Here is a 231,780-nt window from a genome sequence, read left to right as displayed (position 1 = left end):
TTGATGTTCTTACTGTTACAATTAATATTGACAATTTAATTCTAAAAACGTGGATTAAACGAATGGAAGTCTATAAATTTTGTTTTTCTATTTATGTTTACCTTTAAATTACACTTGAAGTTTTCTATTTTTATAATAAAACACAGTGGCCCCAAGGAGAAGTTTCTGATTTTTTTGTGTGGCAGTCAGTGTGTTAACCTTGTAGATACTCGTTATTCACTCATTAACACAGTGAGGAATGGAGTACCACCGCTCACCACCCCTCAGGCAAACAAGGCCTAGAACCTTCAAGATTCTTCTGGAACAAGAGGCTCCAGGAAAAAGCCGCAGGCCCATGTGACCAGGCCTCTTTCTCCCACAGCTCTTAGCCTGGCTTCCTATAGCACATAAGAAAAGTGCCAGGCACAGTGGCTCACGCCTGTAATCCCAACATTTTGGGAGGCTGGGATGGGAGGATCTCTTGAGCTCCGACATTCAAGACCAGCCTGAGCAACATAGTGAGACCCCATCTCTACAAAATAGTTTTTAAAAATTAGCCAGGCTTGGTGGCGTACACCTGGAGTCCCAGCTACTCTGGAGCCTAACGCAGGAGGATCACTTGAGCCCAGGAGTTGGAGGCTACAGTGAGCTACAATTGCTCCAGCCTGAGCAACAGAGTGAGACCCCATCTCAAAAAAAAAAAAAAAAAGAAGAAAGGAAAGCTTGTTTATTTGGAGTTAGAATAATTAAGTTTGTTAGCATAAGAATTTTCCAGTGGAAAAAAGTCCCCAGGGTTTTTTTTTAACTTACTATTTTAAACTTGGTGTCAATAACAAATGCAGTAAAATCTCCGTGCCAAGCCCTGTGCAGTTGAACATCTGTGTTTAACTGGATTCCCCCAAAACTTAACTACTAAGAGCCTCCTGTTGACCATAAGCCTTACCAATAACACAAGCAGTCGATGAGCACATATGTTGCATGTTACATGTGTTGTACGCTATATTCTTACAATAAAGCAAGAGAAAAAATGTTAAGAAAATCATAAGAGAAAATATATTTACCATTCATTAATGGAAGTGGATCATTCTAAAGGTCCTCGTCCTTGTCCTCACGTTGAGTGGGCTGAGGAGGAGGAGGAAGAGGAGGGGTTGGTCCTGCTATCTCAGGGGTGACAGGTGGAAGAAAATCCACATATTATTGGCCCATGCGGTTCAATCCTGTGTTATTCAAGGGTCAACTGTATATATTCGGCTCTGTTTACTTTGCAGCTTGCAGTGTTGTTAAAATCATACCACCCTGGATTTCTGAGCCAAACCATTTGCAAAGATGCATTTTTACTTCTCTCATGGATTCCCAAGCATTTTGGGGGGTCCAGCACTTTCCTGCCACAGTGAGGACACTCAGGGGCCTGGGACAGTCTGTTCCCTGGAGCAGCTTACAGTTCGGGGGTGTTGTGCTTGGCAGAGCCCCAGCTGTTCTCTGACAGGGAGGGAGGGTAGGGGAGGTGGCGCCCAGAAGAGGGGTGACAGCAAGATAAACGCTAAAGCTACCTGGCACAAGGTGGGCCGGGTGGGGGCGTTGCTGGGCAGGGACGAGGAGCACGGTTTTTAGGGAGCCCAAGTTGGGGTCTCTGTTCTTGGCAGCCACCCTGGGCCCTTTGGGGACTGGTCCTTTTGCCAGCCTGCTGCAGCCTGCCTCTGGGGCCTGGGCCGTAGATCCAGAGCGTGCCTGCCACCAGAGCAGGGCAGGAAGGCCACCTGTCATGCACTCTGCAGGCGCCCCGGGGATTCTGTAGGTGTGTTACAGCCCCAAGGGGAAGCAGTGGTATTCGATAGATACGCTGAGGCTTGGAGAAGGAAATAACTTCCCGAGACTGGCACTTGCTCCAAACTTGTCTTAACAAATATATGCTAGGTGCTCGGGGTGGAAGGACGGGCAAAACCGGACGGGTTCCCACCCTGGCGCACCTACGGTGCAGCGGAGGACACGACTGTTACAGAGTGATTGCCCAGCCGCACATCACAATGACAACCATGACAAGGGTAAAAGGAATGAGCGTCTCACAGGGAGGCAGGAGCAAGTCTGGGGACTCTGGAGAGCTTCCCTGCAGGGCGCAGAAAGAGAAGGAATGGCTGAGGGTGGGCGGGGGGCAGGCGTGAAGGCCTTTCCCTTTGAGGGGCACAGGGGTCAGGGGGCTTGCAGGAGGTGGCCCAGGCGAGGCCTCGGGGGCACGTTAAGGGCTTTATTCTGAATCCTGAGAGCAAAGGGAAGCCACTGGGGGGTTAAACAGAGAAAGGTTCAGATCGGCATTTGGAAAGGTCGCCAGGCTGTGGAGGGTGGCAGGTGAGGGGCGTTACCGTAATCTGTTTGCAGTGGTGGTGGCGTGGGGCGAGGTGGAGGTGCTGCCCGCGACAGGCTTCCCCAGGGACCTCAGCAGGCCTGGGGAGGGACCAGGCGAGAGAGGGGTGAGTCCCTGTCCCTGCCCAGTTCTCAGGCCCCTGGCGGTGCCTGCAGGAGGGTAACGGGTCGGGCCTGGAGGGGCAGCCCTGGGGCTCGGCTCTGCAGCTGGAGGTGCAGGACGAGAGGCCTCGCGCCAGGCGCGGTTGCAGGGTGTGGGGCAAGCCGGGCGAGAAGAGGTCCTCTGACCCAGCCCGGGGGACTCCAGAGTTCAAGGGCAGGTAAGAGAGCTGCCAGCAAAGAGGGAGGAGGCGGGTGGTAGGGCAGCCGGCACGTGGGGGGACCTTGCAGGCCCAGCAGCAGTGGCTCAGCCATCTTTCCGGCACCTCCACGCACAAGCGCTGCTGGGCAGGAGATCCAGGTGTGGCAGGGAGAGCCTCGGTCAGTGGAGAAGACACAAGGACAGGGTCACATGCGGCCGCCAGGAGCCTAGTAGGGGACAGGGGTGAGGGGTGGAGGGGAGACCCCAGGGCAGTTGGAAGTGGGGAGAGGGAAAGTTCATGGGTCTTCGGCACTGACGGACCCTGCGTCTGTGGTTTCCACGGTGTGTGGCACACGCTGGCCCAGGGGTGGGAGGGCCCGCGTGGGCAGGGGCTGTCTGGCTACTGGAAAGCCCACTCCAGCACCTTCCCAGCCCCCAAATGTTTTTGAGTGATGACGCCCACTGCCCAAAGGCTAGACACTCTATCACCCATCTTTTCTGTGATCTGGGGACAGGCTACCGTCATCCTATCTGACAGGCAGAGGAACCCATAGAAGAAGCATCGTCTGAGACCCTTTGGCCTCTTAAAGTGATGCATTTAACCTACAAGCGGGGAGGCAGCTTTTTGGTGAAAAGGAGCTGAGAAACGTACTTATCGCAAGGTAAGAAACCCATTCCAGGCCTATTCTTCCTGCAAATTCTCTTTTCTTTTAAACTTTATAGAAAATTTCAAAGATACCCAAAAGTGGAGAGAGCCTCTCACCTAGCTTCAAAAATTATCAACATTTAGAAAATTTTGTTTCCTGTCTCCCTTAACTTTTTTAAGGGACCAGAGTATTTTAAAAGCAAGTCCAGGCCACCATGTCCTTTCACCTATAAATACCTCAGTCTGCTGCTCCCGTGAGGACACTGTGACATCATCACAGCTTCACGACGATTTCAGTTTCCTGGGCTGTGAAACCCGACCCCAGGTCTCACTGCCTGGCGCTGTCTCATGGGACACCATGAGAGGAAGTGCCGGACATAGACTCACCCGGGACGTGCATGCACATGCAGCCTCGGTCCTGGACCCTTCTCCGGAGTCTACTTCTGTCCCCGAGCCTGCTGTCCACCCCTGGCCCTCCCTCCTGTGGGCTGGATGCTCAGCACTGTCCTGAAACCTGGGCTAGCCCCTCCTTCCCGGGTCCCCCATTTGCCTTAGGCCACCGCGGGGAATGCCCCATCCCTGGTCCCCCAGCCTGGATCCTCCCTAACTCCGCTGACAGATGGGACCAGACACACGGAGTGTTTCAGAAAGCTTCTTCCTCTTGCAGGAGGGAGCCCCATTTCTCTAGCAGGAATTCCACGCCCTTCCAAGGTGTCCCAGGGGACAGCATCTCCTCCCTGTGAAAATGGGACACACGCTTACACCACCCTGGGGCCAGGGAGCTGGGGAATGGGTGGGAGCGGCACAGAGACTGCTGCTGTCCTTGTCCTAGGGCCGCCCCTCCATTCAGGGAGCCCCAGGAGGCGTGAGATTTAGGAGGAGCTCTTGAACACAGATTATGCCTGAGCTCATGATGTGGATGAATAAAGAACATATTTGGTGATTTAGGCTGAAAACAAAAGTAGATGCCTTAGCAGACTGAGTAGGTAATTATCAAAAACCTTTGAACATAGATTAAACTTAAAATTTCCCTCTTCCCCCCAAGCCCAGGTGCCAGCTGCAGGTGCGCCACCTGGTGGCGGGAAAGCAGAGCGCCGCCCTTCCCTCCAACTTGCCAAGCTCGGTCCTGAGCCGGGTGGGGCTGGGGTGTGGAGACAGGGACAAAGGGAAATTCTTACTGGCCCCTCTGGGGGTGAGGGGATACGTCTCAACTGGCCCTTCTCAGGAGAGCCTTCAGAGGCTCCTGGGGAACCCCAGCATTGCTGGCGGGCTCCCGCCTCCTGTCCCCTTTAGGTCGCAGCTTTCTCCCTCCTGCAGAAGTCCCAGCACCCTCCAGGTGGCCCTGCTGGACAGTATCTTAGATGATCCATCCCATCCTTGCGTGGGGGCTCATATCTGCCTGAGAAAACCCCTGTGCTGCCGTCCCCTGCCCCCGGGGGTGGGCAGTCGCCTCCTCCCGCATTCAGCCTTCTCCGGGCAGCTGCTGAGAGCCACCTTCTTGCCTTTGGCTCTTTCAGCCACTGATCCACAAACTCCAGAGGACACATGTCCAGCTCTGCGCGTGGCCTAGGGTGGAGCAGAAGCAACCACCACTCCTCCCTCTTGAGAGACAGGGGTTTGGAATCAACAGCTCAGCTTACAATATTGCTTACAAATACTTTTGAAGATTTCTAATTCCTGACCATTTTGTACTCTAACATGGCTCTAAGAGGTTTCTTAGGAACCTCTTTCGTGGCTTCTGCCATGGCCAGCAGTGCCTTTGGAATGCCACACCCCGTGGATCTTGGCTCTGTAGGTGAAATGTCACTTAGGCGTCCGGTTACATAACGGTGAATGTTCTCGTACAGTGTCTTTGTGCACATGTGCGAGATATTCTCTGGGATCCCTCCCCAGGAGTGGGCCTGTGAGTTTCTAGGGCACTAGATGTTGCCAAGTTGTCCTCCACAGCAGCGGTGCCAGCAGTGTGGGAGCGTCCCTGTTGTTGCACTTCCTCCCCCACACTTGGAATTGTCATTGCAACTCATTCCTACAACAGCCCAGAGAGGTGGGATCCTCACAGAGACGCTAAGGAAAGAGGGCTGGGGAAATCGAAGCACTGGCCCGAGGTCACGGAGCGAGGTGGTGGCAGAGTTAAGGGCAGAGTTCCCAGTTCCCACAAGCCGCCTTCCACACCAGCGTCCTCAGACTGGTTCTGCGGGGCACCGTTTGCGGGGTTGCTAATGGAGGGTTTCCGGATGACTTTAGGAAGTGCTGCGTACTGCAGAGGGGAGAGACAGACAGAGGCTTGAGTGCAAGCCGCCTGTGAAAGGCATGGAAGCTTCTGTAATGACAAAGTCGGGCATTTCCCCAACTCGAGCACTGGACACTGGGACACTCTGCTCCCAGGCACTGACTATTGGCCCAGGGATCCAAGTTCCACACGTGCCGTCTTGGGAGCTGCCGTGGGAAGAGGTTACTCAGACAGAGGCTTAACGTGAAGAGACGGGAAAGGGAACTCCAAGGCCAGATGACTCCCCAGCAGCCCCCCGCTGCCCCCAGAGTCTGCCAGGAGTGGCTTCCAGGCCGAATTCTCAACCAGGGGGACTAGGTGCATGAGGGCTTTTCTGTCCCTCCTGTGTTCCAGACAACTCCTTTAGGCCGTGTCCCGAGTTCCTCTAACGTGATCAACCTCGCCCTGGTGTAAAGCCACGAAACTGGAGCCCCTCAGCGTCCAGCGACGAACATTCGGTGACAATAGAACAAGCCCCTGGACAAGGGAGGACGCGAAACCTTTCTTCTCTGGTTTAGTAGGTGAGTTGCCATGGCAGCAGGAGGGGCAGAACGGGGGACACTGGGTAAGAACTTGGCTGTAACATTTCAATTGATAACATTTGGGGCAGTTTCTCCCTCCTTACCAGGCATGAACTAGGACATTGCCAGACTCCTGCCCTGGAGAGACCAATGTCATGTGCTCTGTGACACTTCTGAGATTCTTTTGGCCGAATGGGGTTCTGTGTCTTTCAGGTTACTGGCAGGGACCCCAGAGAGTGGCTCCTGAAAAGAGAATGGGCTGTGACCACCAAAGCCCAGCCCCCGCCAGGCCCCCTGTACACCGCAGGCCTGCAGTGTTCCTCCGATTCACCCAGAAGAGGGAGGTTTGGGACAGTGTCAGCTCACTGTCTGCATCCAGGCCAAGCTGCGGGAGAAGCCAGGCAGCATCAGGTGGCCCTGAGGCCACCCCATCCTCTCCTCAGTCCCTGCTGGTCCTGGCATCTGCCGAGTCGACTGCATGTTCATAAACTCTGATGCTACAGGAAGGGCTTTGCCCTTGTCCTGGCAAGTTCCCTCCTGCTCGTGTTCCTTCCCAGGCTGAGGCAGCTCCAGGGTCCGAAAGCAGGCGAGGAGAGGACCCAGACGGAGAGGGCCCCTGGAGCCCAGAAGGGCCGCGGGCAGCCGCCACGCTCGCTTGCCTCCCTCCACACACCCTGGCCACCGCAGCAGGGACGTTTATTTGAGTGACTTGTGGAATGGCAGCCCCGCGGTGAAGCCTGGGGGCTGTCGTGGGGGCGGATTTCCCAGAGTACATTCTGTGGAAGTCAATTCCATGGCGTGTCACCAGACCCGGGGTATAGGAGGCACCACGTCTAATACATTCACGTGCACTGTGAGTTCGGGGCGGGCATACTGTGTCCATCCGTCCGTCCATCCATCCGTCGATAGACACCACCCGTACTCAGAGCCAGGTACGTCCCAGGGCCGGGGATGCCGACGTTCTTGCTCTCATGGAACTGTGAGTGGAGAAAGCAACAAGGAGACGGAGGAGAGAGTGCCGGCTGGGGACACGCAGGGAGGGGTCAGCATGGTGGCAGCTGCTTGAGTCTGGGCACCCAGGGGAGGTGGCCTTTGAACAGAGAGTGCAGTGGCAAAGTGAGGGCCTGAGCCTTGCAGCCAGCAGGGACGCCCCCAGCTGCTGACTCTGGGTCCCCAAGGCTGTCTGACCACAGCCTTTCCTTCCTGGGACATCACTGCCAGGCCAGACTCTGGGAGCACACCTTGGGGAAATGCTGTTTCCTTCAGCTTCCTCTTTTTTTTTTTTTTCTTTTCAAGGGGTGGGGGGTTGTGAGGAGGGATGTTCAGTTGCCTTGTTTGTTTTTATTGCGACAGGCCTGTTGCCCTGGGTAGAGTGCAGTGGCGTCCTTGTAGCTCCCTGCAACGTCCAACTCCTGGGCTCTAAGTGATCCTCCTGCCTCAGTCTCCCGAGTAGCTGGGACTACAGGTGCGCCCCACAATACCTGGCTGGGGGTTTTTTTCTTTCTTTTTGGTAGAGACGGGTTCTCACTCTTGCTCAAGCTAGTCTCCTGAGCTCAAGCTATCCCCCCACCTCCGCCTCCCAAAGTGCTGGATTACAGGCATGAGCCACCATGCCCGGCCAAGCTCCCTCTTTTTTTGATGGACATAGAAACAAAGCCCTTGGAGAATAGGGATTTGCCCAAGGTGTGACCTTAGCAGGGTCACAACTGCCCTCCTTTGTTCCTTTTTATACAACAAAGGTTACTGTACTTTTTAATGATCCAACTAATACAGACATTATACCAAATTCAGAAAGAAGCCCTGACACATTCCTACCACCCTGAAATAGCACTATTACTTCTTAGTGCATCAACTTCCTGTATTTTCTTCTATGAGTGGATTTTTGGATGTGTTTCCATGGTTAACATATTGCATATACAATGCTCTATGCTTTGTATATTTATATTGCTTTTCTCATATAACTTTATAGGCATTTTCCCATGTCATTATAACTTTGTTATAAATAACTCTGATCAGCTGCATAACATGATGCCATAATGGATATCAATTGCTCCTTGACCGGTCCTCTCACATTGATGGTGATGGTGATGGTAGTGATGATGATGGTGGTGGTGGTGGTGGTGATGGTGGTGATAGTAACGGTGATGATGATGGTGGTGATAGTAACGGTGATGATGATGATGGTGATGGTGATGATGATGATGGTGGTGATGGTGGTGATAATGATGATGGTAGTGATGGTGATGGTGATGGTAATGGTGATGATGGTGATGATGGTGATGATGATGGTGATGGTGATGGTGGTAGTGGTGGTGGTGATGGCGATGGTGATGATGATGGTGATGGTGATGTGGTAGTGATGATGATGGTGGTGGTGGTAGTGATGGTGATGGTGATGATGGTGATGGTGATGGTAGTAGTGATGGTGATAATGATGGTGGTGGTGATGAGGATGGTAGTGGTGATGATGGTGGTGATGATGGTAGTGGTGACGGTGATGGTAGTGGTGACAGTGGTGGTAATGGTAGTGGTGATGGTGGTGGTAATGGTAGTAGTGATGGTGGTGGTGATGGTGACGGTAGTGGTGACAGTGATGGTAGTGGTGATGGTGGTGGTGATGATGGTGGTGGTGATGGTGACGGTAGTGGTGACAGTGACGGTAGTGGTGATGGTAGTGGTGATGGTGGTGGTGATGGTGGTGGTGATCTGATGGTTACGGTGATGTTGATGATGATGATGGTGATGTTGATGATGATTATGATGGTGATGCTGCTGATGATGATAGTGGTGATTTGGTGATGGTGGTGATGATAAGAAAAGGTGATAAAGGCCACCCTTATTGAGTGCCATTTCTCCACAGCATGCTTGCTCTCTGTAGGCTCCTTCCATCAACATTTAAACAGGTTCGAATCTTCCTTATTTAAAGAACACCTTCCTGGTCCATCCCTCTACTGCAGGGCTCTCTCCTGGGCCCTCTTCTCTTCTCTCTCCGCCCTCTCCCTGGGCTATCTCCTCAGCTCCCAGGGGCTCAGTTGCCTCTTTAATCCTTTCAAAGCCCGAATCGATATCTTTGGCTCAGCCTGTCTGCTTAGCTTCACACGTGTCTCTTCCGCAGCCCACGGGATGTCTCCATCTGCTCACTCCACAGGTGCCTCATTCTCCACGTGCCCCAGACCCAGTTCATCCACTTCTTGCCCCAAACCCTGTCCAGCGTCCTCCCCACTGCCCAAGCCAGGAATGTGGGCTTTCCTCTGCACCCCTCTCTTTGACCCACTCGCCGCCTGTGTCAGCAAGCTGCCATTAACGGTGACAACTCCAGCAGCATCACTTGGAGAGCACGTCCCCCACCCCAGGCACTGCCGGAGGTGCTTTACACACAGCCACGCCTTCAACACTCCCAACAGCCCTCTGGGGTGGCTTATTATTACCATCCACCTTTTACACAGAGATGTTAGTTGACTTACTAAGGGTAACACAGCAAAGAAATTGGGATTTTAGCCCACATAGTGAGGTTTCAGAGATCACACTCAACCCCTGCACCATTCTGCCTCTCCAAAACGTGAGGGTTCTGCCCGATGGGAGCCATGGCGCATGTCCACGTCTTTCCTCACGGGTGCTGCCTTTGGCCTGGCCGCATCACTGCTGGCCTGGCTGCAGCCACGCCGGCCCTCGCCCAGGCAGTCGGAGTGAGCTTTCCAAACTACAAGTCTGACCATTTCACTCGCCTGCTTAAAACCCCTTAGTGGCTCTAAGGGAAAGGCTCCTTCACGGCGCACGCTGGGCCTGTTTGGGCAGCTCTGGGGGCCCCTCCAGCCTCATCTCTGCTTCCACCACTGAGCTTCTCTCTGTCCCCCCACCATGGTGCACCCTCTGTTGCCCAGGCTTTACCCGTGCTTTCTGCCCCAACACTTTTCCTCCCATCGTCCTGGCCACCTACGATAACTTTCATAACTCAGCTTAGAGGTCGCTTCCCCCGGGAAGCCTTCCCTGAGAGCCAAGTACTGCCCTTGCACTTCCCCTATCACATCGAATTGCAGCTGTTTACTTGCCTCCAGCCCTACGCCCAACGGCCCCGAGGTGGAAACTCTACATCCTGTTCACTCTTCCTTCCCCAGAACCGAGCATGGTGCCCGGGACCCACAGGTGATCAGTCAGTGTTCGCTGAATACACAAATGAATGGGCCTCTGAGTGGCAGGGCGAGCCTTTGACCTTGTATCACATAACCCTTTGCCTTTAACCCTAAGTATCTTTTCCTGCTTCCGGTGTTTCACTATGGCAGAGGAGACTGCAGTGAACAGCTAAGCCCGATGAGCTTTTCTTTTAGCTAAATTTATTTCTTTGGGGCAAATGTCCAGAAGTGGAATTACTGAGTTAACGGGCAAGAACATCTTTATGTCTCCAGATATGTTTTGCAAAAATGAATTCCAAAATTATGGTAGCAATTTGGTAAGCTTTTTCTTTTTTAGCAAACTAATCCTCTCTCCCTTGTTCAGTGTCTTCCTGGCGGAAGCCACACAAAGCTATTTTTACCGAAAGGCTGTAAACCTCATCATTCTCCAAGAGGAAAGTCAGGCATGTGTGAGGAAGCTCTCTACCCACCTCGCGGGCCCGTCAGCCTCTGTGCTCTTGCCAAGTTCTAGGTCATTAAGGAAAAGCTAGTTTAAATTATGTTCCAAATTAAGCTGTGGTTTTGTAAAAGAAGGAGAACAGACACACACATGCATGGACACATATCCATCTCCATTTGGAGGCTAAATCATGAACATCTTTAAAATCCTGAAAAGCCAGAAAGTTATCAAAGGAAAAACCAATGAACTTTGGCAGGTGAATGTTATGAAAAGGTCAGAGCTGGAAGCAGCTTGGGAACCACCTGGCTTTCAAACTGTTTCAACAATGAGATGGTTACTTTTATGTGTAAACTCGACTGGGCCAAGGGATGCCCAGATAGCTAGTAAAACATTGTTTCTGGTCGTGTCTGCGAGGGCAGAAGAGACTGGCATCTGAATCAGCAGACTAAGGAAGATGGATCTCACCAAGGTAGGAGGGCACCACCTGGTTCGTTCAGGGCCTGAACAGAAAACCAAAGGGTAGAGGAAGGGTGAATTTTCTCTCTGCTTGAGCTGGGACATTGCTCTCCTGCCCTTGAACATCAAAGCTCCCAGTTCTCAGGCCTTTGGACGCGGACTGGGACTTACACCATTGGCCCCCCGGCTCCCAGGCCTTCAGTGTGGACCAGAGCTACCCCACCAGTCTCCTGGGCCCCCAGCTTACCGACAGCCGACTGTGGCACTTCTCACCTTTGTAATCCCATGAGCCAATCCTTCCTTGTAAATCTCTTCCTATAGACACTATATAGCCTATTGATTCTGTTTCTCTGAAGAATCCTGATTAATACAAGCACAAAACCTTTCTCCGCTCCGTGATAGTGGTGGAGACTGTGGCTGCTCTGGCCACGCAGTCGGAGGGAAGAGGTGACTCAGAAACACTCTCACCCCGTGCTTGTTCCTCCCTCCTCCCAGCACCCCCTGCCCCAGTCACCTCCAGCTGCCCCCTGGAGCCCCAGTGTCTACCATCTTGAAGCCACTCCTGGAGGAAACTGAGGCCCAAGGAGGGCACGGGCCAGGGCCACACAGTGGGTGGTGGCGGAGCAGGCTCATCCCGCCTGGCTCCTGCTCAGTCTGGGACGGTCCTGGGCCGCTGTCCTGCCAGGAGCCCGCCCTGGTCTTCGCAGGCGCAGCGCCCAGCACCTCTCCCAGGAGAGGCCTCTGGTTTCCCCAACCCTTAGCCATCCAGCTGCCCCAGGCCCCAGTTTGGTTTTAGGGTTCTGCCGAATTTAAGTTCCCCTATCCCCAACATTTCTGCCCATTCGACTCTTAAGAAAATCAGCCCTTTCTCGTAGGTCCTCAAATTCACTGAAATAAAACTGCGACAGCATCTCGTCATTAACTCGCTCCCGCTTACCCCCTGGTCCCTTCTCATTCCCAGGGCGCCACACTTCCGCTGTCTTTTCCTCCATTTCTGGGACTTTGTGGGTTTTCAATTTTATTTCTTTTTGAAGTGGCAGATTTTAATTTTATGTTTCAGGTTTTTAAAAATCTAATTCATTATTTTCAGCTTTCATTATGATTCTTTGCCTCCTCATAATTTCTTTTGCTGTGTTTTAAGTAGATGCATCATTCATTTGTATATGTTCTTTGTTGTATAATAATAAAAACATTTAAGGTATGCTATCTCTCCATCCTATAGGTGTTGCTGCAAAGTTTTCTCATTTTCATTAATTTCTTTCTTTCTTTTTTTGAGACAGAATCTTGCTCTGTTGCCTGGGCTGCCCAGGCTAGAGTGCAGTGGCATCAGCGTACCTCATTTTAACCTCAAACTCCTGGGCCCAAGTGATCCTCCTGCCTCAGCCTCCCAAATAGCTGGGACTACAGGCACTCGCCACCACACCTAGCTAATTTTTTGTTTTTATTTTAGTTGCCTGGCTAATTTTTTCTTTCTTTCTTTTTCTTTTTTTTTTTTTTTTGGTAGAGACGGGGTCTCGCTCTTGCTCAGGCTGGTCTCCAACTCCTGACCTCGAGCCATCCTCCCACCTCGGCCTCCCAGAGTGCTAGGATTACAGGCGTGAGCCACCACACCTGGCCAATTTCTTATTAATTTGTAGTTTTAATGTTGATTTCTTCTTTAAGCTAAACGTTATCTAGAAGAGTATTTTTATACTTCTCAGCTAATTTCAATTATTTTTTATGGTTATTTAGGTTTTTTTGTTTTGTTTTGTTTTTTGTTTTTATTTTTGCACTCTGGTGAAATTTATGAGTTCCAAGGATAACAAGAAATTCGTTTCAGCTTCCAGGCAGAAAAAACAGATTACTTATGTGCAGAATGTACCCCTCATGCCCATCCCAGTGTGCCCAACCCTAATGCCTGTGAACGTGCGGGCCACATGGCACAGGGGAATTCATTAAGGTTGCCAGTCAGATGACCTTAAAACAGCGAGAGTCTCACGGACTCCACACCTGCAACCACTAGGCCCAGTGTAGCCGCAAGGATCGCAAACGGTGGGCAGTGGAGGCAAAAGAGGTGGTCAGAAGGAGGCATGACGACCGGAGAAAGGTCAGCGGTGCCACGTGAGGACTTAACCCGGTGTGGCGGCTTTGACGGCCCCTTCGAAGTTAAGGGCCCACAAGCCCAGGACTGTGGGCAACCTCTGAGCGGAGGTGGAAGAGCAAGGAAACAGATTCTCCCCTGGAGCCCCCAGAAGGAACACCTTGCTGACATCTTGACGTTGGCCCGGTGAGGCTGTAAGATCCACAGAACTGTAAGATAATCCGTGTGGGTTGTTTGAAGCCTCACAGTTGTTGATAATTTGCTATGCAGCAATAGGGTACTATTACACTACGTGAAAAGAGAATCAGATTGGGTATCATGTTTCTCACCTGCCACTTGAAACTAGAAGTTTCTAGATCTCTGGGAAAAGAGGATTGCAGGCCTCAAATCTCTATTTGGCTAAGATATCGTTCATGTGGGAGGGCAAAACAAGGGCATTCTACCAGAAACTGTTCAGGTGTGTGGTGAGCTCTTTTTTAAAACAGCTTTATTGAAATGTAATTCACATTCCACACAATCCACCCATTTAAGGCCACTCAGTGGCCGTAGCCTGTTCACAGAGCTGTGCAAACACCACACTGTCTCATTCCAGAACATGTTCATCCCCCCAGACCCCCGGGCGGTGTGTTCACTCGCCAGGGCTGCGGTAACAAAATACCACCCGCCGACAGATTAAACAACAGAAATTTATTTTCTCAACCGTTCTAGAGGCTGGGTGTGCAAGATCAAGGTGTCAGCAGGTTTGCTTTCTTCTGAGGCCGCTCTCCCTGGCTCCAGGTGGCCGTCTGCCTCAGGTGGCGTTTCCTCTGTCCCCAGTGTCTTTCCACGTGTCTTGATCTCTTCTTACAAGGTCACCAGTCAGATCTGGACTAGGGCACACCCTAACAGCCTCATTTTAACTTAATTATCTCTTTTTTTTAACCCCTCTTGAATCTGCCTAGAAATAACATTTTGAGGTACCAGCGGTTAGAGCTTCAACATATGAATTTGGGGGAAACAAAATTCAGTCCCTAAGAGGTAGTTACTCCCTGTTCCCACCCTGCCCTAAGCAACCATCTCTATGGATTTGCCTGTTTGGACAGTCTTACAAATGGAATCATATAATATATGGTTTTTCGTGCCTGCCTTTGTTCACTTAACATAATGTTTTCAAGGTTCCTTAATGTAGCAAGTATCAGTGCCCCTTCCTTTTTATTGTCAAACAATACTCCATGTGGGAATACGCCACATTTGGTTTATTCATTCATCTGTTGAGGGATACTTGGGTTGTTTTCACTTTTTGGATGTTATGAATAATGCTGCTATGAACATTTGTGTGCAAGTTTTTCTGTGGACCTATGTTGTCATTTGTCTTGGGTGTGTACCTAGGAGTGGAATTGCTGGGTCATATTGTAACTCTATGTTGACCATTTTCAGAACTGCCAATCTGTTTTCCAAAGTGGCTGTACCACTTTACGATTTCACCAGAATGTATGAGGGTTACAATTTCTCCACATCCTCAACATCACTTATTCCCCCCACTTTTTTTTAATTATAGCCATCCTAGTGGGTGTGAATTTGTATCTCAGTATAGTTTTGATTTGCATTTTCTTGATATCTGATGATGTTGAGCATCTCTCTATCTCTTTTTTAAGACACACGGTCTTGCTCTATTGCCCAGGCTGGAGTGCAATGGTGCAATCATAGCTCACTGCAACCTGGAATTCCTGGGTGCAAGTGATCCTCCTGCCTCAGCCTTCCAAGCAGCTGGGACTACAGGCACACACCCCCATGCCCAGCTAATTTTTTAAGTTATTTTTTGTACAGATGGGGTCCTGCCGTGTTATCCAGGCTGGTCTCAAACTCCTGGCCTCCCAACTCAGCCTCCCAAAGTGCTGGGATTACAGGTGTGAGCCACCACGCCCGGCCTTGAGTATCTCTTTATGTACCTGTCGGCCATTTATATGTCTTCTTTAGAGAAATGACTATTCAGATCCTTTGCTCTCTTTTTAATTGGGTTATTTGTCTTATTATTGAATTGTAAGAGTTCATTATACATTCTGGATACAAGGCCCTTATCAGACATATGATTTGCAAATTTTTTTCTCATTTTTTGGGTTGTCTCTTTTACTTTCTTGATGGTATCATTTGCAGCAAAAGTTTTTAATATTGATGAAGTCCAATTTATCTATTTTTCTTTGGTTGCTTATGCTTTTGGTGTCATATCTAAAAAGCTTCTACCTAACCTGAGGTTGTGAACATTTACATATTTGTTTGCTTCTAAGAGTCTTATAGTCTTAGCTGTTATATTCAGGTCTATGAACCATTTTGAGTTAATTTTTATATATGATATAAAGAGGGTCCAACTTTAGTCTTTTGCATATGGCTATCTAGTTGTCCTAGCACCATTTATTGAAGACTGTTCTCTCCCATTGCATATCTTGGCACCCCTGTTAAAAACCAATTGATTGTGAAAGTGAGGGTTTATTTTTCAACTCTCAATTCTATTCCATTGATCTATATATCTATCCTATGTCAGTAACACCCAGTCTTTATTACTGTAGCTTTTCAGTAAGTTTTAAAATCAGGAAGTAGGAGTCCTCCAACTTTGTTTTTCTTTTTCAAGCTTGTATGGGCTGTTCTAGATCCTTTGTATTTTTAAATGAATTTCAGGATGAGCTTTCTAATTTCTGGGAAAAAAAAGACAGCTGGGATTTTGACAGGAATTGTATTGAATCTGTAGATCAATTTGGGGTCTAGTGCCATTTTAACAATATTAAGTCTTCCAATCTGTGAATAGATGTCTTTCCACTTACAGGTCTTCTTTAATTCCCTTCAGTGATGTTTTGTAGTTTTTCGTTGTACAAGCCTTACCTCCTTTTGTTAAATTTATTCCTAAGTATTTCATTCTTTTGATGTCATTGTAAATAGAACTATTTTCTTAATTTTATATTCAGATTGTTCATAGCAAGTGATTTGTGTACATTGATCTTATATCCTTTAAAATTGCTGAACTTGTTTATCAATTCTAATAGTTTTTTGGTGGGTTCCTTAAGATTTTTTCTATATAAGAGCATGTCATTTGCAAGTAGAGATAGTTTTACCACTTCCTTTCCAATCTGAATGCCTTTTTTTTCTTGTTTAATTGCTCTGAGTAGAAGGTCCAGTACAATACTGAAAAGCAGTGGTTAGAGTGGACAACTTTGTCTAGTTCCTGATCTTAGAAGGAAAGGCAACCCGTCTGATAAGATCTTTTGATTTAAAAATTCTATTATGTCTTCAATTATGGCCTCTCCTCCCTTAACCCCTTTTGGAACTCCCATTATTGAGAAGTCAGATCTCTTGGATCTATCAATTGTGTATCATATTTTGTCACTGATAATTTTCATTTTGTTTTATTTTTTCATTCTGCTTTGTGAAGTAATTTTCTCATTTGATCTTCCATATCACAGGCCAACAGACTATAGAACCCACAGACCAATTCCAGCCTGTCTCCTATTTTTGTAAATAAAGTTTTATTGGAACACAATCACATCCATTCATTTCCATATTTTCTATGGCTCCCTTCAAGTTACTAGTTCGAGAGGAGTAGTTGTGACAGAGAGCAAATGGCTTGTAAAAATCCAAAAATATTTATTATCTGGCCCTTTACAGTGTAGATCAGTGTCTTTTCTGTGTTTTACTGGCTTTAATTAATTTTTAAATTTTGAAATAATGTATTTTCTATTCCCAAGAATTATTTTTTGTTCTCAGATTGCTCTTGTGCAACATCTTCTTGACTCTCCTAACTTCTCTCATTATTCTCTCCTTTAGGCAAGCCGCCTTCTGAGTTTTCAGCTCGGTAGAAGACGGTGCCTCATTGTGTGGGGAGATTGCAGCCTTCAAACCTCCCAAGTCCCCTGAAATGTCTGCTCCCACATTGAGAAGCCCTGCCTCCCACCCGCTGTGGGTGCCAGTTCCCTTGGCTCCCACCAGGCTCTGGCTGTCAGTGTCCAGGGCCGTTGTGAGACAGCAGCAGAAGTAGCAGGGAAGTTTCTTCCCTGAGGCTGATGGTGAAGAGGCCCCCAAGCTGGGGGCTGATGATTGGCTGGGAATGAGGGGGACTTTTGCTTTCCTCGGTGTGAGCTGGGTGGGGCTCCCCTTCCAGTGGCCTGAGGGCTGGTGGGAAAGGGCACAAGCTCCAGTGGCATCTGTAGTCCTCCCGGGATTGCTGGCTGGGCTGCCCCAGGGATGCACTTGGCTTAGTTTTCTTCATTTAATTAAGTGGGAATATTGAGTTCCTCTCAAGTGCAAACACTCAGGATTGGCTCCAGGAGCTTCCAGAACAGCAGGCCTGCTCCAGCTGGGGTCCTCAGTCCTCCCTCCCTCCTTGCAAACAGTGGTGCTAAGAAGTTGCCTTCCACAGGACAGGTACCAACTGTTCCCTTCCACCTACATCTGGCCAGGCTTCCCCTGGACTGGTCCAGGTCTTTGAGTCATCCCAGCAGGAAGCTGGAGTCTTCCCCACAATGACTGCAAGGCCTTCTTCCAAGTCATCCCTCCTGAGTCTTCCAAGCCAGGGAAACATGATCTTAAGTAAAGTTACTTTTTCAGCTGAGGAGCCCAAGAAAGGTAAAGTCAAAATAAGCTCCAGCTGTGAACCGCAGGCCATCCTCAAGGTGTGGAAGGCAAAATGGGCCAGCAGTCATTTATTAAATATATTTCTTGCCAGGTGGGACCAACACAAGCAGGAGCTTTGGTTTCCAAAAACGCCTGCACAGGCTGGTGATGCAGGGCACAGCTTTGGTTGGAAAAACGACGCTCGCTCAGGGTCCCTTCGGTTCCAGCACGGAGGATGGACGGGAGGCGGTGCACGGAGAGGAGTAAGACACGTTTGCTGGTCTTGTGAAGTTGACAGTCCAGTGGGGGAAGCCAGCAAGTAAAAAGACAATCCCAACAAGGGCTGGTGAGAGTGTGAGCCCTGAGACAGTACAGGGGATGGAGCCTTCAGCCCTGTAAAGGGTTGTGCTGGGAGTTCCAGGAGAGAGGTGACAGGCAGGTGGGACTGAAGATGACTTGCCAGGTAGGCAGAGGCCGTGGGCTGGGCATGAGGGGAGGTAGACACGTGCTTGGGGAGCTCCATACACACTGAATGAATGAATGAATGATAGAAAACAAATCGTGTCATATTTAAGGAAAGCAACTGTTGGTAATAACTGAATTGGGCTTTGAGATTCACGGTGTGAATGAAGAAGGGGTGCAGGGTTGGGTGTGGTGGCTCACGCCCATAATCCCAGTGCTTTGGGAGGCTGAGGTGTGAGGATCGCTGGAGCTCAGGAATTCGAGGCTGCAGTGAGCTGCGATCACACCGCTGTACAGCCTGAGCGACAGAGTGAGACCCTGTCTCCAAAAGTGTGGGGGGTAGGGTCACAGGTGGCCCCCCCCAGTCCCCTAAGACATCTGCTGTTGTCTAAGCATGCTTTACTTTGATTCTGGCATGAATTAGTAACTCACTTATGCTGGTTAATATAAACCAGACATGGTGTCATTGGTGAATCATCCAAAGCAACTGTGTTTCCTTAGATTATTTGTGGTAAGTGCGGTTTGTTTTGGCAAACGCTAAGTCATGGAGAAGATGGTCCATGGGGTTAGATGCTCAGCAGCGACTCCAGGCTGGAAAAGCTTCAAAAACCAGGAAGGCAGCATGCGACGCTGCAGGGAAGCAGACCAGGGACTGGGAGTCTGCAGAAATGCATAATTTTTAGGGTACAACAAGGCTCTTCTGTAACAAAGAGGCCAATCTTGACCCTGGGAAAAGAGGGACAAATGAGGTTAGGACAGGCTACACCCCTCAGGGGCTGCTAACAGGACTGTAGGAGACCGAGGTACTCTTTCAAGTTTGAGGACTCCAGGCTCAAACAAATATAGGAAGGACCGTGGAGATGCTACGACCAATCTCTAACGACCTCTGATGACCTGTGCACAGTGAAGGACAAGAAGCACACAGAGACGCAACCTGCAACCCGTGAGAATGACGTTCAACCCCAGCAAACTGTAATGGCTGTGCTCTGGGATGGTGAGTCAGAACACTGGCTTCAAAATTGGCTTCACCGTTCACTATGTCTTGGACACAACTACGTAACACACACAGACACCCCTCGATCTGGGTCAGGGATAGAACAGTGACCCGTCACTGCCCTCCAACTGCCAGACACTGGCAAATGCTTTACATGCTCTTGTTTAGATCCGTTTTTTTTAAGGTAGCTATTATTTCAATGTTACTGCGACACAGGGAGAGGGAGGCATGAGCCGCGACACTGGGGACTGGGTACACTCACATACCGGGAGCGACACCCTGCAGGGTTTAGGGTTTCCGGGCAGCCATGAGGATCACTAACCTTTAGGACGGCGATTTAAAAACCAGAAAAAATCTGGACGGTGACTACTTGATGCTGTGTGTCATAAATGTGATTTTCACAGGCTGCGGTTTTGGGGCGCCGGGTGGGGCTCTTGCTGAGCTGGGAGAGGTACTTCAGACACAGCGCCCCAAAGATGTGACTCCCGGCCCCCGCCTCGCGCCTTGTTTACAAAGAGAGGGACTCAGTCGTCGATGATTTCGACGCCCCTCGAACCAAGGCTGACCCTCGAGTCCGAGCGGGCCGGGTGCAAGCCCCGGCCGAGGGCTGGGCATCCTCGGGCCAACGCGCGCGACCCCGGAGCCCGCTGCAACCTCCGAGAGTGCGCGGGGCGCTCCACGTGCTCGCCGGCGCCCCGCCCTGTCCCTGCCCCCGCCCCGTGCCCGCCCTCCCCTAGAAGCCCCGCCCCCGAAGCGCGGCCCCGCCCCTCGCAGCCTCGGGCCCGGCCTTCCCGGAGGCGCGGACTGTGGGGCCCCGCGCCTTTTGTGTCGGGCTTCGGACGCCGCGCGCGCTCGTTCACCTCGGCGGCCACGGGCCGAGGGACGCGCGCGCGCGAGCCTGGTCCCCGCAGCGGGCGGAGGGGCGCACAGCCACGCGTGCACCCTCCATCCCGGCTCGCGGGCTGAAGCTCGCCCGCCTGGCCCTCGGGGACTCCGACCCACCCGCGCGCTCGCCCGGGGCCGCCGCCCCGAGACTCAGGCGGACGCGCGCGCGCTCCCGCCGGCCGGACCCCAGCCCGCTCGCCCCGGCGCCGCCACCGTCGGCGGGCGGCCTGGGCACGCGCCGCGCACACGCCGGCCCGGGCACGCGCGCCCGCCAAGATGGCAGGGGCCGGGGCCCGGCTGTCAGTCGCCGCCGCCGCAGCCCTTCCCCGCAGCTAGCGGCCCGGACGCCCGCCCCGAGAAGATGAGCCCCTGCTGCTGCCCGCAGCCCACTCAGACGCGGAGCCGCCGCGCCCGGGGCCGGCTCCCCCGCTAGCGCCCGCGCCCCAAGCCCCGCCGCCGCGCCGGGTCGCCCCCGGCCCGCCGCGCCCGCCCCCGGCAGCGACAATGAGGTGAGTCGGCCGGCGCCTCGCGCGAGGCGGGAGGGGGGGCGCCGCAGGGGCTGGCCTGGGGGCCTGCGGGGCCCCGAGGGGAGAGTGGGGGGCGCGGGGGCGTCCGCAGCACCGTGGGGGGCTCTGCAGAGATCTGGGGGGCACTCAGCGCGCGGGAACGGCTTGAGGAGACTCGCGGCGGGGCCGTCTGGAGGGTTGGGAGGGTCTGGCGGTGGCGGGGGGCCGGCGTTCCGGAGGGAGCGGGCGGCGCTGGCCTCAGCAGCTTGTGGGGAGCAGTCTTGGGCGGCGGGGGACCCGGGGCGGGAGGACGGGCTGCCCCCGCGGGCCGCTGGGGCCGCGAGCCCCCCGTGCGGCGCCTCCCAGCCCTGAGGAAGCCGGCCTGAAGCCCCCCTGGCCTTGGCTGCAGCCTCGCCGCCAGTGCCCGGAGCCGCCTTTCGGCTTACTTTTAAAGTGGTAATTTCCCCTCAATCTGGAGCTGGTAACCTCCTCTTCTCTCCATTCTCTTCCCATTTTCCTTTCTTTTGGCATTCCTGTAAAGTGCAGACCCCCCAAATGCACCACTCGTTGATTGAAGGAGCCTGGTGGTTATCAGGTCAAGAAATAAAAGAATGCCAGCACCCAGAAGCCCAGGTGCCCTCTCCCAGTTGCTACACCCTTCCTTCCTTTTCCAGAGATAACTATATCCTGATTTTTGCGGGGTAATTACTTGTTTTTTTCTGTGTAGTTTTACCTTCTAAACATCTATCCCGTAGAGAGTGGTGTCTTGCAGTTTTATTTTACCTGTTTTGTGAACTTTATATAAATGAAATAGTACAATACATAATCTTTTGTGTCTGATTTCACTCAAGACATGTTTGAGATTGAACCGTTCTGCTGTAACAGTTATTCATTTTTATTGATCTCTAGTATTTCCTTGTATGAATATACCACAGTTTATCCATTTGACTGTTGGTAAACATCTGAGTTGTTTCTAGCTTTACTGGCTACTAATAATGCTGTTATGAATATTCCTGTGTCTCTCCTGGTGCATTTATTTCTGTGGGGTATGTACCTACCAGTAGAATTTTTAAATCAAAAGATGTGTGTATCTTTAGCTTTAGTAGAAAATACCAAGTTTCCAAAGTGGTTATACCAGTTTCCACTCCCACCCGCAAGTGTATGAGAGCTCCTACTGCCTCACATCCTTGTCAGCACTTGGTATTGGCAGTCTTAAATTTGACACTCTGGTGAATGTGAAGTGGTATTCCATTGTGGTTTTAATCTGCAGTTTCCTCTTGACTAATGAGGTTGAACTTCTTTTCATGTTTGTTTGGTATCTTTTCTGAAGTGTCTGTTCACATATCTTGCCCAATTTTCTTCTGGGGTTTACATGGCCTTTTCTTTCTAATTTGTAGGTGTTCTCCTCTAAAATCAAGAAAATGGTTTCCTATAACATCTTCTAGAAAGAAGCCTTGCTATTTTGCCTTTCACATTAAGATATATAGTCCACCTGGAATTGATTGTGTAACATGAAAAAGGGATTAAATTTTGACAGTATTTGACTTGACACTATTTATTCAGTACCATTTATTGAAAAGATTATTTTTCCCCATAGCTCTGCAGTGCCACCATTTGGGGTCATTTTCTTTCTGGCTGAGGAATACCCTTTAGTATTCCTTTAGTGCAGGTCTGCTGGCAACACATTCTTAGTGTTTGTTTAAAAATGTCATTATTTATATTTCATTTTTTTCTTTTCTTTTCTTTCTTTTGTATTCATTCATTCATTCAGAGACAGGGTCTCATCCTGTTGTCCAGGCTGGAATGCAGTAGTGCAGTCATAGCTCACTGCAGCCTCCAAGTGTTATGATCAAGTGATCCTCCTGCTTCAGGCCCCTGAGCAACTGGGACTTCCAGCGAATGCCACCATGCCTGACTATTTTTTTTTCTTTTTTTTAGAAATGGGGTCTTGCTATGTTGCCCAGGCTAGTCCTGAGCTCCTGATCTCAGGTGATCCACCTGAGCTTCCCAAAGTGCTAGGATTACAGGTACAAGCTACCTTACCTGGTCCATTTTTTCTTTTTGTAAACAGCTTTATTGAGATACAATTCATATACCATAAAATTTACCTATTTAAAGCATATAGTTCAGTAGTTTTTAGAATATTCATAGTTACCATTGTCACAATCTAATTTTAAGAACATTTTTCTCCATTTTCAAAGGGTCTTTTCATTAGTTATAGAATTCTTGGTTTGTCATTGTTATCTTTTAGCATTTTTTAAAGTTAATTTACTTTCTTTTTCTTTCTTTTTTTCTTCTTTTTTTTTTTTTTTTGAGACAGAGTCTCACTCTGTTACCTGGGCTAGAGTGCCATGGCGTCAGCCTAGCTCATAGCAACTTCAAACTCCTGGGCTCAAGCAATCCTACTGCCTCAGCCTCCCGAGTAGCTGGGCCTACAGGCATGTGCCACCATGCCTGGCTACCTTTTTCTATATATTTTTAGTTGTCCGGTTAATTTCTTTCTATTTTTTTAGTAGATACGGGGTCTCGCTCTTGCTCAGGCTGGTCTTGAACTTCTGACCTCAAGCGATCCTCCCGCCTTGGCCTCCCGTAGTGCTAGGATTATAGGCGTGAGCCACTGTGCCCGGCCTACTTTATTTTTCTTGTATAAAAACCCTATGTCGTAGCCACTGCTGGAGCCTGGGTCGTCTGCATGGAGACCTAGATGTGAGTCTTTATGAGATGATCAGTGAATTCCTGATAGGGAGACTTGGTGAATACAGTCTGTTTCCAGAGATCAGGGGTCAGATAGATGTAGGTCTTGGAGATAGCATCAAAGGTGGCCTTGGTGAAGTTGCCCAGGGTGGCAGTGCAGCCCCCAGCTGAGGTGTAGCTGTCCTCAATACCAGCCATCATCAGCAGCTTCTTGGGCACAGGGGCCAGGTCGATGCCAGTGCTTCTGGGGTTGGGGATGAGGCATACCAGCACAGAACCACAGTAGCCTGTCACTTTGCAAGAGGTGACGTGGGGCTTGCCAATCTTGTTCCCCCAGTGGCCTCTCTGCATGGAGACAGTGGAGAGCTTGGCCAGGATGATAGCCCCTCGGATGGTAGTTGCCACGTCCTTGGAGCACTTAATACCCAGGCTGACATGGCCATTGTAGTCCCCACTGGCAACAGATGCCTTGAAGCTGGTCTGCTAGCCAGTGCTGGTCTGGCTTTTGCACTGGCATAGTCTTCAAAAAAACCTCATTTTTCAAGGATGCCAAAACAGTCAATGATCTCAGACTCCTTGATGGGCAGGGAGAAGAGATAGATCTCCTCCAGAGACTTGATCTTCGTGTCCTTGACCAGGTGGTCCAGCTTGGTGACAGGGATCCACTCTTTGTCCTGGGCCTTGCCTGCACAGTTCCACACCTCAGCCATGGCCCCAGCCCCAGCCCTGACTGCTGCTGCTGAAGCCTTCCTTGCAGCCTCCCATTCCAGGGCTCCTGGTGCCTCCAGGCCCTCCAGCTATACCAGTGTCATCTGTCATTTGGTGTTTTCTTGCCATTTAGTGTTTTCTCAGGGAATTCTTTTAGCATTTTGAAGCCATCTCAATATCTCTGACTCTGGATGGTTTCTGTTGCCATGTCACTTGTCAGTCTGTTGTTCCTTTGAAAGTGGTCTGTCTTTTCCCCTGCGGCTTTTGTCTTTTTTCCAGCAGTTTTTCTGTGCTGTCCTTTGTGTGGATTTCTTTTTATTTATAACTGGGGTTCTTAGGGCTTCTTGAATCTGTGCCTTCATGTCTTTCATTTGTTTTGGAAGTCATCAGCCATTAGTACTTCAATTATTGCTTCTGCCCCATTTTCTCTTATCTTTCTTTCTGGGACTACAGTGATAGATGTTAGACTATGTCATGGTATTGTCTATGTCTCTTACTTTTTTTCTGTTTTCTATGTTTCTTCTTTATCCTGGATATCTCCTCCTCACTTATTTCTCTCTTTCCTGTTGTATATCATCTGCTATTAAACCTATCCATTGAGTTTTTAATTTCAGTTATTTTATGTTTTTGGTTTTTAATTTCCATTTGGTTCTCTTTTATGGTTCCCAATTATCTGCTAAAATTATCAAGTTTGTCTTTTATCTCCTTGAACACGGTTTGCATACGTCTCTTAAAGTCTGTGTCTGATTATGGCAATACTGTGAGTCATTTCCAATGTTTGTTGGTTTTCATTTCTATTGTCTTGTCTCCTTATGTGCCTCGTGTGTTTTTTTTTTAAATGTGTGCTGACATGATGTATGCGAAATCATTTGTAGAAATAATTTGAGACCAAAGATGATGTTTTTCTCTTTCAGAGATAATTCACATTTGCTTTTGTCAGGCAGATGGGGGCACTTACAATCTGGGATCCCTTCAGTCCAGTTTCAGGGATCGAGATGTTTCTAAGCTGAGCTGCAGTTCTTGTGAGGACAAGCCTGTTCTGTTCACCTTTCCTCCTAGCGTTCACCTCTTTACCTGCCCCTTGACTCTCCCAACACCAAACTTAACATTCCCTTTGAAATTGACAAACACCCCTGGGAAAAAGTAACTCATCTAGTGAGCCTCTGACTTGCCTCCAAGCAGATATTTATTACATCTTTCCCTAGCTTTTCTCCTTCCCTTTAGTTAGCTAGAGGATTGTTCTGATTTACTTAGTTTGCCGTTGCTGGAAATAAAAGCCCCTGATTTTTGCATTTTCAGTGACAGTTTGAGTCAATATTCCATTTTGGAAATTTATGCTACTAAATCATGGAAGCTGTGGAAAACAGTAACACTCATTTTCTTGTGTTCTGCCCTAATATGTTAGATTGTTTCTGTCAGTTTGTGAAACACTCTTGCAATCAAGATAATTTTAAGAGTAAATCTTTAACTCCTCTTAATATATAATTAATTGGAAAAATGGCAGTTTAGCTCAGGTCATTACCGTAAATCAGGTGCTTTTCTCTCTTCTTTCTGTGGTCACATCTTTCTCCTGTCTTGACTTCCTTAATTGTTTATTTGATAAAAATTACACTTTAACTGGTCCTCTTGAATAGAACACTTAATTTTTTGATCAACAATAGCCTAATAGCATTCTCAGATCCCATTCTATTAGATGAGGTAACAAGTCACGGACATAGAGATGAAAATTCTTAGAAGTAGTTTTTCCAGAATGAAAAACCATTTTCTTTTTTTGAGTCAGTCATTTGTTTATATAGTTTTCTTAAAGCGATGCCGACAGTATATCATGGTTCTCTTTCTCAGACTGCTTGTAGTTAAGCATCTGTACGTGTATATTTACTGTACCTGAAGGATGCAGCTTTAGTAAATGGGCTCAAATGAGTCCAAGGGATCTATTCATTACCCCTGTTGTCAACTGATTTGATTTAGTTATAAGCAATTTGATTCACCCATAGCAAACACTTTCCTTTTTGTTCAGTCCTGAATTTTTTTAATGAAAGTAACACATCGTTTCTCTTGATAGGTAATCTCATGGGAGTACGTAGGTGCGACCTACTGATAAAAGTCTGAAATGTAGTCTCCAAACTGTGTCCTTTTGGAGTGTCTCAGAAAGTCGCAAAGATGGAGGTGCGCTCTCACAGATCAACTGAGCACTCGGAGCACATGGCCACTTATTTTAGCAAAAGAGTATTGTTGGATCAGATTATTCAGATGATTAAGGCTGAGTCTGAGTTTTTCTTTATTTTCTAGGCTATTGCCTGAATTCTTGTTTCCCTTTTCCTAACAGACCTTATGTAATTTTGTATCTTTATTCAGAAGTCATTCTGTTGCATGATAGTGGATTAGATGGGGTAAGGTGGTGGAAGGAACTAAACCCTCCCCGCTCCCTGCCACAAAAATAGTCCCCGTACCTAAAAGAGTTACAGAGATTTATTAGGTCCCTTTCTGTACCTACTTAAAAAAAAAAAAAAAAACATCACCTACACATACACAATAGGCAATATATTCCTGCTTATATATTTGAGTCATTTATCTATTGCGAATATTCTCTTCCGTGAACATTTTTCCTATCTGCCTTTTATCTTTCAAAGATTAAATACATAAAAGTTTAAAATGTTTATGTCATTAAGTTGTTTTCTTTGTGATTTTCCCATCATTTCTAACATTTAGGATAGCATTTTTCTAGAAGTTTGATTATTAAATTTTTTTTCTGTTATGCACATACAGTCCGTATCTGTGGGTTCTGTATCCGTGGATTCACTCAACCTCAGATCAAAAGTATATTTTAAAAAAAGGATGGTTGCATCTGTAGTGAACATAGACTTTTTTCCTTGTCATTATTCCCTAAATGGTATAGTATATAACTGCTATATACCATTCACATTGTATTGGTTTTTAGAAATGTTCTAGAGATTATTTAAAGTATGGGGGAGGATGTGTGTGGGTTATATGCAAATACTGTGCCATTTTTATATAAGGACTTGAGCATGATCAGATTTTGGTATCTGAGGGAAGTCCTGGAACCAATCCCCTGTGGATATTGAGGGACAACTGTTTATAACAATTTTAAAAAATTTATTCAAATTGTCTGGAATATGAGGAGAAAACTGAAATTACGTTTTTCTTCAAAATTGCTGGTCAGATAGATATGTGATTACATCAGTAGTTTATATGACAGAGATATCAGCAACGTTTTCTATTAATAGTTTGGATGGCAGTGCAGATATCTGGATCCCCAAATCCAGGGGGCATGGTTGTAGCTGGTCATGTCTAAATGAGTGAGGACCACCTCTAATCCTGAGAAAGCTTACCTGCCCCCACTGGGGCCAGCCTTGTATATGTGAGGCATGGCCAGTCTAGTGTATCAGCAGGTCTGGTTTTGTGCCAGGAACCGCCTCATCTGGGCCAAGGGCACTTTATCAATCTTGGAGTTATACAGAATGCAGTGTGATTATGGGGTACAGTATAAGATACACAGGCACAAATGCAGTCTTTATTTATCACCCTTACCTTGTACTAGCTAACATAGTTGGGTCCAAGTACATTTTTGAACTTAGTGCTACAGATTGAGGGTAGGGGCACATTTCTCCAGATGGCATTGGAAGTCATCTTAAGAAGATGAGCTGTGGGGGCTATAGGACTTCTGTGTATGTGTGTGCAAACACACGTGTATGTGTATCTTTCTAGGCTTTCTTCTGTCTGCCTGTTTTTAGGCCAGTGCCATTACTATATTTACCTTGTGGACAGTGATTTTAATTTGAGCAACATCCTTTTATTAAAGTAATGTCATTGTAAATTTTGCTGATTTGGTGATTGGTTTTGTTTGTATTTAATTTTTTGCTTATCTAGTTATATAAACATAAGACATTTAAACTTAGTTTTGTGGCTGGGCGCAGTGGCTCACGCCTGTAATTCTAGCACTCTGGGAGGCCGAGGCGGGAGGATTGCTTGAGCTTAGGAGTTCAAGACCAGCCTGAGCAAGAGCAAGACCCCGTCTCTACTAAAAATAGAAAACTTAGCTAGGTGTCCTGGCATGAGCCTGTAGTCCCAGCTCCTCTGGAGGCTGAGAGCGGGAGGATTGCTTGAGCCCAGGAGTTTGAGGTTGCTGTGAGCTATGATGACACCACTGCACTCTACCCAGGGAGACACAGTACGACTCTGTCTCAAAAAAATAAATAAATAAACTTAGTTTTATAATGATATATATATAATCTGCATGAAAATAAATTAAATCAGTATTGTTCCACATGAAGATTTTTCCCCTTTAAAGGGAATCTTTTTACTACCCAAATTTGAGAAACCTTGCAGTAGACTACAGCCATCCCTCAGGGATACTGTCGGTTCAGTTCCAGAGCACTGCAATAAAGCAAATATCACACTAAAGTGAGTCAAATGAATTTTTTGGTTTCCCAGTGCATATAAAAGTTGTAGTTATACTATACTATAGTCTGTTAAGCATGCAGTAGCATAATGTTTAAAAAAACAACATGCATACCTTCATTAAAAAGACTTTATTGCTAAAAAAATGCTAACGAAGTGAGCACGTGCTGTTGGAAAAATGGCATTGAAAGACTTGCTCAACACAGAGTTGCCACAAACCTTCAATTTGGAAAAATTTGCAATATCTATGATGCTCAATAAAGCAAGGTATGTCTGTATAAGCTTGATAAAGAGACTCCGAGTTGTTAAATGAAGGTATTATAAGTGCTATCGTAAGAGCGATGGTAACTGAAACAAAAGTACTTAAGCTGACATCGGAGTGGGAAAGGTAGCTGGCTGCCTTGTCAAAGGATTGTAAGTAGAGTTTCCTCTTTCCTAGCCTAAAAGAAATCTCCATAGAAATAATTTTCTGGTGGTATTTTTTTTTTACCTATTTAAAAAATAACATTTTTTTCTGATTTAAATGTAGTATCTGTTGAACATAGAGAATTTGAAAACAGAAAGGTATAAAGAAGACAATGAAAAGCACCATTGATCCTGCTGTTTACAGATAACCACATTAAACATGTGGTGTAGTTTCTTTATCTTTTTCAGGTATAAGCATAACATTTTTACAAAATTGATAGTGTGCTGTATATTTGTTGGGCATTTTACATTTAATGTGTGCATTTCACCTTTATTGAATATTCTTTGAAAATATTTTAAATAGCGAAATAATAGTCTATCAGACTGATTACTATAATTTATCTATAGCATATATTTTAATAGTATTATTGGAACCAAAGGGTATAAACATTTCTAAAAGGTTATCGAAACATACTGCCAGAATGTTCATGTTAAATAAGAGAGAAAGTTAATGAAAGGAATTATAATCCTGTAGGTTTAACTTGGAGATTCTCCTACCAAAAAAAAAAAAAGAAAGCAAAGGAAGGTCTAGGAAAGGAATCAGAAGAGAGAAGTAAAGAGTAAAGGAAAAAAAGTATTATGCTTAGGAATGGGGTAGTTCCATCTGCTCACCAGTGGAGGGAACCCTGCTCCTGGTTCGTCTGTAGCTATGGTCCCTGAAGATGGACTGTGTTTTTAGGGCTGTGGGAGACATCCACTATTCGGTTTGCAGTTAATGTAGGTATGCGAGGGAACGTTTCTTAAAATTCTGAGTTAGATTTTAAAGTTTAGAGTTCAATTTATCCCCTCTATTCTAAGCATCCTGGGCTTTATAGTCAGACAGACCTGAATTCTGCCCCAGAGCTGCTACTAATCAGCTGACTTTGAGCAAATTACTTAACCTTTATGAGCCTCCATTTTTCTCAAATATAGGTGAGGACAATCCCACTTTCTTCAGAGGGTTTTTGGGAGGATCAAATGAAAAAATATGAAAAGTCTTAGCTTACGATTTTCAATAAAGTTTAGTTATATAGCCTTTCACCCCAATTTGTTGTATCTGTGAAGAAGATAAACCCCAGAAAATCTGGGACAATGCTGATGTCAGATATTCTGCCCTTTTGTCAGAGCACTGTATAACTGACCTTCGTATGTGATAATTTTTTGGTTTAGAAACCTTAGTTGCTATTGATGCATCAACTTCTAAAAAAGATTCAGGGACATTCTCTAAAAAAGACATGAAATAGAACTATTAAAATAAAGATAGAACAGGAGGATGTCATTTTGATGGTAAAGGAGATAATTGTATGAGAAATTTAGATTAAGAAATAGTTACTACAGTTGAGCACACTTAGCTGTGAAATTCATAGAAGCTGTGGCAGAAAGGGAAGCATGAACCAATGCGCCTCTCATTGTGTAGTGAAAGAACACATGCCTTTGTATAGTTCTAAAGACATGTTTTCTAGGGATATTTAAGAGGCAATGGACAACAGACCCATATTTTTTCTTCTGTAACTGTTTATATGTGTGTAACTGCCTAAATTTTCCCTGCTATACTGTGGACTTCATAAAGGCAGGGATTATGTTGGTTTTGATCTCTGCTACGTCCTTAGGGCCTAGCACTTGGCACTTGGTGGCACTTAGTGGATGCTTAATAAACATTGACACTGCCACCTGTGTCTAAAATGGATAGTTTATCATGGCATTCATCCCAGCTTGGCGTGGATCCTTCTAAGTACAGCATTCCAGGTAGCCACCCCCAAATAGTAGAAGCCACCACCCAAGTGAAAGCTGTTTCATTGAGTGCTTAATGACTTCATGCATTACTGAGGTGACAGTGATTTAGTCTGTTGTATCCACACTGCTGCCATGAGACATGATTTGTTTGATGATATGTGGGTGGGTTTTTTTCCTGTTAAGTATTTCTAAGGACATTATCTACTGTGACCCTCAGTTCATAAGAATCACTGGGGAGAAGAGTGTGTGTATCTGTGTCCTTCCAAAATGGAGATCCCAGGGATGAATGAATGCTTTTCTTTCTTTCTATTTTAAATTAATAGACTTTATACTTGAGAACAGTTTCAGATTTATAGAAAAATTGAGCAGATAGTAAAGAGAGTTCTCATATACCTCCTCCACACATTATAGTTTGCCCTATTATTAACAGCTGATGTTAGTATGATACATTATTATTGATACATTATTATTAATTTAATTAAAGTCCGTAGTTTATTCAAGTTTCCTTTGTTTTTACCTGATGTCCTTTTTATGTTCCAGGGTCCCATTCAGGACAGTATATTACATTTAGTTGTGTATCTATTTAGGCTCCTCTTGGTGGTGACAATTTCTCACACTTTCCTGTTCTTGACTATTTTGAGGAGTGCTGGTCAGGTATATTATAGGATGCCCCTCTATTGGAATTTGTCTGATTTTTTTCTCATGACCAGACAGGGGTTGTAAGTTTTAGCAGGGAAGATCACGGGGGTAAAGTGCCATTTTTATACATCATATTGAGGGCACATACTATCATTGTGGGGGTTGACACTGACCTTAATCACCTGGCTGAAGTAGCACTTGTCAGGTTTCTTCACTATAAAGTTACTTTTCCCCCCCTGCTTTCCCATTGTACTCTTTTCACCGAAGTCACTATGCGCAGCATACCCCTAAGGAGTAGGGAGTTATGTTCCCTCTCGTGATGAATGCTTTTGAAATTTTAATAATTATGTATTTACTTTCATGTGTATTAGAAAAAAATGAGCACATCAGCTCCATGATGTTTTAGCTGTATTTCCCAGAAAACTGTACCTGAGACAAAGGCTCATGTGAGAGGATTTTTGGAGGGGAGTGTTACCCCAAGAAACTGGAAAGAGGGAAGGGAGGGACACAGGGAAAGATGAGCCGTACAAGCATTCATTAAGGGTTAGGCCCCACTGTAAGCCCCAGTTACTTAGTCCCACGGGCCTCGACATCTGGGGAAGAAAGGGAGAAGCACATATACGTTAGCTACTCTCTCCGTCTGTCAGAGAGTGGCCCCCAAGGGCATTAACCCACCTGCACCTACTGGCGTTCACAGATGGGTTCTGAGGGGGTTCCTGTGGCATCCCACTGGGGCAGCAATGGGGAACCCAGGAGTGGGGCTGGGAGAAGGCTTGCTTATTATTATCAATAAATAAAAATAAGTACCTTTCTTTTTTTTCCAGTCTTTTCCCTCATAGCTTCTCAATTTTCAAGCATAAGGTGGAAAGCTTTCTTCATTTCCAGGTTGAATTCAGCAGTGTTTTTTCTAATAATGGTTTTTTTTTTTCTTTTTCAAACATTTAAATCTCTGGTCCACTTGGAATCAATACGTGGTTTGAGAGTTGGATTCAATTTTATCCTTTTCCATCTCATTATTCAGTTTTTCCAATAATATTTATTAAAAAGTCCATTTTCTCCCAGTGTTTTGAGATGCTGCCTTTTGTCATATATAATTAATTGAACCTATTTCTGGATGTTCTGTTCCATTGAGCTATATTTATCCATATGCTACCACCTCACTTTTAATTAAAGAGGCTTTCTAATTTGTGTTCATATTTGGTAGGGTTAGTACTCTGTCATTGCTCTAATTTGATTTTAAAGATTAGGTAAATAATAGCATTCATGTTAAACAGTCATAACAAAAATCATGAGCAAAGTTTGGGAAATAGTGTTTTAACCCAAGGCAACAAATCCGGAATGGTGTGATTTAGGCATCTGTGCGACCCTCGGGGAGAATTCTCATTTATGACACGATGCTTGCGGCTTTCGAATATGAATCTCCAAGGAGGCACGAGTGAGGCTAGAGGTCATTCATAGGCAACATGACTTTTCAGGATGGGATTGTTAGCACAGTTGAGGCAACCCCTACCATCAGTCCCTCTGCACACACACACACACACACACACACACACACAATTATGAAGGGAGCATGATTTATTTTGGAGATTTTTGCCTGTAAAAAATACTTATTTAGAAAACCATAGAAAGTTAGATTCAGAAACTTAGAGTTCAGTAATTTTCAGCCCACGCTAACATCAGAAACACTTGTGAAGGCCCTCCCCACCCCCAGCCCCCAGTGCCAGGGCCCCACCTCAGATAGTTAAGTAATCTGGGGTAAGGGTTAGCTTGTTTTGTTTTGGTTTGGTTTAAGTCTTCAGGTACCGAAATGTGCAGCCAGAGTTAAGGACTACTGACCTGGCATCGCAGTCCCATTCGAATCAGTGTACCTGGAACGTGGGAAGCATGCAGGAAATGTCTGTTGAATAACACATAAGCCCCCTCATTTGTCAGATGAAAATACAGACTCCAGAGGCCACTTGCCTGGGGCTCACAAGTTAGTGGGGTAATAGAGACATAAAGCCCATGTTTCTTGTCTCTCAGTTCTGTTTTTTTTCATTTCCTCCATCCATATTTTCCTCTTTAGTTATAGACAAAAGTGACCAAGAACATTTTTGCTATCTTGACTCATGTATTGTCCAATTTTATGACCTAAACCCTAGCTCTTACTTATACAGAAAAAACATGGGAATGAGTCTTAGACTTTGTGGCAAGATAATTGGACTGTGCTGAACTTTCAACCTATATTCTGTGTCAACCCATCTCTAAGTTGGGTGGGACAGGGGAGAAGGAGGCAAAAGAACAGGGAACCAGCATTAGTCACGTGATCTGTTAGGTACCAGGCTCTGAGCTTAGGAGTTCACAGTTATGACCTCTTTGTTTGGCAGGGGAGGGAGCTCCACAACTCCAGCAGTAAAGCGTGTTGGATTTTTAGAGTGCTTGATGAGATTATTTTTGATTAATGCTTTATTTTAATTAGGATTTTATGGATTTCTGTTAGTCGACAGTGATTCCAAATCGCTGTTTTCCCACACCCCAGCTGTGTCATCCAGTGTTGATTTGGGTAGTCCTCTGGAAAAGACCCAAGTTTCAAAACTACAGAAGTTGTGGCGACCAAGTAGAAAAAACCTGAATGAAATGATGCATGATTGCATAAGAAGGCTCCCCTCTGGTTTAGTTTTAAACAAAGGTCCTAGTAAGTTGTGTTGGAATGGGGTTTCTGCTTCTAGCAGTGGTTTATTAGGTTGTTTGGACCAGTCTTACTAACAACACAAGAAAAAGTAAAAAATTAAAAACAAAAATTAGTTTGAAGGCATAGGAGAGGTACAAGGCAGAAAGGATCTGCCAGACCAAGATTTGGTAGAGGATAGAAACCCAACAGGTAGGGGTGACATTTGGCACTATTTGTCATCTTGAAGCAGTTGCCAATGATGAAATTGTCACCTGAGAAGATGATTAGAGATTTAGGCAGATTCATGGGGCTGAGGAGATTAAAATTGGCATTTAGAGCTTGCCAAGGAGGAGGAGCCCTAGTAAACGCCCCAGATTTTTTGTAAGGGCTCTGCTTAGGGGCAAGGATGAAACAGAAATAGACTGTCCCTCCCAGAGCCTGAAGTACTGCTTTGAATCAACTCAATATCTGATTAGATTAAGGTGATCTGGGGTTGTTTGGGTCCCTGGCCCATCTACCTATCAGAAGGAAAACTAAATCCTCTCTAGAGATGCATGGCATCACCCAGAGCCTTGAATTAGCCGTAAAATTTTCATATGCAATAATTGGCACCCAATCAGAAGTTATCGGATATGTGAGAAGATATAACTTAACCAGGAACCAAGAGAAAAAATAGATAATAGGAACAAACATAATGAAATCATCTGACTTGGGTTTTAAAAGAACTGTGATTAGTATGTTCAAGGAAATTGTGCTGTACCTTTGTTGTTCACCATGGCCATCTCAGCTTAGAGGCTGACTCAAACTTCAGATAAGACTGTATATAGTTTGTCTGGGGTGGACACGTCTGAACAAGTGTATCTGCCACTTGTCATCAGGTATATTTTCATGATTGTACATGAAACATTAACATCTTTGCTTAATCCCATACTGTGTAGTTTTTAGGTTGGGACAGGAGAGAAATTGGAATGATGGTCACAGGCTTTTAGAACTTACAGCTAGAAGAGCCCCTGGAGGTCAATATTCTGACCTTGTGGTTTTTATCTTTGAGACAAGCATACCTTGTGATTGGTTTAGGCAATGTAAACACAATCTTATTTTATACCATAAAGGTGGTGTTAAATATTTAATAAAAACATAATTTCAATAAACATGACTACTTGTAAGAATACTTTTATTAATAAGACCAGGCATGGTGGCTTATACCTGTAATCCCAGCACTTTGGGAGGCCAAGGTGGGATGATGGCTTGAGGCCAGGAGTTCAAGACCAGCCTGGGCAATCTAGTGAGACCCTGTCTCTACAAAAAGTAAAAAAAAAAAAAAAAAAAAAATTAGCCAGGTGTGGTGGCACATGCCTGTAGTCCTAGCTATTCAGGAGACTGAGGCAGGAGGATCACTTGAGCCCAGGAGTTCAAGGCTCAGTGAGCTATGATCATGCCACTGTACTCCAGCTTGGGTGATAGAGTGAGACCCTTTCTCTTAAAAAAAAAAAAAAATTTAAATTTTAAATTTACTATACTAAATGTGACTACTTTTTAAAACTACAGATTACTTTGTATTATAAATACATGGCTACTTATTTATCTGTTTGCAAGTATCATATTTGCTTAAATTTTTACTTGACAGGTACATGCATACTAAGTACCTGCTATATGCAAAACAGTGGGTCTAGGGATAGGGCCACAGAGACCTACAGAGGCCTTAAGGAGTTTACAGCCAAGAAGGGAAGCATGGGGCATCTAAGATGAAAGGGCCAGAAAAGAGGCGTGAGCATTGCAATTTTTATTTCTATTTTTTTACATTTGGGATGGGCCTTGGGGAACTGGCAGGGTGTGACTGGCCTGTTGACCTTATCTTCCATTCTGGTTCTTCACCTTTGTGCTTCTTTGAACTGGTTTATTCTTACTTGCAGTTGGCTTTTCAGATGCTTGAAGACAATGGTCTTCAGAAAGTCTTGCCTTTTCTTGGTTTAAATGTCCTTGGGTCTTTTAGTCACTTTTGACTTACCTCTAATTAGTGGCCATTCTGAGGACTTCACTGTGTGACCTGCTGAAGTCCATTACCAATTTAGATTCTCTAACTTTGACTTGAACACAGAAAGATGTTGGGCCTGGCACACAGATAAAACCCTAATACAAAATAGAAACATACCACACCTTGGAGCCTATATGCTGATAGACCAAAATCAAATGTATCCATTGGCACTGTTTCCTGGTGCCAGCTGAGATTTCTAACTGAGCAGCTTCAGGATCCTGTTTATAAACATTTCCTTTCCTGAGAAGAAGAAAAATGCTCTCCTCAGTGTGTCACTTAGCAAAGTAGAACTGTAAGCAACAGACTGAGTCAGATAAAGAGAGCATCTCAAATGGAGGAGCAGCACTAGAAAGAGAACCAGCTGGTCCTTTCACAACAGCAAAGAGTAATGTGCTTCACAGGGTCCAAGCCGGTGGGTGATGAGGCAACATGATGGTGAGTCACATAGATGGATAATAATTCATCAAGTATTTATTGAGTTCCCTGTGCTGATTCCTGGGCTATGTTTAGAAGACGTCGTTTCTACACATGTAGCCTAGTACCACAAAAATAGAGCATAGATATGTCAGGTTCAGCATGTCTAAAACTGGACTTATTGCCCCTACAATTATGAGCAATTGGTTTTCCACAAAGGTACCGAGACACTTCAGTGGGGGGAAATGGCCTTTTCAACAAATACTGGGACAACTGAATACCCACATACAAAAGAATGAAGTTGGGCCCTTTAGTCATACTATACCCCAAAATTAACTCAAAATGGATCATAAACCTAAATGTAAGAGCTAAAACTTTAAAATTCTTAAAGTAGAAAATATACGAGTAAATTTTTGTGACCTTGGGTTAGGCAGTAGTTTCTTAGAAATGGCACCAAAGCACAAATAGTCAAAAAATAAATAAATAAATTGGATTTCATCAATATTGAAAACATTCGTACTGCAAATGATACTATCAAGAAAGTGATAAGACAGCCGTCATAGTTTGAGAAAATATTTGCAAATCAAATATCTGATAAGGGCTTTATGTCTAGGATATGTAAAGAACTCTTTTAATTTTTAATTTTCATTTATTTATTTTTTATTTTAAAGTATTTGGGAGTACAAAACTTTGGGTTACATAAATTGCTTTTATAATGCTTGAGTGAGGGTTAAAAATGTGTCCACCCCGATAGTGTTCATTGTACCCGTTAGGTAGGTTTTCGCTGATCTCTCTTCCCCTTCCCTCTCCCCCCTACTTGATTTCCGTTGAGTTTTACTTCCCTCTGTGCACATAAGTGCTCATCATTTACAACTTGCTATGGTCTGAAAGTTTGTTTCCTTCCAAAATTCATATGTTGAAATACTACCCCCAAAGTGGTTAAGAGGTAGGGCCTTTGGGATATGATAGATTAGGTCATGAGGGCGAGGCTTCATGTGTAGGATTAATGTCCTTATAAAAGGTCTGAGGGAGCTTCAGCTTGTTGTCCCTCTACCATGTGAGAATGTAGTGGGAAAGCTCCAACTCTGAGGAACAGGCCCTCACTGGACATTGAATCTGCCAGTGCCTTGATCTTGGATTTCCTGACCTCCAAAACTGTGAGAAGTAAATGTTGTTTATAAGCCACCCAGTTTCTGGTATTTTTGTTATAGTAGCCCAAATGGCCTAAGACATACCTGAATAATAAAAAGATAACCCAATTTTAAAATGGGCAAATGATTTGAATAAATAGTTTTCCAAAGAAGATATACAAATGGCCAATAAGCACTTGAAAAAGTGCTCAGCATCATTAGACAAGGGGAAATGCAAAACAAAACCACAGTGAGATGCCATTTTACACCCACTAGGATGTCTAGAATAAAAAAGACATAATAACAAATGTTGGCAAGGCTGGGTGTGGTGGCTCACGCCTGTAATCCTAGCACTCTGGGAGGTCGAGGCAGGTGGATCGCTCGAGGTCAGGGGTTCGAGACCAACCTGAGCAAGAGCGAGACCCCGTCTCTACTAAAAATAGAAAGAAATTATCTGGCCAACTAAAACATATATAGAAAAGAAATTAGCCGGGCATGGTGGCGCATGCCTGTAGTCCCAGCTACTCAGGAGGCTGAGGCAGTAGGATTGCTTAAGCCCAGGAGTCTGAGGTTGCTGTGAGCTAGGCTGATGCCATGGCACTCACTCTAGCCAGGGCAACAAAGTGACACTCTGTCTCAAAAAAAAAAAAAAAAAGTTGGCAAAGATGTGGGTAACCCTTACGCAGTGGGTCTGTGGCTATGTGGATGAACCTCACAAATTAGAACCCTTGTACATTGCTGGGAGGGTGTAAAATGGTGCAGCTCCTTTGGAAAACAGTTTGGCTGTTCTTCAGGATATTAGACATAGCGTTATCATATGACCTAGCAGTTCCACTCCTAGGCATATAACCAAGACAACAGAAAACATATGTCCACAGAGTATTTATACACAAATGTTCACAGTTCGTATTAGCCAAAAAGTAGAAACAACCCAAATGTCCATGAACTGATGGATAAACAAAATGTAGTATATCTATACAGTGGAATAAAAAGAAATAAAGTACTGATAACGAAGTCTACCTATTGTATAATTCTATTTACATGAAATGCACAGAATAGGGAAATCCATAGACACAGAGTAGATTAGCGGTTGCTCGGTGGCAATGAGGGTCAGTGTGAAAATGAGGAGTAGCTGCTAATGAGTATGGGATTTCTCTTGGGGATGGCAAAAGTATTCCAATATTGGATTGTGCTAATGGTCGCACAACTCTGTGAATATCCTAAAAACCATTGTACACTTTAAATGGTTGAATTTTATGGAATAATCTGTTTCTTAAGAAATCTGTTTTGTTTTTTAAAAAACTGAACTTACTGCTTTCCTTCCTAGACCTGTCTTCTTCCAGAATTCCCATTCCCAGAGAGATACCCTTTGTGATCCAAAATAGAAACCTGGGGGCTTGATGGAGTTTTTCATTTCCCTCTTGTCACATCTAGGTGGACGTGTCATTTTTATTTATTTATTTTTTTGTTTTGTTTTGTTTTTTTTGAGACAGAGTCTCACTCTGTCACTGGGCTGGAGTGCAATGGCATTGATCATAACCCGCAACCACCTCAAACTCCTGGGCTCCAGCGATCATCCTGCCTCAGCCTCCCAAGTAGCTGGGACTACAGGCACTTGCCACCATGCCTGGCTAATTTTTCTATTTTTTGTAGAGATGGGTTCTTGCTCTTACTTAGGCTGGTCTGAACTCCTGACCCCAAGCAATCCTCCTGCCTTGGCCTCCCAGAGTGCTGGGATTACAGGCATGAGCCACCGTGCCTGGCCATATCCTTCTTTTTTGAGGCTGCATAATATTATATGTATATACCACATTTTCTTCATTCATCTGTCAGTGGACATTTGGGTTGCTTCCGCTCTTGGCTATCGTGAATAATGCTGCAATGAACATCAGTGTGCAAATATCTCTTTAAGATCCTTCTTTGCATTCTTTGAATATATATCCAGAAGCGGCATACACACACACACACCCCCACACACACCACACACCACACACTGCACACGCACGTGCGCACACACACAGTTGACCCTTGAACAACACAGGCTTTAACTCTGTGGGTCCACTTATATGTAGATTTTTTTTTCAATAAATATATTGGAAAACTTTTTAGAGGTATGTGACAATTTGGAAATCTTGCAGACAAATTGCCATCTCTAAGACAGCAAGACCAACTTTTCCTCTTCCACCTCCTCCTTTGCCTACTCAGTGTGAAGATGACAAGGATGAAGACCTTTATGATGATCCACTTCCACTTAATGAATAATAAATACATTTTCTCTTACTTGTGATTCTCTTGATAACATTTTCTTCTCTCTGGCTTGCTTTATGGTAAGAATACAGTATATAATATATGCAATTTACCAAATATGTGTTAACTAATTCTATAATGTCAGTAAGGCTTCTGGTCAACGGTAGGCTATATGTAGTTAAGATTTGGGGGAATCAGAGTATACGCAGATTTTCAACTGCATGAGGGGGGTCAGCACTCCTAGCCCCCGTATTGTGCAAGGGTCAATTGTGTGTGAGAGAGAGAGAGAGAGAGAGAGTGTGTGTGTGTGTGTGTGTGTGTGTATCTGTGATTGCTGCATTGTATGGTAATTCTATTTTTAATTTTTTGAGGAACCTCTATACTGTTTTCCATAGTGGCTATACCATTTTATATTCCCACCAACAGTACACAGTGATTCATTCAAATTTTCCTGCATGTTTGCCAATATTTGTTATTTCCTGTTCTTTTGATAGTGCCATCCTAATGCGTGTGATGTGGTATCTCACTGTAGTTTTTTTTTTTTTCTTTTTTGAGACAGAGTCTCACTCTTTTGCCCGGGCTGCTGTGGGGTCAGCCTAGCTCACAGCAACCTCAAACTCTGGGCTCAAGCGATCCTCCTGCCTCAGCCTCCCGAGTAGCTGGGACTACAGGCATGCACCACCATGCCCAGCTAATTTTTTCTATATATATATTTTTAGCTATCCATATAGTTTCTTTCCATTTTTAGTAGAGACAGGTTCTCACTCTTGCTCAGGCTGGCCTCGAACTCCTGAGCTCAAACAATCCGCCCGCCTTGGCTTCCCAAGTGCTAAGATTACAGGATTGAGCCACTGCGCCCGGCCGTCTCACTGTAGTTTTGATTTACGTTTCTCTTATGACTAGTGATACTGAACATCTTTTCATATGCTTTTTGGACATTTGTATATATTCTTTGCAGAATTGTCTATTCAAGTCCTTTGCACATTTATTATATTAATTGGGTTATTTGTTTTTGTCAAACTTTAGGAGTTTCTTATATATTTTGGATATTAACCACTTATCATATGTGTGATTTGCAAATATTTTCTCACATTTTGTAGGTTGTCTTTTTATTTTGTTGATTGTTTCATTTGTGTGCAGACATTTTTAAATTTGATGTAGTCTCATTTGTCTGTTGTTGCCTTGATGTCATATCCAAGAAATCATTGTCAAGTCCATTGTCCTGAAACTTTCCCCCTGTGTTTTCTTCTAGGAGTATTATAGTTATACGTGTTATGTTTAGGTCTTTAATCCATTTTGAGTTACTTTTTGTGCATGGTGGAAAGTAAGGATTCAGCTTCATTCTTTTGCATGTGGATATCCAGTTTTCCCAGCACCATTTGTTGAAAAGGTTGTCTTTTCTTTGTTGTGTACTCTTGGTGTCCTCGTTGAAGATTATTTGAGTATATATGCAAGCGTTTATTGCTGGGCTTTCCATTATGTTTCATTGAGTGATATGTTTGTCTTTATGCCAGTACCTCACCATTTTACTGTTGCTTCATAGAATGTTTTGATATCAGGAAGTGTGAGGCCTCCAACTTTGTTCTTTGTCAAGATTGTTTTGACTGTGTGGGGTCACTTAAGATTCCATATGAATTTCCACCCCATTTGGGATGGTTTTTTTCTATTTCTGCAAAAAATGCCATTGGAATTTTGATAGGGATTGCATTAAATCTGTAGATCACTTTGGGTAGTACAGACATTTTGACAATAGTAAGTTTTTCAATCCACAAGCACAGGGTGTCTTTTTATTTATTTATTTGTATCTTTGAGATCTTTCTTTCTTTCTGTTTTTCTTAAAGACAGGCACTAGAGAGAATGGGGGGGAAGAGTAGAAAAAGGAATTTGATCTGTAATTGATTTCAACAATCAATTGAGATAACTCTCTACCTTTGGGTAAGCCACATCTTTGGTTTTTTTTTAGCAGTGTTTTGTACTTTTCAGCATGCAAGTATCTCCCCTCTTTGGTTAAGTTTTATTCCTAAGTGTTTTATCCTTTTTGGTGCTGTAGTAATGGGATTGTTTTCTTAATTTTCTTTTCAGATTGGTCATTGTTAGTATATAGAAATGCAACCGATAGAAATGCAACTGATTTTAGTGTGTTGATTTTTGTATCTTGCGACATTGCTAAAGTAGTTTGTTAGTTTCAGCGTGTGTGTGTGTGTGTGTGTGTGTGTGTGTGTGCACGCGCACGCACATGTTTTGAATCTTCAGGGTTTTCTACATATAAGATCCTGTCAGCTGTGAACAGATACAGTTTTACTTGTTCCTTTCTAATATGGATGCCTTTTATTTCTTTTTCTTGTCTAACTACTCTGGCTAGGACTCCTGAAACTATGGGGCTTTTTTGTTTTTGTTTTTGTTTTTGTTTTAAGAGATGGGGGTCTTGTTCTGTTGCCCAGGCTGGAGTACAATGGTGCAGTCTTGGTTCACTGCAAACTCAAACTCCTGGGCTTAGGTGATCCTCTTGTCTCAGCCTCCCAAGTAGCTGGGACTACAGGCACGTGCCACCTTTCTCAGCAAATTTTTCTTCTTCTTTTAATTTTTTTTTTGTAGAGATAAGGTCTTGCTATGTTGCCCAGCGTGGTCTGGAACTCCTGGCCTCAATCAATCCTCCCACCTCAGCCTCCCAAAGTGCTGGAATTATAAGCATGAGCCACTGTACCTGGCCTAAGTCTTATACTATGTTGAACAGAAGTTATGAGAGTGGGTGCCATTGCCTTGTTCCTGATCTTAGAGTAAAAGCTTTCAGTCTTTTACCATTAAGTATAATGTTAGCTGTGGGCTTTTCATATATGGCTTTTATTATGTTGAGATAGTTTCCTCTACTCCTAGTTTGTTGAGTGCTTTTTGAATCATGAAAGGGTGTTGAATTTGTCATATGCGTTTTTTTCCCCTGCATCAATTGAGATGATCATGTGTTTTTTGTCCTTCATTGTGTTAATGTAGTATATTCCATAGACTGATTTCTGTATGTTGAACCATCCTTGCATTCCAGGTATAAATCCCACTTGGTCATGGTGGATAATCCTTTAAACATGCTATTGAATTCAGTTTGCTAGCATTTGTTGACTTTTTCATCACTATTCATCAGGGATATTGGTCTGTAGTTTTCTTGTTGTATCTTTGGTTATAGTATTAGAGTAATGCAAGTCTTATAAAATGAGTTCGAGAGCATTCCCTCATCTTCAGTTCTTTGGAAGAGTTTGAGGATTGCTTTAATTCTTTAAATGTTTGGTGGAATTCTCCAGTGAAGACATCTGTCCTGGGCTTTTGTTCATTGAGAGGTTTTTGACTAGTGCTTCCATATCCTTATTAATTATAAGTCTGTTCAGATTTTTTTTTCTTCATAATTCAGTCTTGGTAGATCATATGTTTTTAGGAATTTGTCCATTTCTTCTAGGTTATCCAATTTGTTGGTATATAAAAGTTCATAGTGGTCTTTTATAATCTTTTTTATTTCTGTGACATCATTTGTAATATCCCCTCTTTCATTTACTTTTTTTTTTTTTTTTTTTGACACAGGGTCTTGCTCTGTTGCCTGGATTAGAGTGCAGTGGCATCATCATAGCTCACTGCAGCCTCAAATTCCTTGGCTTCAGCGATTCTCCTTCCTCAGCCTCCTAGGTGGCTGGGACTACAGGCATATGCCACCACGCCTGGCTAATTTTTTTATTTTTTTTGTAGAGATAGGGTCTTGCTGTTGCCCAGGCTGGTCTCAAACTCCTGGGCTCAAGCCATCCCCCTGCGTTGGCCTCCCAAAGTGCTAGGATTACAGGTGTGAATCACTGCACCCATTCCCCTCTTGCATTTCTAATTTTAATCTAAGTAAGGACTTGTCAATTTTGTCGATCTTTTTTTAAAAAAACTCTTGGTTTCATTGATGTTTAAAATTGTTTTTGTATTCTCTATTTCATTTATCTCTGCTCTGATCTTTATTATTTCCATTCTTCTGCTAACTTTTGGTTATGTCTGTTCTTTTAATAGTTCCTTGAAGTGTAGAGTTAGGTTGTTGATTTTTGATCTATCTTTATAATGTAAGCATACCACTATAAACTTTCCTCTTAGGATTGCATTCATTGCATCTCACATGTTTTAGTATGTTGTATATTCATTTTCATTTGTCTCCAGATATTTTCTCAGTTCTCTTATGACTTCTTCTTTGACCCAGTGGTTGGTTAAGAGTGACTTGTTTAATTTCTTCATATTTGTGGATTTTCCTGTTTTCCTTCTGCTGTTGATTTCTAATTTCATTCCACTGTTTTTGGAGACGATACTTTGTATGATTTCAGTGTTTTTAAAGTTAAGACTTGTTTTCTAGCCTAACATGTAATCTGTTTTGGAGAATGCTCTGTGTGTGCTTGAGAAGCAGGTGTAATCTTCAGTGTCAAGCTGGTTCACTGTGCACCTATTACCAGCTTATCTGAGTGCAGTGAGGCAGAACACCGCCCCACATACCTAGTTATACGAAGCAGGTTTATTACCTACAGATAGGCATTAAGGGACAACAGAAGCCTAGGATTTTTTGCAAGCTGTTCCCCCAAGGCTCAGATAAGCTTCCTGCATCAGATGGAGTCTTCTCTATGTGCCTGTCACTTTCACTGCAGCTGAGGGACCCCAGAAAGCAGTCCACCCTGAGTTTTAAACCCTGGAGTCACATGAGTCACTGGGCTAAGGCATTGAAAGACATTCTTTTTTAAGGGGGACTGAAAGTCTGGGCTGTTATGGTCAGCTCCCCCCCTTATCTCAGGACGTGGCATTCTGTTCCACATTCTACAGTTATTCTTGGGAACTACAAATGAGAAAAGGGCAGTCCAAGGCCACTTGGAAAACTGTCCTTCAAGCTGTTGTTTGGTAAAGTGTTCTCTATGCAGTAGTCCCCCTTTTTCTGCAGAGGATACATCCCAAGACCCCCAATGGATTCCTAAAACCATGGATAGTGCTGAACCCCTATATATGCTACATACCTATGATAAAGATTAATTTATAAATTAGGCACAGCAAGAGGGTAACAGCAATAACTAATAATAAAATGGAACAATTACAGCAATGTATTATAATAAAAGTTATATGATTGTGATATCTCTTTCTCTCAAAATATCTTTTGTACTGTAGTCACCTATTTTGGGGCCATGGTTGACCATGGGTAACTGAGACTGCAGAAGGGGAAACCATGGATAAGGGGAACTACTATATATGTCTGTTAGATCTAGTTGCTCTATAATATTGTTCAAGTCCTCTGTTGCCTTACTGATCTTTTTGGTTGTTCTATCTATAACTAAAAGTGGGATATTGAAATGTCCACTATAATTGTATTGCTGTCTATTTCTCCAATAAATTCTGTCAGTGTTTGCTTCATATATTTAGAAACTCTAATGTTCGGTGCATATATATTTATAATTGTCATATCTTCCTAGTGAATTGATCCTTTTATCTTTGTCTAATGCCCTTTGTCTCTTATGACAGTTTTTGACTTACAGTCTTATTTTATTTTATCTGATACAGAAGGTTCCTGTATGCATGGAAAATCTTTTTTTATCATTTTATTTTTAGCCTATTTGTTTCTTTAGAGCTAAAGTTGGTCTCTTGTAGAGAGCATATAATTAGATCCTTGGTTTTTGTCCACTCAGCCTATCTATGTCTTTTAACTGGGGAGTTTAATTCATTTACATTTAAAGTAATTACTGATTGGGAAGGACTTAATGTTGTCATTTTGTTGATTGTTTTCTTTTACGTCATGGAGCTTTTTATCTCTCCTTTCCTCTCATGCTGCCTTCTTTTATGTTTTGTTGATTTTTTGTAGTGGTATGTTTTGATTCTGTTCTCATTTCTCTTTGTGTATATTCTATAGATATTTTCTTTGTGGTTACCATTACAATTACATGAAACATCATAAAGTTATAACAATCTACTTCAGAGTAATAGCAACTTCACTTGCATATAAAAACTCTACTCCTTTACATCTCTATCCCCCTTCCTTTATGTTACTAATAATATAAATTACCTCCTTTTTACTACATATCCCTTTATAGATTTATAGTTACTTTTTATGCTTTTGTTTTTAAAATTCTGTACCATATTTATTTACTCACCTACATTACAATACTATAGGGTTTTATATTTGTCTATATATTTACCTTTACCAGGGAATTTTATATATCCATATGGTTTCATGTTACTGTTTAGCATTTTTTCATTTCAACTTGGACTCCCTTTAGCATTTCTTTTAGGGCAGGTTTAGCATCAGCTTTTGTTTATCGGGGAGAGTTTTAATTTCTCCTCCTTTTTGTATGACAGTTTTGTTGCATATAGTATTCTTGGTTGCCAGTGGTGGAGGGAGGGTGAGGGGGGTTGTTTTTGTTTTTTTTTTTTTTAGCACTTTGACCATATCATTGTACTCCCTTCTGGCCTGCAAGGTTTCTCCTGAGAAATCCTTTGATAATCTTGTGGGCACTCCCTTGTACATGATGAGTTACTTTTCTCTTGCTGCTTTCAAGATTCTCTTTTTGACTCTGACAATTTTGACAGTTTGGTTACTATGTGTCTTAGCATAGGTCTTTTTGGATTTATTCTATTTGGAGTTTATTGAGCTTCTTGAATTCATGTGTCTATTTCTTTTCCCAAATTTGAGAAGTTCTGTTTCTTCAAATAGGCTCTCTTCCCCTTATCCTTTTTCTTTTCTTCAGGCATGTCCATACTTGAACATTATTCCACTTGATGGTGTCCTGTAAGTTCCTTAAGGCTCTCTTCACTTTTCTTCATTCTTTTTTCATTATTCCCCTCTGACTCAATGATTTCAAATGTCCTGACTTTGAGTTCACTGGTTTTTTTCTTCTGCCTGTTTAATCTGCTTTTGGACCCTTTTAGTGAATTTTCAAATTGGTTCTTCATAGTTTCTCTTTGTTGACACTCTCATTTTCTTCTTACATTGTTTTCTTGATTTAGTTTGGTTGTCTTTCTGTGCTGTCTTTTAGTTCATTGAACATCCTTACAGTACTTATTTTGAATTCTTTATAATTCATGTATCTATGTGTTTCTTTAATGTCAGTCTCTGGAGATTTAATTTGTTCCTTTAATTGGGCCATGTTTTCCCATTTCTTTGTACACTTTGTTATCTTTTGTTGGGTCTTGGGCACTTGAAAAAACATCCATCTCTCCCAGTCTTTACAATCTGGCTTTGCACAGGGAGAGCCCTTCACCAGTCAGCCTGGCTAGAGATTCTGGAGACCTCTCAAGCCTTTTCTTGGGATGGGTCTTCTCTGCACATGTATTGCCCCAGTTGAAGTTTACCTGTTTCTACTTAGAATCCCCACCTCCCCGCCCCCGTGTCTGTTTGTGGTACTGCAACCTCTGTGGTGCTGTAGCAAGCCTTGGTACCGGAGTTCCCCTCGTGTCTATGGTACTGCACACTCTCTGGTGCTAGAGCCAGCAGCAGTGATCTCCTTTGTTCTCAGTGGCTCCCGACCTGGTGCCCCTTCTGTCAGAGTTTAGATTCAGTCGTGACTGAAACCAGCCCCTTGGGCAGCTTCTCCTCCCTGCAAAAAGGAAGAACATTGAATGTGTGTTCTATTCTTCTCTTTTCCTCTCCAAGTTGAAGCTGGAATTTGGACATTTTTTTCCTAAGGTTGTTTGCTGTGCTGGGGGAGGGGCTATGGTGAGTAAAGGCCATCAGTTTTTCTGCTGGCTTTGATGAGGTTCTTCTTGGCTCACCTGGGATGCAGAAACCCCTTACCTGGTTTCTGAATTTCTCATAGAAGCCATCTATTGTTGTTAATTCATCTCCATGGGGTAAGGCGGGCCTGGGGCTTTCTACTCCATCATCTTGCTGACCATAAACTCTCCAATGCTCCTCTTTTGAAGTCATCTTTCTCTGGCGAATAATTTTATCCCTTTCTGTAGTTTGTGAAATGTCATAAAATGTGAACTCTCAGTTCAAAAGTGCAGCTTGGTAAGAAGAATTGTGTGGCCCAAAATGTCAATAGTGCCAAAGTTGGGAAACTCTTCTCTGTACCTACTACTAGGAGGGCAGAAAAGCTAGGATAAGTTGTCAGTGCTATTCTCTCTCTTTAAAAAAGTGTCTGTCCCCTTTAGTTGGAGGTTTAGTTCTCTTTCAAGAAGATAAACTCTGTTTCTCTTTTAATGTAAATCATAATAATAACTCATTTGTTGAGTATTTTTTACATGCCAGAAATTGTTCTAACTACTTAACATATGGTATCTCATTTAATCTTTGCAATATCCCCAGGAGGGTAGGTATTGTTATTACTTTCTTTTTATAGGGGAGGAACCTGAGGCATGGAGAAATGAAGTGACTTGTCCCTTTGGCTGGAAATTGTGAGACTCTCTAAGCTTAGGAGTTACTGCACTGAACTGCTGAAAATGTCATAGCCCAGGAATTCCAGATAGTCTGTTAATATGTGCTCTAGGCCTTCAGGTTGTCCTGGATATTCTCCCATCTTTATTATCACATTCCTCTTTTTAATGACTTGCAAGCATCACTGTTTGCCTAAGTGTAACTTTGGCATTTTTTGTATGGTTAACATAGATACCTGGCTTCTCATTGAGAATTTCAACTTTAAAAGAAGGTAAGCAGCTAGAAGGGAAGGGTATTGTAGGAGTTTAGTTATCACAATTCAGTTTCTTTTGCTTAGTTGTTCTTGTCTGAAGGGCAGTGCAGTTACCATCCGGTACATATTCATCAGTGCGGAGGCTCATCCTTTACGTAGTCAAGGTAAGGAGATTGAGGTGTTTTATACTACAGTTGAGCATATGGTATATGCTCAGTGCCCATTGACCAGGATTAATGATTTTGATTTCTGGGAGAGAAAAAGATTAGGACAAGGAGTGTATGGGGAGGTTGGAGTGGAGTAGAGCTTTTATCAAATGGAGATAGGTTTGAAGTAAGCGTTTTGAGGAATGGGGTGAAGAAAGCATTAGGCTTGAGTTCTGGGGAGCTAGGTTCTAGGCCTGCTCTGCCTGAGCTCACTGGTGACATTCATGAATCATTTTCCTTCTCTGAGCCTCATTATTACCATCTATTTGTGAAGTGGAAGGGCCTGTCCAGTTTGGTAGTCTGTGGTTCTATGGATCTTTCTAACTCAGGAGGACAGGCCTATTCAGTGTGCTGTACATCCAAAATTAGAGAAGAACTAAGTCAGGTGAGGCAATAATCATAAATGTCTCCTTTTCTTGGCTGTTTGCATTAGGGAGAAGTGATCCTGATGCAAGTACATTTCAAACTCTATTCCGTGATGTCAGCCACTGGCCCTACTCTTGATTAGGTAGAGCTTAAGGTACAGCTTTATTTTTCCTCTTCTACCTCACCTTTCCTAAAGGGAAGTACTATTTACAATTCCTTTCTGTTATCAAGCATGGTCGGAAATGCAAGGTCTGACCTTGATCATGTCACTTAACCTCTTATCCCTACCTTGCCTACTATAGTAGATGATTCTTTGGTCATGGGAAACAATGTATGAGAAACACTTTCAAAGAATGCTATAAATATCAGTTATTATTAAGATGCTACACAGTGGGAATGTGGACATGCCAGTTATGTAAGGAGTTCAGCTGGTAGCACCTCAGACAAGTTAACACTTCCTCCTAAATTGCGGAAAGAAGCAAGGATTCCCATCTTTATCGTTAGAAGAACAAAACCAGAGTCACAGCACCTAGTACCTGTGCCAACTAGTTCATTCTGTGCTATACAGTCAGAACAATGGGCTAAACTAGACCAGGGTTTCTTGGGAGTCAAATGATCCCAGTCAAATCAAGGTAGGCTTTATTTCCAGGTATATAGGGAACAGGCTATTCTGGGAACCTCACAAAGTTCAGTAAATTATTACTATTTAATAAAATCCCCATGTTTGTCAGATTTTAAAGGCTACTTTAGTTTATTAGAGCCAAGAGGCTATTAAATAATCTGACCCAAAAAACCCAAAACACAAACCCCACAATAATCATAGTAAGTCTTCCCTCTTGTATAGTACCTTATAGTGTACACAGAGCTTTTGTGTAATTACCACAGCATCCAAGGACTAGGTAAATATTCCCATCTTATAGATGGGAAAACTGAGGCTCAGCGAAACAAGTTGTTAAACGTCACACATTTGACATTGACAAACCTAGCAGTAGAGGGAAAGAGGAACGAGTTTATTGAAAGTAGCAGCTAAATGCAAACTGCTTTCACATTGACTATCTCATTTAACCCATGTAATAGTTTTATGAATTGATATTATTCATCCTATATTAGGAACCTGAAAATCAGAGGGGTTAAAAGTAAATTGTTCAGTTTTAACAGCCAGGAAGTGACGGAGCTGATAGTTAAATCCATCTTTGGTCGGCTCTAGCACTCGATACTACTATACTGTATTGCCTCTCAATTCATTTGTTCATTCATTCAAAACGTATTCGTTTTATGCCTAGCAGTGTTCCAGGTCTAGATCTTACTCTCCCCAGCTTATTCTTTCTACTTCCCATGGATCTCTAATTTCAGAAATTGTCTATCGCGTTACTTTAATGCTATTGGAATAGAAGAGTATTCATTTTGTACAAATGTTCTTAAGTGTATACTGGGAGGAGATACACACGTACATATACATGTCTTTGTCTATAGAAGTTACCGGTTTTATAAAGATCATACCTGTTCATCAAACAAATTCAGCAATACAGAAAGTCCAAAAAATAAAGAAAAATAACCTGACATCCTTTAGAGACTAGCAGTTGTTAGTATTTTAGCCAACATGCTACCAAACTCCTCTTTATACACCTATCTATATCCATAAAAACATAATGATAATAATGGAACAGCTATGTTCACAAGCTACTATGTACTGGCTCTGGGCTGAACAACTTTATATGCATTATATCATTTAATTCTCACCAAAAACCCCTATGAGATATATACTCTTGCCCCACTTTGCTCCAGAAGGGAACTTATATTTAGAATAGTGAAGTAATTTGCCCAAGGTCAAGTATTGATAAGGTCTCTGAATCTAAATGCCATGCTTGTTATCTATTATGCTCTGTTATGTACAATACGTATGATAGTGCATAAATAAGAATGTACTATCTATGCTTTTCTATAACTTGCTTTTTTTGTTTGATTTGTGGAAGTGTTTATTATACAAGAAGACATTTTTTTTTTTTTTTGAGACAGGGTCTCACTGTGTTGCCCAGGATAGAGGAGAGTAGTAGTGTCGTCATAGCTCACTACAACCTCAAACTCCTGGGTTCAAGCAATCCTCCAGCCTCAGCCTCCCTAGTAGCTGGGATCATAGGCACAAGCCACCATGTCTGGCTAATTTTTCTATTTTTTGTAGAGACGGGGGTTTCACTCTTGCTCAGGCTGGTCTCAAACTCCTGACCTCAGATGATCTTCCTGTCTCGGCCTCTCAAAGTGCTAGGATTACAGCTGTGAGCCACCCAGCCAAGAAGACATAATTTATAATAATCCTCTATAATGTTTTTATCCAACAGTAGTAATGTCTATACAATTAATGAAGGTCTACATTTCTACTGACTGTTTGGTACTGTATTGTGTGTACCATGCTTTATTTGACCAAACTCTTGTTGATGAGTATTTAGGTTTTTTCTGTTTGAAGTCAGAATAAACATTTTTGTGCCCTTTTGTTTTTAACTTACTCTGTAGTAATTCGTACAGACTCTGGGGCCAGGTGTGGTGGCTCATGCCTGTAATCCCAGTACTTTGGGAGGCCAAGGCAAGAGGATTGCTTGAGGCCAGGAGATCAAGACCAGCCTGAGCAACATAGCAAGACCCCTTCTCTACAAAAAATATAAAAATTAGCCAGGCGTGGTGTTGTGTGCCTGTGAGTCCCAGCTTCTTGGGAGGCTGAGGCAGAAGGATCACTTGAGCCCGGGCGTTTGAGGTGGCAGTGAACTATGATCATGACCCTGCCCTCATCACCAGGCAACAAAGCGAGACCCTGTCTCTAAAGAAAAATCTTAAAAAAGTACAAACTCTGGAGTGAGGCAGCCTAAATTTGAGTGTGATCAGCTCTGCCACTTTTGAACTGTGTAATCTTGGGCAGATTACTTCACCTTTCTGAACCTCAGGTTCCCCATTTGTAAAATGATAAAAATAACAGAACCTAACTCTTTGCCACTCCCCCAGGATTAAATCAGTTGATTCGTGTAAATTATGTAGAGTAGTAGCAGTACGTGGGACATAAATGGTCAATAAATATTTATAGGGTGGGGGTGGTGATGGCATTTCTCCATTTGAGGTACCATGGAATGCTTCTGTGAAGAGGTATCTGTAAACCCCTTGAGCTTACTGTGAATAGCAGATCACCTTGAGCAGGGTACCCCGTACTCCTGTGAGGCCAGCAGCATAAAAGTTCATATTTTCTGGGATTAACATATGCCCCAGAGTAAAGAGGGGCTTCTGTGCTCATTTTCCTTTTTAGACCCCTGTTTTTCTTTTTAGTTTTAGCCTAGTAATTCCTTATTGTTTTGGCAGCAATTTGAAGCCTTTAGAAGTGTTTTTTGTTTGCTTGTTTAACTGTTTTACCTGGTTTTTTGGGTTATTTTCACGAGAAGTGTTGATCTAAACCTAGTCCACCATTACTAGAAATGGGGTGGGAAGTCACTTTGACTTTTTTTTTTTAAGATCAGTGCTGTTCTCTACTCTTTAATCACATCATGTGTGACACCCTCAGGAGCTAGATGTAGCTGCTTGCAGTGGGAATGACTGGCCTTGGGGGCTGAGGCTCTGGCCTCACAGGTAGCCAGGGAATCAGCACGTCACCTTGCCTTACCTATTGGAGGCACACCAGTGGGAAAGCACAGCTTTATAGGATACATTTATGAAAAATAACTAAACATTCAACTAAAGGGTATAGACACTTTTAAAGAGAGAAGTAACGGCACTGACAACTTTTCCTAGCTTTTCTGCCCTCCCAGTAGTAAGTATAGAGCAGAGTTTCTCAACCTTGGCACTGTTGACATTTTGGGCCAGACTTTGTTGTGGAGGGCTGCCTGTCCATAGTAGGATGATTAGCAACATCCTGGCCTCTACCCACTAGATGCCAGAAGCAGCAACACCCCACTCCAAGTTGTGACAGCTAAAAATGTTTCCACACATTGTAAAATGTCCCCTGGGAGGCAGAATCACCCCCAGTTGAGAATCACTGTGTAGTGCAGTCAGTGGTTCTAGACTTTAACATGCATCAGAATCCCCTAGAGGGCTTGTGGAAACAGTGCTGAGGTCCATCCTCCCAGAGCCTCTTATTTAGTAAGTCCAGGAAGGGATCTGAGAATTTCCATCGTTAAGAAACTCCTAGGTGATGCTGATACAGCCAGTGGAGGACCCCACTTTTGAGAACCACTGAAGTGGAGGAAAAGCACTTGAGTTAGAAATCAGGACACTCTGTTCTAATTTCATCTCTGACTGTGATTGTGTGACCCCAGGCAAGGTGCTGTGTTTTCTCTTTCTTTGGTCAAAGTGAGATCAGACTGACACTTTTCTTAGGTCACTTACCACGTTAATGAAATCTACAGAACCCTTCATGTTCTTATGTATAACGCAGTGGTTCTCTAGGTTTGGTTCATTCAGTACCTGACCAAGTGTCTGAAGACACTTGCAATTTTACCCTTCTTTTTCTTTTTTTCTTTTATTCGGTATTTGATTTGGGGTCCAAGAAAGTTGAATGGTTTGAAAATGAGGCTTAGAAAATAATCAAGTGCTTGATTTTTACTGTTAGTGAGAATCTGTCTTTTTTAAAAGAACTGCAGTTTCAAATGTAGTCAGCCACCTAAAAATTCCAGTGTGGTATTAGCAATCCATGGGAAGGTCTTAAACAATTTGTCCTCACACCTCTTAATTTAAACACTGTGGTTATAGGTTGGGTGTTGGGGCTTTTTGTAAGAAGGAATATAAACAACATTGCAAGATTCATGAAATGAAATGCAAATAGAACTCTTTTGGAGACTAAGAAGCAAGTGCTATTTTAGATGAGGAAAAACACACTACCTTGTACATTTTAGTGGGAAATTGAAAATAGAGAAGGCCTGATTATCAGAAACAGAATGTGAGAAAGAAAAGCTGGCTTTTTGAGGAAACAAAACACATGTATCAAATTACAATTCACCAAGGCGTATATTTGTGCAATTTCTTTATCATTATCTCAGCCTTCCCTCTAACTCCTTCTCCAGTATTAAATGAAGGTTTTTCTTTTTACTACATGTAGATGAAGGAGGAGTTGCATAGTCAGGATTGGTACCTAGACTGCAAACCTTAGGTTTTCAAAACATAGGGCACTACTACTCTGAGGACAGACCTATGCAGTGTGATTTCAGATGTACTTAGTTATACCCTCTTTGACTTCCTTACCTTCAAAATAAAATACCTTCAATCTTGCCTTGCCAATAGATGCTTGAAATTCCCACAGTGTTTGTTCATTTGGTCTCTATTTCTCAAGGCCCTCACTGGACTAGTCCCCATAAATTCCCTTCCTTACTTGGTTTCTTGAAAGACACTTAACATGCCAGAGCCTTTGGAGTCCATTCAGTCTTTCAGGTTTTTAGTCCATTCTAGTTATTTATTTGTTTGTTTTTTCATTCATTCCAATCCCCTAGCCTCTGTGGAAAATACAGATATGAACAAGACATTCTCAGATTAATTAGATTTCTTCTTTGACTTCTGTTATTGTGCTGGTTAGTGTGGGTTGGGTTTATTTGTGCCTCTGTAGTGAGTTTGGTTTGTGCCTTCCAAGCACTGTTATATTGGAAAGAAAGGGATGACAGGGCTGGGTTTGTGAAGAACAGGAAATTAGGGTTAATTATGGCAGCTATCTCAGAATAGCCAGAGCCTCTAGGGAGTTTATGTAGCCTATGAATCAGATGTTTCTTTTTTCATCTTGAGATCTACAAATGAGATGGTTGGAGAGAATTCAGAGAAGCACTGAGCGCTGGAAGTTCAGGAAAATAACTCCCTCCTCAACACCAAATTTCAAGATGATTTGACCTAAGAAGACTAAGCAATCATTTATAATTGACTTCTATCATTTGAAGGATTTTCACAAATAAAGAGGATGTGAATGAGAAAGAGGCAAAAATGGGCCAGACAGTAAAGAATTCATTGTTAATAAGTTCACTGGAATTGGGTAATAAACGATGTTTAGCTATTTTAAAGATATTTTAGAAAAGTTATCTAAAACTCGGAGAAAAGGTAGAAAGATTATCGTGTGCCATTTCAGTATCACTCAAGAGTATTTGTCTAGCAGGGGACATAGGACATTCCTGGAGAAACTATTTGACTTACTTTTGATTCGGTTCTGGTTCTGTAAATTTAGATGTTAATTTGTAGAATATTGATAAGTTACAAATGATTTTTGTCCAGCAGAGATCTAATTCTGATCTCTATAGAAAACGGTAGCCCCATAGGTTATGGTTTCATTGCTCTGTAGAACATTACCCAGTTTTGTATCTAACTTTGCAGCTTTTTTTCACAATGACTATGTGTATGTTTCTTGTATTAATGCTTGAACCTGCTTTGCCTTCTTGTTGGTTCCTTCCTTAAGGAGTTAAATCAATCTTAGACACATGCATACTATCTGTTTGTATGAGAGTTATGTTTTTAGCTTTTTGAAAATTAGGCTTTGACAGAAATGAGTACATAGTGAGTATGTGAGCATCTTAGATGGTTTGGACTTTTGGCCAGCAGTAGGGGTTTGACTAAATTGTCTTTGAGGTCCTTTCAGGCCTGTATTCCTGTAGTTACAGGTATGTATGTAAATTCTCTCAATCACTTGGATAGTAAGTTGCATTTAAGGGCCTTCTAATTATATGGCCTGGATGAAGACTTTAAATTCTTGCCTTATTAAGAACTTAGATGGCACAAAGTAGAAAGGGATAATTTATTTTGTTGTTAATAACAGTACTACTATTGACTTGTGTGGCACTTAAAATTTACAAAACACAGGCATACCTATTATTACATTTGATCCTCAGAATATCTGTGTGAGGGAGCAGGACAGCAATTATTATCCACATTTTATAGGTGAATAAACTGAGGTGCTGACAGGTGAAGTGTCTTGCCAAAGGGGACTCGGCTGGTAAGGAATAGAGCTGGGACCACAGCCCAGCTACACACACTCCAAATTCCTTCAGCAACTGCGTGATGGAGCCAGTGTTCAAGAGGGACATTGATAAGAATGGTGAATTGAAGTGAGAAAAAAAACCCCTAACATTAACAAATTAAATAGAAAATCCTATGCCACAGCTTTAGACACCTAGCATGTTGATTTACCATTGCTGACTGTCATTTCAGTTTTTTGAGTTTATGAGGTCTGTTTCTAATTGTCAGAAGGGTCTGAAGTGTGTCTGAATCTTCTTTGACCTCACTCCCCTCTCAGGGATAGAACAGTGCTAAACACATAGCAGGTGCCCAGTAAATATTAATATTTCTAATTGAATATATATATTTGCTTTATACACACTTATCTTCTTGACTCTTCCTCTATTCCTGGAAGGACCTTCTTGACAAATTTCAGTACGTCAGGGTGACTCTAGAGCAGCTGCACTTTCTCATTCAAAAGGATAATCTGCCCCATTATTTGATGCTTTCACTGGAAAAAGGACTGCTGACTTAATCTAATTTCATCTTTTTATGAAATCTAAGTCCATGGACCATTGATTAATTAACTCAATAGATGCATAATTCTGTGTGCCAGGCCTGGGGATAGAATAGTAAGACGAGGTCCTTCGTTGCATGGAGCTTACATTTCCTTTGGCTTATGGTCTTAGTGGTGTGCTTAGTTTTTCTTTTGAAATGTTTTCAGTCTTTGCTCTGCTTCATTGGTAATCTAAGAACCACATGAAACAATTGAGTTGTGAGAAAGACTGTCTCCAAGCCATGCCTAAAATCCATCTATTTCTCTCCAGTCTGCTGCTGCCAGCTGAATCCAAACTCCATCATCTCTTACCTGGGCTACAGCAATAGCTTAGAAGTGGTGTCCCCACTTCCATTTTTCTTGTAAAAATTAAAATCAGGTCATGTGACTCCTCGGCCTACAACTCTCCAGTGGCTTCCCTGGCTAGTAAAGCCTTGTTTACTGTTCTGTCTTTATCTCCTACTCTCTTCCTTACCCTCTCTCTTCCACCCACACCATATGAGATGGACAAATGCCACGCCCATTTCCTCCCACCTTCAGCCTTTACATAGCCATTTCCTTTGCCTCTAATGATCTTTCTCTGATATTTGCACAACTGGCCCCTTCTTGTCATTCACATCTCAGCTTAAATGTCACTACCTTAGAGGAGCTTTTCCTATCACCTCTTCTAAATTTACTAGCCCCCAGTTACTCTCTGGTACATTGCCCTATTTTATAATCTTTGTCTTATTCATTTATCGTCTGACTTCCTTCATCAGAGTATAACTACTGTAAAACTGTGGGCTTTAGCTTATCCACTGCTCTCTCTGTACCTCTTAGAATAGTATCCAGCTCACATAGTAGCCCTTCAAGTATTTGTTGAGGGAATGATTTTCAATAAATCAGGTGCAGATATTTAGAGAGTGCTTATTTGATGGGAAAGATTGATGTAGACTGCAATGCAGAAATAATTACCAGTAAACTCCCACTTTTGAGTAGTGGTAAACTAAAAGATACATTGTAATTTTGTTTGTGTTATAGTAGAATGTTTCTTTTTAGTAGCTTTTAGTTTAAATAGAATTCTCAAAATGGAGGTAAGGAATGGCTTTATATTAAACTTTTATTTTAATGTTAAATATTACTGTAGAAGTTCAGTGGAATTATGTAATTTGGGAGAAAGATTTAGTTCAGAGTGTAGAACTCAATATTTTTTATCAATTCAAGAAGGTTTATCTATTTTTTTTTTAAATATTTGGAAAAGTTAATTCAACTGGAATTAAAGAGCATTCAGTTAATTCAAAAAAAGTTTAACCAAAGACCTACTATTAATATATATGCCTGTGAATTGCTGTGCCTTGTGAAAGTGTAGAAAGTACTAAAAACAGGGTCAATGCTAGTGGGCTCCCCACATTCAAAATAGTCAACTTTGAGGATATTGGCCCAAAATTGTAATAGATTTCTCTGGAAGCTGTGTTTGCATAGTGAGCATGCTGTTGTTACTTAGACGTGTGCACATTTCTTGGGATGAGGACTAATGTCTGGTGGAGGTTGTGGAGAACCCCTTAGCTCCCCTCCCCCCGTTTCAGCCCCTCTAGTCCTGTCCCCAGCAACTCCCATCGAGTTAGGGGCCTAAGACATGCAATGGACAGAGTTACTCAGCACAAGGCAATATGTAAGATTTGTTTTAAATGGATATTGATTATCATAGGAATTCTGAGTTTTCGAGATCAATGTAGGATGGTTTTGGTCAGGAGTGGAACTCAATAGAGTTTTGAAGCATATGTGATGACATTAGCTACCACTGACTGTGGTTAATGTGTGCCAGGCATTGCAGCTCCATAGCATCCCCACAAAATACGAGCTGTTTTTCCCATTTTAGGAAGAGGAGACTGAGGCTTAGACTGGTCAGAGTTTGCCCAACACTTCTCAGGTGGATGGAAGTAGACCTGGGTTCAGAACCAGACCTTTCCAAAACTACTTGTGGAGAGAAGGCAGGAGGGCACTCTGGACCCAGGCCGGGGGGAGCCAGAAGCAGAGGTGGCATGAGTTAGATGACGGGGTCAGTGAAGGGACCACTTTGGCCACCCCAGAGGATCCAGGTTGGTAAGTGTGAGAGGTGGGCAGAAGCATAGGATGGTCAGATTGGGGAGGAGCTGAAAGCCAAGCTGAGGGGCTGAGACTTTTTTCTGCAGACAGTGAAAAACAGTTGTCGATTTTTAAGCTGGGAAGCGTTCAGTTTGGTAACTGAGTACAGGAGGGGAGTAGGAAAGGCAGGGAGCTCACGTAGGTAGTGTTGAGGAGAGTCTTAATTTGGGTGGTAGAAGTGAGATCAGGAAGAAATGGGCCTCTGAGGACACTATCAAGTTCCTCTTATTACCACTTAGTCCCTTGCTCATGAGAAAAATCCTTGGTTGGGCCATGAGAAAAGAATAGTATTTTTAGTCAAGATCGTAAGTGATTTACATTTAAGTCTCCTGTTTTATCTCTGCACAGTGCAGTAGTGAATGTACATGTTCGTAAATGTCAGAATTCTTGTTTTACTTGATTGGCACGTTTAGACTCTGTTCATATGCTCAGTCCTTATTTTGCTGCACATACATCATGGCTGCATGCCTACAACCTAAGCACGTGGGAGAGGAAACGGTTGCAAGGCCTCAAACCCACAGGACATCAGAGCCTTAAACTCTCCACTTGAATATTCTCGTTTAGCTTTCCCAAATTGTCAGGGACCTGCGAACATTTCCTGTTAATGCTTGTGTTTCTTGTGTCTCCACGGACAGCTTGCGTGTCCAGTAACTGCAGATGAGGGTTCTGCCATGACAGCAGGGACCAGTCAGGGGGCTTTTATTCTTAGGAATGAGACCAACAAGAGGAAATGAACCCAGGCTAACCAGGGCGAGTGTGATGATTTGCAGTTGGGAGAGCTCCACAGAACAGCGCTGACAGAGACTGCTGGAGTCGGTTAGGCCAGGTGTTTTTGGCTGAGTCTGGGCCTGTCCCTGGTGGAGCGAGAAAAAGCCTCGCAGCAGGGACTCAAGGGCCCCTCCACCCTTTCTTCAGCCAGAACAATTCTACTTGTGTCAGTTTTATATGTTAGTGCTCCATGGAAGCATTATTTTAAAAAACAAAAGGCTGAAAAATTAATATGTGTCTATTCCTTTATGGTACAAAGGAAAATTAAGTTCCAGCGTAGGAACATGCATCATCTGAGCCTTGAGTAGATGACCTGGAATGCTCTGTTCATTTTTAAACATTGTATGGTCATATAAGTGCCTTTTGGGGCCCTATTCTGGACAGGAGTGGAGCTGTCAGGAGTTGTGGATCCTCGCTTATGTTCCCATTCCTGACACTTTGGTGTTATCAGTAATCAAGTGGCCAAGCCTGTGAAGCAGACCCTTGTTCCCACTGGGTTCCCAATGCCATGCCAACTCAGGTTTCCACCCTTTATTTCCGAGGGCAGTTGAGGCACTTTTTCAGCCCTTACAAGTCTCTTGCCTGGCCATGAAATTTGAGGATTGGCCTAGCCAGCCGAATAAAACAGTCCAAAAGGGTCACAGTGTCCCAGCCCCACCTCAGGGCCACAGGCTGCCTGATAGTCTATTGAGTAAGTCCTCTTCTGGAGGCAGCCTCAGCTAGTTGGATCATTAGTGTTAGGGCACCAGTAGGGCATGTTGGAGTTAGACCGACCAGGGTCCAAGTCATTGCTCTGCCATTTATGGCTCTATGACCTTGGACAAGGTACTTAACCACTTTGGCCTCTGTTTCCTTATTATTATAGTAAATTGAAGAATCTCATAAAATTATGTCTAAAGTAAACTTGAAGGTGAGGTTTGATTTTTCACCATTTCTATCAACTCTACTCTCTACCAGGACCTCATGAATTGCCCTGAAAGTTATAACCAGCCCTCCAAGAGGAGAGTCTTGAGTCACTGGTAGGAAACAGGCATAGGGTCTAGAGGTCCTCCATCTCCCTGGGCCTTTGCCACACTGGACCTGGACCTTCGTTGTGGGCTTTGCCAGGCTAAAGTGGATCAGCCCAGTTCCCATCATGTCAGATGTCTAGGAGTTAAGACCCCTCCTGCTCCTTCTGTACCTCGCAGAAGGTGCCAAGACATAGCTTTGACCTTTAGGCCAACCAGCAAATCCATCAGTCAAAAGTAATTTTGGAGTGTCTGCTGTTTAGTAGCCCTGTCACTGAGGCTGTGAAGGACTGAAAAGAGGATGCACTGGTATCTCCTTCCCTCGAGAAGCCTGTGCGTGGTTGATTCCTAGCTACTCTCTCCCCGTCCCATCTGCGACTATACCCGGCAAGTTTAACAAAGCAAACAGCATGTAATTGTATTTGGTCAGGAGAATTGTTCCTCCTTAGACTTGGGTGATCTCTACTGCGTTTTTTCTAACTTAGGACAGTGATTTTATATACATGAATATAGATGTAGATATCCCTTAATCTGAGAATTACAGAACAGAAATACTTTGCTTCCTCCCCCCAGATTAAATGAGCAACCAGTGAGCAGACAGGACACTTCTGACGAGGGGTGCCCTCCCCATGGAAAAGAACCATCCAAGAATCAGAGCTGTCCAGTTAGAGACCATCTTGTAAGATAATAAAGATGATGAATATTTACGTAACTTAGTATGTTTGGTAAAAATTCATCCTGCCTTATGGTTTCTTACAACAATCCTGTGAGAGAGGCATGGGCAGTATCAATATTATTCAAGCTTTACATATGGGAAATCCAAGGCTCAAAGGATTTAAGTAGGTTGTCAGTGATCACAGAGTTAGTAAGTGGCAGATTGGGGACTTCGAGTTATTTAATGACTCTGAATATCCTGTGTTTTCTGTTATATCATGCTTCTGCTGAGAGGCTGCCATCACTGGAGGGTCTCACGCAGAGCCTTGTCAGGAATGTTGTGGAAGGCCTTCCAGATCAGCTTAGTTGATTGCTGTATGGTTTGAGGGACCACAGTATTCCCTCTATCCCTGTCCCCCACCCCCCACTAATCAGTTGGCCTCATTTGGCCTTTATCACTGCATTTGTCTGAGTCAAGCCCTGGGCTCTCTTGCTTCTGTTCCAGACAGGGATGAGCATATGAAGAGCAGCACATTCTTCCCAGAGCTCCTTCACGCGGGCACATGTCCTAGATCACTCTGCTCTCTGATAGAAAGCTGAGGCAAAAGGAGGCTCATTCAGCAAACCTTTTTTGAATAATTTGTTTTTGTCAAGAGCTGTACCAGGCGTTGGGAATACAGAAATTAATCTCCCGCATCGCTGTCCTCAAGGAACTCCTAGATTTGTGGGGGAGGCAAACAGAATGCTGCAGTGCCGCGCGGTTGGCAGCAGAGGAGAGAGAGTGACTAACTGACCTGGGGTACTGCTGGCCCTGGAGGGGGCTGCTGAGGGAACAGCATGGGCAGCAGGTCATGTTTAGGGATAATCTGGTCCAGCTGGCCCATGGACCCACGAAGGGCGGTCTTGGCATATTTTGGGAACTGTCAATGGCTAAATTTTTGGGTTTGTGAAGAGTCCTAATGGAAGAAAGAATTGGAGAAATAGAAGTTTGTATGGCAAGCTGAGACGTTTTTACTTAATCTGGTGGGCACTGAGGAACTAGTGCAGGGTTAGAACCGGAGGGCAGCAAAATTAGATTTAGAAGAGTTGCTCCGGCAGATTTTTAGAGAAGGAATGGAAGAAGGAAAACCAGCTACTGATGCAAGAAACTGAGGAAGGCTGAAGGCACGGCTAAGGCCATGGGTGTGGGTGAGGGGGAGAGGGCAGCTTAGGCAACCTTTTGGAGGCAGCATCACACTCAGTGACTGATTATAGTGCAGTGTGAAGTAGAGAAAAAAGTCAGGAGTGACTCACAAGTTTTTAATTGAGATCTGTCTCCCTTATCTTACAAAGATTGCAACCCAAATGCTGAAGACTCTCCTTCATGCAAGTTTCAGAATACACGACCTCAGCTCATTTGCCAAATCTTGCCAGCCTGGGCTTTACAAACTGGTAAACATTTCTCTTTTGGGGGCTGACATCTTGTTTCCTTTTTCCTAACTCTGTTCTGAAATTATTATAGCAATTTTTGTGCTTCGAGGAATTGATGAGAGCCTGGTACATATTATACACTCAATAAATGAATAAGCAGGTAAGCAAGATCACTAATCCTGGTTGACACCCAAGACCACGTTAGTTATGGTAAAGTGGTGGGCATAAAATGTGACTTCTGTGATTCTGAAGCAGCTTATACATTTGTGCCAAAATTATGTTTGGTAGTAGATTGGTAAAATACATAATTCTGAAGAATTCTTCAGTACTTCGGCTTCCTATGAAATGTAGCCCAAGTGTCACCATAAAGTGTGTTCACTTATAACATTGGTCATGCCTGATCATTATAGCAGCAACAGCCACAGAAAGATGAGGTAATTAGATCACAATGAAACAGGTTGCATTCTCATTCCTTTAAACCTCCCGCCTCCCTCCCCAACCTGCATAATTCTGATGGGGGTGGGATGTGTTACGTGATTTACCCAGGATCCCCGGCGTGCCCTGGGTTCGACTTATTTCCCTAGACTAATCCAGCTCCCAGCCTGGAGCCTGAGCATACCCTGCATTAATCAGACTTGCTGGAATGATCACATGGTTCTCTAGCTGCCTCCCGTTAGCTGCCGCTTGTCAGCAGCTGGCGGAGCTGGAGGCTGCAGGCCCCTGTCTGCAGAAAGCCTTTTACTTCAGAAAATTGGGGGGTGTGGAAACCCCGCCTCTTTTTTCTGCACTTTGCACCGTCTGACTAACTAAATGGTTGTCCTCCGTACCCAAAAGCCTTCCACACCATCTAAGGAAATTGTCTCTCACTAGGTCATGTTTGCATTTGAAGAATTCAGGTATGTTCTGGGTTTTCTACATCAGTCTGCTGCTGGGTTTTTGTTCTCGCTGGGTTTTTGCTGTGTAATGACAGCTTATGCTCTGGCTGGTTCTTACAAAAAGCAGGGTCCCTTTCAGCATTTGGTGGGGCTTTTCCCGGTCATGGTCGTGGGAGGAGCAGAGGTGGTGCAGGTCAGGGGTGTTTACTGCATGCAAAAGTGCAGCGCGGATAATTGGTTTGATCATGTGTAAATTTGTTGAGGACCCCACCTTGCGCCTCATTTGAGCTGCTGTTGCTGGTGTAGAGTTATGAATACAGAATAGCAACTGTTTGTCCAGAATGAGTCTCTTGCTATCTTTTGTTTTTCTTCCTTTGTCAAACTCATGCAGTCTAGTGCTCTTTTTAAAAAATGCTAATTGTAGCAGTGAAGGTGACAAATTCTGCAGGTCTGTCTGCATAGTTGAGATTTGATTTTTGGCTCTGATTTTCCTCATTATTGTTAATAGTAATCTCGTGGCCAGGCTGTTTTCTGGGAAGTGCGCTGATAATGTTTTGTTAACAGGGTCCTTTGCTTTCGTAAGCTTTCCAGCTGCCGTAATTATTAATGCTCCAAATTAGATCTTTTGTGACTCTTATTTCTTCTCTTTCTTCCATCTCTTCTCCAGGAATCTGTCCGTAGGTACAAATGTGGGAAGGGATGTTCCAACAGAGATAGTTTCTAAGAAATGGAAATAAAGGAGGCAGAATGGGAGGGTAATCAGATTGTTCTGCCTCTTTGGAACATATGGAAGAGAGTATATGTGTGTGTGTTTGTTTCTGACCTCTGACAGCTTCTCATTTTTCAAGTGGTATTTCTGTGTATTTTAGAACTGAGCATAAGTGTATGGATGGCCAAAGAGAGTGATTGTGCGGGAACCTCCGTTCTACTTCTACAGGCCTTTTTTGTTCCCTCCAAATGTTGCTCCAATAGACATTAAAATAATAAGAGAATAACCACTTTTCATTATTGTAAGAGAAAACTAGAGACCTTTTAGCCAATCAAGGGAGTAGACGAGAGAGGATCATTACATCTCCACAAAGAGTAGTCGAGCTATAAATGTTGTCCCCCGCCCTTTTCTGTAAACTTGATGCTCTGGATCCAGTAAGTTATCCTTTGTTTAAGAGCGTGCCTCTGCATTATTCTGTGGACTGGGCTTGTGTAAAGGGAATTCTTTCTATGTGGCAACGTGCTCCAGTGACATGGGGCCATCACCCTCACAGAGTGACCAGAGCTTATTGTTTTATAATAGCTTCATTAGATAATAACTAGCAAGAATTTATTTAATGTCTCATGTTGCAGTGGAATGAATTGAGAGTCCTGGGTTCTAGTTTCAGTTTCAGAATTAGCTTTTGTGATCCTCATCAGAGTTATGGAAGAGTTCTATAATTTGTAGAAAGTAGTACAATTGTGAGATTCATATTTTATTGTTAGCATTTACTCTAGAGAAAGTGAGCCTTAGCTACCCTCTGGAACAGAGCTTGGAGCCTTTCATTACATTTCATAGTTAGAGAAGAGAGATATGTATCCACAAACCCATTCCCAACTGTGGTGGGCTCCTAGTCCAAGAGCCAGGAGCTGGGTCTGATGAGGTGGAAGAGGGTGAGTTAAAGGCCCTTGTGCTGATTAACTGAGAAAAGGGGGCCATCATTAGGGAAAATAGACCAGAAAGGGGAGGTCTGTTATCCCCTGCTTCAACCTTCTGCCTAAGCTGGCCCTGAACAATTTTGCTGTATATGATTGCATTTTGTGACTGCTGCATGGTACCACACAAATGGCTTTCTTCTTTAGTCAAGGGGTTTGTGTATGTGGGGACCAGGTGATCATGGTGGGACAACGTAGGGGCTATAGAGGTGCTTAGCTTTCTGGCTTAGCTCAGGGTGGTTCTCAATCTGTAGCAATGCAGCAGAATCCCTGGAGAGCTCATTAAAACTCAGATTGCTGGGCCCAACTCCCAGAATTTCTGATGCAGTAGATCTGGGAGCAGATGAGAATCTGCTTTTCTAACAAGCTCCTAAGTGATTGGGATGCTGCAGTCTAGGGCCAGACTCTGAGAACCATTGGCTTAAGAGGAGCAGACAGATTGACTGTCATGGAGATGGGAGGATGGAGGTGAAGGCAGGATGGAGGCACAGGTGGGAAAGAAGTCAGGCGCAGGAAGAGGCAGTTCAAGTACAGGTAGGTGGACCATAGCCATCTGTTAAATTATGGCCAGATCAGTTGGACACAGCAGCCCCTCCTTCTCCTGAGGAGGCCTTGCAGAACAGTAGAAATAGATAGTGGGATGATAATCAGAGAACTTGGTTTATAATCCTGCCATGCACTACCTTTGCGGGTTTGGCAACTCTCCTGCTCTTTCTTAGTGTCAATTTTCTCAGCTGAAAAATAGGGAGACTGATTCTTGCCAAGAAAATCTATAATGCTTTTAGAATTAAATGGAATAATATAAACTTACTTTATAAATTATAGCAGTTCTTTATACATGAATATAAAGGGAGAAGACGACCCTGGGGGCAGCTCCATCAGGTTATCCACACGTGTGTGTAGGCCTCATGTGTGGACGTGCTGCTCCATACACTCCCAGCCCTGAGAGCGCAAGGTTGGCACATGCCTGTTTACATGCCATTACTCCTTATTGCACTATGAATTTCTTAAGAGCTTTTGTGAATCCTGTCTGTTTTTAACATTGTTTCTTTAGTGCCTAAAACTGCTCAACACACAGTAAGGCCTTACTAAGTAGCTGGTGAAAAACGTGGAAAAGCCAACAACTGACCTGAGAAAAATGTAAAGTGTCCTCAGCACAACGCCCCCGCTGCTGGAGTGCCAGAGAGCGTCATCACATTTCATTAAGGAATCTCTGCAGATGATCTCACTCTAGAATATGCTGGTGGCTGTTATAGTTTGCTGCTGCCTGGGTCCTAAGCTAGAGAGTTACGGGATCCTAAGAGCTTGAGAGGTTGGACCAATATTTTCCAGCTGGTTAGGGGATTTTTTTTTGCCTGCACAAGACTGTATTGTTCTAACACCAGGCAAGCTGTCCTAGCTGGCAGTTGGGATAGACACACGTCACCTGTGTTTTTGCCTTTTTAAAAAGCTTTCTAAGATGTGTACTGAACTAATACTTTTGAGTAAAAATTTACCTGTTACTACACACTACAGAGACCATCTAAGTACTTTGTGAAATACCCAGACTCAGAACAGTGACTACCTTCCCTAACTACTCCAGAATGAAGAGTTTTAAATGTGATTTTTCCATAATATCTCAGAGAGAATAGAACCCAAGTCTCAGAGACCTGTTTCTCAGAATTCCTGGTACTTGACTTATTCTGATTTATTTCCAGAAGGAATGTGGTATACCAGCCAACTCCAAGATCTAAAATCCACAATTGGAATGTGTCAGTCACATGAAAATGGGAAGTTACTATTTTGAGTCTGTTTTATTTTAAACGAAACATTATCATGGAAGGGTTAAGGTTCAAACTCTAACCAATTCTCTTTATTAATTCAAATTTATATCTAGTTTTTAGAGATGTGTTAGTCCGTTTTGCGTTGCTGTAAAGGACAACCTGAGACTGGGTAATTTATAAGGAAAAGTGGCTTATTTGGCTCACGGTTCTGCAGACTGTACAAGAAATGTGGCACCAGCCTCTGCTTCTGGTGAGGGCTTCAGGGAGCTTCCAGTCAAGGTGGAAGGCAACAAGGGAGCAGGTGTGTCACATGAGGTGGGGGGAGAGAGAGAGAGAGAGAGAGACAGAGGGAGGAGGTGGTGCCAGGCTCCTTTAAACAACCAGCTCTGGCATGAACTAATTACCGCAGGGAGGGCACCAAGCCATCAGTGAGGGAGCTGCCCCCATGACCCAAACATCTCCCACCAGGCCCCACCTCCCACACTGGGGATCAAATTTCAGCATGACATTTGGAGGGGCCAGACCTCCAAACCATATTAGGAAATGTTATAGTTTTTCTTGCCCTTTCAGTGAAATATTGAAACGAGTTAAGGCTGGGCATGGTGACTCATGCCTGTAATCCTAGCACTCTGGGAGTCCGAGGCAGGAGGATCGCTTGAGGTTAGGAGTTCAAGACCAGCCTGAGCGAGAGCGAGACCTCATCTCTACTAAAAATAGAAAGAAATTAGCCAGGCAACTAAAAGTAGAAAAAACCAGCCGGGCGTGGTGGCACATGCTTGTAGTCTCAGCTACTCAGGAGGCTGAGGTAGGAGGATCACTGGAGCCCAGGAGTTTGAGGTTGCTGTGAGCTAAGCTGACGCCATGGCACTCTAACCTGAGCAACAGAGTGAAATTGTCGCAAAAAGAAAGAAAGAAAGAAATGAGTTAAAATGAGTGCTATTGGGGAAGACCTGAAATTTGCAAGCCTAGAGAGTCCACCCAAGTGTCAAGAGCCCAAGCCAGCTTAGTCCCTCTCATGTTTCAGGGTCCTGTAGTGCCTGAAAAAAAAAAAGACATTTGGGACATTGACTTTCGCACTATACTGAAGAAGTAAGTCTCAGATCAACAGGAGGTAGAAACTGGGCTGTGTGGGGAAGGGGAAGGTAAAGAAACTTGATCATTGAATACTTACTAGGTACCAGGCACTGCCGGTTGCCTTGGCATGGTAACCTTAACCCCCATAGGTGAGATGGACACTCTCCTCCGTGCCACTAGCCACATCGGTCTAGTGCTGCTCCTTGAACATGCGGGGCTCTTTCCTCCTTGGGGCGTCCCCACTTGCTGTCTCTCTGCCTGGATTGCTCTGCCCCAGGTGGCCATGTGGCTTACTGAAGATGAAAAAGGGTCCAACCCTGACTTTGCCCCCAAACTCTGGACCCACATATCCCTCCACAGGTGTGATGTCGCTGCTGGAATCCTAATAGGCATCTCAAACTTAACCTGTCAATGTGGTTCTCCTGTTTTCCTGAACCTGTTCCTTCTTCAGTCTTCCACAGCCCAGTCAATGGCAACTCTTCTAGCTGTTCAGCCATCTTCCTCTCCTTTCTGTCTCTTACTCTCCACATCTCATCCATCAGGGGAAGTCCTGTCAGCCCTGTCTAGAATACAACCAGAATCCAGCCACTTCTTCCCAGCTGTAGTGCCACCCTCTGGTCCAAGTGCCACCCACCCTCTCTTACCTGAACCACCACAGTAGCTTTGTACCTGGCCTCCAAGCTTCCTGCCTTTTTGCGCTATTCTGAATTCTTCACCTGTTTTCCTTTTTAAAATATAAAATCAAATCATGTCACTCCTGTGCTCAGAACCTTCCAGTGGCTTCCCATCTTCCTGAGAGTGAGAGCCCAAGCTCCTGCAGGGGCCTACTCAGTCTGGCCCTGGCGCCACCCAGATTTCATCTCCAACAGCACCCCTTCCCTGCACACCACTCTGGCCACACTGGCCTGTGCTGTCCCTTCAGCACACCAGCCCCTCCTCCCTGTGCCTGTGCACCGGCTCTCTAGGTCGTGCTGCCCCCAGGCCGCCTGGGGGCTGTTTCCTCATCTCCAGGCCTTCACCCAGGTGTTGCCCTGACCTGTCTTTGTGATATACTCCTCCCCATAATGGGCACCCCGTTACCCCTTACTCTGCTTTCTTCTTCTCCAGATCACACGCCACCATTTACATACTGAAGATTTGATTTTGTATTTGTTTATCATTGGTCCCATACCTCAGCAGAATGTTAGTGCCACAAGGATAGGTTTTTTAAAATACACTGCTGTATCCCTAGTGCCTTGCACACAGTAGGTATCTAATAAATATTTATTAAATGAAGAAGAGAATGAGAACAGAGGCTCAGAGAGGTTAGGTAATATACCTGAAGTCAGCCAGCAGTTAAGGGGTCAGGTCAATTTCAGTCCAGCTTATCTTTCTCAGATACTGTGTGCTGAAGTGCCAGCCTGTAAGTCGACTGGGTGTCTTAGCAGTCAGCCCAGCCTTTTGGAGTCTCTCCTATGGCTCAGAGCCCGTCCTAGTGCCTGGCACATGCCCCATGTTTGTAAGGAAAGTAGGGAACAGAAGAGACCAGAGGATCCCCTAGGGTAGAACTCCTGAGCCCTCTTCCCCGTTCCCACTGCTGCTATATCCCATCTCTAGGACTTAGTGCAGTGTAATTGTATCGTGATTCGTTTCCTTCACATCTTTCTACTCCACTAAAGTGTGAGCTCCTTTGAGGTCAGAGAGTATATCTTGGGCATCTTATATCACTACCAATTATTAGCGTATGTCAGTTCTAGGATTATTATTAAATGTCTGATAATTAAAATAATTTGATTTAAATAAGTCACAGTCCCTAACTGTGAGGAGCTGTGTGTGATCCCTCTGTCTATGATCCCCAGGGGCTGCTGGAATCCACACCATGTGGGTCTTTCTTGGGTGACAGTGGGAGCACTGGTTGGAGCATGTAGGCAGAGGGTGGCAGGGTCAGGGAGAGAGAATAGAGCAGGAGGCAGAGGGACTGACGGACCTCACTGATGTGGCAGTTGTGTCTGTGTATCTCTGACGAGTCACAGGAAGATGTTACTTTGGGAAACAATTTAGCTATTAGGATGGCAAAGCAGATATATTTAAAAATACCAGTCTATTCTTCATTATTAAATAAATGTTACAGTTATTGTTGAGTTTTACTCAAAGAGAGGCAGTGTGTGGATCTGGAGTCCCAAGGTTTGGCTTCAGTTCCTACGGTGGAAATGTAAAGCTATGACTGTCACTTTATTTCTTTAGGCCTTACTTCCCTCACTTATAGAAAAAGGACTATTTTGAGGATAATATATAGGAAATAAGTATATAAATTATAAAACATTGCCATAATGTTTGTATTTTATATTTTGGAATCAGTGAAAGTTTAGTCAGTTAACGTTTAACTGGTTCAGATGATACTTTTTAGAAAGTCCTTGTCGTCCTCCATTCCCCTTTGCTTAGTGTAATAGTTGTCTCTTATGTTAAAAACCTAAAACTAAGAGGAAAGAATGTAACTGGACTCATTCCTCTAGGGAGTCCTGGAACAGAATACCAACTTGGATCTCTGTGGCTTTTGCTAGCTACTTAGGATACTTGCAAAAGTATCTCCAGCTGTGTAGGTTCTGAAAACTCAGGGTATGTCTTTTTGGAGGCAGAGATGTGGGGGGCCCTTTTGCTATTAGGATAACCATTCATTCAACAAACATTTCCTAAACGTCTACTAAATACAAGCCACAGTGGAAAATGCAAATACGTATACTTCTTAGTCCTGCCTTCAAGAATTTACTGTCCTCAAGAGGTGCTGAACAAATAGACCAAAAGCATGGGTTAGCGGGGTAGCCAAAGATAAGGCTAACGCACAGGAGAGTGGGATAGATTCTGTGGGGATATAAGTAAGGTGCTGTGGGCCAGGAGGGGGACATGCTTTTGCTGTATTGAAAGTTAAAGGAGACTTTCAGGAGGAGGCATCTCCTGGAGTGAGCCTTGGAGGTGTGGGGTTAGGGTGTATGAAAATAAAGAGGAGGGCTGTTAGTAGGCATGCAGGAGCTGGGGGACAGTGTGCTCTTAGCTATACTTTAGCTCAGCAGTCCCCAACCTTTTTGGCACCAGGGACCAGTTTCATGGAAGACAGTTTTTTTGTGGACAGGGGAGGGGGGGAGATGGTTTTGGATAATTCAAGTGCATTACATTTATTGTGCAGTCAAACCTCTCTGCTAATGATAATCTGTATTTGCAGCCACTCCCCAGCGCTAGCATCCCCACCTCAGCTCCACCTCAGATCATCAGGCATTAGATTCTCACAAGGAGTGCACAGCCTAGATCCCTCGCATGCGCAGTTTACAGTAGTGTTGGCGCTCCTGTGAGAGTCTAGTGCTGCTGCTGATGTGACAGGAGGCGGAGATCAGGTGGTGATGCGAGAGATGGGGAGCAGCTGTAAATATAAGTGAAGCTTCTCTTGCTTGCCCGCTGCTCACCTCCTGCTGTGTGGCCCAGTTCCTAACAGGCCACTAACCAGTACTGGTCCACAGCCTGGGTGTTGAGGACCACAGCTGTAGCTTATAAAACCAGAGAAGAACAGATTTTTCCGGTGTACTTCAGGGTATAACCCATCTGTTTTGTCCTTTCCCCATGACTAAGGGCTTCTCTCTGCTCTGAAGTTCACTACTTTGCGGAGGTAAACATTTTCACCTTTAGGGACTAAGTGGTATTTATGGGACACACTGCTAGATGTTTTGCAATGCTAGCACCTTTACTTTTCCACTAGTCTTATTACTTTGAGCAATTTACTTAAGTTCTCTGTGCCTTGATTTGCCTATATGTAAAATGGGGCTGTTACATACCCCCAAGAGTTATTGTGCTGATAAGATGAGATTACTTATATAAAGCATCTAGCAAGGTGCCTGGCACTTAGTAGATACTCAATAAATTAATTCCTTTAATTTACAGTAAGCAGCAAAGCATTTCCTTAGACTCTTGTCCTGGAGTGGCATAGCATAGAAGGCTGACACAGTCTATGGATTGAGTGAGCACTTCTAATCTCTCCTTCTCCCTGGGTGTTCAGACTCAGAATGCCAGAAATGAATTCTTAGAAGTTAATCTTGTTTGCTACTGAAATGTTTATGACACAGTGAACCAAACATTGTGTGACTAATCAGCTGAGAGCTTGGATCTTGGCTTGGTTGGCATGCAGATTCACTGGTCTGAGAGATTAATTAAGTTCCTTGCAGTTGACAACGGGGACCATAGTGCTTTCTGGCTAATTATGATAATATAGTCAGTGCCCACCACCAAGTGCCCCCTCCTCGATGGTCCTCTGAGTCCTCAGTGCCTACATCCTTAGTCTACAGCCTGTTGTTCGTTGTTCTGCATTCCTCTGTGTCATATCTCATTATCCTCAGAGCCTGCATGATCGGTAAATGTCTGTTGAACTAACTTGGACTGTACCAGGCAGGTGTGATGTGTGAGGTCTTTTCTGTAGGGGGAAGAGTGAATTACAAGTGACAAATCAGTGAAGAACACCTTTACAACAATTGTAGCTATGATGGGATACATCCTGGGGTGGTTCTCTTGGACAACAGGAAAAGCTACTGAAGAGCTTTCAAGAGTGACCTTCAACTTGGGAATCCTCTGTAATGCTTTTCAACTGGGAGGGCCCATTGCAATCTGAAGACAGGTGCCCAGGCCACTCCTCAAACCGCCTGAGTCCAAATACGTAGAGGTGAAACCCAGGCATGTGCATTTTTTAGGGCTCCACTGATGATTCTGATGCACATCCCTTGTTAGGGTTTATGGGAAGAACCTGAGCTCAGGAACCTGGAAACTCTAAATTCTAGTGATATTTTGTTATGTCACTTAACTTCACTGGGACTTAGTTTTTCCACCTGAAAACAGGAATGTTTTATTTGAAAAGATGTTGTTCAGAGAGAATACAAATGGCCACGTAGTCAGGAGCAGCAGATTGAACCCAGGTGTATTAAATGTGTGGCTTGTACAGACTAGGACATTTGATCTAGAACTCATGCTGGTTCGTGGTCTTTCTTGCATTTGGTACCTCCAGGGCTAGTCATTTGGCCCTCAGGAGTTCATTTTGTACTAATTCATAAGCAGGAGGAATTATTTTCACTCCAGTCAGCAGTTCAGAGCCTGCCAAATGCCAGGGCTGGCCTCCCCCACACTCCACACCCATCTCTATCAGAGCAAGCGTTGGAAGAGAGAAAAGACTGTCTACTCTCCCTTATGTGGCTCTGGAGAAAACCTCAGAACTGGAGCTCTTTCACCTTTGACAATCATCTCTTGGCCAGCACACACAGATTGGACACCAGGGCCACTAGGGGCAAGGAACACGAGTGCCCCCACACAGGGCTCTCCTGCCTGGTTTTTCAGAAGTTGCTACTCTGTTACTCATTTTTCACTCTATTTGCTAGATCAGACAGCTGTGTGTTAAGTCAAGATAGAACCTTCTTGAGGAAGACGGGGAGATGGATAAGTATGTGGTTGGATATATTTTTATGAGCAGGACAATGAAACAAATTCTATGATTTCAGCAGTGTTTGTACTCAATGATTAAATTCATTTTCCTGGAGAGAGGATGCACTCATAATGAAATGTACCTTGGAGCACTTCCAAGCCATAGAGTGAAAACTGTGTACTTTTATTATTTTCCAGCTTATTGAAGAGTGAAGGAATAGAGATTCCCGAGCAAGAGGAAGGTCGACACATTTTGCTACAGTTGATAAAATTTTTGTCCGTTGTCCTGGGCTTCTTGGTTGGGGCATTCATGATTATCAGACTCCTAGTATGAAAGAAGCGTGAATGAGCTCATCCCTGCCATGACTGAAAACTAGACACAGCTTGCTTCAGAGAAAGGTGGGAACGGGAGGAACGGATCCTAGTACTTTGGGGACTGTCCTTCACCAGGTTGTAATATAGAGCCCTGTTCATTGCCAGTACAGCTTCTTTTCTGCAGAAGACGCCCTTGTGACGTGGCTGTACTTGCTCGTGAAGCTTAGCTCCCGGGAAGCTTAGCTCCTGCTCCAAAAAACTGATTCAGTCGTGGCTCTGCACTCACCGCTTTGCTGTCCCGTCTCTAAACCTTTGTCTTCTCCCCATGAAATCCTCTCAAACCCAGCCCTGTGCATGTACTCTTCCTTCAGGAAAACTTCTCTCACCTCTACAGCCCACATAAATTTCTCTTTTTTTCTGAACTCCCATATAACATTTGAGGTGTATGACAAATAATATTTAATTTTTCTTTATCTCATTCTCTTAACTAGATTGAGGGTTACTTAAAGGCAGGAACAATGTTTGATATGTTTTTATCCCGTCTGTCACACTTGAACAGAGCTGGATACATTTGGCTTCTCAGCACTTTTTATTACTTTTTTTAAACTTCCTGTGATATGCCAGTCATTGTTATAGGCTCTAGGAGGGGAAATGGCAGTAAAGAGGACGAAAGGACAGTTGCTGCTTTTTGATATCTGTTCATTTCTAAGCATGCAGGCATTTTGGAACTCCCCCCCACCCCCGAGACAGGGTCTTGCTCTGTAGCCCAGGCTGGAGTGCAGTGGCGCAATCATAGCTCACTGCAGCCTCTAGTCTCAGCCTCCCTCCCGAGTAGCTGTAACTACAGGCACATGCCACCACGCCCAGCTAATTTTTATTTTTATTTTTGTAGAGATGGGGTCTTGACATTGCCCAGGCTGGTCTTGAACTCCTGGCCTCAAGCAGTCAGCTCATCTCAGCCTCCCAGAGTGCAAGGATTACCCGCATGAGCCACCGTGCCCAGCGGTGTTTTGGAATTTTGATAGAGTTACTGAATCCAGGAAGCAAGATCAGTTTGTGAATCAGTGGAATTTGTCCAGACAGTGAGATCAGTAGGAAGGCCTAAAAGGGCTGGGTAGTAGATTTTGAAAGCTATAGGGATTTATAAAAGGATTTGAGTTGTAAAAATGCATGTGAAGTTATAAAAATCCTATGTATTTAAATGAAAGCTTCTAATTCTTCTAGATTCAGTTATAAACAAGATAACACAGGTGCACATGTACTCACTATATTCCAGGCACTTTTGTTATCACGTCTAATTTTCATAATACTCCTATAAGCACCAGTCAAAAGCAAAAATTCCAGAGTCGGATGGTTACATCATTATTACCATTTTACCTAAGAGGCACCTATGATTCAGAGTCACGCTGCTTAATGATGGAACTTGGATCTGCGTCTTCTAACTAAAAAGTCAATGTTTATTTTTATTGTTCCATAGCTGCCTCCCACCCTAATTTTGTAAAACAAGGAAAATCTGCCAGGTATTCTAGTGATATTTGCTTTATATAATGTTTTGTTGAATAAATGAATATACATTTATTGAACTCGGTGTAACCCACTAAGCACTTTATATGCATAAACGCCTATACTTCTATCCTCCTAAGAACCCTATGAGATAATTGCTATTATTGTCATATCCATTTCACAGATGAAGAAATTGAGTCATATGCTGGTTTAAAAACTCATCCAGAATCACACAGAGCTGAACTCAAGACCATCTGACTCTGGAATCTGTGCTTTTGACTGCTGTCTTAGTCATACAAGAGACTTCATGGGGAAAAATGTAGTTCTGTGGTCAGTTTAAGAAAAAAGACAGTGCATAGTAGCATGAAGGGTCTGAGAAGTCTTGCAGGGAGGGTGGTATGTATTTTGTCCCTAGTTTCCCACATATGTTTGATGGAAGAACTTTTTATTGCCTAACACTTAATTTTGAGTTTACACTTTGCTAAACACTGATATAGTAGAAGGAGAATCTGGGCCTGGGACTTAGAAGAATGGGGAAAAAGAGAATCTTTAGGTCAAAATGCATAAATGGAAGAAAATACAAGAACATAAGATTAGAAGTCTTATTTGGATGTGAGTTCAGACTCTCTTATTGTTATGTGATTGTAGGCAAATCATTTGTTCTTGTTGGATCTCATTTGCCTTATCTGTAAAATGGGGTTGTTGTGAGGGAAACTATGATTATGTATGCAAAAATGCTTTGTAAACAGTAAAGCTCAAAGTTGTTGTTTTTTAAAATTATTGTTTACCAAGTTCATTTCTGTCCCAGTATCTACCCATAGCATCTGTCAGCTATTAGGACAATTAACAGTTGGATGAATGAATGAATTTTGCCTTCTGTGTTTCTGGGTTCTGTGACTGGTATGTTACAACTGAAAATTTTTTAAAATGAGATTTGTTCCTTGACTTTTCCTTCTAAATTGTGTTTTTGCTAGTTTTTATGTTTTTGGAGTTATAATGAAGTCACTCAATTGGAAAATCAGAAACCATGTTTCTTTCATTCACTTTATTGTACCCCAATTTAGATTGCTAAGGCAGTTCATTTTATGTTCTTCTGGCAGCAAGAAATTTTTCACATAGTTCCAAAATGGTAAATTTCACTCAGCAGTGTGTGTATTGAGTTGGGTTTTTTTTTTCTTTTTTTTTTTTGTTAACACTGCTCATTCTCTCAGATGTGGCCATCTGGTTTTTTCTTTCTTTTTTTTTAAGGAATCTCTAATATATCCCCTATTGATGTAATTACTCTTAATGTTTCCGTGATAAAGTCTGTCTCTCATTAGGGACTGTCAGGAAGAGAAACATGCTGACATTTTGCATCCCAGTGCAGTTTTTATTGATGGGGAAAGTACTGAGATGTGCAAGTGTATTACTGACCCTCTGTAAGTCATTTGTTTTTAGCACCTGGCCAAAGAGATAGATATGAGTTTGAGATTGTTCCAATAGGTCAGACAACTGCACAAAGATCAAGAAATTTAAAAGAAAAGACATTTAAATCATTTTTTAGCATACCTGTTTGTCTACTCGGATGGCATTGTTATTTCTAGGAAGATATGTGTATTGCCAGCAGCCAGTTTGGAGAGCAGTTGGGTGGAGGAGAACTAGATTTCTCCATTCCACAGTAATCTGACCTGGTCATGTGGTTTGTGTGGGCACATGACCCCAGGCCTGGCCAGGCCAAGACTCAATCCCCTGGGTATGGTGATTGGTTTAGGTACAGGTCTGTCATCTAATAATCATCTATGGGACTTGAGGTAGAACTATCAGGAAAGATGCTATTTTTTTCTGGAATCAAGAGTTGTCAAGATCATGAAAGCTTCAAGTCACTGGTAGCCTCTCCCATCATGTGGGGAAAGACTGGTAATGAAGCCAACAGTGAGAGAAGCAGTTTCAATGATGGCAAGAGAGACCAGTTCTCATGGCAGCATTGACCATGTGCACTCAGGCATTTAGCCCTGCGTAAGCCAGGCTTATCCATGAACTTTTGTTGTTGTTGTTGCTCTATATGAACTAATAAATTCCATTACTTTCCTGTTAGTGTCTGTCACTTACAACTTAAAAGAATCCCGAATGATGCAAAACAGTGCAACAGAAATAAAAAGCAGAGTAAAACTTGTATCATTTTTACCTCTAAAGAAGGTGACCATTCCAGTCATCTTCAAAATTTTTGGACCATATTTGCAATGTTATATTATGTCTAGGTGTTTAGCAGAGGACCATGGCACTCGAGAGCACTGTTACAGACTAAATTGTGTTGCCCCAAGTTCATAGGTTGAAGCCCTGACCCCCAGTGAGACTTTGTTCAGAGACAGGGCCTTTAAGGAGATAGTTAAGGTTAAGTGAGGTCATAATAGGAGGACCCTGGTCCTGTAGGACTATGAAAAGAGGAAAAGGCACCAGGGATGCCCGTGCACAGAGGAAAGGCCACATGAGAGCAACAATCTGCAAGCCAAGGAGAGAGGCTTCCAGAGGCAGCAAACCTGCTGACACCTTCATTGTGGACTGCCACAACTGTGAGAAAATTACATTTCTGCTGTTAAGCCACCCGGTCTGTGGCATTTTACTATGGCAGCCTGAGCTGACTAATGTAGAGACATTCTAAAGACAGGAGCAAGGTGAGGGTGCTCAAGACTTCATCTGAAGGACAGTCCACTGGAGGTCTGTGCTCCTAGAAGGAGGGGCTCTGGAGAGATGATCACTGTGCTCAAGTCATGTCTCCAGGGTGTAGCATCAATAGAGAAGGCACATGACATTGACTCAAGGAATCACTTCAAGCAAAGTCTTTCTACCAGTGGCCTCCTGCTCAGTGTCAAGGCCTATCTCCTCCTCTCTCACTCCCTACCACAGGTAGAATTAATCTTTTTTCTCTTACACCTTAAAAATGCTTTGTACCTACTTCTGTTTCTATACTTATCACACCCTTTTGTAACTGGACTTGTCAGTCCCTACTTCTAGATGATGAGTTGCTGGAAAGAGCATGTGACATTAACTGCAGGCTTGGCTGGAACCCAGCATGCATTCCAGGTCCTCAGTGGTGTTTGCTAAGCAAATGTGTGAACAAGGTATAGAATGTTAGAACTAAAAAACCTCTTTAGGTATCCTCTGGTTCAGATCTCTGTGAGTCACTTTTTTGGGCACAGTATTTACTTTTCACTTCCCCAAAACAGACATGGTGCCTGGAGGTATTTCCAGTGGGTAAGGGAAAGGGGAATGGTATTTCTTGAGCACTTACTATGTCCCAGGCAATATATAGTTATCTTCTTTCATTCTTCCAGAGCTTGGCATTAGGGGTACAACTGGGGATAGCTTCCATTTATTCAGCTATTAAGGGCCAAGAGTTGTATTAACAATATATTTTTTTAATTAACATCACACTCTACAAGTTAGAAATTAACGATAGATGAGGAAACATATGTAGAAAGGGTCAGAACTTGGTCATGGTGACAAGGTTAGTTAGCAACAAAACCAGGACTAGAACTGGCCCTACTGATTCCATTCTGTTGCTGTCCTTCTCTTACTCTGTAATGAGGGGAAGGTGTAGACCAGAGAAGGCTGGTACAGAAGTCGGTCCTGGGTAGGATGCAGTGGATGGAGAGCTGAAGGCAGCAAGAGGAAGTGCCAGCGGCCAGCTCTGTTGATCTAATAAAGCACCACATTGGCCATGCCCTAAAGAATTAGGAGAAAAAAAAAACTCTAAAATCTGAAGAAGTTGTGGCAAGTAGAGAGAATTGTTAGGCATGGACAAAACAAATATGGCAAGTTTTAGATAAACTGATCTTATCATGCCCTTGTCTGAACAAACTTCCCAGCTCTGCTGGGCCATAAATACTTTGACCTGCCATATCAAAGAGCAGGAGTGATAAACCAAGCTGGCAGGCAAGATAGGCCACCACTACCTCCCCTTGTTTTTAATGTCTATATGGTCTGGACAGCAGGGCTTTTAGTCCTAACTCAGTTGGTAAGTAGGATTAGGCCCCATTTGCATTTCACTTGTCCTTTTGTTCCATTAAACTTTATTCTTTGTATTTTATTTTGTTTTTTGAAACAGAGTCTCACTCTGTTGGCCAGGTGCAGTGGTGTGATCATAGCTCACTATAGCCTTGAACTCCTGGGTTCAAGTGATCCTCCTGCCTCAGCCTCCAGAGCTGGGACTGCAGGCTCACACCACCACACCTGACTAATATTTTTTTTCTTTTTGTAAAGATGAAGTCTTGCTATGTTGCCCAGGCTGGGTCTTGAGCCCCTGGCCTCAAGCAGTCCTTCCACCTGGGCTCTTAAAGTGCTGGGATTACAGATGTGAGCCATCACACCTGGCCTAAACTTTATTTTTTTTAATAAGCTAGTTTTATTAACTGAAAAATTAGTAACTGCTCATATAAAAAACTCAAATAGAATAATGTTAGAACTTCACTGAAATCCTTAAACTCAGCAGAGGCCACAGCTTGGGTGGGAAGCTGTCTGGGATGGTCTTAGGACCCTGTGTGCCCCAGGGTTCCATCATTGTATGTGTGTGCATGTGTGCAATGCAGTAAAAAGAGACTATAGTTTTGATTACCCACGAAGATTAGAAATTAGGTGGAAAGTTTGGGTTATTGGTTACTTTTCTGACTTCTTCTGGAGTCTCTTGATTATCTCCTGCCTCTCACCCCAAAGCAGGTGAATTTCTCAAGAGCAGGGACTGTGTCTCCTCTAGTCATGACCCACAGGGCTCAGAACTGGCTTCTGCAGATAACACTCCAGAAAGAAAATAGTCATTAACCAGGACACCAAATAAGCATGAGAACTGAAGGGAAAAAAGGACAGTTCAGAAGAACATTTGAGCTTTCCAAAGTTAAACCATGGGGACATAGATCCTGTGGATAGTAAATACTTTAAAAATATGATTTCTCATATAACTGCCTATAATTTCAGCTTTTCTAGCTTTTCCTCTATGGATAAAGACAAAATTCAGTTATTTTCTAGTTAAAACAATCCTCTTTAGCTTCTTAAAGCAAAACTTTAAATCACATGAATAACTTGGACACATAAGATAGATAAAAGAAAGATTTATCGAAGTGTTGAATAAACCACATGCAAGAAATTTCTGTGTAAATGACAACAGTGAAATCTATCCCTCCACAGTGAGGAGATGGTAAGTAGTTTCCTAGCCTGGACTTGGTCTGTATCTTGACATACTCTGTTCTCTCTGGCGTGTGTGTCCCAGGTGGTGTGGCCGACCCTGTGTGGTATTGGTCTTAGCGGTTTCTGTGCCTTTGTGTGCTTGCCTCTGTCGCTTGGAAAACCTCAGCAAATGGCTCAGTACATAGTGATTGTGTTACTAGTGCTTTGCTGCCCTTGCTACAAAGTTTTATAAGTTCTTTTTGCTTCTCTGCTTTCTCTCTATTTTATGCACTTTTAACAATATTGTATCTTTTTCTCTTTTGAACTCTTCCTTACTTCTCGTCTGTAATCCACTGTGCGGTTCCTCCCCGTCCCTGCATCCTCTCCCTCTGGGCTTAGATTAGCCTCCTGTCAAACTATAGGAGACTGGATTTGGATTAGTTCTGTTTGTCATTGTTTTCCCATGTTTTTCCTTTAAGCGCTGGGGCAGAGAGAGGATAGAGTGTGTTTGCTCATCTGCCCCTCAGAAAACTGCCATCTGGACAGAAAGGAACAGACCCTGACTCCTCTGCAGTGAACACAGTTCACTCCCCAGACAGTAAACCGTTTTGTGGGTCTTCCTATCCTTTTGCTTTTACGTTTCCCTAGTCTTCACCAAAGGGTTTAGGCACCTACCTTGGGATATGAGAGACCAGGAGGACAGGTTCCCCCCAGTGCATCTCCATTGAAGTCTTCATTACATTTACTGCCTGTGTTTTTAGTCTGTTTGGACCATAAGTAGTTCTGAGAGCTTTTGTAAAAGCCATTTAACTGTTCTCTGCCTCAGCTTCTTCCTCTTTCGAATAAAATGATACGCAGGCATGGAGAAGCAGGTGATTGGAGGATGTAATAATACATAAAATATAACATTATAAATCCATGGTGGTGTTTTCTGTTAATAACATATTGACACCTAATAAGCAGAAATATGTGCTTAGAAACAGTTACATGGTGTTGTTAGTACAATATGATGTTAACAATAAATGTCCCCCTTCCCATGTTCCCTTTAACTCCAAACCTAGGAAAACAATCAAAAGAAGGAAGTTATGTTTGGTAGCATGGAGAGAATACTAATGAAAGGACATTGAAATTTCCTTTTCAGAACTCCTAGACCCAATATTATGCTCTCCTATTGCAAGCCTTGAGACGTGGGGTGGGCTTGGATGCCCTCCCTTTAATATGGTAGTAGTAACATCCTGTTTACTTCACAGAATAGTTTGGGTAATTAAATGAGATAATGCATCTGAAAGACCTCTGTGAACTGCAGTACCATGCAAACTTAGCAGAAGGCGGAATGTGAGTAGGGGCGGGATGAGGTAAAGTGCCCTGCCATATAAAACCCAGGTCCAGGCGGAGCCACTTACTAGCTGCGTGGCCTTGCGCCGCTCTCTGAGTTTTCTCATAGTTCGAATGGAAATGCGGATGATAAATGTGAAGAGCTCAGCACACAGCAAATGCTCAGTGAATGTCTTTTAAAAGAGATTATTATGGCCGGGCTCGGTGGCTCAGGCCTGTAATCCTAGCACTCTGGGAGGCCGAGGCGGGTGGATCGCTTGAGGTTAGGAGTTCGAGACCAGCCTGAGCAAGAGCGAGACCCCCGTCTCTACTAAAAATAGAAAGAAATTATCTGGCCAGCTAAAAAATATATATATAGAAAAAAATTAGCTGGGCATGGTGGCACATGCCTGTAATCCCAGCTACTCGGGAGGCTGAGGCAGTAGGATCGCTTATGCTCAGGAGTTTGAGGTTGCTATGAGCTAGGCTGACGCCACGGCACTCACTCTACCCTGGGCAACAAAGCGAGACTCTGTCTCAAAAAAAAAAAAAAAAGAGAGAGATTATTATGAGACTTGTATCCCGAGTACCACATTTTCAACTGGGTATAGCCAAATGGATTTCACCATGGACTTAGACCCCATAAATAAATTTGTCTGAGTATATTTTCTCAGGTATTTTTGGAGAACTATGTTTTGTTTGTGTGCCAATGATAATACCTGTCAGGGAAAACCCTGTCTGAAAGCTTTGCTTTTGATTTACAGGATAAAACATTTGTAAGGTGGCAATCAGTCAATCAAGCATTTGCGGAGAACAGAGAATAGCAAACAAGGGTGCACTGTTACCGCTAAAGCAAGCTGTTCAGTAGAACAGCACAAGCCACAAATGGGAGCTACATGTGCAATTTTAAATACTTAATAGTCATATTAACAAAAGTAAAAAGAACATATCACATTAATTTAATGTATTTGTTTAAACTGCTATGTCTAAAATATAATTTAAACAATGTTACAATGGTAATACGAAAATTATTAATGAGCTATATTACATTACTTTTTTGTAATAAGTCTTTGACGTCTGGGATGTGTTTTACACTAACGTTACTTCTCAGTTCAGACTGGCCACATTTCAGGTGCTCAGTAGTCACATGTGGCTTGAGGCTACTGAATTGAACATCCAGAGCCCTGATGAACTGAGGCATAAAAAGTAACTAAGACAGAGACTGTCTGTTACATTGTTGCATTTAGCAAATGGGCCAAATAGAATTCCCAGATTTATGCATTATTCCTTGCTCTGTATTAGATTTGCATTGATATTGGTAGTTTCAAAATACTGAGTTGCTCCTGATTTCTGTTACTGACAAGAGCACAGTGGAGATGCTACCTCCTTAAACTCCCTCACGTGTGGGCTTAGTGACCTCTGTCCAGAGTGACCGTACCGTGACAGTGATTCAATAGCATTCACTGGGGCTAGGGCCAGTTCACATGATTTCTTTGGTGGGAAGGTCTCGTTTTGGGTTCATGAGTGACTTTGATTATGATAGTTATTAACACAATCCCTTGAAAAGGTGTAACATGCTTAAGCCACAGCATTGCATAAAATTTCAGGGTTTTGTGGATCCCTGAAGCCCATCTGAGTACCTCAGGTTAGGAACCTCTCTGTATTAATGAGGATCCTCCAGAGAAACAGAACCAGTAGGATATGTAGGTGGGTTGTTAGATGATTGATTCATTGATTGATTGATGGATGAGAGAGAAATTAATAGGGGAACTGGCTCACACAATTATGGAGGCTGAAAAGTCCCATGGCAGACCTTGTGCAAGCTGAAGACCCGGAGATGTTGGTTACCTGGCTCAGTCCAAGTCCAAAACCCTTAGAACCAGGGAAGCCAGTGGTGTAGCTCTCAGTCCAAGGCTGAAGACCTCAGAGCCAGGGGGTTGGGGAAGTTAGTTCAAGTCCCAGAGTGCACAGGCCAGAGAGCCTAGAGTTTTGATGTCCAAGGACAGGAGAAGAAGGAAAGAGAATTTGGCTTTCCTCTGCCCTTTTGGTATTTCTGGGCCAGCAGCCAGTTGGGTGGTGCTCACCTACATGGAGGATGGATCTTCCCCACTTAGTCCACCAACTCCATTCCAATCTGGAAACACCGTCACAGACACACCCAGAAATAATGCTTTCCTAGCTCTCTAGACATTCCTTAATCCGGTCAAGTTGACACCTAAAATTAACCATCACACCCTCTTTCTATAATATAATGGTGTGTAACAGCATTATAGTGTGTGCCCACTGTGAGGGTAAAAGGGATGGGGGATTCACAGCACGCATGAATATGCATAGAATAGTTGTGAAAGAATGTACAGGAAACTAGAACCAGTAATTGCCACAGGAGGGAGCTAGGATAGGAAGGAGAATAGTCTCCATCTTTTTTAATATTTTAATTTTTCATAATACACAACATTTTTCATACAGAGATTTTGGCTTAAACACACACACACACAACAAGAACAACAACAGCAAATCCTTGCTCCAGAACTATATATTAAACCTGTCTAGGAAACTTCAAATGAAGGCTGTAGGAAAACAAACATGATTTGAGCACTTTCAGTGTGCTAGGCACTGCGGAGGACAGATGAATAAGAATTGGTGCCTGACCTCTAAGAGCCCACAGTGTAAGACAGAGACAGAAATAGAGCATTGTAATTACTGTGTGATCCGAGCAGTGCCACAGACAAACCTGGGGTACGTGTCGGTCTCTAATGCCCGGGCCCAGGCTTCCTGGATAAGACCAAGTCCGAACTTAGTCCAGTCCCCCGACATGAGCTGGAGTTAACTGAAGCGGGGACAGGCCTTGCTGCCTGAGTAGACAGTGAGAGACAGCACAGGGTGTTTGTGTGATGAGTCCCCCAGGTAGCTTAGATCAGCCCTGGGCTCGGGGTGGAGGACCATAGGTGTCTTTACACTACTTTCCCACTGGGAGGAGTCTTCAAAGAGTTGTATGTGGTTAATGACATTGTCAGATTTGCGTGTTGTTTGGATTACTCTTGGAACTATGTGAAAGAAGTGTTTGAAGGAAATACAGTGAGAGGCAGGGAAGCCAGTTAGGAAGCTGTTGAATTAGTCCAGGTGAGACCTGCTAAGGTTTGACCTGTGTAATCAGTACTTGGCAAATAATCGGGTGCAGACAGTGAGGAATAGAGAAGAAATTTCCAGATTGCCTGCCAAATAAATTGTGGTAGCATTAATTAAAATAGAAAATACTGGAGGAAAAGCTAGGCATAGAGCCAGTGAAAGAGGGAGTAACAATTACAGCCAGTGTGTTGGATGCTGTTGTTAACTTAAAAAAAAAAAAAATTAATGAGGTTTATACTTTGGAAAAAGGTGGCCATTCCAACAGGTGGGAAGCTGACCCCTCGCCAGAAGCCAGGCACACACGCTTCAGAGAAGAGACAAAAGGCAACAGGATTTTATACTGAGTGGGGTGGTCAAATGTACATATTTAACAAGCTATAGGAGGAGTCATGAATATTTATGAAGGGAAATCATATGCCTGTAATTGTGCTTTATCTCTCCCATCCCAGCATGGCTGGGAACTCAGTTTTAAGGTGTTTCTGGGGTCCTCTGGGCCAAGAGGGGCCCATTCAGTTAGCAGGGGGCTTAGTATTTTATTTTTAATTCACACTGTCATAGGGGTTGGTGAGCCTGCTGATATAGTTAAAGCAGCTTAGGAACTCTGGATAGCGATGGCATAGCTGACCAGTGATGGGATGGGCAGCCAAAAGAGGGAGACCACTTAAAAGCTGTCTGAATTTGGTCATCCTGGAGGCAGGAGCCAGCAGGAGGTTGAGATCATCTGAGCATCTCTCCACTATTTATAGGTACACTGAGACCCAGAAATGGACTCACTTGTCCAAGGCTCCTAGAGGATTAATGAGAGGCAGAACTGTCAGCCCAAGTCTCATGACTCCTAGGTCAGGGTTCGGTCCTTTGGGCCACAAAATGAGGGTCTCCTAAACTTAAACTTTTATGGAAAATGCTAGTGCATAGGACTAGCCTGGCATTCTCCATGTTTGCTAGGTAAGAAGCACCCAGCAGTAAGTTTTAATTGAAAGTCACTATCCCAAATGCCAAGTATGAAAAGTTTTCGTTAAATAAAAATAACCCTTCACATTTGCACTTGCTTTATAGTATACCTGTGGCTTCCAGGTCCCTATCTCCACATCAGTCCTATGGCAATAAAGACCAGGCACAAGCTTACAGGTGATGAAATAGGCCCAGGGTAGTGAGGTGAAGCGACTTGCCTGGACTCCCACAGAGCTTGGACTTGCACCCAGGTCCCCTGGTCCAGGGGCGGACTATTTTACTATAATACACTGTGCTTCCCGAGTCAATCCTCCTCCATCCAGTAACCCGCCATTCCCACAACAACAATGTGTATCCATCCTGTGCCAGGGCTGGGGCTGCAGAGATGACTAAAACACAGTCCCTGCCTGAGTTGCTTAGTTTGGTGGTGGAGTAGCACGTTAGGTAACTGAAACGTGTCTCATTAGGCTGTGTCCTGCAGATGCATCATACATGGGGTGCCATGGGAGCCAGAGGAGGGGATGAGGGAGTCACCCCTGGCACAGGCAGGTGGGGTCTCAGGGAACCTGAGTGCTGTGATAGATGGAGATGGGTGTAGCGGGTGTGTCTGTCTCTCCGTATGTCCCCTGCAGGGTTCACAGTATGTTCCTTCTGAATCAGTTGTGGGCAGGGCCATGATTAAGGACAAATTTCCTGACAGTGAACTCAAGGTTGAAAAAGAACCTGAGATGAAAAGACCTGGAGGAACCTCAACTGCGTGTTACTGAGTGAAAGAAGTCAGTCTGGAAAGGCTGTGTATGCGCTGTCTGATTCAGCTACATAACATTCTGGAAAAGTCAAGACTATGGAGACAGTAAAAAAGATCAGTGGTTGTCAGAGGTTGGAAGGGATGGATGAATAGGAGGACGACAGGTCTTTTCTTTTATGACTTTATTTCTCTAGAGCAGTTTTAGGTTTACAGCAAAACTGAAAGGAACGTATAGAGATTGCCATATATACCCCGCCTCTACACATACACAGCCTGCCCTATTAGCAACGTCCTCCCCCAGAGCAGTACATTTGTTACTGTTAACCTAAACAATAAGTGACTGAAAAACTGAGAGTCACGTTCCGTTGAGCTCCATTAAGCCAGATTTTAAGAACATGCCTGGGAAAAGCGCAGCCCACAAAGGATCCGTTGTGGACGGGGCTCTCCATAGAAGAGGTTGCAGATTTCGCATCTAAAGGAACAAGAGGGTGCACAGGAAAAAAGGAGGGTGAAGGGGGTGAGCAGAGAGACAGTTGATGGTATTCTTAGGAAGCAGTTCTGTTGGTGCCCAGATGAACATTCAAAAAAAGGGGGCAGAAGAAGTAGTCAATGTTTTGAATCTTCTCAGGGTGGGTAGAAGAGTGATCATATCTCTTCCTTGATTTGCATCTGTGGAGATAAACTTGTAATCAACATTTGAGAGTTCATTCAGGCTACATTCCTAAGGTTATAATTGACATGTACTCATTTTATAGGGGCTGTATATCTTGAAAGGTTTTTGGTTTGTTTGTTTGTTTGTTTTTTAGGGCTGAAGGAAATAAGAAATATTTTAACCCAAAATACATTTCTTTGTCATATTTTGAGGTGGCTGTGGGCAAAGAGAAATATGCTGTAAGGTTGTCTAGGTGAGGAGGCTGGGGGAGAGATGGTCATTTGCAGAGAATCTCTGTTAAATGCAGCCGGGCCTTGCCTATTTGATCTGGGACAGGCCTGCTAAGAGTCTGGCACCCTTAAAGTTCTGTAAAAAAACATTTCCCTGAGGGCTATTATCATGAGGTTTATCTGCATAACAAGATCAACTGGCCAGCCAGGCTTCCTTTCTCCCTCCCATACCCAGTCCCAAAAGAAAAGTACTGTTTAGCCATTTTCTAAGCCTGGGCTCTGCTCCTGTGTTTTCAGGATCAGGTGTGTAACTTCAGGCTGGTCACCTGGCCTCTGGGCATCCTGTCCCAGTGAGAGGACCACAAGAGCACCTTTAAGAGCTCTCCCTGTTCTAAAGATGGAACCTGTTCTACTAAATATTTTAAAATACCCTTTTCCTGAAGCCAGTGGCACTGCTTTCAAGTGTGGCCAACAAAAACTGTTACTAGGAAGGTCGCTGGTACAGCTTAGTTCCTTAGTTTGAGCTGAGAGGAAATATACTTACTGTTACTGAATTAATGAATTAATTTTCAAGAAAACGGAAACCTTTAAGAAATTCTATCCAAATTTTCTGGATGTTGTTTCAAGCGAATGTGCTGATGATTTAATGCATTTTCTTGGCTTCTACACTTCAGTTCATCGAAAGGTTTTGAGTGCTTGCCCCTTCGCAGGCACGGTGCAAGGGACCTTCTCCTAGTTCACATGCTGTCTTCTTCAGTGACAGGAAAGCCCTCTCAGGGAGAGACTGGGTCCTGCCTCCATGGGCTGTAGGGGACTCAAGGGACAGGTGGCTGGCACAGGGCTGGTGTGGGGCACTGGACTACCGGAAAGGGTGCATTGAGTCCTTCCTACAGCCTTTGTCTGCCCCCTGGCTGGCTGGACAGTTGTGATGATGGGATTAGACAAAGTGGGTGAGACAAGCTTCTTTAAATGCAGATCACTATGGAAACATGGAAGGGTGTCATATCTAAGAGTCAACAATACTCTGACTGCCTACCTCCCAAGATTTTTGCTTTCTCCCCCTCTTCTGTCCTTTCTGCAGTCTCACTACTCTTAGCTGGTTGGTGGATTTTGGTGTTTCCTGGGGCCCAAGTCCAGTTCCTGTGCTAGCCTGTCAGCCTCCAGTGCTCTTTTCTTATCCACCCGGGTATAGATTCAGAGAGAGTTATAATCTGGGAAGTCTGGCTGAGGTGATAGATCCCAGGACACGTGTTCAGGTTCCAGCCCTGCTGCTGACTTGCTGTGGACTTTTGAGCTGGTTGCCTGTCTTTTCTGGGCCTCAGTTTCCTTTACAGCTTTCTCAACCTCAGCATGGTTAACATTTGGGGCTTGGTAATTCTTTGTTGTGGGGGCTGTCCTGTGCATTGTAGGATGATTAGAAGCATCCCTCGCCTCTACCCACTAGGTGCCAGTAGCAGCCCTTCCCGTGTGGCAACCAGAAATGTCTCCAGACATTGCCAGATCTTCTCTGGAGAGCAAAATCACTTCTCCAAGTGGGGAGCCACTGCTTTATAGTACATTAGGGGTAATAGTAAAAATAGTGCCCACTTTGTGGAACTGTTTTGAGTATTAAATGAAGAGTGTGCAATATTTTCAAGAAGCTAGCACATAACTTGTACTCCTGCCGTACTCCTCTGTTCCTGCCACCTCTTCATAGTCACCTTTCTATTTGATCTAACTGATCAAAGGACCCTCCTTGTCCTCTTACATCCCCCGTACTTGCCTTGTCATTGTACTTGCCATGCTATGTATTTGAGTGTCATCTTTAAGACCAGGATTGTTTTGTTTTGTTTTGTTGTTTTGAGACAGGGTCTCACTCTGTCACCTGGGCTGGAGTGCAGTGGCATCATCATAGCTCACTGCAACCTCAAACTCCTGGGCTCAAGCCATCCTCCTGCTTCAGCCTCCCAGGCGGCTGGGACTATAGGTGCATGCCACCACACCTAGCTAATTTTTCTATTTTTTGTAGAGATGGGGTCTTGTTCTTGCTCAGGCTGGTCTTGAACTCCTGGCCTCAAGGAATCCTCCCCCTTCAGCCTCCCAAACTACTAGGATTACAGGTATGAGCTACGAGGCCCAGTCCCAGGACTGTGTTTTATTTAATATCCATGGTGTTTAACATTGAGCATGTCATTTAGTAGATGTCCAACACATGTTTGTTAGATGAAAACTCTCATACAGGTAATAGTGCTTATCAGTTTGCAAAGCACTTTTCAAATCTGTGCTCTCATGTGATCCCCACCAGAATTCTTTTGGGTAGAAAGGCCTAGGATTATTCCTCCACTTTCTTGGCGAACATGCATTCAGAGAGGTGGAGCTGGGACTATAAATGGGGTCTCCTGACTTCCTACTGTACCACGCTGCCCATTTGAGAAGCTATCAATAAACTACAGTGTAATTATTTTTCTGATCTCTATGCTGTCCTGGATAGATAACTAAATCAGCCAGTGATGTTTGTTCTCCCTAGGTGTCTGTGTTTGTGGTTAATTGGCAGAATGAACAATAGAATGAATCAGTGAATTCTTGGAATGCTGTGAGGCAAGTGTGGGCACTGATGATCTTAAGTAGTCTTGACAACTTTCCTCCAGCCATATCCTGAATCTCATAAAAGCCAGGTTTATTTCCAGACTAATTAGAGTAGTAGGTCACCCAGAACGGCTCAGAGCAGAAATAAAATCTTCAGAGGAGACCTGTTTGATTTGATTTGACTTTTCTCCCATTTTGTCATTGAAAAAAACTGTTGACATTTCACATTATAGGGTTCCTTTCTCTTTAAAGGCCTCTGAGATAGTGTGCCTGAAATATTGAAAACCTAAATGGTAAGAAAAACTCAGGAGACAGTGCATTGTACTTACTGGTTAAGCATTCTTAATGAGGAAATCTGAAATGCTCCAATGTGCATTTCCTGTGAGTGTCATGTCCATGCTCAAGAAGTTTCAGATTTTAGAGCATTTCAGATTTTTGGACTAGGGATACTGATCCTGTATAAAGGAGGCATTGGGTTATTTATTCTCCAGCAAACACGGTGTTGATGAGAATTTTGACAAACGATAGGAAGGAGCTCTGGGTTAAGCATCAGGAGGGCGAGTTTCCAAACTCAGCTTTGCAGCCACATTTTTGAGACCTTGGACAGATCTCTTTCTTTTACATGACCTCAGTCTTTTCATGAGGCCATTAAACCCAAGGACATTCATTTGGAACGGGTTGTTCAAAGAAAAATAAGAAACAAAACAAAACAAAAAAACAACCAAGGACAGAAACAGTCATTTTTGTTCAAAACAGAGTTCAGAGTCAAAGGAAGTCATTTGTCCACTCTCTTATCTAAAACCGCTGTGCAATTGGCTAGATGGCCAGTGTTAAACCAAGACAGTTTTTCTCATAGCTTCCCCCTCTGAAAACATGAAGCATATCCTATGCAACTCTGCACTCCCTGTAATTAGCACAGTACCTGATTCCAGCCAATGGTCCTCATCCTCTCCCTAGTGATTACATAGAAGGATTCTTTCCACTGAGCTCCATTTCATAGGTCTTAGAGCTAGCACCCATGCTGTCCTTCTTCCCTCTTTTTCCTCAACCAGTCATCATCTGTTACGATTTCTGTTTGCCTTTTCATCTTAGTCACCCTCTAAGAATGCTTCCAGGTTGCTAGTACCTTCTTATGTTGTGATATCAGAAACTCATCTCAGTATTTCCTGTGTGGTGTGGGGATGAGGGGAAATTTCCCCTTCACCTCAGTATGTTCACTGAAAGATCAATTCATAATTAAGGCAGATTCATAAGAGAAAGAGGCTTATTTTTTATAATACCACATCTAGTATGTGTGTGTCATACCACTTTGTGAATGACAGAGCCCAAGTTTGTAGTTTGGCTGGCATTTACAGTGGAGTACCTGGTAACAGGGTGTCGGATAACGAAGTCCACAGTGTCCTGATCATCTAGGTGGGAACCACTTGCACACTTTATTGCCACACACAACAAAAAGACCAGTGTTATTTACAGATAGGGTCTGTTGGAACCTGTGGCCTCCCAGTCTGGAGTGTGCTGTGCCTCTTCTTCCTCACTGGCACTTCTACTTCTCCAGTTTCCATGTGTCCCTGCCAGTCTGGTGGGAACAGAACAGGTTGTGAAATATTTGATATAAAGGGCCTGTGGTCTGGTTCTGGCAGTTACAGGGCTTGGTTTTGTCACCTAACCAAATCCAGACTTTTAGTCTGTCTATATGTAGTCTTTAGTATCTGGCAACTTAACAAGGGGAACAAGTGAGCTACCCGAAGTTGCACAGGCCTGGCTTGTGAGCCCTCCCTAACATCTGGTGATTTGACAAGCGATGACATCATGAAGGTTAGTGTCAGCATCATCTAAGACAGGGGTGGGGAAACTTTTCATGTTGGAAGGCCACATTAATTTAGCTGTAATCAAATAAGGCCACATTCAAGAAGATTTAATTAGATATACTTAAAAATATATGTTATTTTGTAAAAATCTAACTACTGTGTACTTAATAATTTCAAAAAATGAAAGCTATTTGTTAATTTTAATGTTAACTAACGTTTTAATGACTTTGTTTTATCTGCTGTTTGTTGGAAAGAATTTGAGCATTTGATTGTAGCATGGAGGTCTGCAGCTTCAGTTGATCCTCTAGGATCACCATTGGTCCCCAACCTATGGTGAGTTGTATAATTATTTCATTATATATTACAATGTAATAATAATAGAAATAAAGTGCACAATAAATGTAATGCACTTGAATCATCCCAAAACCATCCCCTACCTCCCTGGGCCGTGGAAAAATTGTCTTCCACGAATACGGTCCCTGGTGCCAAAACGGTTGGGGACCACTGCTCTCGATGAGTATCAGTCATTTGCGACCTTACGGGCATCTTAATCTGGGTTAGGTAGGAAAATGTAGATTTGCAGCAATAAGTGGTTGAAAAGTAACACAGCATTTTTCAGGCAGGTTGCCAAAGGTGCGGGTATTCTACATTTTTCCTTATTTCAATTGGATCTTTCTTAGCATCAAACAATGACTTTAAAATGTCATGGTTTGAGACATACTGAGAACTCAACCAATTCCATCTGTAGTTCTTTCTTTAGATGCTTTGGTGATATCAACTAGATGAGGCTGAAGTGCTAATTTGAATGTGATGTCATGATTCTCAAAGTCAGTGAAACTTTCATTGTATTCTCTAATTAATAGGTTCATAACAGCTGTGTATTCTTCAGATAATTCACATATATCATCCGCTCATCAGTGATCTTTGCTAACTGTGGAAAATGTTCATCCGAAATTTCTTTTGGAAGAAGAAACGTTTTGAAAAAAGATAGCTTTTTTAAAAATGCTTGGATATTTTTGCCACATCTGTAGACTTGGTTTTACGTTGCAAAGAAATATTCAAGTTGTTTTGATTTGACATGCTATCACACAGAAATGCTACATTCCAATAGAAATTTTCTTTCAATAATTCACATTGCTGATTCTGTTCCTCATAAAATTTAACTATCTGTTCTTGCAGAGAGAAAATTTTGGCTAACACCCATCCCTGCAATAGCCAGTGCCCTTTAGAATGATATGGCAAGTCCATACTGAACACCTCATTCTTCAACTTTAGCATGTTCTGAAACTGAGGATGCCATGTTGCATTTGCACAGAACGCATTTAACAATACTTATAACTTGCTGCAAAGTGTCACTTAAAATAGTAGCTTTAGCACAGAGATTTTGCTGGTGCAAGATACAATGAAAAGAAATGAGAGCATCTGGATATGTTAATACTTTTTTATCTGTACAATAAACTCTTCATGTTTTCATGTCATGGAAGGTGTACTGTCTGTACATGCACTCACTAAATTTACCAAATTCGGTCCAATTTCATGACATTTATCTGGAAAGTTGTTGAATCTATCTCTTCCCCATGGTCTGTTCTCAAGAGTGACCAAAATGAGTAACTCTTTGTAGCAAAGAAATTCTTCTGTTATGACCTGAATGAAGTATAAAACCTGCGCCAAGTCGGTAGTATCAGATGATTCATCCAAAGTGATTGAATAACGTATATTTTCCTTTTGAAGTATTGCATCAAGTTGTTCTGTTAAGTTGAAGGCTAATTCATGATGTGAAGAGCCCATCAAGGACTCAGTAGGAATTGGGAAGTCAACCCTGGAAAGAGACTTAGTGCAGTTCTGGAATCTCGATCTCCACATGTGGCCTTTATGCCGCAGGTTCCCCACCCCGATCTAAGAGGCATAAGCATGCCATCCGTGGAATGAAATCACAGGGGTTGATCACAGTATTGCCCTAGCATGTCACCCCGAAAAGATAAGAATTCTTCCTAGGGACTGTACCTGTGCGAAAGATAGTTCTTGAACTTCCACAGAGGTTTTTCTGTGTCCATTTGACTCACAACAGGAGAAGCAGCATGTTGTTTCCTCCGGTTGTGTATGCCACATCTTGTCATACATCCATCTTCTGAACGGTTCTACCAGGCACTTACACTGGTAGAAACAAAATGAGTTCAGATTCATTTGCATGATCTAGATGTTGGCATAACCAGCAATTAGACTGATTAGGTAGCGTGGCCAGGGTTTGAAAGACTGGTGCAAGGGGTTGCCAGGTTGGTGTTTGACCTGCTGGAAAAACAGTAAGGGCTTGTAAGAGCAAGGTGCAGTTTGAAAAAAGAGTCATAGTAAAGATTAAAAGGGAGAATGGGATAGGTTGACACATTCTCCACTCAGCTTCCAATGTGCAGTCCTTGAAAGGGGAGGCTTAAAAAATGAAGTGTTTAAAAAGGACCGTTGGGGAGAGGCGGTAAAAAGGGAAAAAAAACAGGAAAAAAATGAGCTTTAGATGAAAAATGGGGTTTCTTGATCCATGATCTTGGGAAAAAGCTGTCTACTTCATGAAGATGTCTGCTTCAGGGGCCTGGGAGCTGGCCCTAGAAATCCTGACTTTCAGGTCACCTGTAGGGGAAGTCCTCTAGTTGTCTCGGTATATTTTGGTGTGGCTCACATGAATCCAGGAAGATTTTTCTTTTATTTTGATGGTGGTGTAGGTGGTTAACAATACTTCATAAGGGTCTTCGCAGTAAGGTGACACATGTCTTCTTCTAAAAACTTTGATGTACACACAAACTCTTGGCCAAAACAAGTTGCAAGGCTAGTCAGTTGGTGGAGGCCATTCTCCTTTCGCCTGTTGATGATCTGCTCCAAGTCTATTAATTAGCACCTGTGTGTAGCTAGTCATGTATCAAAGTGTTCACCTAGATCCCCATAGTGTTCAGCCCGGGAATAGAAGGTTTAGATGTGTCGGTAGGCATGGGGTGATTGAACACTGTTTTAAAAGGGGTTAATCTACATGTCTTATTTGGAGTGTTCCAGATTTTCTAATAAGGGCCAAAGGTAATGCTTCTGGCCATTTAAGTCTAGTGCTTTGACAGACTTTTCCCGAAGTCCTTTTTATTTCTAGATTTTTATATTCCACTTGCCCTGAGGATTGGGGATGATATGGGGTATGAAATATTAATAAGTACCCCACACCCTTTGCAAACAAGTAGTTTATTTCTGCTGTAAAATGAGTCCCTTGCTCTGACTCAATCCATAAAGGCAGACCGAAACAAGTAACAATCTCAGTTACTATTTCTTTACCACCATCGTAGCATCAGGACGCCTAGTTGGATAGCATCAGTCCATCTACTAATCATGCAAACAATAACCAAACAGTGAGAAAAGCCTAAAGCTGGAGGTAAATCTATAAAATCAATCTGGGATGCCACAAGGGGCAGTCTGGGCCTTTGGGGGCTTCCTGGAGAGAGTTAGTTTCTTCCAGAGATTTGGTAAGATTAACAAATAGTGTACTGGGAAATAATTTGGTCAGAGATTTTGTAGATCCCAGGAGAGTACAACTATATATACACTTTTTTTTTAATTATCCCGCATTTGCACATATGTCCCATCTGATGGGAGATAAGTGCAAGTCAAAACATTAAAAGGGGCCACAGGGAGTCTGTTTGGCCCAACATACAATCCATCTGATAATTGTTTAGTACCTTTTGTGTCCATTTATCTTTTTCAGATTGTGGGACACTAGCCCGATGATCAATAATATCAGACCAGGGATAAGGGCAGGGTAATAAATTGAGTGGAAAAGGGACAGGGAGGGCCATTTTGGGCTATATATTTAGCAGCCCTGTTTTATCACTTCTAGGGATATAGCATTCATTTCCTCAGTGTGGGCTGGGCAGTGAATAATAGCAATCTTAGCAGGAAGGTGAGTAGCTGTAATTGGGCAGGTTATAGGCCCATTGGCAATAGGAGTGCCAGCAGGAGTTAAGAAACCACAAGATTTCCAAATTGTGCCAACTGCCTGGCAAACTCCAAGGGCATATTTGGAGTCTCATGTAAATAGTGGCAGTTTCCTTTTGCTAATGTGCAACCTCTAGTGAGGGCTATGGTAAAATTGACTCAAGGTGTTTTGGGGTGAGCTTTTGAGTGCCCTGAGATTATTTTATGTCCTAAGTATCTATTATCTGTACCTACTGGAGTCTAGGCCTAGAGGCTTCATGGCCTCATTCAGCTAGTCTTAAAGAAATGAGGGAGTCTAAGAGGGCATACTGTTTACCGAGCACAAAATCATAATGTACTAACAACTACGGAACAGAGTGGATCCCTGGGTAAAGGTTACAGCTTTGAGAATTTGAGAGAATATTGAAGGAGACAGGATCTGAGGTATTCGGGTCCACGTTGTCTCCCTCTGAAGGCAAATGTGAGGAGAAATTGGGAATTAGGGCAACAGAATCGAAAAGAAAGTTGAGTACAGGTCAGTTATTGTATTATTAAAGTCATACGAACTAAAAGGCATTTGAATTAGTTTCTGCCTTGATAAAATATTTGATGTAAGTGCATATTTTTAAGCTAATTAATTAGAGCTCTTTTATATATTTGATAGTAAAATGTCACATATACATAACATATATAGACACATAGACATAGAGGCAGAAGCAGATCTTATAGCTCTTATAAAGAATTTTATTTGCCAGCTCTTAAATATTTTTTATTCAGACTATCAATCTTTTAATTACCTATTTTATTATTTAAAGCAATTACTAGCTAGGCAACAATTTGCCTTTAGTAAGATTTTGCCATTTCTGTAAGTATTTGCTGCTTCCAGGGCCTAATACTTACACGTGTATAGGTAGCCAGAAAGTAGAGCACTCAATTTTTCAGAAATTAAGTATCCTATTTTCACTTTGAATCTTGGGATTGGCTCTCAGATCTCCATGATCAACTCAGACAGTGATTTTTCCTTACCCAAGTGCACAGAAAAAGGAACAAAGGATGGAACGTGGAAATCTCTGTGAATTGCTGAAAGCTGGCGTTCATACCCCTGCAGTATTGCTGTTTACTCTTAGCTTCTGCCTCAGTCGGACATTTGAGGCTTGAACTAGATCTAAGCTACTTAATTATTCAATCCAATCTGATCCCAGACCTAGTTGAGTTTCTGTGGTGACTTCTGAACCTAGTTAGGATAAAAAATTTGCTCAAACTCAGAGAGCTCAAAATCTCTGGAGCTTTGGAATCTGAGAGGGGATTACCCGTGAGCCCCAGCTGCGTCAAGAAAGCAGTGGACACAGTGGGTCCAGCGGGTACCTCGCCTGGACTCTCGGTGCTCCTGGGAGTCTCTGGTAGCTCTATTTTGGAACCCACTTCTGACAAATTAAATTTAACTGAGCAAAGAGTGATTCACAAATTAGGCAGCTGGACAAGAACAGGTTCAGAGAGATTCCAAAGCTGCAGTGCAGTTGAAGATTCTTGGACAGAAAAGAGAAAGTGACACACACAAAATGGAAGAGAGGTATAGAAACAGCTGGATTGGTTAAGCTCAGCATTTGCCGTACTTAAACAGGTTGAACAGTTGACCACCTTTGATTGGCCAAAACTCCATGATTGGTGAAGAGGAAGGAGTAAGGAAGAAGAAAGATGAATGGAACAGACTTTAGCTGGGGCAGTTGATGTTTTGCTTTTGAACTTTTTTTAATGAAATCCTTGTTCCATTGAACTTTTTTTTTTTTTAACTAAAGTACCCTTTTAAGTGAAACTAATAAGCCTTAACCCAAGTTATAACTTAATCAAGAAAGCAAGAGGTGTCTCTAAAGAGGTGGAAAACAGTTTTTACAAGGTCCGAAATGTCACCAAAACAGCTCAATGAAAAGATAAGCCTCGATAGTCATACATGAGGAATAACCCACAATTTTTGCCTAGCCATATTTTCTAGGGCCCCAGTTTTTCAGCTGGCCATTTATACACATGGCTAAAAGCCTTGCATGGCCTCACAGAATACAAAAAAATCAAAACCTATGCACAGAAGGGAAAAGGGTCAACAAATGGCAAATGTTATACAAACGTTAAACCAGAACAGGCTTGATCCCTGGCCAGGAATCAAACCTAGGCTGCTGAGGTGAAAGCATAGAACTTTAACTATTAGGCTACAAGGTAAATTGGCCTCTGCCATTATTCCCACCGGGGCAGTGCTCAGCGGATTTCTATCTGTGTTTTAGATCAGACATTTGCTCTTCGATTTTGTCAAGAGAATTTTAAAGGCTACCCACAACATTGTGTCTTTCTTTTAATCTAATTTCTCTATTAATACAAATAAGGCAAATGTTTAGAATAAGATATCTCTAAAATTTATTTTTTTTAATTTAGAAGTCTTTTAATTTAAAGAATCCATCTTTTGGCCATTAATAACTGGAATTCTCAATGGTATATTTATTCCAAAAGTGACTCAACCTAATTCCTCGTCATAGAAAGCTCAGTGGTAATTTTTCAGGTTTAGCCTGGAGAGGGCACAGAGAAGGCAGTTCTCATGATTCCCAAAAATTCAGCCTCAGAAATAGATAAGACAGTCAAAGAGGATAGGATCTTTTAAGACAAAAACTCCCCTATACGTACAATACAAAGAGTGTGCTGTTTAGAATCTGTGTGTCTTGGACCTCCAGTTTTTTTCCAGACTGGCCACAGGGCGTGTTCCAAAAAAGCACTCCCCCAGATGCAGAGACTGAGGAGAAAATTCCCACTCAGCCACAAGACAAGCTCAGGGACATGAAACAGGATGAGAGGGATGTTACCGCCAAACCAGGTTCATTGCCGGCTGCCCTAGAGGAAGCCAATACACGGAGACAGCAGGTGTTACAGCAGAGAAAGGGTTTAATTCCACATAGCACTAAGCAGGGAGACAGGAGAAATTTCTCAAATCCGCCACCCCGAGAATTAGGGAGGCAAGGTTTTTAAAAACAGTTTGGCGGGGCAAGGGTTAGGCAGTTAGTTTCGCTGATTGGCTAGGTTCAGGGCAAAATTATAGGGGTGTAGAAATCATGCTTCAGTTCCTGGGGTCACAATTCCAGTTGAGTCAGTTTCTTGGTATGGGCCGCTGGTCTGAGTGGGTCAGCCAGTGCACTGGAATGCAGGACCTGGAAGATATCTCAGAAACTACCTTTAGGTTTTGAAAGGGTGGCATTGTCTATGGAGAAAGTTAAGAATCTTTATGACTACCAGCTATGGGACTCTAGCAATTAGGAACAGTGATTAATTATCATTATTTTTAGCTAGGCCTGTTCCTTCACAGAGTTTTGGGCCCTTGCCCCCGTTCTCACCTTACATCCCTTTATTGATTTGTGTAAACGGTGGTTTCAATTCCCCCTTGGGCTTTTACCCAACCTCATTCCTGAGGTGTGAGCAAATGAGGAGGGAAAAGGCAGACCACTGTTCTGGCTTCTTCCAGCTGGTGAGGGGCATGGTTGGGGTTGTGCCCAGGGTAAAGGAGCAAAACCATTTTGCAGTCATCTGCAAATATCCACGGGTGCTGGGTTTCAGACCTAAGGTTTGCATGACAAGAACAGTACCCTTATTTACAGCCTTAGCATAGTACTTAAGTGGACTATAAGATAGATAATGAGCCCTAGAATGAGGAGTGAGAGTCCTAACTTCAAAGGTCCCTGTAGAACTGATCTGAAGTTCAGGGGAATCCAAGTGAATATTCCCCAAAACCAATCAGGCGTGGGGTCACTGATAGAGCCCTATTGTAGCCACACAGCTTGTTGGGAATTTTTTCTATTCCAGTTTCAAATAAGTCCTAGAGTTGCAGACTAATCATGTCTCCGTTTGGTGTATACTCCCTAACTAGGGACTAGTGCTCCCAGCAGGTTTTGCTACCAGGTGTCCTGGTACCCTCCTGGGAACCCTCCCATAAAAGGTCTGTGGGAGGCCAGGCACAGTGGCTCACACTGTAATCCCAGCACTCTGGGAGGCCGAGGTGGGAGGATTGCTTGAGCTCAGGAATTTGAGAACAGCCTGAACTAAAAGCAAGACCCCATCTCTACCAAAAATAGAAAAAATTAGCCAGGCGTGGTGTCGAATGCCTATAGTCCTAGCTACTCAGGAGGCTGAGGCAGAAGGGTCGCTCGAACCCAGGGGTTTGAGGTTACTGTGAGCTATGATGACACCGCAGCACTCTAGCCCGGCAACAGGGCGAGACTCTGTCAAAAAAAAAAAAAAAAAAAAAAAAAAAGAGGTCTGTGGGGAAGGGAGTGGAGACTCTCAGTCAATCTTTTCTATCTCGGGCACAGAAAGACCTGACTGCACTAGTGGAGACTCTCTACAGATACAAGTCTGCCCCTAATACATGCAAAAGACAGCTTTGCAGTGTTACTTTTGTGGCAGCCATCCCAAAATATGTCAAAGAAATGTATTTGGGGGTAAAATATTTCTAATTTCTTTCTGTCCTCACTTTGAAATTAAAAGTTTTACATATTGAAACCCAAGATGTTATCTTAGGACTAAGAGGCGGGAAGAGGAAAAAAACCAAGTTGGAGCAAATTTAAATGTATCATTCTATGTCCTTTTGGCTGGTCTCTTAGTCCTGTGAATGGATCAGTGTAGTTACACAGCTGTGTCTTATTCCACGAGCTGGCATCGCATGCAAGGCTAGAATCTAATACAGGTGGACTACGTCAGTTTCTTATTTCTCAACCATATTTTTTCTCTCTCCAGTTTCCCATTTTTATTAAAGACAAATCATAATAGAATCAATCTGCTTGCCAAAATAAATTTTGCTCTCATTATACTTGGCCTGGTTATTTGCATAAAGTGCAGTAAGAATAATTATTAGCCATATAGACTTTTCCTTTTTTTTATTTTAATTGGCTTTACTGGAACTTTTTCATAAGGAATCTCAGGTGAGACTTGAAAGCCTCTCACGTCAAGCCAAGGATTTATCTGTGCCATTAGATACCTGTATGAACTGAGTAAATTCCTCTTTCCTAGAGGTCCCGAAGTAACTTGGGGTTCCTGGACCTGTCAGGAAGTGACATACTTTACTCCCCACAGATCAGGAAATGTTATTGAAGAGGTACCTGGCTATTTTTTCTAAAGGGCTTTTTATCAGCCTTACAAAGTCAACCTTAATTCCTTAATGCAGTCTGGGCACTTCTGAAAATATGCCATTCCCGTCAAAGCCTTGGTATTAATAAAATAACCATTGTCTTCCTTTTACAGAAGAAAACATATTCTTTTGAACTTATCCAAATAACTGTATTGCCATAAATTCAGAACACTTAAAAATAGTTTTCAAATTCTGGAGAAATCAAGTAGAGAGAAAAACATTCGCCAAATTTTGCTTACAAATATATACTTTGTTGTAAGCTATAAGTAGCTCAAAAGAGGGAAAAAGATTTTCTTGACTTCTTGAAAACAAAACACGAAAAGAATCAGCAATGTTTCAAACAAAAAGTCATAAAAAATTAGTTCAATCCCATGTAATTAATTTCTCTTCTGTCTGAGGCTGAATTAGCAATACTCATGGACATATCAGCTTTCTAATTAAAGTTCTAGAAGTTTGTTTTGTTTTAGGCCGATGGTATGTAATCTCCAAAGCTGTCAGAAATTTGTATTCAAGAGAACTTGTCAGTCCTTTCTATGACTTTCCTTGAAGAAGCAAACTTTGAATTGTAGCCAGTTAAGACTACTTTTTGAGAAGAATCAAAGTAAAATAATTGCCTACAGATGACAAAAGTCTTAGAATAGCTGTGGTTAAAGAGACAGTTGACAAAGTTATTTTTGTGGCATACAACAATTTAACGTAATAACCATAATTATTGCTGATAACATACATTAAGACGTATCCATATTTTATAACATTGGAACATATATTAATAACATGTTTATACAAATATAACCCAGAGAAAGTTAAACACCATTTCATATTAGGCAATGCTTCCTATATGGTTGTAACATACCGAATAAGCCTAATATGTCTCTCTTAGACTTTCAGTGACCCTAATATTTAAAAAGCTAGTTTGAGGTCAAAAAGACTGGATTTAGAATTTTGATTTTGTAAAGTTTGTCAAATAGCAAAGGCTTAAAATATTTGTTCAAATAGAATCACAGGTCACTATAAAATAATGGTCATTTATTTAACCAAGAGTGATAGTCATCAGAAGACTCTGAAGGCGGTTCAGAAAGTTATATGGGTATAAACTGTTTTAAAGTTTAGTTTTTCTAATTAGTCAAAAACTCAACATAGACAACACTGGGATTATCTTGATAAAGCATAAAATATTTGTTTCTTTTAGGTCAGTTTTCAAAAAGGTAAAGAAAACCCTTCTGTGGTACGATTTTTTTTTTAATTAAAAAGAGGAAACAGGTTATAGAATTAAAATTAATACATCATGTAATTTCATTAAGAGCAAATTAATATTTTAAGAAAAATTTGTTTTAACCAAAATTTTTCTTTTTAATTATAGCCATCTGGATCACATACAAAATTCCTTCATAAATTCCCTTTTATGAACTTTATCCCAACTTATACAGACCATCTATGACATATTTTAAGCTTTCTGTTTTTGTCCCAAATTTCCCTTTTTGTTAATAACCAGTCATTTTATGACAGAAAATTTCCATACAAGATCCTTTCTCATATAATGTTATTAATATTCTCCTTTTTGTTTAACCTTTCTTACCAAAAATATATTTCTATATTCATTGCCTTTTTACATGTTTTTCTCTTACTCACAGGTTACTTTTTATCTTGTTTTTATTTTCTTCCCAAATTTGTATTCTGAGTCAACCTTTAAATAACCTCTGAATTAGATAAACTTATATACATATTTAATAAAAACACATTTTATGCTTCTTTGACAATTTTTCTTATTAAAAACATATCGTATTTTTTGGTACACTTTATACATAGAATCACATGCATTGACTAGAATTCTTATTTTTAGTAACTTTAAATTTTTAGTGAAAACTTAAGAAGCAGGAAATTATGAATCGTCTGTCATAAAATACTTGTTACAAAACAAGATTACAGGTTACTATGAAACTAGTCATTCACATAGCCAAACTGATAATTAAAAGATTTTTAAAAAGCAAAAATCTTACTCTTTTACAGAGAGGAGACTCAGTTTCCCAAACAATCATAAGACCTAATACAGACAAACTGGAATACAGGTTAATGAGGAGGCAAACTAAATCTGTCTCTCTCTTTCTCACTCCTTCTTCCCCTTTTTTTTGCAGTTTATTTAAAAGGTGAACAAAATCTTTTGCTATTCCTATTAATATCATATGAAAATCTAATTCAAAAGAGAAAACTGAATTTTACCATTGTATTAGAGTATTAATGGTAAAGTTAATTTTAATAAAATTGTATAAACAAATCCATCTAATTTTAATTTTACTGTAAGTTAAGATTTTTATAAACTTTTCATAACTTTTATTTTTAACTTGCATATCCATTTAGTTTTAATTATTTTTAATTTAAAACCTATACATTAGACAAAATTGTCTTTTGTAACAAAAACTATATTTCTATGTCTTATAACTTTTTATAAAAAATATATCTTATTTTTCATGTAGAATTATTTGTCTTCTATCTAGTAGTTTTAATTACATGTAATAATCATAATGTGAACTCTTAAAAAACCTGGGAAGTTAAAGTAACTTTGTTATCAGTCCCCAATTTTTATTAGCATACCTAAATATATTTAGTTTCCTATATCATATAAAAATAAGATGTCATGGTATATAAACTTAAACTTATGTTTAACAATTAATTTTTAGTATTAGTAGTATTTTATCTTACAAATGACTCAATTTATGATTATCCTCTTTAACCTAACATAACATGACTTTAAGATTTTAAGTTATTGAAAAGAATTTTGAAACCACAACATAGGTTCCATCCCTAAGGTCTTTCCTGGTCCTCCTAGGTCTCACACAGCCATGTGACATTAAAAAGGGCTATAAAGGACAGGGCCTATCTGTGTCCTCAATTCATTTACCAGGTGCAAAGTTCAAGATGGAAAACAGGATGCCTGGAGGACCCAATTCCTCCGGAGTAGCCAGGAGGCAAAGCTGGGACAGGGAAGAAGGGGCCATATTGGGCTAGATTGTGCCTTGTAGCTGCTGGTCTAGGCACTGAGGACACGTCCCCAGGACTCAGCATGGCCATCTGTCCAGGCCCCAGAATCCAGAGGCTCAAAACCAAAAACAAGCTCACAGTCAAACCCAGCATATATTAAAAATATTACAGAAGCAGCAGTTCTATGACCTTAAAACATTTAAACTTTAGTAACAATTTTAAAACTAGTTTTATTTATTGAAGATTACCAAAGTCACATGAACTAAAAGGCATTTGAGTTCTTCTTTCCTGTTCTCCTGATAAAATATATAAGTGCTTGGCCGGGCACGGTGACTCACGCCTGTAATCCTGGCACTCTGGGAGGTTGAGGCGGGCAGATCGTTTGAGCTCAGGAGTTTGAGACCAGCCTGAGCAAGAGCAAGACCCCGTCTCTACTAAAAATAGAAAGAAATTATATGGACAGCTAAAAATATATATAGAAAAATTACCCAGGCATGGTGGCACATGCCTGTAGTCCCAGCTACTTGGGAGGCTGAGGCAGTAGGATTGCTTGAGCCCAGGAGTTTGAGGTTGCTGTGAGCTAGGCTGATCCCACGGCACTCTAGCCCGGGCACCAGAGTGAGACGCTGTCTCAAAAAAAAAAAAAAAATTTAAGTGCTTATTTTTTACTTTTTTTTAAAGCAGATTAATTAGAGCTCTCTTATATATTTTGTTAGTGAAATATCACACACACCTGACATGTATAGACATACAAATATACAGACAGAAGCAGAATTTTTATTTTCTGGCTTTAATGTGTGTGTGTGTGTGTGTGTGTGTGTGTGTGTGTGTGTGTGTGTGTGTTATAAAACTCAAATCATCAATCTTTTAATTACCTATTTTACTGCCCTAAGAAATTGTTAGCTAGGCAACAATTTGCCTTCTAAAACGATTACTCCTAGGTGAATCAAGGCAGAAAATTTATATTTCAAAGGCACAGAGCTAGGACTTTAGGCCTAAATATTATATCATCATTTACTCATACCAAGGGAAAAAAGATTGTATGTAAAGTCCCCGTTAAGACAGGATGGCCAGGAAAAGTACTCTAAACAAAGGTGAGACTTGTCATGTAAATTTAGAACAATAGTGAGAGTTTCTAGTGACTTAGTCCTCCCTCTTAGACAGAAATTTCCCTTTTTTATAGGTATAAAAATTTTTTATGAAAGAGTTTCAAGGTATCCAATTAAGGGCCAGGAGCAGTGCTCATGCCTGCAATCCCAGCACTTTGGGAGGCAGAGGCAGGAGACCAATCAGAGCAACAAAGTGAGACTCCCATCTCTATAAAAAACAGAAAAATCAGCCAGGCACGGTGACACACACCTATAATCCCAGCTACCTGGAAGGCTGAGGCAGAAGAGTTGTTAAACTTGTTAATAATCAGATCTAATCTGATCCCACACCCAGATCTAATCTGATCCAACACCCAGTGTAGTTTCTCTTGCAACTTTCAAACCAGTTAGGATCAAAAATTTGCTCAAACTTGGAGAGCTCAAAACACAAATGTGTGGAGCTTCAGAATCCGAGAAAGAATTCACCCGTGAACTCCAGTAATGGGCACAACCTGGCGGGTACCTTGCTTGTCCACTTGGTGCTCCTAGGGGGGTCTCTGGAAGCTCGATTTCGGAATCCACTTCTGACAAATTAAATTTACCAGAGTTTAATTGAGCAAAGAACAATTCATGAATCAGGCGGCTGAACCAGAAAAAGTTCAGAAAGACTCCAGCTCTGCAACGTGGTTAAAGAAAATTCATTGATAGTATATGTAGTTCAGCATTTGCCTTAAACAGTTTGGACAGTTGGCCACCTTTGCTTGGCCAAAACTCAGCGATCAGCGAAGAGGAAGGAGCAGGGAGGAGTGAAAGTAAGTAGAGCCAATTCTAGCTGGGACAAACAGCTGACATTTTTGCTTTTGAACCTTTTAACTAAAGTACCCTTCTCAGTGAAACCGATAAGCCTTAACCAAGAGGTGTCTCCAAAAAGGAGGAAAACAGTTTTTAGAAGACCAAAAAGTCACAAAAGCAGCTCAAAGAAAGGAAACTTTCACTAGTGTCAACAAACAGCATAAGTTACACAAATACCAAACCAGAACAAGTTCATTCCTTGCCCAAGAATTAAACCTATGCTGCCAAGGTGAAAGCACAGAACTTTAACCATTAGGCTACAAGATAAATTGGCTTCTGCCTTTCTTCCCGCAGGGGTGGTGTTCAAAGGATTTTTATCTTTGTTTTAGACCAGAGGTAAATACCTTAGGATTTAATATTTTCTGTGAGTTTTGGTGCCCTTCCTCTTCATTCACTCATTCATTCATTCATGAATATTCATTTATGCAGTCACCATTTAGCCTGTACCTGTTGCATCCTAAGCAGTATACTACCTGCTGAACTCAAGTCATGGTATCACGTTATAAGGTGCTACCTTATATAATGCTCATTTTTTAACTTCCTTGCTAAATATGCTTCTCATGTACCAACAGTTCCTATTCTATTTTTCCACCATTTTCTGTTGCCCTGACATGATTGATTTAGGAACTGGTACTATTCCTGCAGTACATGGTTATTAACAAGGCCATTCCATTCATCAAACAGATGAGGAAGCGAGGGTCAAAAGTAGGGATGTGAATGCCCAAGGACATACAACATGTCAATAATAAAGCAAAGGCTAGAATCCATATCTCATAGTACCCTGGTCAGAAATCTTTATACATCTCTTGAGCTTTCTCATAAAGAATTATGAGAAAGCACTATGCAAGTGCTTTATTAAAGCTAGATGATAGAGTTAAAAAAATACCTCCCAAAAGGTCACTCTTTCCTGTTACCTACTTAGTGAAACCAACAAAATACAGTAGTAACATGTGAAGGACAGAAGAAATGAGGTGTGAAACTGAAAGGCACTTTTTCACAGTGAAGATGTTTACACTTATGCTGACATCTTGTAGGAAATGAAAAAGAATACCCTTTGGTAATTTAATCATAATTGGCTTCTGCTTCTGGCCATGACAGAATAATGGTAATGGTTTGCTCTCTTGACAGAAGCAGCTATGAAACTGAACAAAATATATGCATTAACTGAATATACAAAGGGTACTAAAACTCACACAAAATATTAAATCCTTGCCATTTTCGGGCGTTAAACAGCACAGGATTCCGATTCTTGAAAAAAGAAACGCCATGAAGAAGCCCCGCAGTGGCCCTGGCTTTCTGCTTGTGGTCACTGACTGGTCATAGCACAGAGTGGTGGAGCTAAGCTGAAAGGTGACCTTAATCAGCTCAGGAGGCCAATATTAGAATTCCAGGCTACTGAAATAGTTGGACTTTGCAGGGCAAGAAACTAGAGAAGAGGAAGCCCATAATTGGGCAAGGCTAGCAGAGTTCTATGTAAGGATTCACTTTGGATTGTTGGCCAAGGGCTGGCTGTGCATGTGCAGAGTGAGACTGTCCATGAGGCCTAGCAAAGATTGTCTGTTGTAGGGCTAAGAGCTGAATAATGATGCCAGAGGTCATTCAGTGCTGGGAGATGCTGGAGATCCAGCTATATGTGAATGAAGAGACCTCACTGAGCACCTCAGGCATTCATTTGAGACCCCCCGAACGCCATACCTTAAGAGTAAGGTTGTGCTCTTGAGTAAGGGGACCACACCATAGAGCTAAGTTCAAAATGGAAATAAAACTTAAGAAGGATTTAAACCAAGCTTGACAGCACCAAAAGGATCTGCCAGCAGTTTACCCACCTGCCAGAACAAACACCTTTAAAGGAAGACAGCATAATCCTGTCTCTTAAATGTTTCATAACAGTGTCTAACATACAGTCATAAATTAGTACATATATGAAGGGTCATAAAATGTGACTTAAGGGGAAAAAGCAGTCAGTCAGTAGACCCTGAGATGATCCTGAAGTTAGAATGAACAGAAAAATACTTCAAAGTAAGTATAATAAATACATTCAAAGACTTCAAAGAAAAGGTGGATAAAATGGTCAAACAGATGGGAAATCTCAACAGAGAAATGGAAATTATAAAAAATTTATCAAGGAAAATGCTAGTACTAGAAATGAAAAATTTACTGGATGATATTAAAAGTGGATCAGAGACTACAGAAGAAAGACAGGTAAACTTGGAGACAGAACAATAAAAATCATCTAATATGAAAAAGGGGAAAATATTGAAAAATAATTAACCAAGCCAGATGCCCAGCTCCTTGGGAAGCTGAGGCGGGAGGATAGCTTGAGGTTAGGAGTTTAAGGCAGTAGTGCGTTATGTTTACATCTGTGGATAGCCACCACACTGAAGCCTGAGCAATATAGTGAGGCCTTGTCTTTTTCTAAAAAAAAAAAAGTGTAAAGAAAAAGAATTAACAGTGTCTCAGTGACTTGTGAGATAATATCAGGAGTTCTATATGTGTGTAATTTGAGGCCCAGAGGAAGAGAGGAAAGAGAATGAAGAAGAAAAAAAATATTTAAAGAAATGATGACCATTATATATGAATGATGGCTGACTTTTCCTCAGAAACCCTGGAGGCCAGAAGATAGTGAAGCAACATCTTTAAAGTGCTGAAAGAAAAAAAAATCTCAGAATTCTCTATTCAGAAAAAGTACCAATAAGCATGAAGACAAAATAAAGATATTTTTCAGATAAAACTAAGAGAATTTATTGCCAACATACCTGCTGTACAAGAAATGCTAAATATATATGTAAATATATATGAGATATATGACCATCTAGAACAAAAATATATAGCATTGTATTATGAACATGTAATACATATGACAGCTGTACCATAAAGGATTGAAGTGGAGAATGAAATTATGCAGTTGCAAAGTTCTTACATTTTACATGAAGTGGTACAATATTAATTCTAAGTATACTGTGTAAAGTTAAGGATGTATATTGTAATCCCTCGAAAGGCCTCTAAAAAATGAAGAGTTAATAACTAAAAAGTCAATAGAGAGATTCAAGTGGAATTCTAAAAAGTATTTAGTTTACCCAAAAGAATGCAGGAAAGGAGAAACAGAAGAACCAAAACTAGATGAGACAAACAGAAAATGAATAGCAAAATGATGGACCTATCTCTAACTATATCAATGAATTAAATGTAAATGGACTAAATACCCCAATTAAAAGATAGAGATTGTCATTCTGGATCAAAATGCAAGACTCAATCATATACTGTCTACAAGATACATTCTTTAAATACAAAAAAAACAGGCAAGTTGAAAGTAAAAGGATGTATAGTAGACAGAGTAATATCGTCACCCCCACTACCCTGCTCTAATCCCCAGAACCTGTGAATGTGTTACCTTACATGGCAAAAGGGACTTTGCAGATATGATTAAAGTTACGGACTTTGAGATGGGGCAATTATCCTAGATTATCTAGTAGGCCCAGTCTAATCACATGGGTCCTTAAAAGCAAAGAATGTGTCCAGACTGTGGTCTGAAAGAAATGTTACTATGGAAGAAGGGTCAGAGCAATGCTGCATTGCATGCTTTAAAGATGGAGGGAGGGGCCATGAGCTAAGCAATGCAAGTAGTGTCTAGAAGCTGGGTATGGTGAGGAAATGATTCTTCTCTAGAGCCTCCAGCAAGAAACACAGCACTTCCAACACCTTAATTTTAGCCCAGTGGGACCCATGTTGAACTTCTGATCCATGTTGAACTTCTGATTTAAACTATTATCTTACAAAACTGTAAGATGATAAATTTGTGTTGTTATAAGCTACTAAGTTTGTGGTAATTTGTTACAGCAGCCACAGAAAACCAATACAGGATAGGAAATGTACTAACAAGAGTTTTGAAATACATGAAATAAAAATTGACAGAGTTAAAGAGGGAAATAAAAAAATCCACAGTCATAATTAGAGATTGTAAGACCTTTCTCTCAGCATTTGATAGAAGAATTAGACAGAAAAAAAACCACAACAACAAAAAATAGCAAGGACATAGAACTTCTGAACAATACTATTAACTGCCTTGTCCTGATTGACATTTTGAGAACACTGCACCCAATTTTAGAATATACATTCTTTTCTTGTGCACATGGTACCTTCACCAAGATAGACTACATGCTGGACCATAAAACATATTTCTCTAAATGTAAAAGATCATACCAGGAAAAACAAAAGAAGAAATCATACTGAATATATTCTCTGACCATAGTAGAATTAAATTAAAACCAGATAGCAACAGATGTAGGAAAATACCAAATGTTTCAAAATTAAACAAAATACTTCTAAATAATCTATGGATAAAGGAAGAATTTTTTTTTTTTTTTTTTTTTTTTTGAGACAGAGTCTGGCTGTGTTGCCCTGAGTAGAGTGAGTGCTGTGGCGTCAGGCTAGCTCACAGCAACCTCAAACTCCTGGGCATAAGCGATCCTACTGCCTCAGCCTCCCAAGTAGCTGGGACTACAAGCATGTGCCACCATGCCCAGCTAATTTTTTCTATATATATTTTTAGTTGGCCAGATAATTTCTTTCTATTTTTAGTAGAGACGGGGGTCTCGCTCTTGCTCAGGGCTGGTCTCGAACTCCTGACCTCGAGTGATCCACTCGCCTTGGCCTCCCAGAGTGCTAGGATTACAGGTATGAGCCACCACGCCCGGCCTAAAGGAAGAAATTAAAAGGGAAAATAAAAGTTATTTTGAACAACAAAAATGAAAACTACAATGTCAGAATTGTGGTTTGCAACTAAAACAGTGCTTAAAGAGAAATGCATATCTTTAAAAGCCTTTTAGAGGCCTAGCACAGTGGCTCACACTGTAATCCTAGCACTCTGGGAGTCCAAGGCCGGAGGATCGCTCAAGCTCAGGAGTTTGAGACCAGCTCTGAGCAAGAGTGAGACCCTGTCCCTACTAAAAATAGAAAAATTAGCTTGGCATCATGGCAAGAGCCTGTAGTAGCCCCAGCTACTGGGGAGGCTGAAGCAGGAAGATCACTTGAACTGAAGAGTTCAAGGTTGCAGTGAGCTGTGATGAGGCCACGATACTCCAGCCTAGATGACAGAGTGAGACCCTGTCTCAAACCCCATTAACTGCATTTTCAACATTCAAAGTACATTCATCTCTCCAGTTAGAGCTGATCTTTCTTCTGTACTCTGTACAGCTATTTTATACTACATTAGTAATATTTTAATGCACCTACTTGCTAACTTACCAGTCTCTTCCTTTCTAAACTATAAGGACAAGTACTACATTCTTTTAAATTTTTTGGTTTCTAGCACAATGCATGCCGCTTAGTGGGTTCTCAGTATTTTTTTTTTTTTTTTTTTTTTTGAGACAGAATCTCTCTCTGTTACCTAGGCTGCAGTGCGGTGGCCTTATCACAGCTCACTGTAACCTCAAACTCTTAGACTCACATGATCCTCCTGTCTCAGCCGCCTGAGTAGTTGGGACTATAGGCACATTGCCACAATGCCCAGCTAACTTTTCTATTTTTTGTAGAGATGTGGGGAGGAGGGCTCTCACTTTTGTTTAGGATGTTCTCAAACTCCCAGCCTCAAGCAATCCTCCCATCTCAGCCTCCCAGAGTGCTAGTATTACACACATGAGCCACTGTGTCTGGCTTATTTTCAGTAAATTTTGAAAGGAAAAAAAAGGAGTGGATCTTGTCTTCTTATGAACCTTGTGGAGATAGTCAAAATAAGAATAACTAAACCCGTTTTACAGTTGAGGAAATCAAGGCCACAGGCTCACTTAATGAACAAATAACAAAGCCAGGTTCAATATTCCTCAAATGTTTTCATTTCAGGCTCTACATTGCTCACTGAAACATCATTAGAGAGCAGTATCTCCCCAACAGAAGTACAAATTTTACTCCAAACTCAAATATTAAGCCTTCACCAGCTTGTGGTCTTTATCATCTAGTCTTCTGTTCTCTGGAGGATCCGCGAGGACTCTTCCAAGTTCTTGCAGCCGTTTCATGAAGGCCTGTAGGAAGTCATCGGTGCTGAGCCTGCGCTTTCTATAACAGATGGGAGACCTAGGTCCAGACCTCTTAATGGCTTTGACTTAGACAAGACTGTAGAGCTACTCAGAGGTGGAGCCAGCACCACTGCCTGGTCCCCACCCCCAGCCGGGGCCCTTGCAGGAAGCACTTAGAGGCTTGAGGTTGGCAGCCTTGGGGGTTTCAGGCCTGTGCAGTGGCTCTCAGCCACCCACGCTGGTGGGGCTCTTGCACTGTTAGCTTCTTGTTTCTCTATTTTCTACCTAGGTTTCAGTTTTTAACTTGGGTTTGTTTCCCCTTTGTCTCTGGTTCAGCTTCCTTTTCCTGTTTTGGCTTTAAGTAGTCTAAAAATCAAGTTGCCTTCAGAGGGTCTTTGGTGCTCTGATCAGGGTATCCTTGGGGGAATATAGGACTCACCTCCTCAGGGTTCCCTGTGCAGCAGCCTCTCAGCCATGGCCACGAGGTGAGTACTGGAACCAAAAAAGGGGACAGAGGGATGTCAAGAGGAAACCTACAATCTTAATAGTGACGGGACCATAGAAATCGTCTCAGATCCCCGTGTTGTATTGATTGGGAAATCCAGGACCAGAGGGCAAGAGACTTACCCAAGGTCACACAGCAAGTTAGTTTGCTCACTCCCCATCTGCTGGTCTTTCCATTACACAGGACTGTGTCTCTTGGGGCCTGTGACTTTTAATGGCTTCTGGGCCAAAAGGGCTTACTCTGAAGTTAACTCCTGCCTCAGATTGTAGGGAGAAAGGTCTTAACTATCTTAGGGGATTGTTGTTTGGCTCAGAGGTGTAGTTGGTAGGTCCTGCTCTTCTCTCTGGAGTGGCCTGAGACATACAGTATGTTTTCTCTACATATGGGCAAAGAGGGTTCCTTTTATAATAGAAACTTCATGAACTGTGATAGCAAGAACCCTGAACTTCTGCTTGAGAGTTGTGACCTTAGGCTATTAGTCCCGTAGACTATTGCTGTTTAGCACGTGTGCACACCAGCTGGTCTGCAAACTGGTCTCCTAATTGGGAGTGCTCTTTCTAAATGTGAGATTACATGTTGGACCTGACTTCGCTGCCCTGTGACTCTGAAAGATTGTACATGATAGGACAGAGTCTTATCTTGTGGGGGTTTGGCATTTAATTGATTAACTCGTTACAGCTTTGCATCTTAGCATAAAACAGTGAAGGCGCTATTTCACCAGTTTCCTTATTTAATTCTTTTAACCCTGTTGGATGTTTGAGGAAGCTGTTACCATTCCTGTTTTGTGGCTGAGAAGACTTAACCTCCAGAAATTCATGGGGCTTGGCCAAGGTCACATGGCCAGTTGAGGAAGAACCAGAGCCTGGGGTCAACTAGAAAGGCCTCGTCCGGTGGTTTTTCCAGCACATTGCACAGGCTCTTTAGAAGTGTTTTGCAGTGAGTTACTAAAATTGACAATGACAGTGAGCAGACCTTGTCCGCTGTTCCTTCTGGTCCATGAAGGAGGCTTTACCAAGGGGAGCATAGCTCTTACCTCATGGTGCATTCTCTGCTGAGCTGCTGGAATTAACTGGCCCAGGGGAACTCGCTGCTTTTGAGTGTGTGTGTGGTTGTCTTTATTTCTGCTTTTCTGCAAGGAGAACAGGCAGCTAACAATTAAGACCTAAACTTCCCAACAACTTACCTCCTAGTTTTCTATCATTTTAGTAATTTAGCTTTAAAGCTGCAGTCCCCAACTGGTCCCTGGCCTGTTAGGGACTGGGTGGCCACAGAGCTCCATGCCCCCACATGGAAAAATTGTCTTCCATGAAACTTGTTCCTGGTGCCAAAAAGGTTGGGGACCGCTGCTTTAAAGGATTTGTGTGGGGAGCAGTGGAAAACAGAATGCTTTCCATTTCAAAGGCATGTTAACTTCCAAAATAATTTTCAGTTGTAAATTACGTTGTGAAAAGTTCAAGCAGCTTACTCTATCCTGTCAATTGCTAATTGCAGAAAATTGTATCAGGAGTAAATGAGGAAGCACAGTAATTTCTTTTCAAATGTCTTTTAAAATTGTAGAAGCATTAGAAGTTTCCATCTTGACCTTGGAGATGATCTACAGCAGATCATCTAGGTTAGTGGTGCCTTGGGCATCTTACCCTCTACTTCAGCCAAAATAACTCTACTTTTATCTTTTTTAATGTATTCCTCAATATTTCATTGAGGGGAAAAAAAGTTGTTGGTGATGATGACTTTGAATTTTAAAGATTACTAATCTCATCCAGCTCTTAAGTGAACTGATCAGGAAATTGAAACTCAGAGTGGGATAACTTGTCTGTGGTGAGTGGATTAGTGGCCAAACCAAAGCAAAAGCCTAGGTTTTCTTGTGCCTCCCTCTCCTATGCAAGGGTGTTAGCACTCTGTCACAGGTCCCTGACCTGGCCTTGTAATGACAGACCTGGTGGGCACAGTGTTTTCATTTTTCCTCATGCTGACATACAGGGATATCTATATTCTAAAGTTACTGTGGTGCCTCTGGTGGGGATACAAAGGAACTTTGTATAATGAAAACATATCCTATCGGCCTTAGCTCGGGCCACCCATCAATCAAGAAACACGTTATGAGCCCCTCACTATGGACTGGGAGCTGGGAGTTCTCTTGAGCACATGAAAGTGTACCCAGTGCTTTCACTGGCATTATTTCATTTAATTCTCACAACAGTCTAAAGGTAGTGTTTTTATTGTTTCCATGTCATAGAGGAAGAAACCAAGGCAAAGGAACAGAGAGTAGCTTGACTAGAAACATGGCCAGCGAGTGATAGATCCAGAACTTGAATCTGTGCCTCCTGACTACAGATACCTTGCTCTTTTGCTCTTACACTCTGAGTTAGAGCTGGCGTCGGCCCTCCTGGACTTGAAGAGAGTGGGGAAGACAGCGCTCACAGAAATGAGAGACTCAGTGTAAGGACCACATAGCTTAGACAATATTAAGTGTAGACAGGAAGGGCAACAAGAGGTGAGAAGTTGGGGGCTGTCAGGAAGGATGTCAAGGAGAAAATGGGATTTCAGGAAAAGTTTGAAGATAGGGATGAGTTTTTAAAAAGGAACTTGGCAGCTGTCCCAGATAGCTGGTCACCTAGGGGCTGCTCTGGGTGCTAGGGGCACAGTGGTGAACAAGTCAGGTACTCTTGTCCTTAAATTGTACTTGGGGCAAGGTGGGGGGAGTACAGTCAAGAAATCATAAACAAGAGATAGGAAAAAGGTAAACTAGAACAACGTGGCAGAGAATGACTGGGCCGCTGCCTTGGCTGGTCCCCTTGGTGGGAATATTCACTTTGAGACCCAGTGGTGGCATGAGGCAGCCATGCAGAAACCTGAAGATGAATACGTTGGGGGTGTGGGGACAAGAGGGGCAGCAGGTGTCCTGAGATGGGAAAAATTTGGTGGGTTCAGGGGTAATTACTGAACCAAACTGGGGCCTGCACACCTGGTGCAACAAAGCCAGACACTGCAGCTCAGAGTTGCAGCAGGAGAAGAGGCATTTTTATTGGATGGCGCCTTGCAAGGAGAACGGAGAACGGGCAGCTAAGACCCAAAGTTCCCAGTGACATACAGGCCAGGGCTTTTAAAGGCGAGGTACGTTTCAGGAAACAGAATTTGAAATGAATACATGGAGGTTATTTATTGGCCTAGGCCAAAAAGGTGAGATGTCCTGAAGCAGCGGACCTATGGATCATAGGTAGATTCAGAGATTCTTGGATGAGCAGAAAGGAACGTTAAGATGGGTGTGACTCTCTCCAGGCTCCTGGGGGGGGGCGGAATTTAGAACAAAGAATGACAGTCAGAGTTCAATTCCTCAGTTTCCCCTTATCTGCATTTTCTATCTGTTGGGGGGTTTCTAAAAAACAACTCAAGAACATATGTTAAGATGCCATCTTTTTGTTTCCATAGGGAACCAAAACACCTCATGACTCTGGCTTGCTTGGAGGGCCACTGTTATTTCCATTGACTTTTCAAGGCTAGCCAGGTGCCCAGAACTTGCCCTGAAGGGACTCAAGGTTTTCCTCTATTTCCATGCTTGGGGGGCCCTGCAGACCCCTAAGAGGGACCCTTGCTCCATCTCAGGGTCAGAAAAAAAGTAGGGAGGTGGAAGCAACATGAATGAGGGAAGAGTGAAGGGAAATAAGGGCAGAAAAGGCCTTCTCGTGCCTGACTGCATAAAGCCTGTGAGCTGTGCTGTGGAGTTTAGATTTTACTCATAGTATTATGGAAAGCCTTTGGAGGGTTCTAAGCAGAGGGAAAGACGTCTGATAGAAGCTTAAGAAAAATCACTCTGGCCACTGTGTGGATAATGGTCAGCCAAGTGACAAGGATGGAGGCAGGAAGACCTTTTGGGAGGCTACCAGAGTCATCCAGGTAAGAGGTGATGGTGGTTTGGACTGGCAGTGGAGCAGTCAGTGTAGGTGGTGAGAAGTCACCAGATTCAGGAAGTACTTTGGAGGTATAGCCTCCAGGACCTGCTGATGGATCCAGTGTGGATGTGAGAGAAAGACACGAGTCAGACACGACTCAGGTGGGTTCCTTTTACCAAGCTGGGGAAGGCTTGAATACAGGTAGCTAGAGTGCTTGCTGGAGGAATCCCTGGGGGTTTTGGCCCTACACAGAATGGGTTCCCGGTAATGTTGGTTGGACAAGGCTGACCTAAGTGGGAACTAGTTGACATCACAGTGCAGCAGCAAGAGACACAATATGAATGAGTGATAGATGTCTGCCACTTTGTGGGTGAACCAGTTAATTTCAGTCCTTTCCCTAGTCTGTTGTCTTTATGTGCTTTGGGTTTTTTTCTAAAGCATTTACCACCTTCTGACATGTTACTATCAAAGCAAAATAAAAATGCAGAGATGAATCTCTGAAATTAAAATGTTTTATTTGAGAAGAAAGAGCAGCAGTTCAGGGCATACACACAGAACAGTGGTCTTCAATATGTCTGAAGAAACAAAGAAGAGGTTGGAGGTTTTATAAGAGGAGAAGTGTTATGTGTTGCTCTTTGAGAAAATCCGCTGGCACTAGTAAGGTTCTGGGGAGCTGGCCAGCTCTGACTGGTGAGCAATGGCAAAATTAGTCGAGAGTTGCAGCAAGTTATTTCAGCAGTCAGTAAAACTAGTCTCAGGTTACAACAGGCAGTTTCAGCAGCTGGACTGGCAGAGAATTACATTTTTGGAGCAATATTATGTGTCCTGAATGCTTTTCCGCTCTTGTCTCTGGATTCTGTTTTAGTTGGGTGTAATAAGAATGATCCAATTTGTAGGATCAACTTTCACATTTCCCCCTTTGGATCAAGATCTTTCTCTGAAAGCATCACTTGTCAACCATTTTGAAGTTAGGCTTGATTGTTTCTCAGTGCCAGGATGGACCTGTCCCTGTTGTCTCTGTCTCACGTCAGGAGAAAGATATGGGGGGGTCTATGTCAAGGACCCAGGCCACATATGGGTAACAAAGAGGCCAGAAGGAACAGTGTTCTCAGGGCAGGTCTGTTTGGACTCTAGCCTCATTTCATCTTTTAAGTTCCATCAGCAGTCATCTAGAGGTTTTGAGCTAACATCCTGTTAGGAGAGTTGGTTTTGCAAAGATTAGACAGACAGTAAGAACAAAGTTTAAAAATTATGATACAAAAAAAATCAACAATATAATGAAGCCAATTTGAATAATAATTCTAAGCCATGAGCCTAATTTTGAAGGTAACCAACTAAACAGATCAAAAAGTCCACACATACCTGGTGAGACTTGCTGTAGCCACTTAGTGGCATATTATGACTGGGTTGAGTTAAAGCAGAGAACATCAGCTTTACAAAAGGAGCCATCAGTACAGTTTGAACAAAAAGTTGTGGGATGTTGTCAAAGTTACCCGCTATATGGAGTAAAAGGATTTTTTTAGGTCAGGTTTTGTCAAATTATCAGTAGAAGTTACTGATTGTAAAATCTTAATTATACCATTATCCTGTCAAATGAAAAAGGTATCATTAAGGAGAGTGAAAGTCTCATTATGATATGGAGTCTTGTTTCACATCTTACAAAAAGCCATTTATAGTGTGGAAAACGTCAGTCTCTTGTCCTGGTTTGCAGTGTGAACATCTCTGATTAGGCATCAGGCAGTTCCGTGAATCTTCTGTGTGGTCCCAGCATCAGGCACAAGACTTGTTTCTTTAAAATTTATATAGTTTCAGCTTATAGGGCTTTAGGAACAGAACAGTTTCTGTTTTAGTAATTTTTATGGATGAAAGGTGGATTAGAGGAACCTAGAAAAATTTAGGACTTGGTTTATAGGCAGATAACAAGAACTCCAAAGCAATGTACAGACTTACAATCTAATAACAGATATATTATAATCTTTTTGGAAACAGCTTCTTCCTTCTACATTGATTATATAGGAATCTCAGATTTAAAAACTTGTTGAGGCAAGGAAGCCAAACCAAGGCAGACTTTAGATTTTTACTTATAGTCTTAAGGTTCCTGGGTTTGGCAGGAAGTGACGGTTTTTATTTATTCATTGTAAGGCTTAGAACCCTTGAAGACAGGCATTTTATGCATATTTCCAAATATGACATTTTAGTCAAACCCTTGGTAATAACCAATGTTTTTATTTTGCTATAAACATAAAGCAGATTTTTATTGGACTTATGTAAAAAAACATATTGTCATAAAAATACTCATAAATAGTTTTCTTGGAAGAATTAGGTAAAAAAATTTAAAAATGCTTTTGTCTTTGTTTGCAAAAATATACTTTACCTAATTGCTGTAAATTATAGATAGTTTAAGACAGGAAAATTTCGTTAAATCTGCAAGGTAAAACATTTGAGTAAAGACCAGCATTTTAAATAAAAGTCCTAAAAACATTATCTTCATCAGTTACTCAGTCTCATGTAATCAACATTTGTTCCGCTTTATCTTGATCAGTAGTTTCCATGAATCTATCAGTTTCTTTATTAGAGTTCTGGAAATTTTTATTTAGTCCATTGATCTTAAAGTGTCAGAGACCTATATTTTAGAACATTTTAGAGTCTTTTCCATGAATCTGATTGTAAACGTTTTTTTAGAGAAGAATTCAAAACAGTAACGGTGGATAACAAAATCTTAGAATTGCCTGGTTAAAAATCCAATAAAAGTTTACAGTCAACAAGGAAATTTAGTTATTTCCAATATATATAGCATCTTAAGATAACCAAAATTATGACTGATAACATATTAGATTTCTATAAATTTATATAATTTTTGAAACATTCATATCAACAACCTACCCATAAATGCAACTAAAAGAAGATCTGGTATCACTTAGCATTTAACAATGTTTCTTATACAATTTACCAACTATACCTAATCACTTATTAATAATACCTCTACAAGATGAGAAAGATGTCTTTTGAGGCTTTCCAGGGGCCCAATAGAAAATCCCAAAGTCAATTTTAGGTTAAAAAGACTCAATTTAGGATTTGCTATTGGGGATGTTTGTCAAAGATGCTAAAAGACTCAAAACACTTCATCAAAATGAAATCATAAGTTGTTATAAAGTAATATTCATTCAATAAGAATGTTAATCAAAAGACTTCAAAAGCAATGCAGAAAGTTACATGAATGTAAAAACCTTAGCCCCTTTAAAGCTCATTTTTCCTAATTAATAAAAAAACTAACAGAGGTAACACAGAAAATTATCTTGATAAAACGTAAAATCTTCATTGTGTAGGCCAGCTACCAAAAAGGCAAAGAAAAGTCTGCAGTGTGAATGTTTCTCCTCATGGGAAGCTCATTTACATAACCTGGAAGTCAAAGCTGATGGAAAGGGTACTTGAATTTAATCAGACGCAGGGAGAGTGTGTCCAAGGTTATGAATGTACATTATATTAATGTTATAGAGGAACGTAAACATGAAAACCAGTATCTTGAGCAGGGGAATTTATGACTCTTAGTAATAGCAGGAGAAGTTTCCTGGTTACATGGAACAATTCAGACACATCAAGAAATGCCAAGAGTACAGAATCAAGTTATACTGAAGAAAAACACTGCTTTTTTTAGGCCTTCAAGATAAACAATATAGTGTCAGGCCACAGCAGCAGAGTTAGAACTGGAGAAAAATGTTACAGGCACTGAGTACAAAGTTGTAGAAGAGAGTTATCATCCCAGGCCTTCGCGGGGGGAGGAAAAACTAAAGGCAGTGATGTATGATCTGCAAGTTCTGTGCAGCGAGATGCAGCAGGAGCTGAACCTCTGAGATACAAATCTGAAAATTTCAAAAGCAAAACTCTGCCTCAAGAAATGAACTTACCATTTTAAATGAAGAGGACAGCATTTTTAACCTGAAACTGGGGGAAGAAGATGGCAGTTTAAGAAACAGATTTTAGAATTAAAAATCAAAAAATTCTCACAGTTTTATTAAAAGTAGATCAACACTTCAAGAAAACATTATTGTTCAAATATAGGGGACCAGATTCTGGTCCTGTGTCAGTGTACTCCTGACAGCAATGTTTAATTTTTGGAAAAACTTATAAATAATTTCTTTCTAATCCCAGCCAATGTGAACACACATAAAACTTCCTTCATTAGGATCAGTTTTATAAATCTTCTTTGACTTTAGACCTTTATAATTTTCCCAGACCCCCAGTCTTAGTCCTATAGTTTTTTTTTTAAATTTTATAATAGTCATTTTATCTTAGGACAAAATTTACCACATAAGTTTTTTTCATATAAAATTATCTTTTTCTAAATTCATATTTTGATTAATAGACGTAAATATATTTAGGGGGTTATTTTTTTATTAACTAATTTTATAGCCTGTTAATATCAAGTGTTTACCTAAGAACCTTAAAAATATGGGTATCTGGCTGCGCACGGTGGCTCACACCTATAATCCTACCACTCTGGGAGGCCGAGGCAGGTGGATCGCCTGAGGTCAGGAGTTCGAGACCAGCCTGAGCAAGAGTGAGACCCCCGTCTCTACCAAAAATAGAAAGAAATGATTTGGACAGCTAAAAATCTATATAGAAAAAATTAGCCGGGCATGGTGGTGCATGCCTGTAGTCCCAGCTACTCGGGAGGCTGAGGCAGGAGGATTGCTTAAGCCCAGGAGTTTGAGGTTGCTGTGAGCTAGGCTGACGCCAAGGCACTCACTCTAGCCTGGGCAACAGAGCGAGACTCTGTCTCAAAAAAAAAAAAAAAAAATATGAGTATCCTATTGGTAACTCAAAAGATACAGCTGTTTTTATCAAATCAAAATACTAATCTTATTTATTAAAGTATTGCATAAACAAAGATCATTTTGTTTTAGACTGAGTTTACAGCTTTACGACCTTAAAACATCTAGCAGAGGCAAATATAAAGCTGACCAGTAAACCCAGGCAGAAACATATGTTAAAAATTATCGAAGATGCTTCTAATTTTATTTTATCAACAATTTTAAAACCAATTAATTTATCGAAGATTTAAGTCACGTGAACTAAAAAAATTTGGGTAATTACTATTAATATGTATTTTATGTGAGTACTTGTTTATTTAAACCAATCAGAGTAAATTTGCTTAAGAGAATTCTGGCTAACTATACCATATTTTATTATGTAGCTACAACATCCAACTATAGTACATGTACATATGCATAAACACATTCCAAATACATACATACATACATATAAATAAACATCTTATAGCTTATATTTTAGAATTTTAGTCATGAGATAGCAAAACATATGAACTCATCAGTTTATAAAAGACTTTTGGATCCAAATTATTTTTCTGACAAAGTAGAATAAGGCTAAACTTTAAGGTTGGTTTGTTGGTTTTTTTTTGTAATAGGCAGTCTTATGACTGTGAACCAAATTTTGAGTCAAGCAGTTTGAGTCATTTACCAGTATACTGGATTAAACAAGAATAGTTAACTGTGAAAATGTGACTAAATTATGTGAGGAGGCCCAAAAGATAAGATTTATTCTAACAGGGTCTATACAGTATTTTCTTGGACTTAATTCTTTGTCCTTGAAGATAAGAATGTTGCCATTCCTTTTAGTACAGGGACAGTACCTTTTACATGGGAATTTCATCTTTTGCTTTTAAGAAGCAGCATGAAAGTCAAAATGATTTTTTTACTATTTGCTGGGTTTTGAGTGTTTTTACTTAATTAGTCAGTACGCCATAATAACTGAGGAGTTTTGGAAAAAGAGAGTTTAGCTTAGAGAAGGAGGAATTGTAAGAAAGGAAGGGGAAAGCTCTAAAAAGGAAAGAATCTTAGCTGGCTTTGAGACAGTTATTTTGTAGTGAGGCCTTCTTTGAGTCCTGAATGGTTTGTTTTTCTTTAGCCTCAAGATATCAATGAGATATGCATATCTTATTTAGAGTGTGTGATTTTATAGCCATAGTCTTTTAGTTTTGTTTCAAGAACAACAGACTGTTTGAATGATCCCTATAATGTTTGAACATGTTACCAGCTGGATTCCAGAAATTATCTTAGCCTCCCTTCGAACTTTGACAGCCCATTTTGTGGATGCTCTGCTTTAATGCCAGATATGCAAACGCCAATTAAACACAAGCACTAAATATTCAAAGGCCCAATAAATGCAAGCATAGATGGAAAATAAAGTATGTGCTTACCAGGAAGGATGATAAGCCTTCTTTAAATGAAGGGAAAAATATCCTCATCCAGCCTTTAGGTGCAAACCTTGTAGCCGAGATCAGCAGGAGGAAAATACCCTCCCCCAGGTATTGTCTCCTCAACAGGAGGGGGAAAGACCTCTCCCCAACCAAATCCCAAATAAAACAGAACGCAACCAAACTTGGGAGGTCTGTGCATGAGACTCACCAGGGGGAAGAAGGGACAACCCACAGAAGTGGCTGGGGTGGGGGGAGACTCACCGGGTCCCAGTGTGGGTACTTTACACCACAGTTCCAAGGGCCAGTAATTCTCCCGAACGTGAATCAGCTTTGTATCCCACCTCTGAGACCATGTATGTTGAAGTTAAAAATACAGAGACAGATCTCTAGAATTAAAATGTTTTATTTGGAAAGGAAGAATAACAATTCAGGGCATTCACACAGACCAGGTGGTCTTTGGTATATCTGAAGAACAAAGAGGAGACTGGAAGTTTTATAAGAAGAAATGTTATGTATTGCTCTTTGAGAAAATTCGTTGGCACTAGTAGGGTTCTGGGGAGCTGGCAAGCTCTGATTAGTGAGCAACAGCAGTGGGCAAAATTTGTCCTAGAGTTGCAGCAAGTTATTTCAGCAGTTATAGAGAAAACTGATCTCAGCTTGTAACAGGCAATTTCAGCAGCTGGACTTGCAGAGAATTACATTTTTGGAGCAGTATTGTGTCCTGAATGCTTTTGCCCCTAGCCTCTTCACTCTGTTTTAGTTGAGTATGATAAGAATGACCCAATTTGTATGATCAGCTTTCATGAAAGCATGTTATGTTCCTCAGGTGTGCTGGGGCAGAAAATGGTTAAGAACTGGTCTTTATTAGCCTTGTGCTAATGACATTATATACACTGTATCTTATTCTCTGAGGTATTGTATTGTTCCCACTTTATAGATAAGAAAACAAGGGTCAGCAAAGTTACTTGTCCAGGCCATACTGGTATCCTTTGGCAGAGCTGGGATTTGAACCCAGGTCTCTTGGGTTTTCAAAATCTGTCCTCTTAGCTATACCTTCTCACAGCTAACCTTGCCCAGAATTTGCAGAGTCAAGACTAGACTCAAGGCCTCCTAATCTCTGTTAGCTTTTGCAGCCTGTGTCCTTCCACACTGTTAATACCACGAGAGACAGATCACATCTCCTGTCAGTGCTCTGTTTATGCAGGGTCTCCCCAGCAGCATAGAGCTCTTTTAAGAGCAAACAGTTGTGTTGTTCACTTCTGTCTGTCCTTTTGCCTAGTAAATAGCTTGCAGTTACTCGACTGTTTGTTGAACTGAGCTGATCGGCTGCCTGATAATCAGGGATGGCAGCCGACGTGGAGCCAGGGTCTGATTCCCAGGCTATTGATTTACGCTTGGAGCTGAACGTAATGTCCCCATCCTTGGCCCAAGCTGGATCTCTACAGCTGTCCCAAGGCTGTGCTTAAACCTGTTCCACTACCACATGTGATCAAATTTTGGGACACAGGCACATATGAGAATTTATAAATATTTTTGAGGTTTGAGGGGCCTTGATGTCCTTGTGGCTATCAAATGGCTCAACAAGGAAAGGGCTATGTCGGTGGCCTTGAAAGAGTGTGGGAAGTGGGTGTGAGACAGATTCAGTCTAAGAATATCAGACTTTCTCAACAGTTGGTTGGAGTGTTTTTTCCAGATCCTACTAGACTTCACAGAGAAATGGAGATTGGCTGTCCAAGCATCTGGGCTGTGGTCACCAAGGAGAAAGGCAAACATCTTGATTGCCATGACATAGCAGTCTGAGCCTCCAGCCAGTTTGGGTAGAAGAAATGGTGTCTGGGTTTAACAATGAATTTAGACTTCATTTACCCAAAGCCTTTCTTTAATTCTAACGCTCACAAAATGGGGCTCAGTCACCATTTGAGATTCTGCATGTTAATATACACAGATCTAATTCACTGCTTTCATTGCTGTAATGCAGCTATTCTCAAAATGTGGTCAGGAGGTTAACCCTTTTAGGGTCTGTGAGTCAGAACTATATAATAATACTAAGATATTATTTGCCTTTTCACTCTTTTCTCATTATGCATAGTGGAATTTTCCAGAGCTGCATGATGTGTGCTAACATTGACACTGTGGCAGCTAATGAAATGTTTGCTTCTGTATTCTTGTGTTTTCAAAAATTCTCAGTTTTAATTTCAAATAGGGTAAATATGGATAGACTTAACTTACATAAACATAAAATTTTTGGCATCCTCAATAATTTTTAAGAGTATGAAGGGTCCTGAGACCAAAAAAGTTTGAGAATCACATCTATAAAATAGTCAGTTGTATGGGTATACTAAAATAGCATGCATAGAATTGAAAACCCCACATTCATGATGGTGGTTCTCACTGGCAGAGAGAAGGGGCGCTGGTGTCTAGGACAAGGATGCAGGGCTTCCCTTGAACTACGCAGCGCTAGGACATGCCCTCACGTTTCCTAGACTGAGTGGTGGGATTATGGGAACGTGCTTCTCACTGAAATACTTGAGAACCAACATTTTAAGTCTGCTACATCAAAATATTAAATCTGTTTCAAACCTGTTCCTATTAGGGAAAAAAAGTCACCCTATAGAGGATTTAATAATTACTGAGGAGAAAGCGTACTTTTCCATCGGAGACTTAGCAGTCATCCCCTTAACCAACCTTTGCCTCTCAAGTAAAAGGCAGCTTAACATTTCATGCCACCTGATATGATAGACTGAGTACCCACTGTCTTCTACGTAGCATTCTTCCTGAATTTAATCACAGGGAAGCAATCTAGACAGCCTACAGGATTCTTCACGCACAAAAAATCGTCATCAATGAAAAATAAAAAGGTAGGCTAACATTCTAGCTTAAAAGTAAATAAACAACACAACCAAATCTAATGCATGAGTGCATCCTGGATCCAAAAAAATCAGAAGCATGTTTGGAAAAACTGGATAACTTTTTTAAAATACAGATATGGAATCTGTATTCGATTTTTTTAGAAAATTGTTCATTTTCTTTATTGTAATGATGGTATTTAAGTTAAATATCAAAATGTCTTTATTTTAGAGAAATGTATGCTGAAGTACCTAGGATTGAAGTATGATATCTGTAGCTTACTTTCAAATGGTTCAGGAAGAAAACATAAAATGAGATGACACACATGTGGCAAAATATTAACCATGAACAAATGGAGATGAAAGGTACAAGGGTGTACATTTCTGTAGATTTGAAATTGTTCAAAATAAAAAGTTGGAGGGAAAACAGCTTCAAAACAGTAAGAAAAAGTTGGAGTTGGGGGTTTTCTGCTTTGCTCAGTAGAGTAGAAAAGCACTGTTGTCTGGCAGAAAGTCAGGTCTGTAGTCTAGTCCAGGCTCCACCACGTATTAGCCATGGGGGGTGGGGTGGGGGCAAGTTACTCCCTTTCTGCAGACCTACTTCCTGTGTCTAAAAACATTACTTCAGAATGTTTTCCAGCTCTGATTCCAAGCATCTCTGTTCTTCAGTCACTGAACTGGGACATGGTGGCACGGTGTGGGTTTCTTCATTCCCCTGGAATAGGTGTTGAGAAGTGTTGAGACCCCAGGCTGATGACTGAGGACACCAACCCCCACCCCACCCCACCCCACCCCCATCCCCGCCCCATGCCTTCCCTGACACTCTTCCCTCTGCCTGAAATGGTTCGCTGCCTCCTCTGGAAGAGCCTTGCTTCTCCTTCATGGCAGTGTCCCTTGGGTCCCTTGGGCAGAATTAAATGCCCTCCTCTTGCCCCCATGGCACTTTTGCAGGCATCTCGCATATAGCACTTACAGCAGTGTGGATTGTTTGTGCGTGCCTGTGCGTCTCCCACCTGGGGACAGAGACCATGTCTTTTATCCAACAGATGGTTGAGTTTCTTTTAAGTATGTAGCATGGGAATATATTTGATATATAATCAGTACTCAGTAAATGAGGTGTTTTCGTGGTTTATTTTTTAAATAAGCACAGGAAGAGAGAAAGAGAAAGCAGAGGTGGCCAGATCTCAAGTGAGCTGTGGTCCTCTCTATCCCCACAAAAAAAATCCTTGCAGGCTGAGAAATATAATACCCAGCAAAACTCAGCAAACTCTAAAGCAAGCATTTATTCAAAGATACTTACTGAACAATCACTAGGTCCCAGTTACGAGAGAGGGAGGGAGTGGCTGTCCCGGGAGAGGACAGGGTGAGTAGAGGCTGGAGGAGAGCACAGGTACAAAGCAGGGATCGGATATGTGAGTGTGGAGATTCCCAAGCAGCAAGGCCTGGGGGTGGGCTCTACGCCATCCCTCCAGTGGACCCCAGTGATGCTCCTCGGTAGACCTGGACTGTTCCACAAAGACAGCACACGGCAGCCTGGTCCTACCTGGTGAGGCCCAAGGCAATTCTCCAGGCTACAGCGAGGAACCTGTCGCCTTGTTTTTCTCCTTAGAAGTTAAGAGAGTAAGAGGTAATGGACCGGGCCTGGTGGCTCACGCATGTAATCCTAGCACTCTGGGAGGCCAAGGTAGGAGGATTGCTTGAGGCCAGGAGTTCAAGATCAGCCTAAGCAAGAACAAGATCCCGTCTCCACAAAAAATAGAAAAATTAGCCGCTGTGGTGGCACATGTCTGTAATCCCAGCGACTCAGGAGGCTGAGGCAGGAGGATCTCTTGAGCCCAGGAGTTTGAGGTTGCAGTGAGCTCTGATGATGCCACTGCATACTAGCAGGGCAGCAGAGTGAAACCTTGTCTCAAAAACAAAACAAAACAAAAAAGGAGTAAGAGGTAATGACAGCTCCACTCGTGGACACAGAAGGCAGCTTCATACAGATTCTCCCCTAAGTCTCACATCGTGTGGATTTGCTGTTTATCTGAGCCGACCTTGTCCTCATTCAGGATGGTGTCTGCTGGGTGTTAACTGTGCTTAGTAAACCACTCTCCTCTTTATTTCCTTAAGCCTCCAGCAAATTTAAAAGAAAGTCCAGAAAGATGATTACCGTCATTTTACAGAGCCATGAATGTACTTCCCTGAAGTCTCCTGGCTAGCGGGCTGGGCAGAGCTCAGACTCCTGCCCAGCACTCTCTTCACTTCCCCACGCTGTCTCTGTGAGGGATTGCCTTAACTAGCTGTGCCTGGGCCTTGCTTTCTGGCACACTGCTGCCCCTGTCTGGCACCAGCCAAGCAGACGTTCTCTTACATTCTCTCTCGGCCCCTCTCCACCTTGGGAAAGACAGTGGTCAGAAAATGGGCAACTCAGAGAAGAGCCAGGTTAGTGCTGTGTCACGCACGAGAGCCAACAGAAGAGTTTCTCAAAGGTTAGGAGGGTGAGAAGGAGGGCAAGTCCATGACCTTGGGGGAGGCGGCCAGGGTGGAATGGTGGGAGCAAGGGGGTGAGGAGCAGAGTGCCCTCAGCCAGCACATTTGCCTGGGTTGGGGAGACGGTGGGGTTGGGGGAGAGGGCATGGAGCATGTCTGTGGGTGGAGTTCAAAGTGTGAGAATGAAATGCTCGAAGCCAGGAGAGGCCTCCAGACAGCAGAAAGCAGGGACCTGGCCAGTGCTGTCTCCTGCTCCCTGTGTGACTTTGGACAAGGTGCACGACGTGAAGTGGGAATAAATGTAATAATGACCATGTGACAGTCGTTTCAAGAATCACATGAAATCATGCAGGCTTTGACCTGCAAGGGGTCTACTGAACTAGCAGGTGACGTACTTCAGAGACAGATTGGAATTTGGCCACGGAAAAGCCTCCCATTTCCTTTTTCCCTGCTGGGCCTTGTCTTGGGACCCCACAGGTAAACACTGGCCCCACTCTGCACTGGGGTGCCCGGGAAGGTTTTCACAAGTCCTGCATCTCACAGTGGGCTGCTTGCTCCCGGCCGAGAGGCTTCCTCACTGATAGTTCTCAGCCTGCTTCTGAGGTTTACTCTCATTGCTTGTATGTTGACAATAAATAGGTCAGGACTTTACAAACTGCCTCAGAGTCTGGCTGTGTTTCTGCTTGGCTTTGGGAACATTTATTTATGGCCACTTCTCTCCAGCCTCCCACCATTCACCACTCGCTCACTTGCTGATGCATTCAGCAGCTGCTAAACCAGGGCCCGCTCAGAGTCAGAGGCACCATGCTACACTGAGGCGGATGTCTCACTGAGGAGGGGGATCTGGTGACTCAGCCGTGAGCCTGCCCTCCAAAGCTCGTGGTTTAGGAGGCAGATGAGCTGCCACGAAAGCCTGAAAGTGATCAGAGGCAACACAGCACCTCGGGTGGGACTGGGGGTGGAGACACTTGCTACCCGAGCACATGCAATGCGCCAGGCATGGTACTAGACACCTTCGTCTCTTGTCTATTAATCACTTTACGAAAATACTGAGGTTTTATTAGCTCTTGCTTACAGAGGAGAATTCCCACAGAACCTGGTATTCTCCCTCCACTAGCATTCTTGCACACCTATTTTACAATTGTCTGTTTTTCCTGCCAGATCATAATTTCCTTTAGGGCAGAAACGTTATGTTCCTACCCACAGCTGAGCAACGTGCCTTACTCTTAGTAGTTATTAAATGAATGGGGGTAAGTGGATAGATATTTTCTGAAGGCAATGATGCTTGGCCTGAGCTTTGAGAAAAGGTAAGATTCAAACCTCTGGATATAGGAAGGAGAAAGCATTTTAAGCTGAGGAGATATCTTTCTTCCTAATTACTTGAATAACAGCAGAAAAGCCATTTTAATTGGCCCAAATGTCAGGGGGCTGCTTTGTCTGTCACACTGGCTTTACCACCAGGCTGCTGGTTGGGCTGTGAAAACAGACCAGCCCTTCCTCACTGAAAAGTGCTGAGCTGGGGGTAGGCAGTGTCAATTCCAGGAGAGCAAATAGAGAAGTCTCCTGGGAACAGCAGTGGAATCTGCTGTTTTCTTAGACCCCCAGAGGTCAACAGGTGGGGAGGAAACTGTGGCCTAAGCCCGTGATCAACTTACGGGCTGTCTGAAGGAAATGGTCCTGGCCTTGGAGGTTCCTGGTCCTGCCCAAGGACCTAATGTAAACAATGACCTGCAGTGACCTGCAGCAAGTGCTGTTATGGTGGTAGGCACAGGACACGTAATAGAGTCAGAGCAGGACCATCTATCTAACTCAGCCTGGCATTTTAAGGAAGGCTTTGGAAAGAGGTGACAGGTATCTTAAGTCTCTGGGGCTTCAAGGAAGGCTTTGGAAAGAGGTGACAGGTATCTCAAGTCTTTATGGCTGCGTAGCAGTTAGTGGGCCAGCTGGGCTGGAAAGAGCATCCCAGGCAGAGGGAGCAGCTGAGCCAGAGCAGGGAGGCCACAGAGAGGAGGTGGAGTGTTAGGGGCCCGTGAGCTCTCCACAAGACTAAGCCAAGGGTCGGGGTCAGCTAGGGGTGGGTGGGCAAGGGCCAGATGTGAAGGGCCCCAGGCTCCCACCCAGAGCCAGGGCTGTGTCCTGTGATGGTGCTGACTCACTTTCCTGGGTGCTGTTCGGTGCCAGGTGCTGCTCCAAGAGCTTACACATGTTAAGTCTTTTCATTCTCCAAACAAGGAAATAGAAAGGAAAGATAAGGTACAAATAAGGAAACCGAGGAGCAGGGAGGTCACGTAATTTGTCTGGGGTCATGTCGTAGTAAGTGGCAGAGCTCCCCATGAGGGAAGAGGTGCAGTCAGATTTGCACTCGCAGGTCTTTCTGGTGACATTGTCAAAGGTGAGTGGGGGGCAGGAAGAACAGCCAGGAGGCTACTGTGGTGGCCTAGAGGAGAAGGAACAAGGGCCAGGACACTGGCAGTAGGGAGGGAGGGTAAGAAACGGATCTGAGAGATGTTAAAGAACAGAGGGTTGGTTTGAGATTTCAGACTTGGGGGATCGGGTAGCTGTTGCTGCCATTCCCTGAAATAGTGAAAAGAATGCTTTCTGTTTCGAGCATTGTAAATGTTGAGGTCTTTGAGGTACATCCGGTAGTCGGAAATGTGGTTTCATAGCTTAGAAGGGTAAGGGTTCCTCACAGACACCAGCTTTGCCATCGGGTGAGTGGTCGTGTGACCCTGCTGTGGATAAGGAGCCTGCGCAGGGACCTGACAGCTAAAGTTTCTCAAAGTTTACTGCGCGGACCATGCATCAGAGTCGGCAAGATTGTGCGTTAAATACATTTAGCCCCACCTGAGACTTACTGAATCAGAATCTCCTAAAGAGGGGTCTGAGAATTTGTATTTTAATGAACATCTTACCCAATTTTTACAGTGCATACAATTTTGAGAACTGCGAGCATGGAGTGGAAGAAGAAATTCTCAGTAGTTCACACTGGGAAACACCAAGATTTAAGGTGGTTTTTTGTTTGTTTGTTTGTTTTGTTTTTTGTTTTTTGTTTTTTGTTTTTTTGAGACAGAGTGTCACTTTGTTGCCCTGGCTAGAGTGAGTGCCGTGGCGTCAGCCTAGCTCACAGCAACCTCAAACTCCTGGGCTTAAGCGATCCTACTGCCTCAGCCTCCCGAGTAGCTGGGACTACAGGCATGCGCCACTATGTCCGGCTAATTTTTTCTATATATATTTTAGTTGGCCAGCTAATTTGTTTCTATTTTTTTTTTTTTTCAGTAGAGACAGGGTCTCGCTCTTGCTCAGGCTGGTCTCGAACTCCTGACCTCGAGCGATCCACCCGCCTCGGCCTCCCAGAGTGCTAGGATTACAGGCGTGAGCCACCGCGCCCGGCCTTAAGGTGGTTTTAAAATCTGTTTTGGAGCCCAGACCCATTTGAGAACAGGGTAAAAACCTACTTCCAGATAAAGCTTACACACTTACTTTTGCAAGTAATTTCAGGTGATTCTTAGACACTTTAAGCCTTTCCTTAGACCCCAGCTTAAGAACCCTTGGCATAAGAGGTGAGTAGAAAAAACTATGAAGGAGGTGGAAGGGAATCACCTGAGAGATCAGTGGGGAACCAGGAGAGTGTGAACACTGAGAGTCAGTTAGAGGTTTTCAGAAGTGAGGACGTAGTCAGCAGTGCTTGATTCACTACGAGGGTCCAGTGATTTGAAAACTGGAAATCAGCCTTTGGAGTTGGAAGGGGCAAGTCAGTAACCTTGTCTGGCTTGTTTCCGTGTCTTCCCAGGGCCAGAGCCAGGATCCATGGGGTTGGAGAGAGAGCTGTGGTGAGGAAATGGAGGGAGCAAGCAGCCAAGGAGGCGGAGGGGAGCAGCTGGGAGTGGGGAGCGGGTCCAGCCCCTGTCGGCTGACTGCGTGTTTACTAGGTGCTTGCCCTGGCGTAGCTACTGTGGTGGAGACAAGAAAGGAGTTCCCAGTGAGGGAACCAACCCACCCTGGTTTCCCTGGGTCTATCCCAGTTTACCTCCCAGGAATCCCCTCGGTTGTAGGCAAATGCTGGTTTGGCCCTGCTGGAGAGACAAAATCATCCCTGAAGACATATGAATTGTCTGATGATGAATTGTCTGAGGGGAGTGACCAAGTCAGGGCACTGGGACTGAGCAGGACCCCTGTGCCAGTTCTGGGGACAGAGAGTGAGGCATTGATCTTCTTTCCAGTAAGCGATCGAGGCAACAAAGAATGTGGCTCCTAGGCTGGCCCTCCAGCGCAGCAGAGTCGGGCCACCTCACCTTGGAAGTTAACATGTGGTCCAGCCCCCAGGTCTGTCTCCCTAGGCCTGGAGGGGCTGAGACGCACCTTTGAAGGCAGCAGATGGCCTCGGCGGCCTCTCTTCACACAGTAGAGCCCACTGCAGAGTTATGGTTTCCTGGCTGTCCCCTGCCCAGGCTGTTATGAGACAGAGAAGGCTGATGGTAATCTGTGACAGATGGTTTTACTTGGCAGCTACACTTTCTCTGAGCATAAATGGAGGGGGATTGTAAATGGAATGTTCCCATGGGCACGCAATCATAAATGCGCTTTTTTCCCACAATCAGAGTCATTTGTTTAACAATTATTAGCGTCTACAGCATCTAGGGACTGGGTTCACCAAGGAGAAGACAGCAGAGTCCCTGCTTTCAAAGAGGTCACAGTCTTGTGGGGCAGCCAGCTACGTAGGCAGACACTGAGAAGCAGGACCAACTGGGAAGCGCCATGGTGGGGTAGAAGTGGGCAGTGCTGCGGGAGTCAGCCTCCTTCCGGGTGGATCTAAGTCCTGTGCGGTTTCCAGGCTCAACCCTGAACTCACATGTTCCAAAAGCCTTTTGTGGTTAGCCCTGTTCCACTCTGTAGACCATCCTTTTTTGCCCTTACTTTATGAATTTACACTCTCCTTCAAGGACTGAGCAGGGCCAGGGTGGAGTATCTGCATAAGCCCGTGAGAAATTCAGAAACCTCGTTCCAGGCCACGCCCGGAGTGGTGGAGCAAGAGTCTGACAGCTGTTGGGACACGGAGCCTGCAATTCCCAGCAGGATGAGAGAGCAAGAGGCTGAGGCCGACTTCAGTCTGTTGTCACCAAGGGTGGTGCGCAGGTTTTTTCCTTTATATTAGTTTCATCTTGAAATTCATCAGTGGTTTCTTATATTGAGTCCAAGAAGACCCATGAGTAAGTTTTGGAGTTGTATGCAGAAAATTTGGGTTGTGTTTTGCTTGTTTTTCCTTTTCAGTGAGAGACTTCAACAAATATTCAAATGTGGTCTAGGGTGTATGCTCTAAAACAGTTAACTGCTGAACCCACGACAGGACAAACGTGCCTTCTCCCTTCTTCTCTCCCGTGCCTTGCCTGGCGCTGGGCTCATGGGCAGAGCTCAGGAGTGCTGTACTCGCCCCGTGTCTGAGGGATCTCTCAGGTCAAACCAGTCTGGTACAGATGAGGAAACTGAGGCCCAGACTCATGTGGTCTTTCTTCTCTAAGCTGACAGAAGTGCAGTCTGAAGCTTTGTTAGGAGTTTATGTCTCATGTGCCACTGGGAGGGAAGTTATGGGCTCAAATCTTTACAGGGGCCACAAATACCTGTACAAAAGCCCAAAATGACAAGAGGAATTGGAATGCTTATTCTAGAAGAGCCTTCCCCCAGGAGAGAACTCTAGCTGTACTTACTGCTCAGAGAAGCCTATTAGATTCTGGGGTCGGTCGGGGCGTGGGAAGGAGTCTATCAACCTGGTCCTTTAGCACCATATAGAACAAACCAGTGTGTTTTGACTGATTTCCTCCTTCCCCCAACTAATCTACTGATTGCTTTGATCGTATAAAAGAAGCCTGTAAGAGATGGAGATGCTGTGAGCGTCAGCCTCACCTTTCCTCTCTGGCTTCCTGTGGTTTGGTTTCCGTAGGAGCCAAAGGAAGGCGGGGAGCTCCAAGGCCATGTCCACGCAGGCATGAATTACGCAGGCCTGTTGGGAAGCAAATAGGCTTTTTATTTGATAAAGGGAATTTTGTATGTATATGTTTAAAAAATTAGTTCATTCATTTATTCAATAAATATTTTTAAAAGAAAATACACGTCTATCAAATTAAATTCCTCAAAAGATAACTGACTTGGACAAATGAAGTTTATGATGCTGTGGAGCGTGTGTAATACGGAGTTTGAGTATCCATCCATGTGAAAGTGTTGAGAAGACAGTCGAATATGTGGAGCTCAGAGGCAATGTCTAAGCTGGTAACAATAGAGATTTTATTAAAACAAAAAAAAATCCAAGAAAATAATAAGCCCAAATTAGAAAGACAAATCTTAAGTAGAATAAATGTATATTTTGTTTTTGTTAGTGGCAATAAAATAAGCAGAGACAAATAAGCACTACTCACATGGGGGGAAAACAGGGTTTTTGGTTAACCACAAGTTTAATTTAAAAACAACAGAAAAAAAGGAAACTGTGGGTATAATTGCAATAATAAAAATAGTTATTGGTGTTTAAGCATCTAGTGGCAAGTTTGTTGTTGCAAGATACTTTAGTTGTATCATCTCTGATCCTAACTCCCCTAAAAAGCGTGTGGGATACCCCCAGGTACACTTCTCCCCCAGTGGATGCTTGCGGTTCTCTGCATAGCTCGCAGTTCTTGCCTCCCTCCCTCTTCTGGGGCTGCTCGTCTCTTCCGCCTAGAATCCCACATCCCCTTCCTGAATTCATCTAGAGGTTGAAAGCCTTCATCTATAAGCCCACACAGCATTTTCTTCAGAAAGTCTCACCTGCCAGCCCGCCAGACCCTTAGGCTGGATAAGGTTTATAACTATTCATCCCACTTCCTGACTGCTGTGAGCTCCCTGAGGGCAGGGGCAGGCCTTTCATCTCTGTACCACCGGAGGTTTTTGACCCACTGGTATCTGTGCTGATCAGATGCTAAATGACCAGATAACTTAGCTAGGGCTAAATTATTGTGCCCAATTTTAGGACCCAGACACTAAGGGAAAATGTGACAAATTGGGGACTCAATAGAGGAGAGTCACTGGGATGGCAAGGGGACTTGTAGCTTTGTTGTGTGGATAATGGGTAGTAGAACCAAGATGTTCCCACAGCTGTCCAGTGGATTGTCGGGCTATCCAAAACACCCCTGTAACTCTGGAGAGCAGAGAGTAGAATGTCACTCAGAACGAGGAGGGGTTGTCGAAATTAAAACTGACAACAAGTAGGCCACTTTGGAGAGTGATATGTTCAAAGGCTCATTGGTGCACCTGTCAGGGCTGCTTTATTGGACATGAGAGCAGATTAGATAGTCTCTGGGGTTCTCTTCAGCTCTGACATACTACAGTGAGCATATATTAGGCACCTGCTATGTGCAAGTTTCTGGAGGCACAGCAGAGAATGGGACAGGAATTCCCCTGCCCTCATGGGACTTACAGTGTAGTAGGGTGTGTCCTTTAGGGTCTTCCAAGAAGCAAATGCCAAGACCGTGCAAACGTAAAAGATTTACTGGGGATGAAGGGAGCAGGAGTAGGCAGGGAGAACCTCAGGCCATGATACAGATCCAAAGTCTGTGGAAGGAGAGAATCTGGGAAGGATGGAGTAGAAGCATCTCAGACCACAGCAGCACTGAGAAAGTTGGTGGAGAGTCCCCAAGCCAAGGTTTCCCCCATGGAGGAGTCCCACACTAGGCAGGAATGAGCCAGCGCCGGTACCCCTGCTGCATCCAGTCAGTGGCTGGGAGCAGCCAGAGAGAAGCAGGGCTTCTGTGCCTCAGCTCTGCTCCCGTGGCAGGTTCTCTCGAAGGAGGTCTGAAGGGCACACTTCCATGGCTGCCACACGGGGATGCTGGAAAGCACTGCCCTGTCACACAGTGCCTTCTGGATATGCTTCCGCCGTGTCATCTCAGGGCGTCTGGGGCTATGTGCCAGCAAGTGGTGGAGCTGGATTCCAGCGCAGATGCCTCTGACTTCATAAAATCTGTGTGCTATTCACTAATACCCTGCTGTATCTCAGGACCTCTCTCAGCTACAGAGACAGTGTTTGGAACACACACCTGCTTACCCACTGTCACAGTTGGAAACTGAGTGTGTCAATACCAGTAAGTGACAGAACTTTGCCTGTAACTTGATTTGTGATTAATTTTTATCAGGTTGGAACTATGATTTGAATCAAAGCCTGTCTGGTTCTCTGAACAGTTTAATTTCTACTGTGCTTCATGAGGACAAGGGCCCCGAAGACTTAGCTAGGGGAGGAGCAACTCTTCCCCCAGCTCTTAAAGGATACGTATTCTCTTAAAGGATACGTATTCTCTTAAAGGATACATTGTTTCAAGCTCCAAAACACAGAGACAGCTGCTGCCTCCTTAAATATATATGGAATGAATGATGAATTATGGGGAAGAAAGATGCAGCACATATGCAGACCAAAACCCTTATAGTTTGCTCTCAACACCTCTGTCCACAGACATGCCCAGGGCCCACCACACAAGGCTTGGACGGCTGTCAGGTGTGCCCTAGTCTCCTAAACCCCAGAGCCAGAGCTGAGCAAGTCAGTGGCAAGATTGAGACCCAGCAGTGTAGACATTCGGAGTGGGTTTGAGACCCAGCACTGGCGCTTATCCATAACATGTGCACAGGAATTCACTTGAAGTGAAATGAGGGAATATATAGGGATGCACACTCAAGTATTGCTGAAATTAGAATCATCCACGTACTGGATGGTCCACAATCTCTGAGCAGTGGGAGACTTGGGTCCTGGGGAAACTTGGCCCTCAGGAACCGAATACACTGGCCAAGTTGAGGTTTCCAAGTCCCTGAGGACTAGTCTAACAAACAGCACTGCTTTTTATCCTCCAGTAACTGCTGGGGATAGGGATCAAATATTTTGTTTCCTTTTTCTCGACTGCTTGGTCTCAGCATTACAGTTATCCATTATCGTGCACACTTTGCTTCTGTATCATTGCTCCTGAATTGTGGGGCATTATAATGCCGTTTTCATGGGCATGGTGGCACATGCCTATAGTCCCAGCTACTCGGGAGGCTGAGGCAGTAGGATCACTTAAGCCCAGGAGTTTGAGGTTGCTGTGAGCTAGGCTAACGCCACGGCACTCACTCTAGCCCGGGCAACAGAGCTAGAGTCTGTCTCAAAAAAACAAAAAACAAAAATGCCGTTTCCAGTTCTTCCCTGTCTTTCTGTGTGCCCCGTCCTGACAGCTGCTGCTCCTCACTGCTGTCGGTGCATGTGCCTTTTACGTTTGGGAATTGTAATATGCTGGAGACTGCGAATGTGTTCAAGATTATTAGGCGTATTTGTGAATGAAGAGCTCTGAGAGACTTCCTCTGAATATAGGGGCAGGAGTGTTAGTGTATTAATTTTAGTGATGACTGTTTTCTCTCTCCAGGGGCTTCTTCCTTGGTTCTGTGTCATATTCTGAATGGATGCAGTTGCTTTGCTAGGTAAATGTCTTCAGCAAAGTGAGGTGCAGCCATCTATTTATTTTGATTTATGTTGCTTTTTCTTTAGATAATCTAATCACTTCTTTGTCCACATAGCTTATCTGGTGCTACCCTATCATGATCCCATAAATGGAGCATTTTGTTGGATGTTGCCAAGAATATTATCTGTGTCATATGCTCTAGAGCCAGAATGGGTTGGAAATCCCAAATTTCATCACTGAATACCTATGTGATCATGCATAAATCTTCTCAAGTCTCTGAGCCACACTTTTCTCATCTGTAAAATGGGGGGTAATAAGTAGCTATTTCATAAGTCATGAAGCTTAGGTGCTTTAATGCATTCTTGTATTTAATACAGCACATAGCATATTGTGGATAGTTGACAAATTATAATGGTAATTCCTTCTTATTCAAGCAACTTTTCCCCTGAAAGCAAAACTGTGATTCTTTTCTAAGCTATTGAAAGTTTTGGCACAGAACCTCTCTCCACTCCTCATGGTCTTTGGAGAATGAAAACTCATCTCACAAAGCAACCCTTCCATAGATAGTTGGAAGTTCTGGAAATTAGAAGGTTTCTTCATGTCAAGTAGCCGTTGGCCTCTGTTTCAGAAAAGGGCAAAGCCAACTTCCATCCCCTGTAGCTGAGGCTGACGCTTCAGTTTTTTCTTTCTCTGCAGTGAACAGAGTATCTGCCAAGCTCGGGCTTCTGTGATGGTCTATGATGACACCAGTAAGAAATGGGTACCAATCAAGCCTGGCCAGCAGGGATTCAGCCGGATCAACATCTACCACAACACTGCCAGCAACACCTTCAGAGTCGTTGGAGTCAAGCTACAGGATCAGCAGGTGAGTGCTCGAGTTAGAGACTACACCCCTGAGCCTGTACACCCCTCCTCACCATCACCCCCTTACACACACCTATAGTGAAAAGAGGTCAGGGAAAAAGAAAGGTCAATATTTGGAATGAGAGGATCTGGGTTCAAATTCTGACTCCACATGCTCATACTCCAAGGCATGATACCTTAAGCAAACTGTCTTTTCTGAACTTCAGGCTTCACATCTGTGATAGGGAGGCAGAAATCCACACCCTACCTACTTCACTGTGTTATTGTCAAATGAGAATAAAATAATAGGTGCGAAAAGGCTTTGAGAAGTATGTTGCACGAACGTGTAAGTCTTATTCTGTACCCATATATCCATACATAAGGTGGCTGTTAAGATTTTTGGTTCATCATCCCCCCTGCCCCAGTCTTAGTTTGGAAAGAGTGTCAAGATGATTTAGAGAACCTAGGATCATTTCCCTCCTTAATAGTACATCCTGGCAAACCAGATGAGGTAGTTTGTGAGTATACTTGGTAAATTCCTGTACAAATACACAGTAACAACCTTGTCCACGCATGTCACGAGTAGTCGTACACGCATAACTTAGACAAAGCAGTCTGGTGGGCTGTGGGCTGAAACAGACATAGAGAAATGGGTTGTCTGGCTTAACCATGGTGACTTTGGTTAGAACTTCAGTGCTATCCCTCTAACACTGTTCTTAGAGATTGACAAGGGCATTTTTAATGGTGAAGTTAGCAGATGTATGATTTCAGCGTTTATGAATAACTATTTAAAGAGCATCTTCTGGCACCTTTGTTGGTCAAGCTATGACTATGTGGAGCAGCAGCACATTAGCTGCTATCTCTAAGAGAATCAGCATGTTTGTGATTAGAAAAAAGAGAACAGAAACTTCAGGTTCTATTTTTAGTGTGTTGCCTATTGAATGGGTTTCTACTTTGGCCATAATAGCCCTATTAAGTTTCAGGTTCTTGTGGCTAAAAGGGACATCCCCAATTCAGGACCCCTGATATAAGGTACTCTGTCTAACTTTGAGCTCTTGGTATCTCCAAAGACATCCCTTTGCCTTATCGATGAGCCTTAATGGTATGAAGGTTTTTCTAGAAATTTCTAGAAGCTACTTCCCTATTCCAATTCACCAATTCTAGATCTGCCTTTTAGAGACACAGTGTGTTACATATTGCAAGATATATAGCACTCTTGGCCTCAATTTTGGTGATAACCAGAAACACTTCACAAATTTCCAGAACACACCATGGGCTGGGGGCTGGGAGGGGGCGGTACCACTCTGGTTGAGAGCCTTCGATACAGGGTCCCTTCCCTGATGCAGTTCCTCAATCATAGTAGATATTCTCCAAGTGATTGCTCTTATTGTGACAAGTTTTCCATTCCCTCCCTGCCTCTCAGTCACGCTCCAGGACACACTAGGAAGATAGCATGGTGTGTGTGCTGGAAAGGGCCTGGGACTATAGCTGGGCTCCCCAGAACCTAAATGTACCTGTTCTCAGGGGCCTCAGCACCCCACTGCCTCCTTCAGAGGAAATCACATGTTGAGGAGGAGACCTTTTCCCTGTGCGGGAAGGGACTGGCAGCAGGATATCAGTGACATCCTGTTTAAATTCAAAGAGGCTGCGTTGATTCTAACTTAGCGGTCTCCTAGAGTCTGACAGAAAAGTTACGAACACAGCCTTATGCTTGGAATTCTGTGTTCCAGAGACAGGTTGTCACATGGGGCTGAGAGCACCTCCCCAGATGACTGTGGTGTATTAGCTAGGAACGTAAAAGAGATTCCTAGTAAACCCAGGCATTAGAGGAAGCGGCAGGAAACCTGGTCCATAATAACTGTTGGGGATCTCAGGAGAGAAGATTGATTTTCACTGATGTTTCCAGTTAGTGTGGACTACCATCTTAAAATGGTGAAACATTTTAAGAGAGACAGAAATTTCTGGTTTTGTGAGTAAATAGGGGTATCTTACATGTTTAATGCTCTTCGTGGTTTATGGAGCACTTTTCATGACTATGCTTTCATTCTCCCAATAACCCCATGAGGATGATGGTATAAGAATTACTATCCTAATTGTGCTAAACACATGGCTATAAAACCAGATGATTATTTGTGGAGCAAAGAACTAGTGAAGTATATCACCGTTAGCCAAAGTCTATCCTGAATCTCACATTGAGGGTGAAAAACCTAAAAGATTCTTAGTTGAAAATGAGTTATGGCCACCAAAAATGTTAGTGAGTTCTCAGGCTGCATTAATAAAAGTAAAGTGAATAGAATTAGAGTTATTAATAGCAAATAGAATTAGAATAAGAGTTAGAAGTAGAATAAGTTATTAGGAGTAGAGTGAATTGTAGAAGCTGAGTGCATTCATCGAGGCAGAGTGAAGTGGCAGAAGTTAAGGTACAGAAGGAAGATAACAGCCCTCTGCTCTGCACTGGTCGTACCTTGCCCAGAACGTTGGGACCAAATCTGAGCGCCACAAACAGTAATCCACAAGGAGAAGGGTCTCCCAACTGTTGAGAGATCTGAACACAGTATAGTATGTGGAACAATTAAAGGAGTGACAAGAGGTATTTATTTGGAGAAGATAGAAACTGAAGGAGAAGTGGCCACAGTTTTCAAGTTAAAGGGCTGCCATGTGGAGGAGACATCTGTCTTGATGTAGACCCCAGAGAACAAAACTAGGAATACTGTGCAGATACCGTAATGAAGATTTGAACCCAATAAAAGGAAAACTTTCCTACAAGCATACTTTTGAAAGATGGAATGTGAGTCCATGAGGCCAGTTGGCCATTTGGTAAGATTCTGGGGAACAGTCTATCGTTAGGCAGAGATTTGGAAGGGACAAGACCCCTATAGTCTTTACTAACCTGTAGATTCTATGGTTTTTAAATACAGGTGAATACATGGCAACAGGAAGATAATTCTCTGCCATCAAGCTTCTTTTTTATAAAAGACTCTTGACTGTTTTTAGTTAGAGGCCTCAAAAACGTGTTAGACAGCACAGTTGTGAGTTGCTTAATGACAGGGATATATTCCGCGAAATATGTCATTGTGTGAACATCATAGAGTGTACTTGCACAAGCCTAGATGGAAGAGCCTGTACACACCTAGGCTAGCCTATTGTTCCTAGTATACAAATCTGTACAGCATGTTACTGTACTGACTGATACAGTATTCAGTGTAACACAATGGTAAGTGTTTGTGTATCCAAATATATCTAAATAGACAAAGGGTACAGTGAAAATATGATCCAGCAATCCCATTATTGGGCATCTACCCAAAAGAACAAAAGACATTCTATAAAAAAGACATCTGCACTCGAATGTTAATAACAGAATGTGTTCTTTGACCACAGAGCAGTTAGACCAGAAGTCAGTAACAGCAGGATAACTAAAAAAACTCAATGCTTAGAAATTAAGAAGTACATTACTAAATGAACCATGAGACAGAAGAGAAATCACAATGTAAATTAGAAAATATTTTGAACTGAACAATAAGGAAAAAATAACATAGCAAAACATTGTGGGATGCAGATAAAACAGTACATATAAGGACATTTATATTTTATTTTAACATTTAAAAAAATTTTTTGAGACAGAGTTTGGCTCTGTCACCTGAGGCTAGAGTGCTGTGGTATCAGCCTAGCTCACAGCAACCTCAAACTCCTGGGCTCAAGCAATCCTCCTGCGTCAGTCTCCTAACTGGGACTACAGGCACGCACCATCACACCTGGCTAATTTTTCTATTTTTAGTGGAGACAGGGTCTCACTCTTCCTCAGGCTGGTCTCAAATTCCTGACCTCAAGCAATCCTCCCTCCTAGGCCTCCCAGAGTTCTAAGATTACAGGCGTGAGCCACCATGCCCGGCCTATAAGGATATTTATAGTTACAAATGCATATATTAGGAAAAGAAGAATGATTGAAAATCAGTGATTTGTGCTTCTATCTTAAGAAGCTAGAAAAAGCAAAAGCAAATTAAACCCAACAAAAGTAAAAGGAAATTAAAAATAAACACAAAAATTAATGAAAGAGAAAACAGATGTATGATAGAGAAACATAAAATGTCTTTGTTCTTTGGGAAAAATAGTAAAATTAATAGATCCCTATTAAGAACTGTCTAGGAATAAAAAAAGAGAAACCACAAATTGCCAATATCAGGAATTAAAGGGAACTTCACTATAGATCCTATAAACATTAAAAATAATAAGATAACATTATGAATAATCTTATACCAGTAAATTTGACAACTTAGATAAAATGGACATATTCCTTGAAAATCATAAGGAAGAAACAATACCAATCTTATATAAGCCCTTCAAGAGACTAGAGAAAGAAGGACCATTTCCTATATTGTCTTTATTAGGCCAAAAAAACCAGATAGAAACTGCATAAGAACATTACAAGAAAAGAAAATTGCAAACCATTATTTCTAATGAACACTGATGTGGTAATTAACCCTAAATAAAAGATTAATGACTTAAATCTAATAATACATTCAAAAGAAAATTCTGACAAGTGAGATTTATTCCAGGAATGCAAGATTAATTTAACAGAATAAAGGCAAAAAAGTATGGTCATCTCATAGACACAGCAAAAACCTCTGTTAACATTTAGTACTTCTGCATGATAAAAGCTACAATGAAACTAGGAATCAAAAGCGATTTCTGGCCAGGCATGGCAGCTCACGCCTGTAACCTCAGCACTTTGGGAGGCCAAGGTGGAAGGATTGCTTGAGGCCAGGAGTTCAAGTCCAGCCTGGGCAATACAGAGAGACCCCATCTCTATATAAAATTTAAAAAAATAATTAGCCAGGCACAGTGATGCATGCCTGCCGTCCCAGCTACTCAGAAAGCTGAGGCAGGAGGATCACCTGAGCCCAGGAGTTTCAGGCTGCAGTGAGCTATGATCAGGCTACTGCACACCAGCCTGGGTGATGGAATGGTATTTCAAAAAAAAAAAAAAAAAGTGATTTCTTTAATCAGATAAAGGATATCTACAAACAACAAGAAAACAAAAGCCATAGCTGACATCTCATCCTGCTTTCCCCCTGAATTCAGAATTCAGGAACAAGACGAGGATGATCACTGTTACCTCTTTGATTTAGCAGTTGGAAAGGAAGAAGTAAAACCATCTTTCATCACAGATGACTTGGTAATATATGTAGAAAATCTGAAAGTACCTATAAACTATTATAGCATTATAATAATGTGTGCTACTATAATTATATTAAGTGAATCTGGCATAGTCACTGGATAGAAAGCCAATATACAAAAGCCCCACTGTATTTTTCATATATCAGCAATAAATAATTAGAAAATGAAATTTTTTTTTTTTTTTTTTTTTTTTTGAGACAGAGTCTCGCTCTGTTGCCCAGCTAGAGTGAGTGCCGTGGCATCAGCCTAGCTCACAGCAACCTCAAACTCCTGGGCTCAAGCGATCCTACTGCCTCAGCCTCCCGAGTAGCTGGGACTACAGGCATGCACCACCACGCCCGGCTAATTTTTTCTATATATATTTTTAGTTGGCCAGATAATTTCTTTCTATTTTTTTTAGTAGAGACAGGGTCTCGCTCTTGCTCAGGCTGGTCTTGAACTCCTGACCTCGAGCGATCCACCCACTTCGGCCTCCCAGAGTGCTAGGATTACAGGCGTGAGCCACCGCGCCCGGCCTAGAAAATGAAATTTTAAAAGTACCATATGAAAGACCATCAACTTCAAAGACCTAGGAACAATTCTAAGTAAAGATGTGCAACTGCTCTATACTGAAAACTGTAAAACATTGTTGAGATAATTCAGAGAAGGCCCAAATTAGTAGAAAGATATAATACATTCATGAATTATAAGACTTCGTGTTACTAAAATGTTGGTTTTCCCCAAACTGATCTATAGATTCAGTGTACTCCCAATTAAAATCTCAGCAGGTATTTTGTAGAAGTTGACAGGTTGCTTCTAAAATGTATATGGAAAGGTAAGGATTCTAAAATAGCCAAGGTAATCTGGAAGAAGAGAAAGTTGGAGTATTTGTACTATCTTGACTTACTGTACAGCTACAATAATCAAGACAGTGTGCTATTGGCATGAGGATAGGCAAATAGACCAATGGTGCTAACAAAAGTCTAGATAGACCCACATATATGTGGTCACTTGATTTATGACAAAGGCACTATTGTATTCAGTGGGGGAAAGATGATCTTTTCAATAAATAATGGTGAAACAATTGGATATCAATATGAAAAACTTTACCCCTAGCTCACACCATACCCCAAAATTAATTCAAGATATATCATTAATCTAAATATTAAAAATAAGTCGGGTTCAGTGGCTCATGCCAGTAATCCCAGCTCTTTGGGAGGCCAAGGTAGGAGGATTGCTTGAGGTCAGGAGTTTGGGGACCAGCCTGAGCAAAAATGAGACCCCGTCTCTACTAAAAATAGAAAAATTAACTGGGTGCAGTGGTGTGCACCTGTAGTCCCAGCTCCTGGGGAGGTTGAGGCAAGAGGATTGCTTGAGCTCAGAGTTTGAGGCTGCAGTGAGCTATGATGATGCCATTGCACTCCAGCCTGGGCGACAGAGCAAGACCCTGTCTCCAAAACAAACAAAAAAGTAGATCAGTAAAGTTTCTAAAAGAAAATATAGGAAAATATCTTCATAACATTGAGGAAAGCAATGATTTCCTGAACAGTACACAAAAAGCATTAACTATAAAAGAAAAAGTTGTTCAGTTGGATCTCTTTAAAATTAAGAAGTTTTCTTTATTAAAAGACACTGTTAAGAGAGTGAAAAGGCAAGCTACAGACTGGGAGAAGATATTCACAATACATATATAAGAATATGACAAAGGACTCATGAAGAATATATACAGAACTCCTACGAATCAATAATAAAAAGATACCTCTTTTTCAAAATGGGCAGAAAAGACTTGAGCATACATTTCACAAAAGAGCAGAAGAAAAGAAATGGCTGGTAATCATGTGGAAGGTGCTCTACATCATTACTCTTCAGGGAAATATGAACAAAAGCTACCATGAGACAGCACCGCACACACACCAACAAGGTTAAAATTAAAAAGACACACATGCCAAGTGTTGTCAAGGATGTAGAGCAACTTGAGCTGATGAGAATGTCTATTGGTACAGCCTCTTTGAGAAATTGTTTGACAGAACTTACTAAAACTAAATACACCCCTATTGGCTGGATATAGTGACTCGTGCCTGTAATCCCAGCACTTTGGGAGGCTGAGGAGGGAGGATTGCCTGAGGCCAGGAGTTGAAGACCAGCCTGGGAAACACAGTGAGATCCATCACTACAAAACTTTTTTTAAAAAAATTAGCTGGGCACAGTGGTACATAACTGTAGCTGAAATGTGAGGATCACTTGAGCCCAGGAGTTCGAAGCTACAGTGAGCTATGATCCTGCTGCTGCACTCCAGCCTGAGTGACAGAGCAGGAGCCTGTCCCCCGCCCCCCCCAAAAAAGAAAGAAAATACACACCTATCATATATCCTACTCCTGGATGGATATACCCAAGGGAAATGAGTGCTGTGATATTATGAAATATGTATTTGGTCTTGGTACGTTTCCTGGCAAAATGCTTGTCTTTTGTATGATAATGAGTTAACTAGTGGATAGCAGCCCCTAGAGAGCTTCGGGATGGGGGCTGGTCACCAGAAAGACCGAGGTAAGAGGGACTTTCAGCCCACCTCTGAACCTCCAGGGAGGGGAGAAGGGTCGAAGGTTAAGTTGATCACCAATAGCTAATGATTTACTCAATCATGCCTAGGTAATGATGCTTCCATAAAAACCCAGAAGGACTGGGTTCGGGAGCTTCTGGATAGCTGAACACATGGAGGTTCCAGGAGGGTGGGCACCTGGGGAGGGCATGGAAGCTCCAAGCCCTTTCCCACATACCTTGCCCTAGGCATCTCTTCCATCTGGCCGTTCATCTGTATCCTGTGTAATATCCTTTATAAATAAGCCCGTAAACATAACTCGTGTTTTTCTGAGTTCTATGAGCCACTCTGGCAAATTAATCAAACCCAAGGAGGGGAGTGTGGGAGCCTGATTTATAGCTGGTCAGTCAGAAGCAAAATAACAACCTGTGCTTACTACCAGCATCCAGAGTGGAGATAGTCTTGTGGGACGAAGCTCTCAAGCTGTGGGATCTGATGCTGTCTCCAGGGAGATGGTGTCAGAACTGAATTGAATTAGAGAACACCCAGACGGTGGCCGCTGGAGAATCTGCAGGATTGCGTGCTTGGTGTGTGGGGAAGTACCCTTATGCATCTGGTGTCAGAAACATCCTTCGTGTGTATCCATACAAGTGCCTGTGTCCACTGAAAGAAATGTACAAAAGTATTCATAGCAGTTTTATTCGTATAGCCAAGAGGTAGGAACTACCCACTGGGCCATCAGCAGGAGAATGGAGAAGTTATTTGTGGTTAAAAAATGAAATGCTCCATGGAAATCAAAAAGAATTAAATATGGATACTTGCAATATCATGGATGAGTCTCATGAACATTGTGCAGAGTGAAAGAAGCCAGAAACAAAGAGTGCCTACAACATGGATCCATTTCTAAGTAGTTCTAGGACAAAAAGAAGTTACTGATGGTAGCAGAAGTAAGAAACATGGTTATCTCTGTAGGGGGGTGTTGGGCAAGAGGTATTAAGTGAAGCAGCCACATCAAACTAGACTTGCAGTACTGCAGATGTTTAGTTGGATCCTCCGATTCCTTCTGAGCAGAGTAAAACAAAGGAATAGAACCAGCAGACAGGTGCCGAGATGTTAGCTGTCAGCTGGTCAGGTCTATCTGGCAGTTAATGAACACTGGACACCTCTCCACATATGGTCAGCTGACATATTGGCCATTTATCATCTATACATACATCCAAAACACACTGTGTTGGACTTTCCTTTTTTAGAAGGCAGTTTTCAAATAGTGAATACAAATTTTAAAATGGTCATGTCCATCCAGCAGTTCTGCTTATAGGAATATATCTAATGGATATACATCTTCACAAGGATATTTAGTTCAGTATTATTTATAATATTATCTTCATTTCCATATTCTGGATAGGCATCAGCCTCCCCCGGATTCTCACGCCCTCTAAGTCCCCCTCTAAGAATTTCACCAACCAGCGATTTCAAACCCTAGGATTCTAGATCTCACTTCCCCAGAACATCCCCTGAATACCTGGAGACAGTAGTCTTGATACCCCGAAGAGTCTTCTTTTATCTTGTGTCAGTATTTCTCAACTATTCTTGACATTATGTGGTTTCCAGACCTCCTTCCACTTAGAGCATTTCCCTCTGGCTTGCTCCAGTTTGTTAATACCCACAAAAAGTGTAGTAACAAAAACAAAAAAACTTGAACACAGAACTTCTGACATGGATTTACCAGGGCAGAATGGAACAGGTTCTTACCTCTCTCATTCTGGTCGCTATACACTATTCATGTGTCCTCTAATCCTAAGAGTTGTTTTAACCACAGTCACTTTACTAGTTCTTATTGTGTGCTCCACAAAACCTCCAGCCCTCCTTCCGACGACCTAGAGCTAACCCAAGCCATCCCCAGCTCAGTGCTTGTGGTTTAGCCGAGTGTGCATGCGAATCTGTATTCCTAGCACAAAGAGCGAAAAACAGACACACCCAGGAACTTGTGTGTAGATGTTGGCCAAAATGCCTGCCTGTCGGTGTGTAACAATTAAGTTGTGAAACAATGACATTCTTTAGCTGATGTAGCACTCTCTCTCCCCACTCCTTCCCACTTGTAGGAAAACCCAAACCCAACTCCCACCTGCCTGAGACTTGGGAAAAGCTGTTCTGGATTTGCTCGTGTTTGCTGTCCTCTGGCCTTACTCTATCCAGCAGCACAGCAGGTGGAGCAGCAAAGGAGAGCGATGAGCCAGACTTCTCACCTCAGTGCCCCAGCCAGCCAGCCAGGTGTCTTGGCCATGTCCCTTGGCATCTCCAGCTCTCTTCCTGAGCTCACCTTCCGGGCAATGGTGACAGTAGAAAGAGTTTTCCCCAACCTCAGATCACAGAGCCCTACAGCCTCAAAGCCAAACAAGATCTGAGAAATCACCTTGTACCTCTCCTACAGCAAAGTCCTTTCTCTGGCATCACTACCTGCTGGCTGTGCGGCCTCATCCACACTGTGCTTGCATACCTAAACTCACAGCGACCTTAGTGTTTCTCAGTTAGCACTCTGTGGCCACCTGCTGTGTGCCGTGCGGGGGCTGTCAGCTACTTTCTCATATGTAATTTTATCCTCACAGCATAGCCATATCACATTCTTCCCCATTTCACAGACAAGGAGGCTGACAACTAATAAATCCCATGATGTTAGACCATGTTGCTCCAAGCCAGAGGGGCTAGGGGAGCAGAATCAGGGCTGCAGCCCACAGCATCATCTTCTCCAGGGCTCCCCTGCCTTCACTGGCACCACTTGCAAATATAGTCTTGAAGTACTTTGAAATAATTTTCCTTTAAATGTCTAAAAAAGCAGAACTTTAGAGGTCAGACAGACCTGGTATTGAATCCCCTGACAGCTTGTAAGCACCTCAATATCTGGATCTCTCTCCATCTTCTCCGTATCTTTCCCTGATGGGCCTGGCATTGCTCCTGGCAGTCTGTTGATGCTTATTGATAGATTAATAATAAAGATACTAATGATGCTGTGTATTTGTGTGGCACATTAACTTTTCCAAGTTATCTTTTTAACTCATAACCTGCTTATTAATCCATTCTAAGTACTAGACATTATGCAGAGAGGTGTGGGAGGCATAAATATGAATTAGAAAGACTGTTGCCCTTGAGGAGCATCATGTCTAGAAGATGACATATAGGTGAGATATGTGTCACAGTGTGATCCTCGCAGGAGCCCTGTTAGGTCGGTTAAGCCAGGATTATTATCCCCGTTTTATAGCTGGAGAAACCCAGCCCCAGAGAAGTGCAGTGACTGCCTCGGGTGGCACGGCTGAGAGGAGGCCAGTGCCAGGACCCGGGGAACCTGGCGCCCAGCTCAGCTCTTCTCATCTGGAGGTTGTGACCACACAGCGTTGTTAGTTAAAGGAAATAACAGGTTTTCCAAACCCTCCCTGCTCTGTAGATTATGGGCTGAAAATTTGCCTGATCTTGCTTTTCCCTTCTTCAAACCCCATCCCCACAGCCTGTCCTGTAGGGGATATAATATCCTTGCTCCGTCACAGCTCCCTCCAGCTCACTTACATTTTATTTATTTACACGTATTTCTCTCCCTTTTTCCCTCCAGGTTGTGATCAATTATTCAATCGTGAAAGGGCTGAAGTACAATCAGGCAACACCAACCTTCCACCAGTGGCGAGATGCCCGCCAGGTCTACGGCTTAAACTTTGCAAGTAAGGAAGAAGCAACCACGTTCTCCAATGCAATGCTGTTTGCCCTGAACATCATGAATTCCCAAGAAGCAGGTAAGTAGGGCTTTTGTCTTGGCCTGATGCCAAGACCCTATCTTGTCCTACCCCTGCCCACCTGCAGCTGTGGCTCTCTGGATGTCCTAGCACCGCCACCACATTGAGCTGACATTACATGGGTGCTGCTGCCTCACTCTAGATGTAGAGAGAGATTGACAGGTTGAAGGAGGAAAAAATGGAAGTTTGTATCATTTTGCCATTTGTGAGATATAGATATGTATTGCTGTGTTCCTAAATCTATATATCCAGGTCTGTTTTATGTTTGCCATCGTATTTCCATATTCTAGAACACACGTTTGGCAGAGTGGGAGAGAACAAACAACAATTTATTCTTGAATTTAATTATTCATTCGTATACTTAATGTTTCCTAAATACTTAGTGCAAGACACTGGCTAGGCAGAATAGATAAGAAATATTTAATAAATAGAGTCTTTCAAGGCACTTAGTTTTTCAGGTAGACAGCTAACTATGATGTATTGCAATAAGTGCTCTAATAAAGGTATGTTCGAGGTATTTAGGGACCACAGAAAAGGAAGTAAGTAACACTGCCCGTCTGGACCACTAAGGGAGGCTTCCATAGCAGTGGTGACATTTGAGCTGGTGCTTGGAAGAGCGAGGAGTTTACAGACAGAGGTTGGTGTGGGCATTCCAGACAGAAGGAGCAGCAAGCAAAGACAGAGGGCATGTGCCGGGGTAGAGTGTAATGCAGTGTTTCTGGGGCCTAGGATACCGATAGTGGGTTTGGTATGAAACTGGAAGGGTGATGGGGCTTGCACAGTGACAGGCCCTAAATACTTGGAAGACTTTGGGCTTGATATCTGGTGTAGACAGCGGGGGTCGGGGGCTAGCAAAAGTTTCTAAGCAGAGAAGTTAAAAGCAAAGAAGCAAAAATACATGTGGCTTTCACTGGACATTTGATTTGCAGTGGTAGCTTTGGAGGGAGGAGCCAGGCTTTCCTGGGTGTGGATGTCTTGATTGAGTCAGGTATGGGCCTGCAGTTGACATTTAAATGAACTAGAATGTAAAATGTCTAGCAGACTGCCTGGCACGTAGTAACCACTCAATATTAGTGTTACTACTGGATTTGCTAGAATCTAGTAGTATCTCGTAGTAATGCCCAGTGTGAGTATTATTACTGTGGCTATTGCTGCTGCTCAGAACCTGGGGGGAGATGCTGCTTAACTGACTATTGGGCCTGATAATATTAGAGCTTTGGGGCCCAATTAAAACACTAGCAGAATTTTTTAAGTAAATAAGAAACACGTTTTGAGCATGCTCCCCACGGGTCGTACCCAGAGCAGGTACTTGGATGGTGCTTTCCCGTCACGACAAGACTCCCGGTTTGTGGGTTTTCTGCTTAGAGCTGTGTGTGTGGTGAGGAAGCTGCTCGGCCACAGCGGTGCTGAGTGACCAGCACAGGGCCTGAAGTGTCGCAGGTGCCCACAGGTGTTTATTGACCTGTCTTTTCCACCCAAGAGCCTTGATCTTCGTGGTGAAGGGAACCGAGGTTAATGTTTGCAATCTGAACTTACCCACCTGCCCCCAGGATGTGGGAGTTAATCTTTATTTTATCTGTACATATAGATATACATACCGAGGGGCAAAAAAAAAAAAAAGGTTTTAGTCAGACACCTCTTTCAAAGCAAGCACTTAAATTAAATAAAAGCTACTATTATTTTATTAAATTTACTATGGAATCACAAGGAAATCAATTAATCGAGCCCTCATTTTGAAATAAGCAAGCCGTGACCCATTATAGGAGATAATTAGCATCAGATAGGGAGTCAGGTTCAGAATCTGACCTCCCACATCTGTGGATTGAATGAATGCCTTGTAGGGGCGGGGGTGGGAGCCACCAGCTAGTTTTGGATGTGTGGACACACTGTGAGAGTGGCCTGATTTGAGACTTACCTTAGGAGTAGCAGTTGCTCACCCAGGTGCGGCTGGCATTGGCCTCCTTTCCGTGGTGGGAGCCCACTGACAACTGAGGGCTAAACGTGCCACGTGCAAGGGAACCGTTCAGCTCCGTGCGTTCCTATGTGTGTACATTCCCAGTGCCCACCGCCAGACCACGGTAGAACAGTCACACCAGAAGGCCCCCTTCCTGCAGTCCCTCCTCTCAAGGACAACTACAGTGTCCACTTCCATATGGCAGGGTCATTTTGACTGTTTCTGTACTTCACATAAATGGGATCGTACGGTGTGAACTTCTTGTGTCGGATTTCTTTCACTGGGTGTTATGCTTGAGGGATTCCTCCACGCATGGTGTGCATCAGAGTCGGTGATCTTTCGTTGCAGTGTGCGCTTCCGTTGTGTGACCCTGTCACAGCTGATCTGCCCATTCTGCTATCCATGGGGGTGAAGCCAGTTAGACCTCACGCGGTGCACGGCAGCCTCTCTTCCACCCACTACCGCAGCGGCCTGTGAGGCTCTCTATTGAATCCCTCTGTGTTGGGGGAAATTTCATCCTACCCTCCCTTGGTAGGAGGCAGTTTGCAGTAGTGAAAAAGCATCTGTTTGGGGGCAGCCAGATCGTACATTGACTTTTTGCTCTGCCACGTGTGTGGCTTTAGACTTGTAAACTCTATTTCTTACAGTTGTTATGAAGATTAAATTTGAAATGCTTATAAAGCACGTAGTATATAGTGCCTGGTATATGATGAGAGCTCAAATAATACTGGTTCTTTTCCTTTTGATCTTGTTCAATTTGGTTATCGTCTCTACGCTTCAGTTTCCTTATCTGTAAAATGACATCTTAAGTCCCACCTTACAGAGTGGTGGGGAGGATTCAAGGGCCCAGGGTGGTGCCTGGCACCTTGGAAATACTCAGCCAACGCTCCGTCCTCTCCTCGCGGGCTTGTCTTGTTGGGTGGTAGGTATGTGGGGTCCATGAGGCCTGCTTGGGGCTGTTCCTCAAACACCTTGGGATCGTGGTCCTTTCTAAGACTCGGTGTCTCCTCAGGTTGGGTCTTGCTCAGTGTCTCCCACCCCTTCCTCCCCGTGTGTGGGCAGACACTAGTGTGGACTCTTCCTGGTCATCCCCGCCTTGTAGGTACAAGACACTTAGATACTAAACCTAAGAGCAAATCGTATTTGCCCTGCACTTGGTATTGGACAATGTCTTCCCATCTGTGTTCACAGATGATTCTTGCCACAGCCCTGGGAGATGAGTTCCCAGATAATGTCCCCCTTCTCTAGGTTAGGAAGCCAAGGCTCAGAGAGGAAAGTGACTTCCCTTCCCTGTAATCCCACAGCCAGAGAATTAGCCAAAATTTGAACCCAGAACTTCACTCATTCGTGCGGTTTGTACTGTCTCTGTGCTAAAGATGGGCGGGGGGCACACTTCTGTGTTCTTCTTTCTGTCCTTTCAGCCTCTCGACCGTGAAACCCACTGTTGGATTAGGATTCTTAAAATTATTCTAGAGAAAGGATGGGTACAACAATATTTCTGCTGCCTGAATTCTACATGGCAGAGACACTCAGGCATTGAAAAATCTGTCTTTCTGACATTTTTACTTGGTACTCACAGAATCTTACAGCAATACTTTTAGATACTCACTCTGCACCTTCAGGCCCAACCTAGGGAACCTAAAGTCCATTTAGCAGGTAAAACAATAGGTACATAAAATAATAATCATGGATCGTGGTAGTTACAATTCCCTGGGTGGAGGAAAGGAGTACAGAGCTAGCTTAGAGTTCACTGGGGACCTGGACAGGGCTCCAGGTGCAGGAATTATCTCAGTGCATAGAGACAGTCAGTCGCTGGGTTATTGGGGCTTTTTCTACAGAAATTGACATCTGGAGATTGTTTGAGGAGACAGGGAGGGGCTGTCTGGTTTCTAATGCACGGCTCTCTTCTGGGTGAATGAGGAGCTCCTTGAGTGGGTTAACTCTGTGTATGTAGCCCCTGTTGGTGGAAACAGTGCCGCGGCCTAGCTGTGGTCGCAGCTTTCTGTGTCCCTTGTCGGTCTGTGCTGTTTATAGAGCATGGCTCACAGACCAGCAGCCCAGCTTCTCTGGGTGCCGCATGACGGGGCATGATGGCCAGGGGTGGTGCACATGCTTTGGTGGGAACGCAGAGTGGGGCTTCTTTGGCCAAGTTGTATGATAAAGATAATGATTATAGTAATAATAATATCTAGGCTTTCTCATCAAAGCCTGGGCTTTCTGTTTTTTGCCAGGCCACTTCTCCTATATGCCCCTTCCCTTCCCTGCTTAACAAAAGGCTCCCACCAACCAAGCGACCTAGTAGGGTAAGGGCCTAGCAGCTCCAGAGAAGACACTATCGGCCGAGAAAGTACTTCCTTATACTCTAAACTGTTTATAATCTGGCTTTCATTTACAGTAGGTAGTCAGGCCAGCTACTGTTACACACACTTATTCAGATGGCGGCCTAGGATTCAAAAAAGTGATGTGTCTACCAGACTCTTCCAGTGGAATTGAGACTGAAATTGAGGGCTTCTGGTTTGAAATTCAGTGCTTTTCCTACAACTCTGTGCTGCCTTCATAGGTCAGAGAGGAAGACTGACAAGCTGTTTGCCTTGTACCCACAGTCCCAGGTGGTCTCACTTGTGGGATCTGGATGTGGGTAGGACAGTGAGCATGGTCCATGCCAGGATTCCAGCCCCTGACAGCAGAAGGACTGAGAAACAGGCCTCAGAGTCCGTGGTCTGCCCCAGCGCTGGCTTGCTGATGCTGACTACAGGAAGCCCCTTACCTAGACTTCCGGCGTCTGCATCTTCAGTGGGAGCGCACTTTCCGTCTGGGGAAGCTGGCAGTCTCAGGCAGGGAGGAATGTTTACGGGCTGTACCCTGACACCCCAGCCCAGCTCAGTTTTCTTCCCTTCTACAGTTTATTCTCATATCAGATATCAGCTCATAGTTTAGGAGCCTCATAAAGGCTACTGCTTCTGTATGCTTTTATATGATTCCGCCACTGACTCACTATGTGACCTTAAACAGGTCATTTCTCTGTGGGCCTCAGTTTCCCCATCTTTGAAAGGGCAAATATGGCCTTGATCTAGATCACTGCAAGACTTTCCAGCCTCAGTGGTTTATGGTTTTATGTACATTGTCTAGGCAGGAGTGAATTCTGGTTCACCGTGTGTAGACATTGTCACTGTGACCATTCCCTAGGACCAGGTGAAATCCTGTGAAGAAACTAGAACAACGAAATGTCCTTTTCTACTTCCTGAAGGACCCCAGGACTTCCACGAGGCAGGATCCCTCTTCAGCCATAGTCACTGAGTGAACCAGTCCTTTTTCCCGTAGGTAATTCATGTCTATTATTGAAAGCAGAAAATACAGACAAGAAAAGAGAAAGTTCCCTGTAATTTTACAACACAGAGCTAGCTGCTCTTAACACTTATGTATCTTTACAGACTTTTTTGTGTTCACATATGAATGAATAGCTATTCCCCTAAACTCATCTGTACATACTGTCCTATAACCTGCTGTGGCACAATAGGAAATGTTTACATGGCCTCTGCCCTGGTTCCTGGCACAGAGCTTCCAAACCCTATAACTTCCTGAGTGAGAAAGATGATAGAGCATCTTCTGTTATGATGTTTGGTCTTAATCTCCTTTTCCTGACATAAGAGCTTCTAAGACCCTTGGAATCTGGGCAGTGATAAGAGTATCTTTTTGTAAGTTGAAGAGATGACTAGTGTCTGGAAGTGCCTAGATAGCTTCAGAATGGAGCTGGTTTTCAGAGGAACCAACCTTGTGATTAGAAGTTGGAGCACTCTGCCCCACCCCTCGCCTCCAGGGAAGGGAGAAGGGTAGGAGATGGAGTTTATCACCAGTGGCCAGAGATTTACTCAATCCTGCCTACCTAATGGAACCTCCTTAAAAAACCTAAGCAAGGGAGGTCAGAGAGGTTCTGGGTTGATGAACACATCCATATGCAGGAAGGGTGGCATACCCCAACTCCATGAGGACAGAAGCCCCTGTGCTGAGGTCCCCTCTGGACCTCACCCTGTGTATCTCTTAATCTGGCTGTTCATCTGTATCCTTTATAATAAATACAGTGTCTTCCTGAGTTATGTGAGTCATTATAGCAAATTACCTAAGGAGCTGGTCATGGGAATCCCAATCTGTAGCCAAGTCAGACAGAAGTGTGGGTAACCGGTGGGCCTACTACTTTCGATTAGTGTCTAAAGTGTGGGGGCAGTCTTGTGGGACTGAGCCCATGACCTGTGGGATCTGCACAAACTCCAGGTAGTTAGTGTCACAATTGAATTAAATTGTAGGACATCCAGTTAGTGTCCACAGAGAATTGGAGAATTGCTTTGTTTAGAAATCCACACATTTGGTGTCAGAAGTGCTGTGACTAGAGGAACAGTTTCTCACTTAGCACTATGGGATGAACATCTTTCTATGTCAAGAGTATGGACCTTGCTGGTCTGAGTGCAGTGGTGTTTACAGCTAATTGATCACAACCAGTTCCGGATTCCTTTGTTCTTCTCCACTCCCACTGCTTCACTTGACTAGCCTTAAGAAAAAAAAAAAAGAGTATGGACCTTCCACCATTTTTGTGGCCAGCGTTCTCCATCAAATACCACATAAGCATTATTCTGCTTTTAAACATACTGGTTGTCCCCATTTTTCATTATTACACTCATGTAATAGAGGGCATTCTTACATGTTTGTATGTATGCTTTGTATCCGTCTGTGTTCCTCTTTGCACACTTGTCCATTTATTTCCTTGGGCATATTTCTGTGTCAAACAATATATATACTTTTAAAGTTGTGGTGTATCTTGCCAAATGTCTTCCTGAAGGAGCACTCTAGTTTGTACTGTGTCCAGCATGCATGACAATTGCCCACTGCCCCACCCTTCGCTAGCACTAGGCATTAGTACTCTCATTAATCTTAGTAAACACAAGAGAAAGGAAACATTTTATTTTGCATTTTTCTTTACTAGTAAGGGTGAACATTTTTTATACATTAATTGGCGATTTCACTTTTTCCGTTATTTTCAGCAGCAACTTTGACTAAGTGCAGCACAGCATGGAGAATGCAAACTCCTTGCACCTTTAGTCATATCTGCAAATTTCCCACTCTAAGTATATTCATCCTCTGATGACAAAGGGACCTTGTATTTCCTTTGGCAAATGGATGGAGGCAGTCTAGCATCATGGTATGTTCTAGGCTCATGATGGAGAATAAATAGACCTCCTTCACGGTAATGTCTACATTGTTTGCATTTTAGGAGTCGTCATTGTTATTTGTGCTTGTCTGCATAGCCATAGAAGAAACTATTGGCTTCCATTCTCTTTCATTGCCTGGACGTATCCTTCCGCTGGAGGAACTTCTTATTTAGTGTCTAGAATTCATGTTGGTAGGTCACAGAGACATTCCTTGGCCATTCCTCATCTGGCCTCTGAAGGAGACGCTGTCTGGTGCAGTGGAAGGGAAGGGAGAGCCAGGAGTCCCACCAGAAGTGCCAGAGGAAGGCTTCAAGTTGTCTTTCTTTGGCGCAAGCCCCCACCTGCCCCTCTCTTCTCCTTAAAGGGAGTTCTGATCAGGGTGTTTCTCTGCTGCCACTGATGCTGGCACCTACCATCCTGCTGTCTCTGGTTTTTAAAAATGGACAGAAACAAGAGACAGGATTCTGTAGCTCTGGGGCTTGAGGTTGTCATTTTATATTATCTCAGATATATTTTTTTAAAAAGGAAAAGGATACTAAAAGTGACACGAAGGGCACACAGGGAGCCTTCTAATGAGCTAGTGTTTTTCTTTGCTAAGCATATGCAGGCAATGTAGTAGGCACACAGCCAAGGGCAAACCTAGAAAGGGCAGAGTCCTGTCGGAGTTGGATGCCAAGCTTTTCAAATACTGTTCCCTCCCTGGAATGTTTTCTTGCCGTCTCTACTTACCAAAATCTCCCCTGCCCTCTAGACCCGGCTCAGCACTCTTCCCAGAAAGCTTTCCCTCATCCCCCCAACCTCTCGCCTCCCTCCCTGACTTCCCATGATGCTTGGTTCCTGCTTCTCCTCATTCATTCCTTCTTCATTTTGCCTGCTTGTGTTTCTCTCTCATTGGGTGCCACTTTCTCTCGGAAGACTTCTGTGGCCCCCTTGTCCCACCCCGAGTCAGGGTGAGGCACCTTCCCTGTGCTTCCCTGTTGACAGTCACCACTTTGTAGTGTGAAGGCCTGGCTGCTGTGTGTCTCCCACGAGGCTGTTGTGAGGTGGGGACACACCTGCCCTGCTCACCCGTGGACCCCAGCTCCACCACAGTGCCTGATCCATCCGTGACATCCATGAGAGCTGTTGAGTGTTAAGGAACTGTATTCTCCTGAGAGCAGGAGTCACGTGTTAGCCACCTCTGTGCACTTCAAAGCCTCAAGTCCAGTGCCCTGTGCACTATAGATGTATGCGTGTTCATGTGTGTATGTGTGTGCTCGTGGGTGTGTGTGCATGTATGTGTGAGCATGTGTGTGTGCATACGTACGTATCCTGATCTCTCTGTGCCTGTGTCCTGACTTGTGCTGTGCCTCATAGGGTTCTGAGAACTAACTGTGATGGTCCTTTTAAAGTGCTCAGGACAGTTCCTGATGCACAATATTTGATAAATATACACTATTTTTAAAAACCCAGGTGACCTTTGCAGGTGGCACTGGGCTGGGGATGAATGAAGAGTTACCTACCTCTGCATTAAGTGGCCCCAGAGGACTTTACTCTCGAGTCTCCTGTTTGTTATGGTGGTTGCTGTTTGAATCTCCCTCCTCTGCGGAACCCTCAGCCATTCCTCTCCAGTGTCAATCAGATCCAGGGCTTTGGCTGCTCCTTTTCTCATATTTGATTAATTGGCTATTGATATGGATAATACCATCTCAAAGCATGGGTTATTTCATGGGCTGTGTCTCCTAATTGGTGAAATTGGCCAGTTGGCTTATTTGTAAAAATTCTAAAGAATGGGGCGTTCTCCATGCTAGGGTAAGGGCCCCGGGACAGAGATGTCCCCTTGCACCCAGCAGGTTCTCAAAGCCCCTGTAGAATCTCGTCTTTACCTTGGTTTTTCTTTTTTATAGACATCTTTTTCTAAGCTTTGCGAAGTTCCCATTATGATGGGGATGAGATAGTTATGCAGTAAAAAATAGTAATAATAGTTACACAGTATTAAAAATCTTTCTTTGAAGCTGCCAGAAGTCTGGGCGCTTGTTTGAGAATGCGTTTCCTTGATTGAGTCACTGCAGGTGCATGTAAAGAAACAAGGCAGCTCCACTGTGAAATCGGATGTGTGGGTAAATAATTCCCTTGCTGGGCTACAGTCACCAATAAACTTGAAGATAAGAAAGATCTTAGAGATATTTAATCCAGTTCTTCCTCCTCTGGCCTATTTTTTAACCTTTGGAGCTGCTGCTCTAATTGAAGAGGAAGGAGGAAGGGGAGCTGGCCTCGCAGAGGGCTTTGCAGAGCCGCTGGGCCCCGAGCTCAGACCTTGCGCCAGTGGGGCCAACACCCAGGCCCACACCCTTGCTGCTACACCCACTGCCTCCTGTTGGGCAGGTGCAGCTGGCACCCCAGGGCCCTGCGCATTCACCCCATCATGGTACTTAGAGGGCTTATTCAGAGCACCTCTTTGGTGTCAGCAGCCCTGCTAGCCTGCTAGTCCTTGGGTAGCAAGACCCGTGCTGTCTCAGTCATGCCTGCCTCTCCAGAGCCAGAGCGGGGGACACACAGCGGGCGCGCAGGAAATGTGTGATAAACTGCGTCAGCTTTTTCACCTTCTAGTGTCAGCAATCCTCCGAGAACAGGAAGCCCAGGTTCTGTTCTAGACTGAGCCTCGGGATGTCTGGCTCGAGGTCCAGCTCCACCCTACTCACTGACTCCGGCCTCAATCAGGTCCAGTGACCTTTGTGGGCCTCAGTTTCCTCATCTGGAACGTGGAGTACTGATTGTCCTCCACAGTCTTTTACCAGGCTAGAGGCCTTTTCTCTAGGGTGCCAGGTGAGCTGCCACCTGCTCGGGCATTTAGGAGGCCGTGGTATTGAGGAAAGCCAGAGAGACCTGCCTGCGAGACCTGGCTGTGCCGCTTGTTTGCATGTGACTTGGGCAGGTCACTTCCCTTTCCTGGACCTTGGCTTCTTCATCTGTAGAAGGGGGACAGTTACCCACGGCTTGTCTGTCTCATAGCATGAGAGTCCAAAGAGACGATGGGGATAGGAGATTTCTGAGCCTTGCAGACAGGAACGGCTATGCTGTAGCAGTAGTGGTTGTAGTAACCATAGCAGTTTGGCAAAGTCCCATTTGGATAAGGAAAATGCCTCCCCTGCCACAGTGTCTGAAATTCTGTGGAAAGTTTGACCCTCCGTGAGTTCCCGTGAGTTAGTGGGAAGAACGTGGCCTGAAGTCGGGAGTCTGGGCTCCTGCCCTGACGCAGCCCAGCCGCTGCTTTTCATGGGGCCTCAGCTGTGTGTCGTCCTCTCTGCAAGCACTGAGTTTTTAGACTCTGAAATGGCAGAGTTGGACTAGATAATGAGCTCTCAACAGGGACAAAGTGGAAAAAACTGGTGATTTTTAGGGGACAGGGGGACTAGGTATACAGGGCAAGTCCTTCACCGTGAAGTATTATTTCACATGTCCCACTAAATACTTAAATTTTTAATTATCTGAGCCAGAACTTAGTCTGTTTTAAGAAAAAGCACTGTTTTCTTTTTTTAACCAGTTATGTGCTAAATTTTCTAGGAAACTACCACATACCTCGAAAGAAAATTATACTTAATTTTTTGTGTGACTTTATCAAGAGCTGTTTTCTGTGCTGGAAAGTCACATTTCCATCATTGTCGCTTGCTATATTTTAGTCATCCAGATAACTCCCCTTTATCCAACCCATTGGCGGCGGCGGCGCTCCCAGCGGGCCTGTGGGTAGGGCTGCGTCTGGCTGCCCTGTCTCCTCGCGCAGTCGTGTCTGACCGTTTGCTCACCACAGTGCACGTGCTTCTCGCTTTACCTCTCCTCAGAATACGCGTAAGGCATTATACCGACTTTTTTCTAATTTATGTAGGTAGATTACAGAATCTATGCGTTTCATTCAGGATAGTACAAGGAGCATTACAAAATGCTTGTTATAAAAGGGGTGCCATTGAGTCTGAGAGGATCGAGAATACTAGACTAGAAGTTCTGCAAAAATCAGACGCGTTCCTTCTTGCATCATATCTGTTGTCTTGTTTGATAATCCCTTAACAGTGCTGTGTCGACAGCATATGTCTGCCCTGTCTTTCAGCTGGGAAAGCTAAGCCCCAGGGGGAGGAAGTGAGTACTGGGCCCAAACCACTTACTGACATGACCCAGTCAGAAAGAGAAACTGGGATGAGAACACTGTTCCTCTTCTCACCCAGAGTCAATGAGGGGTAGTAGAAGAAACACGGTGTGGCAGAGCCAGTAGACTACCTTGCGTCCAGATTTCTGCTTTACTACTTACAAGCAGTTAAGGCCTTAGCAAGTCACCTCTGTAAGTAGATGTAACAGTACCGTGGGCCACTGGTGGATTGCGTGCCATGATAACCTGCATAAGACGCCTGGTGCCTGGCATGTATCCTTCAGGGCTGCTCCTCCACCCTGCTCCACTTTTTGTCCCCAGATCCAGTAGTCTTTCATTAAACCACTTTAGGTTCTCTCAGTACTTACCACAATCGTTTTATAATTGTTTCCCATTACTCCAAGAGAGCAGGGCCCTGGTGACACTTGAAGCAAGGCCCAAACTCATGGAAATCGGCCGCGTGATACAAGTGAATTTTCAAGAAAATCTTCCTCTCAAAGCATCTGCTAGTGTAGAAGACAGAGTCCAGGCCCAGGTGGGGCCCATGAGTGGGAACCAGGGAAGGGGCCTTAGGTGTCAGGAGACTGAGTTTACATTTTGCAAATGACAAAACTGTGACCTGATGAGGGGAAAGACTTGCAACAGGGTCACAGGACAAGTCAGGGGCAGAGCTGTGGTCACACCCAAGGTTTGTCCCACCAGCCCAGACGACCTAGGTTTGAAATGAGCTTTCCTTCCTGAGCGAGCATTTTCGCCAGGCCTAGCACGGGCTGGGCTTTAGGACAGAGCTGAGATAAGGGGGATTTTGACCGTTTCTCCCCAGTGAAATTGCCCCTGGGCTGGGCGGGGGTGGAACAGTTTGTTTACAGCTTTGGGGTTGAATGCAGTAGATTTCAAGCTAATGATTTTGAGGTGTTCCCAGGATCCACCGAGGTAGGTACACGAAGTAGCCATAGCAGTTCTACTTTATCAATTTGACATAGTGGGACTCTGGAGAAAATGAAAAGAAGATCTTGGTAGCTTAATGGAAATCCACATTGCGTGAATTAAAACACAGGACAAAGTGCTTGTTATCATTGGCCTCTTGACATAATGGTATATCCTTTTCTTACTTGGTTTGCCTGTAATAGCATCATTGGTATATTTCAAGAAATGACACTCCTGGTACCGGATGATAAATGTTTTCTGAATTTTTCCAACCTCCTGAGTCGATACCCAGTGGCCCAGTGGCTGCACCAGCTGCAGTCATGGGAAAGAGCCCAGATGGGGGACAGACAGGCTTCTCATGAAGTGCTCGGGCCCCTTCCATTTCCTCATCGAAGGAATGGAACGTTGTTAAACCTCACAGCTTCTTGGAGTTGGGGCTGAATTTTGAAATTACCTACCTTTTCCCCAAAGAGAAAGAAATCCTGGACTGTCTTCATCTCCCTAGCTATGGAGGCCATTTAGCACTTTCTACCCCCTGAGGTGCCTTCTGGGCTTGGTGTGAACCAGAAAGCAGGCCCAGGCCGGCCCTGCCCCAGCCTCCTGCTTCCCCCCGACTGCCCTCTGGTGGCCACTGTGGGGAGCTAGGCTTGTCTGTCTCCTGACCCAGCTCCGATGTCACTCCCCGACCGTTGGGTCGAGCAGGGCCTTGTGGCCGGCGCCTGCCAACAGCTATCCAGGTCACGCCATCACACTTTCACTCAGACTGTTCTGGGCCTGGAATGCCCCTTGCTCTTCCCCTGTCACTCCCCCACACTTTCAGAATCTTGCTTGTCCTTCAGAATGCTGTTCCCCAGACACAGCCTTGTCCAGCCTCCAAGGCGTGATCATTCAGTCCCTTCCCTGGACTCCCACGGTGCGTCATTTTTGCCTCTGTCATAACAGCACCACCTGGCATGTCGTACTGTTCCCAGGGTATGCCTCCAGTCAGGCTGGAAATTGAGAAGTGTCCTCCTTATCCCTGGACCCTCAAAAGCCAGCACCCTGTCCGATGTTTGGGCTCTGGACACATCCATACCAGGCTGCGGGAGCAAACCAAGATCCAGACGCATGCCGTGCCCAGAGCTCCAGCTCAGCATCCAGTTATGCTGGGTTGTGTCTAGCAACGAAGGGCATATGTTGGTCTGAGCCCGAGACACCTCTGACTTGTCATTGGCTCCTGTTGTCACCACCTCAATCACATATACTCACTGTCTCTCGCCTGAAGTGTTGTGATGAGGTCTTAACTTGTCAGCCTTCTCCCTTCTTCAGTCTGTCCTCCTGGGGTGCTTCTGAAGTGGCCCGGGTCTGTAAGCCACCCATGGCCTGGGTTCCATGCTCGCTTACATTCTCTGCATACTTGGCACCACACCACACCCTGCCGTGCTCTCAGCTGTCTCCTTGTCACCTGCTGAACATCCTTTGCTTTCCTGTGTTTGGGAATCCTCCCAGGTGCCCCAGGAGACCTCAGGTGCCCCCTCCCCCACTCTGAACACACTGCTGCTGTGCCATGTTTGGACTCTGGGTTTGCTTGTCTAGACTGTGCGCTCCTCGAGGGCAGGTGCCTTGCTGTTCATGTCTGTATCCCAGGTGCCCTGAAGAGACACTGGTACACCAGAGGTGTTTGGTGAGTAAGGGAGCTCTCCAGCTCACTCCCATGTCATTTGCTGCCATCGCACCCTCCTCTGAAGACCAAGACGAAGTTCCTGAGCCAGCACTGCTCGCCTGCAAGCCTGCGAAACTGGGCTCAAGGTGAGGGGTGCTATCTGTGATTGAGGGACATGGGCAATGGAATTGTCTCACACAGAAATCGCACCCGTCACCTTGGCCTGCTTAGCACCACCCCAAACGAGGAGCACGCCTTCCCCAGCCAACAGCCCTGACAAAGGGCCTCCAGCTATTTGTGACCCTGAGGTGTGTGTGCTACGGAAGGAGCTTCTGACATGGACTCAGATCTAGGTTCAGGCACACCAGTTGTGCCAAGAGTGTGCCCCTGGGCAAGTCACTTGACCTTTCTGAGTCTCAGTTCTTCATCTGTAAAATGGGTTAATCATACCTACCTCACAGGGTTGTTGTGAGGATAACATGAGATGATGTTTGTAAAAGTTCTTTGTCACCTGTAAATTACTGTAACAATTTGAAAGTTACTCTTTTTTACAAATGTATTTGCAGCAGTAACTAACAATACCAACTCCTAGTAGTGCCAACAGCCCACACTTTGGGAGACAGAGGGAGGCCAGGACACTTGGGTCAGGGAAGCAGGGCTTGACCCAGGCCCTGCAGGACGGGCAGCAGATGGGGAAGGTCTGACCATAAGCAGGATGGGGGCACGAGCAGCTCGGGGTGGTTTGTGAGTTCAGATCAAGGTCTAAGGAGAGGCTCTGCGGAGGGAGGGTCTTCCTCTGCACATTGGCAGTACTGTGTGTCCCTTGTGGGGGCCCCTAATTTCTGAACATCCCACCAACATCCTGCTGCTGCCACATCTTCATTTAAAGAGCTGCTGGCTTATTACAGTTTATATCCCAGGGAAGGAAGGCCACCTCCTCCCACCTGTCCCAGGTTATCTTCCTAACATTAATGGCAAGATTCCTTTGGGGCTTTTAATCTTCCATAAATACAGCCTGGATACATACCCAGTCAGGGCTTGAGACATTTCATGGTACATTCCAGAGTGTTGCCTCACCAGTGCCTGCCAAACACACATCTTGGTGGGGCTCAGGGAGCAGCCAGCTGAGTTGTGCCCCCGTTAGTCAGCACAGGGATTGACAGACGTGGCATAGACTCTCTAAAGGCAGGTGACAGAGTGCCATGCCCTGGCCCCAGGCATCTGCTCCACACCCTGTCCCATGGAGTAGCTATGAAACCCTGAGCAAGCCATTTCACCATTTGGAGCCTCAGTTTCCTCATCTCTGACATGGATGTAATCACCACCTCACACAGTTGTCGTGAGGCTCGAATGATAAATTAGATGGAAATGTGATTTGTAAGCTGTAAAGCACCATAAGGATATAAGTTGTTCCTGGAACACCTAATCCCTAGGCACTGTCCTGGGATCACCCCATAGTAATGACCAGAGTCACCCCATTACTGGTAGGTTAAGTTGTGTACTCGTTGTGGAAAGGAGTGAGGCCCCACCTTCCTACATGTCGTGTGCCTGGACCTTGGTTCACTGGGTCTTCACAGCAAGTCCTCCTGAAAATGTCAGGGAGTCATTAGGAAGTATTGTCTCCACTTTAAGAGTGAGGAAATGGGCCAGATATGGGGGCTTCTGCCTGTAATCCTAGCAATTTGGGAGGCAAGGAGTTTGAGACCAGCCTGGGCAAGATAGCAAGACCCTGTCTCTACAAAAAATAACTTTTAATTAGCTGGGCATGATGGTGCATGCCTGTAGTGCTAGCAATCAGGAGTCTGAGGTGGGAAGTTGGCTTGAGCCCAGGAGTTCGATGTTGCGGTGAGCTATGATCAGGCCACTGCACTTCAACCTGGGCAAGAGAACAAGACCTTGTCTCAAAAAAATAAAAGAAAGAAATGAAGAAACAAAGGCTCACAGCAATTAAGAAACTTGCCCAAGGCCACACTAGTGAGTTTCAGAGCCCAGGCTTACAACCCAGGTCTCCTGATTGCAAGTCCAGGGCTCTGCCCATTGGACAAGACTGCCTCTCAAAAGAGACCCTGCTCAGCCAGTAGCCTCTTAGCTTTCTAAATCATAATGTGACTTGGTCAGGGGCTGATTCTTACAGACATTTCACGTGGCCCATCTTTAGCTAAATACCCTCATCTTCTAAAGTGAGTAAAGAATGCATTAACATCCATTTTCCTTTTTCTCACGAGTAACCTACTACCAAAGTTAGCTCATATAGGATAAGAGCCAGCTCAAATATTTTAGTAGATCAGCACCCCCAAGCACTCAGAAAGCCAAGTACTTAAACTTGGGGTACAACTTAGAATTCCTAGAGTGGACAGGGTGTGAGCATTTGAGGCCCTGCCCCACCTGCTTGTCTGCTGCCTGCCTCCATTCATCTGTGTACCCATGCAGTGAACAGTGGGTTTCTACAAGAGCCACCTGCTTAACTTGCCTTCTCCTACACATCCCACTGTGGTCTGTGCTCCATGTAGCAAGCAGGCTGATCTTTTCAATTCTAAGTCAAGTCAGGTCAGCTCTTGCTCAAAACCGTCTAAGATTTGTAGTCTGACTCAGAATAAAGTCCGAATCCTTACCAAGGCCTGCGTGGCCCTCCGTGGCTGCCTTTCTGAGTTCACAGCCTCCCACTCTACCTCACCCACTTCCTTCCAACTACACTGGCCTCCTCCCGACTCAGGGCCTTTGCACCTAATATCTCCTCTGCCCAGAATGTTCCTTCCATTTAATCTCTTGGCTCCTTCCCTCACTTCATTTGGGCCTCTGCCTGACTGTTTACCTGGTCAGAGAGCTAGCCTGTCTTAAGTAGGACCCCACACATGTCACTTTAATTCTCTTATTCTGTTTTTCTTCCTACATGTTATATCTTTATTTGTTGCCTATCTCTCCTCTCTAGACTATAAGGTCCAGGGGAGCAGTTTGTATCCACAGCCGTATCCCGTGTGCCTAGCACAGTGATATTTGTTTGATGAATGAATGAATAGCACATCTGTGAATTACTGAGCATCTTTTCTGGGCTGTGCCCCAGCACACGAAGATGAATAAGATATGGTTGCTGTGCTCATGGAGCTCACAGCCAACTAGAAAGAGACACTTGTCAATGCGCTGTGTCGTATGCTATGATGTAAGGAGCCCAGAGAGCAGGCCTGGAATGCAGGCTGAGCCGAGGGAGAGGGCTACTGGGAGAGCCCAGGGAGTGGAGACAGGGTCTGACTTAGTTGCCCAGGCATGAGGACAGTGGTGTGATCACAGCTCACTGCAGCCTCGAACTCCTGGGCTCAAGTGATCCTCCTGCCTCAGCCTCCCAAGTAGCTGGGACCACAGCTATGTGCCACCTCGCCTGACTAATTTTTCTATTTTTGTAGACACAGGGTCTTGTTGCTCTGGCTGGTCTTAAACTCCTGACCTCAAGCAATCCCCCTCCCTCAGCCTCTCAAAGTGCTAGGATTATAGGCATGAGCCACTGTGCCTAGCCCTGACCTGGGTCTTAAAGGATGGGTAGAAGTTTACCAGTTAGAGAGGAGAGAAATGTGGTCCAAAGAGAGGCAACACAGTAGGTGCAGCGCGTGTGAGCTTGCTACTACTCACGACAACACCATCCTGGGCACATGGGTGGGAATAGAGAGTGTGGTTGGAGGAAGAGGCAGGACCAGGCCTGGAAGGCAGCTTTGAGTATAATATCCTAAGGCAAAGAGTAAGTGACAGAGCCAGGACTCAAATTCAGCTCTGAATGGCTTCATCTGTGTGCTCAGAAAAGTGCCTGGCAGATAGTGAGCACTCAATAATGGTGGGTACTGCTGTCACCTTCATCATCATCATCATCATCATGCATGCCCTCTGGCCCCTAAGTCCCAAAGAGGGAAAGCGAGTAGCTAGCTCACAGTAACAGGCCCACTGGAGTGGATCTGTTAGTCTTGCGGGGAAAGATTTGAACAGCGGGACCCTGTGAGCCCTGAGTCAGGGAGGAGCTAGAGGAGGCAATGAGGCGCCAAGCTTCCGATGCCCCTGCAAGGCAGAGAGTCGGGGTGGGGGGCATTCCTTTGAACTCCAACGTTGTGCTTTTAAAATCCATGCATATTTTTTATACTTGCATTCTACTTGGGAAGAAAGAGGTGCATAGTCACAAGGAAAGACGCCAAGGGAGTCAGGATGTTGGGGGACAGAAGGAGCTTGGTGTGGGTGGTGGCCTCATCCAAGCAGGACACTAACAGGGAAAGAGGAGGTCTGGAGGAGGTGGCAGGGGCTAGGCCAGGCAGGTTAGAGCTTAAGAGGCCTAGAATCCAAAGTCAGGAACTGCTGTGTGAACCACAGTAACCACCGTAAGTTTTCTGGCCAAGGAACAGCATGAAAGAGCTACCCTTTCTGATGTTTACTCTGTAAGCACAGCTCAAAGGGACAGGGCTGAGGCAGAGAAACCCACTGGGGGCTGTTGGAAAGCCTCCTCACCCCACCCACCCAGTGAGAGAGCATGAGGTTCAGATCTAGAAAGGCCAGAGATGATACACCCAAGAGACAGTTTGCAGGAGAGTGTTTCATGGGGACCAGTAGAGGGCCAAGAGCAGGAGAAATCAAAGTCGGAGTGCTTTGGGGAGAGGGTGCTAACTTTCCCATACCAAAGTTTGGGTGATGCCAAGTTTGAGCATGTCCCACAGGCGCTCTCTGCATGAGTTTTTTGCTTGGGCCCTGCGCTGGGTGCTGGGTACAGAGAAGGGTGAGAGGCAGCACCTGCTCTCCAAGAGCTCGCAGGCCAGTGGGCTGAACAGAAAAGCTCACAGTATTGGCGAGTGAGTGCTGTGTGTAGGCCACTGCAGAACCCTCCGTGGAGAAGTAGGAGAGAAGAGGAGGAAGCCACCCACACTGCCATCTGAGGAGTGAGGGAAGGTGGCACGGGGCAGAAACCCGCTTCTCCAGGCTTTATGGGTGCCAGGAGTTTGCCAGTCACAGGTGTGTAGATGAGCCTTCCAGGCAGAAGGCTCAGTCACTGTGCTCACAGCTGTGGCTGCTGAACACAGTGCTGCTGCCCAGTCAGTGGCCCGAGGGGTCCCCGGGCCAAGGGAGAGAGGAGTGCTTGCTGGCCGGTTGGAGGACTGGTATCCTGCAGCCTTGGAGCTAGGCTGGGCTGGGAAAGGAAACAGGAATGGCAGGGACAGGTTAAGAGGGTGAGCAGACGTGGCCAGGAAGGGAGACCAAAGAGCAATCAGCAGGAGGGCCTGGGGAGGCTGGGAAGGACAGGCACAAAGGCAAGCAGTGCCCGGGGACTCTTCCTTTGCCTGGTCACCTGCTCTCTTCTGACGCCACACCTACCTGTTCCGTCCCATCGCCATAGGTAAGAGGAGAATCACATGGCGGTTCTCTTCTGGCTGACACCTGGTGTTACCAAGGCCTGTGGGCCGAGTCCCACGGGGGTCTGGATGGCCCTCTAGGGCCCCCAGAGCTTGCTGGAGTCGGGTAGACAGGAGGGTTCTGATAGGTTACCTGGGAAGCTTCATTAAAGATTGAAGTGGTGAAGCCCACTTGACGGCTGGATGGCGTATCAGTTACCCATTGCACCAGCCAGGCAGCTGGGGAAGAAGAGGTAAGTGGCCCGGGTGCAAGAGGCGCCTCCGGCCTGTGCCGAGGAGCCCTGCGGTCATGGTCAGCAGGGAGTGGGCCTTCCACTGCTTCTGCCTCTGCCACTGTGACTGCACCGTGCTTTGCAGAGTGAACTGTAGGTGACGGGAGCTCCTCCCTCTCCTTCCTGCTCCTCATGGGCCTCTCCTTCCTCCCACCTGCTCCTGGGGCTGGGGGTAGGGGGCAGGAGTGCTGGATCTTGGGACAAGTGTCTGTCATTGACCGATTGGAGGGTTTGCAGTGGCATCCTTGGGAAAGTGGTGGGGTAGAAGCAACAGAAGCGGCTGGGCTCCTGTTCCAGGGGTACCAGTCACTGGAGGCACATGTGATCTTGGGTGCATTGCTCACCGTCTCAGCCTCAGTTTTCCCACCTATAAAATGGGGCTAATAGGCCCAGCCCTAGATGAGAGGGCAGATTAATCACAAAAAAAATGATGCAAAGATGCTTTGTAAATCATTAAGTTGTGACAGATTTTTATTGCAGCTTATTCTGTTTGAGTTTTGTATCCTGATAAGAGCTTATTAGGAAAGAAAGAAAAAATATTTTACTGGAAAACAGCTTACCAGAGGAACACAGCCCGAGTGGCCCCAGCAGGCGGGTTGGAGTGTCCTGACCTGGAAGCCAAGACTGGGTTCTAACCCTGCTTTGCTCCTGGTGCGGGTGTGACCTTGGGCAAGACCCTGCCCTTTCCCTGGGCTTCAGCACCCCTCTGTGCAAGGAGAGGGGACAGGGGACAAAGGGTGCTACTCACTGGCACCCTGGGCAGCACCGGGAGCCCTGCTGTCATTTGTCAGAATTAGAAGAAGGCCTTTCCTCTCTGGTGTATCATTTTTGGTGCATAACTACAAGGGCTGGTAGGTGCTTCTCACCATGTGGCCTTGGGCAGTTTCCCCGTCTCTGAAGTGCCATCTCCACATTGTAAATGATGACCTTCCGCCCAACAGGTCTTTAGACCCTGAGCTCTTAGACATAGCTTTACCCATGGGTCACCATGGAGCTAAGCTGTCACAAAGTCCAGGGGCAGGGCTCAGGTATGAGGGTCTATTACAGGATTTCAGTGGGTAACGTGTCAGCTGGCCCTGGTGATCGTATCAGCCTGCCGTGAGCCTAAATTCACATAGCAAGGACTAGGCAGAAAAGACACTAGAGAGTTCACACAGGGTTCTTTGAAGCAAGCAACTAAACTACCTAAACTGGAGTTAAAATAGGGAGGGTGGCTGAGTGCACTGGCTCATGCCTGTAATCCTAACACTCTAGGAGACCAAGGTGGGGGGATTTCTTGAGGCCAGGAGTTCAAGACCAGCCTGAGGAAGTGTGAGACCCTGTCTCTACAAAAATAGAAAAATTAGCTGGGCATGGTGGTGTGCACCTTTAGCCCCAGCTACTTGGGAGGCTCAGGCAGGAGGATCACTTGAGCCCAGGAGTTTGAGGTTGCAATGAGCTATCATGACACCACTGCACTATAGTCTGGGTGACAGAGTGAGACCCTATCTCATAAAAAAATAAATAATAAATAAAAATAGAAATTTAGAAAAATAGAGAGAGTGGCAGTCAGCTATTTGTCTACTGCTGAGCTGAGTTTGGGAGTTAGGGTTAAACACTAGCTACCTTTATTCTCTAAGCACAGGTAGAACGGTTTGTTTAACCAGGGCTGAGCACTAGTGTGCTGTGGTAGACAGAGCCTTGGGCCAGGAGGCATTTGTCCCGGGCACTGGTCCCAGCTCTGCCACCAATTCCTGTTTGGCCTTGGCCAGGTGACCGTAAAGACAGTGGCCAGACCAAGGATTAAACCCAGGTCACAGACTCCATTCCCACATGGACACCTGCTTGCTCAGAAGTAGGAATGACACCTGTGAGGAAAGTAGGGCATTGACAGAGGAGGGGAAGGTGTGCTAGGGAGGCTACATCGGTCTCAGTCTGACGTGGAGGGGCCCCATGGAAAGAAGAAAAGGAGCCAGAGAGGTGGGGGAGGGGAGGGGGTTCAAAAGGGCTTGGGACTCCGCCCAGCTCCGACCAGGTGGCTGTCGTTTGCTGGCCAGAAATTCCATCGAGCATCACTGAGTGGGTGCGGGATCCTTTGTCTCTGGCACCCGTGGGATCTCAGGTTGCATCTTTTCAGGAGGCCCAAGGGATGCCTTTCCAATAGAGACAAACTGGAAACTCAGCCCGTCCCTTCTGTCCCAGAGGAGTTGGGAGTTGGTGTCCCAGAGCCTCATAAATGTTCACAGTAGGCAGGAGGAAGGCCTTCCAGGAGGAGGTGTCAGCAGTGCCTCGCCCTGTCAGCCCACCTTTGGCTGTATAAATTAAAAGGCAATTCCTTGGACAGGAGCCACACCAGTCCCTGCCTACTCTGCATCTGCCAGACCTCGCAAGGGATGGAGTCACAGAGGAGGAAGGTGGTCCGTGGGAACTCTTAGGCATCTATTTATTATTCTAAAGATAGTGCATGCTACTTGTGTGTAATTTGGAGATTCAAAAAGAGGAATATAACTACTCGATCCCGAGATAGCCCCTGTTAACATTTGGTATGTTTCCTTCTTCGTCCTTCTGAATTGTAGAGATTTGGAGACTGAAGCCCAGCGAGGGAAGGGACACTCGACACACTTACCTCCTCCGTGGCTGACCTCCAGCAGAGTTCCCTCTGGAGCCCTTTGTAAACTGAGCAGGCCAGAGAGCACAGCACAATAGGAAGGGGCGTGGCAGGCCTGGAGAGGGGCAGGCCGAGGCCACCCGGCACTGAGACTCCCTCTCTGGTCCTGAGGGACTGCTGGGGACAGACCTGGCAAGACAGATTTCAGCCCACTGAGAGGAAGACTTCCTGCCAGTGAGAACTGCCCGCCCCGATTAGGACCCAGCACACCAGGTCAGACCTGGAGGCCCTTGGGCTCTCTATAGCCCTGAGAGCCTGTGGGCCTGCCCTTTCCCTGGGACACCTCGCAAGTAGCTTGTGGACAGGGGCACTGAGGCAGCAAGGCCAGTGGATGCTGAGAGGCCACGGTGTGTGCCACACTCCTGTCCAAGCAGGGACTTGGCCAGGGCACTGGGAGCAGTGGCCCTCTGCACGCGTGGTGAGGCCGTGGCTCCCCTTCCTCGCTTCTGGCCTTCTCTCCTGTCTCTCTCCCCGTTTATCCTTCCCCACTGCACTCCTGGGGACTCAGCGGGGGGCGTTAGCTTTACAGTCCACTGTTCTTGGGTTTAATCCTGCTTCCACAGCCGACCTGTTCAGGGGCCATGAATACGCTGCTTCAGTTCTCCAGCTCTCTGCTCTCTTAGGGGTAGAGATCGTAGCAGGACACCTAGGATGAGTGCAAGGACTAAATGAGGCGGCATTTGTAAGTCTCTCCACAAGACCTAGTACATAGCATAGTAGCCACTCAGTAAATTGCAGTTCTCTCTTTTACCCCAACCCATTGTATTTTCCACGTGCCACCACTGTTGGTGACCTACAGGATCTCACTTACTGTATGGCTCAAGGCTTAGGAGGCCCAGGCCCTTACTCAGAGCTTTTAAGCTTTTGAGCCATTAGACTATTGCTATTTTCTCTAAGAATGTGTCACCCACTCTAGTGTCAACCATTGGTTGGAGATCTTTAGGCAGTTTACCTGGGGCCAGTCATTCCCGTGGCCAACTAGCATTCATTGCATGTTACCTGTAGGTCAAGAGCTATGTTAAGTGCCGGGAATGTGGAAGTGCACAAAACAGCGATGACCCTGGAGATTAAAGGCAGACAGTTCGGCTGCCTGTCTCTGTCTCCGGTCTTTCCTGGCGTGTTTGGAGATGCAGAATGGTCCTGGTGAGCACAGGGGCTCAGCAGTAACAGTCCTGTGAGCAGGCAGGCTCTGTGCACTCGAGCCACGCGTGACCTGCCCGAGTCTCAACACGTGGTGCGGGGGGATCATCTGCATCTGGTTCATTCTCCTTGAAGCCCGGGATGTGCACCCAGGGTTTTCCTCTCTCCTCTGCTCTCCCTATCTCTGCTACACAAGAGCAGCTTTCATGAAGACGATAGTACCTTGCATTGGAATCCTTTGTCAAATCCTTATGTCAAAGACAGATGCTGTAAAAGCTGTTGGAGAGGTGCAGTACAAGGACCAGATAGGCATAAGTTCATCCCCTCCTCCGAGCAGCGGGAATCGTTCCTGCCCCTGCTTACGGAGGAGCATGGAGGGGCACAACCTGCCTGATGCCTTCCGTGCATCCCAGGTAGAGACGCTGCCAGGAGGGAGCCCACCTTCTCCCAGTGCTCACTTCCCCCACTCCGAGGGGCTGCCCCCCTGCTGGCTGCGGTGTGCCCCCACCTTGCAGACTCTGCCCCCACCTTGCAGACTCTGCCCCGAGGCCTCCAGCTCCTGTCCCCTCTGGCTGGCCACCTCAGCCCTCCTCACCATCCTCCCTTTCAGGTGGGCTCATGGCTGAGTCTAACCCAGCCTCACCTTTTCCTCTTACTTGTTTTCTCTGTGTCCCCACCTCATGATCCCAAGAGTAAAAGGACCTCCTCGGAGTCACTACCATGTTTGAGAGGAGCAGGTGTCTGATGGGACTTAGACTTGAAGCTGGAAAGCGGGCCTCCAAGACAGCAGGAAGTCAGCTCCTTCCCCAAGAAGCATCATGGTCCAGTGGGCCTTGCGGCAGACAGGCCTGGGCTCTCAGCCTCTGTCCTCTGCGGCTCTGTGTGCTCAGGGAAGAGGTCGGTGAGGGGACAGGTCCCAACCTCTCCCTTCCCACCCACCTGGCCTGCTACCAGGGGTAAGCCCTGCTGCCGGGCTGGTCCCACAAGATGCCAGTCATTCACAGCCACCCTGTCTTCCGCAAAGTTTATTTAAACTTCCCTTTTTCCTTTTCATTTGTTTGTCTTGCGAATAGGCTCTTTATTTTGACTTTGGCAAAACTTATCTGAAGGAGTGAGAAAAGGGTGAGAGTTTCCTTAATTGATGTCTCCAATGGGTGGGCCAGGCCCCAGCCTCTCAGCAGGATCGGCTCCCAGGCTCAACAAGCTGGGGACACCGCGACCAGCATCACAAACCCCATGGCTTTGGACAAGTGCCCTCACCTCTGAGAGCCACCACCGCTTGTCCTGCTTGCCTCAGGGAGCTGTGGCAGGTTGGCTGTCGGTGAGTGCAGCTGGCACTGGTGCTGCAGGGGTGGAGGGACCAGCGCCCGCCCCCCAGCCTCCGCTCTGACAAGCGCTGCGTTTCTGTGGCTCACCTCCCGGCTCGCCTTTGTCTTCACCCAGGCTCAGGCAGCCCAGCTCTGGGCCTGTGCTGCTCCCGCGGCATGGGTGAGCCTGGGCTCCCTCTACCCTTCCCAACTGAGCTCAGGAAACACACCACGTCTGAGGGGGGCAGGCCGTGAGCATGCAGTGCAGAGTGAGCTCGCTGCCCTCAAGGCTCGGAGTCTAGAACAGACAGGGAGACGGCTCCCCAATCACTGTAATATTGGTGAGAAAGTTGTGAGTTTTATGAGACAGGCACGTGGGCACTGGGTAGGTGTGTGAGGACTTGGGGAGGGCTTCTTAGAATAGGTGACTATTGAGTTGGGCCTTGAAGTCTTGGCAGGAGAAGGTGTCCCGGGTGGATTGAGTAGCTCACAAAGACATGTAGAGGTGGGAAGCACGGTGTGGGATCAGCGCTCAGGGGGCAGATGCAGGTCTCCTGGGGAGGTGTGTCCAGGAGAAGCAGCCACAGGGTGGGCTGGGGCCAAGCCTGGAAAGCCTTGAATCTTGTTCGACTGGGCCTGGACCCAACCCTATAGCGGTTGTGTCTGTGCTTTCCAGAGATCACTGAGGCTGCGTGTCAAAGTAGATGAGTGAGGGAGAGAGTGGAGGCAAGGGTCCCACTGGTAGACTGAGGCATGGGTCCAAAAGAGAGATGCTGAGGCAGCCCAGTGGGAGCAGAAAGGCAAGGTGGGTTCTGCAGGGCATCAGACACAGCACCAGTAAGACTCAGTAACTAATAGACTGTGGGAGGCAGAGAAGGGGGAGCTGAAACCCCCACCTTCCCATCCAGCCTGGATCCTGCAGGATCCAAGCTCAGCTCAGGAGCTCAGAGGTGCACACAAGCCACATGCCACATCTTCCACCTTGGCTTCTGGTTGCATAATTCAGGGAAGTCATCTGCAGTAACACAACACTGGGCCAGATGGGAGTCTGATTACCGGCCATTGGAGAGCTGTCCTTTATGCAGGTGCTCCCACCTTGAGAAGCAGCACCTACAAACGGGCTGCTGCCCGGGGCTTTTCTAGAGAGCACCGACAGTCTGCAGGAATGACCCTCCACCCTGTCTCTCCCTGTCGACTCTACCATGGGGGCAGCTGTGCCAGTGGGTGCGTGGAACAAGCCAGGAGCAAGGAGGCAATGGAATCTCGTGTCTGTCACAGACACCCTGGGTGACAGTGGACAAACCCCTTTCCTTTTTGGGGCCTTAGCTCCCATTCCTAAAACAAAAGGACTGTACTTTATAATGTTAAGGACCCTTGTATCTTAAAATAATCTAACATTTTCTTAGTTTAAGAAGAATGGAAGGCCTTATGCAATCAAGTATTATCTCTTCCTGTTCTGCAGTATCTAAAACGGCAGCTAATTTTGAAGTATGTCTTACGAGCCCCCTGGAAGGGGCAGGGCTCCCGTCAGACTTCTGTCACCTCTGGAGGCGCAGGTTGGCTGAGGGTGTTGGGAGGAGTCCAGCCCAGCAGACAGGATGAGAGTCCAGAGCTCGTGACCACAACGGACCACTGTGTGGGCTCCTGGCTGCCATCTGGGGTCCTGACAGAGGGTGGGCAACAGTTACAGTGACTGTAACTTGCTCAGGGTCTTACATATGTTAATAGAAAGTGGCAGGGCCAGACACAAACTACTTGCGAAATCCAGAGTTAGGCCAGCAGGCAGACGAGGAAGGACCTTACAGCACCCAGTGGAGCCCGAGCACCGCAAGGCCTCGGGACCAGTGCTCAGACCAAGTGCTAAACAAGGTCGCCAGGACAGGAACTCGGCCTCCAGGAGGACAGAAGCCAGATCTAGGCGTGGACTCAGCAGCGGGGCCAGGTCTTAGAACACGGTAGAAGTCCTGTTGTCGCAGCTAGAACCCACGGCCTGGGCCAAGCTAGCCGCAGGCAGCTCTGGCTGAGTTCCACAGCGTGAAGCTGAGCCCTGAATCCCTCTTGCCCCACCAGGAGTGGAGTTGGTGGGCGACACCTGTCTGCTGCTGTGTGGACACAAGCGGTGCCCGCGAGCACCAGCCAAGGGCAGCTTGCCGCTCTCTCCGGCAGCAGTGAGTCTGCCCCCATCATCCTCGTTCTGCAAGCTGGCCTCAGTCTCACACCACAGTGTGACTGAATTTAAGAAAGAGAGTTGGACTTGGCAGGTAGTTTGCATCTGGCTCTGCCACTTTCTATACGTAAGACCTTGAGCAAGTCACCTGACCTTTCTGGGCTTGGTTTCCTCAGCTGTTACAAGTCCTCGTGGGAGCCTCAGTGTTGTGGGAATTAGAATTAAATTTTAAAAAGTGCCTGGATATTGCTCTAGTAGTGCTCATATATTAACTGCTTTTGTTTGTTGAGAACAAGGAGGGGAGGACCACTAAGACCCCGAGCCTCTGAAGTAGGAAGGAAAAGGGATTGCCCCACCCCCACCCCGTCACCGATGTTACAGCTTGAGTGTCGCTGTCACCACATCCTGGGCAGAAACGAAGCTGCTTCCCTGCTAGTCAGGGAAGTGTCCTGAATGACACCAGAGCTGGCAGAGGGAAGGAGCAATCAGCTAGCTTGTCCTCAGGCTAGGACAGAGCCTAGATTTCGTCTTAGATGGGACCCAACAGCGGGGTCCTGACGCAGGCGCCCAGCACCAGCTCCCCTCTGAGCGCGGGGCTCGAGCAGCAGACCTGGCCTGCTCTGGGGTCCTGTCTTCAGGGTCCAGGGCAGGGTATGTCCCAGAAGGCTCCATGTCCCTCCAGAACAAAGGGAGCGATGGCAGGAGCTGGTTCCTTCCCGCCCCACAGCTCCAGGCTCCGGATGCAGACAGCAGGGCGTCACCTCGGGCTGAGGAGCATGGGCTTTGGCTCGGACAGACCTGGGTTTTAAACTCTGACTGTGACACTCACAAACTGTGTCAGTCCTTTGCTCAGAAAGTGGAATACAATGGGTCTTTGGGGCTTGGCAATTCCAAGTCTCCTGTTGATTTTAGTTAGAACAGCTTCGCGGGACGTGGGGAGGCAGAGTCGGTGTGGAACGGCTGGGGGTGGTGGCAAGTGAGGAGGCAGGAACAGCAAGTGCCGTTTGCGGGGGAAGGACAGAGAGAGGGGCCAGCAGCTGGGAGGGATGAGCTGGGTCCCGTGTACTGACTGAGAGGGAGGAGCCATGAGAAGGGGTGACTGGGAGACGGAGGTGGGGCGGGCCTTGTGTAGGTGTGGGGCCAACTTTTAAGAGAAGGTCAGGGAGCTCTCTTCTGCAGCCAGGAGGGGCAGAGGTGGACGCAGTTAGGGTTTGTTTGTCGGAGCCTTTCTTGCCTTTGCTAACCACTTGGCTTTTGTGCTTCTGCCCCACAGGCCCCTCCAGCCAGCGTCAGGTGCAGAATGGCCCCTCTCCTGATGAGATGGACATCCAGAGAAGGTAACCCGGCACCCAGCAGGGGCCAGCCTGGCAACCTCCCCAGGAGTGCCTGGTGGCAGGGGTACCCTTCAGCAAGTGAGGACACCCCTGCAGCTAGGGCCAGGGCTCCCAGAGGCACATGCTGGGGACAAGAGGAACAGGCCAGACCAGAAAGAAAGGGAACTAATGCATGGCAGCTTGTCCCAGACGTCAAGAGCAGGAATGACGACGAGAATCTGTGGTTTACAGAGAGCCCGCTAACCTCCATTTGTGCAGCTCTTTTGATGAGCCTTGCAGTGTCCTGAGTGCTGTTCATTTGTCACTTCATGTGACCTCCCCAGGTGTGCTAGGAGGCAGTTATGACACGGAGGGTTTCTGCCTGAGGAGGAGGCAGTTCCCACGGTTTAGGGGCCATAGGAATGACACCCACCCTGCCAGGAGAGCTTCTGAAGTGCTAGCGCTGGGAGGCAGGGCCAGGGCAGTGGTCCCGAAAGTATAGAAGGGGCCATGCTGGCGACCCATGGAGCAGCCTCCCAAGGTCACCTTGCTAGGAAATGGCAGGGCCAGGACTGGAGCCCAGGTCTGCCGTCTCCACGATGGTGCTCTGCCTCTTCTGACTGTGTCGAGGGGGCTACGCCTGACCCAGGCCATGCTCACCCAGCTTTGTCAGACAGGGAGAACAGCTGCCGTCCCCTGTGCCTGGACTCCAGCCAGCCCTGGACGTCTGCCCCTCACCGCCGGTGTGAGACTTCTCCCTACAGCTCCTGTTCTCTGGCCTGTTCCTAAGGCTGAGAAACGAAAGCCTTGGGGTGACTGATATCTGAGGCTCCACCCATCTCTGTGCTTTACAACCTTGGACAAGTTGCTTCTCTAGCCCTCAGTTTCCCCATTTGAAGACGGTGCTAGCCTTGCTCTGCCTTTCTCAAGCACATGAGGTGACAGACCGAAGTGTGCACCCTAAAGTGGGTGCAGTGTGAGAGATTCATTTCTGTGGACTCACATGTGTTTACTGACCCCGCGGGCCTGTCTTACTGCCTCGCAGGAATACAGCACTTTGCAGGGCACAAAGGACTTTTACGTGAATTGTCTCACTTTAACCTTCACTCTCACCTGAGGGCTTGTTATTACTGTTCCCCGGGGAAGCCAGCTGAAGCTCAGAGTGCAGATGGCTCGCCCAGAGTGACCGGGCGCTACAGGCAGAGCCCTGCCTGGCAGTCACGTCTGACTCGGGCTGCAGCTGTCTGCCAGGTCCCAGGGCCACCCCACCCAGAAAAGGGCATGAAGCAGGGAGCCCCCACTGCCAGGCGTGAGGTATAAATGTGGCGGTGGATGGCTGCTAAATAGATCCTCCTCTTGTTCTCTCAGAACTGGTTCAGCACCCACAGGGCCGCCTTATCTAAACCCGAGGCCCAGGTCACATGCATGCAAGGCTCCTGGCTGCAGAGGGCGTGTCCACGGACCAGAGCACCCCCTGCCAGTCAGGATGTGACTGCAGGCATCAAACCCCAGGGTCAGGACCTTCGCTTGGCCGCTGTCCGGTGCCACTTCCCTAGGGGAAGGGGGGCAGGGGAGAGAGGACTCCCTTGGGGCCCAACAGTGAAGTAGTGACTCCAGGCACAGGAACCTTTCTGTTTTCATGCAAACAGAAGCACAAGTGCAGACTAATTTTTAAATATTTTCCAAACATCTTCATTTTATAATACCGTGGTTTTCTGAGCATATGGATCCCGCTGGGGAGGTCAGAGTGTTGGGTGATGTTTCGGCAGTTTGAAAGGAGAATCTAATGCAGATGCTGCTGGGAGCTTTTCAAATACCTGTAATGCCTAGAGGGACGTTTCCATTATTTTGGGGGTGTCAGGCATACTGCCTGCAGGAACCCCATGAAACAGGTGCTTCCAGCACACTCCCTCTCACCAAGCACAGAGTTGGCCTCAGCACACTCATTAACCCTGCACTTCAACAGCAGGTGTTCAGAGTTGGCTCCACACCACTTGCACCCTTGCTGCTGTCCCTGGACTACATGGTCCCCTAAGGCCCTTCCCATTCGGTATTTCAGTCTTTGGATTCTGTGGATGTATTTGTGGTTCAATGTTCTCATTCAACCAGCCTTTGAGAGCACTCAGAGGTGGCCAGATGTGGTGGCTCACACCTGTAATCCCAGCACTTTGGGAGACTGAGGCAGGAGGATCACTTGAGGCCAGGAGTTTGAGACAAGCCTGGGCAACATAGTGAGACCCCATCTCTACAAATAATAAAAAAGTTTGCCAGTTGTGGTGCTGCACACCTGTAGTCCCAGCTACTCAAGGTGCTAAGATGAGAGGATCACTTGAGCCCAGGAGTTCAAGAGTTTAAGACTGCAGTGAGCTGTGATCCCACCTGTCAATAGCCCCTGCACTCCAGCCTGGGCAACATAGCGAGACCCCCGTATCTAAAAGGAAATAAATAGATACCGAAATAGAGAAATGGAGGCCGGGCCTGCAGCTGGTCTGTGGTAAAGAGAATGAGGCATGTGGCCTTTATGTCCATTTCTCCTGACAACCACGTCTCTGAGGATTGTCCCTGGGAGCTTGGCCAGGTACACTAAGAACAGGTGTTTCTAAGGCTGGATCTGATGAGGCCACAGGCGCCCAAAAGCCAGATGGTCCCATCCAGCCTAGGGAAGGACTTGGTCACTCTAGTAAGTGAAATCAAATCAGCCTTCCATGAGGGGCTCCCTCTTTGGGGTGCCTGAGGACCAGGAGACTGCCAGCGCTCCCTCTGTTAGGAACTTGAGCCAGTCACATCCGTGTCTCTGGTAAGTGGAGGCAGCCCTGGCACACAGTGGCTCTTAGGGAGTGCCGGCGAAACCCAATTCTGAAGCCTGGACTCGCAGACGCCAAGCCTGCTGTCCTGACTGCCCTGCTGTGGTTGCTTTTCAGACAAGTGATGGAGCAGCAGCAACGTCAGGAATCTCTAGAGAGAAGAACCTCGGCTACAGGTGAGAGCCCCTCCTCGGGGGCCTTCCTCCCATTTGGGTGCTGGGTGGCAGTCCCTCCACTTAGACGAGGCCCAGGGGCTCTGGGCCCTCTGTGAGGAGCTGAGGGTTGCCTCGGTCTCAGAGTGTGACAGTCACTTCAGATGGTGTAGGGGAATGAGACAGCAGAGCAGAGGGTTGGGGAATTCGCTCAGCTCTGTCTAGCCCCTGCCCACCAACCTTCTGCCCTTCCGTCACTCATCCCCGGAGTAGACACTCAAGGAGCACCTCCCGTGTCTCAGGCACCATGCTAAGGGCTGGGGATGCAACCATGGACAAGGCAGACAAGACACAGCCCTACCCCCAGGGAGCCCATCGTCCAGTCAAGGAGGCTAAAGAACCGACACTTGACAATACCGTCTGGTGCACACTGTGGCCAAGTGCAGGGTGCTGACGGCAGACAAGAGGGTCCCAATCCACCCGGGTCAGAGAAGACTTCCCAGAGTGTTGCTAAGCTTCAGCCTCGGACATTGAATGGAACTTAACACGTTGAAGGAGGAGGAAAGGGGTTTCTAGAAGTTCTAATGTTCATTGATAGGTACAGGACTTTATAATTTACCAAGTGCTTTCATATCCTTTGTCTTGTTTAATTTTCTCAAATGCCCTATGAAGTGAGCAGGTGACTATTATCCCATTTTACTGATGAGAAAACCAAGCCCCCGCTGGAGCACCTACTTGTGAGATGCTGACCGATGCCATCACCTCTCACCCAGACACTGCGGGCCCTCCTCGCAGGCTCCTGCTCCCCTCTGGCCACTCTGCATTTCTAATGCAGGTCTGATGCCGTCATCGTGTCCCTGTCCCCGTCACTGCTGGAACAGCCCAGTACCCACCTGCCTCCCAGTGCCTCGCAAGCACGGCCTGTCCCCTTCCTCCTTCCTCCCACTCACCACCTCACCTGACTCAACCCCTGCTCTCCCGCCACAGCCCTGCTCCCTCGTGGTGGCATAAGGAATCCTCCCGTGAACTCTGGCCAGCGTGGAGCCCCTCTTTGTGTGCCCGCATAGCACCGCGTGCCTGCTCTTGGTAGCACTTGTCAGCTTGCCACAGTCCCAGATCTGCACTCGCCTGTGTGGTTCTTTGACTGCCTGTTCCCTCCCAGGCTGTGAGCATTACGGTGGCCTGTGGCCGTTGCACCTCAGCGCCTAGCACGGTGCCTGACACAAAACCGAGGCTCAGGTGACAGGGGTGGGGTTTGGACAGACAGAAGGTGGAGCCCTGCACCCCGCATTGTGTCCTGACCTATGCTCCCAGTTGGCCCTGGGACTCTAGTTACCTGCCACAGTCCGCAAAGGCCAAGGGGACAGTCACAGTTGCATCTCAGAACAACTCCTGCCGAGGGGGCGCCAGGTACTTAGAAGGCACAGAGAAGAGAAAAGGCACTGGCGGAGCACGACTGGAGCAAGAGCAGTCGGCTGAGCTCAGGATCACTGAGTATATGAGACTGTGGGTCCAGCCTGGGCCCGAGTGCTAAGGAGACCAGAGCAGGAAGTAACTGTGCCAGGGCCAAGTTCATTCCATGGGGGCTTCCTGGAGGAAGCAACCCTGGAGCTGCTCCTCGTCCCTCTGAGGAGCAGGCTGCCCTCTGTCCTTCTCCCCAGGGACCTGAGGTGAGAGCAGCAGGCTCAGGCCCCAGCTGGTGCTGGAGGCTGGCTGAGCCCCCCTGTTGCATTTCAGGGCCCATCCTCCCACCGGGGCATCCCTCTTCTGCAGCCAGCGCCCCCCTTTCATGTAGTGGGCCTCCACCCCCACCCCCACCCCCTGTCCCGCCTCCACCCACGGGAGCCACCCCACCGCCCCCACCCCCACTGCCAGCCGGAGGAGCCCCGGGGGCCAGCCACGACGAGAGCTCCATGTCAGGACTGGCCGCCGCCCTAGCCGGGGCCAAGCTGAGGAGAGTCCAGCGGGTAAGCATCCCTGGGCATGGGGTGGGGCTGGGGCTGGGGGTCCTCATGCCGTCTGCAGAGCTCCCCTGTGTCCTCCCCTCGTCTGTAAGATGCTGAGTGTGCACTACCCTCCCCAAGCCTAGCTGTCCCTCTGCCAGTTGTCATTAAACGAGAAAACACACAGGACAGCACTTTGTGAATTACGAGGTGCTTTAGATACACAACTGCTGTTGGTCCCCACAGTGACCTTCGTAAGCAGGGCAAGACTGTCTCCGCTTTATAGGTGAGGAAACTGAGACACAGAGAGTTTACATAATGCGTTCACATCACACAGTTTATAAATTGCAGTTTGGACTCAAGCCCTGGGTCTCCTGAATCTAAGTCCATTGCCTTTCCGCTGTACCAAGTCATCTCGTGGAAATCAGTCACCCGGCTGTGTCTGCCCTGACCCTTCCTCACACACTGTGGAGCGAGGCCGAGGGGGGCTGTGGTTGAAAGAAAATTGCCCCTGAACAGGTCTTTGGCTTAAATCTTGTTTCCTTCCCACAGAGTCGTCTCCCCTGCCTCAGGTCACGGCTGGTCTCGGCAAGGGCACTGACCATGAGCATGGCATGCAGGCCTGGCCAGGCCTTGTCCCAGCTCGGTCCTGGTTTTTTCCCCTGTGGGATTGGGAGATGCTGAACTAGATGCCTCCTGAGGTCTCTCATAGCAGTGCCATTGTAGGAGTCACATGTACACATGTGGTCCCCTGTGTCCTCTCACATCCTTGCTGCTACTCGTCCTGCCGTCAGCACCAGGGTCTAAAACATGGCGTCCTTTACCCTCAGCCAGAAGATGCATCGGGAGGCTCCAGTCCCAGCGGGACCTCAAAGTCCGATGCCAACCGGGCAAGCAGTGGGGGCGGCGGAGGCGGTCTCATGGAGGAAATGAACAAACTGCTGGCCAAAAGGTAGGTCTTTATACCTCCCCAAACTCAGCATGCCTGTCGGGACACCCCTGTCTCTCAGCACTGCATGAAGAATCTTCCTTGGCCCCAGAATCCTGTGTCACCCAGCTTCAACCAAGCAGGGGCAACTGTTACTTAAGTTTTCCCTTCTGAAGGGCTTCTGAGGCAGCAAGCCAGAGGAGCACTCCAGCCCTGGCTCCCTCGTTTTAGTTTAGCAGGTATCTGCTGAAGCATCTGCGGGTACTGGCCCTGTCCCGAGCAGAGATAAATTCAGAGGGAAAGGAACAGTCTCTGCACTTAAGATCCCAACAGAAGCAAGATGTGATCCAGTGCTAGAGCTGACAGAGGACACTGTGGTGCGTGTGTGATGAAGGCGCCTGGTCCTCCAGGGGAACCTGTGAAGGGTGCAGGAGAAGGAACTGTGGAGTGGCAGGAGCCCAGAGAGGCGGACAGAGGACAGTTCCATCCAGGTCGTGCTGGGCTCTGAGCCTGGGACCTGGGTATCCACTTCTCCATCACACTCGCAGATGTGGCTCCAGCTGCCCAAGGCCATCAGCCTGTCACTGTGACTCTTTGTTGACCCCCAGCTGAAAGAAAGAGATCATACAGATCTTTCTCAAAAGAGATGCAAAGCTTGGATTTTATTTTTAAATGTTGCTTGGCCTGCGAACTGTGCTGACCTAGAGCTACCAACGTCATGGCTCGCCTGGACACCACAGGGCCCAGGAGCAGCCTCCCCTGTGGGAACAGAGGAAGCCATGTAGCAGTCCTGCTCCCTTGGAGACTCCCCCCCTTCTCCGTTCTCCTGGCCCTCCCAGCTGCTAAGCCAAGTGGGAACTCTGTGTGTACCGAGGTCTTCACAGCATGTTCCCAATTCATCTCATCAAATGTGCATGGTGCCCTGAGGATAAAGTGAGGAGACAGGGGCCACCAAGTGCAGCAGCTGCTCCAGCACCTCAGAACAGAGGCAGGGCCTGGGGAACCCGCCCTGAGTGTCAGGGAGTGGCAAGGCGGAGCCCCAGCACAGGCCTCGCCTGCGCCTGGGCATACCTAAATCACCAAAACAGGAGGGCATTTTATATAGTAGTAAATCCAGGCATGCCAGGGTTGACTGGCTGCAAAAAGTAGGAACGGTTCACTGAGGGAGAGAGCCGGGGGGCCTCACAGAAGGGCGAGTACAGTTCTCTGGGCCGAGGCAGGGGCAGAGCGGGCGGTGCAGGAGGAACCGCAGAGGGGCAGCAGCAGTGTCAAAGCAGCTGGAAGGCTGACACACACTGTGCCTGGAGAATTGGACATGGACCCAAAGTGAGGCTGGAAGAGAGGGCCTTGCTGTGCAGGGCTGTTGGCCTCCATCTCAGAGAGCTGAAGAGGGGCTTCTGGAAAGAAACTTAACGCTTTCCCCAAGCCCAGAACCAGTGAGGTGACGGTAACAGCCTGATGTAGACGGGGTAGACCAAACTGGAGGAAGCACCTTTCTCTCTGAGAACAGGAAAAAGCCGGTGTTGCCAGGAGCCAGGGAGACGCCAGTGCTGGTGGGGGAGTCGAGGCCCTACTGAGAACAAACGTGCGGTGTGCACAGCCAGCAGCTCGCGCCGGCTGCTCTTTGCAATCCGCCTTGGTGATGGATGCTGGGTGGAGCTGACCACGCGGGTGCAGAGGGAGCGGCTGCTTTGAATGCCAGTTCTCCCAGAGCTAGTCTCCCGCCTCCGAGAGCGTGCAGCTGAGAGTCTCCTTCCCAGCACGGGAGGACAGGGGGGAAGTGAGCGCGTGCGGAGCGCTGTTGGGGAACACCTGCGGGAGTGGGAGGGCTCGCGGACGCGGGCTGCTGGGCAGGAGGGTAGTGCGGCGAAGTGGCAGTGGGTAGACCAGGCAGGAGGCTAGTGTAGTACAGGAGGAGGTGATGGTGACTTGCAGGAAGGTGTTGGAAGTGACGGTAGGAAAAAGATTGGCAGTAAAATTCAGAGGTAGAATGGATCAGGCTTACTGTGACAAGAAGTTGGTGTCAAGGATGACCCCCCGGTTCCTGGGCCAAGGGACTAGCCAGGCAGGCCTGTGTTGGCTGAGAAGTAGTTTCTCTGGGTAAATAAACAATTAACAAGTACTGTGGACAGTTTGAAAAAAAAAAAAAAGAAAGAAAAGGGGGTTCGTACCTGTGGGGACAGTGTGGACTGACTATAGGGCATCCCTTGGAGCTATTCAAAGTCTTCCCTTTTCTGAGCGAGTCCAGGTTCTTAGTGGGGTTCCAGACTGGGGGAGGCATGGCTGGAGTGACGGTTGCAAGATAGGAGGGCTTCTGTGGTAGTAGAAGAAATGTCTTCCTCCCTCCCACAGCTGGTGGGTCTGCGTGCCCCGAGCCTGCAGCAGAGGCTCCCACAGCCCTGACCTGTGGGACAGACAGACCGCAACCCCGAGAGGCGCCTCCCTGTCCCATGTGGCCACGCCTACAGTGTCCTGGGAACAGCTGCTGTTCAGCCAAGCCCAGGCCCCCAGGAGCCTGGACAAGGTGCAGCCGACTCCTCCCTCCCTCAGGTGCTGTGGCTGTCGCCAGTCGTGCTAGAGATAGGGACATCCCCAACCCCAGCCTCCCTGCTCAGACCAGTTTCGTATGCCAGGTTATAGATGAGCACAGAAACCGGGACACTCACCCGGGCGTGCCTCCTGACCAGGCGAGCGCCTGGACGAGCCACCTCCTGCACAAAAAGCAGACATCTTCGTTTCCATCACAGGGCTGGGAACTGCGTGGAGGCGGCGGAGTTGGGGCCGTGTGAGAAGCTTAAGGAGCTAACTGTATCTTCTCCCTTCCCTCCTGTGTCTAGGAGAAAAGCAGCCTCCCAGACAGACAGGCCAGCTGACAAAAGGGAAGATGAAAGCCAAACGGTGAGCACCCGTGCCGCCACCCCCTCCCAGATAGACGTAAATCTCCCGGGCAGGCTCCCTGGTCCCAAGCCAGGCCTTTGGGGCACTGAGTTGTACCTGGTTTGGCCATCCATGTGATCGGCACTTCATTGGGGGATTATAGGAAGGGCAGGAGGGCCTCTGTGGGGCTTGCTGCTGCGCCCCGGAGCCCTGGCAGCAGGTCTGTGCTCAGGGAGTGTTCCCCTGCCAGACACGGCTCTACCCTAACGGAGAAGCAGGCAGAAAAGCAAGTCTTGCCCCAGAAGTGCTGTGCAGGAGAAGCCTGGAGCCCTTGCAAAGCACAATGGGGCCCCCTCGCCTGCCCAGGAGCCCCAGGAAGCTCAGACAAACCAGGGCCTCAGCAAGGCACCTGAGGGGGCAGAAGGTACACCTGTGGTACAGAAAGTCTGGGGAAGCCCGGGGCAGCTTTCATTTTCAAATTATTTCTGTTCCTAACGATTCCCCTTGAGTCCATCCATTCCAGCAGGAGCTGCAGGTAAGTCATGGAAAAGCACTTTGGAACCCCTGGCTCTTGTCCTTAGCGGGCATCCCAGAGCCTGGCCTAGCACCACGGAGCCCCCAGCACCTGCTTCCACCTAAGGTGGCAATTCTTTGTCCGCTGTGTTAAACTTTTCCTGTAAAAATAGACCCCTACTGACACCGCTAAGTTTAGACCTTAACTGTTAATACAAACAGCATCAAGGTTACGCCTCAGTGCGGAACGAGAGCAGAAATACAACTGCCAGAGGCCAGTGCATACCCCTGCCTCGCCTTCCCCGGCAGGGCCAGGCTGGTGCTGTCCTGGGGCCCCAGCCCTCCGGCCCATGTGCTCCTCTCATCACTGCCCTGGGCACATACGGGCCCTTCTGCCTCCCCAGCTCCTCCCCGGCCTGCACTTCTCTGCGTAAACCTTACTCCCTAAAACATAGCCTCCCCCACCCCAGGTCGGGCAAGGCTCCCCGCTACTTGGTCCTGAGTGCACACACAATGGCTCGCGCAGACTCACTCTCTCCGCCAGCATAGGCCCCAGGAAGGCCGGGCTTGGGCTTCTCACTCTCCTGCTGTCCCCGTGCCTTGCGCACACGGTGGAGTTCAGCCAACTAACTCGCCATGAATTTCTGAAATCGTGGAGGCCTGTGTGTCTGGGAGCCGCAGGATAGTCCCAGGTGCCCAGACAGCAGCACACGGGCCTGTGAGCCAGCACGGGCTCCTCCCGGGCAACTGCTGGTGTGGAGCGCCAGCTCCGGCACACTTAAAGCCACGCTCCTCCCCCTGCAGGAGGAATGGATTCCAGATCCCAGCAACTTCTGGAAGAGAAGCATTCTTGAACCCTGCAATCCCAAGGATGGTGCTGTCTTCCTTGGACACCTGTCATTTCTTTCTTTAGGCCCCTGGTCACTGCTGGCTCACACTGGAACTGGCTTCTGAGAGTGCAGGGCAAGCACAGTATGAGGGAGAAACCCCGGTGGCTGGCTTTTATTTTCCTTTTTATACTTTTCAGTATTTCCAAATTCTCTTCAGTGAACATGTACTAAGTTTATAATTAATGGAGAACAAACAGGTATTATTTAAACAAAAGAAGCATGGCAGGGAGGGCATCGTGGGCAAAGGCACAGAGTGGGCTGTGCAGGGCCGGGGGGCAGGGGAGAGCTGGCTAGAGGTGGAGCTGGAGGGCCAGGCGGGCTGCACAGGGCTGCCCCTGCCCTGTCAAGCAGCCAGGCGGCTTCAGAGGCTCTCAACAGAGGGGTTGTGAGGTCAGAACTCAATTTTACAGCTGTCATTTGGGCAGCAACATTGATGAACCTGTGGACTGGCTGGGGATGGACATGAAGTTTAGAGTAGATTGCTTCCTCTTCTTTTTGTAAAAGAGAAATGAGGTACATCTGGGGTCTTCCACAAACAGGTCCCTAGGACATCAGCTGAGCCTGTGGGCAGCTCTGAGTAGACCCTCACTCACTGCAGGCCTGGAAGATCCCACCTGCCGCCAGGGGACCCACAGCAGCCTCTAGTGTCAGCCAGACATCTGGTCCTGTCACCGGGCCCTGAGAAGAGTAGGCCAGGGTCCTCCGGTGGGTCCTGCCTGGCCACCCCCCCAGCCTTCATGGCCACAGAAGGGTGGGAGTGGACAGTGGGGTGGGGCTGCTGGCGAGCAAGGCAAGCGCTGCACAGCGAGGGGGTGAGTCACACCAGGGGTGCTGAGCCGTGGAGACAGCAGGCATCTGGGAGGCATCTGGCCCACCCGGGCTCCGGGCTGGGGAGGGGCTTGAGGGCCAGCAGGCAGCTCTGCACCACTCTGCAGAGAGCCTGTACCGCCCTGCAGCCTCCCCTAGCCTGGCTTTGCCCACGCTTTTCAATTTTAAATATTTATTGTTTTGCTAATTGTAAAAGTAGTATATATTCAGTGAGAACCGTTGGAAAACAGGTTTTATAAATGACCTTGTCCAAAGGTATCCTGCCCCAGCCCCAAGCAGCCTTCGTGGGCAGACTGTAACAGAAGAGCCTTTCTCTTCCATTTTAGGAAGATCCTAGCACCTCCCCATCTCCAGGGACCCGAGCATCCAGCCAGCCACCTAACTCCTCAGGTAAGAGGGCGCCATCCTGACCCCAGGGCACAAGGTCTTAGTGGGGGAGGGAGGGACGCTTAGAAGAAGGTAATCTGTTCCAACCACTGGGCTGAACGTGTGAGGGAGCCCAGCTCCTGCGAGTCCCCCGAGCAGGCTGGAATTGCTAGAGCAAACTGACCACGATGCTCCCCAGGGTGACCTACCGTGTCACCTTGTCTCTCACCAGGACCCCGAGTCCCTCACAAGGGAAGGCACTTGCCTGAGCATGTGTCCAGTTGTGGAAAAGTACACCCAGGGCTCCCAAGTGCAGGCTGGGCCCAGCACTTCTAAGAGGGATGTTTAAACCTGCCTCCCAGTGCAGTGCCAACTAAGCACGGACGTTATAGAGATCACCAGTGGAACTTACTCCACCAGAAACATAGCCCTTACCTTGCTCAGGTGTCTCCCCATCTGAGCCATGGTAGAGGGGGTGTAATTAAGAGAGTGTGATGGGCCAGTTGTTCAGTCATTCAACAAACATCTGTGCAGCGTCTCCTCTGTGCCAGGCCTGTGCTCGAGAGCAGGGCGAGGAGAGGTGCAGGGGGTTAGGCCGCCCTACCCTGGGCAGGGAGACTCTTGCCAGCTGTCTGCTCTTCTCCCTGGGCATGCTCCGTGCCTGCACCAGCCATAACTGCCTCCCTCCTGAGGCTGCGGGCTACGTCCTCTCTTTCTAGAACTTTGCCTGGCACATTGATTTGCCAGAATCCATAGCTTCTTGGCCAATGAACATGAACAATGTCCCTGCCCTCGTCTGCTAATTATAATAGCCCAGTGAGTGGGCTGAGTGGTTTCCTATTAGGAGGCTGTAGCCGTGTGTGGTTTGCTCAAGGTCATAGCCCTGGAGCCCATGCTCCTGTGGCCCCACGTCTGCCTGCAGGCCCAGCGCCCATCCCAGAAGGTGGCTTTGAGGAGAACTGCCTCAGACCTGCAGTCAGCCTGCAGGGTCTCGGGCGAGTGCTTCCCCCCTAGCCCTAGGGATTTTGTCTTCTGCCCTTGGCCAGCCTGCAAAGTCAGTGAATTCAAGTCAACAAATCCCTTGCAGCAGAATGAAATACAATCTGATACCACTTACCTTAAAAAAGAAAAGACAAACCAGCTTGCAAAGCCCAGGGTGAGAAAGAGCCAGATGCGGTGTGGGGGGCAGACCGAGGAGGGCAGTCGACTAACGGTGCCAGTGGGCTCCAGGGTCCCACAGCAGATGGGGACACAGGCTGCCCTGGGAGTGCCTGGGGGAGGGGTTCTGCTGCCCGCTCACCCCGTTGCTGGTGTCGCTGGCTCCCTTACCAGCTGGTTCACATTCCACGGAGAGACCCAAGCATGGTGAAAGGACTTGAAACCAGGTCACAAGTCAAGGTCAACCAGGTCAAGGGAACAGGAGCTTGAGTCCTGGAGTGGAAGAAACACAGGGTGACAACAGTGCCATCTGCCACCCTCAAGGGGCTGCCCTGGGCCAGAGGGGGACTGAAAACAAGGAGCCAGATTGCAGCTCCACTCGAGGCAGACCTTCCCGCTGGGGGCTCTGCACCCTTGGCATGGGGGCACTTCTTGTCTGGGGTGCTCAGGGGGTTGGGGTGGCCGCTGAGTCCTCTCAGCTCTGAGGCTCTTCGTCCATGAAATGAACTGACAGAGGCTGGCCGGAAGCCCTGGGAGCGGAGCAACTCGGTGGAGAAACCTGTGTCCTCGTTACTGTCCAGGTGAGCTGCCCTGGGGAGGCCCCAGCGGTGACTGGTGGGGCAGAGGCGGGTGCTGGCGCCGGCTCACGTGTCTGTTTCGTTCCGTTGCTGTAGAACCCCGTCTGTGGCAAAGAGCCCCGAAGCTAAGAGCCCCCTTCAGTCGCAGCCTCACTCTAGGTACCGAACAACCCTCCTGCCCACTGTCCCCCAGTCTCTGGGGCCTCCTCTGTCTCCTGTCCCCTGACTAACATACCCCTGAACCCTGTCTCATGTCTGGCATTCAGCAGCTTGCTCTGGGAAGGGGATCTTTTCTTTCAGACCTGGGGAAAGGCAGAGCTGGAGGGACTTGGGCTTGTACAGGTCAGCTGCTTCCCCTCCTCCCCGCGAGGAGAGGCCAGGCCGGGCCCCTGGAAGGGAACCACCTGTCCAAAGTGGCAGCGAAGTGGGGCTGAGCTCGAATCCAGCTTTCGACTCGCTAAGCGTGACATTGGGCAAGTTAGGCGACCTCTCCAGGCCTCCATTTCCCCAGTACAGTGAGGGCTGTTGGTCCCTCACACGGGACGGCGGCGGGGCGGGCGCAGGTGAACAACAGTGGAACGTGCAATGTGCTCGCTGGCCGCAGCCCAGCCCGGCACCCTGCTCGCGCTCCGCCAGCTCACCTCCATCCCCACGCGCAGCAGCCACAGCCGGCTTCCCCACAGATCTGCTGACCATATTTCCCAAACCAAACGCTGGTGTGACAACAGGACAGGGTGTTTGGAACTGAGGTTCCCCAAAGAGTCAGAAACAAAATGGACACACAGTACCACGGCCCAAGTGTGGCCTGAATTTGAAGACCTCTAGAACCTGCACAAGAAACGTCTCCGTTGCCTACCCCAAAGTGAAGGGAAACAACTCTTGTCACAGAGCAGGACAGATGATGAGCACAGAACTCCAGCCTGGCACTGGCAGAACAGCTGTGCCCAATGCAGGTGGACAGAGTGGTCGCGGCAGTCAGCCAGCTGTGTGCTGGGGACAGTCCCTGCGCCCAGAGAGCTCATGTAAACCAGACAGCTGTGGGTCCGGGGGGGGGGGCTCCCGAGAAGGCGTAAAGGGCCACGTGGTGGACAAGGTGCTTTAGGGAGGGGGCGTTTGAGCCGGCCTGGAGAAGGAAGCTGCCAGGCAGAGGCTGTGGGGACAGCTGTCCAAGCTGAAGGAATGGTAAGTGCCAAGGCCCTGGGCCCAAAGTTCAAAGGACAGACAGCAGGCAGTGTAGCTGGGGGGTGGAATGAGGTTAGTCTGCATCGTAGTCCGTGTGCAGGCCCCGGTCAGAGAGCTGTAGGCACAGGGGCCGTGCCGGGAGCCAGGCGGGGGAAGGTGACCAGAACAGAGCGGGGACCTGGAACAGGTGCAGCAGCCGGGGGCGAGCCTGCAGCACCCCTCCCCCCAGCAGAGCCAGCCGTGTCCTGCTGGAGTGAGGGTGGGCTGCCCCGTTCTCAGTGGCCAGGAGCATCGTCAAGGCCATTCCTACCTGAAATGGGGTCTCGCTCCAGTTCCAAGACAAATCTGGTCTCTCATTTCCCAGATGGCTGCAAAGGGGGTGTGTGCCACTGACCCATCCCCGCAGCCTTGCTTATGGGGCATACGGCGCTTGTCATGGGGGGCCGCCAGGTGTGCAGAGAGGGCGGGCTGAGGCCTACAGCGGAAGCGCTTAGCCCACGGTCCCCAGCCCAGTCGCTGGAACAGGCCTGGAGAAGCCAGGGACCCCAAATTAATTACACACGTGTTGGGCCCCCGCTTGGTGCAGGAGCACTTCATTTCTCATCCTCGCTCTCCTCGGCCGTGGGGAACATGTTCCTCGCTTGCTCCAGATGGCCCTGCACTGTCACAGCCACGATCTTTCTACCTGGCTCGGGCCACGTACGTGTCCCTGAAACCACAGGCTCCCACAGCCATTCTGTCCGTGCGGGGCAGAGCTTGGGTCCCTCAGCACCACAGTCGTGTTTTCAAAAGACCAGATAGTCAGATGAGCATTTTGCCAAGATTCTCCCGGGAGGATATGTGTGCGAGAAACGTTAAAATCCACGTCGCTTAACCGTGGTGCAGAAACCTGTCAGAGCAGCACAGTCCGTGAGAACCACCTCAAACGAGAAGCCACATCCACGTTTGTTTCTTGAAGGAGTCACACGCAGAGCCATGGGTGCTGGTTTGTGTCGGGAGCCGGTGCCTCCAGGACGGGCATTACCTGTGTGACGTCACGTACTTAATGCCACTGTTGCTGGTTTCCTGAGCCTCAGTTCTAGCCAGGAACGTAAACCCCGCCACGAGGGCGGGTCACTGCCGCGTTCTGTGCAGGGAAGCGAGGGCCGGCGTGAGTCGCCACGTCTGTGCGAGAGCTCTCGAATCACAGCAGCGCTGTTGGCCCCCAAGTACTGGCTCTTGGGTTGGGAAATATGGTCCCAGGATCCGTGGAGACCCTCTTGCGGTAGAAACTGGGCGTTAAGATCCTTTCCAGGTAGCCGAGGGGTGGCCGTAGGTAAGAAGCAGGAAACTCCCCAGCGGAGAGGGGAGCAGGCGGCCCCGCACCGGGCTCCGGCACTCCCAGCTTTCCTGCCGACGCCAGCCACTAGCGTGGGGGCCTCGGGCCTGCCATCCCCTCACTGCCCTGCCACTCTCCCCAGGATGAAGCCCGCCGGGGGCGTCAATGACGTAGCCCTGGATGCCTTCGATCTGGACCGGATGAAACAGGTGAGCGTGTCCTTCCCCCAGAGGCCAGGAGCGGCCAGCGAGGCCCACGCAGACCTGGAGGCTGGTGGGCGGCAGGAGTTCCCAGGGTCCCCGGCCACCCTGCCTTCGACATGGGGAGGGCGGCCGAGGGGCCGCAAGGAGTCTTGGGCACGGGCGAGAGCTACGGCTCTGGAGAGGGGCACGGCAGGCCCACCACTTCTGCCACGTCCCCACCAAGGCCAGCTCCCCTGTCTCGCTGCCTGTCCCTCCACTTTGACGCTCTGCTCCCACAGGAGATCCTGGAGGAGGTGGTCAGAGAACTTCACAAGGTGAAGGAGGAGATCATTGATGGTGAGTGAAGGCCCATGGCCGGGAGAGGGACATTGCCCCGGGCTCGCCCAGGGTGGGGGCCTTCTAGGCCAGGCAGCCTGCAGGTTTAAGCTGGGGCCAATACTGCCCTGAAGAGACTTCATTCTTGTAATGTCTAGTTGAGGAAACTGAGGCTCAGAGCAGTGACTTGCCTGAGAATACGTACCGCCCTGGTGGGCCGACACACGAGTCTGGGGCCTTTCCGCTTCTGCCTGGGGGTTCAGGGTGCTGACACGTGGAGTGGGGACGGCCCCAGCGTACATTCCCAAGCCAAGTCTGGTAGAAGCAACTTGAAGTTTTTGTTCTTTATTTCGTTACCTTTTGACTTGCTGCTGCCTCCAGTCACTGGTGTTGGGGTTCTGAGGAAACTGCTGTCTCCCTGGGGTGCAGGAAGCCACAGACCTGCCTTCTAGGCCTGAGCCTGTGTGGCCCGGGGCTGAGGTGCAGGCACGGCGCGGCCCACGGGAGCCTCTGCCTCCAGAGAGCAGGACGTGCCCCTGTGGCGTCACATCCGTCCTTCCGGTCCCCCCCAGAGCCTCTGAGGGGCTGGCTCAGATCTGCGGCCAGAGGGGAAGGGAAGGCTGGGCAGGGCGGGCTTGGCCCGCCACAGAGCCTCGACGTGGCTGGGCAAGAGGGTCCCATGACCCAGAGGGGTGGAGGCTGGTGGCAGAGGGCTGACCGGGCTGCAGCGGGGAGGGGAGGCCCAGCGGGAGCCTGGACCGGCCAGGCCTCCCCTCGCAGCCGCCACGCCCTTGTTTGAGCAGAGAGCGCTCAGTTCCTGTTTGTCCGCCTCCCTGGAAGGCCTGGGCAGGGAGATAAGGCGCTAACGAACGAGCAGAGCGAAGCAGCGGAGCCACGAAGGCAGACACGGAGCCAACAATTGCTGGGGACATTCGCGGGCCAGAGTGGGGCGGACACCGGCAGGGGGTGTGGTGGGAACGTTGAGCCCCAGCCTCAGTCTCTCCACCTGCCACAGGTGCCACCCAGCCTGCAGGGAAGCACAGGCCACGCCAGGGGCCCTGAGAAGTGGCCCCCTGCTACTGGCCCCATGAGGTCTGTCCAGGGAGAGGCCTGAGCTGACGTGGAGGAAGGGGAGCAGGAACAGGGGACACCAAAGGCTTGTGGGGGAGCGGGGGGCTAAGAGGGAGGAGGGACAGGCCCGAGGCTGGGGAGAGGTGGAGGGCATTCCTCACCAGCACCTTGGGGGAGAGGAAGCTGGGAGAGGACCGAGAGCAGCCCCAGCCTCTGCCGTGGAGGAGGGAAGGGCTCAGGCCAGGGGTGTCGGCAGAGCCAGTGCAGCCCACCGGGCTCCCAGGCCAGGGACTTACCGCTGCCCCCACAGAAGCCAGACGGGCCAAAGCCCAGCCTCCACTCTGTCAGGGAGGGGCTCCTGGGCCCCCCAGTAGGCCTGGGTGCCCATATGTCCAAGGCCTCCAAAGACCCTGCATCTCAGCACGGGCCAGCTCCTCACGCCAGGGTCCTGGTGCTCAGCGGCCCCGAGGCCTTGAGCTGGTCACTGGCCGCCACCCCGCAGCAGGGACTACTGCAGGAGAAAGGGCAGGAGACCCCAAACACTTGTTAGCACCCAGAGGTCTGTGCCACAGCCCACAGCACCGTTGGGCCTCCAGCCTGTGCCCCCAGCTCTGAGAGCCTGGGGGGCCCCAGGAGACGGAGTGGGGAGATGGGCACCAGGCAGGCCCGTCAGGCGTGAGGTGCGGGGGCTGGGCCGGCCCTGCGCACTGAGCCTCCCTGTGCCTGTCCCCCCCTGTGCCTGTCCCCAGCCATCAGGCAGGAGCTGAGCGGCATCAGCACCACGTAAACGGCGGCGCCGAGACGTCGAGGCCACCGGGAGGACAGCGAGGCGCCGGTCCAGCCCCAGCCTCCAGCACACGCAGAGCTGCACGGAGCTTGGAAGCGCTTCATTCAAAAGTCTTAACCTGTGATAAAATATTAAAATGAGGAAACAAAGTTCAGTTCCAGGATTTTTTTAGATTCTACCTGACACAGAACACCGGGTCTACTCGTCTTTTTTGTATTTTATATTTGCTTATTTAAGTGTACATTTCTTTTGGGTTATAGAGAGGACACCCCCAAATCACCTGCTTCATTAGACGATTTCCAAGTTTTCTCCTAGGTGACACTCTTAGTGCCTCAGCTGGCAGTGACGGCCAGGCACGGCGTGGTGTCACCACACACAGCGGAGCGGTCTGAGCGCAGCTCCGTCCCCAGCAATCATGGTGTTGAAACTGTCCGTGCACCGCGGTGTCTGTCCACACGGTAATAAACGGTTTACTGTCCACAACCTCGGGCTCCGGCTCTCACTCTCTTGCGCTGGCTCTCAGTGGCTCCTGGCAGGGTAGGCCCAGGACTGTGGCGACAGGAGTCACAGGAGCAAGACAAGGTCTTCGGTGGGTGGCTGGGCTCAATCAGAACATCCGAGACCGGGGAGGGTGAGCTGGGGCGGCTCAGGCACCTCCGCCCGCGTCCTGGGGCTGGGCCTCAGGTCCCGCCTGTGGAGCCCCACAGTCTCCCCCGGGTGGACGGGCCGAGTGCAGCCGAGGCCTCGGAATCCCACAGGGACCCGTGTGTGCACTCTGGCCGGCAGGACCCCACGACTGTCCCGTTCAGATGGAGGAAAGGGACTTGGGGCCCAGCAGGTGGCGGGCAAAGGAAAGGCGGCTCTGCCTCCTGCATCCTCCAGGGTCTCTGCCCGGTGGCAGCAGGTGCAGGCCACATGCCTGCCTAAGGCACCGGCTCCCTGTTGAGGCCAGAGAGTCTGAGCCTTGCGGCCTTGAGGTTCTGTGACTGTTCATGCTCCGGGTTGTCCCATGTGACCCCCCCCCCCATAACCACAGAGCACTCTGTATGCCCAGCCACCCTGAGGGCCACCAGGGGAGCCGCTCACCTCCGGGGCCCTGGTCTGCTGATGACAAGGGACCCTACCATTTCCTGGCTCCTGACACGCCTCGGCTGAGTTTCCACAGCCCTGAAAGACAGGGCTGTGGTCGTGCTGCCCGCTGGGAGGCGAGAAGCCAAGGCTCCGCTCTCGAATGGTTTCCCAGGTCTGTCGGCAGCTCTGAGCCAGGTCCAGGAATCCCACAGTCTGGGGCTGGGGGCTGGGGGGCTCGCAGGCGGCCTTCAGAGGGCCGATGCAGCCCTGGGGGCTCCCAGCCCCTGCTGACATCGTCTCCCCAGAGAGGAGAGGCCCCCTTGGGACTGCTGGCACCCTCGAACCCCCGGCCCCAGCTTGTGGGTGCGGCCCGGACGTGCCCCTTTGTGCGGTCAGCAGAAAGGCCCGCTGGTGGGAGGAGGGGCCCTCTAGGCTCAGCCACGGGAGGGGCTGGCTCTCGGTTCCGCTGGGCCTGCGGGCGGCCCGCCCAGGATCAAAGTCCTCGCAGAACAAGCCCTGAGCTCAGGCCACTTGCCTGCGCCGTGTCAGCAGTCAGACCACTCGGAGACACAGGTGCCTGGCACCACGCGGGGCCACTCCCAGGCCTCCTCCCAGCCCTCCCTCTCCTAGGGCAGCAGGGACAGCCCCGCCACCCCCACCTGTGGGGCAGCCAAGCCCCAGCCTCAGCCTCCCTTCCCTAAGCCAGGGAGGCTGCCTTCCCAGGGCTGCGGTGGAAGCTGCGGGGAGGGCCGCACTCCGGCACCTGCTGCGGCCAGGACGCCCTCACCCACCCTGCCCAGCCCCCCCAGAGAAGGCAGCCTCCTTAGGTCCCAGCCGTGCCATCAGCCCTTCTGCAGAAAGGGCAGACGTATGTCCCCGCTTCACACACACTCCAAGGATGCCCAGCCTGCTTCCTGCTGAGCATTCCTGTCCGTCCAGCCCCCTGAGCTCCCACCTCTGAGGGTGGGGAGACGGACCCCACTGTTGGGCCTGAACCCTCCCTAGGCTCAGGGAAGGCTTCCTGCAGGGGAGGGTAGAAGGCAGAGTGAGGTGGTGGGCAGGCGCTGGGGTGGGACAGGCGGTGGTGGCTGGGGGTGGTGGCTGAGGGGAGCCGGACCCTGCAGAGCTCAGCCAGGGAGGGAGGGGCTTCAGGCCACACGCAGTGACCAGGCACGCCTTCCGCTGTGCACACCCCAGAGGCCACCATTCACCATGGCTGGGCCCTCGGGGAGCACCGCCAAGCAGCAGCCACCATCCTCCCAAGGAGCCAGAGCCAACGGGACACGACTTGGGACTGGAAGAAGCACCGCTCAGGCCTCAGGCTCCACCTGCCAGGGCAGCCTGGCCACCACCGTCCCTCAGAACACAATCCATGGACTATGACAACACACACTGGATTTAATTTAGGGCACAGGAACACCAGAGACCGCTCTGTGGCAACCGTGGGCACAGAGCACCTAGGTCACAGTGGGCGGGGCAGGGCCAGAGGGGGGGGCCTGTCCCAAGGCCCACAGCGAATCCACGTGTAGACCCTGCCACTGTCACCAGGGCTGGCTGCCGATGGCAATTCCAGGGCCTGCTGGGGGACGAGAGCAGCAGCCCCACGCAGGAGTCAAACGTGGCCCAGCCAGCCCGCGGGCGCTAGGCCGTGGCAACCGGCAGGAGCAACCTGCAGCTCCCACCCCAGGACGGGGGTCCGGCCGGGCTCACAGACGGTCCTCTGCCAGCTTGCACACCCGCTTCACCCTGGCGTAGGGCCCCAGGGAGTCCTCAAACACAAAGTCCCAGAGCACCTTCACCCACGAGTGGTGCTGCGGCAGGTGGTCGTAGTACTCGGGCGCGATCTTCCGCACCTGCGAGAGGAGGGGCTGGTCAGGGCGCGCCTCGGCCGGTTGTCCTCTCCGCCACACGCACACGCACACGCACCCCGGTGCCCACCTCCCTGCCTGCCCCCCACTCCTCAGGCTCCCTGAAGGCTGGTGCTGCCTGAAGGGGGGCTGAGGGGCCCTGGCTGAGCCAAGACCCTGTGGCAGCGGTGCCAACAGGCTCAGCTCGGGGCCCTGCCCCAGGGGGGAGTCCAGGAGTTCACATGTGACCCCCCGGGCCCACCCCCAACTTTCTGATCCAGGACCAGGGGCTTCCTTCCCCTCCCAGCACAGCCTGGCCTCAGTCCTGCCGCGGGACCACGGGGCCACAGGCTGCTCTTGGCCTCGCCCCGCCACACCCTCCTCCCTGCCTCAGTACTTGTCACTTCCCAAATGCCGGTCCTGCACCTCCTCTCCCCAGCCTTCGCTCCACTCCCACGCCAGGTCCCGCCTCCAGAACTGCTCCAAGCAGCTCTGCCTGCCACCAGCATGCGGCCTTGGCCTTGCCCTCCCGTCCCCAGGGAGCGTGCACCCAGGGCACAGGGCACATGGAGCCCCGCTGCACAGTAGGACAGCGGGGCTGAGAGACACAGGGCCTTTCGCTTTGCTCAGGAAAAGTAAAGGCTGGTGGCTGACAGCGGGCACTCGGTGACCAGCTCAGGTCAGATCCTCACTCTGCCACTTCCTGAGCAGGTGGCACCCCTCTCTGAGCCTCCGCCTGTCTATAAAATGGGGGTGATGGACAACAAGGGCTCCTGCCTCCTGGGCTGCAGTGAGGGTCCGGTGGGTGGCACCGGCACAGAGCAGGCTCTGGAACTGTCGGCGGGAAAGGAGGGGCAGGCACACGGGCTGTCGGACTCCAAGATCACATGGGCCAGGGCACACGCATGTGCACACACAGTGTGCACAAACACCTGTACACCCAGACAAGCACTCACAGGTAACCGCATGCACAAACGCCTGCACTCACGCACAATCCCAGGACAGACACGCTCAGACTCGCACACTCGGGCACCCGAACGTGCTCCCCACCCCGCCTTTGCTCAGGACACCTCAGCTCTTTCTAAGCAGCCAGTTGCCATCAAGGTGTCAGATGGGGACCAGCTGAGGGGCTCCTCCTGCCCCCCTTCCTCCCCCTTCCTCCTATCTCATTCAGAAATTCTCCAACTCCAGGTCTCCGAAGGCAGAGGTGCCAATGCCAGAGGCTTCTGCCCCCTGGCAGCTCAGGCCAAACCCCTTGGTTTGCAAATGGCCAGCCCCACCCTGTCCACACTGGCCAAGTCTGAGCTAGGAGGGGGCCCCTGGAAGGTCACAGGGCAATGACAATAAGTGAGCAGGGACAGGAAGTCTAGAGGCAGGAAGGAGGGTGCTTCATAGGCAGTATCACCAACCCACTTTGCAGAAACGGAAGCTGAGGCACAGAGAGGGCAAGCAGCTTGCCCAAGGACACACAGCCAGTAAATAGCAGGGTGGGTTCAGGCAGGTTTCCACTGAACCAAGCAGCCCACACTACACGTGCCTCTCGAAACCAGCTGGGGAGTCACCTGTGCTGTGTGGCCTTTCCTAATGCCTTGGGGACCACAAGTGGGACTGGCCATCCCATGACCAGCACGAAAAGGAAAAGGTAGCCCAAACTTGGCCCAGGGCCCTCCCCGGGGGTCCCCACCTCCTTTGACACGCTCAGCCCCGCCGGTCCCCAGCCACATACCAGGGGCAGGTTGCAGCCCGGGATGCTGGGGAAGTCGTGGTGCTCCACGTGGTAGCCCACGTTGAAGGTGATCCAGTTGAGGGGCCCGTAGTAGGAGTAGGTCTCGTGGCCCTTGAGGAACATGTAGTGCTCAGCCACAAAGTGGCCCGAGATGGGGTGCAGGCCCAGGCCCAGGAAAGAGCTGGCCAGCAGGTAGGCCATGGGTTTGAGCCCCCACAGGGCAAAGATGGTGGCATCAGCTGCCAGCTGCACCAGGGTGTTGAGCACCTCCATGCGGGTCACAGCCTTGGGGTTCACGCAGAGCGGTCGCAGCGAGTAGAAGAAGGGCTGAAGCGCCAGCCAGAGCAGCTTGCGTGCCGGCGTGCAGAAGAGCCAGCCCTCGAGGCGCGTGGGCACGTCCACGTCCAGCCCGTCGCCACCTAGGTAGCGGTGGTGGTCCACGTGGTACTTCTTGAAGGAGGCGGCGTAGGGCACGCCCATGGGCAGGTTGGCAAAGATGGCAAACCAGCGGTTGTGGGCGGCGCAGCCTGTGCCGAAGGCAGCGTTGTGCGAGATGTCGTGGATGGCCAGCGTCAGGGAGTGGTTCACGCAGCCGCCGAAGACGTAGGCCCAGAAGAGCAGCCAGCGCCAGGCCAGCCCCCGCACCAGCCAGCAGGCCAGCAGCTGCGCCAGCACCAGCCCCAGCACCGTCCACTTGAGGTGCGGGTCCGGCCGCATCAGGGCCTTGATGGCCGGGTACTTGGCTGCAGGTAAGACAAGGGGGGACATCGGAGGCGTGAGCCACCACACGCATGCTGCCTGCCCTCCCACTTCGCTGCCTTCCCTCCTCCCTTCCCTCCCTCCCTCGCCCTACCTGTCCTTGAAGCGCCCAGGCGGTGGCATGGCGACATGCAGCCCCGACCCAGCACCCTCTGCCCACCCCTAGAACCTCGAAGGGAGGGACGGGCGTCACTGAGACTGGCCCTGCCTTTGTGCTTCGGAGCCTTGGACGTGTACACCCACCTCCCCACCACCGGGGGGCTCTGGGAAGACTTGCCAGAGCGGGGGGACTTGCCACCAGCCTGACTAAAGATCAGCTGTCAACATGGGGCACAGAAATGTAATGACGTGATGCCAGAAATCAAAGCAGCCACAGAGCTACGGCCACCCGGCCCCTGGCATGCCCAGGCCAGCTGTGCACCCCTGACGTGCGCCACTGGGCTTAGACACAGCCCAAGAGTGACAGTGTAGCCTGCACACCCCCAACCCAACAGGTTCTGGAGGGGCAGGCATCGGGGGCTGGGGAGGGGACCACCGAGAGCTCCGGCTTGGTCTCAAGAGTTTCAGTTCTTAAAACAAGCAAGAACTGAAGGAAACAAGGTGTTGGATGCACTCATTTTGCATGGGACGTGTTTGTTATAGTATCTTTTATACGTTTCTGTATTTTGTTTTACAAAAAAGGAAAAGACAACAAGAGTGGGAGTTGGCCGAGCGGGGGTGGGGGGGGTGCTGGGAAGGAGCAGCAGGGTAGGGGGCACCCAGAACCCTGGGGGAGCCAGGCCTGGGCGGCCGGCAAGACGGCTGTGCCTTCCAGAAACCTGGGGCTGGCAGGCTGGAGGCAGAATGTGGGTAAGGAGGCTGCACAGGAGGGACAGGGTGGGGGGTCACCTCATACTCCGGGTGACAGACACCCCTGGGTCTGCTCTGTCCCCGAGCTCCCCAGGCAAGGACCAACAGACCCTCAGAGATGGAGCCACTGCTGTCACGCACAGGTGCGGAAACTGAGTCAGAGGGGGCAGGGGCTTGCCCCAGGGCACCCCAGGTCAGTCAGCACTGGCCTCTCGGGTCCACTCCCCCCACCCAGCGAGCAAGCGGGCGGCCTAGGCGCCCCTCCTCAGGGCTGGCTGTGAAGAGGGCTCCCCAGGACGGTGGAGAGGCTGGGGACCCTGCCCGAGTCGGCCAGGCCAAGGCAGAATCCGCCCCGGCTCTGTCCCAGTGACCCTGGAAGTGGCCCCGCAGCCAGGGTCCTCCTCAAGCCGACAGCCGAGGGGACCGCGGCTCGGGTGATACGGGGGTGGGGGATTCCCACACCTGAGGGCATGTTCCCGGCCTCCAGATCCCATTTGGTCACCAGCTTGCAAGGTACAGTCACGTCTCTCCAGTGACTGAAGATGACAAAACATCGTGTCTGAGAGAAACACGACAGCGTGGGCAACGGGACTCTGCCCCAGGCAGTCGAGACTCAGGCCCAAGACCCTCCTGCCCAGCTGGGCTCAGCGTCCCCAGTAAGAGGTCTCCTCCCACTCAACCGCACTGGTCCCCCCCACCCCTGGCACAGCCCATGTCTGCTGAGAGATTCTAGGAAGAAGTCAGTCCCCACGTCCTATAACCCCAGGCCCATCTGCCCAGGAAGCCGACAGGATCCCTCCAGCAGAATCCCGGCGGCCCGCGGCTGGGCCCTGCTGCCCGCTCACTGGAGCCTGCCAAGCCCTACCTCACCTCGCAGCGACATGTTCCTGGCCCCAGACCAAGTGCGCAGCAGCCCCGAGGATACCCTCCAGGTGGCCCAATGTGCTGTCCCTACCTCTCAGGGCCCATGCTGCATGTGACCCCAGAGCAGCTGGCAGGGCACAGTATCACTAGCCTGGGATGAGCTGCACACAACGTGCCATCTCCCGGGCCCTCTGACCCCAGATGCAATCTCCCTGGGAGCCAGCCAAGGAAATGACCCAGTTAGATCCACAAGATGACAGCCCCAGCACATGTGTAAGCAGAGCTTCGGAGAGAGCACGGAAGCCCAGCAACAGGTAATAAACCTCAGCCCCGCTCAACAGGGGCCTGGGGGTCCAGAGCCCGTGGGGGGATGGGAGGAAGCAGAGTTCAGAGCAAGGTTCAAGTGCAGGCCAGCCTGGGTTCAAATTCCAGCTCCAAATAAGGGCTTCGTACCCAGAACACATAAAGAACTCATACAACTCAACAACAAAAAGACAAACCACCCAAATAAAACAGGGGCAATAGACATGTGAACAGACATCTCTCCAAAGACATCTACCTGGCCAGCAAGCACACAAAGAGTTGCGCAACGTCGTTAGTCATCAGGGAAATGCAAATCAAAACCGCAGGGAGGTACAGACACCGCTTCACGCTAGGATGGTGCTATGGCTTGAGTGTCCCTTCCAAAACTCATGTTGCAATTTAAGCCCCAGTGTGGCAGGGCTGAGAGGTGGGGCTTTTAAGAGGTGATTGAGTCAAGAGGTCTCTGCCGTCAAGAACGTGTTAATCCATTCACGGATCAGTTATCAGGGGAGGGCAAGTGCTGGCTTTGTACGAAGAGGGAGAGCGGAGCTGGCATGTTGGCATGGGCAGCGTCCTCCCCACGGCAGGCCCTGTGCCTCGGCACCCCGTGGCGGGTCCCCACCAGCGGGAAGGGCCTCGCCAGACGCAGCCCCTCGACCTGGGACTTCCCAGCCTCCAGAACCGGGAAGAATCCCCCGCCGCAGGCATCCCATCGTAGGTGACAGAAATAGACCCAGACGGACGGCTGGAATTTTTTTTTTTTTAAAGGAAAATAACAACTGTTGGTGAAGATGTGGAGAAGCCGAAACGCTCGCGCTCACTGGTGGGAACGTAAGACGGGCGGCTGTGGTAGAGGACAGTGTGGTGGCAGTAAAGTGAAAGCGAAAGGTCGCGCCCCGTGAGCAGCAGCCCCTCCCAGAGAGTCGCAGACAGACGCAAACAGGGACTCGGACGCGTGTTCGCAGCAGCACGATCCCATCGGGGGAGGAACGGACGTTCAAATGTGGTCTGTCCACACTGCGGAGCACTGCTCAGGCCGAACAGGGAGGGAATCCTGATGCGTGTTAACCCTGGAAGGGCCTCGAGGGCGCTAGGCCAAAATAAGGGCAACAGCAAAAGGACTAACATCGTACGGTCCCAACCACCGAGAACTATCTAGAATGGACAAGTCCATGGAGACAGAATAGGTTAGAGGTTACCGGGGGCCAGGGCTGGGGTTGGGAGTGAGTTTCGATTCGGGGTGGGGATGCGTGCTGGAAACCTCAGCGTTGGCTGCACAACCTTGTGAATGTCATTTATGCCACCAAATTGTACACTTAAAAGTAGTTAAAATGGCAAATTTTATGTTATGTATATTTTACCAAAATAAAAATAAAAGTTTGAAAAAAATCCCAGCTTAGGGTGGGCGACCCAGCTCCAGAGGCTCAGCGTCCGGGCTGCCCGGGAGGTTAGTGAGATGAGGCGGCCGCAGCCGGGGCCAGTCCTGTGCCGTCCTGGCTAACAAGAGTGGACCACGGAGGCAGCAGCCAAAGGGCAGGTGACCAGAATGTCACCTGCAGTCAGTCGCGGCCGTGTAATGTGTTGGAAACAAAGGTGCTGGGTGGCAGGGAAATTAATGGTTTTCCTTCCGGCCCTGCCCACGTTGCTTAGTGGTGGCTTCCCGGGTTGTGCTTGGGAGGGGACCTGGGACAGGCCTCCGTCCAAGGGGACTCAGCCCCCGGCAGGCTAAGGGAGGCAGGACCATGGGGCCAAGGCTCCGGCACCTTCAGCCACCAGAACAGTACTTAAGATGCAGGAAGAGATTTGGCGCCTGTGGTGGGCAGAGTGACAGGCCCGCGAGGACGCCCACCTCCTCACCCCGTAGCCCGTGACAGGTCCCGTGGCCAGGGAGAACCGAGAAGGGACGGAACAAAGACTGCTAATCAGTGACCCCAAGATTCAAGGTGACCCTGGTGCCATCAGAAGGGCCCTCAAGAATGGGAGAGGGAGGCAGGAGAGGAGGTCCCAGTGCTGTGACATAAGACAGACTCGTCCTGCCACTGCTGGCTTTGAAGACAGAGGACGCGTGGGCAGCCTCCAGGACGGATTTCCCACCCACCCTCCAGAGCAGCACGGCCCTGGCACGCCCCGACTTCAGCCCAGGGGGCACAGGGCGGACTCCGACCTCCACAGCCCCAGGGTGACGAATGTGCTGTTTCCAGCCACCAGGTCTGTGGTCCTCTGTTACCGCAGCAACCAGAAACTGACACAGCAGCTTCGAGAGCGCGAGAGGGGCTGGCAGACCTGGCCAGCCGTCCCCCCTGGACACACAGGCCAGTCAGACCCAGCCCTGCCCTTTGAGTGCCCCTCCCCCCACCAGCCCCGACCGAGCGTCACCCACCAGGCTCAGAGCAGGTGCGACTCTGGCAAGAGAGACAAGGGACACCTCTGGGCCACACGCTAGCCTTTCGCTGGGGGGGGGGGGGCAGTAGATGGGGGGCACGTGACCAGGCCTCACCCCAGCTTGTTCCTGCCCCAATAGGGGCCAGGTCAGGGGGACACTTCAGAGGGTGTGCCTCAGTGTCACCCAGAAAAATGGGCGCTTTTAATAGGGGGCCCTTGCAAGGTGGACCCGGGCAGGAAGAAACATCTTCATGGCAAACAGGCCAAGAAGGGCGAGCGGCAACCTCAGGGAGGCTCTGGCCACGGCCCACGCAGGGAAACCCCGTGCAAAGTCCCCTGGACCTCTGCACACCAGGATGTCGGGGCTGCACGGGCTCCTGCAGCCTCCCTCTCGCCCAGGGGGTGGGCTCTGGGCACCAGCCTCCCCCAGGCCCCTGAGGGCAGTGGCCAGCCCCGCACCTCCCCACCTGGGGACCCGCCAGCTCAAGGCCGCAGGCTTCCACAAGGCAGGCAGCTCCTGCTTCCCCTTGGAAGGAGGCCAAGCCTTGGGACAAGAGGGCAGGACAGGCCACACCTGCACCAGGTGAACCACAGGTGGGAGAGCTTTGAAGCAGGGCCCAGGCCCCCGGTTCTTGGATCCAGGCCAGCACATACATGCCACCTTCTGTGCCCCTCGGCGGCAAGAGCAATGACAGTCTGGCCACTGCGACCTTGGACCGTGAGCCTCAGCTTCCCGATCTGTTGAGCTAAGATAATAAGTCCTGCCTCTGGGGTAGGACATGGGGTCCCCTCCACCCCTCACCCAGCCCATCTTTGGGGAGCTCCATGCCCCATCCTCCTTTTCCCAGCAGTTTGCCAAGGACTCACCGCCCCTTCTGAGCCCCAGTCTCCCTCCGCCGCCCCAGGGGCTCCACCCCACGCCTGCAGAGAGGCGCAGCACGCACTCGGAAGGACAGCAGCGTCCACCCCACCAGCCCCTGCCCAGCCCCAGCCGTGTGCCATCCTGCCTCCCACAGGGCGCGCTGGGGCCCACAGAGCTGCCGGAACCTTGGATGCAGCCACCGGGCTGGCCCCTCCGATGGCCACGCCATAGGCAGACAGTGGACTGTTCCCAGCCTGGCCTCGGCACAGGCCACTGGGCAGGAGGTCTAGCTCGGCGAGGTCCCAGCAGGGCCTGGGGGGCCTCGTCCCCAGGCTCTCATCCAGGCCAACAGCAGGGGTCCCCGCCGCTGACTGCCCATGGCCTCCCCATCCTGGTCGTCTCCTCTGGGAAATGGGGCGACGCTCCTATGTGCCCACTGGCGGCAGGGAGACCAGTGGGGCGACTGGAGCCTGGGGCCACCGGCACTCAGTAAGCACGAGTGGGTATGGCTGTTACTAAACACTGTCCTATCTCAGAGTCGAAGCTGGCCTGAGAGGACAGTCTGGCCCCAGGCTTATTCTGATGGGAGCATGGCAGCTGGATACCAGGTAGCGCAGGGGTGTGACAGAGGGGGACAGACAGTGCAGGCCATAGTGCAGGGAAGAAGAGCCCCAGGAGCTGTGCGGGCAGAGGACAGCACTTAGGGAAGCGAGGACCCACACCACGGGTCCCGAGGGCTTTGCTGGAAGCAGGAACCCCGTGCCAGCTCCAAGAACAGAAGCCCCCAGGGATCCGTGAGCCCAGTGGGTTCCAGAGGTGGCTTGGGCTGGGAGTGCCACCCACTGGAGCAGACACACCTCACTGAGCACCCCGGCCCCCAGGGACAATCCCAGCAACCCCTGCCTTAGGCGTGGGGCTGCTCTAGACCACCCACACCACTTGGGAAAAGGATCGTGCTGATCCAAAAATCCACTGCCAGGACACAGCTCCACGCTCACTCAATGCAAAGATCCACCACTTTCAATTCCACAGTCTCTAGGTCCCGGGGGAGTGGGAGGCCTGGGGACACTGGGGACCACCGCCATGCAGACCACACACAGGAAGAGGTTGAGGCTGAGGGCACTTTGGGTGCAGTCAGGACTTGGTAGTAACTGAAGCCGTTGCGTGGAGGTGTCCAGCTGCCAGGGCTCAAGGAGGGTCAGGGACAGGAGAGGACAGGCACCCCCGGACTTAGCATGGACACAGGGCCTCGGAGGAGGCAAGGCAGTGACGACTGGGGACCCGAGTGTGGCGCGGGGCAGGGAGGCTTGGCTGTGTGGCTGAGGCGGGAGAGAGGAAGGCCCTGGGGAGGGCGGGGGGGCAGGATGGAGACGTGGGTGGCATCACAGAGGAGGCAGCGGCCATGCTGGTGCCGGTGCTGGCTGGCTGGATAGAGGGACACCCAGGGGGCCGGGAAGCATTACTGCTGGGTGAGCCGGGAGGGCCGTTCCCAAGGAGCGGGGCACCGTCCAGGCGGCTGAGGGCCCAGCGGGAACACGAAGGCAGAGGGAGGGGTTTCCTCTCTCCCTCCCTCACCCTCTCGGAGCTGGGACACAGTCTTCTCCTGTCCCTGAACATCCGTCAGAACTGCCGCCTTCGGACTCCAGGACTTGTCCCCACCCCACCCCGGCTCTCAGGCCTTCAGCAGCGAGTTACACCCTCGGCCTTGCCGGTTCCGAGGCTTTCGGACTGGGGCTGAGCCACCAGGGTTCCGGGGTCTCCAGCCTGCAGACGGCCTGTCGTGGGACTTCTGTCTCCATAATCGTGTGCGCCAGTTCCCCCACTAAACCCTCTCTCACGGACAGAGACAGAGAGCGCGAGATCCTACAATCCTGCTGCTCCTCTCGTGACAACCTCACTAACACGGGGCCTCTTCCAGGGGCCTCAGGGAGGGGATCCAGGGAAGTGGGGGGAACTGACTGGGCGGTGAGCCACTGGGCCCCCTGGCTTTGCTCTCCGTCTTTTCTGGCCACAGGAGAGGTGGAAAGCCGGGGGAGGAGGCAGAGGAGGGGAGCGGCGCTGAGCCCTGGCAGCCCCAGGAAGAATCGCAGGCCAGCACGGGCTGGCCCTGGCCCTGGCTGGACACCCAAACCTGGCCCAGCCAAGCTGGTTCTACCTGGCTGTGGGCACTCAGCTGCCCCTAGGTGTGACCATGCTGCTCAGGCCCCTAGCCTGGATGGCAGGGAGCCGGGCTACATGCATGCCTCAAGGGCTCCCTGCTCCTGGGGCACCTGCAGCCCAACATACACAGCCACCTGGAACCGAAGGGAAACAACCCCACATAAATGGTTTTCTAACAACGGCCCCAGGTGGGGCCCAGGACAGCTGGGCAGCTGGCCATGAACAACAGCATTGCTAGAAGTCATGTTGTCCAGGTGTGACACAGGAAGGAGGAATCTGAGGTCCAGGGAGGCTCAAGGAAGGGCCCAACAAGGCACAGCAAGACAGACCCAGGACTTGAACTCAGGACCCTACTCCAGGCCTGCACGATGCCAAGCTGGGATCCTGGCACAGGTTCAGACTGTGTCAGTGCATATCTAGTGAGCTATGTTGGAGCAAAGCACCCAGAGAAAATGCTGGGTTGGACTCAGTCTGACTGCTGTGTGCCCTTGGGCAAGCCGCTGTCCCTCTCTGGGCCTGTCTCTTCACTTTCCATCTCTAAGGTGTCTGTGCTGATAGCCCTGCACTGTGAGCACACAGAGGTGGGGTCTTTCCTGGGGGAGCGTGGGGAAGGAGGATGCAGCAGTACCAAGGTGTGGGGACGCATGGCACCATCTAAGACTGGATGCTCCTGCCACTTTCCCAGGGAGGCCAACTGCCATCAAATGACAGTCACTTGCTAGCTACAGGAGAGATGGTCCTTGTCATTGCCTGTCATCACCCAGGAGCTCCCCAAGTTTCCAACATTCCAATCTGCTGCTACCTGCTTCCTCGCTCCTGCTCGACCACAAAGCTGCTCATGGTTGATGATGCCACCTGGTGGCCTCAGCAGGAAATGCTCAGATATGACATCTCACAGTGGCCTCCTGGCCTTTCCCTGACCGGCAGCACAGCGACCGAACCCCGGCCACACTTCTCTTCACAGAGACACCCGAAGCCGTTTGAACCCCATTCCTAAACATCTTCCAGTTCTGGCCTGACGCTTTAGGAGCTGCCTTCCCACAGCTTCTACCTCTGCCACCTTGGGTTTTGAGCCAGAAAACAAGCCTAACCCTGTCCACTCAGTGTGGGAGGCACCTCCCGTTAAACCTGCTTTTCCTCCCACGGGCAAACACATGCAGACGGCCCGGGTCAGAGACGGGAGGGGTCCCACCTGGAGCTGGTGTCTCCACGGCTGGGTGACGAGGGCCCACAAACTCCCCTTATGGCTGCAGCCAGCTCTGTTCTGGATTTTACCACTTGCACTGGGAGTCCCAGCCCGGGCCTTTCCTAAGCAAATAATCCAGCAATTGCCAAGTCTTACTTCCTGGTTTTCCTCTTTTGTTTTTCTTTGATTATTTGAACGTTTTTTTCTGTATGTGCACTGCTTTTACAATTTAAAAAGCAAACAAAATTACAAAGCTGTTTGTTTTCAAAAAAGCAAATCCAAAGCCTGCATATTCCACCGGCCATGCCTCGCTTGGTTTCTGCTGAAACCAGTCACACTGGCTCCATTCTCACCCTCTCAGGGCAGCGTGCCTCAGCCCTGACCTAGGACACACAGTTCTTAGGGGCTGCCATGGGACCACACTTTCTGAGGACACTGCCCTGGGAGCATGTCCCCATCCCAGGCAGGAGCTGCAGATGGACTTGGACTCCACTGGCAGAGCTCTTGGAGCTAGCTCTCCGCAAGGACTTCCCGGGCTCTGACTCCAAGGCTAGGATCTTCATTGAACATCCCTGGGCTCCCAGGAGCTCGGCACAGGCTGCTGCAGACAGCCGGGTAGGGCAGGAGTCGGCCGGAGCATCAGCCTGGCCTCTGTGGCCTCCAGGCTATGTGGCCCTGGGCAAGTCACTTTCCTGCTCTGACCCTTACTCTGCTGCAAAGAGACACTGGCAGTTACACATGGGATTTCTCCGGGACTGGGGACAGCACAGGCATCAAGAAAGCAGAGGTGTGGCCGGGCACGGTGGCTCACACCTGTAATCCTAACACTCTGGGAGGTTGAGGCGGGCAGATTGTTCGAGGTCAGGAGTTCAAGACCAGCCTGAGCAAGAGCGAGACTCCGTCTCTACTAAAAATAGAAAAGAAATTATCTGGCCAACTAAAAATATGTATAGAAAAAATTAGCCGGGCATGGTGGCGCATGCCTGTAGTCCCAGCTACTCGGGAGGCTGAGGCAGTAGAATCGCTTAAGCCCAGGAGTTTGAGGTTGCTGTGAGCTAGGCTGACGCCACGGCACTCACTCTAGCCCGGGCAACAGAGCGAGACTCTGTCTCAAAAAAAAAAAAAAGAAAGAAAGAAAGCAGAGGTGAAGGGAATGCCTTGTCCTCAGCGTCATTGCAGCTGACACTCATTGAGTCCTGGGCTAAACACTTCACACGTCACTTCTAATTTGCACAACTCCACAAGGAAGATGCTATTATTAACCTCTTTTGATCTGCCCAGGCCTCAATCTCTTCATCTGTTTACTGACACACCCATAGCCAGTGAGCGGGCGTTGGGGTCCTCACCAGATCATCTCCACAGCCAAGCTCTTGCCCTCTGCCCCGGGCCCAAAGGGCTGTAGCCGTGGAGGGGAAACCCAGGCCTCTCATCCAGCCGGCACCCTGCATCACGGGCTAGACAGATGGCAAGAGCCAGCCAGAGCAGGGAGGAAGGACATTCACGCAGGGGACAGCTCGTGCAAGTACCTGGGAGGAAGGGAGAATGGCACACTCCGAGTTCATTAGCTCAAAACTGGTCAGGTGGGTAGGAAGCCACTGCCCCGATGGCAAAGGAGCATGGGCCAGGGGCCCCAGAGAGCCAGCCTTGAGAACAGGTGCTCCGGCCCCTGGCCCGAGATGCCTCTCTCTTCAAGCCTTCCAACCTTCTCAGCCACCCCCTCCAGAAAGCCCCCTAGATTGGTTCCAGGGCCTCTGGTTTCCCTTTTTAGAGAGACATCCTTCCCCATTCCTGGAGTGCAGGTACCACACTGGGCACCTTCCCATCTGAGATCTCATTTCATCCTCACACCTACTCTGCCCAGTAGGATGACAGCCCATTTTGCAGACTGGGAAAGTGAGGCCACAGCCCAGAGTGTCTGGATCCCTCCAGGGGGCTGTGGGGTAGGCGTAGGCTCCCACTCTGTGGACCACGAGCTCCTGTGGGCCAGGACTCTGCCAGCCTGTCTCCCAGCCTTCACCTCCTGGGGCCAGGGGCCCAGTGAGTCCTTTGAGGGGAAGCTGGGGACAGAAGCAAACAGGGCCAAGGAGGGTCTTGTTCCAGCCTAGCCCCACTTCAGACCTGCTGCCAGGATGCCTCCTGCCCAGTTCACACAGTGGGGAGGGAGGGCCACATGACCCCTAAGGGCCCTCCCAGCCAGCGCCAGCAGCTCACAGCGTACGGGAGGGAGCCCTGGTGAGGCAGCACGTACAGCTGGGCTCTGCTTGCCTCGCAGAAGAAAGCACTGGAGTCACAAACCCACCTGGGAGCTTCCAGCCTCTGAACCCCCAGCTACTTCAGGGTGCAGTCACATTACAGTCACTCAGTGTATCTTGTGCTTGAAAGATTTCAAAGTTATAGCATGGACTTTTCCATGGCCTTGGGGTGGGGCAGGAAGACACCAAGGTGCAGGGCTCTAAAGAATAAGGCCAATTGATTCAACTGCATTAAAAAAAATAAAGCCTCTGTGATAGCAAAGATGAAGTATAAACAGGAAGATATTTGCAACACATAAAACACAAGGGTTAAAGGCCTCCTGTACAAAGAGCGCTAACACATTAACAAGCAAAGACCAAACCCAAGAGAAAAAGAAGTTCGCCAATTAAAATTTGAAACCAACCATCAAATAAATGCAAATTAAACGCACAACGAAAAAGTATTGTGTCCCCAATCTGGGCAGTAAAACATCAGAAGGATTATCAGGTGTGCCCATGCCAGGTGTCTCCAAGGCCGGAGGGGCGGGGAGGGTGGGGACCTCAAAGGGGGGTGGGGAGGGGCGGGCGTGCGGCAGCCTGCAGCGCACCTGGCGGGATTTAGTGGTTTCTACCAAACGCTTTTAACCCACGGTCCCGGGTGAAGGACCGCACACCTGGGTCGGTCCTATTTGTGGGTTAGATGGGGCCGCCCGCGTGAGTGAACGAGAGTGAATCCACTCAGGTAAAAATGACCTCGCAGGGACCACTAAGCGACAAGGAGGGGCGGCCACCGGCTATTAAGCTACGTGACAAAATAGACGGGATTCTTTGGTACAATCTTTGGAGTTTTTTTCCAAGAGGAAAAAAGCGTGTCTCTCACTCCGCGTTCGTACTCCCGCGTTCGGGCCGGGCTTGGCGTCGCCTCGCCGGGTGGTCACGGCGGACGACCCGCGGGCGGAGCTGCCTCCGCGGCAGGGTCGGCTCGAGCCCCACTGAGACCGAGTCCCCAGGGCCGCTCCCGGTGCCGCCGCGTCCCGAGTTCGCGCCCGGGTCCGGGCCGGGAGTGCTTCCCGTCCCACTGCCCGCAAGGACTAGCGGAGATGCGCTCCCGGGCTCGCGGGCCTTGGATTCGTCGCATCCCGGGACACAGGCACAGACTCGGGGAGCTTCAGATTGGGGCCGGGGTGGGGAGGCCGCCCGGGACGGGGGGCATGGGGGAGTGCCCGCCGTGTCCCGCCGAGCAGGGGCGACCGTCTGGGCTCGGGCTCTCCCGCGACTCCAGACTGGCCCTCGGGGCTGTCCCCACCGCCGGCGGGAGCCCCGCACTCACCGAGCATCTCTTTGCGCCGCTGCGTGTGCGGCTGGTCGGTGTAGACCCACTCGAAGTCGCTGCGTCCCGCGCTGTTGCCCATGCCGAGGCCGGAGCGGGCACCCAGCGCTGCGCCACTGTCGCGGCCCGCGCCGCGCGGGGCTAGTTCAGGGCGCGGGGCGGGGGCGGGGCTGGCGGCGGGGGCGGGGCCTGGGCGGGGCGGGGCCCGAGGCGGGGCCGCCCACGTGGGTCCCAGGCTCCCGGGCCGGCGCTGTCCAGACCCCGGGCGGGCCGCGCCGCCCACCTGCGCCCTCGGCTTCTCTCCACCTGGCTCGCGCGCGGCCAGTCGTCGGGTTGTACCAAGGCCCCTCGGCGGCTGAGCGCCAGTTCTCGCCGTGGCCCAGAGCCGCTCGCCTTCAGGCCTCTGGCTCCCGGCCCCGCCCCCGCCCCCCAGGCAGGTAATAGCGCCCAGCTGGCGGGGAAGGGGAAGGCAGGAGCTGCAGGGATGCGGCCGTGCCGGTAACAGGAGGTGCTCAGGGAAGGTTCCATGCAGCAATTCTTCCTCCCTCTACCCGCCCTTTCACGCAATAACGCAAAGGGGAGATGATGTGTCTGCAACAACCTCACAGAGGCGAGTCAGACCCACCCTCTCTTCAAGGAACTTGAGGTCTCCATGGGACACAGGACAAGGAAGTGGCCATTATGATTCAAGGTGATACGTGCCATGATACAGAAAGGCCCTGAAGCAGTTAGGATCCAGTAAAGGAGAGTTTTGCATTGGGCCTTGAAGGATGAGTAGGAGTTCAACAGCTAGAAAAAGGGAAGGACATTGGTGGTAGAGGAAACAGCAGATGCAAAAGCTCAGAAGCAAGGAAGAACCTGGACATTCTTGAATGGAGAGTCTGGTATTGGGGGCTAGGGGCACAAGGCTCCTCATCTTCAAGTTCTCGGGGACTTTTCTCTTCCTCTTCCCGCTCTTTTGGAGCTTTGGAGGGTATACCTGGGACACCTGAGGACCAGAGCCTGGCCTCTGCTGGGAGCTGCCTGGTAACTGACTGGCACAGCAGCCAGAGCCACCTCAAGGCAGGAGCTTCCCTCCCATCCCCTGGAAGCCCACCGCCCAGGTGTGGTACAGTGGGCAGACCTTCTTCAGCCCTGGGCCAAGCCACACTTGGCACAAGCCAGGAAGGAGGGCATGGATGTTGTACAGCTGCCAGCCTGTGAGTCAGCCATGGGAAAAGGGAAGGGCCCAGAGGCCAGATTCCCGATCCAGCAGGGAGACCCTTAGAGCCCAGCATTGCCCATATACCCCCGCAGCACCCAGTAGGGTCACCGGCCTGGCCCGCACACCTCCAGAGACAGAAAGCTCATTGCTCCGCGGGCACACGCTCCGTCTACAGCCAGAAGGGCCCTCAGAAGCCATCGTACCAGCCACCACTTTACAGATGGGGAGACTGAGGCCCAGAGACAAGGACGGCCTTGCCGAAGGCACACAAGAATGAGCAGCAAAGCTGGGACAGGACCTCAGCCCCTACCCTTGTCTTAAAAATCTTGCAAAGCCAGAGCCTTCACCCCCGTGTTGAACTCAGCGAGATCTGCTGCCTTGACACTGTTGCCTGAGCCCAGCTCCACCCACTGGGACACCACCAAGCCTGTCGGCTCCCTCTGCCCCAGGACAGGAATCCAGAAACCTCACCCATACTCTATCCCAGGACACCGCCTGTCCCGAGGAAACCAGCACAATGTCCTCATTTTCCAGATGAGGCCAAAGAGGGGAAGAGTCAAAGGACATACTGGAGTGATACATGAAGCGGGATACAAGCTCAAGATGCATGACTCCCCGTCCAGCGAGCTTGCCAAGTGACCCCAAGTCCTGGGGCAACTTGGCTATAGGAACTTGGTTTGGAGAACTAGCCAGGGGCACCTGCTGTCGCCCCACCCCCACCCCATCCTTGGTCCTGGGAATGGAAGAAAATACATGTTCGTTCATAATGTGGTATCCTGAATGGGTTGCTGGAACAGAGAAAGGACATTAGATAGAAACTAAGGAAACCTGAGTAAATAATGGACTTGAGTTATTAATGTGTCAATATTAGTTCATTAATGGTAACAAATGCCACCATACTATTATAAGATATCAAAGGAAACTGGGTGTGAGTTATATGTGAACTTTCTATACTGTCATCATAATTTTTCTGTAAATCTAAAAACTGCTCTTAAAAATAAAGTTTATTTAAAAAGTAAAGTTTTAGAGGCTTTTGTACGCATATGTGTTGTTAAGTCCCTAGCAGCATTGGGAAAGAGGGGGGGTCCCCTGGACTGGAAACTGCCATGGTGGCCACTCTTCAGTGACTCTGCGGCATCCTCCCCACCCCCAGGCGGCAGCCAGGTGGGGGTGCGGGCCCGAGGCCAGAACGCTCAGGTGGCAGCAGCTGCCAGTGAGGAACAGTGAGTGCATGCACCCAGAACCTCAACTGCAGTGGCTGCCCCAGCAGAAAGGCCTCCTCTGCCACGTGCTGTAGGAAACAGGCCAGAATACATTCCACGCAGCCCCTCCCGCCCCTCCTGGAGCCAGCAGAGTCAAACAGCCCATGACCCGGAGTTTGTAAACAGTGCAGGGAAGTCACACTGTGAAAGAAGGGCAGGGCACCCAAGGAGGGCAGGAACTGAACACATGAAAGACAGGTGTTGAAGAAAGCACAACTGGATTGCAGAGTGAGAATAATACCTCCCAAGAGACACAGAGCCTATTTCATCCATTACAAAACTAGAGATGGACACTTTTAAAGTGTTCGTTTAAAAACAACCTCATGGCCGGGCACAGTGGCTTACACCTGTAACCCCAGCACTCTGGGAGGCCGAGGCGGGAGGATCATTTGAGGCCAGGAATTTCAGACTAGCCTGGGCAACATAGCAAGGCCCCACCTCTACACAAAAAGAAAAAAGAAAAAAAATTTAGGTGGGCATGGTGGCATGTGCCTATAGTCCTAGCTACTTGGAAGGCTGAGGCAGGAGGATCATTTGAGCCCAGGAGTGGGAGACTCCAGTGAGCTATGATGACGCCATGGCACTCCAGACTGGGCAACAGAGCAAGACACTTTCTCAAAAAAAAAAAAAAAAAAAAAAAAACTTTATTGAAATGGAGCATGTGAAGGAATACAGACACAAGCACGTTCCAGAATCCCAGCAGCCAGCTAGCAAGACTTCTAGGAGGACAGGATGGAGGAGAGGCGACACTTGAAATTATAATTATATGTAATTATATGGCTATCTCTATCTAAAATAAATTATTACAACATGTATTTATGTGGTTGCATATTGCATGCTCCCTCCTCTAGGACGCCCTGTTTGTTTGCTGGTTTTGGCAAAGGAGATGCTCTTAATAACGATTTGCTGAATGAAGGAATGAGTGAATGACTCACGTTAAACAAGCAATACGTAAGGATTCCTCAGACCAGAAGAAACACATGAGTCTTCAGACTGAAAGGTGCAAAGGTGACAACAACATTAAAAGTTGGTTCAACCACTTTGGAAGACTCTTCAGGAATATCTACAAAAGGCATAACTGCATCTGCCTTATTCCTCCAGGAGTTTCACTCCTGGGTCTGTAACCAAGAGAAATGAAGGTGTATATCCACCAAAAGGCACGTGCAAGAAGAGTCATAGCTGCTTTGTTGGTAAGAGCCACAACCGGGAGATGACTGCTGTGTCCCACCACAGGAGAACAGGCGGACAGCTGTGCTGATTTAGTGAGATTTAGTGCTCAAACTCTGCAAGCATGCAGCAGTAAAGGAGGAGTTACTGGTGCTCACACCAACATTTTTATTTTCTGTAATTCTAATGCTTTGACTTGGTGGGGCCTAGCGGACCCTGCAGAGACTGCCCCTCCCGGGACTAGCCAATTCCTTTTCAGATGCAAACGAACCAGTCCAGAGCCCACACCCACCACCTCCTCGAGAAGCTCTCACACCCAGGACCAACATTCCCTCAGCTTAATCCTGCCAGGGCCAGGTAACAAGTGACTCAGGACAGCCCCTCCTTCCTGGAGCCCTGAAAGTATTCAAATGAGCCAGTGCGAAGCCTGCTCACCCTGCCCTGACCGTTCCTGCCCACAGAAACCCAGTGAAGGCTCCGGCTCACATTTCCCCCCCACTGCCTCTGCCCCCACGGCCAGCATGGCGTGTGCCTTTCTCTTGGGAGCTGTGAGTGACAAACTGTCTTTTCAATGACAGTCCTCTCCCGATCTACCAACCTCCCTACACCTGAGTGATGATAAAACCTGCATTTTAAAACAACTGGCACAAGGAGCAGGGTGGAATGAGACGGCGCACCACTGCTCTTGGCTCACTAACTGGTTCCACCAGACAGCAGTGGACCCGGGGAGGTGCCACCACCTGCTGGCGTGCACTTGTGCTTGGTGCGACCGATGTCTGCGCTTGCCGGGTCCCTTCCCGTTCAGAACTCAGAAGTGGGCCAGTCTGAGCTGTTCCTTGCATGGGCTCCAGACTGGTGAGCCGAGTTCGGGAAGGCACCTCCAGAGGAGTGAGGAGGTGTGACTTCACTCCCGTCGAAGCAAAGCAAAGTGGCCTGTTCCTCTGATGGACGGGCCCATCAGCGGCCACAGCCCCACTGTGGGGGCCAATGGAGTTTCTGTGTTCCCCTCTTTTCAGCCTGCCCCGAGGGAGCGGGGAGAGCTCCTCTCCCCCTGGAGGACCTTGTGTCGCATCCCACCCACGGGAACCAGAGGCACAATGCTTAATGCAAAAGAAAAGGGAGAGAGAGCACACTATCCCGGCCCTGCCTGAGACCCCTGAGGAGGATGCACAAGAGATTTAGGAGTGGAAAGTGCTCACATGTGAGCATCGCCGGTTCCCAGAGGGCTTCGGAGCCTCACGAATACTGATGAGGCCACTGTCACGCTTCAGGAAGTGAGTGCAGACCCTCCAGAGGGCAGTTAGGGCACCTGGAGAGGGAGGCCACCACCTAAGGATAGGGCCCCTGGGACTTTATCTGATAGGGACTTTATCTGATAAACACCTAAAAGGAAAAAAAGGAGTGAGAGAGAATGGTAAGGGACAGGAACAAAAAGAAAGAAAGAAAAAAGGAAAAAATGTTGCTCGCCTAGAGATACAAGCCATTCTAACATTTTGATTTTAAAAGAAGAAATAAGAAAAAAAAAGAGGTGGAAAGGCCCAGTGCTGCTGCCACAGGGCTGCCCCCAAGGCGAGGTGCCTTCCCTCTGCCCCAGCCTGAGACGAAAGTCAAAACCCAGGGCTTGGCGGCTGAAGCCTAAAATGGAACAAAGGGGCGGGATCTACAGTGTCTATCTAAAAATAGATACAATGAGTTATATATATAACAAACATATAACACAACGCATATACCAAAAGGATTCACATAACAAAAAGATTAAAAAGGCACCGATTGGCTTTTGTGTCTACAACACAGCTTCTGAATGCACTTCAGCGTTTGCTGAAATCCACTGATTAACAAAACTCCACGGACTTAATCACCCTGGGGTTCAAATTATCATTATACCTGGGGAATCCCACTAAACTTAAACATTGTTCCTCCTATAATCTTAGGGACTTAACTTAATGTAAAATAGCAGAAAAATAGATAACACCGCACTTTAATGGCAGCCTTACCTAAATTTCCACAGGCACAGCACCCATTGCTGCAAAATAGCCCACGGCAGGTATAGATGCTCTAACACAGCGAATAATAAATTAAAATTAAAATAAGTCTTTGGTGCTTACAGATTGGCTTGCTAATGGGCCATGGACCCCCAGTTAAAATAGCTAACATGGCCCAATATAAGTTGAAACAGGGCCTGCAAGGAGTAAACCTTGTTATGTAAAACCGACCTAAAGAAGAGGTGACTGTTGCCCTGGCTTCTCCACGTAACAGCGTGATTGCGCCTGTTCTTCAGCCCGGAATAGCAGAGGGCTCCCTGGGGGCTCACTGCAGCCCTGATGCTGTGGCGCCACCCTTTAACGCCCCCGTGCCCATGACCAGTATTACTACAATGACTGACTCTACCCAGTCAGCGAGTAAGTATTCCGTTCTGACGGACTTGGCCAGCATGTTCTATTCAGTCCCTACGTCAACAGCCTCAGCTGCAGTCTGCCCTCACCTCCAAGGGACACGACACAGCCACACCAGGCTACCCACGGGGACCTCCACAGCTCTGTCACCGCACACAGTCTCTGCAGACGAGCTTGTCCCGGCACACGCCGTCTCCAGGAGCACAAGCACAGCAGCTCGTCGATGACGTCCTCCTCCCTGGAGACTGACGCACTTGTTAAGGACATACAAGCCCAACATCTTTTAATTCTCTCTGGGGTCTGGTGGCAACATATTCCTCATTTACAAATTTTGCTTAGTCCTATTGATGCTGCTACTTATAAATTGGCCAACTTTACATGGGGTTCCTCCCACAAAAGGCTCTAAATCTGTCCAGATTAAAATCAGGAGTCACTCGTGTTGGTGCCCCCAGAGATTCCTGCACTGAGGAGGCTTTGGCGACTTCTCGGGTGCCCTGCAGTCTCCGGACCACCTAGGGTGGCCGTCAGTCGCCCAAGGGCTTCTGAGGCAAGAAACTGTCTGTCTTGGCTTTGCAATGCACCATCAAAACAAGCTGCTGGCCAGGTGCTGGGCTCCCCTGGCAACAGAAGCCTCCCAGTCCCCCAGCCTGTGACCCCACACCCAGCTGCTCATTACACACGGGGTCATGGGCACAGCACCCCACAAGCTCGATGTGGCTACCGAGGCCTCCCTGAGACAGGTGCAGCACGTACCACTCACGGGAGGGAATGGCCTCGCCGGCCTCACACCCTTGCCAGGGGCCGTGGTACTGGGGGAGGCTGCCCCTCTCTGGGACCTTCCCTTGGGATTAACTGAGTGAACAGAGACTGTGGGAACGGCATTGCCAACCCTCCTGCGAATGACGGAGCCCAGTGGACCACTGTGGCTTCCCCTCTCCTAGCCACAGTGTCCCTGACAGAGGACAGGACCCCAGGGCCCGCACAACTGGCCAAACTTCAGGCAGTCACCTTAGTACAAATGTGCTGGCCAGCAAATGGCCCCATCGCCATGTTTGGTACAAACTGTTCAGGGTGAAGAACTCTGGGACTGTCTTGCCTCACAGATACCCAACCTACAAACCAAAGCGACATGCGTCTCCACATACCGTAAGGCCTTGCCAGGTCACCCCTTCCCCACTCAGAGCCACAGACACTCTGACAGTGACCAAGGCACACAGTGCACTTCCCAGAATACACAACGCGGGGCTCTCAGAAGAGGCATCCAAGGGCACGGTCGTCCCGCCGATAGGCCCAGGTCGCTGCTTCAACTGAGAGATGATTGTCTCCTCAGCAAGTCCTTTCACAGTCCAGACCGCAAGTGACCCCTAAGTTGACCTTTACCTTGCCCCAGGCCTTAATCACTCTCAGTTCGCATCACCCTTTCATGTATTCAAAGGGAGTGACATCTCACCTCCATGTACAAAGACTCACTCACAAAATAGGAGGCCCCTTAATAATGTCTCCACTATTGTTATAAATTTTTGATCTTGCCTCCATCCCATAAGGGCTGGAGGACAGATCAAGGGAACGTGTCCTTTTGAGACCCTTAAACACAGATTGTCCCACCTGCCAGCCAGCGCTCACCTGACATGGGACCCATTTGAGCCCAAACGTGCACACATTGAACAGAAGCCCACCCGGCGCTGTGCTGCGAGCCGTCCTGCCGGCCATCGGCCTCCTTCCCGCTGGTCTGGGGGCTTTCACTGCTCTGTAACCCACAGGCCCAAGCCCTCTGCGTAAGCCACTGTTCCAAGCAGGCATGACAGTGCTGGTGCCCACAGGCCACGGAGTTTGGCTCTGCAACCCAAAGACGTTTCCAGATTTCCTGTCACCTGTCAAACCGGCAACTGAAGCAGCAGGCCAGCAACAGCTGGCCAGACGGAGCCCCACCTGGCCTGTCACACCACAGCCATAGAGACAAGCTCCACAGCAGCCCGAGGGGCCACCCAGAAAGGATTCCCCAGTGCCACAGCCCAGACAACACAGCCCTGGCCAGGAGCTTGCTTCTGGAGGTGACACCACCTCACATGCCATGGCCGCAACCCTAACCCCACTGCGGGAGATGACTTCCCCACAGACACTGACCCCTCTGCCCCAGCAGTGGCCCTGGGCTGCCTCTCCCCAGGCACAAAGGGGACACGGACGTGTACTGCTTGCTTCCTGGAATTGCAGGGCTTCTCTTCCATTTCCTGAGCGCCCTGTCTGCTCCTTTGGGTACATTCCTTGTTCTCTGTGGGTTTACACCCCTACACGCCAAGGCCTGAGGAGGAATCTAACAGGGGTTACTGGGATCGTGCTAGCCCAGAAAGGAATGGAGATTGCCACTTCCCCACGAGGCGCCTGTCTCATCCAAGCCACCCCCTGCACCTCTGGGGAAAGGACCACCCACTCCCCAGGGCCTTTCCTACTCTCCTGGCCCAGCTGCCACCACGACCCCCACCTGCCTCTCCAGCCACGACCCCTACACAATACCACTAGTCTTTACACATACTGTACTGAACTACGAGTTCATGTCCTCCAACAACAGACCTGCTGGACCTTCCGCTCTAACCCAAAGACACACCACGACATGACTGTGCATCTGTGGGAACTGGGTTGTGAGCCGCCCCCCAAGGGCTCCTTATCCTTCTTCATCACTCTTTCTACTGTCAAAATGAAATGTTCCACACGCTGTTCAGGCAACTTATGCCCTACTCTCTAAAAGCCTCCTCTATCATCACCCAAAGTTTCCTTAATATTATGGAATGTCAAAGCATTATAGGGCCAATTGTAGGAATCATGCCACTTTGTTTTCTGTGACATCCGGGGCCTTGCTGACCCTGGAGAGACCTCCCGTCCCGGGGCTAGCCAGGTCCTAGAGGTAGCAGGTGACTAGCTCGGGAGCAAACTTGCTACTCCAGAGTTCGTACCCCACCCCCTCCTCTACTAGGCTGTCACACTCAGGTCCAACATTCCCCTGCCCTGGTCACCTGCGGCCAGGTGCTGGACAACTCCAGACAGCTCCTACACCGCCAGCCTGCTGAAATTACTCAAACCGGCCAACCCTACGCTCGCTTACCCCGCCTCGCCCATTCCTTCCGCAGAAACCAAGATAAAGGCTCTTCCCATGTTTCCCCGTGGCCCCCTGCCTCCTGCTGGACCCTGGAGCTTCCCGCACGGCCCTGCGTGGTGTGGCGAGCCCTTACCTCTGAGACTGTGCATGACAAGCCACCGTTTCAATGGCAGTCGTCTCCTGATCTGTGGGCCTCACTGTGCCAGAATAGTAATAAAACCTGCGTTGTAAAATGTGGATGGATCTCATGGATGTAATACTGGTTACAGGAGTGTGGACCTCAAGCTATCTTAACATGCTTTATGTGTGTTACCCTTTAATCAGAAAGTGAACACAACTTGAAACAATAACAACAACAAAGCCCAACAGCACCCTCTAGAAACATTGTAGAGAAATTTCTGAGCAACCAAAATGAAGACAAAAGTCCCAAAATCCTCCAAGAAGAAACAGGAAATAATTGCCTGTAAAAAGGACAACAGTCAGACTGGCCACAGACTTCTCAGTGACGGTGTGCACGGGAAGGCCTTGGAGCAGGGTGGCCCGTGTCCACCCCACTGTCCTCTCCCATCTCCCAGCACCACCCACCCCCAGCCTGCCCCTGTGCGCTCAGCCCAGACCAAGCCGGCTGTGCCCATCCAGGCCATACCTGGGCCCGCTCCTCCGACCACCATCCATGCTGGTCTCCACTCTGTCCCCGAATTCTGCATGCCTTCCCCATCTCTCTCCGAACCTTCATGCCAAGCCCAAGTGCCACCTCCTCCCAGAAGCCCCCCTGTCTGTCAGCCTGAACCAGTGGCTTGTCCTTCCACCCTCCCCCCAACACTGGTCACTACCTCTGTGGTCCTGCTTAATTTTGTCTTTCCTGTTTGGTCCAAGGAACAGCACACACAGCCTCTGGACACAGGCAGACCCTGCTGGGATCCTCTCAGCCCTTCGCACGCCAGCTGACCTTGGGGAAGCCACCTCTCCTCTGAGCCTCAGTTTCCCTACCTGTAAAGTGGGGCTGGTAGATAGTTAGGATCTCTGACTCTTCTAGGGACAAGGGTGCCCAGCTTTGGTGCTGTCTCGAGCAGTTGCTCCACATGGGAAGAAGGATAAGGGTGGGCACTCCGTTTTGGTGTTGCCCCATCCTTAATCCTATGCTGAGCAACTGCTACACCTGGGGAAGGAGGGCACGCTTTATCAATCTGGGAATTCCCTGGCCCAGCCAGATAGGCTTCAGAAAGTGACCTAGAGTAACCTAAGGGTGATTATTATGCCATTAGCTTGAATCTGCATTGTGGTTCTCACACTCACACACACACACACACACACACACACACACACACACACACACACACACACACACTGCCCACCCCGTGGGCTTTCAGCGGTGAGGGAGCTCATAAAGGAGGGGACCTGTTGATGATTTGATAACACTACGTACCTCCCGAGAGCCCGCCCTGGACTGGGCTCATGAAAGGAAACCATCCAAGAGTTCAGTGAGGGAGTCAGGGGTGGTCTGTCTCTCGCCACTCGCAGAGACAGGCCCGTTTTGTTCTCCGCTAAAGAGCAGCTGCTGTGAAATGGCTTCCCGCCTGGGGTTACTCCGTTGTATTGGCCCTGCTGGTGATTTTTCCAAGATAATAGTCTGGACTTGACCCTTTGGTGTGTCTAGTCATTCTTTGGCCAAGAGCACACCAAAAACCGAGGACAGACTGCCACCCTGACATCCTTGGTGCCGTGACCAGGATTTCTCTGTTGAGGCAGACCAGCTGGCCGCTGTCCCTGGAAACACTCTGACTTGGATAGCTCTGTCTAGCAGGTGCTTCCTTGCTGTGGCTGGTCACCCTGTTGCAGGTGCGAGGACTCTTATAAACAACCAGGTTGTTAAACCCACAGACATCATTGTCCTGGTGCTCTAAAGAAAAAAACGAGGAGCTCTTAGGTTTGAGGGGTTATGCAGAACCCCTCTTCCTACGAATCGGAAAGGAGACGTCCACACCGAGTGGCCTGAGTCGTTACCTGGGGACACCCAGCTCTAACAGACCCCAGCTGGCAAGGTCTGGGGTAATATTTCCCCCAGAGACCACTCATTACGGCATATTGGACCTAAGCGATGCTTTTTTTTGCATTCCTCTCCACCCTGTCAAAATTTATTTGCTTTTGAACGGACACCCCTACATGGCACACCCGCCAATTCACCTGGACGGTGTTGCCCCCAGGGTTCCGGGACAGCCCTCATCTTTTTGGCCAGACTTTGGGGAACGATTTAGACAACCTCTAGCTCCACTGGGGTGTGGTGCTTCAATATGTCGATGACCTATACTGATCTGCTCCCCGAGCTTAGAGGCGGCGTGGGAACATGCCATTTGAGTCCTGTGATTCCTGGCTGACACTGGGGACAGGGTGTCACACCCCAAAGCGCAGCTGGCTCAATCTAAGGTTATCTACTTGGGGCTTGTGCTTTCCCCGGGAAAATGAGAACCGTCCCTGGGGTGCATCCGGGCCATAGTTTGTCTACCTGAACCCGCCACTTGGCCCTTTCTGCTCTCTTTTCTTGGACTTTTGGGGTTCTGCCGAATGTGGACACCTAATTATGGGCTTCTGGCTGAACCGCTTTATAAAAGCCTAAAAGGAAATGCCAAAAAGGAACCTCTAACACGGGGCCTGAACAAAAACCGGCTGTTTGGGCATTGAAAAGGCTTTACTCCAAGCCCCAGCCCTGGGCCTGCCGCGCCCTCAGAGAACCTTCTTTTTATATGTCCATGAGAGACGGGGAATAGCTCCGGGGTGCTAACACAGCTTTTGAGGCCACAGTTACAACCAGTGGCCTATTTATCAAATAAATTAGACCTCGCAGCCGCAGGCTGGCCTGTTTGAGGGCGATGGCAGCCGTATCTTTACTCTTATGAGAGGCCACTACGTTCACCACGGGAGTGTCCCTCACTGTGAGAGCCTCCGCCAGGCCTCCGAGCTCCTCCAGGGAGTTTATAAAACTCCAGACTATGTTAATAGAAACTCCTGACTTAACAATTGAGACTTGCTCTGGACTCAACCCTGCCACTCTTCTTCCAGAAAAGACGACAGAAGAAGCGACAGGCTGTTGCACAGTTGTGAAGAGATTATACTCCACCACTGTCTTCCCGGGAGATCTGTCCTTGACCCCCATCCCTCAAGCCCATCAGTGGTTTCTGATGGTAGCAGTTTTGTCAAGGACAGGGAACGGCATGCAGGCTGCGCAACAGTGACTGAGAGTCTAGAAGTCGTGGCGGCCCAGGTTTCACCAGCAAATACATCTGCCCAATCAGCTGAACTCATGGCCCTAACCCGAGCTCTCCAGTTAGCCAAAGACAAGAAAGTGACCATCTATACAGGCTCTAAATACCCTTACTTGGTGTTACACGCCCATGCATCTATTTGGAGAGAGCAAGGATTCCTTACCACTCAAGGAACGCCAATTAAGTATGGGCCACAGGTTCGTATGCTCTTAGAGAATGTTTGGAACCAGCTGAGGTGGCCGTCGTTCATTGCAAGGGACATCCAAAGGGAGCTGGTCTAATAGCTCAAGGAAATCGGGCTGCAGACACGGCTGCCAATCGGGCAGCTCTGGGTGAAGTGTTTCCTGACCTAGTTGGAGCCCTAGTCCCGTCTGATCCCACTCTCTTATTCCACCTCGAATATCTGATGGGTTGACTCAAGAATACCACTTGAGCCCCGCTGGATGATTGGTTAAAGGAAACCTCTATTATCGGCTAAAGTCATCACAAACTTGGTAGAAGCTGTTCATGACGCTACCCACTTTGGCCCAAAGTCACTTAGACACCTCCTGGAGCAACATTGTGTATCTCCTTCACTAACTCAGTCTGTACTGTCTGCCAAACCAACAGTCCTCAAGAGACTTTGAGGGCAAAATTTGCCCCCGGCCCAATGAAAGGGGACGTATCCCAGTGAGGACCAGCAGGTAGATTTCACCCAAATGCCTCCCTGCAGAGGATTCAAGTCCTTATTAGTATTTGTTGACACTTCTACTCATTGGGTTGAAGCTTTCTCTTGCAGGACTGAAAAGGCTGCTGAAGTTTCCTGAAAACTTCAGGAGGACATTATACCTCGTTTTGGCCTTCCCCAGTCCTTACAGAGTGACAGCGGCCCTGCCTTTGCTTCACAGGCGGTGCACGACGTCCCTAGGGCCTGCAGATCTTACTGTCTGCACTGTGCCGGGAGGCCTCGGTCGCCAGGCCCGGTGGAGCGAGTTAACCAGAGCCTGGATCTCTTGTGGAGCCTGCCCTCTGCAAGATGACCCAGGAGGCCGGACTTGGTCACAACCTCTCCCAGTCACACTTTCACATTTACGCATTGTGGCTAAAGGCCCCCCTTCTTTGAGTGCTTTTGAAATGCTGCATGGCTGACCCTTTTCTCTGATCACTTTGGATTTTGATTTTCAAGACATGACTGGACACCAACACGCCCTTCAAATAGCACAGTTCTTGCAGACAGAAGAACACAGGCTACTACCTAGGGACCCATCCTCCCCTAGTCCTCCGTCAGCTGGGGGACTTAGTGCCCATCCAACGGTGGATGGATGGGTCCCCCACATCCCAGCTAACCCGGGAGTGGGAAGGTCCTTAACCGGTCTTGCTTTCTACCCCAGCTGCTATTGAGGTCCCAGGGACACCCACTTGGATCCATCATTCTCAGGCAAAGCTGCGGAAGGACCACAATGAAACTCACCTGGCCCCGCAGACGAGGATCCCCATGACAAACACTCATGCCCTCCCTCGCGGGACTTCCAGTCCCTGTTCAGGCGGACTCCTCCTGCTGTGGCTCCTTCGGGTAAGTGGTGCAAACTGTCTACCCATGGGCAAGACACCTTGTGCCCTGGCAAACCAAATTGCACATACCTTAAGGCTCAGCTGAACCTGCCGGGTGTGCCTGTCCACTAGGTCATGGGTCTTCACACAACCAGAGATGTGGGAAACGTGGGGAAACCTCTCTTCTGAGCAACATTCTGCCGTCTCACGTATTTGGGGCACCCACGCTCACACTCAGACAGTTACAAAAATCCAACAGGCCTTTTCCAAGCCCTCACAACTTGTACCCTGCGGGGCCATATTCACTTACCTGAGTAATGTGTCCTGGGACACTTGTCCTGTTTATGTTACTCATGCCTACAACAGGGCCCCGATGTGGGGACCCTGCCTGCTTCTCAGTGCATACATGTCTGTCGTCCCCCAACCCCCCACAAAAAACACTAACTAGTCAGAGACTTGATTTTTATAAACTTCAGGTTACTTGTCAGGACCCTAACTCTGCTTTTCTTGATCCAAAATATTGCGTCTTGACTAAACTTCCCCAGGCTTCAATGCTTCGGACTGCCCTTCCTTCCCGCTCGAGTTGGTTTTGTTGAGGATGTCCACAATAGATTAATTCCCTGGTGGGCCCGCTAAGAGAACATCCTGTCCCACCCTTTGGCACACAAGCAAAGCAGTACTGCACTCCAGCCTGGGCGGGGGCTCCCTGATCTCAGAAGAGATCAATTCTTCATCTGATCGCCCCTTAATCGATCCCTTACTCAGAGCCCAGGCAGCTGAATGGCATAGCACCGAATTCCAGGGAAGACGACTTCATGCCACCAGTGAAGCAGTTCCTGTCCTGCTTTAGCCAAAATTGAGTTCACCGCCCACCTTCCTCCGGAGAGGGAGCTATACTGGGTGTGCGGCACTAAGCACGCTGGGTGCTGCCCCCTTAAGGGAGAGGCCACTGCTCCCTGGTCTAGTACGTGCAGGTGTTGAAATTGCCCAGGGTCCATCCATCCTGCCATTCTGTTTCACAGCTGGGGTCATTTGCATACACAGGTGCTTCCCTTAATTCCCCTTTTTGCCTCCGTGGGAACAGCAGCCCCTGCTGGGGCAGCCACAGGAGGCACATCCCTGGGCCTGCAGCACGAGCCCTGGGGAAGAGAAACCACGCACTTGCCCTCTCACGGGAGCAGCTGGGTTCACTGGCAGGGTTGCCTTACAAAACTCAGCGGGCCTCCATCTTCTTACTGCAGCAGAAGGGGCACCTGCTTGTTCTTAAAAGAACAGTGCTGCTTTCTTGTTAGTAAGTCTAGACAGGTTCGGGATAATAGCAATGCCATTCTAGAGCCCGCCTCTGGTCTTGAGATGCAAGGCGGGACTGCGAGGCTGGTGGATGTCTTTGGTGATCCCCTTGGTCACTCCATTACTTTGTATCCTGGGATTTCTGATGTTGGGGCTGATCCTTATCAATTTTCTAAGTAAATTAATTTCATCCCATCTGGAGGCCATCAAGCTACAAATGGTCCTACATTCTCTGCCAGCCCTACTGCCTACCTTCTCCTCACACCTAGACCTGCAACAGTCTGCTGAGGGCATATACCAAAGGCCCCTGGAAAGACCCCTGGAGAACTTGCAAGAGCCCACCCTGATAGGAATCGTCGCCCCACTCAGCAGGAAGCAGCCAGATGAGTTGATGCCCGACCCAATAATTTGGGCCTCTAGACTAGAGAGTGGGGAACATTAGGTAGGTAGTTAGGATCTCCGCCTCTTCTAGGGACAAGAGTGCCCTGCTTTGGTGCTGTCTCAAGCAACTGCTCCACCTGGAAAAAGGATAAGGGTGGGCACTCCATTTTGGTGTTGCCCTGTCCTTCATCCTATCCGAGCAACTGCTACACCTGGGGAAGGAGGGCACGCTTTGTCAGTCTGGGAATTCCTCAGCTCAGGTGTGACAGGATTCAGAAAGTGACCTAAACTAAGGGTAATTATTATGCCATTAGCTTCAATCTGCATCGTGGTTCACACACACACACACCCCACCCACCCCGTGGGCTGAGGCGAGGGAGCTCGTAAAGGGGGAGACCTGTTGATGGTTCAATAACATCCCACGCATCCTGAGAGCCCGCCCTGGACCAGGCTCATGAAAGGAAACCATCCAAGAGTTCAGCCAGTCGGAGGGTGAGTCAGTCCCTCTCTCCCCACCCACGGAGACAGGCCCTTTTAGTTCTCCACTAAAGAGCTGCTCCTGTGAAACTGCTTCCTGCCCGGGGTTACTCCATTGTTATTGGCCCTGCTGGTGATTTTTCCAAGATAATAGTGAGGACCTGACACTCTGGTGTGTCTGGTCATTCTTTGGCCAAGAGCTCACCGAAACTGAGGACAGACTGCCACCCTGACAGGGCCGGCTGCCCTGCTTCCCAGGGGGGCTGTGAGCAGGAGGCTGTTGGTGAGGCGCCCGCCACTTCACCTGGCCCACAGCAGGCCCTCGATCGACGGCAGTCAGTGGGAGAACCAGGCTTCCGGCCTGCCAGGGCTCACCAGCTGCCCGGTGATGCTCTCCAGAGTGCCTGGAGCCTCGTGGCTGGAGAGGCAGGTGGGAGGTCGTGGTGGCAACAGGAGCAGGACAGCGGCAAAGGCACTGGGGAGGGGCTGGTCCTCTCCCCAGCAGGCGCAGGGGCTGACTACGGTAGGACAGGTGCCTCCTTGGGCCCTCAGCCTCCTGTCACACTCTGAGTGCTCTTGTCAATATTTAATTCATGACACTTCTTTGATTAAGTCATTTTCAAACCTGTGGCTCGTAGATAAAATAAAAACCAGTTGGAGAAGTCGGCCCCGTTTCTAGGGGGCAAGTTCCAGCTGCCCACCATATGCACAGACCAGTCGGGTGTGGGCATCTGGAGCACAGGCTGTGGCACCAGCCCCATGCGCGGGAGCCAACACCAAGGAAGAGCTGGACCCTCCTCTGGGTTGTGCCACCTTCACCCCTGGGCCAACAAGGACAGGTCTTCCAGTGCTGTCAGCTAGGAGCCCTCACCAGCAAATGGAAAAAGACACGGACTCATCAGGATGGAGGTGTGAGCTCTGGGCTCACCGGGCTGTGTGCACCACCAGGACAGCCACGTCCACAGCGGGGAGGCCTCCAAATCAAGGCTTGGAAATATTCTTGGTTTCCCGGGCCCAGGCCCAAGTACAACTGAGTGTGGGGGCCAGGCGCAGGGCAACCCGGGACCAGCACACTGCAGACTCGGCTGGGCCTCCCTCCCCTCCCGTCCTGGGTCCAGTAAGGCTTCCTCTCCGCAGCCAACTCCCGGGCCCACCGCGGGTGGAGACACGTCGCGAAGCTCAGATCCTGTGCGAGGTTCGGGGCTGGACTTGCTGCTGGGGCCACCCGATGGGAACACCCTCTGAGCTGGGGCTGGTCCCTGGACAGGAGCTGTGGGGGCTGAAACGCCGATGGCGCTGGCATGAGCCTGCTCACTCTCCCCACTGGCTTCGGTGTCTCCCAGGGGTCTATTTGCAGTTGAGTGTGTTTGCATTTCAGGGGATAATCAACATTTATGGTTGACACAAATCTGGACAACCCCAAAGACCTCAGACGTGTCCCTCAGGAATGTCAAGGATTGGCCCCAGGCCAGCTGCTCAGCTCTGGCTTCTCTCCCTGGCTTTGCCCTCACACCCAAGGCATCCTCCTGAATCCCAGAGATGGGCCCTACCCTATGCCCACGGCCCAGGGCCCCCCATCACTACCACCCAAACGGCCTTGGCGATGTGTCATCAGGCACCAGGGCACAATGTGCAACTGGGCCACCTCAGCGGGACCACACCCGGGTGTGGGAGGCGGGCTGGGAACAGTGAAGTGCCTCCCGGTGTGCTGGGGAGGGGCGGGAACAGGGGCAGGGTTCCGTAGCATCTGCTCTTATAGCAGAACCCATAGAAATAAAAACGTACGTGGGTTCATCACTAGAGAGGTGTCTGCATAAACACACCCACACCACGGGCTACTCTGACTGCATCCTTATGTGACCACAGTGTGTCCTTGTGCTGTGCGGGCGCCTCTGTGTCCCTGCGTGCATTTCTGTGTGTGAGTGTGTTTGTGTGTGTGTCTGTGAGTGCACATCTGTGAGTCTGTGTGTGTGAGTCCGTGTGTATGTCTGTGTGTGAGTCTGTGTGTCTGTGTGAGTCTGTGTGTGTGAGTGTGTGTCTCTGGGAGTCTGTATGTGTTCGTGTGAGTCTGTGAGTCTGTGTGTGTGTGTGTGAGTCTGTGTGTATGTCTGTGTGTCTGTGTGTGAGTCTGTGTCTGTGTGAGTCTGTGTGTGTGTGTGAGTCTGTGAGTCTGTGTGTCTGCGTGTGAGTCCGTGTGTGTGTGTCTGGGTGAGTGTGTCTATGTGAGTCTGTGTGTGTCTGTGTGAGTGTGTGAGCCTGTGTGAGTGTGAGTCTGTGAGTGTGTGTCTTTTGAGTCTGTGTGTGTCTGTCTGTGTGTGTCAGTCTGAGTGTGAGTCTGTGTGTATGTCTGTGTGTGTCTGTTTATGAATCTGTATGAGTGTGAGTCTTTTGAGTCTGTGTGTGTGTGTCTGTGTGTCTGAGTGTGAGTCTGTGTGAGTCTGTGTGTGTCTGTATGAGTATGTGTGTGTGTGAATCTGTGTGTGTGAGTCTGTGTGTGTATCTGAGTCTGTGTGTGTGTCTGTGTGTGTCTGAGTCTGTATGAGTGTGAGTCTGAGTCTGTGTGTGTCTGTGTGAATCTGTGTGAGTGTGTGAGTGTGAGTCTGGGTCTGTGTGAGTCTGTGTGACTGTGTGTGTGTGAGTCTGTGTGGGAGTCTGTGGGAGTCTGTGTGAGTGTGTGTCTGTGTGTCTGTGTGAATCTGCGAGTGTGTGAGTGTGAGTCTGGGTCTGTGTGAGTCTGTGTGACTGTGTGTGTGTGTGTGTGTGAGTCTGTGTGTATGAGTGTGTGTGTCTGTGAGTGCACGTCTGTGAGTCTGTGTGTCTGTGTGTGGGTCTGTGTGAGTCTGTGTGACTGTGTGTGTGTGAATCTGTGTGAGCGTGAGTCTGTGGGAGTTTCTGCGTGAGTCTGTGAGTGTGCACACACAAGTGAATGTTCTGGAGAAGGCCTAGAAGGATG

At 47.4% G+C, this 231,780-nt stretch overlaps 4 protein-coding genes and 1 pseudogene across 28 annotated transcripts; 1 reads left to right on the top strand and 4 right to left on the bottom strand.

Moving 5' to 3' along the window:
* The first annotated feature begins 19,993 nt into the window (after positions 1–19,993).
* Positions 19,994–195,685, top strand: EVL (Enah/Vasp-like). 3 transcript variants are annotated; one of them, XM_045560798.1, is made up of 14 exons: positions 19,994–20,607; positions 137,612–137,780; positions 149,050–149,227; positions 177,250–177,313; positions 180,211–180,269; positions 181,983–182,212; positions 183,019–183,140; positions 185,954–186,014; positions 188,551–188,614; positions 190,263–190,329; positions 190,423–190,485; positions 192,969–193,035; positions 193,308–193,365; positions 195,165–195,685. In XM_045560798.1, the coding sequence occupies exons 1-14, from the start codon at positions 20,603–20,605 to the stop codon at positions 195,200–195,202; spliced, it is 1,245 nt and encodes a 414-aa protein (XP_045416754.1). In that variant the 5' UTR covers positions 19,994–20,602; the 3' UTR covers positions 195,203–195,685. The 3 variants fall into 3 exon arrangements, with proteins under 3 accessions (XP_045416754.1, XP_045416734.1, XP_045416744.1); XM_045560778.1 differs by lacking the exon at positions 19,994–20,607 and adding an exon at positions 62,944–63,247; XM_045560788.1 differs by lacking the exon at positions 19,994–20,607 and adding an exon at positions 111,751–112,027.
* On the bottom strand, positions 23,260–24,117 carry LOC123644688 (annotated as a pseudogene).
* Positions 182,384–194,950, bottom strand: LOC123644611. 21 transcript variants are annotated; one of them, XM_045560841.1, is made up of 8 exons: positions 189,708–194,947; positions 189,026–189,143; positions 187,039–187,846; positions 186,111–186,256; positions 185,288–185,985; positions 185,122–185,196; positions 184,609–184,689; positions 182,384–183,724 (listed from the first exon to the last, which is right to left on the bottom strand). In XM_045560841.1, exons 5-8 carry the CDS (start codon positions 185,704–185,706, stop codon positions 183,349–183,351), a joined length of 951 nt encoding a protein of 316 aa, XP_045416797.1. In that variant the 5' UTR covers positions 185,707–185,985; positions 186,111–186,256; positions 187,039–187,846; positions 189,026–189,143; positions 189,708–194,947; the 3' UTR covers positions 182,384–183,348. The 21 variants fall into 21 exon arrangements, 12 of the variants coding, with proteins under 12 accessions (XP_045416797.1, XP_045416827.1, XP_045416784.1 ...); XM_045560871.1 differs by having other exon boundaries at positions 189,920–194,947; XM_045560828.1 differs by having other exon boundaries at positions 189,026–190,021; positions 190,139–194,947.
* On the bottom strand, positions 195,673–197,063 carry LOC123644694. 3 transcript variants are annotated; one of them, XM_045560965.1, is made up of 2 exons: positions 196,327–197,063; positions 195,673–195,751 (listed from the first exon to the last, which is right to left on the bottom strand). In XM_045560965.1, exons 1-2 carry the CDS (start codon positions 196,565–196,567, stop codon positions 195,702–195,704), a joined length of 291 nt encoding a protein of 96 aa, XP_045416921.1. In that variant the 5' UTR covers positions 196,568–197,063; the 3' UTR covers positions 195,673–195,701. The 3 variants fall into 3 exon arrangements, with proteins under 3 accessions (XP_045416921.1, XP_045416914.1, XP_045416909.1); XM_045560958.1 differs by having other exon boundaries at positions 195,697–195,799; positions 196,289–197,063; XM_045560953.1 differs by having other exon boundaries at positions 195,697–195,799.
* Positions 197,064–197,651: 588 nt separating this feature from the next.
* Positions 197,652–212,912, bottom strand: DEGS2 (delta 4-desaturase, sphingolipid 2). The gene is made up of 3 exons (XM_045560809.1): positions 212,773–212,912; positions 199,847–200,589; positions 197,652–198,126 (listed from the first exon to the last, which is right to left on the bottom strand). The coding sequence occupies exons 1-3, from the start codon at positions 212,852–212,854 to the stop codon at positions 197,980–197,982; spliced, it is 972 nt and encodes a 323-aa protein (XP_045416765.1). The 5' UTR covers positions 212,855–212,912; the 3' UTR covers positions 197,652–197,979.
* Positions 212,913–231,780: the final 18,868 nt, after the last annotated feature.

This window comes from Lemur catta, chromosome 1 (assembly GCF_020740605.2).
Source record: "Lemur catta isolate mLemCat1 chromosome 1, mLemCat1.pri, whole genome shotgun sequence".
Lineage (NCBI taxonomy): Eukaryota > Metazoa > Chordata > Mammalia > Primates > Lemuridae > Lemur > Lemur catta.
This window is presented reverse-complemented; position numbering and strand designations above follow the sequence as displayed.

Excerpts from the sequence above, each read along its gene's own strand:
- DEGS2 (XM_045560809.1), bottom strand. The coding sequence starts at position 212,854 with ATGGGCAACAGCGCGGGACGCAGCGACTTCGAGTGGGTCTACACCGAC. Across the intron at positions 200,590-212,772 it reads GCGGCGCAAAGAGATGCTCG|CCAAGTACCCGGCCATCAAG; the intron begins GTGAGTGCGGGG and ends TCTTACCTGCAG. Across the intron at positions 198,127-199,846 it reads CGGGCTGCAACCTGCCCCTG|GTGCGGAAGATCGCGCCCGA; the intron begins GTATGTGGCTGG and ends CTCCTCTCGCAG.
- LOC123644611 (XM_045560819.1), bottom strand. The coding sequence starts at position 185,706 with ATGTCCCTATCTCTAGCACGACTGGCGACAGCCACAGCACCTGAGGGA. Across the intron at positions 185,197-185,287 it reads AGTCCACACTGTCCCCACAG|CCAACACAGGCCTGCCTGGC; the intron begins GTACGAACCCCC and ends ACTACTTCTCAG. Across the intron at positions 184,690-185,121 it reads GACACCAACTTCTTGTCACA|TAGGGCCTCGACTCCCCCAC; the intron begins GTAAGCCTGATC and ends GTTTGTTCTCAG.
- EVL (XM_045560778.1), top strand. The coding sequence starts at position 63,225 with ATGTTTGCATTTGAAGAATTCAG. Across the intron at positions 149,228-177,249 it reads CATGAATTCCCAAGAAGCAG|GCCCCTCCAGCCAGCGTCAG; the intron begins GTAAGTAGGGCT and ends TCTGCCCCACAG. Across the intron at positions 188,615-190,262 it reads CCAGCCACCTAACTCCTCAG|AGGCTGGCCGGAAGCCCTGG; the intron begins GTAAGAGGGCGC and ends ATGAACTGACAG.
- LOC123644694 (XM_045560953.1), bottom strand. The coding sequence starts at position 196,567 with ATGTCAGCAGGGGCTGGGAGCCCCCAGGGCTGCATCGGCCCTCTGAAG. Across the intron at positions 195,800-196,326 it reads GTGTCAGGAGCCAGGAAATG|CCACCCACCGAAGACCTTGT; the intron begins GTAGGGTCCCTT and ends GATTGAGCCCAG.